Raw genomic sequence first — 250,046 nt, 5'->3', positions numbered from 1 at the left:
GAGGAGAGGACATGCAGTAATGGGTTTAAACTACAAGTACAACGATATAGGCTAGATATCAGGAAAAAAATGTTCAGTCAGAGTAGTTCAGCAGTGGAATAGGCTGCCTAAGGAGGTGGTGAACTCCCCCTCACTGGCAGTCTTCAAGCAAAGGTTGGATACACACTTTTCCTGGATGCTTTAGGATGCTTAGGGCTGATCCTGCATTGAGCAGGGGGTTGGACTAGATGGCCTGTATGGCCCCTTCCAACTCTATGATTCTATGATTGTCGTCTCGTTCTAAACTCAAAAGGCTCAGGTGCTGCAGCCTTTCCTCAGAGGTTTTCCAGACCTCTTAATTCATTTTGGTCAGTCCTCTGTACCTTCCCCAGACCTGTCATGTTTTTCTTAACCTAGGGTGACCAGAACTGCACATAGTATTCCAAATTAGACCGTACCTTTACAGGAAAATAAGGCATTTCATTTTCAGTCCCTTTAATAATCCCTAATGAAGAACTTGCCATTTTTACTGCTTTGTCAACACTTTCGTTATCTCCTATAACCCTAATATCTTTTTCCCTCTCAGTATCAGGAAGGTAGCCTATATATAGTTTGGATTTGTTTTCTCCCAATGTGCATCGCATCATCATGGCTCCCAGCCTAGGTGATTAAAGAGAACCTCCAAATTCAGAAACATTAGACATCTGAATAGTAGTGCTAGGATCTAACATTATAAAGCTACTATGCCCTGGTGTTGACCCTCCAGAGCAGTGGTCCCCAACCCCCGGTCTGGGGACCGGTACCGGTCCATGGATCAGCTGGTACCGGGCCACGGCTCCTCGTCTTCCTTCCCAGCTGCTGCCTCAAGGGCTGCCTTGACTCTCTGCAGCTGGCTCAACTTTGGTGCCCTCCAGCAGCCGCCATGGCTGGAGGTCCCCCTTGGCGGGGCACTGTACAGCTGCTGCTGGCAGTGCCCCCCCAGAGGACAGCAGGAAGTCAGGGGCACCGGTGGGAAAGCAAGTGGAGCAGGGGCTCAGGCAGCGTCAGTGATGTCCCTCGGCGAAAGACAACCCCCCCCCCCCGGGCCTCAGTAAAATTGTCAAGCATTGGCCGGTCCCTGGTGATAAAAAGGTTGGGGACCACTGCTCCAGAGGAACTAACCCGCCACGAGCCGTAAGGGAGTGGCGGGCAATAAATTGAAATATAATAATAATAACTAGTTGGGGCAGGATGCTGGACTAGTTTATCTTGATCCAGCAAGGCTTTTCTTATGTTCTTAGGTAGAGCATTTGGGTTTTTTCCTTGTAATGAAGCTCTCAAAACACTCCCTTTTTTAAAAGTTAAGTATGTAATACCCTCCCCACCCCCTGGCACACTTGCCCCATAACTCCAAATGCTCCAAATGGAAAGTCTACCATCGGATGAGGTCTCAGTGCACTTCTACTCCTCCATGAGCTAGAAAGGAACACTGATACCCAACAGGGCTGCCTGATAATGGGCACAGCAGAACTGAAACAGCACATGTGTAAGGAAAGCTTCAAGGGTGGTATCTGAAAACCAACGTTTCCTTCTAACTTTGCCCAATGCAAAAATGGCCCCTTTACCTTGATGCAGCTGACTTGGCCACCTGGATCCATGCTATGACAACATCCAGACTAGGCTACTGTAACACTATAGATGATTTAGTTACATATAGACCCATTATGCATGGGGGGAATAATGCACATTCGGGGTGGAATGGCGGTGACTAAAATCACCGATAACGCACGGTGCCGGCTGCAACCGGCCACAGCTTTGGTGCATGCCGCCGAAAAAGCCACGTTAGCGAAATGCGGAAGAAAGCGCAGCTTCCGGGTGACCGGGGCGCAACCAGAGGCGGCGCCGGGATCGCTGCGTGCATAATCGGTTACTCTGGGTTTTGCCGCTGTTGCGCCCCGTCCCGTGAATAACTGGTGTGCTTTGCGTCTTCCCCCTCCGCATTTTCCATGTGATCCAAAATCGCTGTTTCGGCGGCCGTGCATAATGGGCCATATACAGTGCACAGTACATTGGGCCTTACAACCATTCCAAGAAAAAGCAAATGACCTTTGGATAACCTGCATACTAAATTGCTTGCAACTGCAAATTCAGAGGTTTACTAAGAACAATGTTCTGTAATTAAGTAACAAGCAAGTAATTTAAAAGAATTTCCTGCTTAGTTCTTCAAAATGGTAGTGTTTGAGTATCCGTTGCAGAGTCCCCAGTGAATTGCATTATATCTTGTGTGCATTCTTTATTCCATTTAAAGGTGAAAGCAGCCTTGTCATGTAAATTTGTGCTTCTGCTTTAGAAAGGGTTTAAGTTGCAATGAGAATCTGAAGTGGAAGTTGCCTTTAAACAGTATTTTTGCATAATGCAAATGGTATTGTTATCTTGCATAAAAAGCATGCCCTGTTTAATCAGCATACTCCCTGGTGCCATACCTTACATGAAATACCAGTCTATATTCTATTTAAAAATATATATAATTTGTTGTTAGGTGCGAAGTCGTGTATTCCCCGGAGTCCATTTAATTTTGCACCTACTGCTTCAGTTGCTCCATCCAGCCACCTCATTCTCTGTCGTCCCCTTCTTCTTTTGCCCTCGATCGCTCCCAGCATTAGGCTCTTCTCCAGGGAGCTCTTTCTTCTCATGAGGTGGCCAAAGTATTTGAGTTTCATCTTCAGGATCTGGCCTTCTAAAGAGCAGTCAGGGCTGATCTCCTCTAGGACTGACCGGTTTGTTCGCCTTGCAGTCCAAGGGACTCGCAAGAGTCTTCTCCAGCACCAGAGTTCAAAAGCCTCAATTCTTTGATGCTCGGCCTTCCTTATGGTCCAACTTTCGCAGCCGTACATTGCAACTGGGAATACTGTAGCCTTGACTAAACGCACTTTTGTTGGCAGGGTGATGTCTCTGCTTTTTAGGATGCTGTCTAGATTTGCCATAGCTTTCCTCCCCAGGAGCAAGCGTCTTTTAATTTCTTTGCTGCAGTCCCCATCTGGCAGTGATCTTGGAGCCCAGGAAAATAAAATCTATCACTATCTCCATTTCTTCCCCGTCTATTTGCCAGGAATTGAGAAGGCCGGATGCCCTCTCAAAATTAGTGTCACGTTAATACCTAGTATCTTTGTAAACCAACAGATGGGGTATGGCATCAGACTATTAATTGTTCTAAGCTGCACTTTCTGTATTGGTATCCTTGCCTTTCTCCCAGCAAGCATCTGTGTAGAAGATCCTACATTCTCCCATCCTGGGGCTTCCTTGTATCCTTTATCATTTCACCAAGCCTTGGGTCTGCTGAGTGGAACTATTAACTGAAAAGGAAGCTGTAACTGAGACAACGGGGCAGCTTTCATAGTTATTACAAACTAGCTAATCTCTAAAGAGTCTTTACACCAGTCTCTCTTAAATATTTCTGCTTTTGCAAATGACCCACTGATGGATTCCCATTCAGCATCCATCTATTTGTGTTTCTGGAAAACAGTTGTTTAGAATGCTAAAATTGATTCCTAGTCTCATATTCATAGTGCCTTGTTCCTTATTTGTAAATCTACAACAAATATTGAGGACAATTTAAAACCTCAGAACCCCAAAATAAGATCCGGACCACGTCATAACCCTACATTTAGGGGACTCTTCTTTCAAAGTGGGATTGTACTCTTTCCTGGTCTAAGGCTTGGTTCTGGTGCTACTTGCTCCAAAGTAGGGTGCTCCAGGACAAATTCACCCTGATGAAGGCAGAAAGATAGAGTGTACATTTCATAAACACCATTGAACTATCCCCATAAGCAACTGCCTAGAATTTACCTTGACATAAAAACTGCTTCTCTATTACCCTGAGCTTTTGCTAAAAAAAAAAAAAAAAAAAGTAATCTACAATGAATCCCTGGAGGTACACCAAGTTTAGCCCCCACATGCAGCCAGCTGGGTGACCTTGGGCTCGCCACAGCACTGATAAAGCTGTTCTGACCAAGCAGGGATTTCAGGGCTCTCAGCCTCACCCACCTCACAGGGTGTCTTGTGGAGAGAAGAAAGGGGAGGAGATTGGGAGCCACTTTGAGACTCCTGGTAGAGAAAAGCGGCATATAAGAACCAACTGTTCTTCAGTAATATCGGGGCTCTCTCAGCCTCACCTCCCTCACAGGGTGTCTGTTGTGGGGAGAGGAAAGGAAAGGTGATTGTAAGCCACTTGGAGGCTCCTTTGGGTAGAGAAAAGCAGCATATAAGACCCAACTCTTCTATCTACACACCTTGGAATCATGGTCTGGGATTTGCCTTCCCTAAAAATATTCTGACATAGGCCCCCTGCTTTTGTCAAAAGCATTTTAATCTGAAACTGAAACCCTGTTGCTGTAAGGGAGGCATCCAAGTAAGATTGCTTGCTGTAAACACTTTCTGAAGGCCTAGTTCCACCGGCAGTAGTTGGCAAACCTATGTGAGCAGCTGAGAAAGATGTCTCTTAGCTAAATAGTCTCTTAGCTAAAACTAGCACCACTGCACAACAGCAAACGTCACACTTTGCAGTCCTTTACTTCCTCAAAAATTGCATTTACAAAGACCTAGAACTAGCTTTAAGCAGCAATGGTCAAATGAACTGAGCAGTGTGGGATTTAACTTGAACAATGTTATTAATCACAAGAATTAAGTGAACAGAAATTACTTCACAACACAATGGGGGAGAGGGATGGAGAAAGGATATGATACAACATGGAGCCTTCCAGAGGCTCCTAAAAAGCATCCATTTATCAGTAAGTCAAAGTATTTCCACCACTGAACAACCTACTTGGAACGATCTTTCAAGACTACCGAATGTTTACACTGTAGTGTTAAAACTAACCACGTTCTGTGCATTTAAAGGTAGCCTCACCTGTCTACATAATTAAACTATGTACATCCAACATCTATTAACTTCAATGACGGCCCAAAGAAGAGGCTTCAAGGAAAACTAGAGAAGCTGCAACAGCAGTGCAGGAACACAGAGGCAGCCTTTATTGCAGGGGTAGTCAAACTGCGGCCCTCCAGATGTCCATGGACTACAATTCCCTGGAGCCCCCTGCCAGCATTCGCTGGCAGGGGGCTCCTGGAAATTGTAGTCCATGGACATCTGGAGGGCCGCAGTTTGGCTACCCCTGCTTTATTGTATGGATCCCTGGGCCTCTAAGCAATGGACAATGCGTGCAGCTGCAGGCCGTTTCTTCGGATCCTCAAAGGTGCACAGAGAGAACAGCTCGATGACGTTTTGATAGAGTGGGCCTAGCTCTTCCACGTTGAGGGCTGGACGGGTCCCAAGAGCCTCATAGTATGCCGATTCATCAAAGTCATCCTCATCAAAAGAAGCATCTGAGAAGACATTAAAATTAGGTCAACGTGAGCCCTTTCCTACAAAGCCAGTCCCAAGCATGGAGAAGGAGGCCGGCTCCACTTTTCAACCCAAAGAATGCATCAGACACAGTACATGGATGGATACACAAAGAGACCAAGAAATTCCAGAACAGGGGTACAAAACAGCTACCTTGAAAGCCACTTTTACTAACTCGAGGGAGCACTAGTGTTAGCAAGTATTTTTAATGGTAAGAGTTTAACTGATTACTGTGCAACTGATTTTTTTTGTGTGTACTCCCCTTTCTTACTGGAGCAATGTCTTCTGTCCCGGCACCATGCCTGAAGCAACTGAGTTAGAGTCCACCCCCCACCCCAGACAGATTAATTTTCTATTGAGTCAACTCCATTAAGAAAGGGAGAGGAATAATGAAAGCCATTGCTCAGCCATTCCAAGACGAATCCCTCTGTCAAACACACCTTCATCTGATACTTCGTCATCCCCAGGAAGGATAAGGTGAGGTATGGAAAGCGTCATCATTTCCCACAGGGTCAGCCCAAACGCAAAGATGTCAGCCTTGTCGGTGATGATGCCGTCTCCCGTCAGCGCTTCCTTTGGGTTCCAGGGCTCAGTACCAATATAGTGAGCATCAGGGTCACTCACTGTGCAGAAAAAATCCAAATGAAATGCAGAGTCACCTGCAGGAGCCAGCCTACATCTCCCAAGTCCCCAAGAAAAAGGGTGGAAGTTTTTACAGAGGAAATAAGAGCCAGGGTGGTGTAGTGGTTAAGAGCAGTGGCTGCTAATCTGGTGAGCCGTGTTTGATTCCTGGCTCCTCTGCATGCAGTCAGCTGGGTGAACTTGAGCTTGTCACAGACCTGATAGTGCTGTTCATACAGAGCAGTCCTATCAGGTCTCTCTCTTCCACCTATCTTACAAAGTGTTTGTTGTGAGGAGAGGAAGGGAAGACAATTGTAAGCCACTTTGTTCCACTGCTCTGACCAGAGGAATTCTAGGTGCTTAATCCTAAAAAAACCCTCTGCAGCTCATCATATTTTCTCAAAAGAAAGACAACTCAGAAGATCCACTTTAAAAATCCTACATAACACAAAAAATATTTGACACAGCTGTAACTTGTATGAAAATACAAGACAATCCTTTTAAAACGGCATACTGGTGAACGAACTTCCATCTCAGTAAATACTGTATTTCTTATTCACTGCTTTCCAATGTGAATGCCGTTATGGAGGAGAACAGGCCTCAGTTGTTATATAATCTATAATATTTTTTTACAAGTCATCCCTTTGAGCGCTAAGGCCACATGAGCCCCCAGCTCACAGAAATTGGGAACTGTAGACTGGCCAACAAGAAAATGCTACAGGCCATAAAGTGGATGCTACCATTTCAACATACCCGTCATGTTCTCATCCAGAGGCAACGAAACACCCACATCACAAATCTTTATTGACTGGAAGTCACCTTTAATGACAACGTTGGAAGATTTGATGTCTCCATGGAGCAATTTTTTGTCATTGTGTAGATACTGAAGAAGAGAAGAAGGAGGGGTCAGGATGAATTTCAGGGAGTGAGTTTGCTTAGGGCAGGAAGACTTCCAGAAGATGGTCCACACAGGCAACCACGAGATGACAAGCCAGACAGCCAGCTTGCTCACTCAGACAACCCTCCACACACACTAGTTTCCCTTGCCAGTCTCTTTTAAATGTTCCTGCTATAAAGGTAAAGGTATCCCCTGTGCAAGCACCAAGTCATGTCTTACCCTTGGGGTGACACCCTCTAGTGTTTTCATGGCAGACTCCATATGGGGTGGTTTGATCCCAGCTGGCTGCTGGGATCAAGCTCCCAGCCTCATGGACAGAGCTTCAGACAGCATGTTTGGCCCCCATCTCTTTTCAAACTCTTGGTTTTAAAACCCTCTACTCCCTACCTCTGTCTTCTCCCCCGCAGCCTCGTTTCCCCCCTTCCATTCTACATAATTGATTCCTTGCACTCTGCTTCCTCTCACCTATGTGATCTCTATTTTAACGTGGACCAATGAGTTCCCTAAGCAGGAACCAAATCACTTTCAAGTTCCCTATCTTGTACTGTTAGTGTAAATGTAGATCCAGAAAGTGTAACAGATCGCCAATGCCCATCTTTCTCTAAGTTATGCCCTTCAGCAGTGGGCTGTGTGCCATTGCTCCATATCCTAGGATCCCTTCTGTATCTTCCACCAAGCACCACTCCAGTTCCAAATAATTATCTTTTGTTACCACTTTGGTTTGGTTCTCTTGAGAGGAGGTTCCTCCCCCCCCACACACTCTTCCCATTCCCGGCACAGTACTGATAGTTGCTCCTCTGCACTTGCAACTGTGTAGTGAGTTGAGCTATCTGTCTCCTGGCTGCACTGCAAAGTTCAATGCACTGCAGTTGTCTTTATTGAGGCCCACTAATAAAGAACACACAACAAAATCAGCCTGTGACTGACAGCCCTATAACAGTAAGATTCCAAGTGTTGAAGTAACAGTAACAAATAAGTGAAGGGTTGGAGTTTATTCTGATTTTGGTTCAGAGAAAGAGAACATTCTGACAGAACCTGCTGTGCCTTAGCTGAACATCTCAGAGCTCAAAGAATAATTAAAAAAAGCAGATCTATACAGTGTCTGAAGAACTGGGATAGATATTTTGGTAGAGGGAATTTAAGCAGTGATGTGATACTCCCAATTCAGTCCAAACGAGAGGGAAAAATTCTTCTAGAGAGAAAAGGAGGACCCCTGCCCAGTTGAAAAGGGGGAAATCAGGTGTGAGGATTTCTTTAGACATCTGTGAAAGAAAGATTGCTTCAAACTCCTCAGAAGTCAGAGGGATACTGATACTTCTAGCAAGGAAATAGTAGGGGTACTAATAGAAGGGTACTTGCCTTCCAGAAACCAGGGGAGTTCAGGGAACTCAAAGATAAAACAAAAACAGACATTCTTAGATAAAACATTGCCAGAAACCTCTCAAAAAAAGCTCAAATGCCAAAAAAGAATATCTAAAACTCTCAAAAGCCTGTAATAAAGAACTTGAAACTGTAACACAACTGATTTGTATATCTAAACCTGAATTCTTCATTCCAACTACTCTTCTCTCTATTAAAATATCTTATTAGTTGTTAACAGTGACTCAGTGCCATTCTGACAAAGGTTTAAAGAAAAGAACCTTCCCCCAAAATCTCCAGAGCCAATAAAGCGAAACGATCTGTCCGTGACAGAGTGGGACAATCAGTTCTATTTTATAACAAAAAACAAAAACACGATATGAGAGCAGCTCGGTCTGTGAGGGAAAATTTACCTCAGAGTGGGAAAGTCGTATGCGGGTCTCTCACTATCTGAGGGAGTAAAAATGTGAACTTTAGATAAGTAGCATTACTACATAGTCAAGGGAGCCACGTATTTGTTTCATCCAGTACAGGTTTTGTTAGAACAGATTCCACAGCCCAGGATGAGACACATACCTTCAACCCTCTTGCCATGTGCAAGGCAACTTTGAGGATCGTAGGAGCTGGGAAGGGCCCCTGGTGCTGTGCTCTCCTCTCTTCTATTAGGTCATTGAGAGATTTTTCTCCCCCGTATTCCATGGCAAGGCACATGCTCCCATCTTTGGCTTCAGTAAATGCACGATACCCTTAAAGGACACACACAGGTTTTTTTGTTTAGAGACTTGTAAAAGCCAATGTATAGCCCAATGCTTTCCAACATTTGCAACCCAAGTGTAATTCAAACCTTTTGAAGTGGTGGTAAATGACCAGCTTTTCATCCTTTGTATGGAGATTTCCTCATGTATATATACTTTGCAGTTTCCAAGACCATTCTATGCAGTAGGTCTTTTTGTTCCTACTTCACAGATGAAGAAGCTATCAAGAGCGATCTACTTCTATTGCTCCCCAGTAGAATTGTGCACTTACCTACAAATCTGGAGCACCTCGGCTTCAGAGGAAGCTGACTTGGGCCGCCTCAGCATCGGAGGAAGCTGCTTCTCCGAGGTGGCACTTCAGAGGCTTTGGAGATCTCCAAGACAGCTTCCTCCGATGCCAAGGCGGCCCAAGGTGGCTTGGAGATCTCCAAGATGGCATTTCAGAGGCCATTTTAGGGCCATGGGGCTGGCTGAGGCGAGGAGAGCGGTGGCAGCAACAGCAGCTCTTGCCTGGCCATCAGGGCCCAGCGTGGGCACGGACATGGCTTGCACAGGCGTATCGCCAGGCCCAGGATCTCCGGGTGGATCTTTGAGGTGTGCCACCTGCACACTGGAGCAAAGCCCGACCGTCTAATGAGCCATGCAGAGGTCAAGGGAGTGGAAGAGGCGGGCAGGCACGGTGTCATTGTCTTTCTCCTCCTCTGGGGGGGGGGGAGGGAAAGAGAGAGAGAAGGGTGTCCCTCTTCAACTTTCCTTTAATGGCTGTGCCTCTGAAGGCCCGATTCAAATCTGTTTGAACATGGGATTTGGCGCTTTGGACCGCCTTCATAGAATCATAGAGTTGAAAGGGGCCATACAGGCCATCTAGTCCAACCCCCTGCTCAACGCAGGATCAGCCCTAAGCATCCTAAAGCCTTGGGGCAATCTCTTTCCGAAGCAGCTTTGCTTCAGAGGATTTTCAGCCAAGGCGGCCTGAAGCGCACATCCCTACTCCCCAGTATACAACAGATATTCACTGAGACTACCACAGATCTTTTAAAGTTTTTCTTCACATCTCCAGTTGTTCCCTTGTACTAAAAGGTGAAAAATATTTGAATGCATTATACCCCAACAGTGCATGACTGTTAAAGCACCTTTATTGCAATATGAATTAAAATATTTATACCCCCACCTTTCTGCTTGACTCTAGGTGGCTCCTGATGAAAAGTCACCAGGGCAAGAAAGCAGCAGATTTCGAAAACTACCCATACTTGACAGTATGGGCTGGGCTGGTTGCCACTTAGTTACTAATAAACAGAGTGTTCCTCAGAAATCTCACAATGAGGAAACTCCCCTCTTCACATTCCAACTTACCCACAATATTTGGGTGCTGAAGATCTTTTAGAATTTTAGCTTCTTCATTCAGTCTTTTTTGATATGTATTTCGCTGCCCCGAGTCACATTTAGGATTTATTTTCTTCACAGCCCAGGGGGAATGAGAGATCCCTTTTGGAGACCTAGAAACAAACAGCCTCAAGTAAAACTAGGACTCTGATTGCTATGACTACATATAGAATCACCAGTGATGGTGATGGCTTATAAAAGTTCTGGTAATTACCTTCAAGGCCATTCGCGGTCAGGGCCTAGTGTACCTGAGGGACCGCCTCCCTGCCTATGCCCCCAAAAGAGCTCTGCACTCCACCGCCACCAACCGGCTAATGGTCCCTGGCTCTAAAGAAGTCCACCTGGTCTCGACCAGGGCCAGAGCATTCTCTGTCCTGGCCCCCACCTGGTGGAACGAGCTCCCGGAGGAGATCAGGGCCCTGACGGAGCTTAAACAGTTCCACAGGGCCTGCAAAAAGGAGCTCTTCCACCAGGCATTTGGTTGAGACCAGGCACAACCAACAGCGAATGAAGGGCCCCCGCTCCCCCCCCTTCCTCCCAGAACTCCACCAGAGCGCTCTGGACCTGTTGTGGTATTGCAATGTTGCATCGTTATACTATTTATTATATTGTTATACTGTTATTAATTACTGTATGTTTTTAACGAAGACTGTTTCATGTATTGTTGATTAGTTTAATGTAAACCGCCCCGAGCCTTCGGGGAGGGCGGTATATAAATCTAAAAAATAATAAATAAATAAATAAATTGTTTAAATTAAAACTTTTGTTTGGAAAAAAGAAATAAGAATATAATTAGAAATATAAAAGAAATTCAGAAAATTAAGCTATGCTTTTTAGTTAACATATTGTTCAGGGTAAATTTTGAATAATTACAAAGTACCAATTTTAATCTGAGTCTATATTACTATAACTGAGATCAGGAAAAAATTTTACCCAACCCCAAACGAACATAGGATAGACTGGCTAACAAATTCAGAATGTATTTCACTATCTTGTTTGGGTAATTAGATATCAAGAAATCAAACAAGAACCCTTCTTGGATGGTTTCAGATTTCAAGCGTGCCACAGGGGGAACACAAGAGAAGACAAGGGGAACCATAACACAGTATCCATGTAAAGAAACCTGACTCAGGGATTGACAAACCCCAGGCACCACATCAGCATAGGACCTAGAAATTTCATTGTGGCACTTAATATTTTCCATCAGTGATTTTGCCGAGGTCTCTTTCAACTACCCTCACTGGAAGTACAAAGCTTACTTATTTCACATAATTCTAACTTAAGAACATGAGAAGAGCCCTGCTGATGTGGTGGTTAAGAGAGGCAGCTTCTAATCTGGTGAGTTGGGTGATTCCCCGCTCCTCCATATGCAGCCAGCTGGGTGATCTTGGGTTAGTCACAGTCCTGTACGGAGGTGGTCCCTCCGATATAGAGCCTGGACCACGCATGGCCTTGAAGGTCAATACCAATACCTTGAGTCAGATCTGGAATTCAGATCTGAATTTCTGGATCTGGAATTCAATAGGATAGGAATTCAACAGGCAGTTGCTAGAGGACTGACCTTATATGGGCTCTCCATTGTGTCAGTGTGAAAACCTGAGCAGCTGCGCTTCCTGATTTGGTTCCTTCCTCCCTAGCCACAGGATCTCTGTCTTCAAAGGGTTGAGTTCTAGGCAACTTGCTCTGAACCACTCCACCACGACCTCCAGGCAGAGGGGCATCTGGCTGATCATCCCTCAGGAGATAGAGCTGGCTGCCATCCACATATTGATGACACCCTAGCCTGAAACTCCAGACCATTTGGGTGAGAGGGCGCATGAAGATGTTAAATACTTGAGGGACCGCCTATCTCCTTATGCCCCCCGCAGGGCACTTCGCTCTGCGGGTAAGAATCTGCTGATGATCCCAGGACCCCGGGAGGCACGCCTGGCCTCGACAAGGGCCAGGGCCTTTTCGGTCCTGGCCCCTACCTGGTGGAATGAGCTCCCTGAAGAGCTGCGGGCCCTGTCGGAGCTCTCTGAGTTCCGCAGAGCCTGCAAAACGGAGCTCTTCCGCCAGGCGTTTGTCTAAGGCCGGGTGATGGCCCGGGGCTAAGATCGGACCCCTCTCCCCGGAGGGGGGAGGCCAGTACTAAACTGACCTGGTTCCCCAGAGTGTTCCATCCTATGCCCAATTATCCTCCGTTCCCTTCTGCTCATCCAGTGGGCCTGTACGGGAATAGTTTTAATCGCCATCATTGTGACTTAGTCATTGTTTTAATGGGGTTTTAATGGGGAATTTTAATGGTTAATATATTGTATTTGTATTAAAATGTTGTGAACCGCCGCGAGCCGGTTTCCGAGAGCGGCGGTCATACAAATCAAATAAATAATAATAATAATAATAATAAATAATGTCAAGGAATGAATTGCACTCTGCAGAATCCTGCATTGGAGTTGATGCCAGTGTGATTGATTCTCCCCAATGATGACCCTCTGTCCTCAATCATGGAGAAAGGAGGTAAGCCATTGATGGGCTGTCCGCCAAATCCCCATCTCAGTGAGGCAGCTAGCAAGGAGCTCATGATCTACACATTGAATGCTGCCATGAAATAATATAGTAACACAAGCAGCACGGACAAGCTTCAGTCTACCTGTCTCTGGAAAACATCTATCAGAGCCTTCTCCACCACATGGTCAGGTTGGAAGCCAGATTAGAATGGATAAAAGACTGATGCTTTATCCAAGAATACTAGCTGTTGTTCCACAGCAGCCTGTTCAATCACCTTCCACAGAAACATACGGTATAAGATGGGGCAGCAATTGGCCGGATTCTTATGTCCAGTGACTAGATCTAGCTTGATTAAAATTACAAGAAACTTTCAAGATTCCAGGATTAGGTTTTGTGGTAGCAATAAATAGAAAAGAATATCATTGAAATCCTGAAGGCTGATGGTTTAGTCTGATCCTGCATTGAGTAGGGGGTTGGACTAGACTAGGGTATGACCCCTTCCAACTCTATGATTCTAAAAATGACTGACACGTGAATTCATGGCCTGGTTCCTACAGCAAAAAAGAGAAATGTGAAGAAGAAGAGCTGGTTTTTATATCCCACTTTTCACTACCCAAATGAGTCCTTAAGAGTCTTACAAACATATTTCCCTTCCTCTCTCTACAACACACCCTGTGAGGTAGGTGGTGCTGAGAAAGCTCTGACAGAACTGCTCTGTGAGAACAGTTCAAAGCCAACTATGATTAGCACAAAGTCACCCACCCAGCTGCATATTGAAGAATGGGGAATCAAGCCCAGTTCACCAGATTAGAGTTTGTCACTCTTAACTGCTATACTATCCTCGCCTTCTCCAACTCCCACGTTCTGTCACCACCCAATTTGACCAAGAATAATTTTATCTTTATGTCATATTTAGCATATCAAATCCCAAGAGCAAAACTACCCATTCTCTGTAGGATGTCTGTAGTTATGACTAATGTCATCATACAAGTGTTTCCTTACCTTTTCATAAGATAAACATTGACTCCAGTTCCATAGCCAAGCTTCTGCATGAAGGGAGAAGCTGGGATAGATATTAAAGCTGGAGAACTATCTGGTCCTATATTGGAGAAGGAAAAGACAGATACATTCTCTTTTATTTCCATGATTTCATCTCTGAATGACTTTTCCAACTCATGATCAAACTATTCTGTGTAATTTCTTTTTAATCTCTGGTAAACCATTCTATATGTTCCTCGTTTAAAATAACAGGATAGCACACCTGTCTATTTTCAGGGGAATAACGTGAAAGATTACAAGATCTCCTTGTAGCTGCAGTTTTTCTAACAAAATGCTACAAGGCTACACTCCCTTTGAAAGTTCCACTGTGCACTACCACACCCTTCTTCTAACCAGTTTCCTCAGGAAGAGTAGTGTGTTTTCATGTTATTTGTTCCTAGTGCTATGGAGGAACTTGCAAAGGTGTAGGAAAAGGATCCCAGAATACTTGATTCATAGTGTTGCTCCTTCCTGTGTCAATCTGAGATGACAGGACTTGGAATGTGTCCAAATCTCAGCTTTTGTCTTTTTACCATCAAGTTTATGGTAACCCTATAGGTTTTTCAAAGCAAGAGGCATATTGCCTGCCTTTTTGTAGCAACCCTGGACTTCCATGGAGGTCTCCCATCAAACTACTGACCAGGGTGACCCTGCTTAGCTTCCAAGATCTGACACGCTCTGGCTAGATTGGGCAGAAGGAAGAAAAGTCTTAACACAGACATACAAGACACCCTAAGCATGATAGTATTATTAACTGGGAACATTAAGATAATAAAAAAGTTTAGCTAACTACAGGCTCACCTGTTTTCTTTCTCTCACATGCTTTGCTGGGGGTCTTGAAGGCAAGTTCTGTATCCATTCCTTAGAATTATCCTGCAAGAGAGAGAATGCATATTGCGACAATTACATTTGCTGTTGGGAAGGGATCCAATATTCTGTACATCAGTGCTTGGTTGTGGAGGAGCCCTTAAGTTCTTCAGAAACAGGAATCCTGTGACACCTTAAACATTTAACACATTTTTATTCTGACACAAGTTTTTTAAGGAGAGTCTCATTCATTTAAAAGCATGTAACACTCTTCAGGAAGCTGAAATATAAAGGACAAAAGTTGCAAACAGTAGAGTCAAAAGGCAGGCAGCTGCTCTTTATGGCCAGTGGCAAAAAGTTCCAAGATAATATATAATTATCTACATTGCAAATATTATCAAGAAAGCCTTCTGCTATCTTAAAGGGGAACATCTTTGGAACAATCTCCAAAGAATCATAGGAATTCCTGAAAGCTAAATTCAGTTGAAAAAATAAATCACAAGTACATTTGGTTAGTTTTTAAAATTTCTTTTATAATTTCTTTGTAATGCTAGCTAACACAGAGAAGGTAGATTCAAGTGGGTAGCCGCGTTGGTCTGAAGTAGCACAACAAAATTTGAGTCCAATACCACTCTTAAGACCAAGATTTATTCAAGGCATGAGCTTTCGAGTGCAAGCACTCTTCCTCAGACAATGGAGTAAGGGCCATACAAATACAGCTCTTATAGAAGACACAAAGCTGGGCTAGAGGAGGGAGGGGAATATGGATAAGGTCCAGCATCCCTTAGAGCCCAATCTCTCCTGCATCCCATGATTTCAAGAAACACCAAGGATGCTATTTAATAGTCGCATCTTATGCCACACAGGGCAGAAGCGGTCATGGATGCCCATCCCCTGGAATTATAGCTCATCTCCAGACCAAAGAGACCAGTTCCCCTGGACGAAATGACTGCTTAGGAGGGTGGGCTCCATATGGCATTATGATCCACTGAGGTCCTTTCCCCACCCCATGTCCCGCCCATTCCCCAAATCTCCAGGTATTTCCCTACCCAGAGTTGGCAACCTTCGGAACAAATCTCCAGGTGGAGGCGGGTGTTTAAAAACCGGCGACAGAATCCAAAGGCAGAAAATCCTACCCGCTTCCTTTCTGCATCCACCCCCGCCGACTTTTGAATCTTGGCGCGCGCGCGCTCTTCCCACCCCGCGGCGACGGTGACTGCCGAGGCCCAAAATACTCCGAGCGTGAGAGCGTGGTCCGATTGGTTGGGGCGGCCCCTCAGCAGGACGGAGAGGGGAAGGCTGTTCAGCGCTTCAGTTCGTGGGGACGTGTGGATTCACGTGCGTGTCAACGTCCCTGCCTAGCAAGGGGTGGAGGAATTGCAGTTCTCCTCGCTCTGCTGCAGCCCTCGAAAGCGTCGGCTGGCTGGAATAAAATGTTGGCCTTTCAAGCGCCACAGGAGACCTCAGCTTCTTCTTTTTCCTGCTACCTTAGGAAGTGTAATAAGAACCCTTATTGCAGTGGGTACCCGTGTTGGTCTGAAGTATCAAAACATATTGTGAGTCCAACAGCACTTTAATGGCACAACAAGGAATACAACTTAGTCTTAAAGGTGCTATTGGACTCAAATTTTGTAAAGAGTCCTGATTGTATCTGAGGAAGTGTGCCTGCACAAGAAAGTTCACCCCTTGAATAAAACGTAGTTGGTCTTAAAGGTGCTGCTGGACTCTACATTTGTTTTGCTGTTTCAGACCAACACAGCTTCCCGCTTGAATCTAAAAAGTTCTGACACACACGGTGAGGTGGGATGGTGCTTACAGTTTTGTTTTGGCTATGCACTCCCTCCTCAGCAGAACAAATCATATTTTAATATTTTCGCACTGAAGAGGTGATATTTAAAAACCTCAGCCAGTATCAAAAGTGTGGGGAAAGCCATAGAGCAGTCCTCAGAGCCAGTCTTTGAGATCCAAGTAAAGCCCCTGGAGCTGTCACCCCCCCCCCCCCTCCACAAACTGCACCCTACAGATGAAAAAACAATCCATGGTGTAGTGTTAATCATTAAAAATGTTAAGTGTTCTACTGTTCATTGTTATGCCATTAGTAACATTACAGGTTTTTCCTTTATAGTGGATCACATTTCCCGTGTTGTATCATGTTCAAATGTAACCCACCCTGAGCCGCAAGGGAGGGCGATATATAATAAATATAATAAAATCAAATAAAGTACCATGGAGAAGGATGGCGGCTCTCAGGTTCCCAACACTCTACTTTCCCCATAGTGGTACTGCTGCCCAGGAGCAGTACCTTTGCATTAGCATTCTTAAATAATCATAGTTTATAAAGCTTTCTGCACAACTTTGTTCCTCCCCAGCAGTAGAGCCAAATTTAGTACCCTATAACCCCACATTTTCCAAATCCAATTTTCCTACAATTTTCCCCCTTTGTATCTGAACGTGCAGTTTTCCATTAAGGAATTCTGAATTTCAGATTTTGCTTCCCATCCCCTTTTTGTGTTGCCAGTGTCACATGTTCACCGCTCCTGCTGCTAATTTAAAAAAAAAATGTAGTGTTGATTGCTATATGATGCAAATTTTTTCATTATAACAAAGCAATGTAATATAGTATTGAAACAAAAGGGGCAGCAGGTTTTCACATAGCCTTCTCTGTGCGATTACTCATTCATGAAGTTCATTTAATTGTGGGTTTCTTTTGGTGGGTAGGTTTTGCCACCACGTTTCTTCATTCCCCCACCCATTTTCTTCCCCAATAGCTCCCAATGTGTTTTCTTTTTTCACAATGTTATGAAGTTGTTACATCACTACATATGCAAAAAATAAAGGAGGTTCCATCACTGATTAAGTACATGATGACACAATTGCTGTGCTTTGTAATTATTGAATAACACTTATGAATTGGTCTATCCAGTTCGACAATCACCAGCCATTTTCTTAGCTGGCAACTAAGGAACAGATCTTTGAAATGATAACAGCCAAACTGTTCCCCACAAATACATCCATCATTTTTTCTTTTGCAATGTGGATAGAGAAGTATTGGCTTTTCTGGACTTATCGACATAATAGCCATTTTTTTCCCCCTTGTCCCTGCTGATTCCCTTGTCCCTGCTGCCACACCTCCACTACTACCATCAGGATGTTTTTCTGTTTTACTAAGTCAACAACTGAACACTATTATATTGACATTGAACTCTATAAGGTCTCCAACAATCTGTGTGCAATGTGATATCGGAAAGAGACATGGAAGCTGCCCTAAATGTAACTACAATATGAAGAAGAAGAGTTGGTTCTTATATGTTGCTTTTCCCTACCCGAAGGAGGCTCAAAGTGGCTTACAGTTGCCTTCCCATTCCTCTCCCCACAACAGACACCCTGTGGGGTGGGTGAGGCTGAGAGAGCCCTGATATCACTGCCCGGTCAGAACAGTTTTATCAGTGCCCTGGCGAGCCCAAGGTCACCCAGCTGGTTGCATGTGGGGGAATGCAGAATCAAACCCGGCATGCCAGATTAGAAGTCTGCACTCCTAACCACTACACCAAACTGACTCTAAAGAGAGAGCAGCTCTTTTGCAAAAAGGATTAAAGAATAGATTCAAATGGGTAGCCCTGTTGGTCTGAAGTAGCGCAATAAAATCAGAGTCCAGTAGCACCTTTAAGACCAAAGATTTATTCAGGGCATGAGCTTTCAAGTGCAAGCACTTTTCGTCAGACTATGATCATATAGGATTAAAGAATGATGTGTTGATTTTTTGACACAAAGAACCTAGTTAATCAATCAATATATCCCCTGTGCTGCTATGTTGCTCTACTTCCTTCTTCTGATATCTGGATTGCTCTGAAAAGTAATATGGATTGTTCTGAAAAGACCTCATCTAAGATCTGCACAACTCAGATTTTCAAGCCCCACTAAGGCATGATGCTGCAGAGTGGACTGCTTGAGGAAGTGAGATAATTAGCATCTCTCGAAATCTTGACACTGCAAAAATATAAGACCAAAATCTTGGTCTTTTTGATATTTAGGTATAGTCCCATCTTTTCACTTTCTTCTTTTAGTCTCATTATCAGGGTCTTAAGATCACGTTCCGATTCAGCAAGGAGTGATGCATAGCGGAGATGATTGATGTTACAATTTTGACTCCGAATGTAGATTCTTCCAGATTAAGCTTCCATATAATTACCTCTGCATAAAGGACAGCCGTGGTTAAAAGGATTCAGACCGCTGGGGAAACACTTTAATCTTCAAGGGTATTTCATTAATAAGCGCTAAAGGTCACGATCCTCTTACACCAGAACTTCCAACCCTAAAGTGAAGAATTGGGATCAATAAAATATCATCCTTTCCCGCCCTCCAGATTTAGGATTTCTCTCTCGCTCACGATGGGTGCTAATATCGTAACGTAACCCACATCAATTAGGTCAGCTCAGAATTTACAGGGAAAGCTGGCAGGGGCTCATGGGAATTTGTAGTCCATGGACATCTGGAGGGCCGCAGTTTAGCAACTCCTGCTCTGGATAAAAAAACAAAACAGACCATTAAAGCAGTCCAAACTTTTTATTGCATCTGCAACGCCAGTGGGTTGGTTTTCTTCTTGGGGAAATTAAGTCAAGCGGCTCCACACCGGGATGGCGGGGTGCAATTCCAGCTGGCCTCCTCGTGGCGCGCCTTCACCCAGAGCTTTTAGCCTCCGGGATCTGCCAGCTGCAAGACGCCTTTGCCACCCGCTAAACAAACAATCCGCGGGACGCTGATTACGCAAACGCCGCTTTCTAACGCGCTTTGTGCACGGGGGGGGGGGGAGCCGGAAAGAGGAGACGAGGTTTCATTGCACCCCGTTGTTTGACTGACAACAGGAAGGCCGAGTCAGGGAGGAAAGAAAGGCCGGGCCGCGCTAAGGAGGCGGGTCATGGTCGGGTGCCTTTCAACGGAGGCGCGGTCCCTCATTCAAGATGGCGGCGGGGATGACGCTCGCGGGCGTCACGCATGGGCTGATCTCGGGCGGCGGGCGGTGACGAGGCGGGGGGAGGCGGCCGCGGGGGCGGAGCGAAGTACGGAAGCCGAGGAGGGGTCTGCCCTGGCCAATCATTCACGAAGCCGGGTGGTTCTTCTGCGCATGTGGGGCCGCCGCCGCTGCTGTTTTCTGTCTGCAGGTGGGGAAGGCGAGGCGGGAGGACGGAGCGACCCACCAGCCTGGCGCTGCCCCTCGCCCTGCGCCCTCGCCATGGCCGGCTACGAGTACGTGAGCGCCGAGCAGCTGGCCGGCTTCGACAAGTACAAGGTGTGCCGTCGGGGAGGCATTCCTGGGAGCGGGTGGGGGAGAAGCAAAGAGGTGAGGGGCACCGGGCGGCAGCTGGCAGGGGAGCGATGCCGGGAGGGATGCTGCACGGCGGCCCCCGGGCATTTGCACAGCGTCGCATGCATCGCCCGGGGCTGGGAGCACATGGTTTTCATGCAGACGGTCCCAGGGGATCTTGGGTGGGGACCGCGCTGGGCTTGGCTCTGGCTCGGTGGAAGGCATCCTCACCCTCATGCGATGGGTGCCGGGGAAGGTCTGCGTCCCTCGGTGCTTGGTAGCGAGGGTCCCTGGTTCAATCCCTTGCCATCCCCGATTGAAATGCCTAACGTAGCAAATCTGGGACAGCCCTAAGTGCTAGGATGTAGTCCGTTTGCTATTAGGTGTCTCCGTACATAAACTTATGCATATCCTGTGCTGGAGAAGAGCTCTGGCTTGGGAAAGTGTGGAGGGTAGGAGGATGTCCAGGATCATGGTGATGTACGGTTTTCAGTTAGATTAAATCTCTGGTACCTTGAAAGATCTCTTTGGGGCTTCTTTCCTATTGACAGCTAGTTCAGTGGCTTAGGCAGGACATTGATCTGGCTTTACATAAGGTATCTTCATACGTGAAAAGATTGTGCAAGACACAGTCTTTCTGCACAGTGTTTTTCTACTAATTGCCTTGCAAAGAGGAGGCTGTGTGCTGCCTCTGCCCCTTCACTTTCTCCTCCTTGCCATGCATCCCCACCCACGCAATTTATTTGGGGGTGATAAAAACGCCAGCCGCTGGATTGGGAATGTGGCCTGATAGAATTCCTCCCTGTTGAGTCAGAGAAGAACACTCTCCTTTCTAGCTTCCCATTTCCCTGTTACAATATTCAGAAGAGTGTCTCAATAAGGAAGCTTGCTTTTCTCCAATCTGTTCTACATGGCATTACCTTTCCTTTGTATGTATCTGACATGGAAGCATCAGCCGGCTCTGCATCGGCAAGAAAGGCAGAGGAGGTGACAGTGGCCACATCAGTGCCGAGATATCTTCCACAGAGGTGTCTCTGCCTTTCAGCTGTTTGCAAGAGTCCAGCTGTGTGAGAGGGAAGTGTGCATAGCAGATGGTGCGCTGAGTGTTCAGAGCTTCTCTTCTCGAGTGTCCTGTGTATTGTTGATGATAGCCAGATGGTATCAAAGGTACACTGTGTGAAACCCATTTGGCTTCCCATTTACGTATGCCCTTCCCCTCTTCCTGCCTGTTTTCAGTCACAGAGTTTGCTTTTCTTTATATTGTAAAGGTCTGTCAAGGGTAAATGTGGGAAGAATGTAGAAGACACAGGGGAAAGGGGTGGTGGTGCAGCCTCACTTGACTCGGGTGTGGCTTCCTCCTACGCCCTTAGACAGTGCCAACAGTGAGATGTGTGCAAGTGATACAGTCCCTGCCCAGTGAGCTTCTGATAACTTGAGTTTATCTTATTCCTATTACAGTGGGCATTGTGAGGAACCTTGCTAGGCTTAAGGGACCACCATCAAGAGTGGCAGTACTTTGATCCTTTCAAAAGACTCCTACAGAGCACTGCTTGCTTGCTTTAGGGATGACTTTTAAGGCTTTCTAGAGGCTGATATTGAGATGCGTAGTTGTGTTAATGTGTCTGTAGTGGCTGAAAATAGGAAAAGTCCAGTAGCACCTTAAAAACTGCCAAACATTTGTGGCAGCTTTCATGAGTGACTGCTCACTTCAGATAGACTTCTTCAGATCCAAAGACATGAGAAGTGACCTGTGAAAACTCATACCCTGCCACAAGTTTTTGTTAGTCTTTCCAGTGCTGTGGTCCTCATGCTCTTTTAGAAATGCTGATATATGTTTGCTGCTTGCTGCTACTTTGGTCACATTATGAGAAAATAAGACTCACTGGAGGAAGAACAATAATGCTGGGAAAGTTAGAAGTAGGAAAAGAAGCATGAGATGGATTGGCTCAATAAAGACGTGACAACACATAACATACATGCCTAATACTATAGTACATGGAGCCAGGTGATGTGCTACATTCTAGAATCCTAGAATTGAAAGGAGCCATACAGGCATCTAGTCTAACTATGCAGGATCAGTCGAAAGCATCCAGGATAAGTATCAGTCCAGCTGCTGCTTAAAGACAGTGGGTGAGAGGGATGTCACCACCTCCTTAGGCAGCTGAACTACTCTGACTGAAAAAAAAATGTCTCTGCTAACTAGCCAGTACTGTTCTCCACATAGTTTAAACCCATTACTGCGGGTTCCTGTTCTCCACTCCGTGCCCTCCTTGAAGTGGCAACCATTCAAATACTTAAAGAGAGCAATCATGTCCCCTCTTCATCTCTTCTCCAGGCTGAACATTTCCAGGTCCCTCAGCCTTTCCGCATAGGGCTTGTTCCCAGGCCCTGGATCATTGTCATCACTCTCCTCTGTACCCTCTTAATTTTGTCCACATACTTTTTGAAGTGATGCCTCCAGAGCTGCACACAGTACTCCACGTGGGCTCTGACCTATGTGATGTACAGCATGAGTATGACATCCTGTGGTTTTGATGTTATGCCTCTGTTGATACAGCTCAAGACTGCATTTGCCTTTTTTACTGCTACGTTATACTGCCTGTTGATATTTAGCTTACAGTTCACAAGAACCCTGAGATTTTGTTCACACACATTGCTACCCAGAAGTGGATGTCCTATCCACCATGCATGCTTCTCATTTTTGTGACTCAGTTGTAGAACTCAGCACTTATCCTTATTGAGTTACATCTTGTTCTCCTTTGCCCACTATTCTAGCATGTTTAGATCCTCTTGAACTCTATCATCTGGGGTATTCACTACTCTTCCTTCTCATTCACCATTAAGCGCTTTCAGTTGAGCAGTTCATTTAACAAAGCAAATCAGATTTAATAGCGATCATACCGTATAAACATTTGATGTTTTTGCCATTAACAGTGGAATGCATCAGGTTTAGCTGAGCTGCGAAGCTATGGGAGATGTTGATGCTTGGGTTCTGTGGCTGGTAGTTTTTTCTACACAGTGATTTTTCTACACAGTTGCTTCTTTCTGGAAGTTCGGTTAAGGGTGGTTGCATGTGCAACTTTCACTTGCAAATTGGCATGGTAATCTACATCTTCATGCAGATTCTTGTGTTGTCTTTTCCTAACAGAAGCTAGCTAAGTGAGAGACAGCAATTTTTCTTCATTCAGTTTTGCTTCCTGTAGCAAGCATACATCCTTCTCTGTCCATGATGCAATCCTGCCAATAACTGTGGATTTGTAGTGGCCTGTCCATGTTACTGGCTTTTCTTGGTATCTGACTCACCCGAGAATCTTCGGTTGCATATGGGATCACCCAAGAGAATGCTTTATTTTTTTTTAAGGCAGCCACTAGGTGTGGTTCACAGTTGCAGAACTGGTGGTAACTCTTGTGGATCTGGGAAACCCCAACAAATTGTTGTTTAAGTCGATCACAGTTTTGATTTTTTCAGGAAGCAGGGCTGGAAAAATGTCGGGTGTCTGTTCACCAAAGAACTTCTCAGTTTCTCCCCTTCCAGTGTAAGTCCAGAACCTATACACTTAAGCTTGCCATGGATCAGATTTGAATTTTCTTCCATTGAAGTCATGAAGAGCAGGTTTTAGATCAGGGGTAGTCAAACTACGGCCCTCCAGATGTCCATGGACTACAATTGCAGTTGCTGGCAGGGGCTCATGGGAATTGTAGTCCATGGACATCTGGAGGGCTGCAGTTTGATTACCCCTGTTTTAGATGGTTGTTAACAAAAGCACTGAGGTAATTTTGACCGAAAATGGAAGAATCTAAAAGCATTGGATACCAGGTACCATCTCCTTAAATTATTTTTCAGGCAGCTTCTTTGCCTATAACTTTAAAAGGTTTATGCTTCTCTCTGCCCCCAAACCTGTTGGTACCACTGGAATAAAGTGCTCATTAATTGTACATATATTTAGTGTAACAGTTTATTCTGTTTCCAAAGGGAGGTTTCAGACATCTGGATATTCAGAGTGAATACGGAAATAAGACCTTATTTCAGTTTTGACCTACATTTTCTACCTTAATGAAATGTGTTTCCTTGAGCTGAATGAGCACAGACATGAGTAGTGTCTTCTGCTCTGTCTCACTGTGTCTTCCTCGTTTGATTACTTCAGAAGACTGAGCTTTTGAGGCAAGTATGCTGCAGGGCCAGATCTTTGTAAAAACTGTTGCCTGTTTTTTTAATGAAACTGAATTCAAGAGTATCTGGGCCGTATTGGTTTTTCTCATGTGGAACTTATAATTATTCATTTATCTGTCTGTTTTCCCTTCTTTGCCTGTTGAATTGAGTTTATGGTAGAATTAGTCTCCATGGCAACAGTCCTTCCTTGTCCCAATGGTTCATGGTCCAAGCAAAATCACAAGCAAAGCTACCAACATATAGTGATAGTGTCTTCCAGTATTTATTTGCTTCATTTATACCCTGTCTTTTTCTACAATGGGGATCCAAATGGGTGAGGCTGAGAGAGCCCTGATATTGCTGTTTGATCAGAACAGGTTTATCAGTGCTGTGGTGAGCCCAAGGTCACCCAGCTGGCTGCATGTGGGGGAAGTACGGAATCAAACCCAGCTCACCAGATTAGAAGTCCACACTCCTAACCACAACACCAATTGCCTGGCAGAAGAGCTCCACTTTACAGGCCCTGTGGAACTTTACTAGCTCCATCAGGGCTCTCCTGGGAGCCCTTTCCACCAAGCAGGGGCCAGGGCCAAAAATGCCCTGGCCGTGGTCAAGACAAAGTGAACGTCTTGTGGGCCAGGGATCGCCAACCTATTAGTAGTCTCACAACACAAGGCTGTGCAGGGGCATAGGGAGCTAGGATGTTCCTCAAGTACACTGGGCCCAGTTTGCAACTGGCCTTAAAAGTCCAAACCAAAACGTTGAACTTGATTTGGTGTTCAACTGGCAACCAGTGTAGCCTTTTAACCAAAAAAAAAAAAAAATGGAGAAAATCCATCACAATTGTTGTGGCACCTGGACATTCTAGGAATAATGGTACTATCTTCTGAAATCCAGGAGAGTGACCTAAACTTGCCTTCAGAAATTGTATTCTGGTGTCTCCAAAGGCTTGCTTGTCACTGTTTATATCTACTCATAGAAATTACATTTGGTTGGAAGATGCTACCATTAATGACAAATGAGAAGATGCTTGTAAGGCAGCCTTCTTCAGCCTTTTGACCGTGGTGGAGCTCCTGAAATATTTTTCCAGACTTTGAGGAGCACCAGAAGTGATGTCATCTGGCCATGCTTCAGTCCCCCAGAAGTACCATTTTACTGGAAGTGACATCACCACCTGCATTAACAGGCTTGAGGAGCACTAAAGGAGGAGAGATAGCAGGTGATTTAAGGGGGGGAGTAGGTGTACAGGCTCCCTCCTAGGCACAGAAACCACAAGAGAAATCATGCTTGATGTGGGGAGGGGGGACGGACAATGGAAGCATTCAGTTTTCTAGTTTGTGGCTGAGTCCATTAATACAGGAAGGGAAAGGCTGTGGATCCCCTATAGAGCTCCTGCATACCCCCAGGGGTCCCTGGACCCCTGTTTGGAAATCCCTGTTGCTAGGTCTAAAGCAGAGTCCTGAGAAAGGGTAAGGTCACAAGGGAAAACTAGTCTGTAGTTAAGATAATTGCTGCACTCTAGAATGCCTTAATGGAACAATGTTTCCCAGTAGAAATGCTTCCCATCACAGAAGGGGTGTATTTTCCTAAGTTCTTTTTGGCCAATCTCGGCTTCTCCTCTCCCCTCAAATCCAGCATGCTGTTTCTCACTGGGTATACCCATGCCCCCAGGGTGTTTCTCTGCTGAGCTTATACTTCAGTGGCAGAAGCGTAGGACACTGTTTCTGGGAGTAGCATAATATTAAGATAAATCTGATTGGTTTTTAATCACACCCCCATAAACAGATAGTTTAACATAGTGCTTTGTCCACAGAACAGCACTGTTCTTTGTTAAGAGCAGCTGAAAGTCAGGCAGAATTGACAATTCAGAGTCTGGATCACAGAGAAGTGCTGTCCACTTTGCTTCAGGGGTGACAATGTGCTGTTCAATGACAACAAAACGAAGGCATTGAAGAGTGTCACAGCTTCTTAAAGGTCAGACTCTACACTGCTGCTCTGCACAGCTTTTGCTGCTGTGCTGTGACTGGATTTTTGGATCAGGTAGTTTTTTAAAAAAAAAAGAAGGCTAAGTTCCCTGAGATCTCATTCTTTGCCTCTGGCAGAAGAGTTGATGGAGTGATCATCTATCTCTACTCATTCAGGTTCTGGAACAAACACTTGCTTAAATGAGAGGGAGGTTCAGGGCAGCAGATGCCAGAGATCTCGCTTGCTAGCTGGCTATCTTGTTGCTTCACTGCACAATGCAATTCCCCATCTTCTGGAAGGCAGTTGCTGATATTTCGAAGACTGAGGCAAGAACGTGAAACCATCACATTGGTAAAACATGATTGGGTGATAGCAGTGAAACAATTTTGACCCAGCTGTGTTTGTGATCCTTTCCCAATCTCAGGGGCACATTGAGTAGGAGAGTTGCAATAATTATCCCAAGTTCATCTACTTTTGCAGTTGTGCAATGCAGGTAGTGGATGTCTTTCACTGTATATTTCTTGTGTTGATCTAGTGACCTTATTAGCGCGCCATCTGTCCAGCACGCCAGACTCAGCTGATTATGATACTGTTTTGTCATAGAAGCTTGACATGAATTTATTTGGGATTTCAGCATCCATGCCATATTCCTTCTGTTGCCCTTTGGCCAAAGTTTTGGAGTTAAGACTGAAAACAAGTGCATCAGTGGCTTAGTTACCATCAGAACACTTAATCATCCATTTGGAATTTTCCATTAGGATGTCATTTAAATATTGTGGAAGTGATGCATTTCTTTATCACCACCTCATTTTAGCTGTTTTGTTCATGAATCAGTGTTTGAAGGCCATAGTCAAATGGAAGTGGATAGACAAACTGAAATCAAATGTAGACAAAGTATACATGTTGGTTAGGAAGGCAGATGCTCTTGAGGGGATGGGTCATCTTGGTTGCATGGATTCAAGTTGTCTCTGTGCATGTGTTTCTGAACCTAGAATTTTCTTTTGAGAAAGCTGAGTCCTTTCAGGAGTACTTTATAACTTCTGTCTGGCTAAAAAGCTCTGTTCCTTTTTGACTCTGCCAATCTAGTCATGTTGATTTATAGATCAAGAGTCCAGTAACATCATAAAGATGAACAACATTCGTGGCAGGTTATAAGTTTTTATGAGTCACTGATCACTTCTGTAGGTACAATAGAATGTGAGTCCACCTGTCCTATATTTTTGACAGTTAAGTGATTTCAGATGCTAAATGACAATAGCAGGTATGATTGGATTAAGTGTGGTAAACAGAGAGGCAGTAGATGTGGAGAAATCAGCACTGCTAATCAGACAGAAAACCTAGGTCTTGATCTTGTCCAAGAGGATGTCTTGAGCTTCATTATTAGTTGTAGCTCAACAGTCTCTTTTTCTAATCTCCCTTTGAAATTCCTTTGTAAGAGAGCTGGTACTCTTAGGTCAGCACCTGAATGTTCTGTAACTTCCAGATTAGAGTGCTGTGTGGTTTATTTAAGTCTCCCCTGAAAGTAATTCAGAAGCTTATGCAAAGGGTGGCAGGCTGTACAAATAGTCCCAGTTTTTTAGTGGCTACATGGACTGCCTGTATGTTTCTTGGTGTCATTCAAAGTGCTGAGTTTAATATTTATAGCCTTTAACAGCTTGGGACGCACATACTTGAAGGACTTCTCCCTTTTCAGACAGACTCACCATTTTCAGAGGAAAGTAATTCAGTGTAGCATGAGGTCAAGACCTACCCTGTAGACTGGCTTAACCGAAGAATGTCTTTTCTGTGCCTTTTCTGGCAAGGGTCCTTATAAAGCTATTTATTGCTGTGGGAATATTTGGATTTTGGCAGTATTGGTGAGGTCAATTGGAGCCAAGGTTGCACAGTTCTGGATCAAAGCCATATGGCTGTTCAGTTTTTTTTGCTAGTTTGATGATATGATTGATGGGCATTAAATATGGTTTGTGGTTATCTTTCGTGACTGTTAGCTGTGTTAATGCTATTATTAGCTGCTAACAGGGCACCCAAATTGCATGCTGGTGTATATTATTTGTTGATGTCTCTGTACTATATTTAGCCTGCACCCAAAAATCCACATGCAAGATAAGAGTTTCTTAGTTGTGAGCTTTGTATGACACTTGAAAAAAATGGTCATATAGAAAAAGAGGGCAGCTAGCTTCCTGGTGGTCAACTTCAATTTGTTCTACTGAAACTTGGATCCATTGGACCCTTTCCCTCTTTTTGCTTTTGCTCACCCCGGAAATGGAGTTAGGGAGACTATAAATCCTGAACATTTCCCCCTTAGCAGGGGTAATGACATGGTTTCTTAAGGGATTCTTGGAATTGCCTGACTTGGATTCCACATTTTGTTTAGCACTGGTGCCTGGAGAAAAATTAGGATTGTGTAGCAAAACTGGAGAGGAAGAAATAAGTCACAGCAATGAACAAGAAGCCTTCTGTGATCCCTTTTTTACTTCCAGAGAGTTAAGCAGCCATAGACTATGATGTTAGAGTTTTCTCTGCAAATCTGGTGGTCGAAACTTTGATCTGTCCACTGTTCTGGGTGGCTCCAAAGCTTTATCCAGTCTTCTTCAAGACGAGTAGTAAAGGAACCTTTCTGGACCCAAAGGTCCAATCCATCTGTAAGGTGGCCAACAAAAATTGCCTGTGGAAAACTTGCCAGTGGGGCTGGAAAGCAACATTCTGAATGCTCAGCTTTTAACATATCGAGTTTTTTATATATGTGGACAATTGGGCAGTCAAGGGGCTACCTCGCTGATCAATCAGAAGTCAACCTATGCCCCCCTTTAGTTAGTGCAGAAGTGGCGGAATGACTGACAAGCAAGAGAGGTGATGCTATCCTTTATTTCCTTCCATTGTGTGTACTAGCAACGAAGTAGGATTATTATCCCATGGGTCTCCTACACCTTGAGAATCAATGATAGCCTTGTTAAAGTTAGTTACTAATGTTATATAATAGCCTGAATTGTTCATCTCTTCTTTATTCCTCTCCTGTGTTCATACCCCCCTCTCCAGTCCTGCAGGGTCTGGTGGGGAGAGTAGCTTAAACATACTCTATATATGTTAGGGCTTATCTGTTCAGTTTATTCCATAATACTCTGAGATTCCCCTGTGATTTTCAAGGCTAAAAATAATTTGTTCTCCTCAGTGGATAACTTTGACATGTGGCAAACAAATTAACATGGCGGCGGCTGTAAGAAAACTAGACTTGTCAGCAATCATCTGATCAGGCCTTTGGCTGACCGTGGGGAGGTGTTCATGCACATCATATTGCTTTTAAAAAATCTCTAGTTTGTCTTTAATTTGGGGCAAATCAGTTAATTTGGGGCAAATCAGTTTAGTTGTGTTTCCTGCTTTCAAGCTACCTATCTAAAATGTGAATTCTTTGTCCTTTTATAGAAGCAAGGAAAACATCATAGGAGCCCTGCTGTTCCAGCCCAATGGTCCATCTAGTTTCTCACATAGTACCCAACCACATCCCCTGGAGAGCCAACAGCAGAGCATAGACCAAGCCCAGCTTGGTCCTTGACCTCTAATCTGGAGAACTGAGTTTGATTCCCTACTCTTCTACATGTAGCCAGCTGAGTGAACTTAAACTAGTCACAGTTCCCTCAGAACTCTCTTAGCCTCACCTACCTCACAGGGTGTCTGTTGTGGGGAGAGGAAGGGTAGGCAATTGTAAGCCACTTTGAGACTCCTTCGGGTAGAGAAAAGCTGCATATAAGAACCAACTCTTCCTCTTGTTCTTCTACCTCACAGGGTGTCTGTTGTGGGGAGAGGAAGGGTAGGCGATTGTAAGGTACTATGAGACTCTTTGTGTAGTAAAAAGTGTAGTACAAAAAAACAGCTCTTCTTCCCCTGAAGTTGCGTCCTGGTAATGTTATTCAGATATTTACTGTCTCTGAATGTGGAGGCTCCCTCAATTATTATGGCCAGTAGATTCCTTCATGAATATATCTAATCCCCTTTTAAAGTGATCTGTGTCCGTAACCATCACTACATCCTCTGGCAGCAAATTTCACATTTTAATCACATGGTGTATATAATTATTTCCTTCTGTCTTTCCTGGTTCTACTGCCCACCAGCTTTGTCGGATGTCCTCAGTCTCTGGTATTTGGAGAGAAGGCGAAAGTTATTTTTGTCAGTTCTTTCCACCTTGTTTATAATTTTATAAATTTCTATCATGTCCTTCCTTAGTCATCTAATTTTTAAACTTAAAAGAGAAACAGAAGCCTTGCAGCCTTTTCTTGGGATTCTACTTCACCCGAAAGCCTGATTGATTTCTGGAGAAAGCAGACACGTCTTAGAATCATAGAATCATAGAGTTGGAAGGGGCCATACAGGCCATCTAGTCCAACCCCCTGCTCCACGCAGGATTAGCCCTAAGCATCCTAAAGCATCCAAGAAAAGTGTGTATCCAACCTTTGCTTGAAGACTTCCAGTGAGGGGGAGCTCACCACCTCCTTAGGCAGCCTATTCCACTGCTGAACTACTCTGACTGTGAAAAACTTTTTCCTGATATCTAGCCTATATCGTTGTACTTGAAGTTTAAACCCATTACTGCGTGTCCTCTCCTCTGCAGCCAGCAGAAACAGCATCCTGCCCTCCTCCAAGTGACAACCTTTCAAATACTTAAAGAGGGCTATCATGTCCCCTCTCAACCTCCTTTTCTCCAGGCTGAACATTCCCAAGTCCCTCAACCTATCTTCATAGGGCTTGGTCCCTTGGCCCCAGATCATCTTCGTCGCTCTCCTCTGTACCCTTTCAATTTTATCTACGTCCTTCTTGAAGTGAGGCCTCCAGAACTGCACACAGTACTCCAGGTGTGGTCTGACCAGTGCCGTATACAATGGGACTATGACATCTTGTGATTTTGATGTGATGCCTCTGTTGATACAGCCCAAAATGGCATTTGCCTTTTTTACCGCTGCATCACACTGCCTGCTCATGTTTAATTTACAATCCACAAGTACCCCAAGGTCTCGTTCACACACAGTGCTACCTAGAAGCGTATCCCCCATCCAGTAGGCATGCTTTTCATTTTTCTGACCCAGATGCAGAACTTTACACTTATCTTTATTGAATTGCATCTTGTTCTCATTTGCCCATTTTTCCATTGTGTTCAGATCTCGTTGAACTCTGTCTCTATCTTCCGGAGTATTTGCCAGTCCTCCCAATTTGGTGTCATCTGCAAACTTGATGATTAGTCCCTCCACCCCCTCATCTAGATCATTAATAAATATGTTAAAAAGTACCGGGCCGAGCACCGAGCCCTGAGGTACCCCGCTACTCACCTCTCTCCAGTCTGATGAAACACCATTGACAACAACTCTTTGAGTGCGGTTCCCTAACCAATTCCCTATCCACCTAACTATCTGAAAATCCAGATTGCAGTCCTTCAACTTATCCATCAGAACATCATGGGGAACCTTGTCAAAAGCTTTACTTTTCAAAGGTCAGCTGAGCATAAGGGTCTTGAGTCCCCAACTAGTCTGATGACTTCCCATTTTAACCCAGCTTCAAAATCAGATAATCCCTTTGGGTAGCTTCTGTGGGAAAAGTCTACAAAGGAGTGGCATCAACTTCTAGGCCATCTAGAACGAAAAGAGCACTTATCTTGTTCAACCAGTTGCTATTATTATTATTATTATTATTATTATTATTACTATCATTCATAAAGTAGGTTTTGACTATTACAAAAGTGGAAGGAAGAGAGAGTTACGGTTCCCAGAAGTAAGCAAAAGAGGTCCCTTGAAGAACAGGACTGCTAAGGAACCCTTTTCTTTGGGTTGTGTTGGCTTGCCATGATTTATCTGTTTTTCATTTCCCTGTGTGCATAAAATCCTTCTGTTTTCCTTGTTTCTACCTTGAAAGTGTTTGCATTGACCTTCCTTTCTTATTCAGTTTTCCACAAGTAAAGTTGTTAAGGTGGCTTGGGTCTGGAAGGACTAGGCTATCTGTAGGACACATCTGAAGTACACAAGCCTGCCTGTTGACAAAGATGCAGAAGTGGGCCTGTCAGATGTTCTCTCAGATCCCTAATTGTCAGGTGCTGGCAGCTACTTGGTGACTCAGGAGGGCTGTTTCAGGGGCAAGAGATAGCCAGCTGGGCTCCAGCGAGGCTGGTCAAGTTGAGCCACTCGTTTCTGGTTTTATCAGGGGCATCAGCAAGTCACAGGTCATGACAATAGTTTAATGAGAAAGGGTTGCCCAAACCATGTCTCCCAAGCCAATAGAAATGGGATTAAAAGATGCTTCTTATGTTTAGGCCTATGGTTTTCTACCGGGCCTATGGCAGGGAGCCAAGTTCAGGCCAAATAGGAGCCTTGCTGTTTATGAACTGTTGAAAACATAGTATGAGCTAGGTTAGCTCTTCCCTTTGAAGACTCCCTTTTAGGTGAAGTCCTCCTGTTCCAGTGGTCCAGTGCAGAGATGAGAGCTATTTGTTGCCAGTGTGTATGGAAAGTAGAATGGAAGACTCTTTGAGGCAGAGGACCCGCTAAGGCTAGCTGTTAAGAAGGAGAAACAGAAGGGAAATTCCAACACTTTCCCTGTAGCCTTGTCCGCTAGTCAGCAAATAGTTAATGCTTTGGCCTTCTGTGGGAATTAGCTTTTGATAACATGTGGTTTTTCTAGGTCACCATTCTGGTTTTCTCTCTAACACTTCAACTGCCTTATATATAAAATGTATGCCGCACCATGATTTGTATGCTTTTTTTCCTGGTTCTTTGAAGCAACTGAAGAATAGGGGTGGGTGTTTTGTAACAATTATATGAATGGCTTGTTGACTTTCCTCAACTGATTTGTGTGTTTTCTCTCGGCTTTGTGAGCATCGGTGATCTGTCCACTAAGTGCTCTGTTTGTACTTATACTTGATGTTGGCCCCTCTGAACTCGGCATGTCCTGTGGAACATAGTTTCAGGCGGTACTTATATTGGTCTGTAGTAGATCAGTTAGATTGTAGTCCTGCAGCACCTTAAAGACCAAGAAGAGTTTCAGGGTATAAGCTCCCTTCCTCCTTGTGTTGAAGGGAGTTTTGACTTTCAGACACTGGTCTCCAAAATGTTACAGGATTCAAATCTGTGTCCCCTTACTGCGTCTTCCAGTGATGGGAACATGTCTCACTGAGAATGAATAGAGAGGATTTAGAGCACCCATCCAAGATTTGTCAAGTAACCCAGCTTGTTACTGAATTGGTTGCATTGACTTGGCATCTTTTGTCATAGTCCTTATTTATGTTTTTGCAATGGGTTTGTATGGCATGTGGTACATGGGGTGTTCTGAGCTGAGGATCCTTCCAAGAAGCATCAGGATCCTGGTTGGGTGAACAATAAAATCAGAGTCCAGTAGCACCTTTAAGACCAACAAAGATTTATTTAAAGTGTCAGACTTTTCTGCTCGAGGGGGCTCTGCTTTATGCATGTTGTGACGTAACTGTTGGAACAGAGCAGAGTGTCATGTATGGAATATCACATGCTGCAAAAGTTTGTTTTGTCTGGCATTAACAATAAACATTTCCTTGTGAAAATAAACATTACCACTACAGAATAGAAGGTGGGTGGGGTGGGGGGAACAGTACTGGGGGAGGGATTGTCCTATTTTTTTTCCTTCCATCAGCTCTTGCATCTCAGCTGTAGATAAGCTTGCAAATATTTAGGTTAGGGGTGGATCCAGACTAAATTTTCCAGTGACAGATCATTGATCTCCACAAATGCTGCTCCTGAGGACTGGGGGGCCCTGAGGAATGACACAAATTCATTTTGCAGCAGAAGGAAGAGAGGAATAGATGAAATTGCCAACTCAGTCTGGATGCCATCTTACATTTGCCATAGCCACAGGGACCAGGCATACACTTCCACCGACTTTCTGCATCTACTGTGTACACCCTTCTGACTCCATAGCCGTACACTCATCTCCAGCAGTACAATGGATTTCCTTTAATGAGTTGCTTCTCCATTTAAGGCCATGAAAGGACAATAGTGTGTGTAGTTGTTACAACACTATGCAAATTTATAGTGTTGTCTCCAAAGTCTTTGGAATGGAAAGGGTGAGTAGCAGCCTTGTTGTGTTCCAGACTACTGTTTAAAGAGATTCCATATGACTCATTAAAAAATTAACTCCTTTTGAAAATCCCAGCTGTGACAGACAACCATCTCCTTTGAGACTGGAAGGACTTGGTGGTGTTAGAAAGAACTTCTTGATGGACTGTGATACGCTATAGCCTATCTGGCCCCTTTAGGAAGCTGCTTGGCGTTCCAGCATCCATCCTGCAGTCTCCTTTCATACTGAAAAGCGGTGTATAGGGGATAACAGAGCAGGGGGATATGTTGATTGTGGTAGGCATGATCATCTCCAAGTAGCCCTCTCCCCTTTGCCAGATATAGCAGGAGTGTAGAGGATGGGGTGAGTTGGTGCATCAGCTGCCATTCATTTACTTGCCCTCATGAGGTTCTGCTTGCCAATCTAGTGAATGCCCAGGGTTGTACATTGCCAGAATTCTTTGTGGCCTTATTGAAGTAGTTTGAAGATATCTAAGCCTTTCCTTGATTCCCCCAGTGTCTGTTTTCTGTTTGATTAGACCAGCAACATGTTAGGTAGATGCATCCTCCTGCACTTCCTGCTTTGTCTTCAACATTTTGTCATTCATTCACTGCATTGTTTAGTATGTCGTACCATGCATTCTTTGGATTCTTCTGATTTTGTAATCCGTCCTGTTGTGTTGGATGCTTTATGTTGCTTGATTGTGTTGTTTTCTGATTTTGTAACCTTCCTTGTGTCTCAGTGAGAGACAAGCAGACCACGGATCAAAGGACATAAATAAATTATTTCCATTAATGCACTGAGGATCATGCTAAAGGGTATAAGAGACCTGGACTGATACCTTTGAGTTAGACCCTTAAACTCAAATGCTTTCCCTTCCTTCCAGTGACTCGTTTTCCACTTTGGAATATGCATCTCCATGCTGATCAGGGATTCAGATTAAAGCTGGTAAGGCTGGGAGCCTCTTCTAATGCTAATCGCGTGCATCATTGTCCTACCTCCTGCAAATTTCTAGTGGGATACAAGCAAGCTGCAGTTAAACACAAATCAGCTTCTTCAAATACACTCATGGGCACAGTTTATGGCAAAGTCAAGCCTTTGTAAGTTTAGGTTGTGAGCCCTGTTTTCTTCAAGGTGGAATGTGGTGTAGTTCAGAATGCAGTATCCGTTTCACATCTATGAGTCTAGGACCATGTTCACATAATGGGTACAAATGCAGCTTGCTGAGTGCTTCCTAGTTTGCAAAGCATCTAATCACACTTCATTTTGTTGTGACTATCGTGAACATAGAAACCCGGACTGATTGCTTTGCAAACTGGGATTCTAGCTCCATTTTCTGCATTTTGCTTTTGGGGTCTTAACAGTACATTAAAACTCAATTTAAGGCTTCCAGAAGTAGGAATTCCTAAGTGGTAACATTAAATTTTATGTGTCTAGGTATTTGGAGAATTTTTAGTGTTGTTTGGTTAAAGCCAAGAGGGGAAAGCAGCTGCTGTTCTGGCTTGGTGGTATTTTAGGGTGAGAAATGTGCCTGCTGGCCACATTTACATGCTGCAAAAAGCCATAAAGTGCAAATCTGCTCTTACTGTGTTGGCAAAAGTGCTTTTCTTAAACTAATAGCCTTTGTCTTCTGTTGCGCTTTCCCCCCACCCTGCCTCTGACCAGGTTCCACAGCAATGCAGTTAAAAAGGTTAGGCGGAGAGATTATTACTTTATATAAAACCATGAATGTGCATAGGATTTTTGTAGCATTTCAGTTGTAAGCTCCTTAGAAAAGGGCCTGTCCTTTTATCCACACTGACCTTCCCCAAGGCCAGTTCCTTAACTGAAAGGGGAGAAGGTTCACAGTGCTCTCCCTTGAAACCTGACACGCCGTGCTCTTCTCATCTGAATGTTCTATTTCCCTGTCAGGTTAGGGTATTGTAGGGTGTTATCGAAAACAATTTTTTCATTGAATATTGTTGAAAATGGTCTGTAACTGAAGACTTGTTAGGGAAGAGTTGAGGCAATCTATAGATTTGTCACTCTTCCTAAGCATCGCATGTGCAAAAAGCTGTTGGTGTGTGCTACTAGTGACACTGTTATAAGCAAACATGCGCATAGAATCATAGAGTTGGAAGGGGCCATCTAGTCCAACCCCCTGCTCAATGCAGGATCAGCCCTAAGCATCCAAGAAAAGTGTGTATCCAACCTTTGCTCTAAGACTGCCAGTGAGGGGGAGCTCGCCACCTCCTTAGGCAGCCTATTCCACTGCTGAACTACTCTGACTGTGAATTTTTTTTTCCTGATATCAAGCCTATATTGTTGTACTTGCATACCCATCTCTCAGCTGCAGCTCCTTTCTGCTTTTGTTGCCACCAAGACCTTCTTGGTCCTCGTCCATGCTGATTAGGAATGTATTTAGAGCATAGCTCGTGATGCTACCTTGCAAAACTTAACAGATTAGACATCTCATGCCTGTAACGTATAAGGCGAAATACTTCCATCTGTGTGAAAGAGAAATGGGGTTTTGCAGAGTGGTTTTGTGTACATTTTGAAGCTGTGTTGCCAAACCTCTCATGCTTTCAAGGCATGCAGTCTCGCTGGTCAATGGGGCTGCTGAAATATTACATTCTGCCTTTCCTTGAGGATTTGTAGTACAAAAGTGAGGGGAGAAATCTATTGTACTGTGACCTTCTCCCAGAGGGCAAAAGCAGAACCAGGTTAATAAATTCCAGGATTAAACTTGCTTGTTTGCTTATCATTGGGCAGTTTGTTTAATCTGGCGTATCTGTGCTACAAAGTGGGTTTGAGGGGCTGTCCTCAATTACTGTCTTTGCTCCTTCCTTTGGTTTTGATCTGGCTTTACACAACTGAGGCTTTTATCTCTGGTTTTCAACTGATAGGGAAAAAAATGTTTCCCAGAGATAATCTTTAAGTATCCGTTGTGTAGAGGAGCCGCTTTAGGGCATTTGAAGAAGCAATAGTAAGTGATGGAATGGGTTAGGAAGGACCCAAATGCAATTTTAGCCCACGTTCCCATTGAAAACAATGATGCTTCAGGGGTAGTCAAACTGCGGCCCTCCAGATGTCCATGGACTACAATTCCCATGAGCCCCTGTCAGCAAATGTTGGCAGGGGCCCATGGGAATTGTAGTCCATGGACATCTGGAGGGTCGCAGTTTGACTACCCATACACCTATAGATTCCAACTGAGCACTGTCAGCTTCATAAATGACAGTTCTTCTGGAGCAGCTCCAGTCTCTGACATGCCTAGACCTTGAAAGCCTTACGCCAAACAAAGATGAGACTCCAAGAATTCTATGTTTGGAGCTTCCAGGGTTCTTTGCTTTGGATAAAGAATAGAGCTCACATTCCACCATGGTTAGAAGGTGGTGTAGATTGTTTAAGCCTCTCCCCCCCCATGTCATTTTCCCTACCCCAGTTGTCGTAGTAGAAAAGAGCAAGAGTCCAGTAGTACCTTAAACACTAATAAAGTTTGTGGCGCTTCCTCACTCACAAAAGCTCATACACTGCCACAAATTTTGTTAGTATTTAAGGTGCCAGTGGACTCTTGCTGCTTTCTACTGCTACAGGCTAACACAGCTACGCATCTTGACCCAATTGCGGCGGTTTTCCTTACTGGACAAACATGGACATCCTAGAGCAGGGGTAGTCAAACTGCGGCCCTCCAGATGTCCATGGACTACAACTCCCATGAGTTTTGCTGGTTGTACCCGGCCCCCAGGACGCACACTTGGCATTGGCTCATGGGAATTGTAGTCCATGGACATCTGGAGGGCCGCAGTTTGACTACCCCTGTCCTAGAGGGTGGCTCCCATATAGTTGTGGGATGCCCTCTTAAGGAAGTTAAGGGAACTGTCAAAAGCAGGGTGCTATTCAGAAAAAGTAATTCCCACTGGACAAGCTCCTTGGGTGCACCTAAATTGACTGTTTTGGATGCTGGCTACAGACCCATTTATATAGCCTCCCTCCCTCCTGCTCTGAAGCCAGGATTTTAGTTATTGAGGGACCAAAGCTTATCAAACAACAATATTTTGCTGTTTGAAAAAGTGTGTTGGTGAGTTTCCTCATCTTGTGTGAGTGCGCCACGATGCCTTGAAGAACTGAGGAAGACACTACATGCTGAGCGTGTGTGGGGCATTGCTGAAGAGCTAGGATGGCATATATTGAAGTTTTAATTTAATAATAATTTCTACAACAACAAAGCTTATCTTATGAAATCCGAAGGATACTGCCCATTTGGGTTTAGGTGAGGATTGCCTCAGCAGTTTCCAGCATGGCTTTGGGCTTAGCACAAAAAGGAAAACAAGAATGCAAAGGACAGACCAGTAGCTGGGGCTTATTATATTTTCGTAAGCCCTAGAATAAATTCCGTAAAGTAGTGATTTAAAAAAAACACACAAATCCTTTGAGGAGTAGGAGGAAGAAACATACTACCCTCTTAAGCTGCTCATAGGCTTCCCGCTCATGTGAGGAATGTGCATGTGACTTCTGGCAGCAAGGGGGAAATGCTTCCAACAACGGCTTGAATTGTCAGGGGGCTGGTAAGCAAAGTCAGTGGGCAAACACCCCAGAGCAAAGCACATTTCTTTCTCCCCAGAAAAACTGAACTGGTTTCACATTCTCTTATCCTTAAGTGACTTCTGATGCTTGCTAATAACCCTCCCCTTCTTTTCTTAGGCAAGTGAGAGATACAGAACTGCACAACTGTTGTCAGCAGAGGATAGGATCCACAGTCATGGGTTTAAACCACGAGAAGAACAATATCAGCTAGATATTGGGGAACGTTTCACAGAGTAGTTCAGCAGTGGAATGGTCTGCCTAAGGCGGTGGTGAGCTCTCCACTGGGCAGATACTGACCCTGGATGCTTTAGGCTGATCCTGCCTGAGTGGCTCCTTCCAACACCATGGTCCCATGCGTGTTGGTATTATACTGTATGAGCCAGCCTCATGAAAGGTAAACCAGGCACAAATCTGACAGCTCTACCGTATCATGGTTTATCCAAAGTTGGTGGATACAGAGTTTACAACTTACGTTTGGTACAAAAGCAGCAGCCCAGCATACCAAAGTCCGCTGGGAAACAGGAATCCATTTTGAATATGAGCCTTCCTAGGCTGTGCCATGGCTGAACCATGTTAGTCCTCTGCACAAGACTTCTCCATCTTCTAGCTGGGATGCACCAGTGTGTGGGAGGACTGGAGGAACTTAGGGGTTCAGACCTCCCTGTCTACGAATCAGGAACGTAATCAACAAATGCACCTGAACTTGCTTGTAACTATACCAGAAGGCGGACAGCCAAATTAGGGGTGATTGCTCTATAGCTGCACAGAACGTATGCTTTCGATACAATACAGTGGACAAATAATTCATTTTTTCTTCATTCTCTAAATCCATAACTTCAGAATGGCACCAAATGAGCTATGTTCACTTGGGACCAGTTCACGTATCTCCTTCAGGAATCCGTAGAATGTTTAATATATAGTCATGTGAAATGCTTGAGCATGACTGCAGCAAGCACATTTGTCATACAGGGATGATATGGATTCTCCAGGATTGCCCGTTGGACGAAGCTTCCTGTTGACTCTGTTGGGTAACAGGCTCTACAAAGAGAAGGGTCATTGGCTCAGTAGTAGAGCACCTGCTTGGCAAGCAGAAAGTCCTAGGTCCAGTCGATGGAATCACCAGTTAAAAGGATCAGGTGATGTGAAAGACCTCAACCTAACACCCTGGAGAGCCACTGACTATCTGTGTAGGCAACCCTTATCTTGATGGACCGGTGGTCTGATTCAGTATAAAGCAGTTTCATGTGTTCCAACCAGGGCTTAACTGTGTAATGGGTGAAATTGCCAAGGAGGAAATTAGGAGATTAAAATGTGAGTTCCCATAATTTGAAATGATGATGGCGATGTTAGCCATTCTGTCGAATCCAACTCTGGCAATCCTATGGCTCAACTGTTGCCATGATTTCTGATCTTGCACCACTTCTTTTAGTTGCATAATGTTCTGGCCGGTGTCCATTTGATCGTGTCTAACCACAGTGCTCTTTGTTGACCTGGTTTCCTTTTCCCACTAACCAAACCTACTAGCATAATTGCTTTCTCCATTGGGTTATTTATTTAATTTCTTTATAATTGTATTTGTTGACAGCCACTCCCGACCTGGACGGCTTGTGGCGGTTTACAATAAGAACATTAAAATGCACATAAAACCCAATACATATAACCAATATTGGCGGTGAAAACCAATCTACAAAAAGCAAAGAGCAGGGGTAGTGTTTGCTGGCAGGGGCTTCTGGGAATTGTAGTCCATGGACATCTGGAGGGCCGCAGTTTGACTACCCCTGCTATAGAGGGAGAGACCTGATATTTCTATCCTGGCCTCAACCAAACACCTGGCAGAAGAGCTCCGTCTTACAGGCCCTGTGGAATGTTGATACTTCCATCAGGGCCCTCAGCTCTTCTGGGAGCTCATTCGACCAGGTCGGGGCCAGGACAGGCCCTGGCCAATGCCAAGTGGGCCTCCTGGGGGCCAGGCACAACCGGAACATTCATTCCCACAGAGTGAACAGTCCTGCGGGGGGCATAAGGAGACAAGTGGTCCCTCAGTGCGACCCAGGCCGCGGATGACCTTCAAGGTCAGAACCAAAACCTTGAACCGGATCCGAAAGCCAACTAGTAACCAATGCAGCTTCCTCAGCATAGGCTGGATATGGGCACTCCAAGATGACCTCGTGAGTAGTTTGGGTCGCATTATATGATCCAAAATAGACAACCACAAGTCAAGTATCAATCGAAGTTGAACTGGCAATAGTCATAATTGAATCAATGTCCGGTATAGAGCTTAGCAGGAAGTAGTTTTATGCTGGGGGGGGGGGAGTTGGCTGAGTCTAGCAGCCCTATGTGGAACCTGAGTTGATCTTGTTCAACTAAAATGCATCCTCTGCTCCTCCTTTGAGATCTTTGTGACGTAATTTATGTCTTACTGCACATAAGGTCTCTGCTCTGCTCTCTAATGCAGGGGTAGTCAACCTGTGGTCCTCCAGATGTCCATGAACTACAATTCCCATGAGCCCTGCCAGCAAACACTACCCCTGCTCTAATGCGCACAAATGACTCTCCCTAGATCTTGCTCCTTGGCAGCAGCAAACTCATGATGTACTGCTGTTCAGATGGAAAATGCTGCAAGGTTTGGTGTGATTTCTCTGCCTGCACGTGAGTCTTCTCCACCAGTCTCACTGTGCAGGGAGAATTCAGCCGTTTTCCATGTTGCAAATAGGGAGAAGCCTTATCGTAGTATGAAGGTAGTCTTCCTTTCCTGATGGCCTGTGAATAACTGGAGGGGCAGGCAGCTGCTTGGCTGTCTCTTAGTAAAAATTCTGTCAGATAAATTCTGTTTACAGAGAAGCTGGATTCACTGAGGTTCCAGTCATGTGGCAAACCAGATTATCTGAGTTTTCTGTATTTGCTTGAAATTGTAACATGCACACCACTCCACTATAAGCTGGCTCCAGGCATTGAACAGTTCTGGATTGAGGGGGGGGGATATACAGTAAGCGTGAGCATGCTTATGCTGGTTTAGGAGGCCATTGGGCTTGACCTGGATATGAGATGTCAGAGGACTACGCAGCATAGACAGAATGCTTGTGAGTTACTTTCCTTGTGTGTCTGACATCGCCAAATGTTCTACTAAGCAAGAAGAGTTGTGTGTTCTCCTTTCCTGGTTACTGTGGGAACATGACGCTAATGAAGCTAGCACATCCTGTAATCATACTAAATTGAATTTAGAACCCAAGCCATTCCCGGATCAAGTTTAATTATTTTTTATTATCATTATTTAAATTTATTACTCTCCTCCCCTGAAGGGTCGAGGAGAGTTACAACATTTAAAACCCCCACAAAAAAAATATACTGTGCCCGCATTCGAGAAGATGTGGTGATAAAACACAACTCCTAACTACAATCCACCCCAAGGAACCCATTCTAGAGGGGAGGGAGACACAGGGTGCTGTTGGAATTCGCTACTGCCACTCTGATCACTCTCATGGGGGGGGGGGGCTGATCTTTCTTGCGGCCCAGCCTCAACCAACAACCTGGCGGAAGAGCTCTGTTTTGCAGGCCCTGCGGAACGCCGAAAGCTCCCGTACGGCCTGCAGCCCGCAGGTTTTAGTATTGTTCTTCTAGGCCATCTGCGGTCTGGGCCCGTTACCTTATGCTCCCCACAAGGCCCTTCACTCTGTGGGTGCACACCTGTTGGTGGCCCCTGGTCCAAGGAAAGTTCACCTGGCCTCAACCAGGGCCTTTTCATCCCTAGCCTGACCTGGCAGAATGAGTTCCTGGAAGAGTTAAGGGCCTTGCAGGAGCCCTTGCAGTTCCACAGGGCCTGTAAGATGGAGCTCTTCTGCCAGGTATTTGGTTAAGATCTATGGGCCCTTCGTCACAGCTGGGACAACAGGCGGACCCCCCCCCCATATTTTCTTCCCTTGAGGCACGGGATGGATAAAAGGGGCGCACTGAGCTTGGGGATATGGGGGTGGGTGGCCTTAGATTACATGCCACTGTGACTTTTTAAAGGGTGGGGATTTTATATGTTTTATTGTGCGGTTTTAAGTTCTATGACCCACTACGAGCCAGCTAGTGGTGGGTAATATATCAAATAAAAGTGAATACATTTCTGACCTCCCAAACATTTAGCGGGCAATTACAGTTGCTTTCCCTTCTTTTTTTTTAATAGTTTTGTTAATTTGGGCATTACACCATATCATTGTTGAGTTTCCCAAATTTGGCAGCATGGCATGTGAACTGAGCCGGCACCCGAGTTTGTTTGTCTGTGCAGTGATTCACAAAAGCTGCTTGTTGGTCATTAGATTCCGAGTCAGTGTGATCATTGTATGGGTCCATTATTCTTAACCAGGGTAGTCAAACTGCGGCCCTCCAGATGTCCGTGGACTACAATTCCCAGGAGCCCCTGCCAGCGAATGCTGGCAGGGGCTCCTGGGAATTGTAGTCCATGGACATCTGGAGGGCCGCAGTTTGACTACCCCTGTCATGCAACTGAGGCAAGAGTAAAATTGAGTGTTCTTTTCCTGTACATCAGTAGCTGCAATTAAAAGCCAATCTAGCTAGCTCCAAACCAAGTTCACTTTTTAATTTAGCTGCATGAGATCACCTGCTTCCATCCTCCACACGTTCTCTGAGTACAACACGTTGCTTAACCCAGTGATGCAAGAAGAAAACGCAGTGGAGATTACATTAATATAACTATAGAAATGTTATCAAGTGGTCACGCAAATCTCTTACGGAGGACAGAGATTTGGTTTCAGTGTTTCTGGGAAGTGTCTTGAATAACTGAACCCGCTGGAAAATGGTACAAATTAGAAGAAGAAGAGGAGTTGGTTCTTCTATGCCGCTTTTCTCTCCCCGAAGGAGTCTCAAAACGGCTTCCAGTCGCCTTCCCTTTCCTCTCCCCACAACAGATACCCTGTGAGGTGGGTGAGGCTAAGAGAGCCCTGATATTACTGCTCGGTCAGAGGAGCTCTATCAGTGCTATGAGAAGCCCAAGGTCACCCAGCTGGCTGCATGTGGAGGAGGAGTGGGGAATCAAAGTCAGCTCGCCAGATTAGAAGTCCGCGCTCCTAACCAGATATTTCCAAATATTGTAGATCAGTTTCCAAATAGTGTTCAAAAGTAGGCCCAGATACAATCTCTTTTATCAAGCACCTAGATCGGTAATCAGAGAACAGATGCCTGTTTCCCTGCCTTAAGGAGTCTCAAAGCCTTTCCCTTCCTCTCCCCACAACATATACTATGATGTAGGCAGGAGCTGAGAGAGTTCTGAGAGAACTGTGACTGGCCCAAGCAGCCTTCATACAGTGGAGCGGGAAATCTGCCACAGTTCTCCAGATGAGTCCACTACTCTTAACTGCTACAGGTGTTGGCTTCACCTGTACCAGTCTCAGTTTAGAAAGATACCCAAAATCCTCCAGAGTGTTGTTTTTGACAGCATACCAAATGTCCAGACTTGGGTTCTGAGAAGAAAGATGACACTTCTAAGGGTTGGAAAAGGTTACACCCCATCCAGTTGCCATTTTAAAGTTTGTCAACATTTGGAGATGCATCACTGCAGCTTCAAATGAGATCAAGTGTTTTTGTGTAGCTGTCTCTCCAAAGATTGGATTTGCAAACATTTGTGCTGTGGAGTTCTGAAGTAAGAGCAGGCCCTTGGGTAATGGAATTGGAACCCAGTATGAACTCTGGAGTTTACACAAGTAATTACAGTCCTGTCAGGTGAACTTTAGACCTTGGTGAACTCATCTGCCCCCCTCTTCCTCCTGGAATTCATTGTGGGGGAGAAATTGTGCACATGGTTTCAACAGTGCCATGCATTAAAACTACTTTTTCTACCAAGAAAAACAGCAGAGTCTTGTTAAAAAAGATTGCAAATTCGGGCAAAAATATATTTTATTACTCAGTTAAATATGCAGCATTTCTGTATGTGTTTCGCCAACAGGCTTTGTCAGGGGATTTTAAAAATCTTTTTGAAGACCGATTGCAAGATGAACAGATTCCCTTTAGGAAGCCTGTTGACATTTTTGGATATTTAACTGAGTAATAAAATAGGTTTCTACCCAATTCCACACCATTGGCTCGGTCCCATTTTATCTCCTGTCTGGTGCGGCTGTTTATTTTCTTGTTAAAAAACTACAACCCTTGTCCTACAAGATGGAGCACAGGCCAAAGCCTAATAAAGCCAAATTGTGGCTCTCCAGATGTTCAGAGGCTGCAAGACCATGCTGGAAGGGACAACTGGAGACCCACAGTTTGGCCACCCCTGCTTTAGAGGGAGCTAGTTTATTGCAACGTCAGCTTTCATAGGGAAGTGCCTCCATGTCTAGATTCTTGAAGCAAAATAAAGATTGCCTCTCAAGAAGTGTGGCTGTTATAGTCCCACTCTTCTCACAAGTCAGAGGAATGGGAGGGATCTTGTCTCCGATGCGATACTGATCCTCAGTGCGTTGCAATACTGAGCGACAATTCCTGTGTGCCCTTCTGCTTCCTGCTCAGGTAGTCACTGAGCATACCTGCCCAGCAGAAGAGAAGTACATTTGCAGCAGCAAGGAAGTACGTGGGCCTCTGTACTCAGAGAAAATTAACAAAGTGACATCTGAAAAGGCTGCAAAACATGACATATGGTAGTTGAGGCATTATAAAGAAAAACGGCATAATCTGTGTGCTGAGGAATGAGGCGGGCTTTGAAGGATGAATAACTCCTTGTCTTTTCATTAACCTGTAATCCTGACTTTAACCTCAAGGGCTTAGGTCTGTCGTGCTGTACATCTCTATCTTTTCTGCTCCGAGATCTTTGCTGCTCTGAGATGTTTCACAGGATAAATGAAACAGTTGGCAATATATGTCAACACACCACATGCTAACAGGGGTGGTATCCATGTGGGAAATAGTGTGGTATGAAGGACCTGCTTCTCCGATAGGATCACAAATGGAATATCTAGGTTGGTTGCGAGATCCTCTCTGACGGCATTCATTATGTGCCTGGTTTTACGTAAGCATTACGAGCTATATTTTAAGGGAGTCTGTGATCTACTTCATATAAACTTGCAATAATCCTTTAAAGCATGGGTAGTCAACCTGTGGTTCATGGACTACAATTCCCATGAACCCCTGCCAGCATTGCATGGACTACAATTCATGGGAATTGTAGTCCATGAACATCTGGAGGACCACAGGTTGACTACCCCTGCTTTAAACCAGCTCAGTAAATTAGGTGGTTCTTATCCTTTATTGGCAGAGCCTCTTGTGGCGCAGAGTGGTAAGGCAGCCGCCTGAAAGCTTTGCTCATGAGGTTGGGAGTTCGATCCCAGCAGCCGGCTCAAGGTTGACTCAGCCTTCCATCCTTCCGAGGTCGGTAAAATGAGTACCCAGCTTGCTGCTGGGGGGTAAACGGTCATGACTGGGGAAGGCACTGGCAAACCACCCCATATTGAGTCTGCCATGAAAACGCTGGAGGGCGTCACCCCAAGGGTCAGACATGACTCGGTGCTTGCACAGGGGATACCTTTACCTTTACCTTTTTATCCTTTATTACTGGTGGGAGGCGGGTGACTGAGGTTAAGAATATACCTGTGGGGATTCCGTTTTTGTCCCTGGCCTGTATGGCGAGCAGGCTTCTTTATTTTTTGTTTTTACAGCATAGGCAAACATTAGTAAGTCAACTCAAGAGCAATTAAACAAACATCTGCTCCCACACATTCAGTGACTTGGCAAGGGTTTTACTACAATGAGATTTACTATTAACCTTCATGATTTAGACTAGAAGCAGGTTAAGTGTACTGTGTACATCCTATGAGCCATGAGTATGAAGCCCGCATGGAGGTGACTTGTTCCTTATCTTCCTCTTAAACTCCCAAAACCCTGGTGCTGGAGGTCAAGAGTGTTTTGTGACCCAAATAACTTGAGGGCTTGGGGGCCACAATCAGAGGGGGGAGTAGCTAATCACATTTCCTTTTTGCATTGGCAAACAAGCATTTTCCTTCTGTACAAGTGGGAAGAGAGGCATTTTGTGCTATTTTGCCCACCAGACTTTCTTGTCAGTATTGGTTTTTTGGCTGTCTTATAGGCTCTTGGGGAAGATCTCCCAATATCAGTCCTTCAGTCATAGTGCACCCAGGACACTACATTCTCTGCAATGATAATGTAGTAAATAATTGCTTACAATATGCAGTCTATGTGGAATTAGAACATATATAGATAGACTCTGGTCTCTCAATAAAAACTCACACATACACCAACAGTCTGTTATACTGGTTTTCTCTGTAGCTGTTGAGTAGATATACTTCTGTGCTTAACTTTTTTTGCCATACCTTTGGGATTTTTAAGGCAAGAGATGTTCTGAGATGGTTTGCCATTACCTGCCTCTTCAACATGACCCTAGTATCCCTTGATAGTCTCCCATCCAAATTCTAACCAGGACCAACCAGCTTCCAAGATCTGATGAGATCAGGCTAGCCTGGGCTATCAAGATCAGGATTAACCTAGCCCCCATCAAGAATATCCAGTACTATATTACAGCTGTTTTTCATATTAAAAATGCCCTTACATAGGCACCTGCTAATTGCTTTGCTGTTCAGCCCTTTAAAATTTTATGCAGTGCATTTGCTACATTAAAATACTTACCCTGCCTTATCTTGTTAGCCCAAAGTAGCTTCCTAAAAAGATCAGAGGTCCCAAACAACCTCATTAGATGGTGGTGGTTATGAGGATTAATTGGAGGCGTTCATGTGGGTGGTCCAGCCTGGTCAGCCCTGATTTATATAACTTTGGTAATCCCAATGTGGGTGTAAGAAAGAGTAGATTAAGCAAACAAAAGGTTAACAAACTCAACTCATCTAACAAAGCCAGCTAGCCTCTTTCTTCCTTGTGTGCTTTATTTCTCACTTATCTGTGGTTTAGTGGGAGAGTATCTACTTGTCATGAAGAAGGTCCCAAGTCCAGTCGCTGGCATCTCCAGTTAAAGGATTACGTAGTGTATGGTGTGAAGGACCTCTGCCCAACACACTGGAGAGCTGCTGCCAGCCCGAGCAGACAATACTGACTTTGATGGACCAGTGATCTCCCCCAGTATAAGACCACTTGATGTATTTAGGCATGTTTATCTTCTGTAACTCTTCAGCTGTCATTTTTCAGCAGACAGTTCTCTTCTTCCCTGTCCCTGGCTTTCCCCTCTTAGGATCCTTCTGTGACTCGGTCTAAATTATGAAACCGGGGGTGATTAAGTGATCTTTCATGCTTCGAGCATCTACACAAGTTCACAAAAGAGCAGCTTGTGTTAAGATGCACAAACAGGTATATTTGAATAGAATCAGTCCAGTAGCAACTTTAAGACCAACAAAGATTTATTCAGGGCGTGAGCTTTCGAGTGCAAGCACTCTTCGTCAGACTTGCACTTGAAAGCTCACGCCTTGAATAAATCTTTGTTGGTCTTAAAGGTGCTACTGGACCCTGATTCTATTGTGCTACTTCAGACCAACACGGCTACCCATTTGAATCTAGGTTTATTTGAAATCGTGAAGAACACCTGCAAAAGCAAATGTGCCCAGTGTGTGCTGATCACAGGTGGAGCTCTTTAGCTGATCATCAAATCAGACACGTTAGATGAGCGTGTGTTGCATAATGTGAATACACATTAACTGTTTACAATAAAGACTGAATGTTGCTCAATTAACTCAGCTGTGAAATTAAGTGCTGTAAGGCGGTATAAAGTCATAGTGGGAGACAATGGTTCAGTGGGAGACAATGGTTGCATTGTTTTCTTTGTGAGTCCATGCATAACTACAGACACGGTCTGAGGGACTGCTTATCTGCTTATGCCCCCCGCAGGGCCCTTTGCTCTGCAGGTATGAATTTGCTGGTTGTCCTGGGCCCCTGGGACATCTTCCTGGCCTCAACCAGGGCCAGTGACTTTTCGGCCTTGGCCCCAGCCTGGTTCTTATGGGGATTTTATATTGCAATTTTAATACTTATTTGTGTACCGCCGTGAGATGACTATTTGTGAGTGGCGGTATATTTATATAAACATAAATAAATAAAATGTCGAAGACCAAAGGGTTCTCAAATGTGATCCCTGGAACTAACTTTTTGTCTTGGAGGGCTGGTTACTCATGCTCTGTGTCCTGGAAGATCACCTGTGTCCCAGGGTAAGATCTGAAGCCCTGGAAAATGGGGAGGAGGTTGGTTTGGGTTTTATCAGGATTCGTGGGGATGCAGTTTCTCCACTCCACTGACTGAGCAAGTCTGCAATTGATGTTTGCCCACATACATTTGGGAGTCATTTGAAGTCCCTTGAATTCCGTTCCCTCTGGAGGTAGGTGAAGAACAAGTTGCACCAGTTTGGTGTAGTGGTTAGGAGTGCGGACTTCTAATCTGGCGAGCCGGGTTCGATTCTGCACTCCCCCACATGCAACCAGCTGGGTGACCTTGGGCTCGCCACGGCACTGATAAAACTGTTCTGACCGGGCAGTGATATCAGGGCTCTCTCAGCCTCACCCACCCCACAGGGTGTCTGTTGTGGGGAGAGGAATGGGAAGGCGACTGTAAGCCGCTTTGAGCCTCCTTCGGGTAGGGAAAAGCGGCATATAAGAACCAACTCTTCTTCTTCTTCTTCTTCTAACAGGGTCTTCAGGAGCCATGTGTGGCTCATAGCCCCACCCTCTTTGTGCCTCCCATTTATATTCTTCCCCCTCATTGGCCATTGCACAACTGCCTCTTTTTACTGCTGTTTGCTTCCAGCCTCTGGCTATGGTGCTGAAATAAGTGATCCAGGGATCTCTTTGCTTTACCCCTCCTATTTTTGGGAGCCTCTGGAAAGGAGTTTGGAGGGAAACAGGTGGAGAAATCAGATAAGTCACAACACCAATTTCTGCTTTCTGCCCCTTAATTTGTCTTGTGTGGGCACCCACTGCCAGTTACAGCTGTGGGCAGCACAAGCAAAAGAAGTCGGCAGGCTTCTTGCCTGGCTTGCTGCTTTCAGCCATTTTAGTTGGCTAAACTGACTTTTTCTTTAAGGGGGGAGCTCACCTCATCTGCCTTGTCCTCTCTCCAGGTGAAAGACTCTTAAATCCTCTTACTGATGAAATAGGAAGAACAGGTCTTCAAAGAGAGAGTATACACCGTCACCATCTGGCCCCCTTCCTTTCTGGGAGATGTGGTTGCAGGAGAGGAAGAAAGAACAATCGTAGCCCGCTTTGCCTCTTCTCCCTCACTCCCTGACCTATGTGGCCTTTTCTCTCTGTGTGCAGTCCCAGGAATTCTTTCACGGACTTGGAAGGGGCTGCATGAACCTGAGGAAACAAAGTAATTCCGTGCACTGGGTAGAAGGATGCTGTCCATTATCTGTTGTACTATGGAGCAGTACTGCATTTAATTAGCCAATTTTCTTAGAATTTTGATTCAAGCGGGTAGCCATGTTGGCCTGAAGCAGGACATTGTATCTGAGGAAGTGTGCGTTCACACAAAAGCTCAATACCTTGAATAAAAATGTATTGGCCTTAAAGGTGCCACTGGACTCCAAATTTGTTTTACTTAGAATTTGTACAATGATTTTTTGGCATGGTCAGGGCCACCGATTGCTGGCAGCTAAGAGCCCAGTGGACCATTTAGTCTAGCGGCCATCAAAACAATGGCCATCCATTTACTATGTGGGACTAGAAAGAGAGCACTGAGGCCCAAGGCCTTCCCCTGATGCTGCTTCCAGGCACTGGGATGCAGAGTTCATTTTAATCACCATGACAAGTAGCCACTGATAGGTCTATCTCTGTCTAATCCCCTTTTTTTGCAGCCCATGGGACTTGTGGCCCTCATTCCATTATCTGGCAGCAAATTCCATATATTGATTACTCCTTAAGCAAAGTGTTATCTCCTTTGACTCATCCTGAATCTGCTGCCCTGTACCTTCATTGGTTGCCCTGGATTTAGTATTAAAGGGAGAAAAAGTTATCTGTCTACTTTTTCTACCCTATGCATATCTTTCTAAATCTTAGAAAAGTCTCAGGTGCTTTAGCCTTTCCTCATAGGAAAAGTGCCCCAATCCTTTAATATTCAAACAAAAAAAAGTTATAAAAACATGCCATAAAAAATTCATGGCAACAATCAAAATAAAATTACATATTGATGATGATGATGATGTCATCCGTTCAGTTGTGTCCGACCCTCGGTGATTCTATAGGAAAGTCTTTGCCATGCGCCCCTGTCTCTCACAGCTTCTTTTAGTTGGTTCATGGTCATCCCTGTATCGGCTTTGATCGTGTTGAGCCAGCGGATCCTTTGGCAACCACATTTCCTCTTGCTGCTGACCATGCCGAGCATTAATGATTTTCCTAGCAAGTTGGATCGCATGATGTGTCCACAGTAAGTAAGCTTTAGCCAAAATATGTTGCCTTTTAATGACATAGTTGGTTCGCTCCTCTCTAAAACTATCTTGTTTGGAACTTTGGCTGTCCATGGTATTTGCAGCATTAGTCTTCAGCACCATAATTTGAAGTTACCTATTCTCCTGTCTTCCTTCTTCAGGGTCCAGCTTTTGCATCCATGGGTTGTTATGGGGAAGACCACGGTGTTGACTAGCCAGCACTTTGTATTAAGGCTGATATCCTGACTTCCATATTCGGTTCATGCCTAACATTGCATTCTGGCCCAGTGTTATTTGCTGTTTGAAGCACATAAACCAGCAAATAGAGCAGGAAGGAAGATCATCAAGGGAATGCTGGACAAAACATCTAATGGAAAATGGCAGCAGGAGGGGACAGACAGTAGTGTTGCTGTGGCTGAGAAAGCCCTCTCTCGGTGCCACTCACCTAAACTCACAAGACAGGGGTGCTCAGAGCAAGATCTCGTAAGATGACCATAGTGGCTAGATAAGAGTTTGTATGGGAGAAAGTTGAGTTCTGCCCAGAAATTAAAAACAAAGCAAAAATGCATATGCACACATTACAGTTCTCAAACTCGGGAAGATTATCATGTGTTGCTTGAAAGGTCGGTACGGTTGGCTATCCATGTGCTATAGGATTTTAAAATATTTGTGCTTTTGGAACTGCTTGGTATCTTCCTCAAGCACAGGAATCAAAGGAAATGGCATTTGGGTAGCGATGACCTGATTCAGTGAGACCAGCTATGGCTCAAGTTTCAAGACTTTCTTGGAGTAATATATTGCTTAGCAGGCGTAACAAAAGCGTAAGGAGAGATTTTTGTTTTCAGTCTCTGATTGCATAAAAACCTCTGTAAGAAAATACCAAAGTGACCGCATTGTTCGGTTGTATTGATAAAGGCTGTGAGGTTCTTACCTGGATTCCTTTAAACTGGATCGCTTTAACACTGGGCTTTGTGTGCTTTGTGTGATGTTTACATGGCTTTTTGTGGACAGGCTTGCTTCTTTCTCATCTCTTCACAGCTTGGCTGACACACCCTGCTTCTGTTTGTCTCTGTGAAACTTCCCAGACTTAACCTCCAGTAATGCTTAAAGGCTTGGAAAGGGAACAGCCTGGAGGCGGGACTGTCACTGCCTGAACTGTCAAGGGCAGCAAACTGGCCATTTCATTGAATGGGATGATTCAACTGGCTGTGAAATTAAAATTGACCCATCTTGGCAAGGGTTTGTGTGCAAAGGGCACATGTAACACTGTGCTGCTTAAAAAAAAATCAAAGCTCTACACCAGTTTGTGCGTGTAACCAAAATTCTGAACCAAGGAAAACGGGATTCTGGGCCCTGTTTTTTTTAGGTTAATGAAGCATATGAAGGTAACCGTGTGCCCCTGAAAGTTTAGGCCCCGAATAAAACTTTGTTGATCTTAAAGGTGCCACTGTCCAAATGTTGTTTAATTAAAAATGGACATTCTGCTCTGTGCGCACCCTGCTTGCTTGTCTACATTTTGTTTAGCCTGAGCTGCCTGAAAGTCTCCTGGCTTTCCCTTTCTTCTATTATTGTCCTGAAGGTGCTGATGGAGTAGGTTAAGCCCCTTGAAAGTTACCTTCTTTTGAGGTACATTCTGGCCACTTAGAGCCAGAAAGGGAGTATTCCATCTCACTTGGGTGTCCGCTATACCCTGAGGAAGGATGCTGGCAGTGGAGACCTCCTACTCATTGTGCCTGTTCCTTGTTTGTGCCATTCTGGATTGCAGCAGATTGGGGTTGGGGGATAGTAGATGGAAGGCCTTGTCTTCTGGCTAAATTTAGAATGAGTTGGCCCTCCAGTCTGCCTCTAAGGTTTTCATCCTGTATAAGCGAACCTCAAGCTTGCGAGATGCTTTTTATTCACCGACTGCAGGTGACCCGGTCAGTCTTTTTCTAATTCTGCAAGAGGGATGGAGATAATGGGATGTAAACAATCTGCCACATATCCCCCTCCATTAACTGAAATCTCATTACCTCCTAAATCACTTGAAGTTGTGTGTTTGAAAATGGTCTTGAGCGATTCTGAAAATGCCCAGGGGCAAGATGATAAATAGGATCTTTTGGGGTCACAGCCTGCCTTGCCTGGCAGAACAAGGTAGAAGAGGAAGAGTTGGTTCTTCTATCCTGCTTTTCTCTACCCGAAGGAGTCTCAAAGCAGCTTACAGTCACTTTCCCTTTCCTCTCCCCACAACAGACCCCCTGTGGGGGTGGGTGAGGCTGAGAGAGCCCTGATATTACTGCTCAGTCAGAACAGCTCTATCAGCGCTGTGACAAGCCCAAAGTCACCCAGCTGGCTGCATGTGGAGGAGAAGGGAATCAAATCGGGCTCACCAGATTAGAAGTCCACTCACCTAACCAGTGCACCAAGCTGCTAGTACTCCATAAAAATTGATGTTCTAGTTGGCTTGTTGCTTACGGTATGGTTCAAAAAAGGTTAAGCGGGGATAAAGCTGGAAACTTCATCAGAGGTGGAATTACCAAATGTATACTGTACATGTCACACAGTCAGACCAGCTCAACAGTATCCTCTGCTATAAATCGCTCCTCTTACATTTGAATGGCACACAGCTTCATTGAGACACCTAAATGATTCCCAAGAAGATGACATTGGTTCCTTATCCAGTCAGGCCAGCTTTACTAGAAATGCCAAGGATTGAACCTGGGACTTTCTGCATGCCAAGCAGATGCTTGACCAGTGAGCCTGATATCCCTCATCTGTGATCCCTAGGCCACTTAAATGGTGTGATGCGTAGGTTGCCTGTGAGCTCTTGCATATACTTGGGAAAGACCTCTGCCTGAGACCCCGGAGAGCCACTGCCACTCTTGAGTAGACAATACCGACCAGGACGGACTGATCGTCTGAGTCAGTGAGGCAACTTCATATGTGATCTTCATGGTGGCTTCCCCCAGGTGCTCTTTTTCTGCATTTGTGTAATATGCTGGCCCTTGGTCTACTTGGGGTGCTACAGGCTAATTTCCAGGGTAAGGCTCAGAACTAAGACTAGGAAGGGGATGAGCCTTTTGAGAAAAGTCTTGGGTGCTAGAAGGTGTTGGAAATAGCTCTCTGTGCGCCCCTTCAGCACACCCCCTCAAGAGCTGCATCTGAAACTGGAGTCCTGTTGTAGATAAGATCTTCCTGTGTTGGCACCACAGCTAGAGCAGCAAAACGAGACCAGAATTTGCTGATGAAAGGTGTGCAGGAGCTTCCAGATAGCTGAATGGTGCTTGGTCATAAGCTTGGCAGTGGTGAAGAAGATGCCCCTTCCTTTGTTGCTGTCAGAAGTGGTCTTTGCAAAAGACTTGCGGAAGCCTTCAGTTAACCTCTCTCCCTGCTTTGTTTCCTTCGCAGTACAGCGCCGTGGACAACAACCCCCTCTCCCTGTACGTCATGCACCCGTTTTGGAACACGGTGGTTAAGGTGAGTTCTTTTCCTTTGTTTTGACTCCTGCTCTCCTGCGTGTGTCTGTGCTTGAAGTGAATGTGCTTCACATCCCTGTAAGTAGAGGAATCTCCAGAGCAGCCTGGTGCTTCCTGGTTGACGTGACCCTTGTCCCTCTGTCTGTGACTAACGCCAAAAAGCTTGGCCTCCTGAAAGGGATGTTAAGTGTTCGGAGACACAGTCACATTACAGCCTGAGGGTTCGTGTGCTGCCCAGGCAGGGATAACTGTTGAAGGCTAGCCTTGTCGGACACTAACAGTCACATTCTGGTCTCTTAAAATACCACAGAGAGGCCTCTGGTACATGCTAATTAATGTGGGTTTTTTTGCATGTGTTCTTACTGCTTTCCCCATAGATTTTCCCTACGTGGCTGGCTCCAAACTTGATAACGTTTTGTGGCTTCCTGCTGCTTGTCTTCAACTTCTTCCTCATGGCATTCTTTGATCCTGACTTTTATGCATCTGGTAAGGCGGCCTCTTTTTTGGGGGGGAAATGTGTATTCGTTTATGGGCACCAGAATGATAGGCATGGGCGGTGCGTGTTCTTGGCACTGTGTCTGCACAATGAGGAGATCCGATGGACTTGGTTGTTCAACGTGGTTTGACTTCAGCGTTGTGAGGGCTCCCGTACGGTGCCCCTGCATGTTCCAGGAGCCAGTCAACTTGGATTTTCCTTGTAGGGCTGCCTTTGAGGAAGGTGCGGGTGAATGTGGGGGAGCAATGGCCGGCGAGAATAGAAAGGGTGGGCAGGCAAGACAGGGGCTGTACCATTGTCCACTGCTTATACATTCTCCTGGGATATTCTCACATGTGGGAGGAGGAGGAGGAGGGCACATGTCTGTATTCTTTGCCCTGGGTTGATCATTGGGAACCATTTTGTTTCCATTGGCAGACCACAGATCTCCCCCACACACATACCCCATTTTGATTGGCTTAGGACCAGGGGTCCCTAATTTTTTTTGAACCGGTGGGCAGCATAGGGATTAGAGTTGTGTGTTTCGGCCGCCGCAGCAGCCGTTCATGCCTGAAGTGGCCGACGCTGCAGCACGGGGTGGGGAAGGGCCAGTCGGCGCACTCATGCAGGCGCAACTCTGAGCCTGCGTGCACCATCTGGCGCACCGGCACTGCCTTTTCCCCCCCGTACTGCGGCACTGGCCACTTCGGGCATGAACAGGCCAAAGCGCACAACCCTAATAGGGTGCTCAGAAGCCCTGCCAGGTAAAAACCCTGCCTGGCCCTTCTCACTTTCTACAAACGCTTGGTGGGTACCAGGAAAGTTTTCTGTGGGTGCTGTGGTACCCATGGGCACCTCATTGGAGACCCCCAGCTTAAAATGTTCTCTTCCTTCCCTCTTGACAGGGTCATTAGTTTGGGGATGTAGTGGCAATGTGATCCTTTCTTGAATGATAAACACCAGAAATATGCTTTGAGCACAGACATATAAGGAGCCGTCAGTTTGCCGAGATGGCCTTTTCTGAACAGGCATCAATTTGATGTTATCTGCTGACCTTGAACACTATGGAATGTGGCCATAAATCATAGAATAGAATCATAGAATCATAGAGTTGGAAGGGGCCATACAGGCCATCTAGTCCAACCCCCTGCTCAACGCAGGATCAGCCCAAAGCATCCTAAAGCATCCAAGAAAAGTGTGTATCCAACCATTGCTTGAAGACTGCCAGTGAGGGGGAGCTCACCACCTCCTTAGGCAGCCTATTCCACTGCTGAACTACTCTGACTGTGAGAATTTTTTTCCTGATATCTAGCCTATATCGTTGTACTTGAAGTTTAAATCCATTACTGCGTGTCCTCTCCTCTGCAGCCAGCAGAAAGAGCATCCTGCCCTCCTCCAAGTGACAACCTTTCAAATACTTAAAGAGGGCTATCACATCCCCTCTCAACCTCCTTTTCTCCAGGCTGAACATTCCCAAGTCCCTCAACCTATCTTCATAAACTGGCATCAAGGACAGTGCCCCTGGCCAGGCACTCCTTCCCCTCCTTCAGGCCCCGGCATTGTAGCCCCTTTTCTTCCTTGCATTCTCTATCATGGTTAGAGATGCATCTTTCCATGCCCCTTTTGGTCTCCTGCTGCATATTACTTTCGATCCTTCTATCCCCATCCTCTGCAGACCTCTCCTATGTTATCACCTGGGTTTGTTCTGTTTCCAGTTGATCTGCATTGAAGCAGGGAAATAATTATGCTTTTTTTGCCTGCTTTAACTTCTGATGAGTTCCAATATCTCCGTGGGACTGATGAGGCTGTAATATGCTTTTAGTAATCGTGCTAGCCTGATCTCGTCAGATCTCAGTGGCCAAGCAGAGCAGGTCCAGGCTAATATTTGGATGGGAAACCACCAAGAATGACCACGGTCATGATGCAGAGGCAGGCAATGACAACCCACCCCTGAACGTCTCTTGCCTTGAAAACACCACAGGGTGGCCCTAAGTTAGCAGTGACTTTGGGGCACTTTCCACCACCAATCGCATGTGGGAATTTCAAGGATTGTGGTATCTGCACTTGGCCTTCTGGACCTACATTTTCTTGTCTTCAGCATCCTTTAAATTCTAAGCTGAAGTTGAATGAAGGTGTTGTCGGTATTTGCTGGATGCCCTTTGGAAATGCCGGGTGCTTGAGAAGACAAGAGCTTGGAGGAATCACTTAGGCAATCCAAGGTATCACTGAGAAGCTAAAGCAGACTTAATACATTGGGCACCAGTCCAGGTAGGTTCCTTTGGGTGCCTTCCTCTTAGAAGCAAGTGGAGTAAGCCATTGTTGGGTTGGACCCACAGATGAGTGGCACGTGCACCCCAAGCCTTGCTCAATTGCAAGCTGAAATTACTCCTGGCTCAGTGAAAGTGATTGCATCCCCACTCTCTTTTCTGTCTGCGCTCCCAAGACCTAGCATGGCGTTTCCATCTAGGGCAATTATAAAAGGAGCTTGAATAAAATTGCGCAAAAAGGAAATCTGCTGTGCATTCTCTTGCCCCATATGCCCATTGATGTTGCCGCATTTAAAATGATATTGAAATACTATGTTACAAGCCTTGCGCTGCCACTTGCGCAAACTGAACTGCGCCAAGCTGCTCGCGTATCGTTGGGTCCAACCTGTTGCAGGTTAAGTTCTTGCTAAATGCAGCAAAGTAGGTTGGGTGAATGGCTGCTGAATGAGCACCAAAGGACAAAATGGCCCCAGGTCTCTACTGTTCCACATACACAGCTCCCTGCCTGTCTTGCAACCCTGACTCCCTCCGCAATGTTTTCTCTCCACAGCACCCGATCACATGCATGTTCCAAACAAGCTGTGGGTCATCGTGGGCCTTCTCAATTTCATCGCTTACACGCTAGGTAAGAGTCTTCAGCCCCTTACATGTTGCCTCTATATGTAATAGACAAGATAGGCAAAACTCCCTGACCTTGAGTGCCATATCCTTGGCATGCCTCTAATTCCAAAATGCGTGCCCAAGGCAGGCTTTTCCTCTTTTTTCCTGGGCATGGAGCCTGCAGCAGCTGCCTCCTGCAATCAACTTGTTCTGTGATGGGTAAGGAAATTTCTCTCTTAGGCTGAGAGCTCTTGGAGCTGAATGTGGTCGTTCCATCTCAGGCTGATTGCAGGCAAGAGGCCAGACTCTAGAAGACACCTTATGCTTTTAAACAGGCACCTATATTAGCTTTGGATGTTTCCTCGTCGTTTTCTTCTTTCGCCTTCTGTTGCATCCAATCACTTGGGCTGCAAGCAGTTTCGGACTACAGTGAATTTTAAACATGCCTCCTCTCACACTCTTTGCACCCCCTTTCCAGACGGTGTGGATGGGAAGCAGGCCCGCCGGACCAAATCCAGCACCCCACTCGGAGAGCTGTTTGACCACGGCCTGGACAGCTGGGCTTGCATGTTCTTCGTGGTGACGGTTTACTCCACCTTTGGCCGGGGATCCAACGGCGTCAGCGTCTTTGTCCTCTACCTACTCCTGTGGGTGGTTCTGTTCTCATTCATCCTCTCCCACTGGGAGAAATATAACACGGGGATTCTCTTCCTGCCATGGGGATATGACATCAGCCAGGTGGTGAGTGTTGACTCTTTTGCCCTGTGAATTCCCAAAGGAAAGGCTAGAACTTGTCGGAGGAACTACAGTCTAGCATGCATGTGTGTTTGAGAAGTGTGTGGTTATTCCTGGAAAGGGAGCAAGTTTACTTATCACCCAATGTGTGTCTTTTTTTGAAACAGTTAAAGGCTGCCCTATGTACCTGTGTAAGTGCTATCAAGTTGCAACTGACTTATGGCAAACTCAACCAGGGGCATTGAAGGCCACTGAGAAGCAGAGGTGGTTTGCCATTGTCCTCCCTTCCAAGTATCAAGCCTCCTTAGCTTACAAGATCTGATGAGACGGGGCTAGACCATGCCGCCTTCTCTCCAAGAGCTGCCCAGCACCTCGGTTATAGCTGGGTTGCCATGCAGCTGATTTAAAACGTGTAGTACAAGGATTCTCAAACAGAGCTCCCCGGCATTTCCCCTATATCCTGCCTTGGTGAATTCAGCCACAAGCTATTCCTGGCATAGCCTTGAAAGCAGGGAACAAGATGCTTCCATTGACCTGGGAGTGGTGTTCTTATATGGTTTCTGTGCCTGGGAGAGGGGCCAGAGCCTGGGCACCAGCTCCTGCCTCCAACCACCTCCTTTCTCTCTGTTCCTTCAGTCTTCCTTGGACATGGCAGGGCCAGCTGACGTCATTTCTGGGGCTCCTCCAAGCCTCAGAAATATTTCAGGGTTGAAAAAGGCTGTGTAGATCTATCCTGCTAGAGGGTTGGGAAATGCACAAGCAAAGCAAAGATGGTGATAACTATCCTGTTGTAGACCCATCTTCTGGCAATGAGGGACAGGCTTCCATTGAATATGGAGGTTGCGTTCCTAATTTTCATGGTGGAATCCATTTTGGCCTGCCATCTGTCATCTCAGTCATTAGCAACATCTTCTGTGAATGTGAGCTTTGAAAAACAAAAAAACAAAAAACAAAACAGGTACCTATTTGCTGTTACAATATCTTGTAGTCCCAACATTCTTTTATAGAAGGTCTGGCCCATGAGCCCCAGCCAGCATGGACTGAAAAGGAAGAGTTGGTTCTTATATGCCGCTTTTCTCTACCCGAAGGAGTCTCTAAGCGGCTTCCAACCGCCTTCCCTTTCCTCTCCCCACAACAGACACCCTGTGAGGTGGCTGAGGCTGAGAGAGCCCTGATATCACTGCTCACTAAGAACAGCTTTATCAGTGCTGTGGCAAGCCCAAGGTCACCCAGCTGGGTGCATGTGGAGGAGGAGCGGGGAATCGAACCCAGCTTGCCAGATTAGAAGCTAGCGCTCCTAACCACTACACCAAGCTGGCTCTCAGCTGGTAGGGGCTCGTGGGAATTATAGTCCACGGACATCTGGAGAGCCACCATTTGGCCACCCCTGCTCTAGAACATGTGTAAGGCATAATGGCATAGAGGTTGTCTCTCTGGGAAGCAAACGAAAACCTAGAGATGATGTCTTGCAGAGGATCTCAGTGGCAAGCCAGATCCTAAAGGTCTGACCTATTCAGAGAAGTGTGTTTGCTTGTTTTCCCTTTGTGTTGTGATCTTTCTTACTCCTGTTTGGGGGATGTGTTGTCATCCCATGGAATAGCCTCTGACACCAATACTTGACAGATGTGATCGCCCTGGAGTGCAAAGACATTGGGGAGAGATGTTTTCTAGATCTTGGCCATTATTAGTTTAGTCAGCTGTGGTCCTTTCTTCCCTACTCTTGTTTGCTTAGCAACCTTTTGCTGTAAGAAGATCTATCACCTGGGCTTTTGGGGGTCATTGTGGAGCATTTTCTGACTAGTAATGAACTGTGCTGGAGCCTTTTGAAGGCCCTTTGCACTATTACATTTGTAGCCTCACCCAGCTAGTGGGATTTTGTTGTCTGGAAACGTAATGGTTTAATGACTGATAAAGGAACTGAACCTTGATTTCTTGTACCTGGGCCAGCCCCTTGTCTCCCTCTGCAGAATGCTGGTTCATAAACTGCAGGTTGACGACGATGCAGGTTTTGGGTGTGAACGAATTTGTCCCAAGTCGTACTAACCAATGCAAGAAGAGATTCAAATGAGTAGCCGTGTTGGTCTGAAGTAGCACAATCAAATCAGAGTCCAGTAGCCCCTTTAAGACCAACAAAGATTTATTCAAGGCATGAGCTTTCCAGTGCAAGCACTCTTCCTCAGACTAAGAACTAGCCATCATGACAGTGGCAAAAGTTAATCCTGTTACATTAGTATAGTGTATCACAGCATCCAAATGCAGCCATATGATAATTCTTTGCTTCATAGACCAAAACTGTACATGCTGAAATCTCCGGCAGTGCAGCATAAATTTCTGCCAGTCTGTTTTTCTTTACAAGCTCCAGCAGAAATCCTTCTGCTCCTGAAGGTGTTGGATTACACAACTTGCTTGCAGCATCCACTGCCACAGTGTGAGATGTGCCCAAGGAGAAAAAAGGGCTTGGGCAAGTATAGAAAGAGCTCAGGGATTTATTGTTAAAGCAGCAGAGGAATACTTAAATTGCTAGAGGCTGTTATGGATTTGGAAAAAGGTGTTCACAGCTTCCGGTCTAGCTGTTGCTTGGTACATTTGCTTTCAGCAAAGAGCTTTCAACAGTGCCCTCCCAACAACCCTATTGAGGGTGATTATTAGTCACTCAGGTTGCTTTGGGGCCTGGTCAGGAGTTGAATTCCAGCCTTCCCTGCTTAAAAACACAAGAAGAGCCCTGCTGGATTAGACCAGTGGTCCTTCTAATCCAGCATCCTGTCTCACACAATGGCTGACCAGTTTCTCTAGAGCAGGGGTAGTCAAACTGTGGCCCTCCAGATGTCCATGGACTACAATTCCCAGGAGCTCCCTGCCAGCGAATGCTGGCAGGGGGCTCCTGGGAATTGTAGTCCATGGACATCTGGAGGGCCGCAGTTTGACTACCCCTGCTCTAGAGGGCCAACTTCAGGGCATAGAGGCCAAGGCCTTCCACTGATGTTGCCTCCTGGCTCTAGAATTCAGAGGCTCAGTGCATCTGAACATAAAGGTTCCCTTCAGTCACCATGGCTAGTAACCACTGGTAGACCTATTCTCCATGAATCTGTCTCATCCCCTTTTCAAGCTGTTTAGTACTGCGGCCATCCCTGCAGCCTCTGGAAGCAAGTTCCACATTTTACCCTCTCTGCTTGCTGATACCACAGTTGCTCTTCATTGATGGTGAGCCAGGATGAATTGCTCATAACAGTGGAAGAATTGGCAGGCAGCAATACCATTGGAAAAGCTAGCTGCCAAAAGCAGTAGGACAAGATAAAAGCTTTTAAAACAACCTTCCTTAGGGTTCGTAAAAGGATGGTTTTGCATATGCTTCAAGTCACCTAGATTATCTTTGCAACTATAGTAGGCAAAAGTTCTTTCACATGAGAAACAACAGCCCAGAGCTGTAAAGAATGGGCGGTATAACAATCCAAATAAATAAATAAAATAAACAAGGCTGTTCAAGTGACTTGACTTGGGCCACCTGAGAAGTGTGTGGCAGACGTTCAAACTCTAACCAGCCACTTCCTGGATCTTCAAATGAAACAGTTTTTTGGAAGAGGTTGCATTGTGATTTTTGTGCGAACTTTGACTGTGGTGGAGACTGTGCTTGCCCCCAATGCCTAACCTTGAAAGTTCAGTTGCATGTGTGTGAGAAGGGAGGGCAGGAAGAAACTATTCTGGGATTGGTTTCTCTCTCCACCACTGCAGGTTTCCCTGTGTTGTAACAAGATAGGAATGAGAACCCTTCTAATTGTTAGGCCCTGCTGGGGAAAGGATATCGGATCAGATCGATTTCTCCAGCTGCTGCTAACTCTCTGCTGTTCTTTTTCCAGACCATTTCCATAGTGTACATAGTGACCTCGATTGTGGGAGTGGAGGCCTGGTACGAACCTTTCCTGTTTAATATCTTATATAGAGACCTATTCACTGCAATGATTATTGGTAAGGAGCTCCCTGTTAAAGCTTGTCTTTGTCATTGTCACTTTTTATTGACACAATCCAGTGGTTCTGTAAAAAAATATATTCTTGATATTTGACTGTTTAAAATGTATTGTAAAAAATGGGGTCACAGCTAATTAGCTGCTTGTTTTAGCCTAGCCCCGTTTAACCTCACTGACTCTCCCCTGAATCCAAGCAACATGTCCAGGTTGGTAGTATGCAGTTCTGTAGGGCAGGGGTAGTCAGTCAACCTGTGGTCCTCCAGATGTTCATGGACTACAATTCCCATGAGCCCAGGGGACTCATGGGTCCATGAACATCTGGAGGACCACAGGTTGACTACCACGGCTATAGTGTTTTCAGGGCAAGTGACAAACAGGTGGCTGGCCATCTCTTTCCTCTGCATGTCAACCCCTGGAATTCCAGAGTCTCCCATCCAAGTACCAACCAGGGCTGATGCTGCTTAGCTTTAGAGTTCTGTCAAGAACAGGCTAGCCTGGGCCATCCTATGTCCAGATTACAGTAAAGCCAGTCTGGGGCAAACAGGATTGTAAATAGTAGGGTTACTAAATAGTAGGGTTACTGAAATTGATTCAATAATGCAGCTTAGGTGATCCTAAACTGATGGCTGAGGTCATTGAAGATTGGTTGTGTATTTTCAAAAGACTGAGGATCTCCTTCCCTTGAAAACTGAAATCATGTGGGTAGCTTCAGCTGTAAGACTGTAGGCGCAAGAGATTTTGACGGGGCATTCGGCAGGGTGTCTCAGCATCAGGGCTCCCAGATGGCCTCTTGAACAGGAAGGAAGGTGCTCCCATTTTTACGACTGTACAGCTGAAGATCAGAGAAGCCTGCTCTAGGCCACTATTGATTGCAGCTGAAGCCTTATCCTGGATGTTGCCTGTGAGCCCTATAAAACATGAAATAATCACTTTGATTACATCTATGCCTGTGTAATTCCTTTCTGGCTCATTATGATGTGGAAGTGGATAATGGCACATTTTCCTAAACCCTGCCTGTCTCACGTGTCTTCTCCAGCCACTACCTTTATGCAGAAATTCTTGCAAAATAGGGACCAACCTTACTGCTGCTTTCACACACATTGGGTAATGGATTTAGAGTGCCCTTTAGCAATCCTTTGGACCTGCAAAGCATTGCTAAATTGCATTATCCCAACATGTGAAAGCAGGACTGATTCTGGTAAATTAGCATTCCTTTCATGTCAGTATTTGCGTTTGCTCCTCTTCCAATTAATATATTATTTTCCCCTTTCACAGTATTGAGGTAGTGTTTGTGCAAGTAGAGGGAACCCCTCTTCAGTTTAGATCTCCTTTCCTTAGAATCATAAAGTTGGAAGGGACCTCCAGGGTCATCTTGTCCAACCCCCTGCAGAATGCAGGAAATTCACAACTGCCTGCCCACCCACAGTGACCCCAAATCCATGTCCAGGTGATGCCCCCCCCCAAAAAAAACAGAAAAATCTCCTAAACTTAATCTCCTAATCTTAATCTCCTAATCACTGGATATTAATTTGTAATGATTTATTAGAAAACTTACAGGCTTCCTCTCCAGAGGGTCCTTTGAAGTGGCTTATGAATCAAAAACAGTATAATAATCCATACAATCAATAAATTTAAATACAAATGATAGAAGTAGATTATATTTTTACTAGTTTCAAAGCCCCTTTATAAAAAGGGGTTTTGAAAGGCGCGTGAGTCCGGCAGGGAGGGAACCCCCAGCAGTCGCGCGAAGCGCGGCTGCTGGGGGTTCCCTCCCTGCCGGACTCACGCGCCAGTCCCCGGAGCTGCCCCGTTAAACATTTCCTTGGCAAGAGGGCTTTGGAGACTCCGCGGCCGGGCTCCCCCTGCGGCCTGCGCGCTCGGGCGCTTCCGCGACCGTCTTCGGGTGTTTCCGGTGAGCGGGGGGTGCTCTGCGTGGCGGCAATGCATGGCCGCCTGGGGGGGGCTCCGGCGGGGCTCTCTTGGCGTCCTTACCTGGGGCGCGCGCCAAGCACGTGCTTGGCGGCGAGGAGGCGGCGGCGGCGGTGGGGGCCGGAGGGCCGGGGCAGCGCGGGGATTTGCTTGGCGAGGGGGCGGCTGGAGGGGGAGGATGCGGGAGGGCTGGCGGGGCGGGCGAGTGGGAGGGCCCTGCGCGTGCTCGCCGCTCCCTCCAGCGCCGGCCGCTCTTCCGAGGCCGCCCCGGGCAATCTCCGCCTCCTTCCTGCAGAAGAAGCGCAGCTGCTCCTCTTTGCTGCGCGCCGCCTCTCTCTCTGTGTCTCCGGGCAGGCAAGCGAGCCGAGCCGTCGGGGCCGCCGCTTCTCCTCCTCCTCCGCCGCCTTCCCTCTCCCTGGCGCGCTCCCTCCCTCCCTTTCTCGGCCTCCGGCTCTCTCTCGCGCGCGTTCTGCGGGCCCCGCCGCAGGGAGACTCCAGGCGACGCCGCTTTGCCGCCCGCCCGCCCTCCTTCCTTCGCTCCCTCCTTCTCGGCTGCCTGTTTTTTTCCGGAGTGCGGGCGGGCTCCAGCCATCTGGCCCTTGCCTGCCTTGGCACGCCGCGGGCGGACGGCGGGACGGTGAGCGGGGGGTGCTCTGCGTGGCGGCAATGCATGGCCGCCTGGGGGGGGCATCTTCGCCCGCGCCCACCTTTGCAGGGAGGGGTGGCAGGGGGGGCTCCAAGTCCACGGGCTGTTCAGCTTGGGTGGGATCCTACAGCATGCCAAGCCGGGAGGAACTGCGAGCCGCGCTGTGCGCGGCTCGCAGTTCCTGGAGCTGGGAATCGGAGGGGCCAATCGGCAGGCGCGAAGCGCCTGCCGATTGGTCCCTCCGATTGTCTGTCGTGAGGAAGGGTCCAATCCGGACCCTTCCTCATCACGGACTAATCCCACCTCTACCCCCCTTACCGAATTATATAGTCCGTGGCGCCCGTGGCGCCACGGGCGGTTTAAAGATGGTTTGTATTTATGACAATAGTCGTAAACTAGCCCTTGCTTTGCTGCAAAGAGATTACTGTAAACTGCAAAGCGTCATTTGTTTTCTTATTTCGGCTTTAAACTTGCTTTATAAAGGCCTTATCCATGAAACAGTGACTTGGATCCAAAGGTTGCTTTCTGCTGCTGGGAACAGCTTCTGACACGGAGCAGATCCGTGCTATCATTAACTGAGCTCTCGGGAACGCTTTGGGAGGGCAGGAAGAGAAATGGGCGGACGTTCTGGCAAGCTCTTGGCCTGAGCCGGATACCGCCAACATTAGAACGTTGTACGCTCCCCTAACGTTGCGTCAATAAAAACAAACTGCAAGCCGGATCACCGGAACCACCGCAGTGGTCCCCATATTGATTCGTTGGCTCGTATCCTGCTCCCAGCAAAGTCTGGAGCCTTCTTCTGTTGAATTCCTTCTGCACTGGAGGAAGAGCCACTTTCTTCAGAGGGAAGCTCCACAGACCGGAGGAAGTTCTTGTGCTTTCCTGAGCTAAGTGTTTCAGTGCAATCGATTTTTTTTAAACAGTTATTAACTGCCTCAAGCAGGGCTTGGGGGAAGCTGCATAGAAATGCTCTAGGTTAGGGGTAGTCAAACTGCGGCCCTCCAGATGTCCATGGACTACAATTCCCATGAGCCCCTGCCAGCATTCGCTGGCAGGGGGCTCCTGGGAATTGTAGTCCATGGACATCTGGAGGGCCGCAGTTTGACTAACCCTGCTCTAGGTAAATAAATCATAAAGAACGAGGTGTTTTCTGTGTTACTGAACTGGCCTGGCCCTCCTCTCTAAGCAAGGCTATTCTCCTGGGCATCAGCTGAGCTGCAGAAGCCTCTGGTCCAGGCATTCCCTGTGGATCTTAGCATATCGTTGGGGTGGTAGATTATACTGCCACTGTAATTTGCAGGTCCATGTGAAGTCACCTTGTATGAATCAGATGTTGGTCATAGAATCGTAGCACCATCGAGTTGCAAGGGACCTACCTACAGGGTCATCTCGCCCAACCCCCTGCACAATGCAGGAACTCACAACTACCTGGCCAGCCACAGTGTCCCCAGTTTCATTCTGAGATGATGCCCCCCCCTCACCCAAAACCAGAATCCTTGGCCAGTCTGGTCTATTGAGGTCAATTGATCACCAATAGGCTGGATTTCTGCAACTCGCTCTCTGTGGTCCTACTCTTAGCCCTGACCCAGAAGCTGCAACAGCAGCCAGGGTTCTCACAGGAACACCTTGGCAGGCTCACATCCGGCCCATGCTCAAACAGCAGCACTGGTTACCAGTTGAATACCAGATCAGGCTTAAGGTCCTAGAAACCAGCTTCAAGGCCATACTTGGTCTGGATCCTGAGTACCCGAGGGACCGCCTCTCTACCTATGCCCCCTGGAGAGCACAACGCTGGTGATCCCTGGCCCTAGGGAGGCTTGCTGATCTCTAACACAGCCAGGGCTTTTCCTGTTGTGGCCTCCACCTGCTGGAATGAGCTCCCAGAAGAGATCAGGGCCCTGTTGGAGTTTTAAAAAATTCCGCAGGGCCTGCAAAATGGAGCTCTTCCACCAAGCTTTCAGTCAAGGCCAGTGAAGCAACTTCACCCATCCAGAGCCCAGAGGGCCCTCCCACCATCAAATGTCCCGCTGATGGATGACCTTAAATCATAGCATAGCATAGTTATAAAGTTATAATGTTCTCATACCAAATGTTAAATATTCTATTGTTACGAATTCTAGTGTTTGAAATATCATATGTTCTCAACGACTACATACCTTCATTGTAAACCACCCTGAGCCGCAAGGGAGTGTGGTATATAAGTATAATAAAACTAGATTTTAAGCCCATTTTATATTAGAATAAAATGGGCGCTAGCTACTGTCCCTGGGGACAGCGCTTGGTGGCTGGCAAGGGTGGGAGAAGATGGCAAAGGCTCCTGCGCGCCCGGGAAGGGCGCAGGGCGGCTCGGCCGCCCTGCGCCCTCCCCGGGCGCGCAGAAGCCATTCTCCCCTCCCAGCCCCCCAACTGCAAAGGCTTCTGCGCGCCCGGGAAGGGCGCAGGGCGGCTCGGCCGCCCTGCGCCCGCCCCGGGCGCGCAGAAGCCATTCTCCCCTCCCAGCCCCCCAACTGCAAAGGATTCTGCGCGCCCGGGAAGGGCGCAGGGCGGCTCGGCCGCCCTGCGCCCGCCCCGGGCGCGCAGAAGCCATTCTCCCCTCCCAGCCCCCCAACTGCAAAGGCTTCTGCGCGCCCGGGAAGGGCGCAGGGCGGCTCGGCCGCCCTGCGCCCGCCCCGGGCGCGCAGAAGCCATTCTCCCCTCCCAGCCCCCCAACTGCAAAGGCTTCTGCGCGCCCGGGAAGGGCGCAGGGCGGCTCGGCCGCCCTGCGTTCTCCCCGGGCGCGCAGAAGCCATTCTCCCCTCCTACCCCCCCAGCGGCAAAGGCTTCTGAGCGCCCGGGAACGGCGCAGGGCAGCTCAGCAAGCCGCCCTGCGCCGTCCCCGGGCCCGCAGAATCCTTTGTACTCCCCCAGTTGGGGGAAGGCACAGGGAGCCGCAGGCCTACCTTCCCTTTCGGTGGCCAGTAGAGTAATGGCCGCCGTGCAGGGAAGGGTAGCCCTCGTCGGGGATGGGGCGGGTTGGGAGGCGCTTCGCGCCTCCCTATTGGCTGTAGTCCAGGCAAACAGCCAATCAGCAGCCGCGTTGTGCGCGGCTGCTGATTGACAGTTTGGGGCTGGACTGACAAGCGGAGCGCCCAATCGGGAGGCGCTTCGCGCCTCCCGATTGGGCCCTCCGCTTGTCAGTCCAGGGGAAGGGGCCTATTGGCACCCTTCCTCATCCCGGACAGGGCCCGCCCTCGGGGCCCTTACTGTTTTATTTCTTCCGCTCCGCTAGGAGCGGTTAAAGATGAAAAATACAGTAATATAAAAACAAAAATAAATACATTATTGTTTACTCTGGCTGGCAGCAGTTCTCCAAGGTCTGAGATGGAGGTCCCTCATATCAGCCACTCCATGGACCTTTTAACTAGGAAGTGCCAGGAATTGAACCCGGGTCCTTCGGCAGGCCGAACAGATGTTCTACCACTGAACCACAGCTCCCTCCCCAACCGGACTGTGGCATGAGCTAGCTAGAACAGGGGTAGTCAACCTGTGGTCCTCCAGATGTCCATGGACTACAATTCCCAGGAGCCCCTGCCACGGCTTGCTGGCAGGGGCTCTTGTAGTCCATGGGCATCTGGAGGACCACAGGTTGACTACCCCTGAGCTAGAAGAACGAATCTTTCAGCTTCATTGCTTTGTAGCATTGCTGTTGTGGCTCCCTATTTAAGAAAACAAGCCACAGCCTGCAGCACCTTTTATCTAGCCAGAGGGCATCCATGGATACAGCAGGCCAGTTCTGTAACGGAAATGATACCAAAGGCCTTTCTGAAACAATTAAGCAGGAGCAAATGTCGTAACAGCAAAATAGATTTGTCCCCCTTGCATTGACTTTGGCAGGAATAGGCAAGCATTTCAGTCTGCATTAAAGCCAAACATCTGCTGACACATTTGCCTTGCGTCGTTTGTGGCCAACATGGCAATAACCATCTCTTCTGCCAAAATTAAGACACTGCCTGTTTGCAGAACGTACAGTCTGCCTGCAAGCAAACTGAAAGACCCAGACTTTGCAGCATGCAGGGGGTCGATGCTGTTGGTGCCTTAGTGGGCTCTTTACAGCCTAAGTCTGCATGCCCACAAAAGCTTCTACCTTGAATAAAACTTTGTCAGGCGTAAAAGTGCCACAGGACTCAAACGTCGTTCTACCAGTTTTCCCAGAGGTGTTATCTGTGTTTCCAGTTTCATCTGTTTTAATAAGGGTTTTGAAACTTGGTGGTTTTCTCTTGAAAGATAATACACTGCCATCTCCAAAGATCAGCAAGGAAAGCTTAATAGAGCACTGAAGAAATAATCTAAAGGCGTCACCTTGTGGTTGAAAATATGGCTTTGCCTGGGGTGCTGCAACTTCATTCGGAGATATCCATAAAAGGATCTAGCCTTGCATAGCCAGGATAAAATCTCCAAGGGAAGGCCTCTTTGGAGTTTAGATCTCATGGATCTAAATGTATGTTCTCCTGACCTTTTTTGTGGGTTAGGTACATTTATTTTTATTTTTATTTATTTTTTGGACTTATAACCCACCACTCTTGAAACCAGCTCGCGGCGGGTAACAACAATAAAACCCCATTAAAACCCCAATTGGCAATATTGCAACCCCAGACTGATGGCAAAACTTCTTATGGGGAAAGACCTTATGAGGATGGCGTAGGGAGAGACCAACCTGCGTCAAGATGTCCAACGCCAATATCAAGGGGGACCCGTACCACCTTCTCTAGCATTGGCCCTGACCATATACCTGGCGGAAGAGCTCCGTTTCACAGTCCCTACGGAAAGCGGAAAGGTCTCCGAGGACCCACAGCTCCTCCCGGAGCTCATTCCACCAGGTAGGGGCCAGGACTGAAAAGGCCCTGGCCCCCTGGGTTGAGGCCAGGCAAACATCCCAGGGGCCAGGAATAACCAGCAGATTAGTACCAGCCAAGCGCAGAGCTCTGCAAGGGACCTAGGTTGAGAGATGGTCCCTCGGATTCTCATGCACCTGATCTGTTGGAGTGCCTTGGAGGGAGCATAGCTCAGAGGTAGAGCATCAGCTTTGCCATGCAAAAGGCCCCTGATCCAGCCATTGGCATCTCCAGCTAAAGGGATCAGGCAAGAGGCGATACGAAGGACTGGAAACCCTGGAGAGCCACTGCCAAATGGCCCTGATGGGCCGCTTCATACATGTCTCCAAAAAGTCACCTCAGGCTGCTTCTTAACTTCAGAGCAGCTGTGTACAGAGGAAGATGGCGGATAGATTTTGCTTGAAGGAATGTCGGCGTTTCTGGCGGAGTAGTAACCTGCCCTTTCTTCCCTTAGGTTGTGCACTCACAGTGACCCTCCCCATGAGCCTGCATAATTACTACAAGTAAGTGCTTTCCAAAATCAAGGGTCGGAGCTTGAGATGAACCATAGCACTGCCTGGCCCATCCGGAGCACTTGTGTGAAAGTTACCGTGGTTTAGAATCAAGGAGCTTTCCCTGAGTTAAGGCGGGGAAGATTGGCTGCCCATTTCTCCATTCTGTTTGATGAGCAAAGCAAAATGCCCCTTTGGGAGGCACAGCTGTCTGTCTGCTGCAGTTGTAAAAATTCAGGGGGGAGGGGGTTAGGCCTGCCTTTGCTAACACTCCTGGACTGCTGTTTTCAGCCCATTTTGATGACGGATCTCCATCCTGGCTGAGGCATTTTGGGGCACACGTGTCCAGGGGGTTGGAGATTTGTACTTGGTGCATGGAAAGCACATGCTCTGCTGCTGTTCTCTATCTCCTCCCCCAAATTTCCCATCTTCCCAGGGACACAAAGAAGCACTGGACAGTTCTAGGCTTGGTGATACAGAGCTCTGTTTCCCATTCCAAGCGTGGGGACACCTAAAAAGTGACTAGGGCGGTGGGGGAAGGCCTTGGCTTCTCTGTGGGGTAGTTCTCTTTGCTCCTGCCTGAATGCTTCAGGGCCTGCCTGGGAGAGCAGCAGAGATCTGATAGAGGTGGGGTATATAATTAGAAGAAAGGAAAGGGTGCTGTATTTCTATCATTCCGAGCTTCAATGCAGCTGCCTTGTTAGTTTGTTTTTTAAGAAATACTCGCCCTCCCATTGACCGTTTATGCACTGGGAACTTCACTGCCCCAGCTCCCGTGCAGGAGCGCAAATCAGGGGCGGATGAGGCACACCAGGCCAAATGCTCCCCCATGTGGGTGCAGGAAGAGGTGGGGCAACCTGCCACAACTAAAACTCCAGCCTGCAGCCCAGCACGAAACCTCCAGTGCATAAACGGTCATTGTCAGGAAAGTAAAGCATCTTTTCCCAAAAGCTTCCTGATAACATCTTTTCTAAGAGCTGCAAGCAAATTGGTAATAAATGCTGCAGAGGGGGGTCCAGCACTAGAAAGGCCTCATTCCCCATCCTTGTCAGCATCTCCTAACTGGTAAAGACATAGGGATTATGAGCGAAGGCCTCTGATCTTCTCTAGATGCTGCATTTCCAAGCTGTCTTTAGGATTCCCTCAAATCGTTGCTTCCTGCTAGTGCTAAACATTCTCCGCTTCTCACTAATGATGCCAGTTTCTACCCCTTCTTGCTTTTCAGAGCCTACTCAAACAAAACGTTGAAGCACGACTCCTTTTATGAGGCGATGCTGCCTTTCTTCTCGCCAGTGCTGCTCTTCGTCATGTGCACCCTCTGGATCTTCCAGTCGCCGTCGGACATTCTAGAGGCCCACCCTCGACTCTTTTATTTCATGGTCGGGACGGCGTTTGCTAATATCTCGGTAAATCTCCCCTCCCCGCCGTGTGCCGCCCATGTTAAAACCAACCTGCAGGGGCAAATGGCGTTCATCAAAATAGGGCGAATGCCTTGGTTGAGTGTCCAGTTCAAGTGGTGGGGCCAGGAGGGAAAAGGCTGCATCCGAGGATAAAAACGCCCTGCCTAGAGGTGATGGAAAGGACCCTGCACAAGTCAGGCATTTCCGACCTAGGTGTCGCGTTTGCATCCGAGATCACACCTGTTCGTGCTAGCATGTGCCCCACAAGTCTGGGAGATTCTAAGAAATTCAGCACTGAGAATTGGCCGTTTCAGCCCTTTAAGGCTGGGGGTCGGCATCCAGAATGCATGGCTGTCATCAGAAGCTCGGCTTTCCAAAGTGGGCTCATTAGGGCTTCTGGTGGACGGCAGTTTGGGTTCTCCAGATGAAGTCGATTCTACCATCAGACCATGGACCTGCCAAAGGCGGAATTGTCTTTTCCAGGGGTGGGCAAACTGTGGCCCTCCAGATGTCCATGGACTACTACAAGCAACCGCTGGCGGGGGCTCATGGGAATTCATGGACATCTGGAGGGCCACAGTTTGCCCACCCGTGGTCTATTCTGATGGTGCAGGGTCTTCGAGAAAGCTCATTCATGTTGCTACCACCTGGCCCTTTTCTCTGGAGGCCTGAAGGGTTGCTCTGTGGCTGAATAGCAGAGCATCTGCTTCGCATGCAGGAAGTCCCAGGTTCCAGCTTTGGCATCTCTATTATAAAGAATCAGGGAGGAGTTGATATGAAAGACCTGGACTGGCTGCCGGCCTGAGTAGGCAATACTGACCTTAATAGATCTCTGGTTTGATTTTGTTTAAGCTTCACTGGCTCATGTGCATGGTTCATTCTGGAACCTTTGCTTTGCCAAGGAAGTGCTCCTGACCACTGAGACATTTCTCCATTCTCTTTTAAGGGGGGGGGGGAGTTTAGCCAAGTGTGTGGATGATAGGCCTGTCAACAGTTATGAGCCCTGATGGCTTTGTGGAATCTCCATATTCAGAAGCAGTACTGTTCTGGATAGCAGTTGATGAGGAGTCAAGAAAGGGAGAGAAAGCTGTTCGCTTTCGTGCCCAGCTTGAGGCCTGGCTGGAGGAATTTGGTCTCTTTGGGAAATGAGATGCTTGACATGTAACACCACCTCGATCTGTGCCATCAACGCTGTTCCACTGTCTTTTCTGTCTTGCACTTTCATAGCCAAGTCATAGCCAACTTATTTTATTTATTATGGGGTTTATATTCCGCCCTGTTTTCGGAAAACTGGTATGGCTACGGATGAACAGGGGTGGGTTTATCATAACCTGCCTCTGTGTGGCCGCCCTGGGCTTCCTGGTCGCCCATTCAGGTAAAATCCCACTAGGGCTGACCCTGATTTGCTTCTGAGGAAATCAGGCTAGCCTGCGCCATCCCAGCCAAGACGGCACTGCCAGAATTAGAGAAAATCCAGATTTCCTGGGTATACGACTGTAGAATGAATGAAACTGCCTGGTTCCAAGTTCATGCCTCTGGATTCATTGTTGGACTGGCAGTGGCTGTGCGGGGGGGAGGGGGGTCTTCCCCAAAATCTGTAGATGAGTCTTTCTCAACTGGAGTTTCGCAGCCAATGAGAGGCCTGGAGGGGGTGAGGCCCCAGGTGGTCCTGTCCACAGCTCTGCTTCCCAGCCATATTCTGCACAGTCGCACCACTTCAGGGGTTTTTCAAAGCCTGAAGAATGTTTCAGGGGTTTCTCAACAGAAAAAAGGGTGAGAAAGGCTGCTGTAGATGATCAGGAGATGCCAGAGATTGATCTTGGGTACCTTCTGCATGTTAACTTCAGCAGTTCTGCAGAGCCTGTAAAACAGAGTTGCTCTGTCAGGCCTGTGGCTGAGGCCCTGAATTCATATCAGGCATCCAAATCCACCTAATTAAATTCCATTTGAGGGTTTATATTTATATTTATTTATTTTGACCTGTCCTCCCCCCCCCCCTTTTTTTTTTCTTGATAAAGATGTGGCTTTGGGCAAATCAGTTTTTGAGTTTAAAATTGTTTTTTAATTTGATATTTTTAAATTTCAAATTTGGGAAATTTTAAATTGTATGTTTTGAATGAGGCACTCTGCCCTGGGCCTCTAGGAAATGGTAGGCTATGAATGTAAAATAAATAAATGAACAAGCAAAGTCTTCTCCTACTGGGTTTTTGCCCTCTTGGATAGCTGATAACCGTGATTCCAAATAGGCCCGTGCCTATAGATGAACCTGTCTTAACTGCATGGTAGAATTTGGATTCCTTTGGTATTTTCATCCCTGGGAGCATTGCCTTTATTCATGACAAAAATGGTGACTGACAACGAGTCCGCCTTTGGGCTAAATTCTGTGAACTTAAGCAGATTGTGAGTGGATGGGCAGAAGGGATTGTGTCTGAGCTGGGCTCTTGTGACCCTTTCTTGCATGCCCAGGGAAATGCTGATTGTCACTTCGGAGTCAAAAGGTGAATTTCCTCCAGGCCTGAGTGGCCAGGGATTCTGGGTGTTTGGGGGGGAGGGGGCATCATCTGGGCATGAAATTGGGGTTACCGTGGGTGGGCAGGTAGTTGTGAATTTCCTGCATTCTGCAGGGGGTTGGACTAGATCAGAGGTAGTCAACCTGTGGTCTTCCAGATGTTCATGGACTACAATTCCCATGAGCCCCTGCCAGCATTTGCTCATGGGAATTGTAGTCCATGAACGTCTGGAGGACCACAGGTTGACTACCCCTGGACTAGATAACCCTGGAGGTCCCTTCCAACTCTATGATTCTGCATTGGCTTTCAGTGTTTTCTTTTCCGTCCTTTCCAGTGTCGTCTGATTGTCTGCCAGATGAGCAGCACCCGCTGCCAGCCTCTGAACTGGATGCTCCTGCCACTCGCCCTGGTCATCCTGATCATCATGGCCGGGCTAGTACCACAGTACGAAACCCTCCTCCTCTACTTGCTCACTGTCGTCATCACCCTAGCGCACATCCACTATGGAGTCAGCGTGGTAAGTTGGTTTTCACAACATTCACCCACATGGTACTCAGCAGCCATCCAGACTGTCTCCCTTCCCCCCCCCCCCCCCACTTTCAGGCTGATGGATCCTCTGCATTTTCTCGCTCTCCAACAGGTGAACCAACTGAGCAAGCATTTCAACATCCGGCCCTTCTCTTTACGGAAGCCCAACTCGGATTGACTAGACATGGAGGAGGCAGCAGAAGAGGAGAAAGTCAGCCTGCAGTCTGCAGAGGTGCTGTAAATTCAGCCGCCTGTGTAAATAGTCTTCAGCCATCACCATGGAACTAAAATTGACCCAGTTTGGAAGGTCATGGGAAGGGGGTAGAGAACTCAAGAGAGACTGGCAGTAGAGGCCGTTCTTTCCCTGCCCCTTCCATCATGCTACATGAGGAGAAAGAAGCTTCACAGTCTGCATTAGACCAGCAGAATATGCCCCAGGCAACCTGAAGCCCAGGCATATAGGAGCAGTTTCACCTTGAGGAATCCCAAAACAAAAACTAGGCACTAACATTGGCTCAGGAGCCACAGGGCTGCCACAGGACATCCACAGGCAGTGCTGAAGATGTGGCTTCTTGTAATCAAGGGATGAAGGGGTGGACTTCTCCACAGATTCGGTTGTGCCAAGAGGCTTTTGTAGAAAATCCACTGTAGAAGAGGCTTGATGAAAGTAGTTTGGTTGAAGCATGATTCATATACAGAAAGTCCCCCCCCCCCCTGCACACATTCACCATTCTTCCCTTCACCTACTGCCATCGTGGCCCTGCAGATACTGATGTTGCAGAATGCTGTAAACTCCGATGTATCTGGAAGGGTTGCCATCCCACCAGATGCGAGTAAACACACTTGGAGCGCAAGGTACTTCGGTGAAGTAGTCAGATCCTCCGACATTGTTTACAGCAAGGTTTTTTGTTTTGTTTATGGTGTGTGCTGTTAACTATCTTGTGATAATGTGTACACTCACAACTACAATATTGCGATATTGGGAGACTGTTTGGGCAGGCACATTAAGTGTACGTACACAAACCTTCCTGGTACTGTGTTGTTCTAGTACGGGGAGAGGAGACGATTAATTTGTGTCCTCTTTTCTTGGGGGACGGGATAGAAAAAATGCAAAAGAGAAACTCATTTCAGAACCCATCTTTAGGAGACCCCCCTCTAACCCCATGGCTTTTTTCTGTTTCTCCCAACGGGCAATGTTGTGTTCAACCATTTCTTAATCCTGTCGACAACTGAAGTGGTGGTGAAGATTCAAGTGCTGATTTTTCTTTCTCTTCTGTTACTTTATTTAATAGAGAATAGTTTATTTTTATTTTATTATTGTGCTTGTATGAAGGGTGCAGCCTAAACCCAAGTTCCTTGGAAAGGCCTCACCTGGAAGAAATGAAGCGCAGAAGCGGAGGATGCTCATAATATATAATTTGCAGCAGGGTAAAAGTTTCACATTCTGAAACAAAAGCAGCATCCAGCTTGGAATACCCTTCTTGTGTGGGCGAGATATATTTCTATAGGAAAAAAACAACAATTGTGAAATTGCTATTTAACTTTTTTTTCTTTTGTAAACTTGAATCATTATGTCAAGCAAGGAGTTAAGCTGCGTAAAACCCAGGAAACCATTCTTAGCTCACTTTTCTTTTCTTTTTTCTGTATATAGATTTTTTAAAAATTAAGTTTGGCCACAGATTCTGTTTGTAATGTTTAATGTGCAAGAGAAGAGCAGATTCTGATAATTACTGGTACAATTTGCAAAAAAAAAAAAAAAAGGAGCCAGGGCAAGGAGAAAGAGGCATGGATGACGAAACATATTCTGATTTTGCTTGTATCGTGAATGTGGAGGTGAGAAAAGGGATTTCCTTCCCCTTTCTCACTGGATTTGGCACAGGAAAAGTAGTGTACAGAGAGAACTAGATGTGTTTGAACAGCTGTCAATTGCACCTTGAAGAAAATATAGTTAAAATCTTCTAGAGCCGTATTGCCCAGCTCTGGAGGCTGGAACATGGCTTTTGTGTGTGCATGTGTATTTGTGTGTTGAATCATTGCAGGAATGCTTGGTCCCCTTTCTCTTGCTTTTGAAGCAGGGCTTGTCTAACTGGTGGTTCCAGGGCAGCATTCTGGAGGCTGCTGCCTTGTACAGAACCTCTGGATAGAAAATTGGCTTTTCACGGAAGCCAGAGGTTCAATAGGAAGGAGTGTATCACCTGCATGCAAAACCCTGACTTGATGATGTTGTACGTAAATTCTTCCCTCAGTGACTGCCTGGAAGCATAGCCCATTATTACCCAGGCTCAAGTTGCGCATGCCCATTGATGCGCCAGGACAAGGTTCAACTTGACAACGTTACTGTGCTGAAGTTCCTGGCTTATCCTTCCATCTTAACCCCTGGTTCTACTTTTCTGCCTGTCTGAGTTTCTCAATAATAAGGAAATTGGTGCCTTAAATGCCTTGCCTCGAGCTGAGGAAAGAAGTCAGCTGTCTTAAAAAAAACATTTTTTTTAACTTGCTGTCCAAGCTAAAGGCGTAAGGATAGTATCTTCTGATGTGAAAATAGGGAGGATGAATTTCATTTGTGCTGGTTTTGTCTTAATTGTAGTAACATTGAAAGCATTATTGCAGATTTAATGGGAATCAAATGCACCAGGGTTTTTTTTGTCTCTAGTGTTTGTAACAAGTGTGCGTGTGCGTGTGTGCACGCGTGTGTGCGCGTGTTGTAAGTATTCTTAAAATAAAGGTATTGCGTACAGCAGGGGGTGACTGTGCGTTCTGCCCCTCTGCCCCCTGCACCCACAGGAATTTGCAAAAGTCCGAAAGATGTTCTGAGTCTTCTCTGCTTCCTGGATTCCCTCTGTAAGTGGCATTTTTCTCTCTCTGTGAGGCTGAGGCCCATATTTTGCTCCATCTGGTGCTCCCTTTCCTCACCATTTGCAGCAACTGCTCCATCCTGCAGCTTTTTTTTTTTTTTTTTGTGGTTTCATGCACTGCCCCCTCAAGAGCTGCTTTGACTCTCAGGGCCCTCCTCCAAAATGGTTCTCGAAGACAGTGGTCTCCGGGCAGAAGGCCAGCTGCAGGGCAGATGCCTCATCAGCATCCTGCAGGATCCTAGCTGTGGAGCCAGAGCTGGGACTAGGAATGTGCTCCAGTGAAGCTTGCAGAGGAGTGAGAGGCCTGACCTAGTCCAGAAAGTTTCTGCAGCATGCAATTCCCACTTCTGACTTGGAGGTAAGAACTGCATAAGGAACGGCCAGCTACGCTTAGTCAGCTGGCCTACAAACCTGGTCGCTTCTTAGTTGGTGCCTTCTTTGTTGGTGCCCTCACTTGTAGAGTGGAGCCTGATCGTGTGGATCAGGTTGTTCTGGGGCTGGAGGCACGTTCTCCCATTAGGAAATGCAGGCATTTCAGGCTTTGGCTTCCGCCTGTATAGCAAGAGGTTACACTTGGCCTCCCTCTGAAGCTGGATGTATCATGGGAAAGAGGTGCTTCTCTGTGTTCTAGCAAGGACCACAGAGGTTGCTTCTTGGGAGAGCCGCCATGCTGAAAAGGTTTCATTGCTGGTTGGAAGTCCTTTTCTCTGCGCAGGAAAGAGACCTTGTCTTGCTTGCATTCTGAGTAAGCCCTGTCAGGAAGCAGGTGTCAGCTCACTCGCAAATTCTGGATTTTCCTTGTTTTTTGTGGGAGAGGGTCTTTTCTTTGTCTTGGCTTTTTTGAAAAGCTTATTTGCAGATCATTGCCTGAAAGACGGACTCGTTTTCCAACCGAGCGTACTTGGAAGAGCCAAATCTGGCTCATGTCCCTTCCCTTCCCCCCTGGGAGAAATGTACATCTGAGCCCTGATTTAGAATTTGGCTTTTCCAGTGCTCCCTCGGTCTTTTGTTCTTTCTGCCTGGAGGGGCTTACCACAGTCTTAAGGCAAAGGATTCTCTAATTTGTATTTTGCAAGTCTGCCAGGCTTTGACTGGCTGCATCCATACAAACTGACTGTACAGATTATTATTAGGGGAAGAAAACTACTATAGGAAGTGTGCGGGGGTGGGGGTGGGGGGGCTCCCAGCTCTCCACACTTCTCGTCTGGAGTCATACCTGTCTTATACATGTATTATTGGGAGGTTTGACTGTCTTACAATGGGCTTGGATTCTGATCTATGAAATGATATTACTGGTAAATATTTATTGTATTAAAAAAAACAAAAACCTTACATTGAAAATAAACTACAATAAAAAATTTTCCAAGCTTTTTAAATATCTCTCTTCTGGCCTCTGAAGGTGTTTCTGTTGAATTCGTAAAGCAACTGCTTTGAAGGGTAAAGCCGGAGTGGCACATGGCATAGGTGAGCCTATACAGCTGGAGAAGAATGGAGAAATATCGCCAAGAACAGGCTGAGTTTCTAGGGGTTGAGGAGGGTAGGGATTCCCAATCACGGGTCTGCACCCTTTCGCCTCCTGCCTTAATGGACTCGACCAAAAGCCAGGGTACCAGCCACTTCCATTGCTCCCCTCCTGAGCATGAGTGAGTTCTCTGGGAGGGGGGCAGAGCCTGCACACGTATTCTCACCTTCAGCCACCTCCTGTCTCCCCCAAATACATGGTTAACACACATGGTGATGTCATTTCCTGGGCGGGCGTGTGTTTGTGGCAGGGAGACATGGTGAGCTGACATCACTTCCTGGGCTCCTCGAATCCTGAAAAATTATTTCAGGGGCTCCTCCATGGTCAAAAGCTTGAAAAAGGGTGGCCTAAGGGATAGATAGACATAGGTAGTGTATATGTAGGCTCCTTGGACTTGTTTTTTTATGAGAATTTATATGCTGCCTCTCCTCCTCCTCAGAATGTATTGGTTGAACAAGGAGTGCAGTCAAATTGCACAGTGATTTCAAGTGACCCAGATAACATTTTGGCCGTGGGCCACTACTTATTCTTTATTCCACCGTACTCCATCTCCTGCTCCTAACGGGCAGCTGTAACACAGCAGTGACTCCTGAACACTAGCGGTTCCTTCAAGGAATCTAGATTAGCAACTGCACCTGTTTAGCAGTCAAGACGTAAGCCTTACCAAAGTGCTCCAGTAAATATCCTTCAATTGTGTCATTGATAACCATGGATTTTCCCCTCCGCTTAAATGGGGCCATGCCAAGTGCAAGCCAAAAACATTAGCAAAATGTACACCTGGTAGGCAAGAATGTTAATGGAAAGTGCCATCAAATTGCATCTGATTACCCAGCTGAGTGTTCAAAGCAAGAGATGAGCAGAGGTAGCTTGCCGTTGCCTGCCTCTGCACCATAGCGCTGGACTTCTTGGGTGTTTTCCCATCAAAGTCCTCACCAGGGTTGACCCAGTTTAGCATCTGAGATCTGATGAGATCAGGTTAGCCTGGACTATCCAGATTAGGATTGCATTAAGGTATTTTACATTATTTCAATTGAAGTAGCTCTCAGCACTTTCCTTCATGGGATCATAGAGTTAGAAGGGACCTCCAGGGTTATCTAATCCAACCCCCTACAGAATGCAGGAAATTCACAACTACCTGCCCACCCACAGTGACCCCAATTTCATGTCCAGATGATGCCTCCCCCCAAAAATCCAGCCAATCTGGCCTGGAGGAAATTTGCTTTTTGATCCCATCTGCCTGAGTTCACAGAATCAGGATTTCTGTCAGATGACTGTCTAGCCTCTGCTTTAACACTTCCGAAGAAAGAGAATTCACCACCTCCCAAGGAAACCTGTTCCACTGAGGAACTGCTCTGTCAGGAACTTCTTCTGGATGTTTAGCCAAAAACGCTCTTGAATTAATTTCATCCCACTGGTTCTGGTCCCAACCCCCTGGGGCAACAGAAAACGACTCTGCTCCCTCCTTCATAACATGGTTTTAAAATAATTTGAGAACTTTGATACGCATTACAGTTGCCTCCACATGGAGCTGTTGCTCTCACTTGCCGTCCAAACTGGACTTGGACCATTTTCACATGGTCATCCTCTTTAAAAGTTCCACTGGATTTTTCCTGCTTTGCAACCTTCCCCACACCTGTATTGACACAATTTTTTTTGGAAGGACTGCAATTAAAAAACCTTGGCAGGCAGTATGGACGGGGAGGGTGCATTTTTAAGATACTCCCATATTTTTTCCTTGCCCTACCCCCCTACGGCAGCCACGGACACACCATGCCACAGGAGAACTTTATTAATTGGCCATTGATAGATCACTACAGCACAGTAATATCATAATCTAGTCCAACCATTTATTGTCCTCTAGTGCAGGCGTAGTCAACCTGTGGTCCTCCAGATGTTCATGGACTGCAATTCCCATGAGCTCCTCCCAGCAAACGCAATTGTAGTCCATGAACATCTGGAGGACCACAGGTTGACTACCCCTGCTCTGGTTAACTAACAAGAAGCAGCAGTACTAGATCCACTGCTTGGTAACTTGATTAATGATTTGGAGTTGGGAGTCAGCAGTTGAGTGGCTAAGCCTGCAGATGACATGAAGTTGCTCAAGATGGCGAGAATCAGGGAAGACTGTGAGGCTGGATGATTGGGCATCCAAGTGGCAAATGACGTTCAGCGTGGCAAATGCACAGGTAATGCACATTGAAGCCAAAAATCCTAACTATAAATATACGTTAATAGGGTCACAGCTGGCAGTAACTGAGATCTTGGGAGTCGTGGTAGGTAACTCACTGAAGATGTCGGTGTGTGGCAGCAATAAAAAGGTGCTGGAAATCATTAGGAAGGGAGCTGCAAATAAACCAGCCAGTATCATGATAAAGGTAAAGGTATCCCCTGTGCAAGCACTGGGTCATGTCTGACCCTTGGGGTGATGCCCTCTAGCGTTTTCATGGCAGACTCAATACGGGGTGGTTGGCCAGTGCCTTCCCCAGTCATTACCGTTTACCCCCCCCCCCCCAGCAAGCTGGGTACTCATTTTACTGACCTCGGAAGGATGGAAGGCTGAGTCAACCTTGAGCCAGCTGCTGGGATTGAACTCCCAGCCTCATGGGCAGACAGCTTCAGACAGCATTTCTGCTGCCTTACCACCCTGTGCCACAAGAGGCTCTTAGTATCATGATGCCCCTGAATAAATTGGGAGTACTCTGTACAGTTCTTGCCACTGAATTTCAAAAGCATTTCTATAGTATTGGAAAATATGTAGAAAGGGGCAACTAAACATGGTCAAAGAAATGGAATACCTTCCCTACTGAAGACACTTATCCTGGATAGATATTTATCCTGGATGCTTTAGGCTGATCCTGCATTGAGACTAGATGGCCTGCATGGCCCCTTCCAACTCTATGATTCTGAAAGGTTAGGGTTCTTTGCCTTGGAGAAATGACTGACAGGTCACATGACAGGCTTACAAAATATTCATGGGGTAGAGAAAAGTACTTTTCTCCCTTTCTCCTAATGCAAGAGCTTGTGGGCACTCAAATTAATGAGCAGTAGGTAAATGTTCTTAACTCTGAAGTCTTTGTTCTCTGAAGTCTTGGTTCTCATGTCAGTTTTTAGCCTTTTTGAGCCCTTTGTCTCTGTAACAGAAAGGGCGAAAGACTAACTCTTACAACAGGCAAATGCAAGGAGTACCAGCACCAACTTTTGAAACCTACCAGGGGAGAATGATGTCTCCCAATCCTAGCCTGGAAATGTGGTTTAGAAGGAGGATACCATGATCAATGGTACCAAAAAGCACTGGAAGGTCTACCCTACCCACAGAAATCCTAGATCAGTGGTTCTCAACCTTCCTAATGCCGCAACCCTTTAATACAGTTCCTCATGTTGTGGTGACCCCCAACCATAAAATTATGCAAGTGTTCTTTCACAGAATTTAAACCGAAACTGACCAATGGTGTGAAGATCCATTGTTCATTATTGTATATAAATTTTTGTATATAATTTTTGTATATTGTATATAAATATACATTATTGTATATAAATGTTTTCCCAGGGTTTCTCAGTTCAATTCTGCCTCTTGTCCCACCATGCTGATCTCGCTCTTTTCCGCTGCTCCAGACAGATGAACGCTCTATCTCGATCTACCCCGGCCAAGCTGCTCACCCTCCGCAACCCCTGTGAAAGGGTTGTTCGACCCCCCAAGGGGTCCCGACCCCCAGGTTGAGAACCACTGCCCTAGAGGGACATGAAAGTTCAAACAGGAAAGGCACCTTTTCCAAATCATCAAAACCCATTTTACGCAGCTGTGTGATTATGCATAGCTTCCTCAAACCACACAAGAGTCTCCTTCCTTCCTAGAGAAAATCCCTGTCTCCTGGTGAATGAGGTATTGTTAGATGAGGCCTGAAGTCCAGCAGCTTCCAGCCCCCCCCCACCCCCGCATCCTGTAGTCTTTAATCCTTGCATGATAGCAGCACTTGGATCCACAACTTTGCACATCCTAAGCTGAGCTGCCCACTCTCTCCGAAACTCCTCATTCAGCTGCAGGCAGTTCTGAGTCACTCCCTGTAAAAAGAAAGTGAAAAAACTTTATTCCAAAGTCCCACACTGGCCAAGCATGTTGAGGAACAACTAAAACCAATGGTTGTGTGGGAGCCGGAACCAAGGGTGGCCTCACCAGCCAGTGGAAACTGGAAGCAGCCCCATTTGAGTGTGGAGCTTTGGCCTGGTGTAGCATATTCCTGGCAAATAGATGGGGAAGAAATGGAGATAGTGACAGATTTTATTTTCCTGGGCTCCAAGATCACTGCAGATGGGGACTGCAGCAAAGAAATTAAAAGACGCTTGCTCCTGGGGAGGAAAGCTATGGCAAATCTAGACAGCATCCTAAAAAGCAGAGACGTCACCCTGCCAACAAAAGTGCGTTTAGTCAAGGCTATGGTCTTCCCAGTTGCAATGTATGGCTGCGAAAGTTGGACCATAAGGAAGGCCGAGCGTCAAAGAATTGAGGCTTTTGAACTCTGGTGCTGGAGAAGACTCTTGCGAGTCCCTTGGACTGCAAGGCGAACAAACCGGTCAGTCCTAGAGGAGATCAGCCCTGACTGCTCTTTAGAAGGCCAGATCCTGAAGATGAAACTCAAATACTTTGGCCACCTCATGAGAAGGAAGGACTCCCTGGAGAAGAGCCTAATGCTGGGAGCGATCGAGGGCAAAAGAAGAAGGGGACGACAGAGAATGAGGTGGCTGGATGGAGTCACTGAAGCAGTCGGTGCGAGCTTAAATGGACTCCGGGGAATGGTAGAGGACAGGGAGGCCTGGAGGATCATTGTCCATGGGGTCGCGATGGGTCGGACACGACTTCGCACCTAACAACAACAAGCATATTTAAGGGGGCAGAGTGGTGAGCTGGTAGAATGGCATGTACCATTTCAGATGTGTTTACTTCAGACTTCCCTTCCACTAACAATGGGAGGTGGAAACCTAGCACAGCTTGCAGTTAAGCTAAAACCTTCCACTCTGTGCTAATGTGAGGGTGGGGGGAGTTACAAAAGGGAGTATGAAACGCGTGACTCTCCCCCTGCAGCCTGAAATGGTATAGTCATTTCGACCTCTTATATAGAGACCAGGTCTTTACAAGCAAAAGATTAAGCAAAAGGGGAAGGGTGGGGAAGAAGCCTTGTTTGAAAGTTCTCGGAATTGGGCAAGAGCACAAACTGGCTTGGCAGGTTCTCTGGGGTGCTGCTTTGAGGGTGCCTTCGAAAGCATGCTGGTTTCCAAGCAGGCGGGGCCTTGGAACTGCTCTGGGTTAGTCTCACCTGCGGATGCCACGCTAGTCCGTCACCGGCAAAACAGAAGGTCGCCACAAAGAAGGAACAATGACTAATACTAGAGGCTAGATATCAGGAAAAGGTTTTTTCACAGTCAGAGTCGTTCAGCAGTGGAATAGGCTGCCTAAGGAGGTGGTGAGCTCCCCCTCACTGGCAGTCTTCAAGCAAAGGTTGGATACACACTTTTCTTGGATGTTTTAGGATGCTTTGGGCTGATCCTGCATTGAGCAGGGGGTTGGACTAGATGGCCTGTGTGGCCCCTTCCAACTCTATGATTCTAATAGCCTCAAGCATGATTTCTGGACAACTTTGAGGGATGTTCCTTGGATTTTTTGTTTTTTACTGTAGAAAGGCACTGCTGTCTTTATTCTGTAACCAGCACAAGACAAAAGCATTGCTAGGCATTCTTTAGGACAAACAAAAAGAGCCCCACAGAACTGAGAGCCCCCATCAGAGCCAGTTGGAGGTATCAGGGCAACTTGTGCATGGTGTACTCGTCACCACAGGGGCCTGTGCTGCCCCAGCTGGTCTCCATGTCAAGCCCCTGAGACATAATATTGAGAGGTTGTTGATAATAGCACACAAATTTAGGACATTCCTTTCTCCCCTTGTGGCTGGGCATGAGCCTAGCCCCTGTCGTGTTTCAGGAGTGCCTTGCTTGTGCTGTCCCAAAGGACTGTACCACCCGCCCCCCCAGGGACACTATGATCAACCAATTCCAAGAAATTGGTGATCCCTGGCCCAAAATAAGTATGTCTAGCCTCAATCAGGGCCGGGGCCTTTTCAGTCCTGGCTCCGACCTGATGGAATGAGCTTCTGGAAGAGATAAGGGCCCTGATGGAAGGGTGTCAGTTCCGCAGGGCCTGTAAACAGAGCCACCCCTAAGGGCCCTGACGAAACTGGGTTAGTTTTGCAAGGCATGTAAAATGGAGCTCAACCACCAGGCACCAGGTGTGCTTGGCCCGCAGCTGGGAAGTGTTCCCTCCCTCCCCCTGGTGGCCGGAACGGTTTTCCGGGGCCGAGTGTATTTCCCAGCCCTGAAAAAGCGCTCCCTCCCCCCCCCCCCCCGGCAGCCAGAAGGCTCCCTCACCCCCTCCCTGCCCTGGTGGTGGGCCTCTTACCTGGGGCCCCGCAAGGCAGAAAGTCACAGGGCGTGCCTGGCTCTAGCAGCCAGGCACTTCTGTGAGGCAAGGGGTGAGGGCTTGGTGAGGGAGGGTGGGAGCTGTAGGGGCAGGGCCAATCAGGGTGCAGCTAGCTGCACCCTGAGTGGCCCTATTCCAACTCGGACAGCTGGACCATTCATCCCTGTGTACTGGCGATGGCTGCAGCCAAAGAATGACCTTTCAAAATCCACACAGCCAATCACATGTCCAGTGGCTAATCAGAAGCCTTGCGGTACAAAACCACACCGGGCTCCACCCACCTTCTTAAAACCCTTGTCAACGACCAGGACAGGTCTTGACAGATGCTACGGCACCCACAGGCACTAAGGTGGGGCCCTTGATCTATGCTGTCAGGGGCTCATGGGAACTGTAGTCCATGGACATCTAGAGAGACAGAGTTTGGCCACTCCTGATCTATAGTAAACTCCCTGCCCCTTCCTTGCTCCACTCTACAGTTTTGTTGCTTCGGTCAGGATTACCAGGGTGGCCACAGTAGCTGATGATGCGAGATTGGACCATGGGAGGCCGAGGGCTGAATCTGCACTGCACACACTGATGTCCTTGGGCCGGTCCCTCTCTCACCCTGGTATCCAGTGCAGGATGTTTGTTCGAATAAAATCTTGGAGGGGGAATGAGGTGGACAACTTTGGGGACAACATTGGAGATCAAAGAGGGGTCTACCTGTCTAAATTTTAAAAATTGTGGCATCACTCGGATTTCCCCCACACCCCCATCCCTTTCAAATCAGGGGTGGCCTTGCTTCCCAACCAGTCTAACAGATGTCTGCAGAGCTCGAACTTGATAAGGGAGACTCTCACCATCTGTAATGTCCAGCAAGTCTTCCATTTCCTGCTGAATGCGGAGGCGGAGGATTTCATGCAGCAGCTGCTGGCGTAGTCTCTGTGGCGCTATCCCCATGCGCTCCATCGTCCCCTCCGTCAGCCGCAGCAGGGCCTTGCCAGAGATGGCGTGGTCGCTCGCTGCCTCCAGCAGGGGCCCCCCATGAGCCCCCACGGGTCTGCTGTCCAGCCAGGCACACACCTCCGATACTGTCCACTGGGCCACGGACCGCTTCGTCTGATCATCTTCCGAGCCCTGCAACGCATCCATCTCTTTCGAAGTCCATCTTTCCCTTTGGGTACCATATGTGTTCCGTGCCATGGTGCATATTTGCGTGTCGCTGGACATTACGTTCTTTTTCAGCTACAGCAGTAGTTGCAATTGGAGTGTCCTCTGTGGGCAGGCCGATCCGGGTGCAAATGACTTCTACAGCACAAAAGGCAATCGTGTGTGGATGCAGTGCGAATGGAGGCTCTGCAGCCTTGGGGGTGCCCCATTAGCTCTGCTTGCCCAAGAGTCACACCTGCCTCTGTCCCCTTCTTTGCCCTAAACTCAAAAGCCCTAACCTTGAAGTAGCATTTTTAAACTGCAGGGGGGAAGTATGAGCTAACAAACAAATCAAGAGGAGGTGAAGATGGGAGGTGGTTGACTTTATATTCATCACGGAAGTCTGGAACTAACAAAACATACCTCAGCATTAATTTTTATGAGTCAAACCTCACTTTATGCCTCTGAGGTCATGCTTTCTGACTCATGAAAATGTAAGTAAATTTTGTTAGCCCTTATTAACCTACTGGCTTCCTGTTGTATTTTGTTGCTACAAACAGACTGAAATGGCTACCCCCTTCCTTCCTTCCTTCCTTCCTTCCTTCCTTCCTTCCTTCCTTCCTTCCTTCCTTCCTTCCTTCCTTCCTTCCTTCCTTCCTGACCTTGAATAGTCACATCTCAGCCTAACCTACCTCACAAGGTTGTTGTGAGGATACAACAGAGAAAACTGTAACTCAATTTGGGTGCCCAGTTTAGAGAATGGTCTATAAAGGAAGCAAATAGATAAAATTATGGTCTCCTTCTGAAGCTCTGATACCCTAATTTTCTCTTCTCACTTCAATAAAGCTATCCTGCCCACCCACCCCCATGCTCACACAGGCCAGATTTTCATTATTTGAAAATTCAGTGTAAAAACACTGGTATTTTGTCAACACAGCTACTTTGGTGGGAGAATTTGTGCCAAAATTAGATACAAATTATCACACTGGCAGCACCAGAAGCCACAATCGGTGGCTGCTCAGCTGTGGCCAGCTGTGCATGCGCCCCTGCTGCTGCCATGTGCAGAATCGGCCATGGTTTAATCACTTCATCGTGGCTTGGGGCAGGGGGCGCAAGCCATCTAGTTAGAGTGGCCACAAGTGTAGAATGACACCGCTAACTAGAACACCAACTGGCTTCTTCTGAAGCCTGAGGGTTCTTTCGACTGACATATGAAAACAGACAAGGCATGTTACACAAGTACATCCAGCACATTACACACTCACCATCCAGTAGAGTTTAGTGGTGTTAGAAAAGATCCTTGTCGCCAATATTCTTGTGTTCCCTTTGGCTGGCTGGGCACCCGGAGAGATGAGAGCTCAGGCACAGCTGGCATCCAATCCACCCCCTTGGGATTCATGTGCAGCCTCTGCTCTGAAACAGAAACTCCCAGCCCTCGTGCCGGTCTCCAGGGAAGTGATCTCAGCTCTCTTTCCTTCCCCTGCTCCCCATTGCTCCTCCTCTTCAAGCCTCAACAAGACCCTGGGTTCCTGGCCTGCAGCCAACAAACCCGCACACAGAGATGCAGTGCAAGTGGTAGTGAAGACTAAGACAGAAATCCAAGCACACACACACACACACACACACACACCCCTGACACACTCATTTGCCTAAGCTGATATATCCTTTTGCAGACAAACATCCTGCTGGTTTCACTTAGGCATGCTCTTTCTGTAGGCAAGCCCTGGAACAGGGTGTGTGTGTGTATAAGCAGAATGTGATAAGCCTTCCCTCTCCAACTCTGGTTAAACTTTAGAAGGGGAGGTGCCAGAACTCACATCAGACTCTGAGCTGGAAGCTTTGCCCACATCATACAGGAATGTGGAACAGACTAGGACTACTTTCAGTTGTCAACAGGCTGGTGTGGGTTTTCCAGGTTGTGTGGCCCTGATTGTGTAGTTGCGGTCCCTGATGTTTTGCCAGTAACTATGGCTGGCATCTTCAGAGGTTGTTGTTGTTGTTAGGTGCGAAGTCGTGTCCGACCCATCGCGACCCCATGGACAATGATCCTCCAGGCCTTCCTGTCCTCTACCATTCCCCGGAGTCCATTTAAGTTTGCTCATGGGAATTGTAGTCCATGAACATCTGGAGGACCACAGGTTGACTACCCCTGCTTTATAGTAAAGTCTTTAAAGTCTGCTGTTTCACTCATTTGTTTGTTTGTTTTGGATTTATACCCCGCCTCTCTTGACAAATGTCGCCTCGAGCTGGCTTACAGAATAAAACAATAAAACAGAGGTAGGACGTGGCAAAATGGGAATCTCTCCATGCCAGGATTCCCATCTTGCCCTGTCCTACCTCTGAAGATGCCAGTCAGTTACTGGCAAAATGTCAGGGACTGAAACTACCAGGCCACAGCCACACGGTCTGTAAAATCCACAACAACCAACTTCACTTTGCTTTGCCTCCAAGAACCCAGCATGATTCAGTTCTTAAAATGCACAAAGTAAGGGTTTTGGAGTGGGCATCATGGTATGTCATATTGCAGGGCACATGCCTAAGAGACTGGGGACCCGGCTTTGTGGTCCACAGTTCGTTCTGTGCTGCGGAAAGAATGCAGTTACCCAAATTCCTTATTTGGCGGATTTTCACAACACCATTCTAGGATTCCCGAGGGGCACCCCAAACAGAAGCTGTTGATGAGCAAACCGGAGTTTGGATGCAGCACCAGTAGAGATTGTGTGGCAAGATACGGTTTTCAGAGACAGGGAGGAGTGTGATTTGGGGTGAGATGCAGCTGCTGAAGTTCTTCGTTTTTGGAAATGCCGTGGTATTAGCCACTTCAAAGATGTTGGTGTCAGAACCAGTTTTTGGAGCAGCATATATGACTTCACAAGGCACAGTCATCCAGAGTCTGGACATGTATGCTTTGGATTTCTCAAAGCCCTTCTTGGGGGTCTGGTCCCCCAGCCAGACTTCACACAGTATGGAACCCTTTATAGCAGGGGTAGTCAACCTGTGGTCCTCCAGATGTTCACGGAATAAAATTCCCATGAGCCCCTGCCAGCAAATGCAGGGGCTCATGGGAATTGTAGTCCATGAACATCTGGAGGACCACAGGTTGACTACCCCTGCTTTATAGTACAGTCTCTAAAGTCTGGTGTTTCATTCATTTGTTTGTTTGTTTTGGATTTATACCCCGCCTCTCTTGACAAATGTCGCCTCGAACTGGCTTACAGAATAAAACAATAAAACAGAATAACCCATAAAATCCCATTAAAACATTAAAATAGCATTATCCACAATATCAAACAATTACTGTTGTGGTATAAACTCATGTTCCCCAAACCAACTCCGCTGATCCCAAGCAGGGAACAATACCATGATCCCGCTGGTGTAACTCTGAGTTTTGATCTTCTGTGTTCATGATAGAAACACTTAGGGCCATTTCGCACGGCTTCAAAGTAGCAGAATGGTTGCTATTTGGAAACGCTACTAATTTGCCATAACCCACGACGTCGTAGACAATCTGCAACAATCCTGAAACCAATCAGCAAAAAGCGCTTCGTTGTGGCGCTTTCAGGGGAATCCAGAAAAGTGGATTCACCCTCCGGATAGCGATACACTCCTGCAACCAATCTGCAACAGTAGCGCTAAAGACCTGTGCGTTACCATTGTTGCTGGTTCTTCAAAGTCCCTCCCCCTAGCTCTCTCCTCCAAACTTCCGGCGAAGCGATCGCCATTTTTTTTTCTCCGAGCGAGCGGGGATAAACGCACCGGCGAGCCTCTTTCTGTTTAGAGGCTTCCCTGGCTTCAGTCCTTCACCTTTAGTCACTAAGCACAAACCACTGAAAAGCCCGTTTGCTGAAATAAAGTCCCTTTATTTTTTACAAATAAATTCAGCCGAAAATCGGGCCCGTGAGAGGGGGGGGGGATTTTTTTTTTATCACTCGAGGCAGCGTGCAAACGATCATACAATCAAACGAAAGCTCACATTAGGCAGCTGGATGGGTCTCTCCATAGCAACGAATCTACCTAGATTCGTTGCTATGGGTCATTTTTTTTTTTTAAAAAACCTTTCTTAAAGGGAAAGGGGCTGTTTGGGAGCATGCTAACGGCTGCCCATTGGCTGCTTGACGGCCAGGGGCGGGACGAGCTTGGCAATAGCGCTTCCTTTCTAGCGATTTCTGCCGAGACCGGAAGCCTGTGGGAAACGCTAAAAAAACGCAACTGATTCCACTACAAAGGCAGGTATGCATAACGACGAATTCCACTATTTTAAATGACGATTTTTCATTCCGCAAACAATTTGCAACAAAGATCCCTGTGCGAAAAGGCCCTTAGGATAGTGCGAGACCCCAATTCGTAACTCTGGCTAATCCCCCCCCCCCCCCAGGCCTCAACCAAATGCCACTAGCATAATGCAAAGCCTAGGTCTGGGGCAGCTAGCCCCAGTATCTTAATATTAATTTCTCTTGAGGGCAACTTTTTTTTTTAAGTTAGTACTAAAACCAAATTTAGGACTAGGTAACAATGCACGTCAATTTGTCAGATATAGTCAGCAGCCGCTTCCTTTGGGATGCAGTTTTTTCAGCATCGTGACTATTTGTGTTTGGTTTTACAAATAAGGCACCAGGGAAAATAAACAGGGAGCTGGAAAACACCTTCAGCCTCATATCCTTGCCTATTGGATCTTCTCCAAACCCTGCTCCTTGGGGATTTTTCCAGGCCCAGCCCCATGAGGCCTGCATACAAATTCAAATCCAGTCCCATTTCTGCATCCTGCCCAATTTGGGTTCCCCCCCTGAACACACACGCCTTGGGTTTCATTCTGGCTGGGTCTTGGACTTACTGTCACATTCATTTGCATCCCTGAGCTGGAGTCAGCCCCAGCTGGGTAACATTCCGTGTCAGATGACTGGGGGACAGACTTACTGGAGGGCACTCAGGCACGATGCTCCCCGGTCTGGTTTTTGTGTTTCTAAGTTTCTTGCCTCAAATTTTGGGATCTGTTCTGGAAGGAGCTGAACATGGGGTAAGTCTCACTTCTCTCCCTAAACTTCTTTGGCCATCCATCTGCCCTGCTTCCAGCTCACAGCTTTAACCTTTGAAATACACCTTCACCCACCTGCTTTGACTTCCTTTGGCGCACTAGTGAACATCTTAATTAAGTAGGATGTTGGGTAAAATGTGGCTGAATCAAACCTCCACCTGACCCCTCCCCCCCAAAAAATACTTTTTGCTATGATTCACTCTGTGGAAGAATCTTACTCCTACTCAGGTTGTGGCAGGTTGTTGCTGGTCAGAAGTTCCTTATTCTTACTGGATAAAAGTTCTGGAGTGGATTGAGGGCTGGGGAGATGGATTTGCTTTCTCTAGATCCGAGGTCCCCAACCCCCGGTCCACAGACTGGTACCGGTCCGTAGATCTGTCAGTAACGGGCTGCGGTTCCTCCTCGTCCTCCTCCCAGCTGTTGCCTCAGGGGCTGCCCTGGCACTCTGCCACTGGCTCACATTTGGTCCTCTCCGGTGGCTGCCATGGCTGGGGCTCCCCCTCAGCGTGGCACTGCGCAGCTGCTGCTGGCAGCACTCCCCAGTGGGTGGCGGGAAGTCAGGGGCGCCGGCAGGAAAGCAAGTGGAGCAGGGGCTCAGGCGGGTAGCGATGTCCCTTGGCAAAAGACTACCCCACCTGGGTCTCAGTAAAATTGTCAAGCATTGACACCACCCAGGAGTTTTCAAGGCATGAGACAAGCAGAGATGGCTGAGCACCACCTTCCCCTGCAGACCCTTCGCTGGTCATCTCTCTTCCAAGTACTGACCTTGCTTATCTTCTGAAATTTGACGAGATCAGGTTCTATCAATCCGCCTTCCCTCCAAAAAGGTTGCCTACCTCTGTTCTAGCTGCTACCTGAGACTGCCATATTGATTTGAGTGCGCCTAAGAGAGAAGGAACCGTGGGGTGGAACTCCTGAGACAATGGTTGCCAACCTCCAGGTAGTACCTGGAGGAATCCTGGAATTGCAACTGGTCTCCAGGTTGTGGTCTTAAAGGTGCTAATGGTCTCAAAATTTATTCTGCTGCCTTAGACCAACACAGCTCTCCAGGTGACAGATCAGTTCTCCCGGAGAAAGCAGCTGGTCTGGAAGAATATCACTCTGGGGTGCCTCCCCTCCTCAAACCACATCCTCCCAGACTCCACTCCTAAAATCTCCAGGAATTTTCCAACCCAGCGTTGGCAACCCTAACTGAGACTTGGCTGAAGTCAAAACAAAATGCCAACTCAGAAGGTATTGCCCAGTCTCCATGGCAGGGTCAAACGTGCACAGTTAATTTCAACTTGGTGGCTTTTGTGGAGTAAATCCACTCTCGTGTGCAGAGCTAAAATATAACGCACAGCTTTTAACATGTTTTTAGCTAGTTTTCTGTCATGCAGAATACCCCTTGGTCTCATGTCTGTCCACCCCCTTCTGCTTGCTTTGGACTGGCGATGAGTGCCACGGAGAGGGCATCAGACCTGCCAGGAGCCCTGCTGCCCCTTCACCGGAGACTGAGTTTTGCATGCAGACGGGCATTTCCTCTCCTTCCCAGGAGCTGAGCAAAAACATGTAAATCTGAGGATGTTTGCTCCCACAAGTTGACACAGTTGGGGATGTTCTGGTGTTGGAGGGAGAGCTGCCAGCCACGAAGTGGCCACTTCCATGTGGGGCCAACAAGAAAAGGTGAAACACACTGAAACCTAAAGCACTGCCACAAACCAGATCCTCTTCTGACAATGCTTAAAATGGCCTTGCATTTCGTTCCGCAGAGTTCTATGCATTGGGATCTAAACATGCCTGGAAGCCATTTTCTCTGTCTGGGGAGTCCTGCCACTTATCTTAGACATTTAGTGCTTGGTCAAAGTTGCCTTATATAGATCCACCTTGTTGGTTCATCTACCTTGAAAACCAGCTTGGTATAGTGGTTAAGAGCAGTGGCTTCTATTCTAGAGAGCCTTTTCCCCACTCCTCCACATGCAGCCAGTTGGGTGAGTCACAGTCTTGATAGAGCTTTTCTCACAGAGTAGTTTCTCTCAGTCCCACCTACCTTACAGGGTGTCTGTTTTGGGGAGAGGAAGGGAAAGGCAGCTTGGATACTCCTTTGAGTAGTGAAACACAGGGTATGAAAACCAGCTCTTCTTCTTCAACTGGTCATGCTACAATCTGCACAAATAATGTGCTCGCAGTTCCTGTTTTCTCTTGACCTGATCATCCCGCACTCTTGAAGAACTGATTTGTTCATCACTTATAGCAGCCAGGGTAGAGAGACTGTTTGTACAGTTGTCATAACTGGTCGTCACATGGGCAGCCAATCAGTAGCCGCTGTTGGCACACGCTCAGAATTTACAGGATCAAGAGGGATTGTAATTTTCTCTGCCTTCTGTGTCAATTGGGAAGGCAAATTTATTTTATATTTCACATCAACTCCATCAAGATAATTAATGGGAAAGACTGGGAAGACTAATTTACTACAAAGCGTGGTCCCAATCAGAACCTATCCTCCAGAATTTGTTTCGTCTTTTTAGTGTGTGAGAAGTTCACCAAAGGATATTGGTTCCTGTGATCCCTCAGTCCGAGTCAGAAGAGCCCCTGGTGAGTAAAACTAGAGACTTTCAAGAGAAAGGAATAAATCAGGGTTAAATTGGGGGTTTGAGAAAAGTGGACTCTAAGGCATCTGAATGTCTCCCCTCAAGTGGGTGGCCACGCTTCTTTTAGACAAGGTTCTGCCCCAGGAAGAAGGGTTACTTACCGAAAGTGTCATTTTCACACTGAGCTAGAAGAGCCCACAAGGGCTATCCAGTCCAGCCCCGCACCTTCTTGAGGACTTAAAAAACACATATACTCCTGGTAGGTGCTCTTTCCTCCCAAAAACTCCCACAAAGGAGACTCCACCACCTTCTGAGGCAGCACATGTCATCTACAAACAGCCCACACTGTCAGGAAATGCCTTCTAATATTTAAGCAGAACTTCCTTTCCTGTAATTCGAACCCATTGCTCCTAGCCCTTGTCTCTAAAGCAGCATTAAGCAAGCTGGCCCCTAATTCAGCATGTCTAATTTTCACATAGTTAAACACAGCTACCCTATCACCCCTTTCCCGTCTCTTCTCCAGGCTACACAAACCCAAGTCTCCCAACCTTCCCATGTAAGGCCTGGATCCCAGCCCCTCAAGCATGCCAGTCACCCTGCTCTGAACACGTTCCATCTTGTCAATATCCTTCCTGAAATGGGACACCCAGAACTGGACATGATATTCCAAATGAGATCTAACCAATGCAGAAGAGAGTGGTATTATAACTTCTCTTGTACTCCTACAGGGAACACAGAACAGGTGTATCCACCTGGTTATGGATGCTAGGATGAACATAGCACATTTTGGCTTTATTACACTGATCAAAGCTTTATTAATGAGTCTTTATGAGAGATCTCTGTGGCCTTCTGCCTGAGAATCTTACACCCTCTGCCACTGAGCCACTGCCGTAGCTCCATTTTGCACGTGTGTGTTTGCCACTTCAGGCCTTCGTGGTACTGCCTACATCAAGCTGACTTCCGTGGCCTCTGCTACCGTGGACTCGGCTCAGGCTCAGAGCACACTCACAACGGTGAGTGTCCCCCGGGCTCTTGCTGGCACAGGAAGCACCATCCTCAGCCTTGCTGTGACTACAGGTGAGTAGCTGACAAACCTTGCGACGGATGCCCCTGGATCACCTTCTATCCACAGCTGTTTCTTCCCCTCTAAAGAGCTCCCCCTACCCTCTCACAAACCGAGCCCTTCATCTTGTAGTTCTCAGTCTGAGTCTCCTGATATATTTCATCTCCTTGCTTTTGTCAGTTTTGCTGTGCAGTCCTGGAAGGGGGGAGGCACTACAAAGTGGGTTCTGATAGGAAATTCCAGGCATCCGGGGCAGCAAGGAAGAATACAGGGAGGAGCTTAAAGGAGCGGGAGACTGTGGTGTGTGTGTGTGGATCTTTCCCTATCTATGAACCCTGCTTGTGTTCTTCTAAGACGTTACCTCTGGGGCCCCCACCCATTTTGAGCCTTCAAGGATGTTTGGGATTCCGGTAAAGAGTAGTGGGCACAATCACACAATGGCTGCCTGAGGAGATGAAGCCACGCAGACAGGAGAAGCTCAGCTGCAGGGGAGAAGAGCAACACTTGTACAAAATACAGGGGAAAGAGGAGTGTGAGAGAATAAAACCACCCCTGGGGTGGCAGCTGCCACTGAAACAATGTTATTTTAATCTGACCAGCTAATCTGGTCTCCAGTGGTCAGTCAGAAGCTCTGAAGGCGTGGGCCCCAGTCAGCCCCACCCATTTTCGAAAAACACTTGGTGGGAGCCAGACACATGCTGGTGTGAATGGCACCACACTCAGGACCCTGCTCTGTGTGTTATCCCCTTCAGTCCCTGATTCTTAGGGGCTTTTCGCACACCTTCAAAATCGCACAATGGTTGCCAATTGAAAACGCTACTGATTTGCCATTATGCACAACGTCGTTGACAATCTGCCACACACCTGAAACCGATCCGCAAAAAGCGCTTCCTTGTAGCGCTTTCAGGGAAATCCCCAAAAGTGGATTCACCCTCCGGAAAGCGCTACACTCCTGCAACCAATCTGCAACACTAGCGGGAAAGTTCTGTGCGTTACCATTGTTGTGGTTTCTACAAAGTCCCTCCCCCTGGCTCTCTCCTCTGATCTTCCGGCAAAGCGATAGCCATTTTTTTTTTCTCCGAGCGAGCGGGGCTCAACCCACCAGCGAGCCTCTGTTTAGAGGCTTCCCCGGCTTCAGTCCCTCCCCAGAGCTGTTTAGTCACTAAGCACAGAGAAGCCCGTTTGCTGATGTATTTTCCCTTTATTTTTTACACTGTTTTCGGCCGAAAATCGGGCCCGTGGGGGGGGGGGATTTTTTTTTTTACTCAGGAGGAGCGTGGCAACGATGAAACGACAGCTCAAACACACCTGCCAGCTGGATGGGTCTCTCTGTTGCAACGAATCAACACAGATTCGTTGCAATGGGTGTGTTTTTTTAAAAAAAAACCTTTCTTAAAAGGAAAGGGGCTGTTTGGGAGCATGCTAACGGCTGCCCATTGGCTGCTTGACGGCCAGGGGCGGGACGAGCTTGGCAATAGCGCTTCCTTTCTAGCGATTTTTGCTGAGACCGGAAGCCTTTGGGAAACTATAGAAACGCAACTGGATTCCACTACAAAGTCAGGTATGCATAATGACGAATTCCACTATTTTAAATGGCGATTTTTCGTTCAGCAAACAATTTGCTGTAAGGATCCCGGTGCAGAAAGCCCCCTACTCTCTCCCTCTCTCCTATTAGAAATAACTTTGTGGTGCTTCCTCACAAGTCACTTTTGGCTTAAGTATATCCTTCAAGAAAACTCTTCAAAATACAACCGCCAAGCCAGGAGAAGTGCTAAAATTGTTATGGCGACAGCCACTAAAGCCATAGCTACTTTGACGTCCGTACTTCATCCCTCTCCTCCACCACCCCATTCTTTTGTTGCAATCCGGGCTTCTGTCTCCAAAGAGGGTCTTTTGAATTGGTTTATCCTTGAGACTGAATGGAGAGTCCTGAAGAGGCAGAACGGGCACTACCACTTCAAGCTTAAGGGGGGGGGGGAGGTCACACCTTTGTTGCTGTTCCCTTAAACTCCCTGCAGATAAAAGGCTTAGTACATTGGGCTGAAAGGTGGTAGGTAGCTCAGCCCTTTGCATGCGGTGCTGATTTCCCACTCTCAAAAGATTGTTAGTGTAGGCTAAAAGGCTCCCACATAGAGGATGGAGCAGAGATGTTCTCTCTTGCTCCAGAGAGACAGACCAGAACCAATGGGATGAAATTAGTTCAAAAGAACTTCCGTCTAAACATCTGGAAGAAGTTCCTGACAGTGAGAGCGGTTTTTCAGTGGAACAGGCTTCCCCAGGAGGTGGTGGGTTCTCCATCTTTGGACATTTTTAAACAAAGGTTGGATAGCCATCTGGCAGGGAAGCTGATTCTGTGAAGGCACAAAGGGGTGGCAGGTTACATTGGATGAGCGATTAGGATGTTAGTGTCCTACACAGTGCAGGAGGTTGGACTAGATGACCCAGGAGGTTCCTTCCAACTCTATGATTCTATGATTCTATGTCTGCAATCCAAAGTGGTTCAGTCCTTGGCACTCTACTACTTCATCTGTAGACCAGGTTCAGTTGACCCTCTATATGACTGCATGCCAGACTGGGCACCTCTAACCCGACTCATGTGCTGTATTATTTTGGCCTTTAGTGGAAGAGGCAGGGGTGGCCAAACTGTGGTTCTCCAAAGGTTCACAGATTACCAGTCCTCTGTGACTAGGAGGGCATCTGAGGAACTAGAATGCAAGATAATTATACTGTGCTGCCTCCTACAGGCACTCCAGGTAAGTGGTTCAGGGGCTCCTGCTGGTGGTGAAAAGTGCCCTCAAGTCCAGCTGACTTATGTTGAACCCGTTGGGTTTTCAAGACAGGAAACTTCCAGAAGTCTTTGCCCATTGCCTATCTTTGCATAGTGACCTTGACTTCCTTGGTGATCTCCCATCTAAGTACCAACCAAGAATGATCATACTTAGCTTTTGAGATCTGATGAAATAAAGCTAGCCTAAGCCATTCAGGTCAGGGCAAGTCTTGGCTTATAGAGCAGTAATATTTTTGACTCCTTTTAGACAGGATGGTAATGAAAGTGCTAAAAGAGTATAAGAAAATTTCACACCGTTCCCACCAGGATAGCTACATTTCTAACCAAAATGGGGAGATGAACAGAGCTTGGGAAAAATTAAGCATTGTGAAGAGGAAGGAGCCTGAAATCAGAAGTGGAGAAGAGAGTCCCAGTTGTCATAGAATAGAATCATAGAATCATAGAATCATAGAGTTGGAAGGCGCCATACAGGCCATCTAGTCCAACCCTTCTGCTCAACACAGGATCAGCCCAAAGCATCCTAAAGCATCCAAGAAAAGTGTGTATCCAACCTTTGCTTGAAGACTGCCAATGAGGGTGAGCTCACCACCTCCTTAGGCAGCCTATTCCACTGCTGAACTACTCTGACTGTGAAATTTTTTTTCCTGATATCTAGCCTATATCGTTGTACTTGAAGTTTAAACCCATTACTGCGTGTCCTTTCCTCTGCAGCCAACAGAAACAGCATCCTGCCCTCCTCCAAGTGACAACCTTTCAAATACTTAAAGAGGGCTATCATGTCCCCTCTCAACCTCCTTTTCTCCAGGCTGAACATTCCCAAGTCCCTCAACCTATCTTCATAGGGCTTGGTCCCTTGGCCCCAGATCATCCGGGAGAACGTAGGTACCCAGTGCTCCAAGGCTCGTGAAATTCCGCCCACCTTTCTGTTCTTCCCTTCTTTTTCACTCCCCACAGAGTGTGAGCCATTGCAGAGAAGTAGCCGGAACTGCCGCTGCCTTCCAGGGTATTGGTGGAACAACAAATTCTGCGCCACCTTACAGGACTGCGAAGAGGGGGGCATCTTCCAGGCCGTGATCTCCCTCCTGTTCTCCCCTTGCCAGTGTCTTCGCTGGACTTCTTCAGACATCGGTTACTGCCAGTCCCTCTTCTCAGCCTGGAAAGGTAAGCCCCCCTGGGCTGCCCCCACCCACTGACATTGTGAAATGGCCATTGACTCTGTCAAAACTTGCTTAAGCTTTTAAACTTAATTTCTCTTTCTGTTAGCAAAATAAAAGCCTCTTTTATTTTTGAAGTATTTGTTCCCCTTCATTCTTCTGAGTGTTGAACTGAATCTCCACCTCGATAGTCATAGCACTAAAGATCTTGATAATTACTACCCCACAATGCCTGTCTCTGTGCTGTGCCAGCAAGGGGACACCTTGGATAGTCACGTGGTTTGGACATGCAACGTGATTTGGGTAACACCTTCCCCCCTGCATAATTTTTCCAACCTGAAGCAGTCCCAGAGGGAGCTATTTGGGGCAACCTACTGTCCCTGGGATTCACATGGTTTCCCCGACAGACTCAATAATCTCTCTATAGGATTCCATACGGTGGGAAGGAGAGATGCTGGGCAGGCAGGACACAGAGAAAATATAGAGGCTGTTTGTAAATGCCCCCAGGTTTCGTCTGAAGCCCCCCATCCCCCCATGCCTGATCCACACCCTCTTTCTTCATTGCAGTCTCAGGAAGTGCTACTCTGCCCCCCAAGCTAGCCTCTGTGGGAGCCGATGCTGACCTGACTCTGTCCTTCAACTTGGCGGAAGGAGCCACTAATGTGATGTGGTACTTGCTCGGTCCTGAGTCTAGTGAGGCCAAGGAGATTCGTATGGGCACGGAAGTGACGCTACTGCAAGATGGCTCAGAGTTTGTGCTGAGAGTCTCCTCACCCTCCCCGGACTGGGCTGGTACCGTATTTCTCCTCTCTTTGGCTTTCTCTAAGGAATGAATCATTTCAATCTAAAGGCGAGGCTGGGGCAAATGCATCTGAAATTCAACAATTCCCTGTGCTGCTCTCATTTGTTATCTTGGACACTACTCCACCAGTCAATTTCCCTGCATCTTTCCTGTGCAGTGCCCCTTATCAGCTTTTTCCTCCCAGACTTTTAAAAAATAAAGCAATTATTACTGCACAAGGAACTATTATTGCACTTAGAGCCATCCAAAGGAACCTTTCTTAAACTGTCCAGCTTCTGGGCCTAACTGCCTACTGGCTACAGCCTGGAGGGATGGTTTTGCTTATGTTTCACTTAAGTTTCTCCAGCTTGGTGTAGTGGTTAGGAGCGCCACATTCTATTCTGGAGAGCCAGGTTTGATTCCCTGCTCCTCCTCCACATGCAGCCAGCTGGATGACCTTGGGCTCACCACAGCACTGATGAAGCTGCTCTAACCAAGCAGTGATATCAGGGCTCTCTCAGCCTCACCCACCTCACAGGGTGTCTGTTGTAGGGAGAGGAAAGGGAAGCCAATTGTAAGCCACTTTGAGCCCCCTTCGGGTAGAGAAAAGCAGCATATAAGAACCAACTCTTCTTCTAAATCCTGGGAAGAGCCTGGTTTATATTCTGATTGTTTGGGAGACTGCAGTGTTAAATCTGTGGGTTCAGAGACCAGGACACTGGAAGTTCATTTCAGCTCTTTATTGCGGCCCCAGCACGACAGGACAAGAACCAAAACTGAACTAAAGAAACCCCCCAACCGACTCCTACTTATATACAAAAGCCACACAATAGATCTTCCCACCAGTGCACTGTCACTTTAAACTGACTGGATCCAGCAGACGGGATCTAGCTGTGCACTGGTCAATTACAGTGCAGTTTTATGGTCCTGCCTTGGACCTCAAGCTTGGTCCTCAGCAGAACTACTGACACGACATGCAGATCAGTCACAAACATTTTGCAGCAGTCCTAATTTTGCATTCTTACGAACTCTGATTTCTTTCTGTTTCTTAAATTCAGAGGGTGAATCCACTTTTCCCGATTTCCCTTTAAGCGCTACAACGAATCGCTTTTTACGGGACTGTTTCAGGAGTGTGGCAGATTGTGTGCGACGTCTTGCGGAACTGCAAATTAGTAGCGTTTACAATTTGCAAGCCTTCTGCTACATTGAAGTTGTGCGGAATGGACCTTAGAATTGATCTCTTCAGGGATAGGGGAAGCTCAAACTTCTGTTTATGCAGTCAAAAGAGGTGGGGCTTCAGGTTTCTCAGTGAGAGAGGGTTATTGAACGATTGAACCCCGAGTGCATTATGTATTTGTAACAAATGCAAGGGAGGGAAGGTAGCATGGCGTCATCAAATCTTGGAAACTAAGAAGGGCTGGTCCTTGCAAAGGACACCATCAAGGAAGGCTGAAGAGGAAAGCCATGGCAAACCACCTCTCCAAGACCTGGGATTATTTTGGACTAGGAGCACATCTAGCAGAACCCAAAAGGCCAGCCTAGGTGTCCTTCTCCCTCCCTAAATATGTGTGTGCGCACACAGACACACACAGAGAGTTCTGTCACCCACATAAGAGGTCAGTGCTCAAGGGCAAAGGGCAGGTGCAAACCGATGAGAGTTCCTCTTTGTTTATCGCACAGGAGAGTATATCTGCCGCTATTGGAATGGCAGTGCCCTTCTGGAATTAAGGCAGGAGGTCACGGTGCCCCTTGTAGCAGCAGACATTGTCCAGACCCCATCTCAGGTCTCCATGAACTGCAGCTCCCCAGACAGAGTGTTGCTCCAATGCTGTATCCGGAGCAGAGGGGCCGCATTGAGTGCATCCTGGAATCCTGGAGCTCCAGAGCCAGGTGGGTAAAGGGGAATGGGGGGGGGATGCCTGGATCTCTTCAGCCTTGGGTGTCTCACCTGGGGGATGAGCACCTGAACAAGAGATTAAGATTTGGTGTGAAGTGAGAGGCATCTTTTGCAGTCCTGCCTGATAAAATGTGACCACAAACATTCCCATTTTGCAGCCAACTAGGTTGTCGTTTTGAAATTAAAAAGAACCTTCTACCATTTTTCTCCCACACGCTCAAATTACTTCCTCATTCCATTGAGCATGGGATGGCATAGAACCATAAAGCTGGGAGGGGCCATACAGAGCATCTAGTCCAGCCCAATGCAGGATCAACCTAAGCAGGGGTGACCAAACTGTGACTCTGCAGATGCCCATGGACTACAATTCCCACGAGCCCCTGCCAACATGTATTGGCAGGGGCTCATGGGAATTTTAGTCCACGGGCATCTGCAGAGCCACAGTTTGACCACCCCTGGACTAATGCACCCATGACAAGTATCTGTCCGGCTACTGCTTGAAGACCACCAGTGAGGGCGGTCCTTAGGCAGCCGATTCCACCGCTGAACTCTCCTTTCTCTTCAGTTAACTTGGTGGGCACTGAAGACCCGCTCTGCCACTCCCTTAGCCTGGATTCCTGTCCCAGTGGCGACACTGTGTACCTGTGCACGTTCGAAGGCGGTGAGCTCGGATCCACACAAACCACTGTGACGGTGAACGTGATTCAAGGTAATGTGAGTGACCGGGGAGAATGGAAGCCCCGGGTGTGTGTTTTTAAAATTTCTTACTTTTTTGGCAAATATCTAGAGGGGTAGTCAACCTGCGGTCCTCCAGATGTCCATGGACTACAATTCCCATCAGCCCCTGCCAGCAAATGCTGGCAGGGGCTGATGGGAATTGTAGTCCATGGACATCTGGAGGACCGCAGGTTGACTACCCCTAGCCCACTTTGATGCTCATACGGAAGGGATTTTCCATTAACTTGTTTAATCCCAGCTTAAAGTCATCTACTCCTGAACAACAGTGACTTTCATGATTCGATTTTGCCTCTTCTGCAGCTGAATGAGTTAGTTCAAATAAATGCAGGGACGCTAAGCTGTATGTTCACAATGCATCATTTGACTCTCTGCGAAGTGTGTGCATGTACAGGTAGAATGCACACCTGTAGGAGTGCAATCACCGTGTGCTTGTGCTGTGCTTTTGTTGCGCTGCAGACGGAGACCTCTTTTGCCCTGGTGACAACCTGCAAGGCGGGTGGAAAGTAACCAAGGCTGGCCAAGTGGCTGAGCTCCTGTGTCCGCAGGGCAGAGAGGGGATGATGCTGCGGAGCTGCTTCTCCAATGGGACCTGGGGAGCCGTTCAAGATAACTGCACAAGCAGGGTGCTGCTCTCTGGGCTGCGTGAGGCTCAGGTAAGAGAGGGTCTCTCTCCTTGCCTCCTTTGGGTCGGGGCTTCTTGACAAGAAAGGGCTAGCTAGGCCCCACCACACACTGTGCAGTGGGATGAAAGGCACAGAGACCGGAGTTGGATGAGGGGATGGAGGAAGCAGGCAGGAACGAGCAGGGTAAGGACAAGGAAGGCCAGTCGTGGAGCGGCTGGGACCTTTCAGTAGCCATTTATGTATTATAACTCATTGCATTTTATTTAATTCATGTATTTATTTCATTCATCAAAAAAAAACCTTTCTTCTCAATAGGGACCCAAAGCAGCTAATGCCATTCTCTTCCAGTCCATTTGTATCCTCACAACAACCCTGTGAGGTAGATTAGGCTGAAAGAGAGTGACTGGCTCAAGGTCACCCATTGAGCTTCAAGGGCATGACTGGGGGGTTCAAACCTGACACTCTAACCCAGGGGGAGTCAAACTGCAGCCCTCCAGATGTCCATGGACTACAATTTCCATGAGCCCCTGCCAGCAAATGCAGCAGGGGCTCATGGTAATTGTAGTCCATGGACATCTGGAGGGCCGCAGTTTGACTATCCCTGCTCTAACCACTATACTACACTATCACTCAGTGTCTTGAAACCTTCATTGGCCAGAATATTCCTTTCACCCAGGCTCATTAGGCAGGCCATGCATAAAAAAGTGAACTGGGCTTACATTAGGGTTGGGAAAAACCTGGAGACTTTGGGGGTAGAGCTTGCAGAGGCTGGGGTTTGAGGTGGGGAGTCTAATGCCATACAGGCCACCTTTCTCCAGGGGAACTGATCTCTGGCCAGTTTCTCCAGGGGAACTGATCTCTGCTGTAGGGATGCCACTCCGCAGGTGGGACCTGGGAATCCCCTGGTTTTTCAGCTCTTCTCCAGGAGACAGAGATCAGTTCTCTTTTGGAGGGTGGGACCCATAACATTATGCTCCACTGATTTCCCTCCCCATCCCAAATCCCACCCACCCCCAGCTCCACCCCTGAAATCTCCAGGTATTTTCAGCCCAGAGTTGGCAACCCTACTCTGTTGCCTGGAGATGAACTGTAATTTCTGGGGATGCCCAAGTCCCACTTGGAGACTGGCATCTCTAGCTTACACCGAAAGGAGGAGAAGCTTCATAACAAAGTGACTTGGAAAGTGACTTGGGCTCCACAGTCTCTTGGCCTGAATGGGTAAGGATTCAGTCAGTCTTTAACTAAGACAGTGGTTCTCAACCTTGGGGTTGGGACCCCATTTAGGGTCACCTGGCCCCGTCCCCGGGGTTGCCAAGTTGCCCACTGCCATGGTGGCCAACGGCGGCGTGTGGTGGCATGGTGGGTGGCAGGCGGCGGCGGCGGCGGCGGGTGGAGGTGGGTCGTGGTAGTGGAGGCTGCCGGAGCCATGGCAATGGCTGCCTTCATGCAACCTCAATTGTTGTGCGCATGCGAGCACACATGCATTTCTAGTGCCCCACTGTACTGTCTGCTGTGTCCACTTTTTGCCAAAGCCCCAACAGCTGTCATGAAAAGGCTGAACGCAAGGCTTTCCATCTGCATGACATTCGATTATGGCTGCATTTTACACTCCAATAAACTGTGGTTTGAACAAATCCTGCTTTATTAATCTAATTCTTTTTTTTTAACTCCCCCCCCCCATGGGATATTTCAAGTTCTGTAACACTGAGTTGCATAGGAATATACCCCTTTGTCCTTTTTAACTCCCTTAATTTTGTCTAGAAACGGGCATGAATCGCATTTTTTGTGGCCCGGTTTTGTGGTTCATGGCTGAACTACAAACCAATATAAACTGAGAGGTTGGTTTGGAAACCAAACCAGTATGTAGAGGTTCATGACCCCTGCTTTCTGCTCCCTGCCACTTTTGGTGAAGAGCAGAAAGTATGGGCTTTCCTATTAAAAATGGCATTAAACAAGGGTTTTAATTTAACCCTCTGATTTCTGCTCTTCGTGAACCACCACAAATAGCTGTAAAATTAATGGAAGTTCATGGCAGCTCTTCAGTTCATGAACTTCGATTTGCAAACTTAATCGTGTCAGTCTACATCAGGTTTTGATGACCCTGGAAGGGTTGCCCAAATGGGTGTATATATCTATATCTATATCTATCTGTCTGTCTATCTATCTTTATTAAACATTTATTTGGTGCTATGACCATATATGTTTATATCAACCTGCCTCCCTCCCAATGCCCAGTAATGGGCCTGGAGGTGGTGGGAAGGGGAGGGGCTCCAAGTGGTTGTGTCCACAGCTATGCTTCCCAACCATATTCTGCATAATTGTACCATTTCTGGGGTTTCTAGAAGCCTGAAGGATATTTCAGGGGTTTCTCAATGGTAAAATAGTTGAGAAAGGCTGGTCTACCTTATGATATGATTCTACTGACACACAAACATACATCCTGCTCTACAGTTAGTGCAGGCAGGGCTGGGCAGCCCTGAAAGTGAGATCCCTTGGATGATTGAGTGGCTGAAGATGGAGATGAAGCCCAGCCAGAACCAGAGTATCTACCCTCCTGACCTCCTGGCCCTGGTGATGACCCTGGACATCATCTCTCAAGTGGCTGTGGATTCCAACATGCAGCTAGACATCAGTTCTGTGACTGTAAGTATCCAGGGAGGATCCATGGAGGATCTTTACATGTCAAAAGAGCCAGGTTCAGTCCCCAACATCTCCAGTTAAAAGGATCAGATATTAGATTACGAGAAAGACCTCAAGAAGGTCCTGCAGAATGGCTGCCAATCAGAGTAGGCAGTAATGACCTTGATAGAGCAATGACTTGACTCAGTATGAGGCAGTGGTTCATGTGAAGTGACCAGTGAGTGGAACATCTTCAGTAGTGTACAAATATCGTCCTCCCAGTAAGGAAATCCAGCATCTACCAGCCCAGGCTATCATCTCAACCCCTGCTCTGTATCAACAAGACTCTCAGAGGCAGCTGTTTCCTCAGGGGAGATAACTGTTGTCACAATAAAATCCTCCATCTAGCACCTTATTTCAGTAATCCTTGCAACTGTTTTGCAAGATATTATCTGTATTATCGCTATCCCCAGATGGCAGAAGAAGGGACTGGACCAAAGTGATTTGCCAAAGGTCACCTCAGAAGTCTATGGCTGAGCTGAGATGTCTCATGGCTCTTAAGTACCACCGGTTCTGCTGGGTCATGTGTTTGTTAAGAGCAGATAGCAGGGATTTAAAAGGTGTTCTAGTTCAGCAGTGGAATAGGCTGCCTAAGGAGGTGGTGAGCTCCCCCTCACTTGCAGTCTTCAAGCAAAGGTTGGATACACACTTTTCTTGGATGCTCTGGGCTGATCCTGCGTTGAGCAGGGGGTTGGACTAGATGGCCTGTATGGCCCCTTCCAACTCTATGATTCTGTGATTCTTGTCTGCCTTGGATTACTAGGACAGTAGTTCTGTGGCCTCCTAAAAGCAGTCTACAGTGTTACTGGGATCTACGTGTACAGGGGCACTCAAGGCCTTGCCTCTCTGGGATTTAGAGTGTTTCCATCAACTCCTGCAGCTATGGCCGTGTAGGGAAGACTGATGGGGGGCCAAGATTTCCACCCTCCAATGGAATCTCTGCCCTCTCAATCCCACCAGTATATAACAGCTCCTAACCTCAGGAAGGGGTGTTCTGTTGGGGGTTGGAGAGTTTAAGGAATCAAGGTTTGTTGTGTGCATGATTCAACAGTTTGTGAAGAATATCCTATAGGGGGAGATGTGTAGTTAGCATGTTTAGCTGAAGAACTTCGTGGTATTTTTCAGATTATCTCCTCCTGATTGGCTCCATTAGAGACATCCAGACAGTCATCTGACAGAAATGCTGATTTTATGAACTTAGGGAGACTGTGAGTGGGTGGGCAGGAAGGGATGTACCAATATTTGTCTCTTGGGGCCCTTCCTTGCATACCCAGGGAATTGCTAATTGCCGCTATGGGATGATAGGTGAATTTCCTCCAGACCAGGCTGAATTCTGGAAATTGGTGCGGAGGGGATCACTTGGGCGTGAAATTGGGGTCATTTTGGGTGGGCAGATGACCTAGAAGATGACCTAAACTAGATGACCCTGGAGATCCCTTCCAACTCTATGATGGGGAAACTATCCTTTTGTTTTTAGGACTTGCTGGATGCTGTCAACTGGATGTTGGACTTGGACACCGAGACCATGTGGCCTGAGGTCCAGGCTCGGAGGCAGTCAGCAGGCTCCATGTTGTTGCAGGCAACGGAAGACCTCACCAGCCTTCTGGTACCCCCAGCCAGTCAGTTCCACTTGACCCTCCCCAACCTTGAACTCCAGAGCGCCATATTTAACTCAACTTGGGTTGATGACTTCACCACAATCTTCGACACGGATCCTCCGCTCCACTCTCATATCTCCAAAGAAGAGCTGAAGGAAGTGGTGCAAAGAGAGCACAGCATCGTCATCACCAGCCTGGCACTGAAGAATATGGATCGCATCCTGCCAGGACATGATGGTGCGGGCTCCAGCCACGCCCTTGGTAGTTTAGTGATGTCAAATGCCATCATGGCCCACAATGGGAGTGTGAGACAGGCCAGTATTGAGATGATGTTTGGCCTCTGGAACACAACCCGCAACACTGTGGAGAAGTGGACTGCCCAGTGTGTTTTCTGGAATCGCAGCTTGCATGCAGGGATGGGAGGCTGGTCTTCCCAGGGGTGCCAGACTTCCAGCACAGAAACGGTTAGCAACTGTTCCTGCCGCCACCTTGCTTCCTTTTCCGTCCTCATGTCCGCCAACCCTATCAGGCCTCTCAGCTTCGCCTTGACCTTCCTGAACAACTTTGGGGTCTGTGCCACTATCCTAGCCCTTGTTACCAGCCTGATAATCTACGGTCTTGTCTGGACTTCCGTGGTGAAAGACAAGGTTAGAATCTCTAGATTAAAGGCAAATAATTATCTTGTGCACATTTTGAAAGCGCGTGTTCAAACACACACAATCCAGCACTTGAGCTAGCTCCATCCCCAACCCATAACACAACATACACAATCCATACCACAGTGTGCTATGAGCAGACACCAGTACAGGGGAAATTCCACACAAAGAGTTCTGAGTGGCTCAGACAAGCAAGCCAAACTGCACACTACCAATGAAGACAAGCCCCCTCTCTCTTATCCCTCTTTCCTGGCCCAAATTAGGGTCCCAGATCATGAGCATACCCTGCCAGGCAACTTATTCCAAGGGAAGTTTTGTTGCAAGAATACAAGTAAAGTGCTCTAGAAGCTTATTCTAGACACAGAGGAGCATTTGTCTATCTTGTTAATACTAGGGCAGGTGAAAGAAGAAGTCCAGAAAGAGACAGAGAATTAATAACTCCTTTTTAAAAAGATCAGGACTCTCACCTAGCAAGCCTTTTGACAGAATCCAGGACCATTTCCCTCAACCCAACCCTTCTTCCTCCAATCCTATCACTGGTTTTTAGGGTAGTGAAAGATGCTTCTTTCTCTCAGGTCTACCTCCTGTAAAACCCTACCCAGCAGTTTCTTGCTTAGTCAGATATACACAGTATATCCCACAGATATACACGGTAGCCACATCTTGGGTGTGTGAAGTTCTGTACACAAAAAAGGTGACCCACAAATGCCCCAAAATAAGCTTCAAAGTTGACATGGCTAAATCCCCTCCAGAATTCCACAGCCACCTCAGTCAGGGATGTTGTTTTGGTGAGCATCTGGGTGAATGAGCTGTCATAACAAAAGCCTTCTTCTGATCCCCAGGTCTCCTGCTTCCGCTACACCACCCTGGTCAACATCTCCTTCTCTCTGCTGATGGGGAGCTTGTGGTTTCTGGGTGTCTTCCGGCTCCAAGCCAGCCACGAGAGCAAGCTTTGTGTGGCTGTTGCTTTTTTCACCCACTTCTTCTACCTGGCCGTGTTCTTCTGGATGTTGGTCAAGGCTGCCGTGCTTGGCCACCAGCTGATCTTTGTCTTCCATCACCTGTCCACCAGGTCTGTCCTGCTAGCCATGGTGGCCGTAGCCTACGTCTGCCCTCTAGTCCTTGCTGTGGCCACGGTGGCTGCCTTCTTCTCTAGGCAGAGCTACCTCAACGAAGCCATCTGCTGGCTCAGTTTCCACAGCAAAGCGATCTACACCTTCTCGGTCCCACTACTGGTCACTGTGATTGCCATCTTCTTAATCCTCTTTGTGGCGCTGCTCAAGTTCCTGAGACCATCGGTGTTGGAGAGGCCTCAAGGAGAGGAAAAGAAGGCCCTGCTTGGCATGTTCAAAGCCCTGCTGATCCTCACCCCAGTCTTCGGGTTGACTTGGGGGCTGGGGGTCTTCGCCTTGACATCTGATGCCTCCCAATCTATCCAGTTCGCATTTATTATTCTCAATTCATTACAGGTGCGTAGATGCTTGTTAAGGTTCCTTGGGGATTGTACCTGTGGGAATGGCGTTGTTTGCCAGTGCATGTCCATGCGTGTGATGCAGACAAAAGCTCGGCTCGTACAGCTCAGTCCATTTCTGCTGCAATCCTTTGTGTTTCTTGTTGTTTTGCTCCTTCTTTTCCTTCACAACCAGGGATACACACATCTGAATTCACAACAGATGTGGTGAAGTGTGCATAATACCATGATTCTGGCCCCGTGGGAAAGAGGACTGAACAGTAATCTTCAGTCTGGTTCCCACCTGGGGATCAAAAGCAAGAGGACAGAACAGGAACTAAGTCAGAGAGCCTGGGGCACGGCTGACCCACTCAGAAAACACTGACCTTTCTTATGTCCAGAGCTGGATATATGCATAAACTTAACCCTCCTAGGGCTTATATTATGAAGGGCCTTCAACTTTTCCTAGCGTTTGTCTTTTCCAGTGGGTACCAATGTTTGATAGCCTCAGGCTGGTAATTTTAGTTTCTTGGGGCATGATTTGATCCAAGACCCACTTACTTGTCTTTTTGGTGGTCCATGGTCTCTGCAAAACTCTGTTTGCAAACGGATCAGCTTTCTCCACCAGCTTCCTTCATTTGGGTGTTGAACAGCCGGTGAAAGCTTGATTGAATTGCTGATGGGACGTGTGTCATCTTGGCTTATTCCTGCCACTTATGATTTTCTTTGTGGGCATGAGTGTTGTGTTGGTTGCCAGATGTCTTTTAGGACTCCCAACTTCGGCTTGAGAATTCCCTGGGGGTTTGGAGGCCCTGGCACAGCACCTTGGAAGGGCAGAGTATGGGGAGAGGGAGGGAGCTCAGTGGGAATATGTTGGGAGGAGAGACTTTACCCTCTGAAGCTGCCTTATTCCTGCAGAACTGACCTCTGTAGTCTAGAGCAGGGGTAGTCAACCTGTGGTCCTCCAGATATTCATGGACTACAATTCCCATGAGACCCTGCCAGCGTTTGCCTCGCCTGGAGTATTGCCCTCCTAATGTCTTTACATGCTGATGTCTTGTAAGCATGCTCCGTGAATTGAGGCTGTGTGCAAAGAACTGCAACCTTAGCTTCACTGCAAGAAAAGGCTGAACATGGGCTTAGGAGCAGAAGACACCAATGAGGCAGATTTTCAAGGGACGATGTGAACAATGTGAAATGGGCTGCCTAAGGAGGTGGAGAGCTCCCCCTCACTGGCTGTATTCAAGCAGCAGCTGGACAGACACTTATCCTGGATGTTTTAGGCTGATCCTGCATTGAGCAGGGGATGGACTAGATGACCTGTATGTCCCCTTCCTAGATGACCTGTATGGCAGAGTGGTAAGGCAGCAGACATGCAGTCTGAAGCTCTGCCCATGAGGCTGGGAGTTTGATCCCATCAGCTGGCTCAAGGTTGACTCAGCCTTCCATCCTTCCGAGGTCGGTAAAATGAGTACCCAGCTTGCTGGGGGGTAAACGGTAATGACTGGGGAAGGGAATGTATTGAGTCTGCCAAGAAAACACTGGAGGGCGTCACCCCAAGAGTCAGACATTACCTGGTGCTTGCACAGGGGATACCTTTACCTTTACCTATGGCCCCTTCCAACTCTAGGATTCTATAATCAATTTTGGTCCAAGTTTTCTGGCCAATCACACAACTGGGAGCTTGTTGCAGCTCTTTAGACACTGGTGTTTTCTCAGTTCTAATTAATGTACCCCCTTGTCTGCATGTGAGGCAGGGGCAAGCACAGGTACCTTCCCAGTGGGCTGTAGTGGTTAAGAGCAGTGACCTTTAATCTGGAGAACTGAGGTTGATTCCCATTCCTCCACATGCAGCCAGCTGAGTGACCTTGGGCCATTCACAGTTTCTCTTAGAGCCCTCTTAGCCACACCTACCTCACAGGGTATCTGTTGTGGGGAGAAGATGGGAATGGTGCGATTCCTGTGGGTAGTGAAAAGTGAGGTAAAAAAACTATTTTCTTCCCATTAGATTGCTACAGCATGCTCAGACATATTTTGTAATTGCCCTAGTTGATTTTGGCTTTTTGGAGATTTGCAATTTAGTTAACAGTCTTAGTTATTTTTTAAAAATTATCCTATACTTCTAAGCAGAGGTTCTTGAGGCAGCTTACAAAATCTTTTTTTAAAAAGGCTTTAGCAAATAGCTAGTTTTGCTGACCACAATATAATTATTCTCCTCCCATCCAGGGCTTCTTTGTCCTGCTCTTTGCCTGCCTAATGGACAAGAAGGTAAGCATGTCCCTGCCTCACTGGCATCCTCGTGCTCTCTTCCTTTTAGCAAGACAGTCTCATGGCAGCGGGAAAGGATTTCAAATTCCAGGAAGGGGAATTCCTGGAGATTTGGGGCTGGTAGCTGGGGAGGGGAGAGGAGAGGAAGACATTGAGCAAGGTTGTGTAGCCATAGTCTAGAGCAGGGGTAGTGAAACTGTGGCCCTCCAGATGTCCATGTCCAATTCTCATGGAAATTGCAGTCCATGGATATCTGGAGGGCCGCAGTTTGACTACTCCTGCTCTAGAGTCTGCATACCCAAACTGTCCTTCCCCTGCAGGAGAACTGACCTATGTAGACCAGTAGTAACTCCAGGAGCTCTTGAGGCTCACCTGGAGGCTAGCAACCCTAAGTGGCCAATTCCAAGCACAAGAAGTAGGGGAATTGCTAACTGCCTGATCCTGCATGAGTTTGATGCTGTCTAGAAGGATTTCTTCCTGCTCCCCTACATCATCAGGATGCTTTCATGGACCTCCCAGCTCTCCCACATTTTGGTCACTACAAAGTTTTGGAAAAGATAATAGGAAAGCTTGGGTGGTTCTTGTGTGAGTGGGAAAGTTCGTATGTTTTTGGTCCCCACCATAGGGCAGCCATTTCCCTTTGTCCCTGCAGCATTCCTTCAGTATCATTATAATTCCCAGCTTTCATACTTAAAGTAAGTCTCTTGACCTTTTCAGTGTACAGTTCTAAGGGGAAAGGCATACAACTCTGCAGCATTTTAAAAAAAATGAAAGCTGGGAATTTAGAGAGCCTGATATACCATGTATTATAACCATAGTCAATCGGCAATTTTTAAAAGATCTGGGAAAGCCATAGCAGCAGGGGATCAGCCACTGCCAGTGAATTGGGGCAGGTCACAGGAAGCTGCAAGGAAAATTGCCACGTGGGAGCCCTGTTACTGCTCCGCTGTATTTGCAACATTGGGGAAATCACACCAACCTGCCCCTGTGAGGAAAACACACCACAGGTAGGAAACCCATAGATCTTTCCCCGCACCAGTGCCACAGTCTACAAACGCAGCAGTCCAGACCTGAAGCAGTAGAACAGAGAGCATCTAAAGGACAGGTGAGGAATTGCATTGTTAAATGCTCCCTGCAGGTAGAAGACGAAGCCAGGAGAGAGTGGGTTGCATTAGAACCTTTCTATGTTTTGCCTCTATACTCCACTTCAATCCTGTTGTCTCCGCAGGTTAACTACTGGCTTTTGTTTTAAAATTATCATTTCTCAAACAATATTTGTGGCTTTCAGAATTTAAGTTTGGTTGTTTTAAGTTTAAGTGAATCCATGCATAATTGGCAAGGACATACGTAGCTCCTTTGTACCAAAGTGCCCCAGAAAGGAAGGGGCAGGTAACTACTAAAGGGAACCTGTTTAGACTGCAAGAACACTGCAAAAGAAAAAGAGAAACCATAGCCAGAAACCTGCCTTTGTGTTCCTCTGTTGGTGCCCAAGATTACTGTGTTTCCTTGCAGGTGAGGGGTGCGCTCCGGAAGCGTCTGTGCTGCTCACGCACACATGGGATACATTTATCTCAGGTAAGCAAGATGCAATAAAGGAAACCTCAGACCTGAGACTGGCTGCTAACAATAGGCCATTTTGGAGGACATTCATAAGGTTGCTGTAACTCAGAAGTGACTTGATGGCACAAAGGGCCTGCAAGACGGAGCTCTTCCGCCAGGTGTTTGGCTGAGGCCGGGGTAGTAAGATGGGGTCCCTCCCTCTGTAGCCCATAGCCCCCAGTAGGCCAAACATCACCTGTAGACATCTACCAGGGCAATATGACTGTTATCAGAGAGAGCCAGTTTGGTGTAGTGGTTAGGAGTGTGGACTTCTAATCTAGCATGCCAGGTTCGATTCTGCAGTCCCCCACATGCAACCAGCTGGGTGACCTTGGGCTCACCACGACTCTGATAAAGCTGTTCTGACGGAGCAGGAATATCAGGGCTCTTTCAGCCTCACCCACCTCACAGGGTGTCTTGTTGTGGGGAGAGGAAAGGGAAGACGATTGGAAGCATCTTTGAGACTCCTTTGGTTAGAGAAAAGTGTCATGAAAGAACCGACTCTTCTTCTTATCAGAAGGCTTTCGGGTGCAAGGACTCTTTCTTCTTCCTTTATGTCAGGGGGTTGGGGGTGGCGAGGGGCTGTGCTCCTGGCAGCAGAATTCCATTGCAAAAAGCCTGTCTTGTTCAATCGTTTCCCCTTTTATTTCTATTTGTTTTCACAGAGCAAGAGTGAATTTACGAATTCCAGGTTAAGCAACTAAAGAGGTTGGAAAGCTGCAAAGAGGAGGTGTGTTTGTGCATGCATGTGAGATTCCTGCTTTTAAAAATACGCAATTCCCTCTGCAGAGAGTTTTTTGAGACTCAGAAACCTTGGGAAAGGACCACTTGCAAGGAGCTGGGATCTAAAAAGGCTCAATTGAGAAAACTGCATGCCCTGTCAAGACCCTGCAACAGTAATGAGGAAGAAGAGGGCTCATTCTTTGCAGCTGCTCTGGGTGGGAGAACTGAGAAGAACCATGAGCTTCTAAAGAGCAGTTCAGAAGATCATCATACATGGATGGCAGACTCCCCATGGCCTAATCTACAGCCCCTGCTTGAACAGGCACAGAACAGCACCCTGTGCCTGTTGCCCACCCCGGTTCCCCTAAATCCTTGCACTATTCCCCCACTTGCTTGCACAGTTTGTTTTTTCCCATGCAGTTTGGGCTTGAGCACAAGGAAGACCAGACCTCAGCTCTGTAGAGGTACTGGGTAACAGTGCTCCCCTCTAAGCTGTGCATGTGAGCGGCCAGACATTAACGCAGGAAACCCCACCCAGCAGCAATCTACAGGGTTCTTCACTGTCCATTGCCTGTTCTAAGATTACAGCAGTTATATTTAACATTTAGATTTCTATAAGATCCTCCCAGCAGACTGGTTCAGGACATGAATTGCTCTGGTCAGGTGTGTGTGTGTGTGGGGGGGAATTAGAAGCTACTTTGCTGGGTAAGGATGGCCAGCTGCACACTCTCCACTAGGGTTGTGCACTTCGGCTCGGTTCGGCTGCCTCGGCCACTGCAGCCCCAAGCAGCACGTAGGAGGCTGCGGTGATCGCTGAGGTGGCTGAAGCAAGCTGAAGAGCACAACTGTACTCTCCACCTACAGTTTGAAATGGTTGTGAGGGTAAACCTTATCTGCCTCATACCAGATGCAGAAAGCAGAGCTCCTTAGCAGAAAGGGTGGGAGAGAATAGAAAAACCATTGGCCCCTTGCTCAGTTTAGGAATGTTCAGCCTGGAGAAGAGGAGGGTGAGAAGGGACATGATTGCTCATAGAATAATAGAGTTGGAAGGGAACTCATGGGTCATCTAGTCCAACCCCCTGCACTATGCAGGACACTCACAACCCTATCGCTCTTTAAGTACGTGAAAGGTTGTCAGAGGAGGGCAGGAAAAGGTTCCTGGAGGCAGCAGAGGAGAGGACCCACAGTAATGGGTTTAAACTATGTGGAGAACAATATCGGCTAGATATCAGGGTGAAGATTTTCACAGTCCGAGTAGTTCAGCAGTGGAATCAACTGCCTAAGGGAGAGGAATGCGAAGATGACTGTAAGTGACTTTGAGCCTCCTTCGGGTAGGGAAAAGCGGCATATAAGAACCAACTCTTCTTCTTCTAAGGAGGTGGTGAGCGCCCCCTCACTGGCAGACTTCAAGCAAAGGTTGGATACACACTTTTCTTAGATGCTTTAGGATGTGTAGGGCTGATCCTGCGTTGAGCAGGGGGTTGGACTAGATGGCCTGTATGGCCCCTTCCAACTCTATGATTCTAGTTCCATTCCTGTTATTACAGTGGCACTTCAAGAGCTTCCAAACTCTCTCACATTTCCTTGCTTCCAAATAAGCAAAGGGAATGGGAATGAGGGGGTGGCCACAAGAAGAGAGCATCCAGGGGTAGGATGACACAAATACAAAGAGGAGTCAGCGCTGCTGAGTGAAATTAATATACAAAGGAAATAGTTGAGGAGAAAAAGGTTCAAACATCAATTGGGGCTGATCTATCAAAGACTGGCCCATAAGGGGCTTTGCTTGCATGTCTAATAAATATATCACATGTAAATTAAGGCGAGAGAGTTTGCAGCTGGATCACCTTAGCCTCTGCTACAGCCAAACGGATTGCATATCAATAATGGGAAGATCCCTTTTAAAGCATGGTGGGGCTAATATTAGCAAGCCTTCTCTCCATATTGCTCAGTTTCCATTGTGTTAACTGCATGTTGTAGCTGCTGAGCAGAAAGTCAAGAATGCTTTCTTGTTTTTTAGCTGGACAGCCTTGCGAAGAAGACTACGGACTGGCAGAGCTGCTTTTCATGAAGCCTTCCTCGGACAATGGGCCCTTGCTGATCAAGAGAGACTTTTGGAAGCCAGCAGTTGTATTCCCCCCCTCCCATTCCAAATGTAAACACAAATATTGCTAAGAATCACCACTCAGGTCACAAGAACTGACACACGAAGGCTTGCTTAACCCAGGCAGAGAGGGGCTAACTCTGTCTTGGGAAACTCCTGGGCCTCTGGAGAGTCCACCCTCCCAAGCTGCCATTTCCTCTGCCGGAATTGACTGCTGCAGGTTGCAGATCAAGCCTGAGATCTTCTGCATACAGAGCAGATGTTCTACCATTGACCCAAACAGCTGCTGCAATGAGCACAATTGTGAAAGCAGCAGATAAAAGCAAGGGGCACCCACACCTTGACATTTCTCTTGTTTATTAAGGCTGATGAGCTGTGAAAGACACTGTAGCCTAATGCTGTCCAAAGCCCACTTCCTGGGGCTTCAACAACTTTGTGCTAGCCTTCTGCTGTAAAATATAGCCTAGTTGATTTCAATTCAGATTACAGATTTTTAAAATGCCTAAAGCTTTGTGTTAAAACCTGAACCATTTGTCACTAGCCAGTCTCTCTTTCAGAATTCCTCCACTCCTGAACACTCTTCTCAGACAGAGAAAATTAATCATTTTACGTTGGACAAACTGCAGACACCCCTTACGGACATAAATAAAGCTCTTCAGGGACACGTCTGTCTACTCTTAGCTTTCACAGGCAGTTAAGAAAATATTTATAAAGGCCACCAGAAATCCTTTCTGCAAAGGAAGAGACACAGCTATGTTGCTCCAAGTGCCCTGGAATGGCACCGCTGTTTCGGGAAGAGCCGTTTGCAGCAGTTCTTGCTTTTACTGTGGGTAAAGTTCCACTATCATTGCATGACCCTGCAAGGGAAACAGCGACAGCTAGATTAGAGGCATGCATGGAAGAACAGACTCACATGATATACAGGGAGGAGGAAGGCAGCTTTACAAGGGCAAACCTGGTCTTTCTTGCCCCTGGAGTGCCAATGCCCCAAAATGTACAGAACTTGCCAACCTAAAAACAGTCAAAGTTCCCCGTTCTTACCTGTCCTCCTGCAGCACACGCAGCCACCAGCCCATACTGGCCACCCTCTTTCTTCAACCGGTGGGCAGCAGTCATTACCAATCGGCAGCCGGTGGCGCCAAAGGGGTGTCCCAGTGACAGAGACCCACCCCAGTTATTGAATTTCTCCAGGGGAGGGGCCCCAACCTACAAGAAGCAGGAACAGGAATATCATAAGCAAAAGATTCACACGTGAATAAATCACGCAAAAGTTTGCCTATAATGGGATACAGTCAGTTAGGAACATAGTAATGGAAGACTAGTCCTGACAGCACACATACCAGGCCAGCCAGTGTGGCTGCATAAAGACCAATGCTCTTTGCATAGCAGTAGGCTTTGGGGGGGGGGGGCTGGTTAGTTCCAATGGTGTCCAGTACGAGGTGACTTGCCCCCCAGCATGCAAGCAAGAGACACACAGAACATGAACGGAGGGCAGGCAGGGTTCCGCTGTGCGTAAACACACAGATTTACAATGCATTTGCTAGCCAGAACTTTACCTTAGACTTTCTGCCCATGTAGTTTTGAGCAAACCAATCTGAGTCCATAGCTTTCAGGTTAGCCAAAATCTGGCCCTAGGTAGGAAAGGAGAGCGAAAAACATTATAAGAGAATTCCTGTAGAGGAGAAATCACGAAGTCAGATCCAAGCACACAAATGCTCGCTCTAAGAGGATCTCTTGGGTCTCTTTGAATGGAGACATCTGATTGATAAACACGCAGGTGCCCAGGATTCACCTCTCTCCACAATTATAGGAAATGCACTGAGGCTTTTTGCTGTCTGAAGGAAAGGTCCCCAATTTTTTTGAGCCTGCAGGCATGGTTGGAATTCAGACACAACACAGTGAGTGAAGGAACATGGCTGCCACAAAAGGGCTACACGGTGGGCAGGGGGAGAAAATGGCTGTCACAGGAAGCAGAGCCAGCAACACAATGATCATCATTTCAGTCAGTGCAGGTCCTTATGATGTGGTGGCAGCTGCTGCCAGACACATTTTAAAATGTCTACACAGCTAACCAAATTGCCAGCAGACAACCAGAATCCTTGCAGTGCAGATGTCTACCTAGCCCCACCTACTTCCTAAAAACATTTAGCAGGCACTGGGAAAAGTTGGACCATAAGGAAGGCCGAGCGTCAAAGAATTGAGGCTTTTGAACTCTGGTGCTGGAGAAGACTCTTGTGAGTCCCTTGGACTGCAAGGCAAACAAACCGGTCAGTCCTAGAGATCAGCCCTGCCTGCTCCTTAGAAGGCCAGATCCTGAAGAGGAAACTCAAATACTTTGGCCACCTCATGAGAAGGAAGGATTCCCTGGAGAAGAGCCTAATGCTGGGAGCGATCAAGGGCAAAAGAAGAAGGGGACGACAGAGAATGAGGTGGCTGGATGGAGTCACTGAAGCAGTCGGTGCAAACTTAAATGGACTCCAGGGAATGGTAGAGGACAGGAAGGCCTGGAGGATCATTGTCCATGGGGTCACGATGGGTTGGACACGACTTCACAACTAACAACATAACAACAAAGGAAAAGTGTCAGTGAGTATCATTGCATCCATGGGCACCACACTGGGGACTCCTGATTTGTTTTACTCTTTAGGTCACTCATTCTCATAATCACCTATGAATAAAATACCATAATGTGAGGTTGGCAGTTAACTGTTCTTATTTTGCAAATGAGGAACTTGGTTGGCTGCGTTCAAATGTTGTGGCAAGCCTATTTCTCCAGAAAGGGCACCATCTCAGCCTGTTGTTTTCACATGCTCCCTGCATATCTGCCCCGTGAAAATAAACTGAGCCAGTGGCACCTTTTAAGACCAACTTTGTCAAATACAGTAAAATAGTATATCCTCAACCATTACATATAGATTCCTCTACCTATATTTAATGGTCGAGGATATTCTGTTTTACAGTATCTGGTTAAGAATGAGTGCACACAAAAATTCATACCTGGAATAAAACTTTGTTGGTCTTAAAGGTGCCCCTGGACTCAAACCTTTCTTCTGCTATACAGCTACCCACCTGAAAATAAACTGTTAATGCCTTCCTGGGATGGAGGATTTTTGCAGTATCTGAATGCAGTCAACCATTATGTGGTTGGACTGAGATTTGAATGCCAGCAGTGCTACAAGGTATATCATGTAATTAGATTTTCTTGGTGGAGCTTACCAGAGACGCTTAAACAAAAATTCCAAGAATTAGATTGACGCAGTTAATGTGGAAACCCATAAATCTGCAACAAACTAATTCTGGAACGAATGCAGGGCCAGGCGTGGAAGACAGGCAGTGGAGTTGATGGTGACAGCTGGGCAGGGCCATCTTCTGCACCCGGCCCTACACTCCTGACAGCCAGCAGCACATTGAGCGGAGCTCAGTGCTAGGCCTGGCCAGCTGCTGCCCATCTTCTATAGCCGGCCTCGCCATCTTGTGCGCGGGTTTAACAGGAATGGCCATGGCGGCTGGCCAGGCACAGTGCTAAGCCCTGTTTGCTGCACTGTCACTGCTTCTGCTGCCTGTCTTCCATGACCAGCCGTGGAAGATGAGCAGTGGGAGGAGGAGGCGGTGGCACAGTGAGTGGTGCTCAGTACTTGGCCTGGCCAGCTGCTGCTTGTCTTCCTTTCCATCTACTGGCCTGCTCCCTGGGGCTGGACAAATGGATGTCATGTACATAGTCATTTCCGTTTCAGGGAGCACGCCAGTAGATATGTTTCCATATCAGCAATGAAACATCAGCGAAAGATACTGTCCTCAGTTTTACAATCCAAAGAAGGCATTTTTATATGAAAGCACTCAATTTGCATGCTTATCTTTGGCTGCACAACTCCCTAGATTTCCGTCCAGAGAGTTTAGTCCCTTCTGGTTACAAAGTTAGCGAAGGTGAGTGGCTTTTCTTCCTATGGAGAGTATCCCAAGAGTCCCTTCCCAATACACAACTTTAGAAATACTTACTGCAAATGCTTCATGAAACTCAAACACATCAATATCTGCCATGGTCAGGCCAGCCTTCTCTAGCACCTTGGGAGTACCGTAGGTGGGGCTGATAGGGAAAAGAAAAGAGTTGCACTCAGGGACTTGTGGAGGAGACCCATCTGCTTCTTAGAGGAGTTAAAAATACCCATACAGAAGGCACCTGCCACCGCTACCCCCTTTCATTCCTCACAAATAAGGCCTTGAAGGGCTTTGCCTTGTATTATTCAGAACACAGAAGTAACACAGAACATGCTACCATCTCTATTTGGTGTACTGAGATGGGGGGTGGGGGGAGAAAGAGAGAGAGAGAACAGTCCAAAGATGCTTTCCCACAGTAACTGCAAACCAATTTTTTTTATAATATGGTTTCTACAGGTTGCTCAAGAATTCATGGTTATGCAAGACTCTCTTCCGAAAGCTCAAGGTACTCAAACTGGTACTTCTTGCCACTAGTTAATTGCTCAACCCTTGTACTTTTAACTTGGCAAACTTCAGCTGTAAATGTGGCTCCACCTTGTGGACAGATTGCCTGGGACTGCGGGAGAAAGGACACATGCCAGAGTCTCCATTGTGAGACTACTTGTTCTGCCAGGGTCTGTATCCCACACACCTGCCAGTCACATGGAATGCCTCCAGTCTAGCGCTTGGAAATCTTATCAACACATTAAGCTGCCTCGTCGTAAGACCAAAACTATTTTTAAATGGGGGAGGGGCTATCCCTAAAAGTGTTTTGAGAGAAGCCACCCCACAACATTTTTTCTATCCTTACTGAGGTAAGAAAGGAAACAGCAGATATGACAGACTCTAAGTATTTCTCAAAGCTTGTAAGCATTATTCTGGACCATTTTAAAGATATATATTACTTGGGTTGCACATTTCTTTTGAAAAAACTAAAGATACACCAGACCAAAGATATAAAGTGACACTTGAAGTATCTCCTGATGTTTTTGTTTTCACTGTAATGGGACTCTGTAGAAATTCCAATCTGACTAGAGCCATGGTCAAATGGTATCAGGGTTCACATGCTTTTTATTTCAGCAGGAGGGGGGGTCGGTTTAGAGACAGAAGAGAGATTCTGACAGCCTATGAGAGAAACAAGAATGGATCCATTCTTCCAACTGAGGTAACTGAGCACCAAAGGGACTGGGAGAGAAGGGCCAGGGACTACTGCAACCCAATCGCCAGAAATTCTTGCCAATGCCCGTGTCAGGGATTGAACTGGGACCTGCAAAGCAGGTGATCTTCAAGTGAGTGAAGGAACTACCATCTCCACTCGGCAGCCAGAAATCACTGTGCGCGGAGGAGCTGGAGGGCTGGGAGAGAACCAGAGGGCTGGCTGGGGATGTTTTGCTTTTGTTGCAACTTAAAGAATCCCACTGAGGAGGAATGTTTTTTTCACTGGCAAGATGAACACTGAGAAGCCTTTGAGGCCTAACAGCCTGCAACTTACCCAAGCAGCAGCTGGTCCTTTGGGTCCTGGGACACATATACAAAATCCCTGGATGAGAGAAGCAAAGCAAAGAGCTGTCAATCCGTGGCCAGGAGAGAGGATAAGCACAACACAAACAGCACTGAAAAGCAGAAGTCTTCCATTCACCTGAGGTAGGCCTTGGGCTTGTACCCCATTGCCAAAGCTTTCTCTTCCGACATCAGGAGGACTGCGGAGGCTCCATCCGTCTGGAAAAGGAAGCCAAACAACTCCATCAGACAAAGTAACAGAACTCTGGTAGCCTTCTATGTGACCTATTGTGCGACCTGAACATTTCCAGTTGGCACAATAGAATTTTACTTAAACTGAAAAACATTGGGCTCGATATTGTGTGGCTGATGGGTCTGAGTGAAAAAGATTTCAAGGCAATTTCGCATAGACTTGAGGATATCAAAATGCAAACGTTATCTTCCGTCCCATATAATAACTATTCCCCCCAATTTTTGGGCATTTCATCCAACTATAAACTCCTACCACAGGGATAGAAAGTAGATGCTCCAAGATCACCTATTCTCAGCCATCTAGCCACTGCACTAGTACATTTAGAAGGTAATGCCTCTCAATATACACAGGGAGAATTAGGGATACTCACATATGCACATGCATGCCTACACACATGAAAAAATCTCTGACCTCCAGCATGAAAAATTAGCCTGCTCATCTCAAGCTTATTCTCATCCCGACCTTCCCTCCTTGCCGATTGCTGTCTTCCTCTATGTCATGTTTCAGAGTGTAAATTATTTGCAGCATGGGCCTGGTTTCCTTCACGCAGCAAAGCACCCATGTCCTTCAATAGCACCATCATTTCCATCTCTTTGGCAATCAATTACAGCTGTTATTTACTGGCATGTATAACCTATTCTAAGGAGCCTCTTGTGGCGCAGAGCGGTAAGGCAGCAGACATGCAGTCTGAAAGCTCTGCCCATGAGGCTGGGAGTTCAATCCCAGCAGTCGTGCTCAAGGTTGACTCAGCCTTCCATCCTTCCGAGGTCGGTAAAATGAGTACCCAGCTTGCTGGGGGGTAAACGGTAACGACTGGGGAAAGCACTGGCAAACCACCCCGTATTGAGTCTGCCATGAAAACACTAGAGGGCGTCACCCCAAGGGTCAGACATGACCCGGTGCTTGCACAGGGGATACCTTTACCTTTATAACCTATTCTAAAGGTGTGGCATGAATGTGATTCTATTTCAGAAAGACATAAGCTAGCGATTCTTGAGCTTAAGGAAAACCCACCCAAGCCACTTCATTCATTAGTGAAAGCCAGGCTGAAGGGTAACCCAGCTGGAGTCATTTGCCAACTTTCTAATAGCATCTATGGTGGTACCAGGAGCAAAATACTGATAGACAAAGACTGAATTCCATATATGCATTAAAGCTGACCAGCTAAATATTTTAGCACACGTCTCTAGCCTTATGATTTTAGCAGTAACAGCTTTTGGAACAGCTGGAAACCTCCAAGGACACTGTTGTTGTTCAAGGGTGTTGGTGGGGGAGAAAACGCAGGTTTAACATTACCAGGAAAGAAGAGTTGGCAGCCGTGACCGTTCCGTAAGGCTTGACAAAAGCAGCTTTCAGTTTGCCCATCTGCTCCAATGAAGAAGGACGAATTCCATTGTCCTTCACAACAGTATCCCTGCCTGCGAGAATCAATTGAGAGGACAAATTAAGAGAACAAGGTGCCCATTGTGGCTTCCATTTCCGCTTCTGACCATTCTCACCCCCATCCTCGTGGCCTTTTCTTTTCCGCCTACAGAGCTTCTTTTCCCAGGACCCTGCCTCTTCGGCAAACAATTGTTGTACACTTGTAAGATCAGGGCTGTTGAGGCAATAGCAACCATCAGCCTCTAGGAACGGAGTACATCAGAGGCCTCTGGAACCATGAATTAGGCAATCATTTCTGACGGCTTCATCCCTATCAGGAAATCCCTTCGTGTTCTATTGCTGAAGCCACAACCTCTATTGTTCACGGAGGACAGAAACCTGCTTGAGAAAAATAAGCCTATCCTTTATCCTATGGTAATGAGGGGTCAGGGAGAAACGGGATGCTTCAGTCAGGCATGTAAAGCTAGGAGGCTATCAAAACTGGGTGGTCGGCATGAAAAGTAGTTTAGGGATATGTGCCATCCATGAGCAGGTTTTCTAATTTGTTTTCTGGGAGGAATCAATCCATGAACAAACCTGTATTACAGTCCGCTCGACCTTACTGTAGCATTTCACATTTTAAGCGGCTTCTAGTTTTTGAGGCGTGTAAGGCTCTATGGCTTTAAAGTGGGCTTGCAGTGTAGCAATCTTAAAATCAGTTCTGAAATATTTGTTGGGATCCAAATATAGTAATTTCAAAACTAACTCAGGCCATATCAAAACTCAGGACGTTACCTGCCCAGAGCGTTTGGAAGGGTGGGCTATAAATAAAAATTATTATTATTATAAGATGGCTGCAATTTCACACAAGTAGACTGGATTGACTCTGGTTTCTGTATACCAGCCTTCCTCAACGTTTTTACCATTGAGAAACCCCTGACACATTCTTCAGGCTTTGAGAAGCCCCAGAAGTTGCAGGATTGTGCAGAATATGGTTGGGAAGCATAGCTGTGCACACAACCCACCCGGGGGCCCTCCCCTTCCCACCCCCTCCAGACCCATCATTGGCCATGGGGGGGGGGCAGGCTGACCTGACCACATATGGTCGTATCACCCAATAAATGTTTAACAAATTTAAAATATATGTTAAAATTAATTAACTCCCACCCATTTGGGAAACCCTTCTGGGCCATCAAGAACCCCAGGATTTCCCAAAACTCTGGTTGAAAAAGTCTGCTCTACACCATAACTACAGCCTATGCCCATAATATTGCCTGTAGGACAGACCCTACACCCTCCTACTGCAGCCATCATGTCCCCCCACACCCTGCAACTGCTGCCACTGGGGTTCAGAAGATGCCAAAGAACTGGCTGCAAGGTAAGGGTATGCAGTGTGGGGAGGAAGCTGGTCAAAATCCTCTTCTGCTGACAGTAAATGCTCTGACCCCTGCCATTGCCTTTCTTGGCACTGGAAATGATGACAACATGGTCTGGACCAGTGGTTCTCAACCTAGGGGTCACATGGCCCCTTCTTCGGGGTCCCCAGGTTGGTTGCCGCCACGGTGGCGGCCACGACTGGCGGCAGTGGCAGGTGGCGGGGCAGTGGTAGCAGGTGGGGGTGGCAGGCAGTAGCAGATGGCCAGCGGCAGCAGAGCCATTGCAATGGCCGTCTCCACGCTGCCTGACTGTTGTGCTCGTGCGCACACTGCCCACACGTGTGCACATCGCTGTCACCGACCCCCCTGCAGTTGGGGGTCACAGCATTGGAGAGGCTGAGAACCGCTGGTCTGGACCTTCCACAAACTCCTTTGAGTGGCTGCTTTACCTGGCACTTTGAATGCAACAATATCGGTGAGAAGCCCATCATCCTGGGCTTTCTTGGCCAGGCTGTGAGACCGCAGGGCGTATTCGTCTTGCTCGGCACGTGAGATGGCGAAAGCCGCTGCCAGACGGTCTGCTGAGTGACCCATCGTCTCACTGGTGGAGAACTCTGCCACGGCTGGCAACTGTAGAAACCAAGAAAGCCCTCTGTAAAAATTGGCTCCCAGAAGTCTACCCAGCCAGCACACACACTGTATGTGTTCCCCAGAACTTGTCAAGCTCAAACTTCTGTCCTTGCTCTCCGTCTGTCCATGGAGGCTGACCCCTTTTTCTATTCCCCTTCCCTCTCACTTCTGGTTCTCATCACAAGCTCATTTGCTATCAGCTCCCTCAGCTTCTTGCTTCTTTCTTCCTCTTCCACCACCACCAGACCTTCTATCATCCATGCCTGACCAGCCTCAGCCAGGTTTCATCCTCTTCCAGACCTACTTTAGTTTGGTGAGAGCCAGTTTGGTGTAGTGTTAGGAGTGCAGACTTCTGATCGGGCAAGCTGGGTTTGATTCCCCACTCATCTTCCACATACAACTAGGTGGGTGACCTTGGGCTCACCACAGCACTAATAAAGCTGTTCTGACCGAGCAGTAATATTAGGGCTCTCTTAGCCTCACATCCCTCATGGGGTGTCCATTATGGGAAGAGGAAAGGGAAGGCAAATGTTAAGCCATGTTGAGACTCCTTCGGGTAGAGAAAAGCGGCATATAAGAACCAACTCTTCTTCTTCATCATCTTTTTGCAAAGTCTTTCCCAGAGTCAGCTGTACCTTCTCTTGCTTTACTATAGCAGACACATACTTCTGCATTCTCATGGACAGTCCCCACTGGCTACTGGACATGGGATTCTGGTTCAACCTGACTATTGGTTTGCATGTCTTCTGTTCTGAATGTTCCATGCCAGCACATTAATGAACACGAGGTCACCATCCTCTCCATAGCGAAGGGGAAAGTGGTGGTGTCTGGATTGGACACAAATATTCAGTAGCTCACCCACTGGAGCCACAATGCTGAGAGCTCTGAGGAGTTACCATTCATGATATCTCCAGGATGCATAAATCTTTAGACAGAGAGCCACATCTGAGTCTGTGCTCGCTTTTGCATCCACCAACTGGGATACTGGCTCTTCCCATTTCTAGCAAGAATGCTGGAAGCATGACAAGCAAGTCCTGGGAAAGCGAACAGAGACCCGGATGTGGCCTTCACACTCCCTCTACTGTTCTTTACGATCCCTGTAGCTCATAACATTTCTTCAGGAACACAATCCCATTAGCCCGTGCTGGCCAGGGGGCTGAGTGGCTGGATGTAATTGGCCCATGTCTGATTTATTCTCAGAGAAAAAGGAGAGGGAGGCGGGATTTTACCTCAGGAGCAAAGTAATCAGGACGGATCCTGGAGATCAAGGACAGCCTCTGACCCAAGGTCTTTGCCCTCGTGAGACCTAGCATAGTCTTCCTCATCTTCCTGCTGTGTCTGATGGGAACATCTGACATCAGCTCAACGCCGCCTGCAACCACTACGTCACACTGGCCAGAAGCAATGAGACCGACACCTATGGAAGAGAACACCAGGAAGCAGCATTATTCAGCAGGGAAAGGCAGCTTCTTTTTTATTTAAGGAAGGATCGTCCTCCTGCAGATTTGTTCCCTAATGTTTAGTGTCTTTTTACCGCATCCTCCCTCCACAGAGCCCCCCCCCCATTCTTTCAGCTAACCCAGCCTTGTCTTTGCACATTCATCAGACTGCTTAATCTTAGTTCCAGAGTCCAGCAGTATCTTGAAGGCTAACAAGATTTCCAATGGAAGCTTTGCCTCTTAAGAGCTTACACCCTGGAAATCTTGTGGGCCTTTAAGGGGCTGCTGAACTTGATTTTTGCTCTTTGGCTGCCAATCAACACAACTGCCCACCTGAAGCAAGTTACAAAGTACCTAAGGCAATATACAACAGTACAACAGTAAATAATAGAGCACACAAAGACAGAGAGTTGGAATTCTTTCTCAGAGCACAGCTGCTGCACAGACTCTAATTGAAAACTCAATCCCAAAACCCATCTTTCTTATGCAGTGCCTCCCCAAGTTCCTTTTGTTCATTTCTTGCTCCTCAGTCTGCATTGTCCTTGTGTTATCAAACCACCATCCTCCTTTTAAGACTTTCTGTTATTTACAGCAGCAAGCTCATCCTAGTGCCCTTTTTTGGGCTCCCATACCTGTGGTCATGGCCTGGTTTGAAGAGATGCAAGCCATAGTGACAGTGTGCGCAGGAGTCTTGTCTGAGAAGCCAGCTCCCAAAGCAGCCTGCAAAACAGAGAGCACCAAGGTCATTATGCACCTGCCAGAGACAGCATTAAGAACGGCACCCTTCAAAATGTAAAGAGCTTTACAGCACGTGCCTTGTTTGAACTCACAAAAAAACGTCATGAAGTAGCCTGGGCTGAAAGACGGAGACTTTTTACTGTACGTTCATATTGAGAGCTGAAGTCATCAATAGGATCTTTTAAGGACAAGATATTCACTGCATATAAATTCAGGTCATGTGCAGAGGGCTCTAGTTATTAACCGTGAAGGTTAATGGGGCATCAGTGATCAGGCAAAACCATTGTGGTCTAGCAGTAATAAATGTCAGGCTAAGTTGAAGAAGACACAAAATAAGTCCCCACTTTACTGTGAAACTTCCTAGGCGACCTCGATCTACACACACTCTCTCAGCCTCACTTACCACACAGTTTTTGTCATAATAGAATTGGGAAGGAAAAGCCATGTATGCTCCTTGGAGGGTGGGATAAAAAGAGAGCTAGCTTGGTGTAGTGGTTAAGAGGGACAACTTCTAATCTGGCGAGCAGAGTTTGATTCTGCACTCCTCCTCCACATGCAGCCAGCTGGGTGACCCTGGGCTCCCCGCAGCACTGATATAGCTGTTCTGACCGAGCAGTGATATCAGCGCTCTCTCAGCCTCACCCACCCCACAGGGTGTCTGTTGTGGGGAGAGGAAAGGGAAGGTGACTGTAAGCCACTTTGAGACTCCTTCGGGTAGAGAAAAGCATCATATGAAAAACTTTCTTCTTCTGCTAAGGTATGCCCCTGAATATCAATTGCCAGAGGTGGAAAAAAAAGTGTGGTACAGCCTTCATGCCCTTCTTCTGTGCTTTTCTGGCTGGCCTTTGAGGGATGGGGAATGCTGAACTAAACTGACCTTGTTCTTATGCAAAACATTCTTACTAAATATGCCATAGATACCCATTATCACGCTGGAAAAAGTGTTACATAAATGATAAATCATTATTGTCATTTATGTTGTGGAGTTCATTGGGAGAACATGTTTTAAATGCAGATCGTCCCAGGCTCAAACTTTGACATCCCAGAGTAAGATGCTGGAGAAGAGTTGCTAGGCAAGTAGGCAGTACTGAGCTATGTAGGTGAAAGGTCTGATAGTATATACCAGCTTCATGTGACAGCAGGAAAATGTCTGAGTCAAACACCCTTAAACAACTATTGCCACAGACCGACACACCTCAATTGACACACAGCCAGCTGGGTTAAAGGTTAGGACAGCACTGCAAGTTAAAAGTAAACTACTGGGATTGCTGGATAGACCAGGATAGATGGAACAAGTCTGTTTAGCAGAATGGATTATGCAAATTCTTAACTGCAACAGTATTTCTGAAAAATACCAGCTTCGCTACTGGAGGTTCACGTTCTCAGAAAGACATTCAATTACCTAATGTTCAACCGGTAACATTTCCTCCATTGTTTTGCTACTGAGCAACAGCCACTGAAAGGGGAGACTGTCAACAAGTGGTGATAAAGAGGGACAGTTTCCACGTCATCATCATCTGTGGTGTCAGAGACTTCCAAAAAACACTCCGGAGCTGAATCCAAAAAACACTCCAGAGCTGAATCCGTAGGCCAGAGTACACTAAAAAAGATCTCCTTTAATCAATCAAAAAGGAATAAACTTACTGACACATTTCTGGATGCTGTAATTTAACAGGAACCATGCTCTGCTCTGCACAGGACATTGAAGCTGCAAGGAATTGACTTTCACAATGGCAGGAGAATTATCTGGGTGCTCGCTGGCCACCCAAGCTTCTATGCTTGCTGCTATTCCTGTTAATGTGTTTTCTGGCTGGTGGGTCAGCCTGGGCTTTGGGCCTTGTCAGGCTCTATCAACCATGTTCCAAATCCAGCCGAGGTGGGTGATACGTGTGTTTCAGGCTCCTCTGTTGTTCTACCCCTGCCATTGTCCCTTTCGGCAACTGCCTGATGTTGCAAGTTTCAGCTACAAAACTTTGGTGCCCTGCAGACTTGCCTGTACTTGAAAAGCACCATGACTTGCAACACTACACAAGTATAAGCACTCATAGGTTTAATCTGGTTTGGTACAACACCCTGCAAGATCAGCCCACAAGCAGACCAAAAAGGCAGGTTTAATTAATATAGCAACCATAGCTACAGCTTCCGCTTGAAGTGCACGACCTGAACAGGTGGAATTTCCTAAATGAACTCTGTGATGTTTATAGCCCAGCTCTGCCAAAAGTGAGTCCCAAAATAGATTATAATGAAACTTGAAATACAAATCATTATGGCCAAGGAGAGGAAAAACTGAACTAGGAGAGGACTGAGTAGGAGTTGCAGTTCCCTTAGCCCTGTTAGTAATACTTCATCATCAGCACCAACAAAGTATACAGCTTATTTTCGTCAACAGGGACCCCACAATCTTTAGTTCGCCTTTGTAACTCATCTAAAATTTGTGGTTAATGGGACATCACTTACTCCAGGGGAGTAGGGAAATGTCTCAGACATTAAGCTTAAGCTGCCTTAAAGAGGCACTTCACAGACTTTCCATATTACAACACAAGATCAGAGCCAATCTGCCCTCCGTTCTCTTATTATTAGTTCAGAAGGAGAGTTGGAACTCCTCTACGTAACACTGTGCTTCCAAGGCACTCTAAGCACTTCTAAGACTTGGGGCTGTGTTCAGTTTTGGGCACCACAGTTGAAGAGGGATGTAGATGAACTGGAGCATGTCCAAAAGAGAGCAACAAAATGGTGAGGGGTGTGGAGGTCAAGACGTATGAGGAAAGGTTCGGGGAGCTTGGTCTGTTTTGCCTGGAGAGGAGATGACTGAGAGGGGATCTGATAACCATCTTCAAGTATTTAAAAGGCTGCCATATAGAGGATGGAGCAGTCGTTTTCTCTTGCCCCGGAGGGACGGACCAGAACCCATGGGATGAAATTAATTCAAAAGAAATTCCGTCTAAACATCCAGAAGAAGTTCCTGACAGTTGGAACAGTTTCTCAGTGGAACAGGCTTTCTCGGGAGGTGGTGGGTTCTCCATCTTTGGAAATTTTTAAACAGTGGCTGGATAGCCAATCTGACAGCGAGGCTGATTCTGTGAAGGTTCAAGGGGTGGCAGGTTACAGGGGTGGCAGATGAGCGATAGGGTTGTGGGTGTTCTGCATAATGCAGGGGGTTGGACTAGATGACCCAGGAGGTCCCTTCCAACTCTATTATTCTATGATTCTTACCCTTTCAAAGCTTGGGGACAGTGTCTGCTTTGGAAAAGCAAAGTGACTGTATAAATAATTTCACTTGCTATGGGAGAAAGTCTAGTCAGACATGCTCCCCAGACACTGTGGAGTGGTGATGATAAAGAAATGAGTTGTCGGCTTCTGTTAATACACAACGAGTGTCCTGATGAAGCCAAAGTAATCCACAGACTTTGCTTCCCAAACCGGACTGTACAGATATTTAAGGTAACATTCCTTCTGTTTTCTTCACACAATATCATAAGGTGCTTTTCCCTCCATTTAACCCACCTCTCTGGCAACATTGCTTGTTTTCACCTCTTGGATGACAGTGCCATAAACAATATAGTCAACAACTTCCTTTGGTACATTGGTCCGGCTCAGCAAGCCCCTGAGGGAAGAGGTCAGAGGAAGAAGTTATTTTTACGCAACCAAAAGAACCACAATAAAAACAGAGGCCTCAACAGAAGGGAAGTGAATGTGCCTGGCCAAAGATTACCCTACACATTCAGGGCTACTTCATGTGCACTGGTTCTAACACTGCGAACCACAAGCAAAGTTTACAAGAACAAATCTGACAGATCTGGTCTTGAATGGAATCTGGTCAGAAGAGGAAAAACAGTATAGAGTTCTATGCAGGTAAGCCCAAGCAAGTAGGGCCAGCTGCTTTCTTACCCATACAGCTTACTCTGTGTCTAAGGAGTGAAACATGAAGCAATTGTCTGTGCCATAATAAATCAGAAATACCTCCAGAAGTAGACAGAGAGATCATCAGGAGTTGGAGTGTATGCTACTCCCCTATCCTTTCCTCTTCACCTATTTGATAATTGAGCGAGGGATGGGATTTTTAGCCGTCATGTTAGTAGATTGATGTTTTAATGGGAATTTCAATGGGGTTAGTTGTTGTGACCCGCCTCGAGCCTGTTGGGAGAGGCGGGAAATAAATCTAAAAATAATAATAATAATAATCTGAAGAGCTGGGCTTTGTACCCTGCTTTTTTACTACCTGAAGGAGTCTCAAGGTAACCTACAATTGCCTGTACTTCCTCCCCCCACAACAGATACCCTGTAAGGTAGGTGAGGCTGAGAGAGCTCAGAGGGAACAGTGACCAGCCCAAGGTCACCCAGCTGGTTGCACATGGAGGAAGAGTGGGGAATCAAATCCAGTTCTCCAGATTACACGCTGCAGCTCTTAACCGCTACACCAAGCTGTTCTTTGACACCTTTATAAACTGGATGTTAGCTTCCATGCCATTATCACCATCCATCTCATTTGTAATAAATGTTGAGGCAGTACTACAAGATGCATTGATTTTTCAGTTTGGACTGTCTTAGCAGAAGACAGAATCTTAGCAGAAGTGCAGTCAAACCTGGACAGAAAATGAAAAGGGCTGGAGGTTCCTGTCTCAGAGTAAGCCAGACTTGGACCAGCCACTCAGAAAGGTTTTGAGACTCTTTGCACTTCTATATCACATAGAATCTCCAGAGCCTGAGGCAAAGCATAACCTTTTAAAAAGAAGTCAGACATGCCGGTTCTAATCCGTCTTGTTCACAATGACTTGGTATCAACAGCATCCTCAGCTCAGCCCAAGATCCTTGCTCAAAAGGCCTATGACTGGAATGGTAAAGAAAAGATGGAAACTGACAAATCCACAAGTCATCTCATTCCATAGGGGCAGGGAAAATGGGTCAGAAAAGGCTCCACTGAGGAAGGACCTGGAGGAGAAATCTGGTCAACAGACAGGAAGGCTATTCAAGACTGAGAAGTGGGAATAGGGGGACAAACATAGGCTCCTTCAAATTCCTCCATATCTGAACTGAGTGACACTTTTTTCATATTCCCTTTAATGAAATACACTGCTTACTGTAGCGATGCTCTGCTCAAGTCATGTGGCATCAGATCTGAATACCTTGGGATTAAAGGAGAGGAAAAACAATGAATGCCTGAAGGATATAGGATGTCTCCCCACCTTCCTTATTTCATCCCAGACATTTGGTCAAGGAAAAGTTTAATACTTACGTGGTTCCTGACTGCAAAAACGGAATGCGAACTCCATCCACCAGTACAATATTCTTCACCCCATTTTTGGCTAAAGTCTTCTTAGTCTTGGGTTGAACTGAAGCAAGAGAATGTCAGATACAGCTTACAAAGATCCATAGCAGAACTTCTATAGATTCTAAACAATCACAGCCACCATTTTGAAATATCAGGCTATATGGAGCAAAACCTAAAACATTGTGATAAGTGTGTATAGCTCTCTAAATACTCAGAAGCACTACAAAATACAAAGCATCAACACTGACTACTTTCCCAAGGGTTAAAAGGACCGAACACTCAAGAGCAAATAGGAAAAAGGCAGAACTTACTTTGTTTAAAATGATGTGTAGTTTTCTGATGTTAATGAAATTGGACTAAAAATGCTACAGTGAACTGCTTTGAAAGCTTCTCCTGTTCTGTACCTTAGCCCTTTTTAAAGTCTTGAATAAGCATTTATTTGTGACCTCTCTTTGACAATATCCACATTCCGTGAGGTTCCCACCGATTTCCATAAGGAAACCTTTATTGGTAAGCTTTGGAATTGATTACAAGTTTACTACTGTATAATCAGAGTCCAGTAGCACCTTTAAGACCAACAAAGATTTATTCAAGGTGTGAGCTTTCGAGTGCAAGCACTCTTCCTCAGAGTGCTCACGCCTTGAATAAATCTTTATTTATTTAATTTTTAAATTATATTTATATACCACCCTCCCCGGGGGCTCAGGGCGGTTTACATAATAACATAATATGTAGCTCTTAAAAGAACTACTGGACTCTGATTTTATTGTGCTACTTCAGACCAACACAGCTAACCCTTGGAATTTAAGTTTACTACTTGTCTTTCACAGAAGAGGTCTAAGAACAAGCTTGCATTACCTGCTGCATTTAACTGGTGTGAACAGCTGAATGACCTCACAACTGAAAAGAAAGAAAAACAGAATACTCAAGTTTACAACAAAAATATTTTATCAGCCTTCCAGGAAAAGGTCAGAGTCCAACATCTAGATGCATCAAAATCAGAAAAAACATCCATATAAATATTTGCACTGGAGTAAAAGATGACATTTTAAAATATCAAGTGAGTTCTAGACCAAATCAAGCTTGAACTCTCCCTATATGTTCTGAGACTATCATACATGGGTCATGAGAAGACCCATGTGAGAAAACAAAAGTTCAGAAACTCAGATAGTAGTATATGTTCTTAAAAAAACAACATAGTAGTTTAATATTGAAATCTTTCTGCAAAGGACCAATGCAAAGGAAGAGCACTTACAGAATCTGGCAGTCCACACTGTCGCAGCTGGAAGGGTTTTGACAGTACAAGTCAATATGGATGTCATTTTGAATTCTGGAAAGGAAGAACAAAAAAAAAAAGTAATTAACTCTGCTGGCATGTCAGCAACATTCATAGTGGGCATCCAGCCCAGTTCACATGCCCATCCAAGAAAGTCAACCTCACAGTTAGAATGACTTCCAGATCACTGCCAAGTCTTTAAAATGCTCCCATTAAGCAGAAACTGCAACCTCATCTTAGGCTGTGGAGGTGCATGAAAAGATGCTGTCTCACTTCTTCTTTAGATAAAAATGCTGAATAAAGGTAAAGGTAAGGGTACCCCCTGTGCAAGCACCGAGTCATGTCTGACCCTTGGGGTGACGCCCTCTAGCGTTTTCATGGCAGACTAAATACCAGTGCCTTCCCCAGTTTGCCAGTGCCTTCCCCAGTCATGACCGTTTACCCCCCAGCAAGCTGGGTACTCATTTTACTGACCTCGGAAGGATAGAAGGCTGAGTCAACCCTAAAATGCTGAATATTTCCCTGTAATTTGTTGAAACTTGTTTTTTCCTTCTATTTTGTTTGCTGGGTTAATATAATAAGGTGCCTTGCAAGACCTAAAATGATTGCAACCATGCTGAACTAATCTGATTAAAGCTTTCTTTTTTTTTAGAACATGAAGTTTCACTGAATTATGCACAGCCTACACTTAAATCCATTCTCTACAACTTAAAATTTTATTTTAAAACAGAATTCCTGAGTGTTAGCATTTATAAGGAATGTACAAAGTTCTCCTTTGTCAACATTTAGTTCAAAGCTGTCTTTTCTCTCATACAGGCTAGAAAAATCTTTTAAAATATCCATGCTGGGAACAACATTTCAGAGGATACTTAGGCTACAGTGGGAGAGGAAAGGAAAGAAAACTGGTTCTGCAGAAGAAATCCTTCAATGAACAGAGAAATGTCAGTGGATCTAAGATGTTGCCTAAAGTTCTTGTACGCATCTAGTTAACTGTCAACTCATCCTTCATAATTTAAGGGGCTTGTGTTACAACAAGTTAGTTAGCTTTTAATGTGCTACATGTCTGTGTGGTTTTCCTATCAAATTTAACTTGCACCCTCTCCTTTTCTAAAACCTATCCCAACACAAATCCCTTCCTATAAACATTATGCTTTACAAACTTGTATATAAGATCACTGTTTCCTATAATCATAGAATTGGAAAGGGCCATACAGGCCATCTAGTTCAACCCACTGCTCAACGCAGGATCAGCCCAAAGCATCCTAAAGCAAGAAGAAACAAATGTACCCTCAGGCATTAATCATCCTGCAAATACATGTTAATTTTATAATGTGTAAAGCTGTGGTAGCAAAGACAACTATATTAGTCCCTGGCCTGAATTTCACATCTGCCACAACAGGTTCTATAGTAGAGAGGAAAAGTTCTAATCCTTAACCAAATACTAACTTGGGCACTTCCGAGGAAGTTCACCCATGCTTTGCCCATTTTATATTTATCAGAGAACACTTTCAAGGGCATCATCATGCATAGACACTTTGAGGCCCAACAACTGGAAACCATCAAGAGGAAGCAGTGCGTATTGGGAATTGTCCACCCCACTACTATACACTACTATAATTGGCTCTACGAAAAGACTCAACTTCTGCACAAGCCATGAACTAATTTTTAAAAACATAACGGATTTAAATTATAAAGCTGCTTGGGAGTCAACTGGGGTTATGAATTAAGTGCAAATACTTCAATAAATAAAAGAAGGGACAGGAGGCCGAGTCCTCCTGTTTGATTCTCAGTACTTTACACGAACTCTTTTAGGAGGCCTTAGGCAAGCCGCTTTCTGTTAGTTTCAGCTCCCCAACCACACTACGGGAACAATAATACCTGCCTTACAAGTCTGGAAGCACCTAACAAACAAGAACCTGCCCGGCTGTGGTTGGTTTTCTTAAAAACAGAGAACCCCTGAAAGTATTGTAGTTAATTACGGAATAAGTATACTCACAATACTAGCAGCGACTCCAAGCTTTTTAATTAAAAAGGAAAGCTGGTTCGTGCTTATTGACTAATATCACTCATTACTCAGCAATAATTAAGTCAACAGCGACTCTTCCGCTGTCCTCTCAGGGCACGAAAAGGAACTAAGCTCCGCCCACGACCCCTTCCCCAGCCCTTCTGAGCAACCCTTCTTCTCTGCCTCGAAACCGGCGGCGAAATTCGAACTCAGAACCCGCGGAGAGAGGGGAAACAGGGAAGCCCGACGGAGCCTCCCGCCAGCCGCCTTTACCTCCTACGCAGCGAGCAGCGGCGACTCCCGGTGCAACGAGCAGTTCCCCTCGCTAGCCTGACACTCCGAAACCCCGCCCCTTTCCGTCCTCAAAAGCGCCATTTCCAGTGAGGCCCCCTTGCTAGCCCTACCCTACCGTTCGACATAGTCGCCCTAGCCTCTGCCTAACCGTTGCGGGCCTTCCCCGACGTATCGCCAGTGTTTCCCTATAAGGGCCTACTTATAAAAAAGACGAAGAGAAAATTTTAAAGACAATGGCCGCGGAGTAAAAGAGTGGTGCGCCGAGATTACCAAGCAGGCCCTGCTGAAGACAGCCCTCTCATGAGACGGCTGCGCCCGTGGAAGTGGAAGGCCCCGCCCACCTTGCCTGCCGTGCCCTCCTCGCCAGGGGCGCCTCCGCTGCTCTCAGTCCGCTCGACCTCCCTGCTGGGCTAAGATGGCGGCAGCTGTCAGAGCTATCGGCAGTTTGACGCGCTTCACGGCCGCTGCCAAGTATTGCCCGTCCCGGCGCCGCCTTCCAGGTGAGGAGGTGGAAGGGATGCCGGTGGGGCGTGTGAGAGAGAAGGGTGGGTGAGCAGGGAGTGCCCTTTCCTCTGGGAGTCCCCACCAGTCTCCCGCGTATGTCTCTGTTCTGCAACAAGTCGCTCTCCCCCTTTCTTTCTCGGGGGTGTGTCTCCTTCTCCTGACCTTCTGCCATGTTTCTGGCTGCCCCAGAACCCATTTTACTCTCTGAAAAGGGCTTATCCCATTCATACAGTAGGCACCTTAATGGCGCTCATAATCCTCTCCTACAGTATAAATTTGCTTAAAACAAGAGTTTATTGCATCGGATGTATGAAATGAGCTCTGAAACACAAGATTATGCTAGAATAAATTTGAACGGCGTTTAAGGAGCCTACTGGATTTTAATTTGCTGTTGCACAGCCACCTTTCTGGAATTCCCAGCCATACAGTTTCTAGAGTTGGGAGAGAGCTTGGAAAGTTATCTATGGCATCTGTTTCGCCACAGTGGCTTGCCAGGTATTTTCAGAAAGCCCACAAGCAGAGATTTGAGGCTCCCTCCCCCATTGCTATGGTATAGTCTTTGACACTATAGTCTTTGACACATAGGCTCTTTTTATTTTATCAATCATAATAACTTCAGGTGAGTGGCTATGTTAGTCTGAAGCAACATAGTAGTTTAAGTCCAGTGGCGTCTTTAAGACCAACAAGGTTTTATTCAACATATAAGAGTTGTGGGCAAGCACGCTTCTTCAGGTATATTTAATAGTTGTCTTTAGTCTTATTCAGCATAAATCTGTCTAATTCCTTTCAAAGCCATCTAAATCAATGGTCATCACATTGTCTGATTTTAAAATGTCTTGGCTTTTTTCAGGAACACAGGGACAAAGATCTAACATAATAAACAAGCAAATAAAGGAGTTTAAACAGACTTCTGTTTGTCACTCAGCACCTGAGGCTGAAAATATGCTGTGTGCACAAATTCTCTTTAGCCATATAATAGTTGGGAAAGACTGTGTGACCCCAGGCTTCTCCAGAACCCTGGTTGGGAATACCTGATCTACACATTGAAAGTGCTGATTATCCCTGTGCAAGGCTTGTGCCAAAACATTGCCTGATGCCCAGCGGTTCGGAATCTAATGGATGTACTGGAACAAAGGATATGAAGTTGAGAGAGTCAAACAAGAAAACTCTTTTGTCCTAGGTCTAATCTAACTGGCTCTTCTGTTTCAGTGGTGCTCCTTTGTGGTTTTATTGTCTCTAAGGCTATCCCCTGTCCTGGGGGATGACGGCAGACTCCAAGTCATAGTGCTTGAGCAACTTGTTTGATAGATCTTGGTTATAGTTTCATTTTGACTCATACATTGGTCAAAATGGGGTTTTGTTGCTTAATCCTGACTGGCTACATCTGCAGTTACCAGTTCCATAATATATAGGTATTAATTGTGTAAATTAAAAAGGGAGGTAGCATGACCTTGTGATGAATGAGGTTTCTGTAGGCCACACGCTTGTAAATTGATTTGCACTGACTCTGATAGTAGTATTCTCACAAGTGTATCCTTTGTGTTCCTGTTTTTTCCAGACTCTGAACCTATCATTTGACCTCAGTTTTATTTACATATTTTACCCTTATTGGTCTTCTTTAGTTAGAGATGCTGCTCTTGTTCTCCATACTTTCTCCCCATTCTATCCAAAATATTAGAACTTAAGAAAAGCCCTGCTGGATCACACAAGTGGTTCATCTAGTCCAGCATCCTGTTTCATAGAGTGGCCAGTCAGTTCCTCTAGACAGCCAACAGGAGAACATAAAGGCTGAGGCCTTCCTCTAATGTTGCCTCCTGGCTCTGGGACTTAGTGCCTCTGAATGAGGCAGTTCCCCTCAGCTCCCATGGCTAATAACCATTGATAGTTTTACCATCCGTGAATCTATATAATCTTTTAAAGCTGTTTGTTCCTGTGGCCATCGCTACATCCTCCAGCAGCAAATTTCACGTTTTAATCACTCTCTGTAGTATTTTCTTTTGTCTGTCCTGAATTTACTGGTCATCCGTTTAATTGGATTACATCAAGCTCTAGGTTTTCTTTGTTAGCTCTCTCTACTGCATGCAAAATTTTATAAGCCTCTATCATGCCCTTCCCTTAGTCAAGCCCTTCCCTTCTAAACTGAAAATTCCAGGCTCTCCAGCCTTCCTCATAAGGAAGGTGCTCCAACTCCCTAAATATCTTGGTTGTATATTCTGTACTTTTTCCAGTTATGCACTATCCTTTTTGAGATACAATGACCAGCACTGTAGACAGTATTCCAAATGAGGCCACACTATAGATCTGCCTTTCTCAACTTTTTTACCGTTGAGATACCTCTGAAACCTTCTACAGGCTTAAAGAAACCCCAGAAGGGGTACAATTGTGCAGAATATGGTTGGGGAGCTTAGCTGTGGACACGCCCACCCAGGGACCCTCCCCTTTCCATCCCCTTCATGTCCATCATTGCCATTTGGTGGGAGGGCTGATGACCATATATAGTCATATCACCTGTTAAATGTTGAACGATTTTTTTAAATATATTAAAAATTAATTAACTCACACCCATTAGGGAAACCCTGTCAGGGCCATCAACAAACCTGCCATGGATCTATACAAAGGCATTGCAATAATGGCGGTCTTTATTATCAGTCTCTTCCCTAATAATCCCTAGTTTGCCTTTTCCATTGCTCCAATATGCACAGTTGATGCTTTTATTGAGCTATACACTGCCACCCAAGATCTTTTATCCTCTCCGATAATTATAGGAGTGTTTGAGACCCACTTTGTGTGGCCACACAGTTGTAAACTGATGCTGTCTTGACTGTACATGAGGTTTGGAATCCTTAGATTGTTTTACTGAGGTCCTACAGGAAGTGTTTGTAACAACATTGTCAATTTTATAACTTGATTCTGTTGGCTCTTCTTGCCCCAAAGCTGCTGTTTCCTTTCGGTTATATACAGGCCCCAAGATGTTCAGATGGGAATGCCTGCTCAACTTGTTGCTTATGCAATGGAATGCAGCCCTTCAGCCGTGTATTGTGACCTGCTAGGATGTTTGTCTCTCCAGGTCTTCCTTTCATGAACAGGTGGCAAAAACTAGGCGTTTTCTCAAGTTGCATTTACTTAGTTGGCATTAATGTGGGTTTTCCAGAAAAAAATTAGAATTGAAAAACATTTTGGGAAATTATTCAATGTCTTAGAGAGTGTCTTAGAGAGAGAGTCTTAGAGAGATAAAATAAGTATTCTAAATGTTTCTGTCACATTTCCACCAAACATTAAAACCTTAAAACATTTCAGACATTGTGACTGAGTGTATTTCTATTCTGCCCTCCCATAAAGCTCCATGTAAATGTTCTGAAATGTTTTCTGTAAACTGCCCAAAGCCGTAAGGAAGGGCGGTTTAAAAATCTAAATAAAAATAAAGCTCAGGGTGGTTTACACAAAACATAGGGATATACATTGCAATCATAATTACAACAACCATAACAGTGGGAACCAAATTTGAGTAACGATATTATAACAGTTAACAGTAAAATAATAACCTTCTAAACAAGAACCCGTAGGGAGGTCAGTTGCGTTCATTAACTTTAAAAAAATATTCAAAATACATATTTATTTTAGTACATCGCGCTCATGTTATGTCCTGATAGCAACAGATATTTGAACTGGAATATTTGAATCTTAGTTTAAATTTTGTGTCCTATGTGGAAATTATTTTTATTGGAACAACGTTTGTGTGTGTGTGAAATGCTGTCAAGTTGCTTCTGACTTACAACAGTCCTGTGAATTAATGATCTTCAAAATTTGCTGAAGACTGGCTCAGGTCTTGCAGACTTCCTTTGTCAAGTCAATCCATTTCATGTTGGAATCTTTTTCTTTTCCTGCTGCCTTCAGCATTCCACAGCATTATTGTTTTTTTCCAATGTCATCTCCTAATGCGACCAGAGTACAATAGTCTTAGTTTGGTAATTTTAGATTCTAGGACGTGTTCAGGCTTGTTTGGATCTAGAATCCACCTAATTATCTTTTTGTCGGTCCACGGTGTCTGTAAATCCTCCAGCACCGGATTTCAAATGAATCAACTTCACATCAGCCTGCTATATGCCAATTTTCACACTGATACCTAGTAATGTATGGTGTGAATTATGGTAAGAATTACCTTGATCTTAGTCACTAACGATATAGCCTTACACTTAAATTAGAACAATATGTATGTGAATTTAAAGATAGTATAGAACTGCAAGCCCTGACCTGGATGGCCCAAACTAGTCTAATCTCATCAGATCTTGAAGGCTAAGCAGGACTTGCCCTGGTTAGTGTTTGTATTGTTGGCTACCAGGCAGGTTGTTATACAGAGACAGGCTTCTCTTTAAGTTGTTATAGAGACAGGCTTCTCTTCTCTAAGTTGTTATACAGAGACAGACTTCTCTTGTGTTGAAAACAGTGTCTCCCTAAGTTGGCTGTGACTTGATGACATTTTCTACCACCAATAGAACTACAGAGTAATGGTATAAATTTCCCAAAATCTTTTGCTATGTGGAACAAGATGGAATCTCCTGGAGAGTGAGATTAGTATGGCATCAAATGAGACAGGAGGATAAGAAAAGAAATTTTTGTCACGTTCCTTGACCACAAGCTTGTGAGATAGTGGAAGGGCATGTATTTTTTGAAATGTCTTGGAGGAAATGCATGCACCAGTTCTGCTCAGCCTTAGGACAGTGTCAGTCTTCTAACATTCTTCTTCCAGGCTAGGCTCCACATTTTGCAAGAAGAGATAATAAGCAGTAATTTCCTCCACATTCTGAGAGGCCTCAAGGCTAAAGTCCATGCACTGCAAGCCAAACAGGCTTCATGTGCTACTTGATTCCTGTGCTTTTCTTTTCCACAGGTAATTTCTTGTCGATAACCTGAAGCTCCTTTTCTGTTTTAGTATTTTCTTCAAAAATAATAGAAAAATGTCTGCTGAATTAGCATTAGTGTTGGTGATGGGACAGAGAATTTAGACTATTGGCATGTCTTCAAGATAATATTACCACCATTTTTCCTTTACAAACTTGCTTTGTCAGGCAGAGTCTTGTGTTAATATCCTTTACAAGCACAACTCCCTCTTGCTCAGGATTCTCACCTGAACATGATGGGCATCCTCCTAGCCTTTTGGATGGCTTCACACTGAAAGTTTCCAAACAGGTAGTTTATTTTGCTTGTGGCATGCCAGGTTAGCTTATTGGCGCCTTAATGGTTTTAACACATGTATCAGGACCACAGTTTTCTTGGGTCAAAACTCACATTCAGTGGCGAAAGGGATTTATGCTCAAAACCACAAGCAGGAGAAGTAGAAAGAGAAGTCATTGCAAAGAGAAGTTAGTAGGCCCAATTCTCCACAAGGTGTGTGAAACTACATTGTTCAATACCGATGGGAAAGGGATCTGTTCAGGAATAAATGATCCATTCAGAACCCAACTGTTGCTGAATGAGTGAAGCCGGGTGAATCTGAATATATAGTATATATAAACCCATAAGAAAAAACAAACCATCCTAAATCCCTATAAAGCCTGATAGTACCAAATCAACATATGCATTTCAACAGTGCAGGAAACAGGGTGCATGGGAAGAAGGGTTCTTGGCAAATGTTACTTGACGGCGTCCCAGTATCTGCCTTAAGCAATAAAATTAGATTAAACATGTACACATCTGTTGTCATGTTGTGACCTGCCTCTTATCTGCTCTGGCTTTCTTCTTTCCTGCTATATCTGAGGGTGTAAAGAGATGAATATTTAATTGGTAGGAATTCAGAAATCTGGACAAGGCTGCTCCCTACCCTCTAGTCTAGGCACACTGTGGGCACCATAACGGGGGGTACTTGAGTGTATCTAACTTTTTAAAAAACTACGATGAGGCAGGCTCATTCATTCAGGGAGCTGCCGGCTCTATTTTGTGATGCTTGCCTGAAAACCTGGGCAAAGCAGTATCCTTTGTTGTCTCAGGATGCCTCTCAGGGCCATGCATTCTCAAAAGAACAAAACGCAGCCCTTACGGAGAGATCAGGAGCCCAACTGTGCCCAGAAAAAACTCATTTGGAATTTAAATGGGAGGGATGTAGAGTCCAGACTCCAAAGGGCCTGCAGTTCTGAGCATGGTGAAATGTAGGTGAAAGGTCCTTTCCTCTCTACTGTGGAAGTGAGCCAGGCGGCGTGGCACACCTCCAGCTCTGTGGCCAGATCATGTGTCCAGGGAATGTGCTTAACTCAAAGCAAAATGCTTTAGTTCTGGTGGTCTTTCTTGCTCTCGTGTGGGTTTGTGACGTTAAACCAGGCTAGGGATCATCTGTGTTGCCTCTTGTCTCCTATTACCACCATCTGAATGAAGGCCAAGTTTCATTTAAATCTGCATGCCTCATGTTTCAGACTTTTAGGAACCCGTGTCATAGCGGTATAACGTGCCAAAGGAGTAGTTTGTCCAAGAGATTTGCTGTTGCTGATTTCCAGGGGTGGGGTTTGGAGGATTCGTTCAAAGTAAGGCAGCCTTTCATTGTTTCAAGTTCTATATAGACCAATGCAGTGCTTCAAGATTACACCAAGGTTTCATGAAACCATGGGGAGAGGAAGAAGGGTGAAGGATGCAGGTGGTTATGCCATTTCTGGGGGTGGGATGACAGGAAGGCATGGTCAGCTGGCATCACTTCCGGGGGTCCTCAGCCTGAAATTTTATTTCAGGGGCTCCTCCACAGTCAAAATGTTGAAAAAGGCTGTACTAGTAGCAGCTTAAACACTGACAAATGCATTGTGGCCTTTGTCATCTAATACTTGCCGGGGGAAATAGCAGTCTTCAGAAAACGTTTGTTTCATTAGTATGGGAGAATGCACCATGAGAAATATGACTTGCCTGAGCAAGTGAAGCAAAATCCCTGGGCTTTTCAAAGGGGATTACAGTATTAATATTGAAACTCAACATCAAGAAAACAAAGATCATGGCATCTGGCCCTCTCAATTCCTGGCAAATAGATGGGGAAGAAATGGAGGTAGTGACAGATTTTATTTTCCTGGGCTCCAAGATCACTGCAGATGGGGACTGCAGCAAAGAAATTAAAAGACGCTTGCTCCTGGGGAGGAAAGCTATGGCAAATCTAGACAGCATCCTAAAAAGCAGAGACATCACCCTGCCAACAAAAGTGCGTTTAGTCAAGGCTATGGTATTCCCATTTGCAATGTATGGCTGCGAAAGTTGGACCATAAGGAAGGCCGAGTGTCAAAGAATTTAGGCTTTTGAACTCTGGTGCTGGAGAAGACTCTTGCGAGTCCCTTGGACTGCAAGGCGAACAAACCGGTCAATCCTAGAGGAGATCAGCCCTGACTGCTCTTTAGAAGGCCAGATCCTGAAGATGAAACTCAAATACTTTGGCCACCTCATGAGAAGGAAGGACTCCCTGGAGAAGAGCCTAATGCTGGGAGTGATCGAGGGCAAAAGAAGAAGGGGACGACAGAGAATGAGGTGGCTGGATGGAGTCACTGAAGCAGTAGGTGCAAACTTAAATGGACTCCGGGGAATGGTAGAGGACAGGAAGGCCTGGAGGAACATTGTCCATGGGGTCGCGATGGGTCGGACACGACTTCGCACATAACAACAGCAACAAAATAAAACAAATTATTCCTGACTGCTTGTATTGAGATGCTGTCAGCCTTTAAGGTACCCCTGGCCTTTTGTTTATGGTCTTTTCATACTGGCATCCAGTACTTCAGGAGAAGCCATCCTGTGCAACTAAACTATGGGTGTTGTAAAGCTATTGATCATCCATCCCATTTTGTCTTGCCTTAAGGCATTTAGGGCACTGGAAGCTCAGGGCTTACTTTGGGAATTTCTTTCTTTTTGACAACTAGTACAGCTTTTGTGCTAGGTTGAGTACATTCAAAATGGTTAGGGGCTTCGGGGAGAGCCAAAATCCTGGTAGCTGACTGAAGCTAATTTTGTACTAGACAGCTACTGCTTCAGAATGCCTGTAACCTGAGGATGACAGGAATCCTGGTGTTTGGATGCTCATGTGCCTACATGTTGCTCCTGGGGGTCACAAAGAGAGTGTGGTATAATGACTTGAGTATCAGGTGTGATCTGGCAGACCTCAGTTCAAATCCACCCTCTGCAATGGAAGCTCGCTGGGTGACATTGGGCCAATCACTATTGGTCTAACCTACCTCAAAGGGTGGTTGTAAAGATAAAATGGAGGCACAAAGTATGCCACTTCTGGCCACACCGGGAGAAAGGTGGGGTATAAGTAACATTAAATAAAATTAATCTGAAATATCTTTGAAGCCCTACTGTAACTGGGATCTTTCTTTCATAGGTTATGCCTGTCGAAACATCAGCAACACATCATCCCTTAAATGTAAGTAGAAATACATTTGGGTCTGATTGGAGAGAGATCTGGAACTGTGCACCAACTGAAATAAAATTAACCTGTGCAGGCAAATATGCATCGAGTCACTTACTAATTAATATTGCTGTCCTTGCTCTTTGGTTTGAATTTAGTTGGTAGAATCTTTACTTTCATCACACACTTGTAGTAAGAATTATAGAAGAAGAACCGGGATAGGGAATGCTTTGAGAACAAATTCGTGCACTAAAGATGGGTGGGATATCAAATGAGGAACACTGTTCCTCCAACATTTTCCATTTCTTTCATCCAGTTTGGTTCTTCTTGCCTAGCAAGTGTCGGGTATCTGGGTATGGGAAAGTATGAATAGGAGGCATCTTATTTATTTTATTTATCAAATTTATATCCCTCTCCCTTGAATGGAATGTGAGGTGACTAACAGCATATGCAATTCACCCAATAAAACAATTCAAAATGAACAAATAAACTTCAAGCATATAAAAATTAAAATCTATCATAGCTAAAATCTATTAGTCAGCAACATAGAATGCATAGTTGGTGAAGACACAGCTAGAGCAGCGTGGTATATATTTCAGAGGAGGCCTCTGGGAGAATCAGGTTTGATTCCCCACTCCTCCACATGCAGCCAGCTGGGTGACCTATGGCCAGTCACAGTTCTCTCACAGCTGTTCTTGTAGAACTCTCTCAGCACCACCTGCCTCACATGGTGTAAGGGAAGGTTTTTATAAGCAGCTTTGGGTCTCCTTCAGGCAGTGAACAGCAGGATATAAAAACCCCACATCTTCTAATTTTCTTCTCTTACCAGCTGCCTGATTGATCACAAATCATTGAAAGACTGCCTGAAAAAGAGTGGTCTTGCATACCCTGTGAAACCTAGAGAGGTCCCACAAGGCATGCGTCTCTTAATTGGGAACCAGTGTAGCTGCTGTAGGGAGCCTTAGAGAAATAGACTGGACAAGTATAAAAGTTTGGAAAACTAAGAAGAGGCTATACTATCTCCCACAGTGTGGTGCAGCTGCAGGGTTTAAGATTGGTCAGTTTATGTGCAATGGGAAGTATCCCATCTTTCATTTTTTTCTTCCACAAACTTGCCTATGTAAAGCAAAACCTGAGAATGTAAAGTTCCTACACATTCACTGGATTCTGTGCAATGCATTCAAGTCCCCTGGGCGCGGCATGCTAAGCTTCGTTGAGGTTCGGCATCCGTTAAAGTAGCCACTCCGCCTTCGATAGGTGATGATGCATCTTTCTTTCTCTTCAGCTAGAACCCATGTTAATTATGACATCAAAGGAGATGTTGCTGTGGTGCGTTTCAACTCGCCAAACTCCAAGGTAGGTTTTTCCCACCTGTTCTTTTTAGGCACACGTTGTTGAAATGCAGAAACAAAAAGTGTGGTATGCCTGCATTGAATGCCCCCCTCCCCCCAATGCAAAAGACACTGCCTTGGAAACATCTGTTTAGAAGTGACCTACAATGAAACAATAACCGGATCGATGCTGCTGCTAATCATAAGTGCTGCTTAATGGCTTTAGGATGTTATAGTTTTAAATGTTATTATTAATGTTACCAATTATTATGTTGTACATCACCCTGAGCTGGTTCACCAGGAGGGTGTTATAAAAATCCAATCAATAAATGGAATAGCTTAAAAAGAGGCACAAATGGTATGTCAGGCTAAATCAGAGTTCTGATGACTCCCCAAATCTGGAAGCCGCCAGTAAAAGGGGAGAAGGAATGATAAAACACTTAATTATGAATTAATTATAAAACATTTATATTCAGACTACTTATTTCCTTTCCATAATGATGCCGTGAAGTAGCTGATTGGTTGTTTTCTTTGGCAGGTGAGGAAGAGGGGCAGAAGAGAGATCAGGAGCTTTAGGATCGAGTCCAGACTTCTCTGGCCCTTGTCTTCAGCAGATATTATCAATTTTGTAGGGCTGTTCAGATTCTAACTGTGGAAAGGATACAGGTGGCAAAAGACAAAGGATGGCTGGCTTTGCAAATGCTCTATGTCACAAGGCAATGTGCTTTTTAAATACTTTGCTCAGCAAATTGTTCTAAGCACTCTGAGCAGCTTGAAATGTGCTTTTAGTAACATTTGCAAGATGCTTGTTAGCTCCCTACAAAATTCCAAAATATGACCAAGCTAAATCTTTCTGCATTGCAGTGCATAGAAAGCTTACGAATAAAGAAAAACAATAAAATCAGAATCCAGTAGTACCTTTAAGACCAACAAAGATTTATTCAGGACGTGAGCTTTCGAGTTGTGGTATGTGCAGGTTTTCTGGTCCCCCATCTGGAATAACTTTGAAAGCACCAGAGCATTTGTGTTTGGTTTTTAAATTACTAACTTCCCAAATGTTGTCTCTTCTCGGCACACGAGGATGAGCACTGAATGATTTCCATTTCCTGAAGCTCTCTGTTTCCTTCATTTTATTCCCCCCCCCCCAGGTCAACACACTATCCAAGCAGGTGGAAGCAGAGTTCACGGAAATTATGAACGAAATCTGGACCAACGATGCTATCAAAAGCGCGGTCCTCATCTCGGCAAAACCTGGTTGCTTCATAGCTGGGGCTGATTTAAAGTAAGTTCCAAGGAGGGAAACTCTTACTAAGATGAGCAAAGAAGCGTGTGCTCTCCTTGTAACAGAGGATCTAGTCAGTGTATTAGAATTTGATTTAGCACTTGGCTAAATGTTGCTCCTAGGGATCTGGAAGATCTTTCTATCCCTGTTGTGTTTGCAGTGGCTCCATGTTAAGGGTTTCCCTGGTATTTAATAGTGGTTGTGTACAGAGCAGGACCCATAATTGAATTAAGAATTCATCCCAGGTCTCCTAGACGTTCTTAGGCTAGACTTGTGGGAGTTTGAGAGATAAGCAGGGTTAGCCATGGTCAGTATTTGGGTGGGAAGGAGCCCACCAGAATTGTTATGCAGAGGAGTGCAATGGAAAACCATCTTTGCTTAGCTTTTGCCTGGAATACCTCATGAATGGGGACACCACAAGTTAGTTGCAACTGACTGGTGTGTTTTCTCCACCAAGTTGGCCCCCATCCAGTGAAACCTTCATCTTTTTGCCCTGTTTCTGCAGCATGATCGAGGCCTGTACCTCCAGTCAGGAAATCACCCAACTTTCTCAGGAAGGTCAGAAGATGCTGGCGAATCTTGAAAAATCTCCAAAGCCTATCGTTGCTGCTATCAGTGGTTCCTGCCTTGGTGGAGGGCTGGAGGTACAGCAAGTGGTTTCTAGAAGGGGAGGGGAGAGCAAAAGGTGGCTCATAGCAGGTCACAGCTGGGAATGGACTAGAAGTCCAGCAAGTCTCATTCCCTGGCTGAAAGTTAAGGCTGCCCAACACTTCTGCCCACCAATCACTAACATCTTAAAACCAAGGGCTGTGGCTGCATCATTAGGCATTTGAAGAAGAAGAGTTGGTTTTTATACCCCAAAGAAGTCTCAGAGCAGCTTATGAACACCTTTCCTTTCCAGATACCCTGTGAGGTAAGTGAGGCTGAGAGAGCTCTGAGAGAATTATGACTGGCCCAAGGTCACCCAGCTGCTGCCTGTGAAGTGGGGAATCAAACCTAGTTCTCCAAATTAGAAGCCACTAGTTTTAACCACTATACCAAGCTGGTTCTTGAGAAGGAAAATTCTGGTGCCATATGAAGAAGTTCTCGTTAGTGGCTTATTTCAGAGACTGGTGGCCCCAAGGCAATTCTGCAGCCAGTAACGTTGATAGACCCTTGAGTTTTCTGTACACCCAAGTGCTTGGGAAGAGATGTGGTTGTAGCTTTTGGTGTTTTCTTTATATGCCGCCCTTAGGTTGCCCTTGCTTGCCAGTACAGAATAGCAACCAAGGACAAAAAGACAGTCCTAGCCACGCCCGAAGTGCTATTGGGGTTGCTACCAGGGGCCGGAGGCACTCAAAGGCTCCCAAAGATGGTGAGTAAAATGCCTTTATATATCTCCATCCTATCATGTCTAAGGAGAGGATTTTGGTTGTCCAGTCTCATGGTTTCTAGGTGGTGAGATTGGTTTTTCTGTGTTTTCAGGTGGGACTTCCTGCTGCCTTTGACATGATGTTGACCGGGAAAAACATTCGTGCCGACAAAGCAAAAAAGATGGGGCTGGTTGACCAGCTGGTGGATCCCCTAGGTGAGATTCAGAATGTTCCCAGGCATCTACCTGATAGGACAATGTCTTGCTGAGTTGTAGATATAGCCAGGCTTTGTGATGCTGTAAGGGTGTGTGTCATCCTCTTGCCAAGCGCCTGCCTTCAGGCTTCTTCTGTCAGTGGAAACATGGGAGAGGGTCTTTGGGGAACGAAAGAAGGCTGGCACAAGATTAACAGGATGCTTCTGCCCTTGCAGCTTTTGTCTCTCTTGGAGTAACGTTTTCTGCTTGAATTGCTAAAAGTACAGATTCTTCCAATGTTTTGTTCAGTTCCTGTCCAAACGACTCTCTCTGTATTTATAGGACCGGGGATAAAAAGCCCTGAGGAACGGACCATTGAATACCTGGAGGAGGTGGCAATCACCTTTGCCAAGGGGCTGGCCAACAAGTCAGTTTCTCGGAAGAAGGACAAGGGCCTGATTCAGAGTGAGTGATTCGCGCAGCATAGGCAAGTCAACCTCCCCGTGCTTTGAACTTGGGATGAGAGGCTGAGGTTTGGTTCTCCTGGGTCTCTTCGGTCAGCTTTGGCTGCCGAGATGTTATGGTGGCCGGGGCTGGATTTTTCCACTTCCGTTGTCTTGCAGAGGTGACAGACTATGCCATGGGTATTCCGTTCGTGAGGCAACAAGTCTACAAAATGGTGACGGGGAAGGTGCAGAAGCAAACCAAAGGACTGTACCCTGCTCCCCTGGGAATCATTGAGGTGAGGCGGGTTTCTGTGGAGTCACTCTAATTCCCTGTCCATAGTGGGGCATGCAGTTGCTACACGGTTTCAGCAAAAGGACTGGTTGCACAGTAAAAATCTGTCATCCTGTCCCACCCCAACCCATATGGGAAGTTGAATGAGGACATTCTACATTGAAATGGCGATTCTGTGAATGTAGGCAGATGGTGAGTGGGTGGGCAGAAGGGATTGTGTCAGTGCCTGGCTCTTGCGGCTCTTTCTTGCATGCCCAGGGAAATGCCGATTGCCACTTCGGGGTTGGGCGGCAAAGATTTTGAGGGGGCATCATCTGGTCATGGAATTGGGGTCACTGTTGGTGGGCAGGTAGTTGTGAATTTCCTGCCTTCTGCAGGGGGTTGAGCTAGGTGACTGTGGAGGCCCCTTCCAACTCTATGATTCTACATTCCAGCTTATTTTTTTCTCTATTAATCAATGACAGATTGCAGCCAACCATTTTAGCATAAATATATTAAATAGTGCCAATGCCAACAATTCATGGCAAGTAAACAAATAGTCCTGGTTCTAATTTTTTCCCATCACTGGACTCACCAAGAGCACTTCCATCTTGTCCGGAAGGTGGTATTGTTGAGATAGGATATTGAAAGTATACTGAAAGTTTACATTCCGGTTCATCTGATCCATCCAAACCCAGAAAGCCATTCTGCATTCAGTTTCCATAAGATGAACACACACGAATTTGCCTTATGCTGAGCCAGATTCTCAGTTCATCGAAATCAGCATTGCCTACACAGATTGACAGCTGCTCTGCAGGGTCTCTGGCAGAGGCCTTCCACATCACCTGGTCCTTTAAGTGGAGATGACAGGGATTGACACCTGGGGCCATTTGCATGCGTTGCCACTGCATGCTTTGCCACAGATGCTTTGCCACTGAGCCACAGCCCTGAACATCAATCCCTGAACATCAATCACTTGCGCCTAAGATATGAACTGTGCAGTTTTTAATAGATTTAATGGACATAGACCACGCTAATTGTCTAGGATTTCACGGTCAGTCTTAAATCTGCAGAACAGTTCTTCAACCCTGTGTTCCATTTGCTCTAATAGTTACCCCCAAAGGCATACATGGAGATGGAGAAGCCTTTGTTTTACTGACTGCTGTCACCATCACTTCCCTGTCACCTTGGCTTGATGAAAAACAAACAAGGAACTTGTTATAAAGGCTGACTCATACCAATTCCATTCAAAGTCCACAAGGAAAATTAAAAATATGAACCTCTATATTAGACGACCGCTCCCATCCCATAACTAATTTCTCAATGGTATGGGCAAACTGAAGTTAAAGACAGTTTCTGCCTGTACTGCAGCACATCTGTTAGCAAACCTGACTAGTTTTCCAAAGAAAATTTCCAACTTTCTAAAAGAAAACAAGAGTAAAGTTAAGCTTCACTAATCTGAGCTGCTTCTGTGCTATAAATATTTTTATTATTCACCCCTAAACTGAACTACAGGAGTCAACTACAGGATGGTAAGGAAGGGACACATAAAAGAAAAGAATCAAATGAATGATTTTTCTTCAAAATGTGATCTTATTATGAAACCCATTAAAATTACCGCTGAGAGTTACAGAAGTTTCAAACATTCTTAATACATTTTAAAAGACACGAAAGAATATTCAGCATTCTAACAGTTTGTAGAGCATGAGGTTGGAAACATCAGCAAACATAGTCTATAAGGAGGGGTTGTTCATTTGTAATCACTAGCTAAAGAATCCAAATGGGATCTTGACACTTGTGACTTTGGAGTCAAAATGCAGACTTGTTCACAAATCAGTTGCGCCTGGTTCACAGCTGCCATCTTGGCTGCCTCACATTCTTTGGACGTGCCAAGGCCTAGTGCAAATCAGCTCTGGTAGTGACCACGGAACCTGCTCTGCATTCTTTCCTCAGAGGAAAGTGGGGAGCTTGATGAAGTGTTTCTCTCTTGTGCCTCTTGATGTAGGTGGTGAAGACCGGCCTGGAGCAGGGTAATGACGCTGGCTACCTTATTGAATCACAGGTAAAGGATCTTCTGGTCTTCAGCTTGCACTGTGGAAGTGCTCGACTTGTGCTTGAGCAGGGAGGCTGACATTTGAGAGAGAGCGCAAAGGAGGAAGCCCTTAAAGCCGAATAGCAGCTCATCCCGTAGAGCAGGGGTAGTTAACCTGTGGTCCTCCAGATGTCCATGGATTACAATTCCCATGAGACTCATGGGAGTTGTAGTCCATGAACATCTGGAGGACCACAGGTTGACTCCCCCTGCCGTAGAGAATGCTGTGTGGAATTATTGATCTGCCTGGCCTGGGTGGAGGTCTGAGGAAGGGCTCATGGCTTCCTTAGCAACCCTGCACTTCCCTGGGGAAACCAAGTGCTGCTAGTTAAGAGCTTGTTAAAAGGCCTTGTAAGGATGACAGACAGCTGGTGCAAAGCAAAGATGGGGATGGTCCAAAAGCCTTTTTTAAAGCCTTTTTAAAAGGCCTAGTGGGCAACGAAAACCAAGGGCAACCAGAGATGCTGCTGCTGCTGCTGCAGTGGGAAGATGAAGGACATGACTTGAGGCTCAGACTACAATGTCATGTTGGGAAATGAGTCTCCAGTGTGACTTGGAGGCTGCTGTTGCCACCTAGGAACATTTATGCCCTTTCTTTCCACTGCAGGGCTTGCCCCTCTCTGCACCTGTGCTGGAATAGAGCCCTTTGCCCTTATTTATTTTATTTCTTACGCACTGCTATCGAAAATCATCTTGCAGAGGGTTACGATTAGAGGATAAAAGCCGTAATACTTAAAACATTAAAAACTATAAGTCATAATGAAAGCAATATGCTCCGGCAATGAGAGAATAGAAGCATCCCCTCCCCCCAAATCCTCCCATGACCTCCCCCTCAGCCCAGCACCTCAGGGCTCAGACTCCCAGGGGGTGCTGATTGATCTTAAATATAATTATTTGATGTAATTCCTAGTTGTGGAGGGGACCCTTATTCTCCCCTGCCCTGGCCTCAACCTAAGACCTGGCAGAAGGACTCCATTTTGCAGGTCCTGCAGGGCCTTTATCTCTTCCAGGAGCTCATTCCACCAGGTCTGGGCCAGGACTGAAAATGCCCCGGCCCTGGTCGACGCCAGGCGAACCTCCCACGAAGAATGGGAATCACCAGCAGATTAGTACCCACAGAACACAAGGCCCTGCAGGGAGCATAAAGCGACAGGCGGTCCCTCAGATATGTGCAGCCCAGACCATGAAGGGCCTTGAAGGTTAACGCCAGAACCTTGAACTTGATTGGATGGGATGCCCACTTCCCACAGCCACTTCAGGATGAGGGAAGCCTCTGGCAGGCTGCTAAATCAAGCAGGTTTTGCAGTGCAGGTGGAAACCCTGTTTTGGCCCTCAGCTGTGTGTTGTGCTGGCCCCACTTAACAGCCTCATCCCAGCGTTGCTGTATCTTTCTCTTGGGAGGCCTAACACTTGGCTGGTGTATCTGGATCACTGATCTGGGCAAGGCAGAAGCTGTCCCTGAGTCGTTTACCTCCAATACGGACTGGTAATGTTAATGGGAAACATGTTGCTCCTTCCTCCCAAGCATCCCTTGCCAGTACATCTTCTCCATGCTCAGTTTCCTTAATGCATAGCCAGCACACTGCTCTGTGCACTTAACGTAGCCGGAGTGTAATTGTGATCTGGGATGCTAGCATCACTTGTCCATTGTTCTCGCTTCTTGTCACCTTCATATCCCCTGTTTGGTCGTTCTTTTGAGGTCCTCTCTTGGATCCAAAAGGTCGTCTGTCTAATCTTGGTGTCCTTTCATCAGGGGCATCAGTGGCATGGAAGTGCCCACAGGGATGGCAAAAGCAGCTTACTGCTAACTCTTCTGCTTCCCATTATTGCAGCAGCTGCTTTTCAGAGTAGCTGGAGCGGTAATGAGCAGAGGCTGTTTCTGTTGATGGCAACTTCCTCTCCCCCCAATCTTCTGCTCTGGGTTCTGAATGGCTGCATCCTATTTGAGAGTCTCTGACTTAACTCCGGAGCCCTCCAAGGTCTCCCTCATGAGGCTGCCATCTCCAAAGCATACCTGGGCTTGGAGTCAAGGTTGACGCTCTCACCTATGTCTGGCTGTTGCCATTAGTTGAACCATGCCTGCAAAATATTAAACAAGTGTGGAGTAGGAGCCGTTTCATCCTCCAGGCCTTGTGGCAGTGACCAGATGTTGATATCCTTGATCTTGTTAAACCACTGGTCTGGGGTTGGATCTCATCACTCTGCCCAGCTAAGTGTGAAGCAATACTCCTTTGTGTTTTGAGAAGCTCAAAAGATGAGTGTTGGTAAATGTTGGCAATTTACACCAGGTGCAAATGTCACCCAGCAAAGGTGTAGGCAAATTTCATCTAGCAAAGCTGCTGCCTTAACTGCAGCAAGTAGCAGATATTCTGGGTGCAAGTCTACAATGAAAGGAAAATGCTGCAGCACTGTGATCCAATGCCCCAAACCTCTAATCTTTTTGTTTCCTTTCCCCTCCCCTACTGCTTCCAGAAATTTGGAGAACTCGGCATGACCCCTGAATCCAAGGCACTGATAGGGCTATACCATGGGCAGGTGCAGTGCAAGAAGAACAAATTTGGACAACCAAAACAACAGGTCCAGTAAGTCCGGCTTCAGATTGGCCGTAGCCATAGCTTTCCTTTCTCACTGTACAGCTAGCTCAGGTGGTAACAACAAGTAAGCCTTTCTGAAGGGAAAGCAGAATAAAGCTGCATGGTCCCAATGTGCTTGTGCCCAGATTTTTACACCAAGGGGGGTATTAATGGGTTAATTGCAGCAAAGCTTTCGGGAATCTTAGATACTAGTGAGGTTCTGGGTAAAGATATTGCTGCTTCCAGTGAATTACCGAAATGGCAGCAAGTGTGCCCTTGAGCTGCTGCTTTCCAAAGCAAACGGACTCTCTCTTGTGTTCCTTCATCCTCTGCTCTGTGCAGAACTCTCGCCATCCTGGGAGCCGGCCTGATGGGTGCAGGAATTGCTCAGGTATCTGTGGATAAAGGGATGAAGACGATCCTGAAAGACACCACCCTGCAGGCCTTGAGCAGGGGACAGCAGCAAGTCTACAAAGGGTAGGCGCTCAGTACAGCCATGGGACACCTGTGGGTCATGCCTGCCTTTCCAGCTGAGCTAAGCCTTGGGAGTTTGGAAACTTGGGACAGCTTCCTTCAAATTAGGTCTCACCTCCAAGTCTGTCCTTGGTGTTGAACCGGCCTGTCTTGCTCTCTCCCTGGGTTGACTCACGCCTGCTCCTGCCCAGTTTGAATGATAAAGTGAAGAAGAGGAACTTGACATCGTTCGAGAGGGATATGATCCTCAGTAGCATGTCGGGGCAGCTGGATTACAAGGACTTCTCTAAGGCGGACATGGTGATCGAAGCCGTCTTTGAGGACATCAACATCAAACACAAAGTGCTGAAGGAGGTGGAAGCGGTAAGGGGGGCTCTAGCGGCCACTTGCTTTGACGGGACCGGGGGGCCTCTCAGCCCTGCTCATCCCGAAGGCAGTACAGTCAAGTTCTTCAAGGCACCAGCTTCCCATACATCACTTGCTGGCCTTGCTTGACATTTGGAATATGACCATGTGCTGGGATTAGATTGGGGGGGGGGGAGGGCTTGTTCCCTACACACCAGGGGTAGTAAAACGGCGGCCCTCCAGATGTCCATGGACTACAATTCCTATGAGCCCCTGCCAGCAAATGCTGCAGTTTGACTACCCCTGCCTCACACCCTTTGGTACAGACCTTAGATACAGACCTAAGACCACAGGAATCCTCCCTTTGCATACAATGCCTGTTGCTGTTTCCCCAGGTTATTCCTCCACAATGCATCTTTGCCAGCAATACATCTGCTCTCCCCATCAGTCAGATTGCCACAGCCAGCAAAAGGCCAGAGAAGGTGAGTCTTGGGACCTGCCAGGTTTTTCTTGTTGGAGAAGCCACTCCAGAACCCAGCATCCCAGTACTGAACGTTAATTGAGGATTTCTTCTTGCACAAGCATATAACTTAGGCCTTTGATGGGCCAGTCTCTCCAGCAGGGTGTGATTCCTTATGACTCAGCCTTCTTAGAATGCCACTGCTGTAACTCCCTTAAGTCTGAGTGCTCCTGACTATTCTAAGGCTTTAAAATGAGTCGAGTGGTGAGGGAATCCTGTTCTCCTTTACTTCCTTCTCTTCATGGTATTTTTGTCTGCGTGGAAGCAGTCACAGCCAAGAGCTGCTTCTTGCTCAGGGGGGTCGTTGGGAAATGGCCTTTCCCTCTAACAATGAGAAGGATAGGCTGTTAAGGTTTGTAAGCTACTTTAAACTACATTACGAGGCTTTATTTACATGCAGTTGTACTGTTGATCTGTTAAAACACAACTAAAAAATAGTTCTGGCTACAGAACGACTCCCACTTGAACCCATTGAACTCTGCACAAGGTGGCACCAAGTTGTACCATCTGTCTTCTGTCTCTTGGCCTGCTCTGAGTGGTTGCCGTTCTCAAAGATCTCAGGCAGAGAAAGTTATTTTCCCTAGCCCCCCTGGATTGGATCTGCAAACCACCTTTTCAGCTGCTGAGATTTGCCCATTCCCCTTAGGAGGAGGTGGTTTGCACAGGTTTTAGAAGACGACCACACTTTCAATGTTTTGCTGCAGACCCCAATATCAGACAAGGGTGTGCATCTTTCCACAGCGTAATAGAGTGCAGCAAAGAAATGGAGAGAAGGGGGTGCAGGTAGTTGGCCCCAACAGTGGGAAGCTTGTACTTGGGGCTAAAGAAGAATAGTTGCAGCGCAGTGCAAAGGGACAAAAATGACCCACGGCTGGACTTTTTTCCTCCCAGAACACACTTGCTGCAGATCTAGTGTGCGTACTCCCCACCCTCCCACCCCATTACTGTTCTAGATATCCCACTAAAACCCCGAGTTCTGGGTGCAGGATTATGCAGCCCTAGGAAGGATTCACTGGCCCCTCAGGGGACCTTCTGGGGTTTGCTTTGGGAGAGGAGCCAGCCCTGTTCCACCTTCCCTCCTTGCTTATTCCAGGTGATTGGGATGCACTACTTCTCTCCCGTGGACAAGATGCAGCTGCTCGAAATCATCACCACGGACAAAACATCGCCGGACACAGCAGCCTCCGCTGTCGCTGTGGGCCTCAGGCAGGGCAAGGTCGTCATTGTGGTTAAGGTAAGGTAAGGGGCGGACTTCCTAAAATATCATTTCTGGGAGCCACTCCAAGAATAGCAAGGAGTGCATAAACTCAACCTCAGGAAATCCTGGTAATTACATATTACGATATTAATATTAGTAGACTCCTATAAATTTGGATATTATATAACCATTTGGGGATGACTCCAAGTATTATTATTAAATTATTAGAACTATACAAAACAAAATATTACCAGAGATAGTTATTTCCTATAATTTCATCACCCAAAAGAATGCATTGAGCGAAGATTCAGTTGTGAACAATGCTGAGAATATCACTGTTGACTATACCTAGGAATCTGTTTTGAAATGGCTTTGAACATGGTTTTCATTGGAATAAATCATTTTGCCATCGCCAGCTTGAGACTTTTTTCTTCTGTGAATACCATTTTAGGCTTCTGAATGTTATTCATAGACCCAGGGCCTGTGTTGATCACTTATTCTAAGAACTTTGTTGTTGTCCTTGCACTGTGGTAATGGCTTCGTTTATATTCTTTCCCTAGGTGTCTGGGGAAGCAGCAAGCACACTTTAGCTAAAAACGAAGAGCTGGTTTTATGTACCCTGCTTTTTACTATCTGAAGGAGTGGCATACAATCACCTAGTCTTCCTCTCCCTGGTGAGGGAGGTAAGGCTGAGAGAGCTCTGAGAAAACTGTAACTGGCCCAAGGTCACCCAGATGGCCTCATGTGGACAAGGAGCCGGGTACTCAACTTCAGTTCTTCAGATTAGAGCCTGCCACTCCTAATCACCACACCATGCTGGCAACTTGATTCCACCTTGGCCTCTGGCAAGACGCGTTATAGAAAATACAGAGGAAGGCTAGTTGTTGCAATCAGTGGCAGAAATCTTCCCTGTTCTGAGTAGGCACTTCTGCCTCTGCCAGGAGGAGAAGTTTCACTGGACTCTTCCTAGTGTTCTCCATGCCAGGCTTGTCTTCATTCTTCTGCTTCCTCTTCTGCAGGACGGCCCAGGTTTCTACACAACCAGATGTCTGGCGCCCATGTTGGCTGAAATCATCCGAATTCTCCAGGTTAGTGTCAATCCCAAAGGCGGGGGCTGGGGAGCCCTTTCCTATTCTGGAGGCCCAAGCAGCTCACAGGCCAGTGTCTCAGGTGTTGCGTTGAGGGACTGAAGCAGTTACAGCCCATACAGGGCCCTCCTGGTATTCTGTCTTGGAGACGGACTTCCTCGTGTTGTTCCAGGGAGTCTGTGCTTAGACATACCTGCCTTTTCCCATCGAGATTTTCTCCCCTCTCCTCGAGGCTTTTGCACTTCCCCCCTCATACATGAGTCAGGCTCAAGCTTCTAGAGCAGGGGTAGTCAACCTGTGGTCCTCCAGATGTCCATGGACTACAATTCCCATGAGCCACTGCCAGCAAATGCTGGCAGGGGCTCATAGGAATTGTAGTCCATGGACATCTGGAGGACCACAGGTTGACTACCCCTGCTCTAGAGTCCCCTGCAAAGGCTCTCAAGTCCTCCCGTTTCTGACGGCCTGTCCTTGCCTGCCCCCAGTATGTGCAAGCGGGGAGACTGACACAAGGATGACTGGCAGCAATGTGTAAAGCACCACCAAGTCACGGCCAACTTACAGTGAGCCTGTCAGGCTTTCAAGACAAGAGGTGAGCAGAGGTGGTTTGCCCTTGCCTGCCTCTGCATCACGACCCTGGGCTTCCCCTTCCGAGGACTTACCAGGGCTGGGCTGCTTAGATTCTGACGAGCCACCTGGGCCATCCAGGGGAGCGAGCAATGGCAAGTTCAGAAGCTTTGTGCCTGACCCAACTCTGTCTTGTACAGGAAGGCACCGATCCCAAGAAAGTGGACACCCTTTCCACGGGCTTTGGCTTTCCAGTTGGTGCCGTCACTCTGATGGACGAAGTGGGCATCGATGTCGCCACCCACGTCGCAGAGGATCTTGGCAAAGCCTTCGGTGAACGGTTCGCAGGCGGAAACGTGGAGCTGATGAAAGCCATGGTGACCAAAGGCTTTCTTGGTGAGCAGCTGCGGCCAGACAAGGGCTCTTCCTCTCTTTCTGGGTCTGCCATCCCCTCCCTCCCTCCCTGCTGGTCTATCAGTCTGCCAGAGAACTGCGCCTTCCATCCGTTTCCAAGATGCCATCCTGGTGAGCAGCATGCTGGAGCCATGCATGCTGGCAGGAGGTGCAAGGAACCCAGAGGAACCTGCTGTTTCTGATGAATTACAGGCAGCCAACAGATCCCTGGCCAGAGGGAAGGGTGAACCCACATTCAAGGGGTTGGCTCGGCTGCAGCTGATGCAAACAAGGCTTCAGAGAGCCCATCTTGTCACTCTCAGGATTTTCTGTGCTCGGGGGAGATGGGGTCTCAGAATATATTTCTGCTGTCTGCTTCCAGCCCTGGGGTAGGAGATAAACAGGTCATGGGCGCCATTTGGTGTGCCTGACACAGCCCACTTGGTCTCAGGTTGGTGGGGGAAAGTATTTGTCAGAATGAGTAGCTGGGTGTGAGAAGTAACAACTCACCTTGTGGGCCAAGTGTGGACTTCTAATGTGGCAAGCCGGGTTTGATTCCCCACTCCTCCCCCACATGCAGCCAGCTGGGTGGCCTTGGGCTAGTCACAGCACTGATAAAGCTGTTCTGGCCGAGCAGTGATATCAGGGCTCTCTCAGCCTCACCCACCTCACAGGGTGTCTCTTGTGGGGAGAGGAAAGGGAAAGCGAATGTAAGCCACTTTGACTCCTTTAGGTCAAGCGGCATATAAGAACCCACTCTTCTTCTTCTTCTTCTTCTTCTGGGTCCACAGAAACCGTGCTACCACACTCATGTAGATTACTATCAGTGGGTTGTGTCGGTCATACTAAGCATGCTGGGTTAGATTTTGCTTCTCCAAACACCTGCTCTGCTGGTTGGAATTTCCAAGGTCTGCCCCAGCCGTGAATCAGTACTGGACAGCAAAGGGGAAACCAGGACAAATTGTTGCCCTCAGGTTGCCCTTGTTACAGGCCACTTTTCCCAGCATGGCTGTGACGTGTGTGGACATGGGGGGAAATCTGGCAGGGGTCTACACTTGACTCCCAATCTCTCGAGATCCTGGAAAGCCAGAAGCTCTATCAGCCATGCAAGCCTGAGGAAAGTTGTTGGCTGTGTTTGAGAAACAAATGCCCATTTGAATAGCATGGCCTTTTTCCTGCTAAAGCTAATGTCCCTAGGAGGTCTCTGGACAAGCAGCGCTTGACTTGCACATATATAATGAAATAGAATAAAAAGGGGAAAGGGCAGAGGGAGATTTTCAGTACGATCATGCCGGGGGAAATTAAGAGGCTATCTGAAAGTGATCGTAGAGCAGGCAAGTGATCAGGATGGGGAGAAGGAAGGGGTCACCACACGGAGGTGCCCACCTCACAGTTGCTGCCCAGTGGCTTAGAGCAGGGGTAGTCAACCTGTGGTCCTCCAGATGTCCATGGATTACAATTCCCATGAGCCCCTGCCAGCAAACGCTCATGGGAATTGTAGTCCACGGACATCTGGAGGACCACAGGTTGACTACCCCTGGCTTAGAGGGCAAAAGGTTGGTGCTGCATGACCCTTCCCTCCATGCAGAGTTTCCTCTAACTGTGCTTCTTGCATTGCCCATTCACTACAACAGGGCTTGTGGGGGAGAACTGTCTTGTGGGGCTGGGCTCCCTTGGGCTGGATCTCTTTCTCTCACACAGTAGTATGAAATCTGCCACTGTTGGCAGGTGTACCCTACCTTGTGGTTTGGCAAAGCCTCGCTTTGACTTGGCAGCAGTGCCTGTGGGCGTTCTGACGCTAACTTGCTCGGCAGGTGATCCCAGTCTTTCATGCAAAGGCAGTTCCTGACCCCTAGAGGCTGCCTGCCTGCAGTGAAGGGACTCTAAACAGCTTAACAGCGCTGGGGCACAGGCCTTCCTAGAGTCTTCCCGGTCCAGCCATTCTTGCGGACCAGCATCACTGCCTGGATTATGAACCAGGACCAGAGGAAATCTGGGGGACTTGCAAGCCTCATAGATGGAACTGCCTTTTGGATCTTAGGCCGTTTCTGTTTGGCATGGATGCGGGAGTGTGGAATCTGGCAGCATTGCCTGGCCAGCAGGTGGACACACTGCGAAGCCAGAGAGACGTCTGTTGCTTGTTAATCCCCAACAGCAGAAATCAGTGCTCCTGGGGATCATGACTACTAGACACTGAAAAATCTATTCCTCAGACACTAACCTGGAGGCCCTCCAGTGAGTTTGTAGTGTTTTTAAAAAAGGACTCATGTTTGCGATGCATATAATCTCATAAACCTTCAGTCATGCCTCCCCCCCACACCGAAAGTTAATGCATCTTGTCCTCGGTGTCAGCCGTTGTATAATCTCTATACCAAATGTGTCCCCCCCCCCCACCTTTCTGTGGCAGGCCGCAAAGCCGGAAAGGGCTTCTACATTTACCAGGAAGGCGTGAAGAACCGGAGCATCAACACTGGCACGGATGAGATCTTGGAGCGGTTTAAGATACCGGCCAACCCAGAGGTGTAAGTTATGTGCAAATGCAAGGATTTTGTGGGTGAGATAGGCCTCTGAGGCCAGCCTCCCCGGCTCTGTAGGGCGTAGTGATTATTCTGTGTTTCTCAAGAGGACAGCACCCCATGGGAAGGCTGTGCTCCCGGCTGTTGAGGTTCAGTCCAGCTGCCCATCCCCTCCATTGAGTGGCTTAATGAACAGCCGCTCCGTTCTCCACATTTGCAGCTCCACAGACGAAGACATCCAGCTGCGCTTGGTGGTCAGGTTTGTGAACGAAGCCGCCCTGACCCTGCAAGAAGGCATCCTCAGCAACCCCGTGGAGGGAGACATTGGAGCCGTGTTTGGCCTGGGCTTCCCGCCATGCCTGGGAGGTAAGGAGCTATGCTGATCCATATATGACCCCGTCAAAAATGTGTAACTCGGGCTCTTCTGACAGTTGGTGTTTTTTACTGTCCTGTTGGGATGGCGCCTTTAATTTATTTGCATCAGTTTGCTTCCCAGTTTCCAATTCTTAAGACACTTATTATTACCAACTTCTGATCTCATTAGATCTCAGCATCTAGGCTGGGCTGGCCCTGGTTAGTCCTGGGGTGGGAAGTCCAGGGGTCCTAAGCATAGGCAGGCAATGGCAAACTACCTTGGAAAGTCCCTTGCTTAGAAATTCCTATTGGGCCAGTGACTTGACAGCACTTCCTCCCGCAACCCACAGCAACTTGAACAAGTCTCACTCTCCCCTTTTCTCTTCCCACCCCCAATCCCTCCGATCTTGCGGCAGGCCCCTTCCGCTACGCAGACTACTATGGGGCCCAGCGGCTGGTGGACCGCATGAGGAAGTACGAGGATGTCTATGGGAGCCAGTTCACGCCGTGCCAGTTGCTGCTTGACCACGCCAAGGACTCCGGCAAGAAATTCCACAAGTGAACTTGCCTATGCCTCCGTCCAATGGCTCGTGAGCCCCCTTCCAGCCCCAAAGAAGAGGGGAGGCCTGTCCAGGAAGAGAGTCCCTTGTCCCAAGGCCCAGGGGGTCCCGGGTGTTAACCCATTAAGTGCCTTAGGTGCTTGGGCACTGCCTCTCCCCGACCCACCTGTCGTTGAGTGGATGTTGGCCTCTTCTTATCCGGCGAAGAAATCAGGGCTTTTTCTTAGGTCTGAGTCTGGTACCTTACAGATCCAGGGCCAGTAGCGGCCACTAGTTATAAATGCAAAGATCCTTCTGTGTTCGGGACAGACCTACTGGTGTAATTCACACACATGCACACAAAGAGTTCTGCAGAATAAACCCCAGTGTCTCTAGTGGGTTCGTTGTGTCATTTATTCTAGAGTTGCAACCGAACGTTTGCCCAGGTTGGATTTCAAAGGGAATTTGAGGGTTCCTTCTTGGTGAAACGTCTTAAAAGCCTTCAAAGGAAAGTTCCAGAAGTTTTGAGAACGCAAATTCAGTATCTAGGGGTGAAGTCTGGGAGATGTAGCTGAAGCTCTAGTGGCTTTGTGTGAGTCTGATGAACATTGTGGGGAGAGAGGGGAGCACATTCATTCTGGGCAAGTAGCTGTAGAGAAGCTTTGCCTCTTGGCCTCTGCCCATACTTTTTCCTACTTAAGAGCTTGTTGTAAAAAGAAAGAAGGCTGCTGGGGCGTGGAGACCAGAGATGCAGAATTAATCCTGGTTTAGTATTGTGTCCTTGAGAGTAGGGCTGGGCGCTTCGGCATCCGAAGTTGCCGTTCCCGCCCGAAGCAGCCAGCGCGTGTGTGTGTGTGTGTGGGGGGGAGCCGTGGGCGCTGGTGTGCCAGTTGGCTCACACACACAGACGCAGAGCTCTGCACCTGTGCGTGTGCCCCAACCAGCGTGCCAGCACCCATGCCTCCCCTCCCCCCGCGCTGAGGTGCTGGCTGCTTCGGGCGGAAACGGCCACTTCAGATGCCGAAGCGCCCAGCCCTACTTGAGAGCCACCGTGGTGTAGTGGTTAAGGGAGCTGGCCTCTAATCTGAAGAGCCAGGTTTGATTACTCACTTCTCTGACCTTTGGCCAGTCAAAGTTCTCTCAGGGCTCTCTTAGGGTACCTGCTGTGGGAAGAGAAAGGGAAGGCAATTGTGAGTTGCTTTGAGCCTGCTGTGCATGGTGAAAAGCAGGGTACAAAACCCCCAGTTCTTCTTCCACTCAAGGTGCAGCTGTCAGCCATGGCTTTTGGGATGAGACCAGTCCAGCAACCACTGCTTTTAACTCATCTCCAGCATGAACAAATCAAAACTGTCTGGTACTCAGTCAGATCCTCAGTGTATCCCTTGTGGTATATATACCCCCGTCCCTTGTTTTCTAGCTACCACTGTGTGGTTCCAAGTACTGGCTGTCCTCCCCTCCCCCAAATAAAGCAGCCAGTGCTGCCGTGGAGTTCTCCACCCACCTAAACACCATGCATTTGTGTATTTTTTAAATAACCTGGCTTTATTTCACTAATTGGCAAGGATTAAAGTAGAAATGAATACAAACACTCTGCCATCCTCTAGGCCTGAACCAAGGAACCCTCATCTTGCCTTAAGACCAAAGTGGGATTCCCGTATCCACAGGGAATTTAGCCAGACAGCAACCGATCTCACTTGGCCCCAACAGAGAAGTGGAAGATTAGTAGGATGTTGGAACTTCCAGGATGGGTTCAAAAGAGATCAGCCAGTTGTGTCCACGTTGCACTAAGGAGCTGTGCAAAAGGCCATCTGCCGCAGACCTCATGATCTGCAAAGAGCAGCAGCGTCCAGCCCACAGAATGAAAGGGTCAACAAGGGCCAGAGACCATCCTTCTGCTTCTTCCCTTCCTCTTGGCCACGCAGAATTATGACATTGTGTCTGCTCCAATCATGAGCTTATTTTAACGGACGGCGTAACACTGGGTTCCTATCAAGTTTCTAGGCCTTATGGCAGTGGAGGTGTGCTTGAAGAGGAGGAGGAGGAATAAGGAAGTTTCAAGTATTAGGGAAGAGGCTTCCGTGTTCCCCAAGGCGTGCTGCTGAATTACGTGGAACAACTTCCTGACGCAGCAAAGCACAAACCTGGTGAGGGGAGGGTTTACCCACCATATGTACAAAGAAATTCTCTGCATGTAGGAAACACACTTAAGGCAAATGGGTACCCTAGAGTCCTCACTGGCAGGCCAGTTTTCTAGTGGTGTGAGATTTTTCTGCAGGGGAACTTTCATGGTCTGTCCATCTCCCCCACCCCCCTAAATGGTACAGTTCAGGCCCAACTATATCACTTATTTCTGCTACCAAGGTAACTCCAGGAAGCACAAAGCAGCCACCCACCTCTCAAGACTTTAAAGGGGAGGGCTTCAAGGGTGAGAAAAGATTTTTACTCCCAAGTGTGCTTTTCTGAATCTTTACTGCTTCCTGGAACAGAATGTCCTCCACCCTGTCCTTGCAAGTTCAGAATCAGCCAGAAGGTAAACAGGCAGCTAGGATGCCCTAATGTTAAACTTGCAGTGCAGGGCAGAATTAAGCTACTGAAACACTGGACTGATGTGGACTACCTACCTAGCTATTTTGCCCTCCCCACCCTGCTGGGAGAAATTGTGGAAGCCGCTGCTAAAGGCAAGAGCCAGGATGTAGGCTGCTACTCCCTGGCACCAGCACGTGAGAGGCCCCCTTTCATAAGGCTCTGCTGGCACCAGGCCTACCTGTGAGCAGCCAGAACTAGCACATGGCCCCCACCATGCCAGCTCACTCCAGCACTTGGTTCCCTGTATGGCAGTTCCCTCCCGGTGCATAAGAACTGCACTTGGGGGGCATCTGAACAGAAGACCCAAAAGTCTCTCGTGCCAACTTGGCCCACAGGCTGCGGCTACAGAAGGAGTGAACAGCAATGTCTGTGGTCCTAACAGCAGGTGCAGGAAGTGTCTCTACATTGAGGAGGGAGGCCCTGCCTGTTGAACCAGAGCCTCCATATCCAGGTCTTCCTCAAGCCATGCTAGAAACCAGGAACTATCCTTCCAGTGGTAGTTGTGACAGGGCTCAAAGGCAGGCAAGGTTGTACCCTCCTTTAGCGACAGGCAGCCTGGAAGTGAATGGGTACGGGTGAGGCCTGGTCCCTGCCCCTTACATGGGATAAGGGAACCCTGTTATTTTGCCTCTCTCACTCCCGTTTCCCCCTTCTCAGTTCACAGGAGTATGGGTAAAGCTTACCCAGACTTCTTCATTAGTCTTCGCCCAAAAGACCCATCTACGGGTAGACGCATGCGTTCAGACCTCCCACGTGCTACAGACTCTCCTCTCTTCTGCTGCGGGTCTGGCATCTTGGCTGAAGACCGTCTGTGCCCCACACCTCCCTCCGTTCTCAGGAGGAACTGCCCCTGCACTGCCCTCTAGTTCTCTTGCACATTCTAGATCTTGGGCCTCCAGCCCTTGATAAACTGCATGATTTTCTTCACCTGAAGCTTGGTCAGGTGGAAGTCCTCCAACAGGATCTCCTCCGTGAGCTGGACAAAGATGCTGCCGTCGATGCGCTCACGGGCAAAAAAGGCGACCACGTCCTCGGAGAGGCCAATGAAACGCAGACACCGGGACACCTCCTCAAGTGACAGCACAGAGAGGTCAGCTGGGGGCTGCCAGGGGGAGCCATCCCCATTGAGCCGGGAAGGGGGCACCTCAATGACCCCCTGGGCCAAGTATAAGCGAGTGACCCCTCCCTCGGCACCATGAACAATGGTAGGAGACAATGGAGCCATGGCCGTACGGATGACGATATTCTCGGTTGCCTCAAAGGCCTTCATTGGCCGTGGAGGGGGAGCAGGGCTGTAGTGCACCTCCCCCTCTGGGGAGGAACTGCCCTCAAAGGGGTCAAAGGTCTCCGGAGAGGACGCAGTGGGCTTCTGCCATTCGAGGGACTCCAACCAGTCTGAGGAACTGGAAGACGCCGGGCTGGAGGAGTAGGCGGGATTGGCGAAAGGGTTGAGAGCCCCAAAGGGAGCAAAGCGTTTCTGCGGAGGAGGGGGCTTCAGGCGGGGACAGCTATGGTAGTTCTTGATGGTGGTGGAGTCTCCGCTTCCCAGCAGCGGGGTGGACCGGCCCGTTGCCACGCTGGATCCCAGGTCACTATAGGCCCACAGATCTGACCACGAAGGCAGCTGGGTGGGCTGCGGTGGAGACTGTGGTTGGGCCTGGGGACTGGAAAGTGGGCGGGTCGAAGACTCCCCGGCTTTGCAGTCCCCCCAGGTGCAAGGGTAGCAGTAGAGGGAGTAGGAGTCTGGAGAGGGGGAGCAGCTGCCACTCCGTGGTCTCGACCTGGATAGAGGGAGAAGAAGACAGTCCCGGGGGTAAGCCAAAGGAAGGAGGAATATCTGTTATTTTAAACTGAATGTTTTAAAAGTCATAAAGGGCACCAGCTTAATGAAGCTAGAGGCTCCCTCCCGCACCCGCTGCTGCCTCTCAGGGGAACCACATAGCTCTACACAGCTGATCCCAAAAGTACAGAACCACAAGTGGGTTCCAGGCTTGGCTGGTGAGCTCAATCCGTTCTTTGGCAAAGCCCTGCCATGTGCTGCAGATACAACTTTCCGTATTTCCCAAACATTGACTGGAATTCTGGCAGGGATGGGCAACTCCAGAGGGATGGCAGTCTCTGCAGGACCCCCCCCCCCCAATCCTCCAGTGGACTTTAGGGTGGGCTTCCAGGAATGTCATCTGTAGCACAAGCCTTGGGAGCCCAGCACTAAGGCAATCTCAGAACCAGAGGGGGGAAGGGGCCATACAGGCCATCTAGTCCAACCCCCTGCTCAATACAAGGCAATCCACCCTCCACATTAAAGGCCAACATGATGCAAGTGGCCTTAATCTCCAGTGCTATGATGGCACAAGAGGGAAGGGGAGAGAAAGGGAGGGATGAGTCCTCTACCCCAAAAGCCTGCACAAGCGCCTTGTCTTGTACAGGGGTTCCTTCCTGAGGTCGGCTGTCCTTTCTTACAAGCAAAGGGGCTGCCAAGTGGCTATATTAGGAGCATTAAATCAGCATTACTAGAGCTACGTGGGGTTCTCCTGTGAAGAGTGGTTATAGAGACAAACAAGGTACACCCCCACAACCCCAAAACACACCCTTTGGGGCCTATGAGACTAACAAGGGGGAAATTCTACTTCCTTCTCTCAGGAGTCAGTTGTCTGCACCTTTCTGAATAACCATCAGGTGCAGTCACCAAAAAATGCATTAGATCCCCGGACCTTGCCCCATTACACAATGATCAGAAGGTGTTAAACCTGTGATGGTCATCATGCAAGGCCCTGCTCTGGGAGCCCCTTCCTCCTGAGGGGCGACTCACGACAGGGCCTTCTCAGCCATGGCTCTGGAAGTCACTCCCCAAAGAGACCCGCCTGTCCCCTTTTGTTGTCGTTTCCTGCCGACAGCTGAAGACATTTTGTGGGTTTCATCCAGCATTCCCTCGATGGTCCCTCTTTTCTGCCACATTGTAAATTGTTGCCCTTATGTAGGTGTGCTTTATTATATTTCTATCTTAACTTGATTTCAATTGCCTGAAGGATGTGTTTTGGATTTGTTTAAAACATTTTTTTTTATTATGCATGTTTTAAATTTGTTAGCTGCCTTGCTGCCCCTGTGGAAGGCAGAAAGTGAGCTACAGGTTTTGCAAATAGATACATTCACAGGAATCTCCTCCATCTGGTAAGTACACAAGACTGGCTCTAGCAGCAGCTATGGCCAGCTCTGTGGGCCGATAGGCTTAATGAAGAATTCCCCCAAAGCTGCATCGGCTCTTGATCCCCATAATACTGGCAGCATGGGACCCAATCTGTGCCAGAACACAGGGGAAAAGAGTGTCTCTGAGCATCTACCAACATGCCTCCCCCCCCACACCACTAAAGAGAGCCCAGAGGCAGAGCTTCTGGCCCCTCCCCCTGTAGTGGCCAACCACTGCCCCTCACTCACCCAACATCGTGTAGCCCAGATGAGTAGTAGGAGAGGCTGGAGCTGGGCGAAGCAGCAGGTTGGAGCTTTGGGAAGCGCAGAGGGACTGGAGGGCTGGAAGAGGCAGGCGGGGGGCCGCCCCGTGGGGGTACCGGGGGTGCAATGAGAAGGCGGCACTCCTCCTTGACCTGGAAAAAGACAAAATGGGGGGAATGTCAGTTGCTGTTTGGGGAGGGAGGAGGAGAACTGGATGCCTTCCAGGGGGATTAAAAAGCCAGCTTGGTCCAGGGCCCATTCTGCACACATAGGATAATGTCCTTTCAATGTGCTTTGGCAGCTGGATATTCCTGTGCGGAACAGGAAAATCTACTTCTAAAGTGCACTGGAAGTGCATTATCTATTGTGTGCAGAATAGGTCCAGGAGTGGCAGTCAACAACTGTAAAAATAAATAAGATCCTTCATGAAGACAGAGTGAATATCCAAGAGTTTGGAGGCACCAGAGTCTTACGGGCATGCCAAACACAGGGGCCCAAATCTGGTTTTGCCAAAATGCAGGGGGAGGGGGTTTATAGGGAGGTTAATCAGCTGGTGGAAGGCAGGCAGGGTGTTTAAGGTATTAGTCCATGACTCCTCATAAATGCCCCCTCCTGCTTGGGGAACTGTTTTGCCTTTAGCAGAGTTTGCAACATGTCCCAGAGACTCTGGGGGAACAATATAAACAGACTTGAGCTTTTTGGAAGGGCGGTATAAGAATGTACTAACAAATAAATAAACCAGAGGCTTATAGGACCCTGAGGCAGCATTTGCAAGGGCAAAGCATCACCTTCCCTGCACAGCTTCCCTCCTGCAAACTTTCCCCCTCCTTCTGTATTTTCCCGACTGCAAAAATGCCAGATTCAGAATGTTCTCCCTCTTTTATGTTCTCCCTTTGGCCAGTAGCATTGGGAGATGCTCTTTTATTTCTGATCTCTTCCTTCTCTATCAATTCTGATTACTAATTCTTAACTAGAATGGATGGGCAGGACATTTGGCAGTGAGATCACCTCTCTGAGAGGGAGGGAAGCACTCCGAATACTTCCCAGGCTGCAGTGTAAGCTCTTTATCCTTCTTGCATTCATCAGTCCTTTTGCGAGCACCAGGCAGGAAATGTGCAAGGCCAATTCCTGGCAGAACCTGGGACATGCCTGGAGGGCCCATTGGAGCAGAGGCGTCTTTGCAGGAGTGGGGGTGTCATCTTGTAAGGCAGCCCAGAGAGAAAAGAAGAGGCGTAAGATGCACACCGCCTGCAACTCCTGTGGGCTCCTGCAAATCACAAAGATCAGGAGGCCTGAAGTGACCTGCCTCAAAGACATGTGTAAGATCACCCTGGCCTTACCCCATCCATCTAGAACTGTCGCAGCAACGGCAGGATAATTGCTCTAAAGCATTTTGCTCCCACAAAAGGCATGCAGAAACCGGTGACATATTTTATATGGATCCAGTTGACATTGGGCTAGTTTGAAACAAGGAAGTAGTGTGGAATTCTGTAAAGACTCTGTACAGTCAAATCAATGCATATGGGCAATTAATCCAAAGTTTTGGTACAAGCCAAGTCACCATCGCTACCAGTCTGGAATGTACAGCATATCCCCAAAGAGCAAATGGAGACACCCAGACTTATGCCAATTGAAGCCAGGCGGCGGAGAATCTTCCTGACCTGCCCCATAGATGTTTTACTCTGCCCTGGCTCCCTCCCCTTCCACTGTTCTTCTTTTGGGAGTATCCATATGAGGTCATTCTCTAGCCACCCTGTTTCTAGGTTCCCTTCTCTTTTGCTGCACTCTTCACCAGGAGATCATTATCAAAGCCCCTTTGGATGCCCAGTGGATGGGAGGGAGTGCAATTTTGCAGCATACTTTGGAGAAAGGCTGGCTCCTATAGGACACTTGCTGGGCCCTAGAAGTGCTCACCTGGACCAGGGTCTGCTTTGGAAACACAAGATTAAATTTCTAATGGCAGCAGGAGGTGCAGCCAGTGAAGCTAGACAAGTGGGAGGGGAGAGCATGACGTGGGGCTCCCTTTTTAAGTGACAGCTCCGGACTTCCACACTCCGTTATGCCCTCAGTCTCTCACCCTGTTCCACCCTTGCCCGACCTCTTCCAGGCTAGTAAACATAATCTCCTATTCCCTGAAGGGAAATTATTATGCCGTAGGAGGTGGGGGAAGAGAGGAGAGGAGAAGAGGGTGATAGAGAAGGGAAGAGCTGCCTCTATGAACGTTTGAAGCCCTCTTAACGAAAGGTTGGGCATCACGTTTAGGTCAGGTAAAAGGCCACGTAATGGTTTCTGTGCAAGGTTTCTCCACCTGAGAGCCACTGCCAGTCTGAGTGGGCAATAAAGGGTCGGTTTTTGTACCCTGCCTTTCACTAACTGGAAGAGCACCTTCCCTTCCTCTCCCCACAACAGATACCCCATGAAGACGGTGGGGCTGAGAGAGCTCTGAGAGAACTGTGCCTGGCCCAAGGTCGCCCAGCTGCATGTAAACGCATGGGGGAATCAAACCCAGTTCCTGAGGTTGCAGGCTTCTGCTCTTAACCGCTACACCACGAAAGCTCCTACCCTGCCACCCATTTCATTAGTCTTTAAGGTGCTACTGGAGTCTTTACTCTTATCAACTGCTACAGACAGACTAACACAGCTGCCCATCTTTATATATTAGGTATGCATTTTGTGGAAGGATTTGGGTGGGAGTAATAGGTGGTCAGGTATATACAGGATACCTCACGGAGCCGTGGTTGTGGAATCCCGGTCTGGTTCATCACTTCCAGCCGCAGAGGAGCACAGTTTGGCCAAGAATCTAGCTGCCTGACATGGCCTTGTATTACTGTGGATTTTCAACAGCCTCAGGGGAGCTCCAGTGGGGATCAATACTCAAGAACAAGGTGACCTCACCTACAGACCCCGAAAGGCACTGGCCTGTCAAGAAGGCAAAGAACCTCCTCCCCTCACCTGAGAAGGTGGTTGTCTGTTCAAAATGGCTCCCCACTTTTAAAGTTGTGTGTGTTTTACAAACAGAATCTACCTGGAGGGTCCACAGGGACTAATCACATCTCCCTTTCATTTTTAATCTCTTTCACTTCTTCTCCTTGCAGGCCTCATTTTCCTTCCAAGCTTCTCTCAAGCACCTTGGGAGGGCACAGACGGCTGCCTGCATTTATTATGGAGTCTCACTGAAAGGCAGAACTATGTTCTATAATCTACTTGCAGGGGGCACAAAGCAGGGGTTGGAAGCCAGATCTCCCTGGTCATAGCATGACTATCTGGCACATGACAACACACACACCGTCTGCAATCACAGGCTCTTACCGCTTCAGATTTCGGTGGGACTGGGGGAGGCATCTCCCCCAAGGGCTCAGCTTTCAGGTGGCCTTGGCAGCGTGGGGAGGAGATGCTTGCAAAGGAGATAAGATCCCGTTGGCCCTTGTTGCCGCTCTCCAATCCTGGCAGGTTGCTGCTGGGTTCCGAATAGTGTTCAGTGTTCTGATTGGTCCACAGCTCCTCGTACGGGAGCTCCTGAGTCCGGAATGTGGGTTCAGCCCAGTCGGGGGTCATGTACTCGCGCTCAGGGTCTGAGGCCTCAGTAAGGTGGGCAGAATGCTCCTGGCGGGAGGGGAGGAGCAATTGCTGGCTCCTCCCTCCTGGGGCGGAGTCTTGGCAGCCACTTTCAGAGGCGCTATAGAGGCACAGCGAGAGGCGCTGGAAGGACTGGGCCAGTTCGTCGCGGGCGTAGCCCTGCAAGCAGAGCCGTACACGACGCGGGCTGGCGCACTCTTCCGAGAAGTCCGGTTTGGCCTCGCGCACGGCCTTGGAGTATTCGTTGGGGTCAAAGCACTCCTGGCAGAGGGCAGCACACTCGTGCAAAAGCTTCTCCAGCTGGGGGTCTCCACCTCCGCGCAACACCCCCTCTGGCAGCAGGAAACGGGGCATGTCCGTGAGCAGGAGGAAGTGGAAAGGCGCCACCTCGTCCCTGCGGAGGATGCAGCACAGCACCACCGTCTTGGAGATGATGCTCACCAGCTTGTAACAGTGGCCCTCGCGGATGGCGTGCAGGTCATAGGGGTTGCGGGGCGGGCGGCTGGGGACGGTCACGTTGACGGGCAGCCGCACCTTCTCGATGATGCTGCGGATGGTGTGCTCTCCCTCCTGCATCTGCAGCTCCAGCGGGGAGCGGGTGCTGAAGCGCCCCTTGCACTGGAAGGGCAGGCTGAGGCTCTCGTTGGTCCGGTGGTTCATGCAGATCAGGCAGGGCATCTTGCCTTTCAGCTGCTTGCCGCCACCGCCGTTCCCACTGCCGCTGCCACTGCAGCTGCCGCCGGGGCTTCCCGCTTTGCCCAGCTTGCGAAGCAGGGTGTTGAAGCGCGACTTCTCCTTGGCCGCCTTGGCACACAGGATCTCCGCCTGCCCCATGAGCGTCAACTCATCCCCCGCGTGCAACGTAAAGTTGTACACCTCGCTGTCCTCACTGAACTCGCCCGACACAACCTGCAAAGGAAGCCGTTGAGAAGTTGGAGAAAGGGGAAACAAGGGGCGTCTAGCTCGGCTTATTGACTCGGCCATGATAGGGCTGCTTCTGCTGCAGCCACCCTGCCCTTCTCTTTGTTTTCCCCACCTTTCCACTGAAGACCTCCTTCCCTTTCATCTGCACAACAGCCACGTGATGTGGACTCGTCTGACAAAGGTCCCTGGGCTGAGTGGCATCTGGTCCTGTCTAGTCCCGCTCTGGTCCTCTCTAACCACTGCACCTCATGGTCTCGATTTCAAAGCACGTTCCACCAGCCACCCAGGGCAAGAGCACAATCATTCCTTTGTTGTCCTAGCCAGGGATTGGAGAAAAAGGGGAGAGGAAATAAGTGTCCCAACATGGGCAGCATTTAATACGGAGGGCCAGTTCTGGATGCCTCCTCCAGAATCCAGATGTTAATGTCTCCCCAACAGGGATTGAGGGGGAAGGAAACAGGGACAAAATTTAGCAGCAAGAACGAAGTGCCATTTGACAGTTCAGTGTCAAACACAGTCCATGATATTTTCATTGCACCCGCTGTCTTGAGTATCTCCCTTGCTCTCTCTTGCACACTTGGAGCCTGATGGCCGCGTTGATCTGCAGTAGAAGAGCAAGATTTGAGCTGCACATGTGGACCAACAAGGTTTTTGGGGTAGAAGATTTCAAGAGTCATAGCTCCCTTTGTCATAAGAAATCTGTTGTACCCTTAAACATTTGATAATAATATCTGTTGGTTGTTCTATTCTTGAGCCTGTTAATCACTGGATAGGAAGAGGTCTGATTTAAACAGGATGTTGGCAGAGCAAAAGAACTCCCCAGTGTGTGTGTCTGTTGGGGGATTTTGCACTCTGCCGCAACTCACAGAAACCGCACTGTAACCCACGTTGAAAGGCTGGTTTGTATACCCCACTTTACTATCCAAAGAAGTCTCAAAGCGGCTTACAATCGCCTTCCTTTCCAGCCCCCACAACAGACAGCCTGTGAGGTAGAAGGGGCTGAGAGAGCTCTGAGAGAACTGTGACTGGCCCAGAATCATCCATCTGGCTGCATATGGAGGAGTGGGGAATCAAACCCAGCTTTCCAGATTAGAGGCTGCCGCTCTTCACCACTACACCACACTGGCTCTACAATGAGACCTGGGCCCATTCTGCACACACTGGATAATGCACTTTCAATGCACTTTAGAAGTAGATTGTCCTGTTGTGCACAAGAAAATCCAGCTACAAAAGCATATTGAAAGTGCATTATCTAATGTGTGCAGAATGGGCCCTAGGTATGCCTGCAGGGGAGTTCTGCCTTGCCAGCATCTGGCTTGAATCAGATGTTAGAGGAACCTTGAGCAAAAGTCCCTGTGCTGTGCTAAGGCTCTGTTAGAGGAGGCGGAAAAAACAGATAGGAAACTGGAACATGAAGCTTTAAGGTCAACAAGGCATTTAAATGATCCTTCCCCTAATCTTCCAGTCTCCGCAGATTATCAGAGTGGAGCCAATAAAGCCAGGGGGAGATATTTAAAACATCTGCAGTCAGATTTCTCAAAAACAAGTCTATTAAGATGCTTAATACTTAAGAACAGATGAGCAGCCCTGCCGGGCCAGTCCATAAAGATCCATCTCAGTAAAACATGTTCTGAACACCAGCCAGCCAGGGCCTTCTAGGAAGCCCGGAAGAAAACAGGCAGCTCTGCTTTAAAGTCCAAGGATAGGCTGTTTTAAATACCTGGTTATTCTGCTTTGTTGGACACCCTGAGTTCATGAGCAAACTATTTTTGGTCTACCTGCACAAGGTTACCTCTGGGCAACTCAGGCAGCTGATGGATGGTGAGGCTATCTCCTGGAAAGGGCCTTTAGCCTCTCATACCACTCACAGGGCCTCATTTCCAGTTACCCAAAAGTTAATTAGAAGTGCCACTTTAAGCAGAGCTACATTGTGCTTGGCTCACTGATTTTAACTCTGGCATGGGGAGATTTAGAGGCAATGCCTGGGAAGGGCAGAATTTGAAGAAGAAGGAGATGGTTTTTATATGCTGCTTTTCTTGACCAGAAGGAGTCTCAAAGCGGCATATAAAAGCAGCTCCTTCAAGGAGTGTAGGGTGCTCAGCATGGATGTGATGGCTGATGTTCAAATTAAGGGACCTCTCTTCCAACTCCTTCCCTTCCTGGAGATCTCCTGCTATTACTACTGATCTCCAGGCAGCCAAGATCAGTTCCTGCTGGACATAATGGCTGATTTGGAGGGAGAACATTATGGCAGTCTACCCTCCCGAGCACTCTTGTCTCTGAAAACCTTCTGAAACTCTACTCCCAAAATCTCCAGGTATTTCCCAACCAGAAGCTTGGAATCCCACCTTCCTGTGAGGTCACTTCCTCCCACCAAAATCCAGCCTTTCAATGTAAATTTCCTACCACACTTCCTTAGAATTGGTCCCCCTATGAAAAGGGACAATACTGCCTCAGCAGAATACTAGATCCTGCTAGAACACAGAAGCATTGCCAAGGGCAATGAGGATGAATACAGATGAAACAGAGCAGCTGAATGCAAGAAACTGAGCTTCAAAGAGCAACAGAGATATCAGAGACTCTCCCTTAAAGTGAGAGAGCTGTGGAGAGAATTCTTGGATACCCACACGGATAGACTCAGTTGCTACACCCACTCAGCAGAACCTACGATAAAATGGAAGACCAAACATTGATGTAAGCTGCTTTGAGTCCCTATTGGGGGAAAGCTGGGTATAAATGTAGTAAACATATAAGGAACAAGCTATGCTTGGGGGAAGATACGCTCACCCTGCAGAAGCACAGCTGACCTTGACGCTGAAGGTGATGGCCTCCATCACAAACACTCGGTCGGGGAAGATGCTGGCCACTTCCTCTACACTGTTGAAGTACTGGACGGGCTCCCGGACGTCTCTGTCTTGGTCCAGCAGTGTGAATTTCCCTGCAAGAATTGAAACCAGAAGACGTTTGCTTGGTTTTGAGGTGAGATCACCACTGCAGACCTTAAAGGCAGCCAAAACACAAGGCTAGCATCACTGAAAACCACATGACAAGAAGGGAAGGCTGAAGCCATGGTGAACAGCACCTCTCACACCGTCTCCTCCGGGTAACGCATGTCAGATTTGCAACTTGGGAAGGGCAACGTTTAATTTGCACTCTGCTAATGCTTCCCTATTGTCTCTCCGTCTGTAGAACAAGGAGGGATTACTAGAGATGATGGTCACCATTGTGATTGTGATTGTTATTTTAATGGGGATTTTGTTGGGGTTTTAGTGTTTTAGAATTCTATGTGTAAACCGCTGCGAGGCTACGGCAAGCAGCGGTATAGAAATAGAATAATTAAATAAATAAATACATGCATACATTTTTCTTGTTTGCCTTGGCAGACGATATTTAACACTGATTAGCTAACAGGGGGAAAGGGCTTTTCCAGCAGCACCAGGAGCCCACCCAAGGTCCTTAGGAATTTTCTGGATGGCCAAATGTCATCAAATCTCAAAGCTAAGCATTGGGATGGGAGACCACCACGGATGTCCAGCGTTGCTATGCTGAGGCAGGCAATGGCAAACTACCTCGGAATGTCTCTTGCCTTGAAAACCCTGCAGGGTTGCCAGAAGTTGGCTTCCACCCCCACCAGCAAGAGACCAGAACCATGCACAAAGCAGGGGTGGGTTCCAACTGGGTGTGAAATGAAGAAGATGTTCCAGGAGAGCATCCTCAGAAATTCTGAGAGTGACCGTGCTTAGATTCCCCTACCTGGGCTACCTAGGTCAGGGTCAAAGACATTCTGCACATGCTCAGTTTCTTATCTCTTCTCTGAAAATGAAGTTAAACATACTGTCATGTCCCGAATCCCAGGGCTGGTCTAGGTATTGAATAGGAGTACTGGGGAAGCATTCTGCACACTCAATGGTCCTTTGATTTCTGGCACAAGACAGGTGAGCCCCAATGAAGAAGGAGAGATGGTTCTTATATGCCGATTTTCTCTACCCGAAGGAGGCTCAAAGCGGCTTACATTCATCTTCCCTCTGCCAACAAGACACCTTGTGAGGAAGGTGAAGCTGAGAGAGCCTTGATACTACTGAAGAAGAAGAGTTGCTTTTTATAAGCCGCTTTTCTCTACCCAAAGGAGTCTCAAAGTGGCTTACAATCACCTTCCCTTTCCTCTCCCCACAACAGACACCCTGTGAGGTAGGTGTGGCTGAGAGAGCCTTGATACTACTGAAGAAGAAGAAAAGTTGGTTCTTAGATGCCACTTTTCTCTACCCAAAGGAGACTCAAAGTGGTCTACAATCACCTTCCCTTTCCTCTCCCCACAACAGACACCCTGTGAGGTGGGTGAGGCTGAGAGAGCCCTGATATCACTGCTCGGTCAGAACAGCTGTATCATGACTGTGACTAGTCCAAGGTAACCCAGCTGGCTGCATGTGGGGGAGCGGGGAATCAAATCTGGCTTGCCAGATTAGAAGTCTATTCTCCTACCCCAAACATGCCCGACATTTATATGCGCTTCAGGAGGCAACTAAAGTAATGATTTAAATAAGCTGCCCTCCCTGTGGGGCCCTTGTCGCCATGGGGAAGAGGCAGAGGTGCCAAAAGGAGCAGCCGGTGAGATCAGCTCCGTTTATGGGAAGTCTCCATCCCCCTTTCTGCCCCCACGTCAGAAAGTCCCTGAAGACAGAGAGACATAGAAATCCCAGAATAGCGAGGAAGCCAGCAAGAGAAGGCCAAATCAATGTGCCAATTGCTTTCCAATCCATCACGGCCGGCTCTCAGACTCTCTGACCATAGAGCAGAGCAGGCGCACTGAGCTTTCACGGCATCCGATTGTCAGCACTCTTCCAAAGTGCCTAGCAACCTTCAGATGTTCTCAATGGCCCTCCCGGGACTTGAAATTACATTTCCCAGGAAGTCACTAAGATGGGCTTAAGTCGCCTATTCGCCCTGGTTGCTGTCACCCCGTTCTTGATGAACGCACCTTTAAAGTATCAGGATGGTGGCCTTGTCAATCTGCAATGGAACCGCTAGAAATGGGTCCCAGAGTACCCATGAGACCAACAAGGTAGAAGATTTCAAGATTCAAAGCGCCCTTTGTCAGCGCTTTGACTCCCCAAAGAAAATCATGTTGGTTTCTAAGGTGCTCCTGGAATCAAATTTATGCATTCAACAGAGTCACACCACTGGTCCATCAAACCCCGGATGGTCCACTGACTGCCGGGAAATGGGGGAAGGACACATGTGCAGGAACGGAATATGGAATATTTATAAGGAGGAAATACCCCAAAGCAAGGTTTGGGCTACCCAGCACACAGGCCCAAATCATGACTTCCATGAGCACTAGGCACTTTCCCCCCTCGTGCTACAATAATATAAATATTAAAACATATTTTGGATATAACTTTAAATATTTGAATGTTTTATTTTTCTGTTTTAAGCAAAATGTAATAAATTTTTGTGGGCCCTAAAAGTTCATTCCCCCCTTCTGATTATAAAAGAAATGTAAACATTTTCATGGCCCCCTAAAACTATTGTGGGCCCTGGGCACCATGTCTAATGGAGAAGTCGGCCCTGCCAGCACCACTGTGCGGAATTGCAGGGCCAGCCAACCAGACAAAGTTATGGAGGAGGAAAAGCCCATCTCTGGCTGCCAGGCATAAAGGATGAATGGAACCACCACAGTCAGAGAAGAAGAAGAGTTGGTTATCATATTCCACTTTTCTCTACCAGAAGGAGTCTCACAGCGGCTTACATTCGCCTTCCTTTTCTTCTCCTCACAATAGACACCCTGTGAGGAAGATGAGGCTGAGAGAGCCCTGATATCACTGCTCGGTCAGAACAGCTTTATCAGTGCCATGGCGAGCCCAAGGTAACCGAGCTGGCTGCATGTGGGGGAGCAAGGAATCTAACCCAGCTTGCCAGATTAGAAGACCACGCTCCTAACCACTACACTAAGCTGGCTCTCCTCACCCAAGAGCAGTGGTCCCCAACCCCCGGTCCGGAGACCGGTACCGGTCCGTGGATCACTCAGTACTGGGACATGGCTCCTCCTCCCCAGCTGCTGCCTTGGGGGCTGCCCTGCCACTCTGCCGCCAGCTCACCTTTGGTGCTCTCCGGTGACTGCCATGGCTGGGGCTCCCCCTCGATGTGCCACTGCACAGCTGCTGAAGGCAGCGCCCCCCAGTGGGTGGCAGGAAGTCAGAAGCGCCAGCAGGAAAGCAAGCGGAGCAGGGGCTCAGGAAGCGGCGGCGTCCCTCGGCAAAAGACTACCCCCCCCCCGGGCCTCAGTAAAATTGTCACGCGTTGACCGGTCCCCGGTGATAAAAAGGTTGGGGACCACTGCCCAAGAGGAAGGAACTCTCCCTGCCACTAACTGGCATTTAAATAATGTGGAAGGCCAATTGTCATGGGTCAGCCAGCTCCAGCAGAGCAAAGTGATGTCCCCTTCTGAAGGCGTATCCTTTGTTCACATTTCCTGGCCAGCCTCTTATTTTAATAAAAATGTTAATTTTCTCTCCTTTTTAATTAAAGGTATATACTTGCTGTACTGTTAGTTTTTGTTTTGCCTGTGCACTAATGTAACCCATGTCATTTTCATTTATGTTTGATTTCTATCAAACATTTAGAGTTTGAGCCTAGGGTGCAATTGGTAAACTTGCAGCTGCATAAGCCCCACCCCCTCAGTTCTTCTGGCTTGCAGAGAGAGAGAGAGAGAGAGAGAGAGAGAGAGAGAATTTCCTTTTAGGGGCTGCTTCAAGAAAATGTTCTTATAATTAAAGATATGCTTTAAAACCCTTTCCCCAATCAAGTTCTTCTGGCCTGCAGAGAGAGAGAGAAGGCCAGGACTTAATATAAATACAGGCCCAAGAATAATGGAATAATGTTTATAAAGCTTTTTTAAATTGTCTTTCTTTTACAAATATAGAATACTTATCCCCCCATCCTGTTTTTGCCATCCCAATGTCCCCTTTTTGTATCAAGGAAATATGGTCAGCTTTTGCAGAGGACTCTTCTGAGGAAGAGGTAGTCAACAGAGCTGACCCAGAGACACTGCAGGAGGAGACTGTCTCTGCGGGGGCCAGACACAAATCTGCAGCCAAGTACCAGTGCAATAGCCCCTCAGCCCCAAGTTGGCCACAGAGATGTGCCAGCCAGTTCACCTCCCCTGTCACCAGAGCCTGAGGAAAAGAAGAGGAGGAAGATAAGGAGGGAACTGCAAGACAGAAGGCGCAGCGCCAGGTTGGCAGCACAGCACCGGCTCCACATCTGTGATGAGTGCTTGCAGGAGCAGGGCTGGGGTGGCTGGCAGGCGCTTAACATGATGTTTAAAAGCAGCCAATGTTTAAAAGCAGCCAACAAGGGAGTGGCCATGTGAAAGCAGTTATTGATCTTGTAGCTTGGACTGTTTCTTGGTCACCCAAGAGTGACAGAATGACTAGAGCTGGTTTTGGTAGAGAAAAGGGGACTAGGAAACACTCAGCCTGGCTAAAGGGAAGTGGCGAGAATGATTTGCGACTGCATTCCCAATGTTCCAAGGGATGTCATTCAGCCAGAAGAGGGAGAAGCAACAATCCATCCCCATCCGTCTCCTGCAAATTGTAGCAGCATCAGCGGCTTTAAGACTGATAGGAAGCCCTTCTATAGCTCAACCTCCCAGAGCACTTTGGCAGCTGCAGGACACACTCTGTTCCACCTTTGGAGACATGCAAGAAGCAGCTGGGCTGGCAGGTGTTGAAGATCCCACCCTGCTACCGGGTACAGGCCAATCTTGTGGTCTTCCCAAACCGATGTTCTAGTCCACCCATCTGACCCAGTTTCCTTGCTCTGTAAAAGGTAAAGGTAAATGTATCCCCTGTGCAAGCACCGAGTCATGTCTGACCCTTGGGGTGACGCCCTCTAGCATTTTCATGGCAGACTCAATACGGGGTGGTTTGCCGGTGCCTTCCCCAGTCATTACCGGGGAATTACCGAGGCACAAAACAGCCCCTGGGCAGTCCCACCCCACAGAGGGCTGCAAATAGAGCCTGCAGAGGGAAGTCAGGCGTATTAAGGGATAAATCAAGGATCAGGGATTGATCGCAAAGGGCTCCCCCGCCCCCCGTGAGCTATGGGCAGACCTTAATGGACTTTCTTCTCCCTCCCACCCCCCTTTCATCCCTCCCTCCATCAGATACAGTCTTCAAGCCTTTGGGTTTAAGTGGAGCTCAGCTTCAGATAAGGACGAATTTATCAGGCAGGGATTGGGCAGTCAGGGTGACCCTGAAGGACCTGAACCTGGTACCCAACAGGTAGCTTAGGTAGGTCTCCTCTCAGGCTCAGTTGCAGATTGCCTGCACGTAGACCCCCAATGGGGCAAACAACAATTCAACAGGTAGGAAACACTGTCTCTGTGTGAGGGGGGAAGCATTAAGCCCCCTGTGTGCTGGAGACCTCATCCATTATATTATTGTCTGTAGAATCCTAGAGTTGGAAGGGGCCATTCAGGCCATCTAGTCCAACCCCCTGCTCAACGCAGGATCTGCCTGAGTATGTTTAAGAAGTCTCAAGAGAGGCAGCAGATATTTCTTTTCTAACTAATTCACTAAACATCCAGCTCGTTCAATTCCCAACACTCAAACTGAAACCATAAAACAAGCAGATCTTTTAAAAGCCTACCAGTAAAAAGCAACATTAAAACAAGCATTAAAAAGAACAGATGGACCTGGTGTGAGCAAGGCTGGTGGGTCTTCCCCTCTCCACAGAGCCCCCAATCTGATGAAGAGCTCAACACACCCCAAAGCAGACAGGGACACTCATGTGGCACTATATCCCACTCTGCAGCTCTTAATGACCCCGGGACCCCATGCTGATTGACAATTTTTCAAAAGCATCATCTGCTAGCTGCTGCTCCAACCCAGTGAGCGGATGTTCTCAGGCAGTAAGCAATTTGAGGGATGGATGTGGCTCCTGGGCCATTGATTGTCCTCCTTTGAGACAGAATATAAAAGCACAAAACCAGAGGTCTAACTTGGCAACTTCAGTGTCCAGGAGCACGCATGTGTTTACATCCACGGCCATGAGAGATGAGACTTCCCCCACCCCAAATATCCACTTAACTTCCAGGAAACTGGAGGAGAGAGAGAGGAAATCTGAGGAGTGACATCTCTAGCCATTTCCAATAGCAATGTTTCGGAAATCTGTTCCCTAAAGACAAACCGGGCAGCAAAAAAAAAAAAAAAATCACACACTCGACATTTGGGGCTAACTCTGGCCTAGCCCTCACCTCTTCCCAGATGCATTTGGGGTGGGGTGGGGGGGAGGAGAGGATCTAAAGAGATATTTCAAATACTCCTGTAAATCTCCATTTGGCAAAGATCCTGGGGCTTGATGGATGCTTTGCTGAGATCTTTGCTACTTCTTTCTTTGAATTTGGGCAGGATTTATCCAAGGATTTTTACCCTACTTTGCCACTAAAATAGCCCTGGTGTATAAATCACACATAAGGTAAAGCTGCCTTATACTGACACTGGTCCATCGAGGCCAGTATTGTGTACGCAGACTGACAGAGTCTCAGACAGGGGTCTTTCACACCACCTACCACGTATCTCTATCCATCCATCCATCCATCCATCCATCCATCCATCCATCCATTTGTGTGCTGCCCATTCCCAGGGGGCTCAGAGCAGCTCACAACGGTATATAAATAGCACATAAAACAGTAAAATCACATAAAATCTTAGAAATTCATAGCATTAAAATTAAATCCCACAATTTCAAACGGGACCTGCCTTTAGAGACTGAGGACACACAGTTTACTCATTAATCGTAGGTGGTAGGTGTTAAGTCAGTGTGTTGGGCGCTTTAAATAGCAAGGCCAGAATCTGAATGTTGTTTCTTGGCCTCACTGATAGGACAGCTCTGCCTCACAGGCCCTGTGGAACTGTCTAGGGCTGGCCAAGCAGAAGGCCTTCAGCTGAGCCACAGAAAAAGTATAAAGGCTGGATCTATTTGTCCCTTGATGAGATTAGATGCTGTAGAAATACAGCAGTGTACCCTTCAAGCTGTTATTAGGGGAAGGGGGACACTGTCCCCCACCCCATGCCAAGGTCTGCACCCACCTCTCCCCATGGAGATGGTGCCTCATGTGCAAACAGTTCTTCAAACAGCCTTTCTTTGCTCGGCAAAATCCTTCTATCAGCAAACAAGAAATTCTCAGGAAGATGGGATGTACAGACCGGAGCGTGAAATGAAACTCTGATGAGGAGCAGAAGCAAAATAGAGAGCCAGGCTCGCACCCTGCCCCCAGTCTATCATTCTGCAGACAGCTGTGTACCTTAATCCCTTCCCCACCCTATGGAAGAGATGATGTGGGAACAGCCTGCAGCAGTAAGGCCTGGGAAGGAAGTCCTTAATGCACCAGCTAGGAGAAGTAGAAGAGTTGGTTCTTCTATGCCACTTTTCTCTACCAGAAGGAGTCTCAACGCAGCTTACAATCGCCTTCCCTTTCCTCTCCCCACAACAGACACCCTGTGAGGTAGAAGAAGAAGGGTTGGTTCTTACATGCCGCTTTTCTCTACCAGAAGGAGCCTCAAAGTGGGTGACATTTACCTTCCCTTTCCTCTCCCCACAACAGACACCCTGTGAGGTGGGTGAGGCTGAGAGAGCCCTGATATTACTGCTCGGTCAGAACAGCTTTATTAGGGCTGTGGGGAGGCCAAGGTCACCCAGCTGGCTGCATGTGGGGGAGGAGCGGGCAATCAAACCCAGCTCACCAGATTAGAAGCCCACACTCCTGACCACTACACCAAGCTGGATCTCTAAACCAAGCTAGAAGTAGTATAGGAGCTTTACAGCAGATGGAAATACATGACCATATTACCTGTGGCCTCTTCTGTGCCCCCTCCCACTGTTGCAACCAGAACATGTAGAGTGGATAGCAGAAAACAAACAGGTACCCTAGCTGTAGCCACCAGATCTTCCCTTCGGTTACTGTCTCTGCAGTTCCAGAATGTGGGGGAATGCAGACCTAGACATCAGGGCTGCTGCAAGGATTATTACCCAGCTAATGTATTCAAGGTACTCTCATCAAAGTCTATCAAAGTCTATTAGAGTCTACTAGACCACACCCACTCAGTCCTAGTGGAAGAAGACTTGGCCTCCGTCTGAACGAGGTGGGATGGGATAGATCATTGGTGTTTTGAACATTTGCTTGTTTTATTGTAAATTGGGGTCTTATTTTTTGTGTTTTAAAGTTTTATTCTGTGAACCGCCACGGGTTCCTAAGAAATGCGGCGGTATATAAATTGAAATAATAAATAAATAAATAAACACTCAAAGGTTGTCATCAACAAGGATAAACTTTCAGATGCCATAGCAGTTCCAGTTTATGTGGCTACTCCATATCAGAAAAACTGGAGTAACTGCAGCCCTGCTTCCATACCTGCCATGCATGTGACACTTAAAAAGCCATGCTTGTGACACTTAAAAGGCCATGCTTGTGACACTTAAAAAGCTCTGACTGCAAACATGATGCAGGGTGGGGCCCAAAGGTTCTAAAGTGTAGTGGTTAGGAGTGCGGACTTCTAATCTGGCATGCCGGGTTCGATTCTGCACTCCCCCACATGCAGCCAGCTGGGTGACCTTGGGCTCGCCATGGCACTGATAAAACTGTTCTGACCAGGCAGTGATATCAGCACTCTCTCAGCCTCACCCACCCCACAGGGTGTCTGTTGTGGGGAGAGGAATGGGAAGGCGACTGTAAGCCGCTTTGAGCCTCCTTCGGGTAGGGAAAAGCGGCATATAAGAAACAACTCTTCTTCTTCTTCTTCTCAAAGAGACAATGAACAGTCTCAAAAGGATCTGAGGATGGGTCCCGGGCTGTTGTCATAATGCAGCCACAGTCTGCTCATTATGTCACTGAACGCAAATACATGTCCAAAGTAATTTAATGAGGCCTTTATAAAAATTAGCCACCGTACTCCAGATCTACTTACAAGGATGGTAAAAGGGTGGATCCCCATCCCTGCCAACACTCCCGTTGACAACAAAATTCTGATCCACGTCAGAGAGAACAGAATTAGGGGAAATAGTTTTTCCAGATTAAATAAACAGTAATTCTGCAACCCAAGGGCTCCCATTGTGAGGTAAATTTTTGCAGACCAGCAAGCCCTTTCTCCCTCCTTTGAAAGTGCATGTGACCACCTTGTGAGCCCCATGGAGGTTTCTATTCTCTAGTGCAGGGGTACTCAATCTGTGTTCCTCCATGGACTACAATTCCCAGGAGCCCCCGCCAGCATTTGCTCTCAGAGGCTCCTGGGAATTGTAGTCCATGAACATCTGGAGGACCACAGGTTGACTACCCCTGCTCTAGCGTCCACAAAGCAACGTTTGCATTCTCTTCATATGACCTACAAGGCCGGGTTGGGGGAGGAGAAATAATTATTTGGGACCACAACACAAAAGGCCCTAACCCAACTTGTAATCACTTTTTGATTGGGAGTAAGTTTCTGCTATTGAAAGCAAAACACTTCCTTATTGGTTAATAACTTACGGTATGTTAGGAGTTGGCTGATAAGAGTTCTCTCAAGTCCCCCTGGTCACTGATGGGGGATGAAGTGGTTGGGCTGCTAGATCCAGATTGGGAAACGGAGATTGGGGGATGGATCTTGGGGGAGATATCAGTGGAGCACCCTGCAAAGTGGCCAGAACTGACCTCTGTAGTCTGGAGATGTGCTGTAATTCCAGGGGATCGGAGGCTGGCATCCCTACTTGCTCAGCAGTGGTGGGAAGGGGCTTGGAAAAATGTTCAGAGCTGCCCATATAAATACAGTGAAGACCAGCGTTACATAAGTTCTGAGCCTTCAGTATTCAGCTGGAAACTACTATTGGTATTAATTGTTTAAGGACACAGAATGACATCTCTGTCTTTCTGCATGGAAATCCTTTGCATTGAAAGGTAGAGTGAAGCCTTCAATTTTATACCAAAAGTCACCATAAGAACTGCATTAGGACTATACCTCTTTGATGCCACTCAATTAAATACAGCTCCTAGCTCTGAGTTAGTGGCATATTTGCAGTCTAGTGCCCAAGGTGATCCGGAAGACTGTGTCAGGGGGTGGGGGTGGCTGTAGGAGCTCTTGCCTTGCATAGGTGGGAACTTGGTCCCGTTCCCTTTGCTATTCCATTTTAATACTAGCCAGATGAGAAGGATGTTCTCAGTCTTAAGAGTAGACTTTAGGAAGCTTGTGGACCCCAGTCTTAGAAACTTAAGTATAGTGGTAAGAGAGCTGGACCAGATCCAGGTTTGGCTAGCCGCTCTTTCTCTCAGCCTAAATCATCAAATTTCTGCAAGGATTAAGTGGATGCCCGAGAGAACCTCGGAAGAACAGCGGGATACGAATGTAAAAGAAAGACAGGGAATATAGAGAGGTGGGATTTGAGGCACTGTGCAGCCTAGCCCAAGATGGAAGATCCAAGTGGCACTGTTTCCCCCAAATTACCACAGGGTGCCTAATCCACCAGGAACCCTGTGGCTCAGGTTTCATTGAAATGAAAGGTCTGCTGCACTCTTGCTGCATCTCCCAATTATCTCACATGAGAGCTTCCCAGAGAATTGCTCCCCACCAACCAAACCCTGCAGTAGGAGCACCTCCAAGTACAAGGAATATACCAACAGGCCTTCTCTGGGCTTACCATCTCTTTGTTCCTCTCCCCAGTCCATTCACCACACTATGGAGGCCCCAGCCCTTTCCCTGCAAGCTAAGGCAGGGACCAGCTGCTCCAATTTTATGAATGGGGGACAGCAAAGCAGGTTAACACACTCATCTCCTCTTTCCCTGTCCTGTTCCTCTCCCCCAGGAGCAGTGATTAGCAGCCCCTGCTGGCCCATCTCCCATTATTTATTCATTCTTGCACATCATTACCCAAGAAGGGAAGCACTTAGTGGGCTCATTAAAGGCCAGGGATGATCTCAGCCCCGTTAATTCCCAGCTCTGGTCACTCCCCTCCTACTGTACCATCTGCCCAGCTCTTTCCATGGCCTCCCAGCATGGTGCCAGTGCATCCTTTCCCTCTCTTTGAGTCTGGAGTCCAGGCACCTCTTTATACCCCTCTTGCACGCACAGGTCAGCAACAACCGCTCCACCCTTAATGGCAGGTTTCCCCTCTTCACATCTCTGCAAAGATTGTTACTGGTATTCTGACTGGCCATGCTTAAGGAACTGTCTGAGGCTGAGAAGAAGCAAACAGGACCACCCATGACCGTGTCAACAGCAAGATGTTCTCGCCAGGATGGCATCCACCCAGCGTAGGCCTGAAGACCTCTTCCAGGTGGTCAAGGGCCTTCGGGGCTCTAGCCTACAGGAGAAGGTGAACTGCTCTGCAGACCACTGTTATCACATTGCCAAGCTCTTCACAGATAAAACCTCTTGCACCCATTCCGACTTGGGGTCTACATTAGCAGCAACAGGCCTAGATGTCCCAGGGGGCTGATTTGCCCAATTGTGTGGGATACTTTTCAGCTCGTCCGGTCTGAGGATGTGGACAAGATTCTAGGACTTTTAAGACCTGACATCTGTTTGTTCAACCCTTGTCTCTCCTGGCTGCTTAAATCTGCTGGGGAGTAGGGGTGGTTGTTCCTCCCTTTGAATAGGTAAGGGTGCGGCTACTCTGGACCCTTGAGAGTTCAGTCACTACTGTCCACTCTTGGACAAGGTGATGAAATGGTACCAGGGAGATATCAGCTATGCTAAAAGAGGTCCTTTGTGGAAGAAGAACTAGAAATACCACAAGCAGAGGAAACCACCCACACATTCATCACTCCAGGCAGCCTGCCATCTGCTGAAATAGGGTCTATCGGAGAGGACAAAGTTCCCATCATCAACATGGAAGAGGAAAAGGAAAGTACTTCATCAGAAACCCAGGAGCCTCTGGAACAAAGGAGGTGGCAGTGTGGACAGGAATTCAGGGCTAGGAAACGCAGCGCTCGGCTTCCAGCCCAGTATTCAGACCAGTTAGGAGACTTGAGTACCGCATCACATGAAGATACCTGACAAGCTTGTGACTGACATGAGTAATTGCAGACCTGGGACTCCTTTGTATAATGGCTGCAGACAAGCCTCTGACTGTGCAGATGCAACACGTGCATTTAGAATAATAGAATAACTAGTAATATAGCCCGCTGTATGAGGAATACAGCGGGCGCTAGGAACTAACCTTTGTGTCCCCCGGCGGCGGTCCTCTGGGTGGGTTGTCTGTGGCGGCGGCTGTTTGAGGGGGCGGCCTGAGGCAGCGAGAGGCGCTTCGCTGTTTGAGGCGGCGGCCTGACGCGGCGAGAGGCGCAAAGCGCCTCTCACCGCGTCAGGCCGGGAGCAACTGCGAGCCACGCTGTGCGTGGCTCGCAGTTGCTGGGACTGGGAATCAGAGGGACCAATCGGCAGGCGCTTCGTGCCTGCCGATTGGTCCCTCCGATTGTCTGTCCAGAGGAAGGGTCCAATACGGACCCTTCCTCATCACGGACAGATCCCGCCCCAGAACCCCTTAGCAAATTATTTAGTCTGCGGCGCCCGCGGTGCCACGGGAAAGTGTTTAGATATAGTTGGACGGGACCTCCTGTGTCATCTAGTCCAACCCCCTGCACTATGCAGGACACTCACATCCCTATCGCTCATCCACTGTATCGTGCCACCCCCTTAAGCCTTCACAGAATCAGCCTCTCCGTCAGATGGCTATCTAGCCTCTGTTTAAAAATTTCCAAAGATTTAGAACCCACCACCTCCCAAGGAAGCCTGTTCCACTGAGAAACCGCTCTGTCTAACCAATCTAATTCTTTGGTGCTAGTAGTTGACCTTCTCTGGCTGATTTATATTCAGCCCAACCTTGGACTGGTTAAAGACTCTTTATTTCATTTTTAAATTTTATTAGGAGTTTTATATCCTGGCCCTCCCCGCTAAGCAGGCTCGGGGTGGTCAACAATAAAATTATGATACTCAAAATTCTAATTACCAAGGAGGAGATGCAGTATAGAGTTCTTATATCACTTCCAGGTCCTGGGAAGGAGTAATACTGGGGCAGCTCCCCCATCAGTAATATCAGAAGGGTCCCTTATTTATTTATTTATTCGTTTATTCATTTATTTATTTATATCCCACCACTCCCACAAGGGCTCGTGGCGGCTAACAAGATAAAACCCCAATACATAAAAACTCCAATAAAATAAATAACAATTTCAATCAAACTAGCCAATCAACTAAAAATCATCCATTCATTTGGCGGCCAAAACCCCATACTAATCATTATTAAAAAACCTCAGGGTGGACAGAGGTCTCTCCCTTTAATCCACCCTTAATAGCTCCCATAGGGCTTAATGGCAAGGGGGTGTCCAGATCTTCTTCCGTGCGCCGGCCTCAACCATAGACTTGGTGGGAGAGCTCCACCCCTGCAGAATGCTGAAAGCTCCCGCAGGGCCCGTAGCTCTTCTGGGAGCTCATTCCACCAGGTAGGAGCCAGGTCTGAAAAGTCCCTGGCCCTGGTCAAGGCCAGGTGCCCTTCCCTGGTGACGGGGATGACCAACAGATTTGTCCCCACAGAGCACAAGGCCCTGCGGGGGCACATAGGACAAAAGGAGATCCCTCAGGTATGTGGGACCCAAACCATGGAGGACCTTAGGAACCCATTCACTCCTTCATCACTGACTTCCAGGAAGCTTAAGGGTGCATGCCTTCATTTGCACACATGTGCACACCCCTTGTCCCTCCCCTCAGTTTCAGTCCCCTACCCATCCTCAGAAGTCAAGTCTCCACCTCTGTGCCTACAGGTCGCTGTACGAAATTATTGTCCAAAGAATACATTCCTTTATGGAACGGCTGTAAATAATTATGCACAGGTTTAGCTTTGGCAGTGGCACTGAGAACAAGGAGACACACCATTAGTACTTTTAGAAGCTGTCTCAGAAGAGACTAAATTCTTCTTGGGTTTCTTTTTTCCCTGGTGGGACAGTCACTCTTTCAGTAAACAAAAGGTGCAGATACATAGGGAAGCCGCGTGGAGAAGCAGTAGGGAGACTGGGGTCATTGTGAGCCAGGTTTATGAGTGCATTTGCATAACAATCAGCAAAATGCTGGGAAACCCAAAGGACAAGCCATCCCTCAACCAACAACCTCCGATTCCTCTTCTTTATAACTGCAGTGAAATGAGAGAACAAATTGTGCCTTCTCCTTTGCATTATTTTGAAGCTCGTTTTATACCACCACCCTCCCTCAAAAAAAACCTCCAAGGCAATAACCCTCTTTCTGGACCTTAGATTTCACGTCTTGTAATGTAAAGTCCAGAAAGGAAAATACGTCCCATTATTCAGCGGTTTCCCCAGGGAAGGGCTATCCATTGAGATACGGAGTGGATGGCAGTGATGTACAATGGGCGATTCCTTTCACTAACCAAACTCCCCTTCGCCAGTGAAATTTTATCTCCACACTGTGACAAATCAGCGGGGCCTCTTTTTGTTCTGGGCTGGAACCCATCCACCTGACCACCTCCTCGTGCCAAAAGGAAATTTTGCTGTCCATTCCCCGTGCTGGAGCTTCACAAAGCTAAGAGATTCACAAGGCCACAGCATTTCTTCGGCAGTTCTGCCTCTCCCCTGGCAGCACTCCTAGCCCATACAGAAAGAATCGAGTTCTCTGCGGTGTACCTCCTTATCAGAATCGCAGAGCTGGAAGAGACCGCAAAGGGCCATCCAGTCCAGCTCCCTCTCAGGGACTTAAAAATCACACTCCTGATAGGTGCTCATCCAATCTCCTCCTAATTATTATTTCATGGGGTTTTGTTGTGAAGTGATTTCTGAAAACTGCCATGAGCCCTTGGGAGGTGCACTATAGAGATAGGTAGGAAGATAGGTAGGAAGATAGGTAGGATGGTGGATGGATGGATGGATAGATGTTGGACAGACAGACAGATACCTCCAAAAAAGGAGACTCCACCACCCACCAAGGCAGCATATTCCACCTGTGAACAGCCCTCACCATCAGAAAATGCTTTCTAATATTTTAGTGGAACCCTCTTTCCCATCCTTTGAACTGCTCCTGGTCTCTAAAGCTGCAGTAAACAAGTTTCCCCCCTCTTCAACAGGTATACCTTTTGTGTATGTTATGCCCAACTCTCATATCTCCCTTGCCCTCTTCTACCCTAAGCTACGCATACCCAGCCCTCCCAACCTCTCCTGGTGAGGCACGGATTCCATTTGAGCTGGACTCCCACCTACTTACGGCTCCTACTTATTCCTCTGCTGGAGCTGAAGGGTATGCACAGCTAGCCTTGGGGCTGGCCAGGGTTCTTTTGGATCCTGGCACTGTTTTAAGTTTTTAAGCGCAGTTAATAAGGCATTTTCCAACTGGCTGGAAAATTCCCTGAACCCAGTGATGCGGGCATCTGGGACTCTTTGCAGCAGTGATGGACAACAGACTGTCTCTGGCTAAGCTAAGTGTGTGGGAGGCAGCAGGCTAGAGGGAGATTCTACCTGGGCTTAGAGCACGGGTGGATCTGGAAAGAGTCAAATAGCAAAGCAGAGCTGGAGATCTGACTGCTGCCTCAGTCAGGCTCAGAGCAAAGAAATGATCCAGGCAGGAGGACCATGGGGGCCCTTGAACAGACTTGTGGAGAGAGGAATCATGTCGCCCTGGAGTCTCACGGGATAGCCAGGGGGATCCACCGCGAGACATAGAGATCCAGACATGCCCTTGTCACCTCTGTCATTTGAACAATGGTTCGGAGTAGGACAGGTTGAGGTCCTGTTGGGTAAACCAATGATATTGTGTGCTCAGAGCCCTCAGCAAGCCCAGAATTGAATGGGGTATGCCATGTTTCCCCTCATGACTGGCAAGCAGTAGGATTCCCCCTGGATTGGTCTTCTAATGCAGGGGTAGTCAACCTGTGGTCCTGCAGATGTTCATGGACTACAATTCTCATGAGCTCCTGCCAGCAAACGCTGGCAGGGGCTCATGGGAATTGTAATCCATGGACATCTGGAGGACCACAGGTTGACTACCCCTGTTCTAATATTTTTTAGTCAAGAGAACAGTGACACCTAATTGCAACACTTCAATTCACTTCCTGTTTCTCCACACACCCCAGACTGAGAGTCAGGAACCCTGGTCAGATTTCTATAGCTTTGTTTCTCCCAACCAACAAAGTTACTTTTGTAAGGTCCTTGGAGCATGGACCGCATGGTAAAACACCATACAGGCCTCAAGCAATGTGCGGTTGATTGACATTTGTGCTTTAAGCATGGCAGATTATCATGTGAACATGAGCAACATCATGCTGGAACACTCTATGACTTATACAGGTATGTAGGATTCCAAAACCTTAAGTCCTGAATCCAACCCAAGAATTCACGGAAACGATGTCCGTACCTGTGATACGTTCTTTGATCTCTTAGAACAGGATCCTCGCACCAGAATTTGAATACAAGAAGCCATTTTGTATTGAGCCAGACCACTTTCCCATCCTCCTTAGTACCATCTCTATGGTAACTGGCAGAAGGGCTCCACTTTCTCGGGTACAGAATGGGCTATGCCAGCTTTGCAACCTGTGACATCAGGGACTGAACCTGGAACTTTCCGCATACAAAGCACAAGCTCTGCTACTGAGCCCTTCTTCCTTAAATGCTGCACCTCGACTCTCCCATCTTGTTACCTGGGTATTGGAGGGGGATGTCAATCTTGGGCCCAATGACGTAGTGTCCCTCTTCCAGGCTGTGGGCTGTCACCGTGGTCCACTGGCGGCAGGAATGAACGAATAGCACATCCTGCTCACTCACCCCTTCCATGGACTCTCCTGCAAAGGGGAAGCAGTGAAGGGCATGAGAGTTCAGCAAGCCTTCGGTAGCCTCCCTGGCCTCCTTCCCTGGCATCACCCCCACACACACACACACCAAAGCCTACCTTACATCCACACTAAAGGCGAGTTGTTTTTATACCCCACTTTCCACGGTCCGAATGAGTCTTAAAGCAGCTTACAATCACCTTCCCTTCCTCCTCCCACAACAGACACCCTATGAGGTAGGTGTGGACGAGAGAGCTCTGAGAGAACTGCTCTATGAGAACAGATCCAACAGGACTGTGATTGGCTGGAGATCACCCAATTGGCTGCATGTGGAGGAGTGGGGAAATCAAACCCAGTTCTCCAGATTGGAGACCGCTGCTCTTAACCACTGCACCAAGACTTAGCAAAACTCTTGGAGGGAAGTTCCCTCTGTGCAGGGAAACCCATATTGTACCATGTCACTCTATATAAGACTTACCGTAAGGAGCACATCCAGAACCTGGCAAGCAATTCCACAGCAATACACACACACATGCAGACTTCTCCAAGATTTGCAAGGCTTTATGACTACGGACCCAAGAAGGACATGGCTTAGCACACCCTATTTGTGGTGCTGATGTTGGCCTCCCACTTCCCCCAGTGGCACTAAGTCAGAATGGTACAGAAGGCACTCAAAACCACGGCCCATTCATTCTACTGACAGGCATGGGAAAGTGTCACATGTTAAAATCAGGCAGTAAAGCAACTGAGAGTACACATGAGGACCACAGGCAGCCGTAGCTGGTGAAGGAATCACTCTCGCCTCCCCCTCCAGCCCAGAGATCCCTCAAGATAGCTCTTTAAGGAGGGCAATACTCTCCGTTCTCTGTCCTCCTTCCCCAGCAACACAGGCCTTTGCTGCCAAGAGTGACGGGTTGCCTTGGAAACAACCCTTTGTTCCTGCTAAATGGCCAGAGAGCCGCAGGCCCAAATGCCCATCTGGAGCAGCCTCCTTTATTGACACTGTATCTGGCCTGTGGGGGGGTTCAAGCCAGTCCTTGCTATGGGCAAGCAGAGTGGACAAACACTGCTGGTGGGCCTAGGCTGGACAACATGAGGGTCTCCTTAGAGAGGGCAACAGCTGAGCAAATGCAGACGTCTCCCCCCACCCTCAGAGCCAACTGGGTGCAAACAGGGGCATATTCCTCTCTGGGAATCCTAACCCCCTGTTCCCTGGTGCAGATGTTCATGGACTACTATTCCCATGAGCCCCTGCCAGCAAATGCTGATCTAGTCCAACTCCCTGCACTATGCAGGACGCTCACATCCCAATCGCTCATCCACTGTAACCTGCCACCCCCTTGAGCCTTCACAGAATCAGCCTCTCCGTCAGATGGCTATCTAGCCTCTGTTTAAAAATTTCCAAAGATGGAGAACCCACCACCTCCCGAGGAAGCCTGTTCCACTGAGAAACCGCTCTAACTGTCTGGAATTTCTTCCGGATGTTTAGATGGAATTTCTTTTGAATTAATTTCATCCCATTTGTCCTGGTCTGTCCCTCTTGGGCAAGAAAGAACAATTCTGCTCGATCCTCCATATGGCACCCTTTTAAATACTTGAAGGTGGTTATCAGATCCCCTCTCAGTCGTCTCCTTTCAAATACCAGCCAGAGTCAACCCCACTTAGCTTCTGAGATCAGATGAGATCCGGCTAGCCGGAGCTACCCAGGCCAGGGTACCCCACCTCCTACCTGATACTTTTAGCTGGAGATGCTGGGGATTGAACCTGGGACTGTTTGCATGCCAAGCAGATATGCTGCCTCCCTTTCCATAAATGTTTAGTGCAGTTAACTGCAGAGGCAAGATTTCATCCTGGGCCTCCTTGTTTCAGGCCCCTCTTAGCCGCAGCACCACAGGGAGAACAGTCCAGGAAAGATAAAACCAGCGTTTTGTGGTTTATTTTTACTGCAAGCCTCCAATACGGAAAGAGCCAGTGGGAATCAGGAGGCAAGCCACGGGTGCTCCACTTCCCCAATCGGTCCACTGAAAATGCCAGGAATGGTTACCAGGGTAATCTGCTACGTTCCAAGGCCTTTGCCGCCAAAAAGAAGCATTCTTGGCAGCAAGGAGAAAAACTCTTTGTATTGTTGCAGGAGGATACAAAGGCACATGGTGTGGGGACACCCCTAAATTCATTCACTTAAAAGTCTGTAACTTGGTTTGCCCCATGTGGAAAGCAGCTAATAATCCTGGCATGATACCAAGATCCCTCTTAAGGATGCTGTGTTCCCTCTCTGTGAACAACACCTTGCAAATATTTTCATGGCTTTTCCCTGGCCATACAGGAAAGAAACTAAATGCACACACCTTGTAGTGCCTTCTTACTGGTTCAGACATGCCTGGTCACATCACACCCTCTTTCAATGCGCCAAGGGATAACCTGCATGTGTTCAAAGGGCCAAATGGGCCAGGATGGCCCCTGCTGGAGGATCACAAAAAGATAGGCACATTTCTGCTGTACCAGATGTTGTCCCTTGCTGTACGTTTACTAGCAAGAGAAAAGCCATTAGCTTTGTATGCAGCACCCTTTCTCTCTGCCCTGTTGCCAGCAGGGTTCATTGTGTTCGCGTGAAATGCCAGTAGCCCCTTTGAAACCAATGCTTTCTCCCAAACAAGGCTTGAAGACAAGACGCTGAGTTCCCTGCCGTGCCAAATTAGCTGTCCATTCACCCTTAAAAAGCCTTGAACCTCCAGCTCCTTGAGGCCCAGCTTCTCCCAAGCAACCATCTACTGAAAGGAAACTCCTTCAGCTTGACCTACCTATATGTCAGGCTTCTATCACCTGTAAATTACGTGGCAGGTGGGGGCATCTCCTCCCAGCCATCTGACCCATTCTGCCCTATAAAGAAAGACCTGCCCTAGAACCGTGGGAAGGGGGGTTCTTCTGCTGAACTGATTCAATGCCAAGAGGACAAGGCCTGAGAACTGCTCTACCTGGCCAAGATATCTTAGGAAATGAGAACATCCACATGCTCTCAACAAAGTTACACAGTGATATCTGCCGCAAGGACATATCTTTCAGCCATTCCTTGGAGGGAGGGTTCAAGGCAGCTGGACCCAAATTCTCCATGGTTTGTATAGCAATTTACAGTGCAATCCTAAGCAAGCGTTACACCCTTCCAACCTCATTGAAGCAATATATCCGAGCCCTGTGGAAATCTATGTCTTCTCAGGTTTGACCTAGATTTAGTAGTTACCTGGGCCAGCATGATGGAGCATGACAATACAGTCCCCCACCCCCCCAGCTTGGTGTAGTGGTTAGGACTTCTAATCCGGCGGGCCAGGTTTGTTTCCCTGCTACTTCTCTCTCAAGGTTTAACCCAAGCTCTAAAACGTCGTCATCATTGACAGCCATTTCCATGGAGTAAAAATAGTCCTTCTGAGTTTTCCAACACTTCTTTGAACAGATCCATTACTGCTGCTGCCAATTTGCATGTTTGGGGGAGATAGTGAGGTTGAAGAAAAAAGATGGCAAACAGCTGAGGCAACCAAAACCAATTTCCTATGTGGTGTGCTCTCTCTGGCTACCTGTCTAAGTCTTAAAGGACTCTTTGTCAACAAGTTTTATGATATCAGGTTTCATGGATCACAGCCCACTTTATTAAATGCAAGAAGCTAAGAAGCCATATACATGTGATATACTGGCAAATGCATGTTGTGCACTATGTGCACATGTGACAGGGAATCATACAGTTGGGAGGGGCCATACAGGCCATCTAGTCCAACCTCTTGCTCAATGCAGGATCAGCATAATGCATCCATAAACACAAGCATCCCAAACTCTATTCCTTGGGACAACCTTTCACCTCACCAGCATGCATAAAGGGGAATATACACAATTATTGCACTGCTTTTTGGAGAGCACTTTAAAACATTTAACATATAGAGGCACAATGCATTCACATCCCAAGTGGGATCTGAACCCAGGACTTCCCAGAAAACAGTACTAAAGAGGACACAGTAGCAGTGTTCACATTTGCAAACCTATGAAACATATTCCACTGGAATTGGGGAAGGGAGCAGGGTTGCTCCTAATTAAACCCATTAACATTGCCTGCAAGATACAACTCTTCACCAGAAGCCCTGGCAATTAATCCTCATTTATGTTCTCCCCCCCCCCCCTTTGTTTTATTTTCTTCACTTATTTACATTCTGGCAATCTTCTCCACTTCAAAGGTTCTCCAAAGCGATTTGCACTAATTCTTTCTCTGCATTCAAAAAGCAGCAGATCTCAGCCACCACCAAGCCAGGAAGGGGGTGGAGATACAAAGAAAGTGGTGGAAAAACCTACAAATTATCAGCACCAAAGCTGTTATCCCAACTACTGTTTAGATGCATACTGGTCACACAGAAACCAAAACCCTGGCCTCTGGACACACACTGGGGGCAGCTAGAGTCAAAGGCTCTTCCATTCTGAGCTGAGAATTCTTAATAAAGGGCAGCAGGGAGTTAGACATGTTCCTTCCTAATACAAACTTCAACTCGCCTTGCAGAGTTTGTATTATGAATTTGTAGCGAATCATATGGAAAAGCACGATCTTCCTGCATGACACGGGAGCTGTCACAGAGCAGCACCTCCAGTACGCTGTCCCCACCTAAAGAATCTTTGTTAAGAGAGGGGGAACCTCCTGGCCACCTTGACCTCTTGCGTTTATCCCTTGAAAACATCAAGAACTTAAAAGCGCATCACACAGCAAAGAGAAATTTCATTCCCCACCTCCCCCACTGCACATCATATGAGCCCTCCAGACTCAAGGACCCATAACAGACTCCAGTTGCATCATTTCCCCAATCTAAGCCAGGGTGCAAAGAAGCCAGTACAGATCGGGGCAGTGATCCAGTAAGAAAGTGGCCAGCGTGGTATCTCCCATCTCTTGGGACACTTATGGATGTGGAGAAGTGTCATCAAATCACAACTGACTTAAGGTGACCCCACAAGGGGCTTTCAAGGTAAGTGAGGACTAGAGGGAGTTTGCCGTTGCCTTCCTCTGCAGTCTTAAGGGTCTCCCATCCATGTACCCACCCTGCTTGCAATGGCATATATAAGGTATGGGAGCCAGGCTCATGACCTGGGCTCCACACGTGATACTGGTGCACTGGGTCCCATCAAGCCCCTGCAAGTGGTGGAAGCCAAGAGCCCCAACCAGCCTGCACCCCGATACCTGTTCCAGTGGGTGGAGGATGGTTGGTGACATGGGTATTAGCCATGGGCAGCCCAGTCCCTGGATGCTGCAGGCCCCAGGCTAGATGCAGGGGTCATTTGCAACGGATGCCCAATGGCCACCTGGCACAGCCCCCTCAGCCTTCCCTCTAGTGTGGGTGTTGGTGGGTCATTTATAACAGTGGCCCCCAACCTTTTTAAGGCTGGGGACCGCTAGCAGGGGTTGGGGGGAGAGCACGGCCTGGGGGCGCGGCGCATGCACGGCAGCTCTGCGCAAACGAGCATGCACATGCACATGCGTTTGTGCCCCGCCAGCTCCACACATGCGTTTTCGCGCCGGCCAGTGTGCTGGCGGCTGCGCCTCCCTCTTCCCCCCCCCCACAGCGAGAAGCTTACTGAGGAAGTAAAATATGAAAATGAGGTTTTATACCTAGGAACTCATTGTGAATAAAGCTTTTTGCCATTGCCAGCTCTGAAATTTTTCTGTTTATTCAGGTTATTATCATGGGCACAATGGCAGGTTTGCCATTATCAGCCATTCTCACATTGGAAGACCATCAGCCTTCACAGCATCCAGATCTCTATCCTAACCCACTGCAGTGGTTTTCAAATTCCTCGTAGACCAGTGGTTCTCATCCTGGGGGTCGAACGACCCTTTCATGGGGGTTGCGGCAGGACAAGCAGCTTGGTCAGGGGGCATTCGTCTGTCTGGAGCAGCGGAAAAGAGCGAGGTCGGCATGGTGGGACAGAACTGAACTGAGAAACCCCGGGGTGGAAAAACCCATTTATATACAATCCTGAACAATGGATCTTCACGCCATTGGTCAGTTTCGGTTTAATGTCTGTGAAAGAACACTTGCATCATTTTATGGTTGGGGGTCACCACAACACGAGAAGCTGTATTAAATGGTTGTGGCATTAGGAAGGTTGAGAACCACTGCTGTAGACCAACTTCCAGATTTGAATCTATTTCCAAATTACAGTCGCACAAAATACAAAAACCAGCCAGAGCACATCTTTTTGATGGAGAGATCTGCCAAGGCAGCAGCAAATGCTGAGCAATGAAGTTTAGACTCAAGTACAGGGGCACTTTGAAGATCAACAAAAGTTTCCAGGGTATAAGCTCAGATCTGACAAAGTTTGATTGGACTCCCTCTAATAAAGCATCTGGAAATGTTTGGTGGTCTTTAAGGTGTTAGTGGATTCAAATTTCAGTCTATCAATCTGACAATGATGTACAAATTGTGGCCAGCCTTTCATACATCCCACCTGAGGCCAACCTGTGTTCAAAACCCAATTACAAAGGAATACAAAAGAACTTTTCTGTACACCCGCTGGTTGCAGCAGTGGCCAGCAACCCAGTCCCTGCCTCCACGTGCAATAAGGAAAACACAGCTACAAGGACCAGGATACTGGTAACCACCACAACCAGCACAGAAGCACTAAAAGCCAGCTTGGTGTAGTGGTTAGGAGTGCAGACTTCTAATCTGGTGAGCCAGGTTTGATTCCACGTTTCCCCACATGCAGCCAGCTGGGTGACCTTGGGTTCACTATAGAATCAACTCTTCCTCTTCTTCTAAAATCTTGGCAGCCACGGAGAACAGAGTCTCAGTGGGCCTGATATAGTCCATGGGCATCAACACTGCTTGACACAGGAGCCTTCTGGGTTTCCTTCCAGATCAGACAAACTCAGCAGGCATGGAAGAGAAACCACAATGCCAGTCTGGGGAAGAGAAGAACTTGAAGTTTACGTTTTTTGCAAGATAACAACAACAGATGCTTAGCGGGCTGGCGCATGCCTGCTTGCATGGGGGCAAGGCACGATCTCCAGAGGAGCGCCCCCTCCCGTCTCTGTGAATTGGGGGGGGGGGGGAAGAGGCCCAAGTGACAACTGTCTGTTGCCTTGATGTCATTTACACTTCTGGATGGGGGTCAGGTCCCGGCAGTCTCATTAGGCCTCCCTGGCAATTGAAGAGTCAGGGAGGGGGAGATCGAGAGACGCCAGCCCCGGCTTTCCCTTCCCTGCCCCCCTCCCCAAACTCATTCACAAATAAAACAGGAGGAGGGGAGAGACACTCCGGTTTCCCCTCCCATTAGTATGCAAGGCATCACACGTACCACGGATGGAAAAAATCCCCATTCTTCTCACGGTGTACAAAACCTAAGCTGGGCAGACTGCCACAGAAACACCCCCCCCCCGGCTCCCCTCTGCCAGGGGTTTGCAGGAACAGAATGAGTGCCATCTGCAACCCATCCCTCCCCAGCAATCAGAGCGACAGAAATTGGGGCGGTTGGGGGGGGGGAGGGCAGAGATGGGAGAGATACCAGTTGCCAGGGTAGGCGACCCTCTGGTTGGAAAAGCCACCCCCCTCCCCCTCCGACTGTGGAACACATTTTCATGGCTTAAAACACCCCCCATAAAGTTTGCCCCCCCTCCAACGGATTACTGAGACCCATTTCGGAGACAGATGCATCCTTTCTCTCCCCCACCAGCCTCCTCCCCACACAGCGCCCCGATCTCTCCCCCCCTCCCCCGCCCTAGGCATTAAGGCCAGCAAACGGGATGCAGGCTTTTTACAAAACGGACTCCTTTGGTGAAGTTCATTATCCTCGCGGCAACAGACTGAAAGGGCTCCTTGGTGAAGAGCCGCGAAGGGCCTTTCCCCAAAAAAGTATCAGAGTCCGGATTTGAGGAAGGCAGGCGCCCGGGGACTGGCCAGACAAAGGATGCCCTCCCTCCAGGCAAGGTGAAGGCAGCATCAGGCCATGGATTAAGCGGGGTGCCACCACGGGGAGGGGGCAACACAGATCAGCCTCGAAGGGCACAGCCCGCCCGCCCGCCCACCCACCCCGTAAGCCCCACTGGTGCAGCTCCTGTTCCCTTCAGTGGCACGGCTGCAGCCGGCTCATGCCCCCCCGCCAGGGAGTGGGCAGCGGGCTGGATCTTCCACCTGAGGCCACCCAGTGCCTCGACCCTGCCGCCGCCCGCAGAAAGTCAGCGCCTCCCCCCCCCCCGCCGCCGCCCCTCCGACGGCTGACCCACCGGGCCCGGGGCGCACGAGGGCGGGCAGGCGGCACTTGGCCACGATGAGGTCGAGCGGCAGCGGCGGTCCCGGGCTCCACGCCACGCGCTCCAGCGCCGCCGCCAGTCGCTCCATGCTGGCCGCCCGCCCCGTCGCCGCGGCATCGCCCCGCAGCAGCCTCGCCCGCTCCGTCCAGGCACACGCTCAGCAGCCCCGCCGGCCGCGCTCCCCCGCCGCGCCCACTCGCCCGCCCGCTCCGGCCAAGAAGCGCGAAGGCGGCGGCGGCGGCGGCGGCGGCAGCAGCAGCAGCAGCAGCAGCGGCGGCGGCGACGACGTCCGTCCGCCCCGTGCGACGGCAGGCCCGGCTCCCGGGCAGGGCGCCCCGGCGCGCAAGAGGCAGCCTGCGCTCCCTCCGGCCGGCACCATCCCCGCCTCCGTCCCTCGCCCGCCTTTGCCGGGCTGCTCAGACCCGCCCCCGAAGGGCGTCCCGCCCAGCGTGCTCCCACGCCCCTTCGAGGCAGCCGGCCAGCCGTCTGCGGGGCGCCCGGCCCGCCACCTGCCGCCCGCTCCGGCAGGGAGCTCTCTGGCCAGCAGGCCTCTCGGCTGGGCCCGCGTCTTTCATGTTTAAGGTCACCAGATTGTCCCGCTTTTGGAGGGACATCTGGGGGCACCTGGCAAATTAGACTTAGGTTGAAATTAAAAATATATATATATTACAATACTATTTTTGCGTTCTATGCGTTCTGTGAAACTTTTTGTTGCTCCATATAGACCAAATTTTAAATCAAGAACCCCCCCCCCCCCACACCCACACACACACACCCGCCCGGTCAATGGTGTCCTGCTTTACCAATGTTAAAATCTGGTCACCTTATGTTTGATACTTTGGGGCGGGGCATTGTTTCCAATTTTTGTGATTGTAGTCTTACTGCATTTTGTTGGCTGCCTCATTGATTTGGCTGCCTTGTCTCATGCTGCATAAACCCTCTCGTGTCTCAGCAAGAAAGGCTGGTGTTGGGGACCTCGGAGACCTCTGGGCTCATCAACTCCAGGAGTGTCTGAGGAGTCGCTCTCAGCAGGAGTCTCTCCAAGCTGGAAACACATGCTGGGTTTTTCAAGCAGTGCCTACTGGTCATCTGGTTGGCAACAGCCCATGGCCTGACAATGAACTGGAGGCAGCCTGGACCAGAGGTGGGGAAAGACAGACAGTCACATCTCATGGTAGTTCCAAAGGGGTGGCTGGACAGGACAGGCCATAAAGTGAGGGGAAGCTGGCCAGAGGACACTTACTGGCTCTTGCTCCTCAATTTGAAAGGAGCAGGACCAGGAGAAAGGAGGGGAACAAGGGCTAAGGGAGCCCTCTCCCATCTTAGTTTGAGATCTGTGGCTGGTCTTTAAGGCTTGGGCAGGTCTTCTACAGTGGCCTACAAAGGAATAGATAAATATCTCTGATATTCAGGGATAGTATTAGCACAATAAATCCCAGAATGATGCTGGAGTTACAGACTTTCCTTATGAGGGTTATATTTCCAATTGAAATGGATACTTTAGGATGCTTTAGGATGTTTTGGGCTGATCCTACATTGAGCAGAGGGTTGGACTAGATGGCCTGTAGGACCCCTTCCAACTCTATGATTTTGTGATACGTCTCAAGTAGCCCTTTGTCTTTGAAGGGAGCTTTTGTAATTAAACTCTGACAGTCAGGCTTGCTTGCAATCTTATTGACATGGGCTGGTGTGAGTTAATACCTGGTTTCTTTCTTGGGGTAGGAGAGCTTGACGTTAAAACACAAGAACATCAGGAGAGCCAAGCTGTCTTGGATCAATGGTCATCTAATCCAGCTTCCTGTTTCCTGTAGTGGTTAAGCAAAAGCTTCTTGGAAGCTCTCCCCTTTCATCCCCATGGAATGTGTTTCCTCCCATAAATTATAGCTTTAAATATTATTATTCTGGACATGGAGGTTTCCAACAGGGCTGATAGATATTGCTAGCCTATGAATTTTGTCCAACCCCTTTTTAGAAGCCATTTAAGATGGTGGCTGACACCAAATGTTGTAGCAAGGCATTCCATATGGCAATTAACCCCTGTCAATTAATTTCACTGAGTGACCCACCAAGTTCATATGTTATGAAAGCGGAAGAAAAACTTATTGTAAATCTATCAAGTGTTCTTCTGCTAGCCCATATCACTTCTTCCCTTCACTGATTTTTTTTTCTTTACAAAAAAATTACTTTATTTTCATTTTGGGATGCACTTTTCCAGCTGTGAAAGCTTATAAAACCAGAATTGTGCATGTGGCCACATTGTAGATCAGGAATCCCCAACCACCTTGACCTTGTGGGCACCTTTGCAATTTTGAGAGGTGGTGTTAAGCACCATCCCAAATCGCTGCCAGGGACAATGCTGGGAAGATGGCCTCATGAGTAGACAGCCCTTTAGCTGTCTCTTGTTCAAGGTGCTCAATTTGTGGGGGTACAGCAGGAACAGGGGGTACAACAAAAAAACCCAAAAAGCCCATTCCCCCCCCAGCAGTTCTAGTATATTGGGGGCTGAATTTGAACTGTGGAGGCATCCAAAGAGTCTCTTGTTCTCATCTGGATTGCCCACGAGTAGAAGCCAAGGCAATGCCACCCACTTTTTATTTATTTCTAAAATTTCCTCTTCACTCCAGGCTAAAAGAAAGCCATTGATACTAATATTTAAAAGACAGACTCATCTATCACATTCTCAAGAGCCATTTGTAGCTGATCTAGTGCAGGGGTAGTCAACCTGTGGTCCTCCAGATGTCCATGGACTACAATTCCCATGAGCCCCTGCCAGCATTTGCTGGCAGGGGCTCATGGGAATTGTAGTCCATGGACATCTGGAGGACCACGGGTTGACTACCCCTGATCTAGTGGATTTAAGATGGTATAGGTGTTAATTTCTTTTCAGTGCCCCTGCTCCCCCCTGCCCTGTTGTCCATGATTGGAACTTAGACTTCTAACCTGTTCTGTTGTTTGATTCAAGAGTCTGGCCTCCGTCTGACTGATTTCAATTGAAAGAGAAAATCGGACAAATTGGCTCTTGTGGTTTTTTATTGTTTACAATATCGACATTCCTTTGGACTGATAAGAACTGTCTTGCAACAATCTGTGTTACTTGGAAGGAGAGGGAAACGGAACGAATATCATAGAAAAGGACTGTGGGCGAAGGAGAAGACAAGCAGGAAGAGAAGCAAGAGCTGAAGGATAGAAAGACAAGCTATGCTTCTGGAGCTCAGAGAAGAGGTGTACACAGAGTGTGTACACAGAGACTTTAAAGAAGAGACAGAAAAGAGTTCAGAAACAAGAGACCTGGTGGCAGACAGGTAAACTGGAAAAGTTAGTTAAGTTTTAAATTTTTTATTTAGAAATTGATCAGGTGATATGAACATATGACAACCTGCCCTCCCCCCCAATAATGAGCTGAGAGGGGTTGGAGAGGGGAGGGGCTGCAGTCACAAAAATCCTTGCTGGCTGAGAATTAACCTGTTGGACTTTTGCCTGAAACTTTTTTTGTAGTGTTGTACACCAATTCACAGTATTGTACAGTTATTATCTTTATGATGTTTTATAAATGACTATTTTGCACTTTTGAAGTTTTAGAACCTCTATTGCACAACTCTCCCTTTTTTCTGGTATTTTCCATTTACATGTACCCCAGTTTCTGCTTTGTTTGTTTTATTCTGCTGCAAGTCCTGGCATGCCCTATACTTGTTGCATTTTTCCCCTTGTGTTCTTTCAATAGTACAAATTAAAGGATTTAGTAGAATCCACAATAATGAGGCCTATTTGGAACAGACCAATAATCAGGTGTGTTCACACTAAAGTCTTGGAAAACTGTATTCAAATCCCCACTCTGCTATAGAGGTTTGTTCGATCAACTTGGGCCAGTCAGACACTCCCATTCTAGCCTAGGTCACAGGATTGCTGTAAGGATGAAATGGAGGGGAGCATGTGGGTAAGGCACTCGGGGTCCCTGTGGGGAGAAAAATGGGGCATCAACAAAGTAAATAAACATATTTTGCCTTCAGTACTACGGTTTTGACAGCTGTTGTTTCCACACCCATCCCTACTTGAGGATCTCGTTTTGCCTGTTGTCTGAGGAAGAGTGCGTGCACTCGAAAGCTCACACCTTGAATAATTCTTTGTTGGTCTTAAAGGTGCCACTGGACTCTGATTTTGTTGTGTTGCTTCAGACAGGCCAACATGGCTACCCACTTGAATCTGCCTGTTTCATGGAAGTTTTATTTCTTGAGTTTACTTAGACAACATTTCTGGTTAATGAAGGTCAATTGTCCAAAAGCTGAGCTTGCTACATCCAAGCAAAGCACTTTGTATGGCACTGCCTTGTGGAACCTAAGCTGCTTATTCCTTGCATGACCTCAAGGCTCTCCACTTATCTACTTGGCTCTCTCAGCCCCACCTACATCACAGGGTGCCTGTTGTGGGGAGAGGAAAGGGAAGGCGATTGTAAGCCGCTTTGAGATTCCTTCTGGTAAAATGGCATATAAGAACCAACTCTTCTTCCAGGCTGAATCGTACAAAGCAGAATTACAAGTCTACCATTCTAATGAAAGAGGTCTCCCTCCTCTCTATCTGTAAATCGCTCCGCGGGAGTGGCAGTAATAAAGCGGTAAGGGCAATGTGGGAGGAGAAAGGGCGGGGCGAGTCCAGGATAAAAACTCACAGGGACCAATCAGGAGCTGCGAAGCGGGGGCTGGAGGAAGAGCCTTCGCCGCCAGGAAAGGAGCAGGGCAGCCGTGTCGAAGACGCGGTGGCCCTGCTCCTTTCCCAACGCCGAAGCCGGGACACGGGCTTCGGGGCCTCGGGGGGGGGGGGGCGAAAGGCTTCGTCCCGGGGAAAAGAGCAGGCCCACCACGTTCCTTTCCCTGGGATGAAGCTGGGGGGAAGGAGGCAGGGGAAGGAGGCACCCAGCCCAGGGGGGAGGGGACTCGGGGGTCCCTTGCGCACCCAGCCACCTGCCTGCTAGCGCCCGCTGTATTTGGGCTACAGTGGGCCTTAAATCTAGTATTCTTAATATGGCTGGAAATATTTTGAAGCTTTTGCCAATATTGAAAGGGGGTATTGTCGTATTATTTTTCATTGTTCCAAAAAGACATTTGCTAGTGGTGAGATCACTGGTTTGAGAGCAAGTTGTAACTGAATTAATATGAAACCAACAGGATACAAGACTGAAAATGGAAGAAATATCCTCATCCTCAATGTCTCCTCACTATTGAATAATCACTCTTGAGGTTAGGCTTTTTATAGTTTCTATATCAGGAAATGTGATTTAGAGGAAGAGTTGAAACTCCATCAGTTCTCCGTTAAAAAACAATTAAACCATGGCTATAAATGCAGACATTTGCCTTTTGATAAACTTGATCACAGTACCCTCTGCTGGCAAACTGAGGTTCTGCTAGCAGCAAGAATGTGTCCTTGGCTGAAATCGTACTGGGTAGGTCCCTTGAAATTGCTAGAACAAAAAGACCTATGAATCAGAGCATTAAAAGGGGTGACTTTGGAAACACAGAGAAATAAGAGAATTATGGAGCTGAAATAGGAGCACATCAGCATCTTTTAGAACAGGGATTCTCAACTGGTGTGCCATGGGGAGAGGCCTATTTTTTAAATTAAGATTCCCCCCCTCTATCTCACCTCCTCCCCAAGTGGCCAGTGTTGGGCTGGGAAGGGGAGAAGAGCCCTAGCCATTCAAACCTTTGCCAGCTGAGGCTTCTCTCACTTCAAGCTGACGTGTGATAGTGGTGGCTAGACAAGCAAGGTGTTTTCATTTTAACTCATGGTGGGATGGGGGGTGGCAGAGGGACTGGGTGCTAGGCTGATAAAGGTCTCTGGAGAGCTCCCGGGCTGGGGGGGGGGGGCGCAGCAGATGTACATAACACAGAAAATCACACACAAAATTGAAGCCAACTTGTCATTTAACGTGTGTTATTCTACTGGTACCATTTACTCTGTAAACAAGTGAATGTTTCTTTTGTCTTAAAAGAGTTTAGCGTTCACCAGGATTAATGTATGTGTGTGATGTGATGGCTTTCTTTCTCTACTACGCAGGATCCTGGCTACAGTTCAGTTTGTAGGTTTTTGGGATCTTCAGACCCTACCTGGCAACTCTAGCACTGCAGACCAGTTGTAGCTGGGTGATATTACTTCCGGGGACATGGCAGGGAGACTCAGCCAGCTGACGTCTCTTCCAATGTCAGCTGAGACTCCATGCCCAAAAAGTTGAAAAATGCATTTGACTGGTACACTTCTTGAAGTGGACTTGGACAATGTCTGGAAACCCCTTGCAGAAAAGAAGGATGCAGGTTCAAGAAACATGTAATAAATATATCGTTCTCTTCAATTTCCAGAACACCTTCCTTGTACACCGAACAGCACACCCAAAAGGATTTCAAAATCAAAAGAAAAAAAACAGCTGCTTTAGAACTACACAATTTAAACTTAGGACTCAGTAATCACCAACTGAAAAAAAAATCATCATTCTTCTGTTGCAAGCACAAGGGCCCATGTCTGCTACATGGTCTTTTAATGGTCTCCCCAAAGGGAAATTCAGGCCATGAACTGTGAAATCATTGCGGTTTTTCTTGTGGTCATCAAAAATGTCCTTTATGAAGACAGCATCCTCTGAGAAAACTATGCCAGAGCCATGGAGAATGGCTTAATCATTTGCCCATGGAGAAATCGTTTCTGTTGTCTTATTTCAGCACTGTTAGAAGTCCCCACCTCATGCCTCATCAGGTGTAAATGTGACTGAACTTAGTTTCTAGAGGACGTGAATAGCCCTTCCTTTTTCATTCCACATAAACACCTCAACCTCCAAATATACGTGGTCTCCAGGGCAGAGAGGGAGGGCCCAGGGCACACAACACCCACAAATGGAAAGCGGGTCTACAAAATAGTGCAACATGCCTTTCTACACTGAGATGATGCTGCGAACAAGAGACTGCAAAGAGGGATTGGTACATACTGTTACTTCAATGCTAGTGAATTTTCACCGTGGGAGTTGGTGTTTTTTTAGGGATGTGTGGGATGCTCCTACATCAGTTTTTCCCTGTACTTACTTATTTAGCATTGCCACTTTCCCAACTCCCCCCCCCCCTCCAAAGATGTAATGCTTCCCCCCACAGCAATAGCTTGGGAAAGGAGCAATAGATTTTTGATGCTTCACCCTCACTGCAACTTAGGAGCTGGCTTTGGAAGTAGTCCCAAAGCAATACTTTGCTGCTGCTTTTATGTGTAGCCTTTTATGAATGAATTCACTTCCATACATGCATTCAAAATAACTGGGATGAAATTCTAACCCAGCCCTCTGCCCTAGGCAGTCCTGAAGCTGTTTTTGTACCCCTTTTCACAGTGGCCTAGATACAAAGCTTTGTGGTGGTGTTTAATACAGGTGGGTAGCTATGTTGATCAGATGCAACAGTCCTGTGGTACCTTTAAGGCCAACAAAGTTTAATTCTGAGTATAAGCTCTCATGTGCTTGCACAGAAGTGTGCATGAACATGAAAGGTTATACCCAGAATTACTTGGTTGTTCATAAAGATGCCACTGTCCTTAGAACTTTTTTCTTTTTTAACAGTGCCATGGGATTCAATAAGCACCACAGCACTAACCTAGATCCTGTTTCCAGTTAGCTCAGCGGTTCTTAACCTATAACCTATAACCACCCAGTACATATGCAACATCTTCATCAAAAAGGCCCCCTTCCCCTCAAAAAAATATTAGGACATGTAAAATGCATACAAGGAAATGTACATGCATATTTATGATACAGGCAAAAAAGAGAGAAAGCAGTTCTTAGAATGGCCTGTTTTTTTAGTCCAGCAGGCTCCTTTTAGAGAACAGTTTTCACCATCGTCTTTGTCAGGATTACAATGCCTCCTCTGCAGCTTTCTTTCTGGGAATCTACTACACAGTTCAGCTGACAGAGCTTCGAGTTGTTTACCTTGCTTTGGGGAGGGGATGTATTTTATTTTTATTTGCTCTGTGTAGCCTTTTAAAGATCTTGAAGGAATCTAGGATTTCATCCTCAACACCTCTCCTCCTATGGCTGGCAGAAATCATAGCAGAGAAAAGGTCCTATTACCTTATGTCCAGGCCTTATCAAGATTTGCAGATCATCCAAGTACAAGTCACTGGGTTGGGTTAAGATGGGATGGAATAGCAGGAAGAGACTCTTTCAGAGACAGATGACCCATACAACTAACTTTTTAACAGGCAGTAAGGATGTAAGAAGAAGAGTTGGTTCTTATATGCCGTTTTTCCCTATCTAAAGGAGGCTCAAAGCAACTTGCAGTCGCCTTCCCATTCCTCTCCCCACAACAGACACCCTGCTGTACCCCTGTAAGGGGTAAACAGTACAATCCTGAACACAGGTATGCCCTTCTAAGCCCAGTGGACTTAGAAGGCTGTAACTCTGCCTAGGACAGCCTTTCTCAACTTTTATTCCATTGAGAAACCCCTGAAACATTCTTCAGGCTTTGAGTGGTGTTATCATGCACAATATGGTTGAAAAGCATAGCTGTATACATGCCTACCCACGGCCCCCTCCCCTTCCCACCCCCTGTAGGCCCATCATTGGCCATTTAGGGTGGCCAACATAACTATATATGGTCATATCACCTGATAATTGTTTAACAAATTTTAAAGCCATGTAAACAATTGGCTCCCAGCCATTTGGGAAACCCAGGGCTGTCAAACCCTAGGGTTTCATGAAAAACCCTGGTTGAGAAAGCCTGGCTTAGGAATGCAGTGAGTGTCATTCAGCATTATCCATACCCACAAAGGATATAGAAGATAGAAAGCCTACTGAACAATACAGGACTGAACACTCCCACTGACTGTAATATCAAGAATATACAGCAAAGTCTGAACGCCAGCCTCCTCACTCTCTGAACATCTCCTTACCCTTGCCTAGCATAAGTTCTCCTTAGGGAAATTGCCTCTCTAAAGCTGCAAACTTCCACTGAAGCACATCCCCACTGTGGTTACAGCCTGGCCATCATGTAGAAGTGATAAACATACTTGTGAAAGGAGTATTCCTCAGCTCTATAGCCAACCCTGCTCATGGATTGGGGAACCACTGACTAAACCTGAACAGGGTTGGTGGGATAAAGCAACATGATTGGAGCTTCTTGGGCATTGTGGTCAAGGGAGCTTGGTACACTGCTGTGACTGTTCAAGGCTTCTCACTCAGGAGCCACGTGGCTTTTTTGAGCACCACTTTCAACCCCATGTTTCTGGAAAGTGGGTAAAGTCCAAGCCTAATAGGGCTTCTGGCACAGACAATCCTGTGGCAGCCACAGGTAAGCTGTGAGCCTCGAGGGGCAGGCCTTATGCCAAAGCTGCAAGTAAACGTGGTTTTTTGGTTGATAATAACTAAACATGAAGAGCCTCTTGTGGCGCAGAGTGGTAAGGCAGCCGTCTGAAAGCTTTGCCCATGAGGCTGGGAGTTCAATCCCAGCAGCCGGCTCAAGGTCGACTCAGCCTTCCATCCCTCCGAGGTCGGTAAAATGAGTACCCAGCTTGCTGGGGGGTAAAACGGTCATGACTGGGGAAAGCACTGGCAAACCACCCTGTATTGAGTCTGCCATGAAAACGCTAGAGGGCGTCACCCCAAGGGTCAGACATGACTCGGTGCTTGCACAGGGGATACCTTTACCTTTACTAAACATGGCTCTGAGTACCACTGCTCTGGCGAAATTAAAGACACAGGATGTAGATAGTGATGCCAGGAGGTTAGCGCAGTTCCAGCCTTTTGCTCTCCCCTCCTGAGTTTGGTCTTTGGGCACAACTGCAATGTGTTTACAAGCAGCACTTCAATATTAGAGAAACAGGCATACTTTACATAGCGAGAAATTAATGAGACTCAGATCACACTTCAATATCAACAGAAATAGACCAGCTAGAAATATTTCAGTTTATTTAACTTGTTAAGTAGAATATGAATTTTTGCTAGTAGTACCAGAGAGTGGACTGTTTTTGTTTGTTTTTTAACTGCTTGGTGCTTAATGAACACAGTTTTTTTTACAAAGAATCTCAAAGAGATACAGGAGGGCCAAGCCCCAGGAAGCAAATAAGCGCATGTTTTTAAACAATGATTATACAAAAAAAAATGATGCATACTCCATAATCCCTTTTTTGATAATGTCAGAAAGTGCAGATCTGAAAAGGTATGAATTTGTATTTACAATGCTAATCAGTACATCAATATGTGAGGAACAAAACCTTTCTTGATTTGTCACCTCAAGTCCCAGGGTTTTGCCCTTGCTTTAACAGCCACTCAGCTGGGAAAGGTTAAACCATCACAGAAAGACAGACTGCCAAGCACAAGAGAGAAGGAGGGAAGTGTTACTATACCGGTAACACCAGATCTGGGCTAAGGTTCTAAACACTTTCCTTTCATGAAAATTCATTCAGCATCACTGGCTGTTGTAATTAGCACAGAGGACCTTTTCTAAAACTAAGTGCAAAAGGTCTGCCTCAAAGTAATCTCAGGAACATGTGTTCTTAAAAGGGGGGGTGGTGGAGGAAAACTCTGCAGGAAATTTATGTTGCATGAGTCCTCCTGGGTGGCAAGTGTAGGTGAGCCAAGTGTGTGCAGTTTCAGCTTGAGCCTCAAAAGGAACTGTCTCCTGCCCTCTGACCCCAGCTCTGCAGGAAGTGAATGAGACCCGTCCCTTGTTTCAAAGCAGGTATCTCACTGATGAGAAGAGTGACAAAACACCAGCTGGAAAACTAGTCACATACCCAAGCTGCCCCACCCCACATCAGATAGAACTTGTCTGCTTACCCTCCCTCCTCATAAGAAAAAAGCTAGGGTTTGGGGTTTTTCTGCTTATCATTCTTCAGTATTCAATGAAAGAATTAACAATTGCCCATGGTTGTAAACAAGGGATTTTTTTTATTATTATGAAGAACTTAACACAGAAAGAGAGCATTATGGGGGTGGTGATCATCTTGCCCCTGTCCCCCCACCCCAATTTTAAATATTTCCTAGGCTACCAAGTCATCTGCCTGGAACAGCAAACAAGAGAACCAAATTCATATTTATTTAATGGTTGCTGATTTGGGAACCACATGGCATACACGAAGAAAAGACAGCCACATCATCCTCCATAGAAAAACTAATGCATGCAATTACCGCTTCCATTACCATAGACCCCAATGACTACGTGGGAGGGAAGGGAGGGGAAGGCGTAGTAGGTGGTCTGACGGTTGCTAGACAAAGATTAGATACTTAATTTTTTTTACCTCAGAAAGCTAGATCAGTGCTTTGTATTTAACTGGGCATACATACTGTACTGCTGTCTCATAACACATCACACCATTTAAAAAAAACACACAAAACTGGCATGCAGGCAACAAAAGAAAAAAAAGAGGGGGGAAAAAACCTAGTGAGAAAGAACATGGCAGCAGACACTGGTCAGGGATCAAGCCTCCTAGGAAAAAGGAGACACCAAGCAGGTTGGAATATCTTGCTCTAACCCCTTTGTCCTCAATTCACTACATCAACCACAGTAAAGTCATGGCAAGAGAGTTTAAATTTTTAAATATGGCATGATCAGTTGTGGATAGTAAATCTCCTGCTCGTATTTCAACCAGAATACGGAAAGGGTGGGGGGAACCAAAGTTTCTTTCCACATAAGGCACAGGACAAAATAAACCCCATTTACATACTCAAGGCGAATGATTTTTTTGTTGTTGTTACTGATGCAAATATAGTGACTCAAGCACATTATTCATAACAAAAAAACCCCACTGTTGTACAAAAGAAACCGTTAATGCTAAAGTTTTATTCTCTTACAATTTGCAGGCTGGAGCTGAAATGATTGCTCTAAGTTTTAATGTTAAGACCGAACTATAATACAACCAGAGTGTGATGCTGAGTTGGAGCTGGTACATTTAAAAAAAGGAAAAGGAAAAAAAAAAGAATTCAGACATGATTTTCTTTTTAATACAGTTTGTTTCAAGAACTTTATAGTCAGCGAGCTCTCCTAAAACGGAAGAAGAATAAGGGAGCCGTGTTAAGATGAGGAACAAAAAAAAATATTTAAGGTTAAAATGGGCAAAGTGGTTTTACTCCGCAGCAAGAAGAGGAGGGGCGGTGGATGGCGCTTGGTGAGGGGAAACACATTCAGCAGCACTTGCTCTTCCAGCCTGTCACTCCTCCTCCACTGCTGATATCTACATTTTCACTGTTGGGCTCTTTTACAGGGGTCTACAATAAAGAAGCAAATATAAGAGAGTTACAAGGCATGCTGAGGTTCCAACAGCCATTTCTCAGTCACTGGAAATAAGTCATATAGGAAATTCAGATGATATTCTTCAGAGCACTTAGTGCCAGGAATTTGTCTCACAATCTTAAGGAAACAGAACAGGCAAGGGTAGGTAGGCACACTAAAATAAAATTGATTTTTTTAATACACAGGTGTGTCCTCATGCATGCTGATTTTCAAGCTATTTGGAGAAACATTGAACTATACTTGATTTTAAGCTTATGGCCTCTCACAAAAGAGATTACTATTTGGGGGAAATGGAGGCTGACGACAGTTTACAGTTTCAGGGGAGATTTTATACACTGGTCTACCAAAGCGAGAAATTAAGTCCGCAGTTACCTTTCGAAGAATGTCTTCTGCTAACGTGAGGAATGCCTTCTCAATGTTTATATTTGCTTTTGCACTAGTTTCGAAAAACCTAATCCCATGCTCCCTTGAAATCTACACCAACAAAAAAGAGAAAGTCTGTTAATTTAGTAAATATTTCCTGCAGCTGGCACAAGTCAGCAAGGGCAACAGGGCTGACACTGCCCTAACACTCCCCCACCCAGCAGTGTACAGGACATAAATTAACCATAGCAGCAAAAGTCAAGCACTCATAGTAAAATATAAAAGCCTTTCCGGCAGCTGAAGAGACACCCTTTCAAAACAGGCCTGTTACACACAATGCAGAGAATGAGGCTAGCATGCTGAAAATCAAGACACATCGCACTAAAATGCTGGATTTTCAATAGGCCACCAGATTGTTCCCCAAGGAACTTATGGGAGAGGACTCATTTTAAAAGGTAAGGTAAAGGTAAAGGTATCCCCTGTGCAAGTCATGACTCACCCTTGGGGAGACGCCCTCTAGAATTTTCTTGGCAGACTCAATACAGGGTAGTTTGCCTTTTCCTTCCCTGTTCATTACTATTTTACCACCCCCCAGCAAGCTAAATACTCATTTTACCAACCTCCGAAGGATGGAAGGCTGAGTCAACCTTGAGCCGGCTGCTGGAATCGAACTCCCAGCCTCATGGCCAGAGCTTCAGACAGCATGTTGGCTGTCTTACCACCCTGCGCCATAAGAGGCTCTTAAAAGGTAAAGGAAGAGATAAACCATTTAAAAACATAAGAGAAGCTGTGGTGGATCAGGCCAATGACCCATCCAGTCCAACACTTCGGGTCACACAGTAACCAAAACCCAGCTGCTATCAGGGCAGCTAATGGGGGCCAGTTTTCATGTGACCAGACTAAGGTGGAATATTATAAGAGGTCAGAATCAAGGAATAAAATGGTTTTCAACTTCAAGTTCATATCCTGAGTTAAAAAAAAAAGAAAAATACAAACCTGGATTTTTTACATCTCATTATGATAGCTCATCTCATTATGATTATATTCTGTAAAGCAAATGCAACACATCTACTGAGTTGACTTAGACAGCTGCTGGGTCTGTGAGAAATTTCAACACATGCAAGTTCACTGCACCTCTCCAGCCCTGACTAAGCTGCCTGCCCTCAGTGCACATTCAAGTGAGGTCAACTCACATAGCAGCTGCCCACTGCCCTCTTCCAGCAAAGATTCTCCCCCACACGCTTGACGATCAAAAGAGAAACCAGAGACTTTTCATTGGTCAAGGGGAAGAAGTCTGGCCTCTGGACACACTGCCACTCACCTGCTCGCCTTTTGCTTTTGGTACCACCCTCTTGTCTTCCATGTCACACTTGTTTCCTAGCAGCATTCTCTCCACATCTTCATTGGCATGCTAGAGTGGAACCAGAAAACAACAATGTCTGTGCAGAGACCCATACCAATTGGAAAGCAGAAATGGATTTATGTAGGTATGTACAGGTCACCAGATCCTGCAGCGTTTGTAAGAACCACACCTTTTACTCAAGGCTAATGAACATTTTATGGCTGTTGAAACCTTTGAAATAAGACAATCAAAATATTTTATGGCAATTGAAGGCTGTGTGGCAAAAGAATCAAATACAAACAGTCATGGCCAGTCCTTGCTAAAGAGTTTTCAGTGACTGAGAAATTTCTGTTGAAACCACCACGTTATTTACTAGTTTCAATGAAGTTAATTTCCTGTCTCATTAAGACATACATTACAGCTATGTGCCTTTCCAGAGACAAGGGATGGGTAATTAAGTCAACTAATGCTAATGTGCTGTATAATCTAGCTTTCCTGAAGAAGAATCAAAGCTGTTTAGCAAAGTGCCCAGTATAGAGCCTTTTTCACATCTGCATTTTAAGTGACCAAATGGGCTCCCTTAAGCTGTTCGTTTAATCAGACCCTGAAGCAGACCCAGAAAACCTCTCCTCATGCCTGTATGCAGCCCTATACCACCTCCTATTTGAAAGCAGGAATTAATTAACCCCCTCCCACAAGTCTGCCTCAGCTTTATTAAGCAATCATTGTGAAAGATAAGGGACAAGCTAGTAAATCACAGCCATTAGAAATTACACAGATTGAGGGCAACTTAAACCATGAAAATCAGTACATGCCTTGTTAGTCAGAAGAAGTGCATTCAGCAAATGGACTTGATGATTCAACTGCCAGACTGCAACATGATCTCAAACAGGACCCTACTTCAACCCTTGGCTTGCCAGGCACTGAGGACACACAATTACCGGAGTCCAAATCTAGGTACCTCTGCAGTTTCCACTGTGGCCCTGGTGTGTAGCAGAAAGGGAGCCATGGAATTAGATGCTGAGAATTGCTCAGCAGCTGATAATCAATGAAATCCCTTACACAATGCCTACTGGGGGGAGGGGCACGTTCAGTGGCTGCACCTCAACTAAGTATCACCTTGCATCAAATGTGCTGCTGGTCTAAGTGTAGTCCTATTCACTTAAGCCAGGGATGACAGTTGTGGTTTTAATAAAAAGCAATCATTATAGGGGGGAAATGTACAGAAAGTGTTTTTTTAAGCTAGTTCTGATATTGTATAGGCCAGCTTTAAGTAATCTTGGTTACTTAGAACTAGCTACTCCAAATTTTCTGAGGTTTAGTTTTATTTATGATTGTTCTATAGATTTCTTCAATAACACATGGTCGGTAGGAGGAGAGAAAGACATTTTAGTAAACAGAATTAATTTGAATTCTTCTGGAGCCAAACACGATGCTGAATCTCATAGCAGTCTTATTTATTAGCCTCTGCCCTCCACAGGGAGCCCATCTGGAAACATGTCAAGAATGATGAAGTACAATCAAACAGAAACAAGCCAAGGAGGTCCATGATTATAATGTTAACTGATGCCATCACCTACGGAAGCCCTTGTGCTAATTACAGCTAAGTCATTTTCAGTAATGGTGTTGGGTCAGTTTCTTCCACCACATTTGATACTCACCAAAGTGCCCTGCACTCCAACCTCATGAGAGCTCTATACTAGTAGTAGTTTTGGGATAAATTAAGCAGAAGAGGTTGCAGAATCATCTGCTGTGGATATGTGAAATCTGGACAGTCAGCTCACAGATGCTCTAGCTCAATGGTTCTCAAAATTCCTAATGCAGTTCCTTTAATGCAGTTCCTCATGTGTGGTGACCCCCCCCAGCCAAAAATGTATGCAATGTTCTTTCACATAAAGAACATAAACTGACCAGAGGTGTGAAGATTAATTGTTCATGATTGTATATAAATGGTATATAAACTGGCAGGCGCCTTCAGGAGGAGCAGCAACAGTGGCAGCGCCCCCCCTCCCCCGCCAAGCTGCTCACCCTGCCACGACCCCTGCGAAAGGGTCGTTTGACCCTCAAAGGGGTCCCGACCCCCAGGTTGAGAACCACTGATCTAGCTAAAGCAGATCTTCACTGAATCTGCTCAATCAACAGGGGCCCCTTCTGCACAGCACTTAGAGGCACATGCAAAACACACATCCTACTGTTCCAGAAGGCCACTTTCTAAGATGCAGCCCTTCATACGCACTGTAAGAATTAAGTTTTTGTCCTCACCTCATCTATGTTTCTGAGCCATTTACTGATGTTTTCAAAGCTTTTGGCATTGGTGATGTCATACACTAGCATGATTCCCATGGCACCCCTGTAGTAGGAGGTGGTGATGGTGTGAAACCGCTCTTGTCCTGCTGTGTCCCTGTGAAGGAAAGCAAAGACACATTCAAATGCAACCTAGCTGTGCCTTAGGTTTAAAAAGTGCAGCCAAATAGCAGTATTAGGGAGGCAATAACAAAACACTAAGTCCCACTTCAGTATTATAAGGCAGTAAGAGAGACCTGATTGTTCTTTGTGTAGAAATATTTACTACAGGCTACCTAACCATTTCAAGGATCAGTCTACTATAGGATAGTTCCCTCTTACACAGTTCTCCAGTAGATGGCATTCACAGTAGCGTGACCAAAAATCCCAACCTCCATAAGAAGCCCACTGAGTTGAATTCAATAAGTTGAGGACAGGAAATAACACAAAGGTCCTTTTGTCCAATCTCCAATAACTCCTGAGGCTACCTGAATATTCTGGATGTCATGCAGATTCTCATGGCTTTTGTACACAATGCAGCAACCATGAGTTGCTACTTTGGGTGCAGCTATGGGTCCTGTGAATATTACAGGTACAAATCTAGAATATATAAACCGGAAAAGCTTCCAAGTGAGCGCTGGGCAAATATAGTGAGTCACTCTGATGTTTATTTAAAACACTAGCAAAATAAGTCAGTTGTACTTTAAAATACAACAGGCACTTGCCTTCCTCCCTCCCCCCTCCCCTGGGCAGGCCCGTCAAAACTTGGGAGAGGCTGCGGTGCGCCTTCTTGGGATGGGGGGGGAAGCACTGGTGGGGGCCCCTTTCTTCTCCCCCCCACCAAGGCTTGGAGAGGCCACGGTGGACCTTTTCAGGGGGGGGGGACACTGGCAGGGACTCCCTTCTTCCCTCCACCCCGGGCAGCCCTGTCGAAGCCTGGCAAGACTGCAGACAGGGCCGCTTGGTGCAGTGGGAGTGGCTTGGAGCAGTGGGACTGGCTCTCTCCCTCCCTTCTGGCAGCCCCGCTGAGGCCTGGTGAAGCCACGACCAGGGCTACTTGGGGAGGAGGGGAGTGCTGGGGGGGGGGCTTCCTCCCTCCTTCCCCCCTCCCCAGGCCCACAGTCCCAGGCCCTCACCCCTCCCTCCTAGCTCCGGCTGGCTGCATAGTTTACAGCAGGCTGGCACTTCTTTCACATAGAAGAAGTTGGAGGGGCATGCAGCCAGTGACGGGACAGCCTACCTGTTTGGCAGTTAGACTATGAGTCCCAACTCCTCCCACCACCCCCTTCTTGTTTTATTTATATGTTCAGATTTGTATACTGCCATTCCAAAACTCAAGGCAGCTCATGAATGCACAATATGAAATTCAACCCCCCACCAAAACAAACAAACAAACAAAAACTTAGGAACCTCTTTGTGCCTACCAGAAGGCAGTCATGCAGGATGTTCTATGGCTCTGGTATCAGTGCAGGGGGAAGACTGTTCCTTGGTCACCTAACTTTGTGTCGTGAGAGGCCTCCATCACCATGGAGTGTATGTGTCACTGTGTTCTCTGCACAGCATCCCAAAGGTCCTGACAATGCAGAGGTCCTCTCTTCTATAGAACACTCATCATATTGACTGACATTTCAGCAATACAGAAATGAAACCCAGATGGCAACTCCAGTCTGTCAATCCATTTCAAACCAGCCCAGAATTACAGTACAAGAACACAGCATGTATAAATAGGCAGCAGAGCACCACTTGAAGGAAATTTCTCTCATGAAGAACACAGCATAATATTGCAAGGGAGAATCAAAGCTGATTGTGCAGGCACCACTCCTGCCGGGATCGGAAACAGAATAACTTAAAAGAATCACAGACACAATAATAGTTTGCAGGGTACTCTTAGCTAGCTTCAAGGAGAGGGATGTCACCAGATGATCTGCAGCTACTGTATGTGCAAATGCCAAGCCCCCCCCCCCAATCCCTAGTGAAGTCTTCCAACAGTACAGAAGACTTTTCTGCCACAAAGCACAGGAGGTGCTTGCTTTTCCACTATCCTGAATGCAGCATCTGCCAAAAACTCACAGAATGCTGTTCCACATTATTAGGAAAGTACACAGGATATCTTTTAGTCAAGTCACTGATGGAGGGGTTGCACTTCTGAACCATCACTGGAAGAACCACCAGGTACCCACCAGGAAATGTAGATGCATGATGGCTGCCAGGCTCTCAACTGTTTGAGCCTCACATCTGGAGAAAAGTTTACCAGGAGAAAACCACCACCAGGCTGCTCCTATGCCTGCTGGCCTTCTCTCTATGGCTTGGATGACAAGAGAACAGCAATCCCAACACATCCTTCTTGGCTCTGCCAAGCCTTAAATACCCCAGGCATCCTTCCTCAGTCCTGCCCCTCTGGCTCTCTTCTCATGAGGCTTGCAATCCTTCTGAATCTGGGTCCATCCACTGGACCTCTTCTATGTGATAGCCACAGCCTAATTAGGGCTCTTTTGCCCAGCCCCAATTAATCACACACAGAGAAAAACCTTTTTCATATATTTACTGCAGAAGAAATATAGACACATGGGATTTCCCAAATCTGCGCAGAAAATAATAGGATTACATAGTGTTGAATACCCTGTTCTTGGAGGCTGGGAAAGATGATGCCCTTGCAGGATGAGCCAATAGCCTTCTCCACTTCCCAGGAACACTCTACAGCCGTTATTGCCCATCCTCCAGGAACTGCTGACAGGTCAAAAAAGCTGCTTGCATGCTTCCCCCCCCCCCCCACACACACACACACTTCCAATTGTCTTCATAAACAATAGTGACATACTTTCTTCCATTTCTCTAGCCTTGATAAGGACTATCTCAGCTATAAAACAAACTTTGGTTTTGTGAGAGAGCTTATCAAAAACTACATTCCAGAGAGGAACAGGCCATTTTCTCTGCCTGGTAAGAACCAAAGAGTTGAACCAGGACAGACCAGGATGCAGAATTACAGCCAATAACTGTATGATCAATCAGAAGGTTTCTTTGCTACCAGGCCATCATATTTTTATTTATTTTATTTTATTTATTTTAATTTATATACCGCCCTCCCCAGAGGCTCAGGGCGGTTTACATGGAACATACAAACAATACATAAATCTATAACACATGAATAACCATACAATATAATATTAATAACAGGTAGCTCTCTGCTGTTCTGTGGTGACCTTCCAAGCCATTGCCTATACAAGACAGGGATCATCTGAAAGATGGGCTGTGTGACCTCATCCAATAGCTGATCAGCAGTGCTGATCTCACCAGGTCTGTGTGCATTTCCAGATGATGCAGGAATCCTCACCAGGACAAGGTAGTGTGGGAAGCCATTACAGAAGACGCTGCAATGGACTGACACACACATGCCGTGAGGATGAGTTGCAGTGAGAGCAGGAGGCTGTAAGCTAGGGCTGCTCCTGGCCTCTGATACCACCTTCTGCTACAGAATCAAAGCTGACTGGAGGAGCAACACTATCACTTAGAGAATCGGCTTCGCACATAGGAGGCTCCGGGTTCAAATGAACATACCTCTAGTTTAAAAGATCAGACAAAAGGCAATGTGAAAGACTTTTACCTGGAAAAGCTACTGCCTTATCAGACACTACTGTGATAGAGACTAACTCCATATATGGCGGTTTGTGTGCTCCTCAGCTAGGAGTTCAAGCTATGCCAACAGCTCCCCAGCAACACACTTCCCCGGTCCCAGCTGCCTTGCCACACCCACCCACTTAAGAACATCATCTCCATACCTATTATTTCATCGACTGTCTTCAGACAGCCAACCTGTCTGCACTGTGTCTGTGGTGGGTTGGAGCTTTATGAACAATGTAATAAACATTAAGGTGGGGAAATCAAAGCAGTGATACCGAAACAGCAGTAAATTGGAAATTCTGTTTTAAGTTCAGCAACCTCCCAAGGGAGTAATGCTTTTAGAAGGGAAGTAATTTTGTTATCATAATGCTCTTATATTAATAGCGGGAGGATCATGTAACAACTATAATGCACTGCAATGCCATGAAATGCTAAGTAGTCCTTCCTGCACTGAAGGGATTTGTTGTCTTCAGCAATGAAAGCTTTCTTCATTTTCACTCATGGAATTTTACCAAAGAGTGGATCTATTGTAGCCTTTCAGCAAGCTAGTGGCATTCACATAGGCTTTGTCCAACTCCTTTTCTCTAGAGAGTTATTATCAAATCAATTTTAAAATTAAAAAAAATGATTCACTAGTTCTGAGGGGGAAAAAAACCTCTCTTCAAACCAAGTACCCAAGACAGAGGGAAAGAACGGAAGTGTACGGGTAAGCAGAAATGGGAAGGGGAACATTTAAGAGTAGACGGATAAAAGGGATATTGTCTCATAGGATTCTGTGCAGTGGTGGTGGAAAGTGCTGTCAAGCCACAGCCAACTTATTATGATCCTACAGGGTTTTCAAGGCTAGAGACAGAGATAATTTGTCATTGCCTCTCTGTGGCCCATTATGCACGGGAGAGATAGTGCACAGTCGGGGTGGAATGGCGGCGACTAAAATCACCGATAACGCACGGAGCCGGCTGCAACTGGCCGCAGATTCGGTGCATGCCACCGAAAAAGCCGTGTTAGCAAAACGTGGAAGAAAGCGCAGCTTCCAGGTGATCGGGGCGCAACCAGAAGCAGCGCAGGGGTCACCGCGTGCATAATCGGTTACTCTGGGTTTTGCCGCCGTTGCGTCCTGTCCCGTTCCGTGCACAAGCGGTTTGCTTCGTGTCTTCCCCCTCCGCGTTTTCCATGTGACCCGAAATCGACGTTTCGGCAGCCGTACATAATGGGCCTGTGTGTAATAACCCTGGACCTTCCTTAGAAGTCTCGTATCCAAGTACTAACCAGGGCTAACCCAGGTTAGCTTCTGAGGGCAGGCTACTCTGGCCCATCCAGTTCAGGGCATTCTGTGTCTAGCATCTGAGGAAGTATGTGGTACAGGATCATGAGAAGTCTAGAAATAAAGTACATTCTGTTTCATAAAGTGACAGGTTACATAAGTAAGAACAATTTCTCAGATTGTATGAAGGCATTTGTACTGCAAAACTTCCATTGCTTTCATCTGAGCCCGGAAAATTTTCTGCAACACTTTGCTTGTTGATTTTTCATCTTGTATTTTTATACATATGAAGCTGCCTTATACCAAAGATGTCTGGAACTGAACCTGGGACCTTCTACATCCAAAGAAGACATTCTACCGCTGAGCCATAGTTCTTTTCCCCTTGATAACATTGTCTCCCAGCCCCACAGCCGCTTTACAAAGACAAGAAACTGTTCTCTGCAATGCTCACGATGCATGCCAACTCCATTATTAAATTAAAAACCCCTCATAATTGAGGATCTGCTGGCATCTCACCTAGTACAATGGGAATTAGAGGTTCTAGTAGCCATTTACTGATTAACAATCATGGCTACATGAGAACTTATACTACTAAGTCCATACATAGCTCAGTGGAAGTGCATACATGTGAGGCACTTGTGGTTTGTGTGCTCCTCAGCTAGGAGTTCACATTTGATCACTGACTCCCAAGGCCAAGGGCTAGGAAAGTTTCGCCCATGATTCTAGAGAAAGAAAACAGTAGCTCCTAGGAAGTGGTGATTAGTTAAGAGAGAGGAATCAAGTCTTACAAAACTGTTCAAGGCAGTCTTTGATCTGTCAAGGAGGAAAATTCAGTTTAGTACTGTGATACATTTGCTAGATTCATGTTGGTAGCCATGTTGGTCTGAAGTATCACAACGAAATCAGAGTCCAGTAGCACCTTTAAGACCAACAAAGATTTATTCAGGGCGTGAGCTTTCGAGTGCAGGCACTCTTCCCTCAGGCTAATGAACTACCATCATAGTGGAAATATAAGGCAAAAGCTAATTATGGTAAATTAGTAAAGTGTGCATGTCTGGATTGGATGTTGTGAAACTATTAATTAACATAATTAGGTTTTGCCTTATATTTCCACTGTTATGATGGTAGTTCATTAGTCTCACACCTTGAATAAATCTTTGTTGGTCTTAAAGATGCTACTGGACTCTGATTTTGTTGTGATACTTTTGCTAGGTTCTTTACTGATGATTTCTGTAATCTGGTTGGATTTAGAAGATGGTTTGATTGCACATTCTTTACTAAAAGCATCTGTGTTTCGTGGCTGAAATAAAGAGTTTTGGTTTTGTCTTACTAACTGATATGGATAGAGTGGCTTGGGTCAGTGAGGCCTACCATCTGCAATAGAGATCTTTGCCTCTTCCAGCTGATTAAAGCATGCTGAGAGAAACTGGGAGCACCTCTTGGGAGGACTGTAAAGTCTTTTTTGGTACAGAGAAAATATCCTTCAGTCTAGAAGCAGCAGTGGTCAGTCCTTCATTGAAGCAAGCATTATTAGTCAAACATAATCTGAGGGATTATAGGCCTGTTTCAAATCTCCACTTTTTAAGCAAATGATGGTAGAACAGCAGATGCAAGTACATCTAAAACAAGCACACACCCTTGACCTTCTTCAGTCTGGTATCAGGCTCGCCTATACGATGATGACTATAGTTATGGTAAATGGTGCCCATTTAGACGTAAGTATTCTATAACCCTTGGAACTATCTACTGTCTCTGATTTTATGGATCACACTATTTTTATTACAATGGATGGAGAGGCTTATGGGGATGAAAAGAATGGTTCTTTGCTGGCTTCAGTTTTTTACATCTAAACTAAGGAAGTCATTATTAGAGACCTAGAATCTGTTGGAGACTTTGAATATGGAATGCTAATTTTGTCCCCTGCGCTCTTCAATATTAATGTTCAACTATACTGAATGAGCTCATGCAAAAGTCAGGAATTAGGTGTCATCAATATGCTGATGACATACAGCTATATATTTCTTTGACTAAGCCTCCACAAACTGTTCTTCCCCTCTTCAGACAGCGTCTAGATGCAGCTATCAAGTCGATGAGAGAGGCACATGCTGAAGTCAAATCCAGACAAGGACAGGTGTGCTGCTCTTAAGGAAAGTCTGAGTTACCAGAGAGGATCCAATTTACAGCTACTCAGTGGTGCAAAGTTACCATTAGAAGACTACATCAAGGGCTTAAGAGTCCTAAAAGATCCTACATTGTTGCTAGAAAAACAGTGGGGGCCACAAATTACCTTTTCCACCTGCATTTGTACCACATCCATAAATATCAACCCTCCTGGACAAATTGACTTTGCTGTAATTCTATAACCTCCCGGCTGGTCTACTGTAACAAACACTATATGTGACTGCTCTTCAAGTCAACCCAGAAGTTCTACTAGTTCAAAGTGACACCAGCCATTTGTTAACTTGGAAAAGCTGACTCCATGATATGGCTGTGCTTTTGGGAAAGCTTTATAGGTTTATTTGTTTCCAAATTGAATTTAAGGTGCTGGTGCTTAACTTTAAAGCCCTTTATAACCTGAGATCCCACATATTAGAAGGGCCATCTCTGCCCTCATTAATCCATATGCAAGTTAGGTTCTCCATATAAAAATATGCAAGTAGAGTAGTAGAGCTGGTCATGACGCACTGACACTCCACTGGTATAGCTGCCTCAGAGATGTGGAATGAGTTTCCATTGGAGGTCAGTCAGATCTCATTGCTACTAGCTTTTAGGAAAGACCTTTTTTAAAATGGCATTTTCCTGCCTGAGCTTTTTATGCATTGTGTTTTTACATTCAAAGTGAGAGGGTTTCAAACTGACTTTAGTTTTGAGAAAGACAAACAGTTTCAATATATTTTTACAAAAAAAGATGGATATGACAGTTCCTTATTTCCTTAGACTGGGTGCCGCTATAATAGAAAAAAACTTTATAATTTGAAAAGCCATGGGCTGGCTAATACTACCCAGTGCCTTATTTATAACAAGACTCAATCCTTAAATTAGAAATTATGGCAGGACAATAAAATGCAGCAGGTGAGCAATAAAAATGCATTCTATCAGAGGCTCTGCCTTTTGTCCAAAGATGCTGGTGGGAAGCTAATTTTAGAGAAGCCACCCTGCTTCAATTTATTGAATATGATTTGCAGAATCAGCAACTGACCAAAAAGTTTACTTGAACCAAAGCTATCACTGGACCAATTTTCTCTTTTTCTTCTGGGCATGTGAGTAACTAGTGCCTGCCCTCTGAATAATCTTCTTTCTGTCTTGCATTATATATAATCCTTATCCATTGCTCCTCTTAATATTTGTGAAACAGCCCTGGGGGTGGAGAGTGTCCTGGCTGTCCAAGATGGATAGGCCCTCCCTCTGTTGCAGGAAAAGACTATTGCACATGTAGAATAAAAACAAACACCAACCCAGAAGTGCTGCCCAGATGATTCAAGAACAACTCATATAGAAGCAGCAGAAGTCATCAGTGTACATGCATGAATGAGGTTCATTATAATAATGAACCAAAGTTGCTTCCTCCGGGAATCAGGCAGAAGAGATTTCCAACATGTTATGATCTAATTTAACACTCAATTTTTACAGCCTTTTGTTTGTTTTATACTACTCACTAATACATTTAAATCCCATAAGGAAATCAGAAAAGGCACCTGCCCTTACAAGGCCAGTATGAAGTCACAAATGGCCATACTATTTCTCTCTTATGCCATCCAGTCATAACTGACTTATGGTGACCCTGTAGGGTTTTCAAGAGAAGAGACATTTGTAGTTAGTTTGTCATCGCCTCTACATTACAACTCTGGAATTCCTCGGAGGCCTCCCTTCCAAATGCTGACTAGGGCCAATCCTGCTTACATTCTGAGATCTGAGGACATTGGGCTAGCCTGAGCTGTCCAGGTCAGGCCCTCAAATACCTACACATACATAAATAACAAATCCAGACACATGGTAATTTTTATTTCTTCAGGCTAACACAGTTTTCAGCTAACATGACTGATGTCAACTAGAAGAAGAGGAGTTGGTTCTTATATGCCACTTTTTCTCTACCTGAACTATTCAAGTAGGACCACATCCAAAGATGTCTTTTGTTTTGATTTATGGGTCTAAGATAGTACTTGGAGGAAAGAAGCACAATGGGGGGTTATTGTCAGAATGGTCACCATTTTGTCTGAATCATTTCCCCTCAGCTACTTCAAGATCATGTAGTAAGTAAGACTTGTGCAACCAGTCAGATGTGTCACAAAAGTCAAAGCAATTTCATAAAGTACTGTCTCAAGTCTGAATAGCTGTTTTCACCCCCTTCAATGAAAAAACACCAAAATCTAATTGTGGATAAAGTGTGTGCTTCTTTTATGATGCCAAGAGTTCATTAAGTAGCCTGCCTCCACAGCAAATTCAGACGTGTCACTTACCATATCTGTAGCTTGATCTTCTTTCCTTGCAATTCAACTGTTTTGATCTTGAAATCTATCCCTAAGAAAATAAATGAAAGGCAAATTTAGCAATAAATATTACAGCTGGCCCAGAAAAACTATTTAAATGCTATACACAGCAACTGTGGGAAAGACCCTTGTCTAGATGCATACAAATTCTCCATACAATACAAAGCATATATATGCAAGACCAACACTGCAAGCTCAAGCTACCAAACCATGACTGCTTTATGATCAACGTACACAGCTCTTGTTCATCAACCCACATAATTAAACCTTTTCAAGGGATGTACTTTTAAGATAAACAGAACAGAAATCTTTCATTATGAATGGTATCATGCTCCAAGTCAGCGTTCCCCCTCCCATGAAGTAGACCAATCTGAGCTCTTACAATCTTGGCTGTGCTTTCTATTTGATTGGATACTAAGGCAAAAAGCATCAAACACTAGTTCACAATAATGATTTCAGTAAAGTGTTTGATAAGGTTCCACAAGATATTCTTGTTGACAAGTTGGTAAAATGCAGTATGAATCCCAATCCTGTCAAGTGGATCGATAACTGGTTGACAGATCGTACCCAATGGGTACTTGTTAATGGTTCAGCATCCTTTTGGAGAAGAGTGACAACTGGAGTCCCCCAAGGATCTGTCCTGGGGCCTCTGTTGTTCAACATATTTATAAATGATTTGGATAAAGATGCAAGAAAAGGGCAACTAATACAATTGGTTGAGTATCTTCCCTGTGTGAAAGCCAGCATGACTGTAGTATTAGGATCCCACAGGACACTGATCTACTTGGTACAGCATTTTGGCAGAGCCCAAAAGGCCCTGGCCCTGCTTGAAGTCAGTTTAATCTCCTTGGGGCTGCAGATTCTGAACAAATTTTGTTAATTAGATCTTAAAGCTCTTTGGGGGACATAATGGAAAAGGCAGTCCTGCAGATAGTTGAGAGCCAGAACCGTGAACCTGATCCAGTCTCAATCTGGAGCCAGTGCAGGTGAGGGAGCAAAGGCTGAGCCCTCCACTGTGTCCCAGTGAAGACCCGCACATCTGCATTCTGGACCAGTTGAAATTTCCAGATCAACTTCAAGGGCAGTCCAGCTTAGAGTTATGGTAATCTTGTCAGGAGGTGACTATTGCATGGCTAGGTCAGATGCTGTCAGACAGGGTGCCAACTATCATCACACCTGGTGGAAATATATGATATACATAGGAATTATCTAATACTGTATATACTTTCATAGAAACTCTCATACCACGAATGTTAATTAAAACTATTCAAAAGCATTTTATTGATTCCCAAAAGAGAAAAAATATTCATAGTAAATATTTTTGAGTGCCCCTCAAGTTCTCAGTTTATTTCATCAGAAAAATGGCACAAAAATTTAGGATTTATTAGCTCACTCTTCTCTGAAGTCTTGCCAAAAACATCCATGGGGGAAGTTAAACAAAAAAATCTCTACATCTTCCTAGCTTCCTTATACCTTCCCCAAAGCATCTCACTGACCACTGTTAACAATATGATACTGGATCCAGCAGGACTCTTGAAGTCATCCCCTTACCCCCCAAATTAAATTCATTTTCCATGAACGCAAGTAACACAATGTTGACAAATACCAAATGTGGCTTCACTGGTACAATGTACAAAGAATTCATACTTATTCATACGTGATTAAAGTAATTTTTATTTAATTTATTTATTATTGCACTTGTATACCACCCTCTGCTAAGGCTCAGCCAGCTGTGATTGCTGTCTTTTATGGATCAAGTTACTGGCTGACCATCATAGCCACTAGTTTCCCTCACAGACAAGGGGAAACATTTTCATTCCAATGCCTACTTGGGGATTAGGCTATTTTCATTTTATTCGTTTTTCTGAATTGTTTACCCAGCAAAAGTTCTTATTTTTAAATTGACCACTTTGTGAAGAGTTTTCTGCTGAAACATGGTCTATAACTATTGTAAGCACTTTTACTGTCTTTACAGAGAAGGAAGATAAAGAAAAAAGGTAATGAATCATTCCAGTCTCGGAGTGCAGAACAAGGGAGCTTACATGCAGTTCTCCCTTGGGAGTCAGGAGGACATCTTAGTGGGTGTTTCCCATCTCTCTCCAAGGGAGGCAGGACAAAGTTGAACTTCCTGTTTCCTGTGATGGGAAGCTCCCTCCCCCAGTCTTCTTCCTGCCTCAAGAGGGAGAGCAGATAATTCTTCTTACTCTTCTCGGTTTCTTCTTTATTGTGCCTTTCTATCTCCCCCTACTCTTATATTTCTCAGTCTGCCTGCTCTCTGATTGAGAGCTACAGGGAAGGCAGTCGGAGCATTTTTGCTCCCCAGTCTTTTTTTTTTTTTTTTTTTTTGGCCAGTGGCCATTTTATGTTTATTGGGTTTTCCCAGAAATTCAGGATAATTTAGGCACCCAACTTCAGCCTGGATGATGGCTGAGAAGAGATGCAAAGATGTTTTTCCCTTAGAAGATGAGAACAGAGCCTTTTAGCCCCCAAAGGGCCTGTTCAGCCCAGGAATGCTTCCATCGTGGCAGCCATCGCTTTGGATCAGGCAAAGCTGAGAGCACAGAAGCAGCTCCAAGTCTTAGAAGCCCGCCAAAAAGCTGTGCTGCAAGCCCAAGCTGGCGGACTCAGTGGCTGCGAAGGAGGGTTGTGTTGAGGTAAGCTGCCATTTAAGCTCCAAGAGACAGGTCATCCAGAGACTCTACCTTCCATTGGGCAGCCAAGCAACCCAAGGCACCAACTGCTGAATCCAGAGTCAGTAATGTTGCAGCCAAACTGGGCCCATTCAATCTCCTGCCTGAGTTTTTTTAGTTACAGAATACTAATGAGGGAGAAATTGCCAACTATTGTTCCCAGAACAGGCCTATGGGTCACAGGGTGCCTTATTCTTTAAGCAGGGTGGCCTTAGGTCAGCCTCTCGCAGCCAGGGGGAAGTGGCTGTGAGTTTCTTCATCACTCACAAGACCAATGTCCAGCTAAGGCTGCATAAAAGAGGGGTTACTTCAGCCCCAGGTGATCTGATTCCTCTGATGAGGAGGAATATATTGGGGAATAAGAAAAGGGGGAATTCATTACAGGAAAGGAAGTTGAACCTATCCAAGTACCTTCACAGATGGAAAGGTTCTTTAATACAAATTATTATCAGTTTCTACTGACTAAATCTCTTTCTATCCTCGGTTTAAAGCAACCATTGATTACGTACTGAGAAGTGTCTCTCTCTTCTGAAGTAAGGAGGACATCTTGGATGGGTTTTCCCACCATTCTCTTAGGGAGGCAGGATGAAAATGTTCTTAACTTTCTGTCTCCACATGTGTGACCCCCTCCAAGACAATTCAGTTTTACTAGAGCTGATCTTAAACACTATTTTTTTAAAGGGGGTTGAAAGAACAGGAAGATGAAGCAACAGAAGAACAAAGACAATTCCAAAGTATTCTCTGACTCAAAAATACCTATTTTGTAGGAAAACACTACCAAGTGTAAAAACACCAATAAACTGATGAAAATCAGGAAGGGACTTACAGCATGTATAGGAAGAGGCAGTGATGCACTGGGAGGGGCAAGGTGTCCTCCTTACTTCAGAAGAGAAAGACCCATCTCAGTAAGTAATCAACGATTGTTCTCCTTCTGAGGTGGAGGACATCTTGGATGGGAACTCCCAGAGCAATGATTAAACCTCGGCTGCGGTATCACAGTCAGCCTCCAACACATGCTGCAAGACCCTTCTGCCAAAAGCTGTTTCAGCAGAACTGTAAATGTCCAGCTTAGAGCAGCCCTGCGTATCTTCTCCACTGAGGCCCTGTTGACAAATGCATCATTGGTTGCGGCAGACCTTATCGAATGAGACGTAATGCAGAGATGTCAGACACCCCGACAGCTGAGTGGCCCCCAAGGCTCTTCTACACTTTTCTGCCAGTTCCAATCCTTCCAAGGTTCCTGAGGAGGCTTCCCTCTCTATATCATTTTGGAGTCCATTCCATCTTGCTACTTCAAACACAAACAAACTGGAAAACAAATTTGGCAGAGTTTGTCGTATTTTTAAGCTTGATTGGCTTCTTATCATTGATAGCCAAGAAGAAATCACCAGATAAATCTTGTTCTGTTCCCATGTTTGTTCTTCATTTTTGCTAGTCGGTTTATAGTTGAATGTTAACTGCAGTTAGCTCTTGGCGTGTTTTATTGCAAAGGAATTTCAGAAACAGACTGAATGGGAGATTGCTGAAATACAAGTTTACAATCCTCAGGACAATGGAACCCCCAGGGCTTAACAAAGATATTGAGTTTCTTATCTCACACATGCTAAGTCACTCAGTTCTCACTTATACCCAGAATTAAACTCTGATGATCTTAAAGACGCCATGAACTCAAATTTAGTTCTTGCATCTGCTTGTTAACACTTTTATTTGTATGCTAATTTGATGCTATACATAGGTCTTACCAACTGCTTTAATCCATTTTAGATATACCCAGAATTAAAGTTTATACCCAAAAATGATAGTCTTAAAGGTGCAACTGCACTCCAACTTTATTCTATTACTTAAGACCAACAAAGTTACCCACATGTATCTAGCAGTGCCACTGTTAAGATACTGAACACGCAGCTTTGCTTTTCAAATTTATACACTTCAGAGACTCTAAAGAAAAAAGGCAAGCCCATGAAGTAAGACAAACCAAATCGTACCCTTTGAAGACGTATCGTACCCAGAATATTTGAATCGCACCCAGAATATTACATAGCACTTATGAGCAAAGGCACTCATGACTTTAAAGATAAGCAGCAGCTTTGTGAACTCTTCACTGGTTGCTTGAAACATCTTTTAGCATGGGGATGATATTGTCCCTGTATCCAACCTTCGACAACAGCCCGGCTGCTGTGATTTTAAATTTGCTGTAGCTTTATCCCAAGGAAGTTTTCATAGGGCAACCAAAAGAAAAAGCAAAACTGGCAAATTCACACTTTCCTCAAAAGCAGAGATTATCCCTGAGTAACCATGGTGTAGACTTTGAACTTCTTCGCCTTTAAGCCAGAGCAACTGCCTTGCCTCTTTCAGGGGCAAGTCCCAGGCAGGTTGACAAAAGAGACAGAAGCTGACTCTCCTAAACCAACCTTCTCAGATAAACCATAGATTACATAACATGCAGCTTTTTAAAAAATTATCTATTTTCCTGATGGGGACCGCATGAGCACCCTTGGCAAGCTAAATGCAGCCCACAGACCATATGCTTGACATCCCAGATTAAGATCTTTAACAAATTCCATAAGAAAGCAGCTTCGGAGCTGGGAATGGGGAACTATTGCCAACTCCCCTTCAGGTTCTTCTTCAAGCTTGCTACATGAATGATATACTCGCTCCTTTCATATTACTATTCTAGAAGAGTTATATATGCTGCATTTCTCTATCAGCTGGAGTCTCTAAACAGCTTACGATCTCCTTCCATTTCCTCAGCCTACAACAGATAACCGGTGAGGTGTGTGAGGATGGGAGAGCTCTGATATGAAGAAGAAGAGTTCGTTCTTATATGCTGCTTTTCCCTACCCGAAGGAGGCTTAAAGTGGCTTACAATCGCCTCTCCCCTTTCCTCTCCCCACAACAGTTTTATCAGTGCCGTGACGAGCCCAAGGTCACCCAGCTGGTTGCATGTGGGGGAGCGTACCATCGAACTTGGCATGCCAGATTAGAAGTCCGCACTCCACAGACACCCTGTGGGGTGGGTGAGGCTGAGAGAGCCATGATATCACTGCTTGGTCAGAACAGTTTTATCAGGGCTATGATGAGCCCAAGGTCATCAGCTGGCTGTTGTTGGTCAGGTTCTGAGCAAAGTGATACGGGGACAGGGGTTTCAAACAGCAAACTTCATCCTGTTAACTAGGTATCTGAGAAGTGCTATGGCCATTCCAAACTATGCCGCTTTTATTCCATGCTCCTTTTCACCGTATGTGGTAGCCAAACACATCCAAATTAAAACAAGCGATACTATGGAATCAAGGCCACCACAGAAGGAAGAATTAGAAGTGAACAATTTGTTACAAAAACCTGTAACTAGAACATATCTGGCTCTGGTTGTGGTACACTTTGGTTACAACATTAAGCAACATTAAGCAACACCCCTTGTCAATAAAGATTTTTTTATTACTGGTTTTAAAGTTTCATATTTTTACATGGATAGATTCAAATGAGTAGTCGTGTTGGTCTGAAGTACCACAATAAAATCAGAGTGCTACTGGACTCTGATATTTTTACATGATTAGTGTTGTGTGTTTTTTAACAGTTAGGAACCCAAAGGTTGAGCTGCAAAAGTAATTTTTTAAAAAATTACCAATATTTATTACATAAAGTGCACTAATTCAAAATTTTAAAAACATCCATCAATCATATAGTCATCATAATTTAAGAACATCACAATTCTAACTGCACATGGAATAGACCAACATGTAATCGACCAAGTGTGTCTTCCTCAGTGGTCAAATTGGTCAAAGACAAAGCTTTTTCTGACACACGTGGGAATGCACTGGTGATGGAGAACTGGGCAAAAGCAGAGAATGTCGGCCTCTGGAAATATGTATTTTAAATGGTGGGCTCCAAATCAGATATTTTCTTGTTAGAAAGACTATTTGGAGCAGCACCAAACAGATTTTTCTTTGCCACCCATCAAACCCTTTGTTTTTATGCATGAGTGCATTTACCATAACAATTTGACCACTGAAGAAGACCCCTCGGCCAAAATGAGTTTGGTCAATTACATGCTGGTCTATTCCATGTGTAGTTAGAATTGTATATGTTTTTAAATTATGGTATGTGATTGATAGATGTTTTTAAAATCTTGCATTCGTGCAACTTGTTTTTATAAATATTTGCAAATTTTAAAATATATATTTTTGCAGCTCAACCTTTGTGTTCCAAACTTTTCTGGTTAGGTTGGGTTTTGGTTTCCCGTTTTGGTTTTTTAACAGAACACACGCCCCAGTGCTATGACTCTCTGAATAATAATTTTATTTTTGTACTAGCAGAAAAGCCCATTTATGAAAATGGGCCAAATTCAAATGCAAAGGGCTGCAGGGAGGGAAGGAAGGGAAGGGTGGGGGCCAGAGGGTGCGCTCTGCGGGCGGTGGGTCTCGGTCGGGCCAAGGGGGACGCCGGCGCAAAAGCCAGTGGGGAGGCGGGAAGGAAAGGAGTGTCCTGGAGGCTGCGGTCCTCGGACACGGCCACTTGGCCAGAGAACAGGTAAGGGGGCAGTGGCAGCTGCAGTGGCTGCAGCACGATGGAAGCCATGGGGGGGGGAAGGAGGGAAAGCTCCCTCCCTGAGGCTGCAGTCGCTAGGCAGCTTGGCTGCAGAAGGGGTAAGGGGGCAGCGGCAGCGCAACAGAAGCCATGGGGGGTGGAGGAGGGAGGGAAGGCTCCCCCCCGGAGGCAGCAGTCCTCGGGCGGTGCAGCCTGGCCGGGGAAGGGCTTAGGGTGCACTTGCAATGTGGGGAGAGCAGTTTTGCCAGGAAGGAGTGGTGGAAAAGTCGGGCTGACAGCGGACTTACCTTGGGAGTCCGCGGCCTGCCGGGTCAGTCAGTTGGCGGGTGGCCTGAGCGCAGTGCTTTGGTGGGAGCTGGCGAAGCACCCACCTTGGCAGCCAGGAGTTTTCTGGCCGTGAGTCTGGGCGAGCGGCTCATGGTCAGCTCCTGCTCTAGGGGCCGGCCTAATCTGGATGCGCTCAAGAGTGTGAATCCTTTGAGAGCTTTGCTGGGCGCATCCAGATTGGCCCGCTGACCTGGATACCACCCAGACAGGGTGGCTGTCCAGGGCCAGACAGGGCCACCAACATGGTTTTTTTAGAAATATAAGAGCCACTTAAGGTTAAGATGCTGCCCTTTCCTTGACCAGCTGAGGGCGACTCACAAGTTTAAAACAATCCAATAATAAATGACATCTATAATAAATTATTCATCAGAAAAATTAAATATTAAAAGCAATTTAAAAGCCACTGCTCCTTTTTCAATATATACCCTTAGAGATGGGCTACCCAGGGTTGTTTAGTGAATTGGATGGATTCTCAAGTAAGAAGGCCAGTATTTTATATATTCTTTCCTGGCCTCAACTATAAGCCTGGTGGAACATTTCAGTCTTACAGGCCTTGCAGATCTGTTTTAAGTCCTGCAGGGGCTTGAACTCATTAGGTAGAGTGTTCCACCAAGCCAGGGCCAAAAAAAGCCTTGGCCCTGGTTGAGGCCAGTTTTACCTCTTTAGGGTTGGGGATCTTCAGCAGGTTTTGGTCACTTAATCTTAATGCTCTCTAGGGAGCAAAATGGAAGAGGCAGATCTGTATATCTAAGGGCTCCAGACCACTTAGAGCTTTGAAAGTGGGAGTCAAAACCTTGAACTTGATCCGGTCTCCAAGCCAGAACAGCTGGGATAGCACAGGTCAGATATGTGCTCTCCACTAGGTCCCAGTAAGGACCCGTGTTGCTACATTCTGGACCAGTTTCTGGAGCAGTTACAAGGGCAGCCCTGTGTAAAGTTACAGTAGTCTAGCCTGTAAGTGACACTGCATGGATCACAGTGGCTAGGTCTAGCACTGACAGGCAAGCAGTCGTGCTTGGCAGAGATGGTAAAACACCAAGTAAGCGGATTCACAACAGGATCATACTAGAGCTTTTAACAGTGTTCAAGGATGTCAGTTGGATCTTGTCAAGACACTCCGACTCACCGAGAGGACCTCCATCTTAGCTGGATTTTACTTCAGCTGACTCTGCTTGAGCCAATCCACCATGGTTTCCAGACATTTGGCCAGAGAATCTGGGGACGTGGATAGAAAGCCATCCATCAGCAGAAACAGCTGGGTGTTGTCAGCATACTGATGGAAACTCCAGACCAGCTGAGAGTGGGGGCACATTTGTTTGTTTATATTATATTAGCTTTTACTGACTGCCACTCCCGGACCCTGCCAGCTTATGGCGGTTTAATGTAAAATAATAAAATCCCACATAAAATACAAAATACAAGATACTGGCAGCAAAATCCAATCTATAACCTCCCCACCCCACCTAGGTGCTGAATAACACTGGGGAGAGAATAGGTCCTTGAGGAACCCCACATTCCAGGGCATCCTGGTAGAAAGCTCTCTCCTAGTGCCCAAGAGTGTGAATCCTTTGAGAGCAAATTAAAATTCCAGCCTGGTCAACAAAAGAAATAGAAGAGCCCATCTCTCCCTTTCATAAACTTGCCAAAACAATAAACATGAGTTCAGGTACAGCCAGGTCATTTTCTGGAATCAGAGATACCATGTTTTGGGAGATTATGAATTCATAGTTCTCTCTTTTATGAGAGTAGGATGAAAATCTGGGGTGAATTCCAAACTGCAATACTCTCCCATCAAATACAACATTTTATTGTTTTAGCAATGTAAAATGCATAATTTATAACTTACTTAGCATATACAATTGCACTGATTGGCATATTTATGTAATTTAAAAGTATAAATGCTTTAGTTTTTATAAGAATAATTACAATATTTGACATTGATGGGAACTGCTGCATGCTATGCAACCTTCAAAAATGTATCATAATTTCTGCCACTTGAAAGGTAAAGAAAAAATAAAAATTGAAATTAGATTTCAAACCCATATAGTCACAGTAGGATCGGGAGTATATCAGGATATCAGAAAACACTGACCTGTTTACAGCATTATTAATAGTTATCAGAGGAATTCATATTTTGAAAAGTTATACACATACTCTACCATAAACATGGGGATTAGCATAAGCTAATGCTGTAACTATCCTACATAAACATTTTGTGCTATACATTCTGAGTAATACGCTATCTTAAAAAGTAATTTATTCATTCCCTCCAAAATTTCCTACTGGAAAACTGAAAGTCCTCAAAACACAAAACATATTTCTTCTGAGCCTACACACCACAACCTAGAATACAAGAGAATCAATTGATTTCCTGAAAGCATAGAAAGGTAAAAAACAAGTCTTCTATTAAGTGGGCCTTCACAGGTTTAATGAGATAAGAAATGTATAGAGCTTGAACTCATCAATGCTATATGCGATTACACTGAAATCTTCAGTACACATGACTACAAAGCAGTTTGACAAATTATATCAAACAAAGCAAGCCCACTTACACAGTTTACTTGAGAGCCCACAAATACATCCTCTCTTCTGTTAAGAGATGCTCAAGATACTCCATAGAATTAAACAAATTCTTGTAATACATAATATGCTGGGCTGATCATACTACACTGTGATTTCTAGGAAACTGTATACACCTATAATTCAGATTTTTTAATTTAACGAAATGGTAATGTTCACAGCAATAATTACAATCTGAGAAAGAAGCATTTTAGTATCTTATAGTGTTGCATAAGTGTATAGCAAGCACTAAAATCCCCTGCCCATCCTAGAGTTAAACTTATCTTTTGATTTCCAAGAAGCTTTTGGCAGAGCCTCAAGAAAGGTTCTTAAACAAATACAATAGTCATGGGATAAACATGGGAAGGTCCTCATATAGAGCTGAAAAACTAGGAACCACAGTAAGAAAGAAGTAAACAGTGGAGTCACACAGGGGTCAGTTTGGGGAAAGAAGCTTATTTAACATCTGTACACCGCCCGTGGCGCCGCGGGCGCCACGGACTAAATAAAACAGTAAGGGGTTCTGGGGCGGGATGTGTCCGGGATGAGGAAGGGTCCGGATTGGACCCTTCCTCATGACAGACAACCGGAGGGACCAATCGGCAGGCGCAAAGCGCCTGCCGATTGGTCCCTCTGATTCCCAGCCCCAAAAACCCCAGAGGAGCCTTTCGTCGCTTCAAGCCGGCGCGCCTCCGAGAAGCAGCAGAAAGAAAAACAAACCCCCAGAGGAGCCTTTTGCCGCTTCAAGCAGAAAGAAAAACAAACCCCCAGAGGAGCCTTTCGCCGCTTCAAGCAGAAAGAAAAACAAACCCCCAGAGGAGCCTTTCGCCGCTTCCAGCAGAAAGAAAAAAAAAAACCCAGAGGAGCCTTTCGCCGCTTCCAGCCGGGCAGCAAAGGCCATGGCGCAGGCCCGCGGCTCCCTCTCCCCCCCCCCACGCAGTAAAAAACTACCCAGGCCGCAAGCTTGCGGCCCGGGAAGCTTCTTACTGCGGGAGGGCGGGGAGAGGGAATCAGGGCCGGGGCCGCGCCCGAGCGGCCCGATCCGCGGGGGTGGCTCGCGGGCGCGGCCGGGCGCGGCCCCGATCCGCGGGCGCGGCCCCGATCCGCGGGCGCGGCCCCGATCCGCGGGCGCGGCCGGGTGCGGCCCCGATCCGCGGGCGCGGCCGGGCGCGGCCCGATCCGCGGGCGTGGCCGGGCGCGCCCCGATGCAGCAGAAAGGGGAAAAAAGCCCCCAGAGGAGCCTTTCGCCGCTTCCAACCGGCGCGCCTATGAGAAGCAGCAGAAAGAACCCACCCCCCCCCCCAGCCGCAGAAGAACAAAAAAACCCAGAGGAGCCACCGCAGCCCAGCACACCACGCCTGGGACTCCCCGCCAAAAACCACCAGACGCCGAGGAGCTGCCACCTGCCTCCTCTTTCAGGTACCCTGTCCCTCGCTCTGTCCCTCGCCTGCCCCTCGCTCTGGTCCCCGCCTGCTAGCGCCCATTGTCTTCTTGATACAATGGGCTTTTTTACTAGTTCATGAATAATTTGGAGCCAGGAAATTATCAAGACTGGTTTATTGATGACATCAAATAATTCAGGAAGGTGAAATCCAAGCAAAGTTCTAAAATGCTCCAAAATATTCATTTCAAATTGAGTGGATGGGAAATGCAATGGCAAATGAAATATAATGTGAGTTGCACACTGAGAAAAATAATTTTACCTGGACATAAGCTGACAAGATCTACTTAATATGAGGAAAGCAACAAGTAAGACAAGTGCATAATATAAGCATGGCATACCAGTACTTAGAATATTTTTAACAGTGTTAGTTTTCCAATCCCAAACAACTTTAGCCTGGTATGATAATGGGCAGAATGGCAGGTCACTGCCCTTTTTGAGGCAAGTGGGGAGGATACCCTCTTATCTGTGAATAGGCTGCTTGAGATGTCTTTAGTACCATGGAGCTTTTGTCAGGTCACATTAATTTCCCTGAATGACAACTAGAGCTTGGGTTCTATGAAAGCTACTACCTGCAGTCCAGACCTCTGCCCTCAACAGCTTGTAAGCTCTTATGGAAGGATAACAAGAACTCTGATCCTGGAAACTGTGCCCCTTTATTGGAAGTGCTTGTCTGAGATTCCCAGAAGGGGCAGTTATCGGCCCTTTATTCAAGAAAACTTCAGCAGATAAGGAAGTATTAGCTAATTATACATCTGTGTCAAATCTGGGAAAAGTTATTGAATAGGCAATAGCATAGTTCCTCAAGGTTCATATGGCTAACATATCTGCCTGTGACTTTTTCAGTCACACTTAAGGCCTGGCTTCAGAAGAGTTGACTTCAATAGTAGTGATAATCTTAGTATCCAGACAAGGGGAGCAGATACCTGCTCTTTCTATCAGATCTTCTGGCTGCTTTTTTAATGCCCTGGACTATACAATACTTCTAAAACATCTGGGAGGAGGAATAGACGGTGAATTTCCAAATCATCTAGGCCTTTTATAATAGCAGGAAATGCATAATTCCATATGAGAAATGCAGAATCAGATCCATACAATCCTTATTATGGAATGGGGTGTCATCAATATGCTGATACCACCCAGTAATATAGCACCTGCTCTAAATAACCAGAAGAGTCACATTTTGATGTTTAGTTTCTTCTGGGCGCTACCCTGACAGGGTATGAGGGAAGGGGGGTATTCATTTATTTCATTTATATACCATCCTCCTCTGAGAGCTCATTTCACCAGTTTAGGTCCAGGACAGAGAAGGCTCTGCTCCTAGTTGAGGTCAAGCAGACATCCTTGGGGGCAGGGATTACTATCCGGTTGGAGGTGGCAGAATGCAGCGTTCTTTGGGGGGTGTAGGCAGAGAGGAGGTCCTTCAGATATACTGGGCTGAAACTGCATGTGGCCTTGAAGGTATTTACAAAAACCTTATACCTGATCCAGAATTCGACTGGTAACCAGTGCAATTGTTGGAGAACAGGTCGGATGTAGGACCTCCATGGTTTTGCTTGGACCCTGGCCGCTGCATTCTGGACCATCTGTGGTTTCCAGATCAAAGATAAGAGTAAGCCAGGTTGGACAGATGCACTTCCTCACTTGGACTCTTCCTGCCCAGCCATAGGGCCTCTGTCTTTGAAGGATTGAGTTGCAAATGACTCTGCTTGAGCCACCTCATGACTGCTTCCATGGGAAGAATCAGGGTGGTCATCCATCAAAAGGAAAAGCTGGGTGTCATCTGCATATTGGTGGAAACTAAGTCCAAACTTCTATACCAGTTGGGCAAGAGGGTGCATGAAGATGTTAAATAGGATTGCAGAGAGGACCGCTCCTTGTGGATGCAAGTTGGTGGCGGCTTGAAGATCTCTCTCATATTGCTACCCTCTGTCTGCGGCCCCGGATAAAGGACATCAGCCATTGAAGGGCTGTTCCCCATATTCCGGGGTAGGCAAGAGAGTGAACTAGAAGCTCATGGGTGACGGTGTCGAACACTGCCAAAAGATCTAAAAGTATAAGCAGCACCAACCCACCTCAGTCCAACTGGCAACAGAGGTCATCCTCAGGGCAACTAGTGCTGTTTCTATCCCATGGCCAGGCTAGAAACCTGACTGGGATGGGTCTAGGACTGAAGATTCTGCCAGGAATGCTAATATTTGGTCTGTGACAGCCCTTTCAGCCATTTTTCCCATGAATGCTAGGTGCAAAATGGGTCGGTAGTTGCCGGGATCTCATGGGACTAGAGATGGTTTTTTCAGCAGTGGGCAAACCACTGCCTTTTAGCTCCTCCTGGAATTCTCCTATTTCAAGGGAGAGGTTGATTATCTCCCACAGGGGATCCCTAATTCTTATATCTGGTGTTTTTAGTAGTCATGATGGTCTGGGGTCTAGTGAGCAATTGGTTGGTCTCACTGCTGCAAGCATCCTGTCCACATAAGACAGCGTGAGTCATCTGAAGTTACGTAACGTTCTCCCCAAGGATGGCTAAGGGGCCTCTACTTCACTTTCTGTGTCTACGATTGGAGGGAAGTCATGGCAGAATGTCGAGATTTTATCTGCAAAATGACTTGCAAAGCTGATATTTGATTGGCTATTATTTTGGTGCCCTTCCTCTAGGGTAGTGAGAGATCAAAGTTTTCCTAGGAACCCGTTCACTTTTCTGAATATAGTCTGGACTTTTTCTACTACTACTCCAATGCTGTGCAACAACCTCCTGGAGAGGATGAGGCAGGGGCCTTCTAATGAGGCCATAAAATTGAGCTCTTTATGACACGTTGAATGTAGATGTGGGCTTTGGCTAACCTGTTTTCATTACTTTAATAAATGATTATTTTGCATTGTATTTATTAATATTCATCTCCGGTCCTGACTATGACAAGAAATAAGCAGGGCAAGAGAATGTATCCTGAGATGTATCTCTTGTAACTACTCTTTGTTTCCTTATCTTCCTAGTTTGAGCAGAAAATGCAATATCCTATAGTCTTCATCATTCCTTAAACATTATACTACACAAAGAAAATAAATGAGCCATGTGAATTGTCAGTTTACAGCTTTCTTCTCACAACAAAGCACATGCAACTGCAACTATAATATTTACAAAGATCTGATTGTTTACATACAACTGAAACTGAGGGGGGGGATACCTAATTGGTACTAAATCTGTCTAATACATGGAATCACTGCAAAGCAAACAATTCTGCAAGAGGTACTGATTTTTGTAGAATCCTATTCTTTCTTAATTCATATGAGATTTACCACTGGAAAAAAAATCCATAAAGTACTCGAAGAGTTATTTTAGGAAGCTAGAGGAAAAATGTCAAAATGTGTTAGGCACAGGAAAAAGATGATGGTTGGATGTGAACAAGCATCAAGCTAACTGAAAGAAGCCTGACTGTTCAAGCAGAAATGTTGAGGGCCAGAGCTACAGCAAAACGTCGTCTTATTCTGATTCACAGGCAACAGGGAAATGATGAGGAATGTGTGGGAGAACATAACAGTAGGATACAGTCCTTTCCCAATACTTTTGCATTCTTTCCCTTCCAGCACTGAGTTGCTATAGTTGACACTTTCTAGGTGGGAAAACAGAACCCATCAGAACCCCTATACACTGAGGTATTTGTGAGCATAGGTCCAACTTTAAGAAGGCTGGTTTTTATACCCCACTTTCTCTCCCCAAAGGAATCTCAAAGCGCCTTCCCTTCCTCTCCCCACAACAAACACCCTGTGAGGTAGGTGAGGCTGAGAGTTCTCAAAACTGCGACTAGCCCAAGTTCAACCAGCTGGCCGCATGTGGAAGAGTGGGGAATCATACACAGTATCCCAGATTAGAGACTGCCACTCTTAATCACTATACCATGCTGTATTTATCAAATAAGATATTTTAAATCCGTCTAGTAGGAGAGGGAGAGGAGAAAGGGAGTGATTAATGTTAGAATTGTGGCTACCAAGATAGAGGTTTGGATATTTTGATGCATTAATTCTAAACCACACAGTTCAATGCCAGAAATTAAATTATGGCTACAATTATTATTTCTAAAGCTTCTTGTACAACCAGTTTCACAACATTTGCAATAGAATGCCCCAAGCCTCACAGGTATCCATCCTGCTATGAAGAACACAGCTTTCAGAATAGTTCCTTACAGCCATGCAATCAGAAAATCAATGATGCAGATCTTTCATAGCTGCCACTATCCTATTTCACTGAGTTTTCTCAGCCCAGTTTTCAACCTGATGAAAAGTATACAAAAGTTTTGACACACATGGGAATTTTCCTATAGTTACTTTGATATATGAAACCACTCAGCATCATGGTATGTGCACTACTGGAAAAGTATATTTCAGGATTTTTCAACCCTGGGGTTTCTTGACAGCCCCGGAAGGGTTTCCCAAATGGGTGCGTGTTAATTAATTTTGCATATATTTTTTGAATTTGTTAAAACATTTATCAGGTGATATGACCACATATAGTCATGCTGACCCACCCACCCAACCCCTCCCAAATGGCCAATGATGGGCCAGGAGAGGGTGGGAAGGGGAGGGCCCCTGGGTAGGTGTGTACACAGCTATGTTTCCCAACCATATTCTGCACCATTGCACCACTTCTGGGGGTTCTCGAAACCTGAAGAATGTTTCAGGGGTATCTCAACAGTAAAAAAGTTGAGAAAGGCTGGTATATATAGTAGTTGTAATAAAGGGCAGGAAGTCCCAATCAGCTGAACCCAGTAAGTTAACAGCAAACTACCTAAAGTAATTTTTAATGACAAGGAAGTCAAGTGATAAAATTATGTGTTTTAATTGCTGCTGCCCTCAAGTTAGCAGGCCCATGTGGAATAAATATCTAAGAACTCCAAAATCATGTGAAGACTTAATTTAAGTACCACCAGTACTTCTCAACAGGGCAGTTGCTGCTGAAACTAATCACCTGACAGACAGTTGAGAATGGAGGGCAGGAAGAAAAACAGAAGTCTCGTGAATCCAGTCTCATATATTCGAAGCAAAAGCTCAGAGTGGCTTGTATTCTAATTTACTTTGCTTTCTTGGACTAATTTAAATGTCAAAGCTTGCCTTTGAAGATACAACCCTTGCTCTATTCAGAGCACTTATGATGACTGGTGGATTTTAGCACTGGAGTATATTTATAGCACCCCTAGCCAGGGTACTGAATTCATCTGCCCTCCAGCCAGCAACTTATTTTTTAAGAAGCTGAGCCACAACTAAAAATAACCACGTGTTATAGATTATTGGCCAGAAGGTATACAAACATCGACAAAACAACCTTATTTTTGAAAATCCATTATCCCCTGAAGTAAATGTATCTGATCCTTGTACCAGATCAATGTATTCAGACTGCTGCAGCTCTGTTCAATGAGGCAAGCACTTGTGAAATTTTCCTCCACTTGGAAATCAGCAGATCTGTCAGGACTTGTTTAAGGGCTACAAAAGAAAACTTGAAGGCAGCAGTACAAGGGAGAAAAGATGCCCTGAACTCACCTACTAATTCACAAAGACTATCAAACCACACTAGAATTTTTAATGACTACTATTTAAAGTTCCAGCTGCCTATCTTATGGGGAAGTTATTCTACAGTAGTTATAGAAACACTATGGTTTGCTGGTGCCTGCAATAGTAGTCACAGGAGAGGCTTCCACTATTTAAATAACATGCCTTAGAGCATTGCAGAAGACTGGCAGTCTATAAATAGCCACTCCCGACTTTGCAAATAAGTCCAAAGATACTAGCCTGCGTGCCCACACATACACTTACAAACTTGTATAAGGCTTGTCTAACCTCAAAGTGCAAAGAGGATTTTTCTTCACCACAGGTGACTATAAGTCTGAGCACTCTCTCTAAGTGAACATTAAATTGCAACTAGGAAGAACTGTGAAAGCAAGATATCAGTTCAGTTCAAGAAAGTCAAGAAACAATGTCAACTTTTGTGCAACTCACAAAATGAGCTTCAGTTAATTAAATGTTATGCTATAACCTGCTGGAATGTAGTATCACTTATATTTTCAATACAATAGATTAACCAACCTAACCCATTAAATTTTCTAGGTGAGAATATTACATATGTATTAATACGTCTGAGAAATACAACTGGCTATTACTTCCTATTGAGTGTACATCGTTAGAAAACATAATGTATTGTATGCACATTGTATGGCTTTAAGGTAAACTACTCCACAGAATCTTGACAAAACACCCCACCACCCTAGAAAGGTTGTTTGCAGCAAATTCATACAATACACAAATGGATGATCATTAGGTATCACTGCCCAAGACCAATTTTTGGAAAGGGGCAGTTTAGAAATCTCAAAATAAATAATCTGAAACAAATTAAGCATATCCCTGTTATATTGGGAATATAACAAACTGGATTACAATTAAACTTTACAGAGAAAAACTTCCAGATCAAAGTGAACTGCCTGGGGTTCTTTAAGACTTTGTGATTTCCTATGCAATATTTCCTTTGAGTATTACATAAAGAATTACCTGGACAAGGTGATAGGGAAAAACAACATCCCTTCTTCTACGTATACAGGTCAGAAGAACATCTGAAAATTGTTTAACCACATATTCAGCAAGTACTAGTAGTACAAGGCACTACAGATCAGAACTGAATCTAGTACAAATGGCAGTGTAGTACAATATGTGGACTGAAGCACATTAGTCACTATCATTTAACAGTGCAACAGTTGAAAAGTCCCACCACATTAGTATCACTAAGAACCACTGCATGGGCCAGAAAATAATAAAACCAAATCTCTGCTTGTAAATTAAGATCTTCATGGAATTTTTTTCTTGTATAATGAACAGAGTATGTGAAGCACCTTATTTGACAGCTCCTGTTTTAACAGATATGGCTTATCTTGTAGAAAGACTTACAAACAAATATATATACCAAATTTCCACTGTTGATTCATTTACTGCTACCTTCTCCCTAGAGGAGAGATACTGCATTCATAAAGTTATTTTCTTTTTAAAAAGTATCCTCTTCAAAGGGGAGAAATATCTTTTAAGTGTCTATACTAGAGGCAAGGCAAAGAAAATGACTAGAAATGCCTTAAGGAAACACACTTGTCACTTCGTGCCCATTCTAGTGTAAAACCTGTCCTACTCATTGTGTTCAACATACAGATACTCTCAGTCTTCATTCAAAAGATAAGTTTTGGCACTTAAAAGTTTTCTTCACATAATTTCAAACCTCACCAACCAAGGAATTGTCATAATTTAGACAAGTCAGAACTCATTTCTTCTTCTAAATAAACAGAAAAAGAACACAAGTTTGTAGACAAAGAATACACAGCCCTGGAAATAATTGAGATTACATAAAAATTGCTGAAGTCACATTTGCATAATATCAATATGGTACTATTAGACAGAAAAGAACAATCTGGACATCAACTCTCTCTAGGGTAATATTTTCTCAATTGCTGATGCTCACTATGCGCCCTATTTCCAGTTAGGTTAATCTGCAAAACCTAGAAGATAAGCAAAAGTCCTCCTAAACATTGTTGAAGAGTGCATGCACTGGAAAGCTCACGCCTTGAATAAATCTTAATTGGCTTAAAGGTGCTCTTGAATCTATCCTCCCCAACCTGATATTTTCCAGCAGAAATCATGTATTAAATCCTGTATTTTTTTCATATTTTTTTCAAACCTGTTGTGTAATCTACAAGGTCTTGTTGAAGACAGTACTCAAGAACCAAAACAATAGATGTACTAAACATTATAACATAATTTTTCACTTGTGGTCAGCTGTTGGCACACACATTTATTTATTTATTATTAGATTTTTATACCGCCCTTCCCTACGGCTCTGGGCGGTTTACAGAAAACATTTCAGAACATTTACATGGAGCATTCACCCAACCATCACCATGAACATGCCAAACATACACACATGTTGATATGCTACAGTGTGATGTGTGGGGGAAAGATATACCAAGAAGGAATTACATTCACAACAGACTAAAGATTTGGGGAACGTAGTGAGAATAAGAAGCCCTAAATAGCAGGGATGCCACTCCAAAACGTGAGTGTGATATTGGTGGTGGAAAGTGGCATCAAGTCACATCTGGTTTACACTGGGAGGTCATAATGGTATTTAGAAACTGTCCAACTCATAACGTGAAGAGAAGCAACAGTGTGGCGTGTGTAGCTAATCAGCATTAAGAACTGACAGGGGTAGCAGGCATTTGTCCAGTGAAGACAAGCAACAGCAAGCAAGTACAACAGAACCAAAACTATGCCTTGTATTAACATCACAAAGTAGGCCAACAGCAGGGGTTTGGCAGAGATCCCTACTGTGGAGCAGCAATTGACAGATGTGTCTATTCTCAGCAACTGCAGAGAACAATTATTCCAACCCATCATAGAATCATAGAGTTGGAAGGGGCCATACAGGCCATCTAGTCCAACCCCCTGCTCAATGCAGGATCAGCCCAAAGCATCCTAAAGCATCCAAGAAAAGTGTGTATCCAACCTTTGCTTGAAGACTGCCATCCATCCATACAATATAAAACACAAGGTTAAGTATTTAAGTTCTGTCATCAAGAATGGGGGTAAAAGATATTACAGGAGAGAAAAAGGGAGTGAAGGAGAGAAATGAAGACAGAATAAATAAAGAAGTCTATTTTGTGAGGAGGGAACAGTGCACAGCATGCCAAAGCAGCGAATGGCCACTACCCACTAAAACAAATATTACTGTTATGAGATGATGCCCTGGGGTCCCAAAACAGCCCCTTCTCCCATGTTCTGCCTCACCGCGCACGACCAGGGCGGGAGAGGAACGCATCCGCCCTGAGGAACGCTTAAATGAGGAGGCTCCTGGGGACAAGACCCGGCGGAGGCAGCTGGCTGGAAGGGAGAACGCAAGGGGTTAACTCCCGCCGCCTGGGCCACGGCCGCCTGGTGGGTGGGGTGGTGAGGTCCTGGGCGCTTCCTTACCGATGGTGGAGATGAAGGTGGTGTTGAAGGCATCGTCGGAGAAACGGAAGAGCACGCAGGTCTTGCCGACGCCCGAGTCGCCGATCAGCAGGAGCTTGAAGAGCAGGTCGTAGGTTTTCTTCGCCATGGGGGCCCCCCCGCGCCGTGCGCCCCTCCCTCGCCAGGCTCCGCCTCAGAAGGCCTCCCCGCCGCCGCCGACCGTTTCCCCGAGCCCCCTGTCAGGATGAGGCGCCCCACGCAGGCCGGGCCGGCAAAGGGAGGGGGGGCGGGAGGCACAAAATGGCGGCCCAGGCGGCGGCCGAGTGGGGCGGTGGGTGAGTGGGTGGCGGAGAGGAGAGGGAGGAGGGCGGCTGAGGGGAGCAGGAGCGGCGCCGCTCTCGGCCGGGCCTCCTCACAGGGCGAGGCAGGCGACAGTGGCTAAGCCCGGCTTCATGCCCTCCCTCAGGCAGCGCGCCCGCTTCGGCTCCCTCCCGCACAGGCAGGCCGCGCGACCAGGCCTGAGTGACTGACTGACTGGCGAAGGGCGGGGCTTGCGTACGCCCAAGGCCGGCCGAGCAAGAGGGAGGGAGGGAGCGCGCGCGCGCACGCCGGCCGGCCGCTCCCTTTCTTTTTCCCACTCGCTCCAGGAAGCCGACGCAGGGTCCTGCGCCACGTGACCGACCGGGACGCGCGCACGTAGCGACGTCGCCCTCTTGTCAAGATTGCGGTGCAGCGCGGAGGGGGAGGGAGCTTGTGGTGACACGCACGTATGTAAGAAGGCGACGTGCGACGTGCCCAATCGCAGTTAGAGGGAAAGAAAGGCCGGCCTCGCCCGACGCACGCGCTCTCAAGGAGGCCTGTGGAGGGAAGGGCAGCGAGGATCGCCTGCCCTGGCGCGTCTCGGATTGGCTGACTGGCCTTGACGGTGGGTGGCCCTATGCGAAGGGGCGAGGATGGCCCTCGGAAACGAGGCATCGGAGTGGGCATGCGCAAGTGCTGTCGAACCGGCGTGTGTTTGGACTGCGCTCCGCCCCCCCCCCCCCCCGCTAGGGAGTTCGCTGGGTTATGTCTGCTGGGTGCTTCGCTATCTTTGCGAATGCTGGCAGGGCCTCATGGGAATTGTAGTCCATAGACATTTGGAGGGCCGCAGTTTGACTACCCCTGCTTTAAAGGTGCAGGCTGGGCTTTCCTGGGAGACCTGTTTCTGTCCTCCCTAGGGCCTCTGTGTTAGAGTTGTTCTGTTGAAACTGTTCAACGAGTTAATTATGATAACCTGTTAAACTTATATTTACTGTTGGAATTGTTATTGATATATGGTTGTTACTGTTATTAATGTATAACGTTCTATGTATCCCACAATGCTCCCATGTAAACCGCCGTGGTCCATATGGGAGGGCTGTATAAAAATCTAAGAAAATAAATAAATGTGTACTTCCTTATTCAGTCCTCTGGTCTTTATTGTGGCCTGTGGATCTCAGCCTAAAACAAGGGGTGGCCACACTGTGTCTCTCCAGCTATCCATGGACTACAGTTTCCATAAGCCCTGGCAGGGGTTCTTGGTAACTGTAGTCCATGGACAGCTGGAGAGCCACAGTTTGGCCACCCAGGCCTAAGTTGACCCATGTCTTGATGCCTTCCTGCAACCACCCTCAGGCTCACACAAATAATAAAAGCAATTAAATAATAAAAAATAATAAATAATGAAGACATGCTCGTTCCATGCTGCCCAGCAACTCTCGGCAAGAGGTAGGGTTTTTATGTCCCCCGTGGCCACTGGTGGAGGATGGGGTGTAGGACTGACAGATCCAGGCTAGGAAACTCCTGGAAATTTAGAGGTGGAGCTTGGGGAGGACAGAGACCTCAGTGGGGTGGCGTGCCACAGAGCCCACCCTCCACAGCATTCCTTTTCTCCAGGGGACCTGAACTCTAGTCTGGAGATGAGCTGTAATTCCAGGACATCCCCAGGTCCCCGCTGGAGGCTGGCATCCCTGTCAACATCAGTTAAGGTTGGTTTCTGGCCAGTGCTTGTGATTCAGTTTTGGCTGTTTTCCAGTACCCTTAAAAAGAAAACCGCCAAGCGCAGTAGAACTGCCGGAGAATTTCTGGGCATTTGGTCACTTGGCTGCCGAGAAATGTGCTGC

General features: G+C 46.8%; 8 protein-coding genes and 1 long non-coding RNA gene across 16 annotated transcripts; 4 read left to right on the top strand and 5 right to left on the bottom strand.

The window, feature by feature from the left end:
- Positions 1-4,508: 4,508 nt before the first annotated feature.
- Positions 4,509-15,945, bottom strand: PBK (PDZ binding kinase). Of its 2 annotated transcripts, XM_077330891.1 has the most exons (9): positions 15,757-15,934; positions 14,702-14,773; positions 13,865-13,961; positions 10,343-10,485; positions 8,811-8,980; positions 6,731-6,860; positions 5,797-5,979; positions 5,138-5,337; positions 4,509-4,991 (listed from the first exon to the last, which is right to left on the bottom strand). In XM_077330891.1, exons 2-9 carry the CDS (start codon positions 14,757-14,759, stop codon positions 4,986-4,988), a joined length of 987 nt encoding a protein of 328 aa, XP_077187006.1. In that variant the 5' UTR covers positions 14,760-14,773; positions 15,757-15,934; the 3' UTR covers positions 4,509-4,985. The 2 variants fall into 2 exon arrangements, with proteins under 2 accessions (XP_077187006.1, XP_077187014.1); XM_077330899.1 differs by having other exon boundaries at positions 4,509-5,337; positions 15,844-15,945.
- Positions 15,946-19,794: 3,849 nt separating this feature from the next.
- Positions 19,795-79,206, top strand: SELENOI (selenoprotein I). 2 transcript variants are annotated; one of them, XM_077330842.1, is made up of 10 exons: positions 19,795-19,994; positions 54,494-54,562; positions 54,939-55,047; positions 57,854-57,928; positions 58,382-58,644; positions 62,493-62,601; positions 70,501-70,549; positions 71,763-71,943; positions 74,782-74,964; positions 75,088-75,153. In XM_077330842.1, the coding sequence occupies exons 1-10, from the start codon at positions 19,830-19,832 to the stop codon at positions 75,151-75,153; spliced, it is 1,269 nt and encodes a 422-aa protein (XP_077186957.1). In that variant the 5' UTR covers positions 19,795-19,829. The 2 variants fall into 2 exon arrangements, with proteins under 2 accessions (XP_077186957.1, XP_077186948.1); XM_077330833.1 differs by having other exon boundaries at positions 19,796-19,994; positions 75,088-79,206.
- Positions 79,207-82,658: 3,452 nt separating this feature from the next.
- On the bottom strand, positions 82,659-88,613 carry LOC143834221 (sterile alpha motif domain-containing protein 12-like). Of its 2 annotated transcripts, none has more exons than XM_077330865.1 (3): positions 88,209-88,613; positions 86,655-86,931; positions 82,659-83,411 (listed from the first exon to the last, which is right to left on the bottom strand). In XM_077330865.1, exons 1-3 carry the CDS (start codon positions 88,209-88,211, stop codon positions 83,380-83,382), a joined length of 312 nt encoding a protein of 103 aa, XP_077186980.1. In that variant the 5' UTR covers positions 88,212-88,613; the 3' UTR covers positions 82,659-83,379. The 2 variants fall into 2 exon arrangements, with proteins under 2 accessions (XP_077186980.1, XP_077186970.1); XM_077330855.1 differs by having other exon boundaries at positions 86,655-87,102; positions 88,209-88,610.
- Positions 88,614-89,713: 1,100 nt separating this feature from the next.
- ADGRF3 (adhesion G protein-coupled receptor F3) lies at positions 89,714-113,993 on the top strand. Its single transcript, XM_077349748.1, has 12 exons — positions 89,714-89,906; positions 95,473-95,622; positions 99,351-99,557; positions 100,118-100,342; positions 102,012-102,221; positions 102,794-102,937; positions 103,423-103,619; positions 106,041-106,232; positions 107,746-108,513; positions 109,365-109,991; positions 112,199-112,240; positions 113,753-113,993. Exons 1-12 carry the CDS (start codon positions 89,714-89,716, stop codon positions 113,831-113,833), a joined length of 3,036 nt encoding a protein of 1,011 aa, XP_077205863.1. The 3' UTR covers positions 113,834-113,993.
- A 3,010-nt stretch (positions 113,994-117,003) lies between these two features.
- Positions 117,004-137,254, bottom strand: HADHB (hydroxyacyl-CoA dehydrogenase trifunctional multienzyme complex subunit beta). Of its 4 annotated transcripts, none has more exons than XM_077330819.1 (16): positions 137,122-137,254; positions 134,461-134,535; positions 134,064-134,105; positions 133,170-133,266; positions 133,015-133,059; positions 131,441-131,540; positions 127,831-127,918; positions 126,989-127,176; positions 125,579-125,759; positions 123,688-123,809; positions 122,278-122,357; positions 122,131-122,178; positions 120,660-120,747; positions 118,220-118,294; positions 117,705-117,869; positions 117,004-117,520 (listed from the first exon to the last, which is right to left on the bottom strand). In XM_077330819.1, the coding sequence occupies exons 2-16, from the start codon at positions 134,525-134,527 to the stop codon at positions 117,485-117,487; spliced, it is 1,422 nt and encodes a 473-aa protein (XP_077186934.1). In that variant the 5' UTR covers positions 134,528-134,535; positions 137,122-137,254; the 3' UTR covers positions 117,004-117,484. The 4 variants fall into 4 exon arrangements, with proteins under 4 accessions (XP_077186934.1, XP_077186914.1, XP_077186905.1 ...); XM_077330799.1 differs by having other exon boundaries at positions 137,051-137,208; XM_077330790.1 differs by lacking the exon at positions 137,122-137,254 and adding an exon at positions 136,760-136,917.
- On the top strand, positions 137,108-163,576 carry HADHA (hydroxyacyl-CoA dehydrogenase trifunctional multienzyme complex subunit alpha). The gene is made up of 20 exons (XM_077330786.1): positions 137,108-137,280; positions 145,620-145,661; positions 146,932-147,002; positions 148,126-148,259; positions 148,765-148,903; positions 149,494-149,613; positions 149,724-149,826; positions 150,148-150,270; positions 150,429-150,547; positions 152,528-152,584; positions 155,087-155,196; positions 155,530-155,664; positions 155,853-156,024; positions 156,402-156,488; positions 157,620-157,760; positions 158,744-158,812; positions 159,580-159,775; positions 162,180-162,294; positions 162,509-162,654; positions 163,059-163,576. The coding sequence occupies exons 1-20, from the start codon at positions 137,196-137,198 to the stop codon at positions 163,202-163,204; spliced, it is 2,310 nt and encodes a 769-aa protein (XP_077186901.1). The 5' UTR covers positions 137,108-137,195; the 3' UTR covers positions 163,205-163,576.
- Positions 163,577-165,599: 2,023 nt separating this feature from the next.
- GAREM2 (GRB2 associated regulator of MAPK1 subtype 2) lies at positions 165,600-202,185 on the bottom strand. Of its 2 annotated transcripts, XM_077330770.1 has the most exons (6): positions 201,748-202,185; positions 193,377-193,517; positions 176,522-176,652; positions 172,524-173,699; positions 169,200-169,366; positions 165,600-167,548 (listed from the first exon to the last, which is right to left on the bottom strand). In XM_077330770.1, exons 1-6 carry the CDS (start codon positions 201,860-201,862, stop codon positions 166,648-166,650), a joined length of 2,631 nt encoding a protein of 876 aa, XP_077186885.1. In that variant the 5' UTR covers positions 201,863-202,185; the 3' UTR covers positions 165,600-166,647. The 2 variants fall into 2 exon arrangements, with proteins under 2 accessions (XP_077186885.1, XP_077186892.1); XM_077330777.1 differs by lacking the exons at positions 176,522-176,652; positions 201,748-202,185.
- Positions 202,186-211,676: 9,491 nt separating this feature from the next.
- RAB10 (RAB10, member RAS oncogene family) lies at positions 211,677-248,574 on the bottom strand. Its single transcript, XM_077330755.1, has 6 exons — positions 247,927-248,574; positions 227,344-227,404; positions 217,984-218,122; positions 215,701-215,790; positions 214,389-214,490; positions 211,677-213,991 (listed from the first exon to the last, which is right to left on the bottom strand). Exons 1-6 carry the CDS (start codon positions 248,051-248,053, stop codon positions 213,908-213,910), a joined length of 603 nt encoding a protein of 200 aa, XP_077186870.1. The 5' UTR covers positions 248,054-248,574; the 3' UTR covers positions 211,677-213,907.
- On the top strand, positions 215,816-217,285 carry LOC143834158 (uncharacterized). Its single transcript, XR_013229734.1, has 3 exons — positions 215,816-215,866; positions 217,067-217,113; positions 217,202-217,285. It is a non-coding gene; the product is annotated as an uncharacterized LOC143834158 (long non-coding RNA).
- Positions 248,575-250,046: the final 1,472 nt, after the last annotated feature.

Source organism: Paroedura picta, chromosome 1, assembly GCF_049243985.1.
Source record: "Paroedura picta isolate Pp20150507F chromosome 1, Ppicta_v3.0, whole genome shotgun sequence".
NCBI lineage: Eukaryota > Metazoa > Chordata > Lepidosauria > Squamata > Gekkonidae > Paroedura > Paroedura picta.
The sequence above is the reverse complement of the archived record's forward strand: the minus strand, read 5'-3'. Positions and strand labels throughout refer to the sequence as shown.

What these genes read in the sequence shown, in the direction of transcription:
- PBK (XM_077330899.1), bottom strand. Translation starts at nt 14,759, where the DNA reads ATGGATACAGAACTTGCCTTCAAGACCCCCAGCAAAGCATGTGAGAGA. An exon ending in TCTGGATGAGAACATGACGG is followed by an intron (nt 5,980 to 6,730) that starts GTATGTTGAAAT and finishes TTTTCTGCACAG; the next exon opens with TGAGTGACCCTGATGCTCAC. An exon ending in TGACGAAGTATCAGATGAAG is followed by an intron (nt 5,338 to 5,796) that starts GTGTGTTTGACA and finishes ATGTCTTCTCAG; the next exon opens with ATGCTTCTTTTGATGAGGAT.
- SELENOI (XM_077330842.1), top strand. Translation starts at nt 19,830, where the DNA reads ATGTGGGGCCGCCGCCGCTGCTGTTTTCTGTCTGCAGGTGGGGAAGGC. An exon ending in TCCTGACTTTTATGCATCTG is followed by an intron (nt 55,048 to 57,853) that starts GTAAGGCGGCCT and finishes TTCTCTCCACAG; the next exon opens with CACCCGATCACATGCATGTT. An exon ending in GATATGACATCAGCCAGGTG is followed by an intron (nt 58,645 to 62,492) that starts GTGAGTGTTGAC and finishes TTCTTTTTCCAG; the next exon opens with ACCATTTCCATAGTGTACAT.
- LOC143834221 (XM_077330855.1), bottom strand. Translation starts at nt 87,024, where the DNA reads ATGTCCAGCGACACGCAAATATGCACCATGGCACGGAACACATATGGT. An exon ending in CTTGCTGGACATTACAGATG is followed by an intron (nt 83,412 to 86,654) that starts GTGAGAGTCTCC and finishes TTCTTTTTACAG; the next exon opens with GGAGTGACTCAGAACTGCCT.
- ADGRF3 (XM_077349748.1), top strand. Translation starts at nt 89,714, where the DNA reads ATGCAGCTGCTGAAGTTCTTCGTTTTTGGAAATGCCGTGGTATTAGCC. An exon ending in TCCTGGAGCTCCAGAGCCAG is followed by an intron (nt 102,222 to 102,793) that starts GTGGGTAAAGGG and finishes CTTTCTCTTCAG; the next exon opens with TTAACTTGGTGGGCACTGAA. An exon ending in GACGGTGAACGTGATTCAAG is followed by an intron (nt 102,938 to 103,422) that starts GTAATGTGAGTG and finishes GTTGCGCTGCAG; the next exon opens with ACGGAGACCTCTTTTGCCCT.
- HADHB (XM_077330819.1), bottom strand. Translation starts at nt 134,527, where the DNA reads ATGACATCCATATTGACTTGTACTGTCAAAACCCTTCCAGCTGCGACA. An exon ending in TTTTTGCAGTCAGGAACCAC is followed by an intron (nt 133,060 to 133,169) that starts GTAAGTATTAAA and finishes TTTAATCCCAAG; the next exon opens with GTATTCAGATCTGATGCCAC. An exon ending in ACATGGGCAGAAAGTCTAAG is followed by an intron (nt 117,870 to 118,219) that starts GTAAAGTTCTGG and finishes TGCTTCTTGTAG; the next exon opens with GTTGGGGCCCCTCCCCTGGA.
- HADHA (XM_077330786.1), top strand. Translation starts at nt 137,196, where the DNA reads ATGGCGGCAGCTGTCAGAGCTATCGGCAGTTTGACGCGCTTCACGGCC. An exon ending in TCAACTCGCCAAACTCCAAG is followed by an intron (nt 147,003 to 148,125) that starts GTAGGTTTTTCC and finishes CCCCCCCCCCAG; the next exon opens with GTCAACACACTATCCAAGCA. An exon ending in CCAGCAAAAGGCCAGAGAAG is followed by an intron (nt 156,489 to 157,619) that starts GTGAGTCTTGGG and finishes TGCTTATTCCAG; the next exon opens with GTGATTGGGATGCACTACTT.
- GAREM2 (XM_077330770.1), bottom strand. Translation starts at nt 201,862, where the DNA reads ATGGAGCGACTGGCGGCGGCGCTGGAGCGCGTGGCGTGGAGCCCGGGA. An exon ending in CATCCCCCTCCAATACCCAG is followed by an intron (nt 176,653 to 193,376) that starts GTAACAAGATGG and finishes CAATTCTTGCAG; the next exon opens with GGAAATTCACACTGCTGGAC. An exon ending in TCTGGGCTACACGATGTTGG is followed by an intron (nt 167,549 to 169,199) that starts GTGAGTGAGGGG and finishes CCCTCTATCCAG; the next exon opens with GTCGAGACCACGGAGTGGCA.
- RAB10 (XM_077330755.1), bottom strand. Translation starts at nt 248,053, where the DNA reads ATGGCGAAGAAAACCTACGACCTGCTCTTCAAGCTCCTGCTGATCGGC. An exon ending in CACCTTCATCTCCACCATCG is followed by an intron (nt 227,405 to 247,926) that starts GTAAGGAAGCGC and finishes TTATTTTCTTAG; the next exon opens with GGATAGATTTCAAGATCAAA. An exon ending in CAAAAGCAAAAGGCGAGCAG is followed by an intron (nt 214,491 to 215,700) that starts GTGAGTGGCAGT and finishes TTGTTGGTGTAG; the next exon opens with ATTTCAAGGGAGCATGGGAT.